At 39.3% G+C, this 288,358-nt stretch overlaps 1 protein-coding gene and 1 long non-coding RNA gene across 6 annotated transcripts; one reads left to right on the forward strand and one right to left on the reverse strand.

The window, feature by feature from the left end:
* Positions 1-15,565: 15,565 nt before the first annotated feature.
* MITF (melanocyte inducing transcription factor) lies at positions 15,566-193,659 on the forward strand. 4 transcript variants are annotated; one of them, XM_083355175.1, is made up of 11 exons: positions 15,566-15,793; positions 127,428-127,674; positions 169,419-169,646; positions 171,879-171,965; positions 174,472-174,567; positions 182,101-182,218; positions 184,653-184,811; positions 186,103-186,159; positions 187,299-187,374; positions 189,488-189,635; positions 191,693-193,659. In XM_083355175.1, the coding sequence occupies exons 1-11, from the start codon at positions 15,690-15,692 to the stop codon at positions 192,098-192,100; spliced, it is 1,728 nt and encodes a 575-aa protein (XP_083211301.1). In that variant the 5' UTR covers positions 15,566-15,689; the 3' UTR covers positions 192,101-193,659. The 4 variants fall into 4 exon arrangements, with proteins under 4 accessions (XP_083211301.1, XP_083211302.1, XP_083211303.1 ...); XM_083355176.1 differs by having other exon boundaries at positions 127,431-127,674; XM_083355177.1 differs by lacking the exon at positions 184,653-184,811.
* LOC310635860 lies at positions 92,176-108,482 on the reverse strand. 2 transcript variants are annotated; one of them, XR_014491542.1, is made up of 3 exons: positions 108,345-108,482; positions 94,902-95,059; positions 92,176-94,250 (listed from the first exon to the last, which is right to left on the reverse strand). It is a non-coding gene; the product is annotated as an uncharacterized lncRNA (long non-coding RNA). The 2 variants fall into 2 exon arrangements; XR_014491543.1 differs by lacking the exon at positions 108,345-108,482 and having other exon boundaries at positions 94,902-95,831.
* Positions 193,660-288,358: the final 94,699 nt, after the last annotated feature.

A 288,358-nucleotide genomic window follows, 5' to 3' on the forward strand; every position in this document is an offset into this window, starting at 1 on the left:
GGATTATTTGTTGACTGTGTTGTGCCTTTCCTATTGTTCAAAAGAAGATGCTAGAATTAGAAGTACTGTGGGCTTTTCTCACTGTTTATTGGTTTTCCAGACTGGCTAATTCTAGTGAACATGCAAGAAATATAACATGCACAGGCAGTGCAAGGTAATCAAGCAACAACACAAGATAACAGGCGTGCTTCATCAACCAATGATAATAATAGCTCCAAAGCATACAGCAGAAACACACCTGCTGTATGAAAGAAAGATTTGTGACTCAGCAATATATATGTGTATATATATATACTGCTCAAAAAAATAAAGGGAACACTTAAACAACACAATGTACTGTATTTAATAGTAGGATGTCTTATTTTCTGTTTCATATATATATATATATATATATATATATATATATATATATATATATATATATATATATATATATATATATATATATATATATATATATATATATATATATATATCAGTATATATATATATATATATATATATATATATATATATATATATATATATATATATGTTTTCTGAATGACCGAAGATCTATCTATCTATCTATCTATCTATCTATCTATCTATCTATCTATCTATCTATCTATCTATCTATATATATATATATATATATATATACACACACACACAGACACACTGATTAGCCAGGTGTGTCTGTCTGTCCCAGGCAAGCAATGAAATTCTACAGCTAATTTGAAGGTATAAAGTTGTGTGCTGTTATGGGGATAAAAACAAAATTTAAATTTGCAGGCTCCAGCTAAGGAAAACAAAAGAGAGAAGCATCATTTTGCTGCATCACAATGCTATGCATACCAACAGCATTGCAAATAATTTCCATTATACTCAGTTGAAAACTGTACAGTTGTTGTTTTCATTCCTTTTCCTACTGTTTTAAGGATAGCTTATGGATTCACTCAAAATACGCCTAGTGGCAAATTTGGCAAGTTTACCAAATCTCATTTGCCAAAATCCAGGTCACAACTAGATGTCAGGAAAGAGAGTTGTTTGTGATCTCTGTTGCATTCTAGTGTTTGGTTGGATTCTTACGATCTGGTAGCCATAAAACCTTGATTTCTTAAATATGATCTTCAAAATATTGGATTATTTTTCCACTTAATGCAAAATGTTCTATTTTCTATAAATGCATACCTGACTTCTTTTTTTCAGTACTAATATATAAAAACATTTTAGTCGGGCCAGATGCGTCATGGCGAAACCGCACCTACCCCATTGCTGGCAATGGAAAAAAAAGTTGCAATACGTCGCAACATGTCATGTGACGTTGCAAGTTTGACACTCCTGTCTTAAATATACACATAGGAAGCCACTATGGACTTTTCTTAATTATGTGGGACTGTAGAGCGGGAAACACTGTAGGTTGAATGGTGGTGCTTCTTTCCAGAAAGGAAGCATGAGGGAAGCAGAAGAATGAGCAAGTCCCCTCCTACTTCAAGTGGCTGGTCTTCCTACATCTTAGGCACTAGATTCCTTTGAGCTACTCCTGAGAGTCCCATGGCAAAATGTGGCCATGTTACCGAATTATGATTCCAGCCTAGCAGAGTTACCAGCTTTTTCATTTAATTCTTCTAGAGTCCAAAGGAAATATCCTACACTCATTGTGCCCATTATGCATACAGACCCATTGCCTTTTCAGGGTAACCGACATTATACAGAACACAGAAAAGGTTGAGAAATAGTAGACCAAAGAAATGAAAGGCATGTGTCAATGCTGCAAACATTGACATGTTTTTGCACTGACAATGTAAGAGACAGCCTTTTGTTTAAACTGCTTCACGTTGAATCTTGTAGGGAGGGAATTTTCTAACAGCTATTTTGAGAAGATAAGAAGCCTGCGTACAGAATGGGAGGAGAGACCTCATATGTGAAACTAATTGGATAATGTGGTTTATGACATGTAGATAAGGGTGTGGATTGTGTGTGTGTTAGGATGGGTTTTGGGGGGAGGAGATTTCACATTCTGGCATCCCTCCATGAGTGCCAATGTTTCATTTCATTACTAAGACTTTTTAGATAAATAATTATGCCAGCAATTTGTTTGATTTGTCTCATTCATCGGAACCTTGATGGAAAATATAAACTAAGATATCTAAAGCTAGCTGATGCCAACATCATTCACGATAATTTCCAGTTATCTCTCTGTCCTTGCAACTCATCCTTTCCCTATGCCACTTCTTGCACTATCTTTTGTACTTTGTAGATCTTGCCTCCCTCTTTGAGGATCACATCAACTCCATCCAACCACATATTTCCCCTTTTTAGTCAAATATACAGCATCATAAATACACAAAGAACATGCATGTTCATATCTCTCACCAGCTCCTCAAATGTCATTATAAGCATTCCTTTACACTTTTATTCAACAATAGATAAAGCCAGTGCTTTTTTTCTAAAAAAAAGGTGCCAGAACTCTCATCTTGGCAGGTGCAGGAGGCGGAGGGGTGGTGCTGCTGCAGTCATGGGTGCGAGAGATGTTGGCAGCGGGCTGCCCCCTGGGGCTGGAGATGGCGTGGCTGGTGCTGTGGGAGCAGCGGGGCCCATTCTACATGGCGGGGCTGCTTGGGGTGGGCAGTGGAGGCGGTGTGGGCCAGGCGCTGCAGAGCAGTCACGTAGGCGCACAAGGCGAGGCAACAGTAGCGCAGGTTCAACACAGGGTAGGCCACCAGCCTGGCTGACAAGGGATGAGCACAAGGAAGGAGTGCACATGGACTCCACAGAACCCACCTCCCATTCCTTGTTCTCTCTTACTTACCTAGTTGAGATGGTGTAGTTGGGCAGCAGTGAGGGGTGCAAAGTTCCTGCCAACTCGCCTGCAGACAACTTGCCTGTGCAACGTTTGCCACCCGGGTCTTTTGGCGTGCTCAGCAGAAATTCCTATTGGCTTCGAAAGCCAATAAGCTTTCGAAAGCCAATAGAGGGAGTAGAACAGCTTGTGCAAAAGCTTTTTTTGTGTGTGCAAAAAAAGGTGCCGGAACACCATTCTGAGCATTCTATGAGAAAAAAGCCCTGGATAAAGCAACCAAGGAGCCATTATGATCTTTGCCTTACTCTCTTATCAATGATAAACAATTTGCTAATCATTCAATTTATTCCTACATTTGCTTTGTTTCAATCATACGACAGTCTTTCCACCTTCAGCAAGCAATTATCAATTCCATATTTGTGAAAATTTTTCATATTTCAAATTCTTCATTTTATCCCATGCTAACAAAAATGCAAATACATTGCTTAATGACTTGCTAAAGAGCAAAAAAAATCTGATCTGCTTAACCTCCCATTCTAAATGTACACACAGTAATAAATTTTACTTATTCTCATCTCTCATACTCTTGTGGCAGAATTCTACCACTTTCCCAGGCACATTTAAGAAACATATTCTTTTGTCATTCTGCATTCACCCTTGCTATTTTATTCCTTATATAATGGAACATTCTTCCAATTATCCAGCACAGATGTGGTCTTCATATGAAATTAAATAATTTGCACATCCCATTCCATAAACAAATCACATCCATGATATTTTCCAATTATACCATCTACAGGTAATCCCTGAGTTACAAGTGTTCCCTTAGCGAACATTCTAAGCACCCCCTAGTGTTTAAGAAAAAGTCACAAAATTACGACTGTTGCTGCACCACAACAGTCATTCACCCTTACGAATGACAGCAGTGGCACTGCAACATTCACCCTGGCTATTCCTCGCTCTCCCCCTGTTTTGGGTCTCCCTAGGCACTAGGCCTTGGATACTCACCATGTTAAGATCAAGATCCTTTGCTTTCTTGGTGCTCCAGGCCTTTGGTACATTCACAGAGAATGGTGGCCTAAAGTAATGCAAGATAACATGAGATCAGTGGTGCAAGATCTCACACTACTGATCTTGCAACAGAAAAGGGAACTGAAGCTGGGTGAGGCTTGCTCATGCCTCTGGAGGCCCAATCCAGGCATCAGAGGCCTTTTCTGGGCTATTGCCACCTGGAAAGGAGGCCAGGGGATGCTTCCACAGGCCTCTGGAGGTCCGTTCTGGGCCTCAGAGGTCTCCCTCTGGTCTTGCTGGGAGCAGAGAAAGAAAAAAGAGAGGCAGGAGAGGACTCAGATCTTCACAAGGTAACTGACCTGGCATAGCAGGATTGGGCGGAGAAGCAATTGTGGGGACACTAGGAGAGGAAGCATCAGGTATCTCAGGGGGGTTGGTGGTCTGAAGCACCAACTAGGCCCCCCATGGACTTCCCCACCCTGAGATACCTCATGTTCACTTAATGAGTCGTGCATTCACCCACATATTAAATTAGTGAATACATGGGCCAAAGATGGGAGTGAATCGCGTCCAAGGTACAGATTTACTCCTATGAATCCTCGAGTTATGAATGGAATGGGCAAGCTCAGGGCTTTTTTTCTCATAGAATGTTCAGAATGGCGTTCTGGCACCTTTTTTTTGCAAAAAAAAAAACCGCTTTTGCACAAGCTGTGCTACTTCCTTAGTTGGCTTTTAAAAGCCTATTGGCTTTTGAAAACCAATAGTAATTGCTGCTAAGCACGCCAAAAGACCCAGCCGACAAACGTTGCACAGGCAAGTTGTCTGCAGTGAAGGCAGGAACTTTGCATCCCTCCCTGCTGCCCATCTACACCATCTCAGTTAGGTAAGTAAGATATTATTTCCAAATAGGATGATAATAAACAATTTAGGCTGCATTTACATCAGGGCTTTTCAACCTTTTCAGAAATTGTACCACTTTTAGGACATGACATTATTCAGGTACCACCAGTGCTTACCAAGGTATCAAAAACTTTATGACTAAAAAAAAGGGGGGGTATTTTCGGTTTCATTGGTTAGATTCATTTATTGTTATAGAAATGGCTAGTTTATAATATTATAGAAAAGTAAAAAGTTGAGGTTCGATGTTAATGCTTCCTTTTACTCCTGCAACAGAGGAAGTCAGAAGCCAGTGCCTTTTCGTTTTCCCTTCTCTCCCTCACTTTTCCATTTTTCTCTCACCCTTTGCCCGCAAAAGCCCCCCCTCACACTTTGCTCACAAAAGCCTCCAGTTGCTCTCACTCACTCCTCTGTGTCTTTCAAAGGCACCTCGTTCAGTCTCTTCCCTACTCACTCCATCTCTTTCAAAGGCCTCTTGCTCACTTGCTCACTTACTGACCCATCACATTCAAATGCCATTTGCTCGTTCACACACTCACTTACTGCCCCGTCGCTTCTAAATGCTTCTAAATACTTCCAAACGCCACTTGCTCGCTCACTCACTTACTGCGTTTGGAAGTGATGGGGCAGTAAGTGAACGAGCATCGAGGCCGGTGCCAGAGGCCATCAGCTGTTTGGCAACAGAGACGCCAGGTGGCCTGCAGCTTGGGCATCCTCAGCTGGTGTCAGGGCCGGTGCCGGAGGCCATCAGCTGTTCAGCGCCGGAGACCGCTGCCACGAGGAACACAGCTCTGGGTTGGGGTTCGGAGCAGCTTCAGGTGGGGGCTCAGCACGGGCTGCGGTATGGCAATGGAGGGGAGGGGAATCCCCATGGTGACTGTGGGGAGGGGAATCTCCACAGCCTGTGGCTCCAAGCCACAGGGGCGTGGGTGCAAAGGACGGGCGTCAATGCCGTAGCAAGAGGGGGTTCTTACAGACACCGGCATTGCTCCCAGTGACAGCATCTCTGAGTTCCGGCACCTTTTTTTTAAAGAAAAAAAAGCACTGGGCAAGCTTCATTACATTTGTAACTCGAGGACTGCCTGTACTGCTGCAACCTTACCGCTCTTCCAGTATGCTCACACTTTTATGACTTCCTTTTCATTGTTTTCCATGCACACTGCTTTTATAGCATTTGTTTCAGTTCTGCTCTTCAACATATTGCTATCACCCAATACAAACTTCTAAAATACTCTTTCCAGCATTGTCCCACATTTATTTCATCCCAAATCATGCCATCCCATTTATCTTTAATTCCAAACACTTCGCTTAAGGCTCCTTGTGTAGCCCTTTTTTGCATACTACCAAAACTATTTTTTATTACTGTAAATCTGCCTATTCAGGAGACCAAAAATGGAACTAATACCCTCAAAACATCATACTGTACTTCATCTAAGTGCAAAGAAATAATAATTACCCATCTGTTTACAAGTGCAGAGAGTTTTAAAATTAATTCATTCTAAATGCAGGTGATGCAATTATAGATGGACTTCTTTCAACAAACAAGCAAATAAATGTTTTCCTTTATTTATTACCTTTGTGTACCAGTTTTCTTAAGGAACCTGGTTCTCTATCTGCCATGTTAATTAAACATGTGAATTGAATACACTAAGAGAGAAAGGGAGAGAAAATGACTCATAGTCAATCAGTGAATTTCACAATTGAGATTTGACTATAAATGAAGACCTGCTAGTTCTAATCCTATACATGAACAAATTTAACACACACACTCATTAATTATATTAGTGTTGTTTTAAGGAAGGGTCAGATGCAACCTCATTAGATATATAATTTACAAAGCAAATATTCTTTGGTAAAGATAGCTGATCTCAGTCAGAAGATATATATATATCTTTCACACACATACATACACATGCATATACATACATAAAGGTGAAGGTAAAGGTAAAGGTTCCCCCGCACATGTGTGCTAGTCGTTTCCAACTCTAGGGGCCGGTGCTTATCTCCATTTCAAAGCCGAAGAGCCAGCGCTTGTCCGAGGACGTCTCCATGGTCATGTGGCCGGCATGAGTAGACGCCAAAGGTGCATGGAACGCTGTTACCTTCCCACCGTAGTGGTCCCTATTTTTCTACTTGCATTTTTACGTGCTTTCAAACTGCTAGGTTGGCAGAAGCTGGGGCGAGTAACAGGTGCTCACTCTGCTACGCGGCACTTGGGATTCGACCCACCAAACTGCCGACCTTCTGATCGACAAGCTCAGTGTCCTAACCCATTGAGCCACTGTGTCCCTTCAAGTATCTTCAAGTATCACTGAGTGCAAAAACTGACCTCAGCTTCTCTAGGAAGTATTGGCTCTTTTGACTGCAATCAACTACCTATTCAGTCCTCATTGGATGACTCGCAGGCTGTTGTGTAACTTATCTTTATCTTTATGTAGAAGCTGGATTCTAATGGACCCTGTCTGATGATGCATACCCCATTTTAACAATTAGAGCAGCTAACTGATTACATCAGGATGTCACACACACACATTTTCATTAGTTTGAAGAGCAGAATTGAGAATTGCTTATTGGTACCTGTCTATTTTTCCATCTATATTCTTCATCATGATGGTGATGATCATCATCTCTTTTAAGGTTATAATTGGTGACCCTGGGACAGTGCAGCTTTCATAAATACATGCCAAGTGCTTGAAGTTTGATCCCATGACCATGGGGGTACTGCAACCATTGTAATTGTGAAAACCGGTCACAGGCCTCTTTTTCCAGTTCCGTTGTAACTTTGAACAGTTACTAAATGAATGACTGTAAGTCAAGGACTATCTGTAAATAATCGTGCTGCTCAGAATCTCTCAATTTATGGCCATATAGTGAAGAAAACAACATGACATTGTTGGTGGATCCTTGACATGTATGTATCTAGGGGCTTCCAATGAAGTCATCTTCCACTGAGCAACATTTACTTCTTCCTTTTGGAGTATATGAAACCACTGATTATATTTTCAGAAAGTTTTTTTTCATTTCTTGCCCATGTGACAGGTTCCTAGGGGAGGGGAATTTTTCCATGTTACACAGGAGAAAACAAATAAATTATGACTGACTCGTGCTTCTTGCCTTTCCCAGCTCTGCTGTCACATGGGGGAATGCCTTTGTCCACACTAAGAGAAAGCACAATGGAGAAAGAAGAACCAATGAGTCACTTGCTATGGTACTCTTTGTATATGTTGCTTCTGCCTTCTTAACCTCTGAGGAAGTGGATAGAAGAGAAAGATTCTCCTCTTCCATGTGCTGTCTCTCGTGAAAAAAGAACACCTGAATTCCACCAAAGTTAGCCTGACTCATTCATTCATTCATTCATTCATTTATTCATTCATTCATTCACCCAAACATTTATATAGTCGCCCATGTTTAAATCAACTCTGGACAGCTCCCAATCACTGTCCCAGTCTGGACACTGTAAGTCCGTGGTGGCGAACCTATGGCATACATAGCCCTCTCTGTGGGCACGTGCATAGTCGCCCCAGTCCTAGGCCTTCAGCTGGATTTTATAAAACCTTTTCGCTTTAGGCCTCCACCGCCATGTGCAAAAAAAAAAAGGTTCAATCAATCAATCAATTTCAACTTCTCACAGGGAAAAAAAAGATCTCGCAAAGTTGGAATTGATTGATTGAACTTTTTAGTCCCACCCAGTCTGTTGTTACCACTGCAGCCATGCCCAATCAATTGGCCATGCCCACCCAATGGGCCACACCTACCCAGCACCCGATGATACATAAGTGGGTTTTGGGTTACAGTTTGGGTACTCGGTCTCTAAAAGGTTCGCCATCACTGGTGTAAATGTTCCTTTTAACAGACTAATTGTGGAAGGGATGTCCATTAGCCCTGAAATATATGTAAAATGGCAAATGGATTTTTAGGCACCCACAATACCTTTTTACATATGCTATAAAATGTTGTCGTGCCTACATAAAATGACAAACAGCTTTTGTCTGTTGCATCCAAAATCTGTTAAATCAAGGTCTGATGAACAGAGAATGTATTGTATTTATAAGGATTACGTGCATTTTAAAAAGCTGAAACAAAGCCTTTCGCATTATTTGATTTGTATGTTTTTCTCCAGGAGCACAAAGACACTTACTGACATCTCAGTTTATGTTATCCCCATAAGAACCCTGTAAGTTGGGTAGAGAGAGCAATTGTCCCAAAATCACACAATGAGTTTCTGTGATTGATGGTAAAATGGAGCCTAAGTCACCCTGGCTCTAATCCATGACTTTAACCACTACTTACATATGCATGTGCATGATTGTCAGAATCTGTTCTGTTCCATTCCATTCCCTTCCATTCCCACAGCCTATTCTGCATTGGGGTACTTTTCCTGCTACTTGCTTGTGTATTGTTGACAATTTCTCTGCCAAGTTACGTAACTGTTTTCTTTGGTCAGGATTTCATAATCAAGGGGTGGATACCCATAGAATAAACTTGGGAAATACCTTTGCTTCACAAAGTCATTGGAACATTGATGCCAGACTTACTCATAATAGACTGCCAGCTATTAATTTTTACATCACCATCTTCATTATGTTACTTTGTCACAAATGTGGGAGGCAGTATGGTTAGATCATTACACTGTAATCTTGTAATAGATGTCATGATACAATTTTAACATCTGGTGGAGGTATCTTTCTTTGATATAATTTATTGGATTGTTAAGGATGATTAGAAATAGATTTCATTAATTTTCCATCTCTCTCTCTCTCTGTCTCTCTCTCTCTGTCTCTCTGTCTCTGTCTCTCTCTCTCTCACACACACACACCCCTCTCTAATACACACACACAAACATATATTTCATTCCATCTATAATTTATTGCTACCCATCTTGTAGTTCAAAATGAGTGGCTTATAGCAAGAAATGTTTGAGGTGTTGAAATATTTGAGGGGTATTTATATACAGGAAGCCCAAATTTTTAAGGAAAACTAAAACTAGCATTGCTGCCAACCACTCCTTAATTGAGCAGCAGATTGTCCCAGCATGAAATTTACTACCCCATTGCCAGTCTCTAACTGGCCTTTACTGTCTTTGTATCAAATTTACTGTCTTCATATCAAATTACAGAAGCCACTTGACATTCCTGCACGACAATGGGTGAAAAAGCCAAACACATGTTCCCTACCTTGAGGAGGAGGAAAACTAGTATTTTAACATGGGTACAGCTAAGAGTGAACTTAACCCTGCCTTAATTGTGAGCTGGAATAAAAAGAATTGCAGAAAAGAGCTTTTGCAACACAATTTCATTCATTCATTCAATTGTTTATTTCTTTATATTTTATTTATCTATTATATTCTGCTTTGATAATTATTTTTATAAATGACTTAAGGCAACAAGCATACCTAATATTCTTTCCTCCTCTTAAAGTGAAGTTAGCAAAGGATGCTAAGAAGAAAAATGACTTTTTCTTATGTTTAAGATAGAAAAGAAATAACCTGCTCTATGAAGATGGCAACATTATATTGGATAACAAAAAAGAGAACAACTAAACACATTATTTAATTTATTTATTGATTTGATTTCTAAAGAAGCCTACATCAACAAGTAAGCAGCGTATATCATAAAACATAAAAACAAATGGAAAGAAAATAAAGCAACACTTAAAACACTCAAATGTATCGTATATAGCACCAAGTGCAATTGATACTATGGAACACAGAACATATAACAATAGGATTTGAAGGGACCTCAGCAGTGGTGGGATTCAAATATGTGAACAACCAGTTCTCTGTGTGGATGCCACTTCCGGAAATCCATTCTGTGCCTGGGCAACAAAAAATTAGCTACCGGTTCTGCCGAAGTGGTGCGAACTGGCTGAATCCCACCACTGGACCTCAGAAGTCTTTTTATCCAACCCACCATGGTCAAGCAGGAGGCCCTATATAGACTTATGGATGTCAATAGTGTCAGGAAATGGGGTCCATAACACACTCAGGTTCCAGGCTTGTTCATAGAACCAAGTCTTTGTGGATATGGCAGAAAAGGCAGGTCTCCTAGTTCCTACCACTCAACATTCCTTCGCTGAAAGGACCTCCAGCATGCCCAACCAGCCTGACTGAATTGGACAGGTAGAACAACTGGGAGAAGATGGTCCCTTAGGTAACCTGATCTGAAACCATGAAGGGTGTTAAAGATGCTATCCAATATCTTAAATTTCACCCAAACACACTGGCAGGCAGTGCAGCTCACAAAGAGATGTTATATGTGTTGAATGCCCTTTACTGTGCAGCCATGTTCTGCACCAGTTGAAGCTTCTGAATGTTTTCAAGGGCAGCTCCATGCAGAGTGCATTGCAGTGGTCCAGACAAAAGGTTAGAAAGACATGAGTTATTATGAGATAATGTTGCTCTCTCTTTTCTCAGAATAGGATATAAAACAGGTTGCCTTCTTGTTTTTGTTTCGTAAAACAAAATTCCCACAATAGCTTACAACCATTCCCTGGTAATTTCATTCAAAGAATTAACTAGGTCCAGTCCTACCTAACATTTTGAAATCAGCCAAGGTCAGCCGGGAGCTCTAGAAAATAAAAATAATGGGTATGATGGGTTAGAGAAGTGGGCAGAAAAAATGCAAATTTATAGAAACAAACGTTATGTTTTCCACGTAAAAAGTAGAATTTAAATGCAGAAGTATAAGATGACAAAAATACTCCCTAAATGATAAAGGAAACTGGATATATATCGTTCACAAGCTGAATACAGAACAGCAATGTGTTGTGATTGTTAAAATGGTAAATACAATATTAGGAAACATCAGCAGAGGTAGAGGTTTCAAACTACAGGACTGTCACACTGTATTTTCCACCAATGAATCTTCTTGAATACTGTGTCCAGTTCTGGATAATATATTTTAATGAAAATCCAGAAAAATTGAAACAGGGTGGAGGAAGGCATAGAATGCTGAATAAACTAGAAGAAATACATCATCTTTAAAGGAGAGTCAGGAAAGAGAAAGGCAGCTGCGAAGAGACACTGTGCAATTTGCAAGGAAGAGAAGGACTGCCAGCCCAAAAGTCTTGTTCTCTGTTGCTCCCAGATGGCATGACAATTAAAATGAGCACCAGTTATAGGAAGGCAGATTGTATGTGAGTGTTAGTAAATACTTCCTAAAATTAAGATCTATTCAACAGTGGAACAAATTACTAAGAGAGGTGGTGGGCTTTCCTTTCTGAGTGGTATTCAGCTGAACGGCGGTCTTCCATGAAGCAGGTGGTTGGGTGTGATGGTTCTATGACTCCTTCCAACTCTGTGATTCTAGGAGGCAATGTTTCAAATGTGAGAGTTATTACTGATATAGCATAATCAATACATATCGCAGTTTCCAGAGTACCATCAATCAAAGAGAAAAAGCTTCTACCCAGGAACTTCCAGTCAGCATTTTGACAGAGGGAGATCTATATCATTTTTCAAACATAGCAGTCGAATGAGGAATTCTGTGTAAATCAAATGTTTCCATGTCCTATTTGATGAGTTGAAAAAGCCAATACTCTATCACCTACTGTAGAAAATAGGATTTGTTGTTTCATAAAAAAAGCTGGGCTCCTTGACAAAATCTTGAAGTGTTAAAAAGGAAGGAGTGGATGGTAAACCTTTTCAAATTGAAGAGATCCTTCTCAAGTGAATCATTACCATCCAGAGATGCTTAGCTCTCTGACACATAGCCCTCTAGAGGTCTATTTCATAAAAAAAGGAGTCAAGCTTTAAGATTGCATGGAAGTCACTTCCTGTGATCTATCTGCTTTGTCCTCTAATTTCACATGTCTGTAAGATGAATATCAATATGTGAAGATACCATTTGGTGACTCTAATAAGCAGACAGTTAGGCAGTATGGTATCCTCCAGATGATTTGAAATATAATCCACAATACGCATCTACTCTAACCATTTTACCTATTAGCTCCCATGATGGCTGATTTCAAATTCTGGCATGGTTTTGAGCTGTTAAATAAGATCAGAGACAGTATAGGAAAATTAAATCTGGCACTTCTAATAGCACTGGTCTCTCTCTCTTTTTTTCTTTATTAGCTTCAAAATACTTTATTCTATTGATGACTGTATTTTCATTGCTTACTCTCCATGATTTACTTCTTCAAGCCCTCATAGGTTAAAGAAAGGAGAATTTTAAAATCTTCACTCTGTAAAATTATTTACAATAATAGATGGTCAAGAAGGCAATTCATTGGACCTAACAAAAAACTATTAGATCAGAGCAAGTCACATTGTGTCAGCTAGTCACATCATCTCCAATGAGTAATAAGAAAAGGAGAAGATGCTGATATTAAAACCCTAGGACGAATATTTAATAGATATTCTGTTTAGAGCAACATGCTTTCTGATTTACTTCTGGCACTTCCCATGCAGAGACAGAAGAACTAACACAAGGCATCTGATGTTGGTAGGAGGGAAAGGCAGACATCCTAATGAGGAGTCCTTGATGCTCTCTAAGCATGGTTATTTTCTTGCAGAAATTTCATTCCCCAGCTAGGTAACAACATCATTGCTGATGTTACTTAGTTTGGGTAATGAAATGCCTGCAAGAAAACAATCTAGCTCAGAACCCCTCACTTCAACCCTGAGTTCCTTTATTGGTAACATCATAATAATCAAATGTACCAAAATCCTAGGACCAGTGGGAACCAAGGTTGCTGATAGATTTATAGACACCCCCCCCCAAACGCAGGGAGATAAATATGTTAAGCCATTCACTTCCCAAGGCCACAGAAAAACATTCTAAAAGAGTACAATTTATCCCTGCAGGTACATGTTGTGAATAGAGTATTAGACAAAATTGAGCAAAGAAGATGGTGAAGGCCTTGACGGTTAAATTTTATGAAGAATGCTTAAAAGAACTGGATGTGTTTAGCCTAAAGAAGAGAAAGAGAAGGCTTGTCACAGGAAAGATGGTATAGATTTCTTCACTGTAGCTCCTGAAGTAGGGGAAGAACCAAGGGGTGTAAGTTTTACAGAAGAAGATCCAGATTCGAAAGGAGGAGGAATTTCCTGACCACAAGAGCTATGATATGTAGACAAGTCTGTCTCTCAGAGTTGCATTGTCTCTGTCACTGTACTTTTTCACACAGAGATTGGACAACCAATTGGTATGAGGAAACCTGCTCTGGGTGGAGGGCTGGACTAGAACTCCCAACTCCTTCCAGCCCTGTGATTTGAAGAAAACACTGCAATCTGCATTCTGAGAGTGAAAGCACACTTTTGATGACTTCATTCTGAGACTGGCCTCTAAACTTTGTGAAGAAAGGAGGGGTCAGAAGAGAATCATGTGCAATGTTTCTTGCTGAAAAACTTATTTCAGTAATAGTCCAAATAAGGCAAGAAAGATACGTTTCTAGAACCAGTAGAACTAATAATAATAATAAAAAAACCCTCATCAATCAGCACTCCAATATTTCAAAATAGAAAAGGTTCTTTTATCCTACATATGTCTGTGTGTGCATGCGTGCATCCGCGCATGAGCATGCATGTGTGTGAAAAGAGTAAAAGAGAGAAAGAAGAATCAGTAGATTTTCTGCCCTTCCACTGGACGTTTATTTTTTTATTGAATTTATATAATTCCTAGGGTGTTCTAGGTGTTCTATCATTTAATTTGTTTATTTGTATCCTGTCTTTTATTACTTTTACAAACAATCAAAGGTGGTAAACATATCCAACATACCTTCCTCCTCCTATTTTCCCCAACAGCAACAACCCTGTGAGGTGGGTTGGGCGGAGAGAGAGTGACTGGCCCAAAGTCATCTAGCTGGCTTTCATGGCTAAAGTGGGACTTGAATTCACAGTCTCCTGCTTTATAGTCCAGTGCCTCAGCCTCTACCAAGCTGGCTCTCATTTGCAAGTCATATAGAGGAAAATGACAGAGCCGTTCATAAGAGGGGCATATTCAGGCAGGCTTCTTAATATCTGAAGAGGTTCTAAACGACTTCTAGGGTACTAAAGTTTAAAATTTTATTACACCTTAATTAAAGTAAATCTAAACATTTAAGAGGTGCCATATAAAAAAAAACCCACGCCCAAAGATGCTTTAAATCAGTATGTAGATAGGAGATTTTGTGTGGGGCTATGTGCATGTGGTTTTTCTCCTGCAAGGTAACTTCAGTGTTTCAAATTATAACTTGTGGTGACTGTACTTCACTGCTAAACAAGTCCATACCCTGAAGTAATAAGCAGGCATATACATAGAATGAAGGCTATTGCTAAGCACATTGATTTGTGCTTTAAGTTGTAAGCCCCCCTGAGTCTTCGGAGAAGGGCGGGATATAAATGGGATTTTTTTTTAAAAAAAGTAGTAGTCTCTGCACAAACTTAAATACAGATCCTGGCACACATAAAGAAGCTGAGGCGTTTCTGAAGTGCCTTGACACTGGCAACTAATAAATACCAGTATCTAAGACAGGACTTTAGGGCAGAGGAGACGGCACCCCTGCTCAGATGCAGAGGGCAAGCAGGGCTAGTCTCCAGTGAAAGACACAGAGTCTAATTTCCCGGAAGGTTTGAGCGTCGATGCTTTTCATTCTAGGAAAGCAGCTCAGCCTTGCCCGCCGAGCCACCGAAATACCCTTGGCCAGCGCTTTTGCTGACATTGACAGGACGCCTGCCGGTGTCTCTTTCGGCTCCGCCCTCGGCTTACGTCACGCTTCTTTAGCCTTCTGGGAGTAGTAGTGCGTATTCTTCGGGGAGCGCCGGAGATTGTCTCCCGGAAAGACTACAATTCCCAAGCAGCACCGGGAGGGAGGTGTGTGCGAAGGGGCGGGCGCCGCGGAGTCGGTCGTGGGCATACCAGGCGAAACGCAGCAGAGTCGGCAAATAAGGCGAGTCCCAGGCTGGAGCAAGTGCGCGTGGCCAGCGTAGCGCGACAGCCGGGCAGGCAACGCTTGTTGGGAGGACGGGACGCTGTTTTCCCCCTCCCGGCGGGGGCGCGGGGCAAGACAAGGGGTCATGCAGGCGGAATCGGGCATTGTGCCGGACTTCGAGGTGGGAGAGGAGTTCCACGAGGAGCCCAAGATCTACTATGAGCTGAAAAGTCAGCCTCTGAAACACAGGTGCGCGCTCCCTTCCTGCCTCCTCCTCCTCCTCCTCCTCCTCCTCCTCCTTCCCCCCTCCCAAAATCCACGTCTTCCTCTCTGACTTTCCTTTCCCTCCCCCGCCCTCCCCTTCAAGCCCTTGCTTTTATCGATCGCCTCGTCCGGCAGGCGGGAGCGGGACATCTCTTGCACCCTTTAACAACGCTTAACCGCTCCAAAGGGCATAAAGCGGGGAAATCGGGACCGGATTATTTTTTGGGGGGTGGGTGGGGGGGCTTTCGTGGGCGCCAGTTTGTCAGCATCCCTCTTTCTCTCCCCTGCGGGCTCTCGCCGCCCTTCCCTCGCCCGTCCCGCTGCCCTTTCCCCCACCCCGAAGGCTGCCGCCCCTTTTCCTGGTCGCTCGGCACCTTTTCTCCTCGCCCTCTTTCACTTTTGCTCAGGAATTCCTCTTCCTCCTCCCCTCGTCACCCCACGGCGCGCGGTCGTGGAGCTGTCCTCTCTCTGGGCCTGACGATTCCCTCGCTCTTTCCTATCGCCCTCGGAAAAGAAGGAATAACTTGCCCGGGGTGGGTGTTGGGCGGGGTGGGGGGGGGGGATGGGGGAAGAGGAAAAACCTCCCGTAGCGCAGGTGGCTTTGCCTTCGGCTCTTTTTTTTGCTGCCCGTCGCAGCTCTTGTAGCAAAAACCCCAACGCAAGTGGTGTGGCTGTCCCGTCACCTCTCAAGTTTACCTAGACTTTTCTTCTTGTTGTTTTGCTCTGCAAGATGTGCAGATAGCGCGTGTGGGTTGTTGGCATGCTGGACAGGAGAGGCCCTGCCAGTTTGCCCTGGGGGTCTCTGTGTGTGTTTGTATGTGAAGTGGGCATGGCAAATGAGAAGGACTCCTCAGTGTGCCCCCCTCCCTTTCCAGTTCTCCATCCCAGCAATGTGGGTTTATTCTGCTTCTCCTTCAAACCACGGTTCCCTCTGACAGCCGGTGGGTGGGTGGATGGGTGAGTGAGTGGAAAGGGGAGTGGGAGAGAAAAGAGGGAGGGCTGCAGAAGAATCCTGGATGGGTCTACTGGTGCCTTCAGCCTATTTGTAAAAACAAACAAAACAAAAACAAAAGCAAAACTTTTTTTTTTTAAGAAAAAAACATAATACAAATATTGAAAGGAAACAGCCAGGGCTATAAAAGCAGCCATTTAGTGAGTGGTTCCTGTCATAATAGCAGTTTTGTTTAGTGTGTGTTGGGGCGAGGAAGGAGGGGCCAAGAGCTGTGGTTGGTATTATGTAAAGGGTATTGTTGGACCTCTCACCAGAGGCATTATCTGGCCTCTGCTGGGAGTTACAGATTTCCACTGATAGTTGCATGTGTATTAAGCAATGGCAAGCAGACAGAGAAAACTCTTAGGTCTGTGTCTGCCTTGGATGGGCTGATCACGTTTTTTGAATCACAAGGGTTGTTATACCATTGAATTGTTAGCCCTTTCCTCTATTCAGAAATAGGACTGGTAGGGTAGTGGGAACCCACTTATTTTGTGAACGGTGCTGTAGAGTTTGATGACTAAATAGTTTTCTGGATCTCCTGCATAGATTACATTGATCGGAAATATTCACACACACTAGTTTTATGGACCCCATATATAGATCACATCGATCAGAAGTATTCATACACAGCATGAAGTGACAATGCAAGACACAATAAAGAAGACTAAGGCTGGATTCATATATTATACTATGTCATTGCTTTTTAATTATTATTACAATTTATATTCTTCCATTGTACCCATAGGACACTTGGGATGGTTAATAATATAACATAAAATATTAACAATTTAAAATGTGTAAGCGTAGCTAAAGTTGTTGCTAATGTAAATGAAAGAACCTGGCTGAATACACATCTCTTTTTTCTTAAATGACAGCTCACAAGTTATTCAATTCATAGCTTGCTTTTCTACTCAATTAAATACTCAAGTCTCTAAAAAATTAAATGCGTACGTTAAAATTCATACTAAAATCAATTAACAGCTATCCTAGTGGAGAAAATGGATTTTTGTAAATGCAGAAAGTGAGGGCCAAACTTAATTTCTGAAGTTTGGAAGGAACTAAGTGAGCCAGATGTAACAGATTTCTGCCAGTGGCAGCGAGTAATAAATACAAACCTTCAAAAAGCCTTCTCTTGAAGGCCTGAATGGTTTGACTGGTTCACCATAATGAGGGAGGCAGTCCTTCAGATCATCAGCCCTTAAGCTATTTAGATAATTAAAGTTCATTTATTTAACTTCCGTAGGAGATGAACAGGCTGAGCTAGAAGGCGGGGTTAAACGTGTCATCAGTTTGGAATCATTGCACAGCCACAAGAGATCCAAGTCCAGATCCCCATGAATTCCATTGACTCTTATCTAGTGCCAATTTAGCTTTGGCCATTAGTTGACCAGATTCGTATGCATAGGTAGCAGTAATAAACTCTTCAGTGTTTTGAATTCAGTGAGTGTTAGGCACAAAGAGCCTGACAGCTTCATAGTAATCTACCCACTGCATTTTGTACCAACTAAGATTGCTAAATCATTTTCAAAGGTAGCCTCATTTAGTTATAGTAACCCAGATACATAGTGATATCTTGAAGATAGACATAATCTGGTCTATAATAAATTATAGATGGTCTAAGGCAGCAACCGGTGTACCACTTTCAGCAGGTTAAAGCCCTACTTGGCCAGGGTTTCTACCTACATTTCAGGTAGGAGATGTGAGTCCAAGAGGGCCCCCTAGGTGTGGATCAGTTTCTGAACAATCCTTACATAGTTAATCCTAGCACTATCCTGGAGCCACCATGTTTCTAAACAAATAGTTACTCTCTTTTGCTGAGATAAAGCCTGAACTTCCTTCTACTCATCCATATCTTATCTCTGGTTTCACAGCCTCCCTGTTTCTGTAATGCCTGTGGAAATGATCTTGGGAATCAGGAGGAAGAGTTGCTACCCAGACAACTGTCGTGCAAGAGAAGCATTTTCAGACTTGTAAGACTGATGTCAGCTCTTTGAGGTAGTCCTTGAATGAGTACTAACACTACTTTTATTGTAAGGTTATAGCGAAAGAATCTTGCAAGTCTGAAAGTGCTTCTTCCTTCCTTCACTTTTACTTTTGAAAAAACAAAAGAGGGTTCCTTCTGAGACTCTTCCTATACCCCCCTTTTTTTTCCTATGGGTTGAAACACCTTTGCATGATAGCGGCAAAGATAGCGGCTCAAGACCATCCTCATGGACCATTAAGATTCGGCCTAGGTTGAATATCATATATATGACACTTCACACCAAACTGGGAGATGACCTGCCACAGTGACTTCATGTAGATGTTGAAGAGCGGTGGTGAGACCGTGGTACCACTCGTCTTCCCATTAATACTGATGGGAAGCACCCATGGCTGCAGAATTGTGCTTTCGCTTTCCAGTCCTTATAGGCAGCCCAAAAGGATACCATAGTCGATGGTCTCAAAAGCTGATGAGAAATGTAATAGGGCCAAGAGGAATGCAGACCCACCCTTAAGTTCATAGCTCATGTTATCCACTAGAATGCCTAGCTTTCTTTTCATCCCACGCCCAGGTCTGATAAGTACTGAACAGCAGCAGCATATGACCAAGAAGAAGATTCATGCATCTCATTAATCAGACCAAATGCCAGGAAATCTTGGAAACAGTCCACTTTGATTAGTGATTACATTAAGATGAGATCTCTGTGAGTTGGTTGGAAGCTTTTATCTAGCTTCCCTAACTGACGCTCAGGCCTTGCTTAAAAAATAAGGATAATCTGTTGCTCCTTTGGCATGCTTTGAACAGCCTTTTCTTTTCCATGTTCCAAGAACGCCCTAACCGAATCCCTGCTGTTGAAATTAAAATAAACTACAAACACTGCAGATAATCTGCTTAATCAGAAGCTGAACCTTAATACTGACACTTTTGATTTGTGTCTGAGAACTTGTGCATGTTTGATAGTACAGGCATGTAATCTCTGCTCTTTGCAGTAGATAGCAGACTTCCTCTGACATTTTGCTTCCATTCCAACTTCTGAAGGTTTTCCAGGGATAGACCCTGCAGAGCAAGCAAGTAAGTGTAAGCTATCAAGGTGGAATGCAAGGAAGGTGTGGATACTTTTTGCCAACTCCAATGATTATGGGAAAAGTTGCTGCTATGGTGCTAGGCATGATTCTACACTACATGGTTTTTAGGAGAAATTTAAAGACTTTTATTTTTCCAGGAAGGGACACGGTGGCTCAGTGGGTTAGCACGCTGAGCTTGTCGATCAGATGGTCGGCAGTTTGGCGGGTCGAATCCCGTGTGCCGCGTAACAGAGTGAGCGCCTATTACTCGTCCCAGCTTCTGCCAACCTAGCAGTTCGAAAGCACGTAAAAATGCAAGTAGAAAAATAAGGACGACTATGGTGGGAAGGTAACAGCGTTCCGTGTGCCTTTGGTGTCTAGTCATGCCGGCCACATGACCACGGAGATGTCCTCGGACAAGCACTGGCTCTTCGGCTTTGAAACGGAGATGAGCACCGGCCCCTAGAGTTGGAAACGACTAGCACGCATGTGCAGGGGAACCTTTACCTTTACCTATTTTCCCAGGATTTTAACTCTGACTAATTTTTTATTGAATACCATCTTGAGGAAAAGGTGATTGATTATTACTGATTTATTGTTGTTTTTGTCATATTTAATATATTTTATTCCTGCATTTGTAATTTTAAAATTGCTGTAATCTACCCAGAGTTTATTTATTTATTAAATTTATATGGTACCTCACTATCAAGAGACCGTTACAACATGGTAAAAATGACAATATGAAACACTGAAAATGGTAACTATTAAAATTAACAAAAATTTAGCTAATATAAGAACAGGATACGATGGGAGACGGTCTTTTTGGAACACACCCACATAGTTTATTTAATTCAACAGGCTAGAAATGTTAAATGAAGCATTTTACATAAATGAAGCAAATACACTGTCTGCTGCCACTTTCAAGTTTAGAGGCAGCTGAGGATCAAATCACACTTTGAGATGTGTGGATTTGTTCAGTAGGGGAGTGCATTCCCATCCAAAATCTCAGTTCCCAGCTTGTATCCTTTTTCTTATTTAGAATAGGAAATTATCTTGTATGCATTTGTTTATTTTGTATAAATTTAATTTCATCCAACACATTCTTTAAAAAAATTGGACATGTTCTAACACAAAGGAAGTATTATGTATATGTTCAACAGCATGGGACCAAAACTACTGTAAAATAGTGTATCAGGGTCCAATCCTACGAGATAATCCAGAAAGCTAAAGATACAGAAAATTCCAGTAAAAGAATCGGATGCATCTAGAGCTTCAAGCATACTATTTCCCCACTTTCCCCCAAAATGGTATGTTTGAGACTATAATCAGCCATCAACTATGGTTTACAAATCACAGTGGCTAGAATCATGTCCACTAAGGTCATGGCCAGCAACCAAAACATGATATGGCTCATTACGTGAGTCAGGCTTTGTCTCGGTTTACACATCATATTAAGCCATAATGGCTGCCTTAGTACAATGGGATATTTTGTACTAGATATTTTGTTGGCCTGCTCTCATTGTATCTATGAAAATATACAATGTTGAGTCAGTTTGAGCAAACACCTACTGAATATTATTTAAAGATAAAGACTTTTCTTCGGAGTAACCACCAATTGCTATTTATATTAGAAGAACCACTGAGAGCAAATATGCCTGCTAAATTTGGTTACCTAGATTAATTGGACTTACTGAACGTTGTCCAATGGACACAGAAAAGAAGGAAGAAATAATGCCAAAGAAATTAAAGATATGAAATAAGAAAATGGACAGGACCTTGCAAATGAACCTTTCTTTTGCCACATCCATATGCCACTTCAGACATTGCCTTTGGTTCTTTAAGTTTCTTGCGTGTCTATTTATAAGGATCTCATTAACCCAACTTTCTCAATATTCCTTTTGTTCTCCATCCATTCACTCTTCGTGTTTATTTTACAATTCACTCTTTATTAATTCTCTCCCTATAACCAAACCAATTCAGCATTCTTCTTTCATATTGGTCTTTAATTTTTGTATTTAAGTCACATTCCTTCAGCAGCCATTTATTTTTAACAGAATAGAATAACAGAATAACTGAGTTTGAAGGGATCTTGGAGGTCTTCTAGTCCAGGGGTCCCCAACCCCTGGTCTGTGGACCAGCACCAGGCTGTGTGCGGTATGCCAGAAACCAGGCTGTGCAAACAAGTGAAGCCCCATCCACAGGATGCAGGCAGCATGCGAAACCACGCCTCCTCTGGTCTGCGGTAAAACCTCTCTCCATGGATTTGGTCCAAGTGCCCAAAGGTTGGGGGCCATTGTTGTAGTCCAACCCTCTGCTCAAGCAGGAAACCTTACATCAGGGATCCCCAACCCCTGGTCCATGGACCAGTATCAGTACCATGCCAGCAACCGGTCTACACAAACAAGCAAAGCCCCATCCTTGGGATGCAGGCAGCACAAAAAAACCACACACCCTCCGGTCCGCAGAAAAACCTCTCTCCACGGAACTGGTACCTAGTGCCCAAAAGGTTGGGGACCTCTGCCTTACATCATTTCAGATAAATGGCTGTCCAGTTTCTTCTTAAAAACCTCTGGTGTTGGAGTACCACAGCTTCTGGAGGCAAGCCGTTCCATTGGTTAATTGTTCTAAGCGTCAGGAAGTTTCTCCTTAGTTATAGGTTGCTTCTCTCCTTGATTAGTTTCCATCCGTTGCTTCTTGTTCTGCCTTCTGCTACTTTGGACAATAGCTTGACTCCCTCTTCTTTGTGGCAACCCCTGAGATATTGAAAGACTGCTATCATGTCTCCCCTAGTCCTTTGTTTCATTAAATTAGATATAACCAATTTATGCAACAGTTCTTTGTATACTTTAGCTTTCAGTCCCCCAATCATCTTTGTTGCTGTTCTCTTTGTGGGGGAAACGTTTTCCTTCATACCCAAAACCGCTTACCAGAAAGTCCTTATTTAAATATCCCTATTGTGATAGGGGAATGAGTTCATGTGCGTTAGCCCAAAGAAAAACCACTTTTAATTAATTTCGGGTAATTCACCTAGATTTGGGAAGCAATGGTATAGGGCAGAGGGTAGGGAACCTTGGCTCTTTCATGACTCATGGCCTTCAACTCCCAGAATTCCTGAGTCAGCCATGCTGGCTCAGGAATTCTGGGAGTTGAAGTCCACGAGTCATAAAAGAGCCAAGGTTGCCTACCCCTGGATAGGGAATAATGATGTCGAGCTAGGCTCAAAGGCCCTGTACGCACACAAATCCATATCTGTGTTGTGATTCAGGGTCAGCCTGTGGGTTCGGCAGTTGGGTCGGATGACTCAGATGAGGGGGAGGAGGGGGGTGTTGAAGAACTTGCTGATGATGGCTTTGAGGCTCCGCAGAGTCCCCAGCCAGGCCCCTCCCACCTGGTGGAGACCCAGCTGTGTGAGCCTGACAGCGTGGATGAAGATGACCCACAGCTGGCCCTGTTCAAGGACGCCCGATGCAGGAGGCAGTCAAGTAGGAGTAAACAGAGGAAGGCAATGGGGCTTCTCGGAAGGAGGGAGAGAGAAGCCATGCCCTGAACTCTTTATAAAGGACTTGTGTGGGGAGGGCTGGTTTGCTCAGATAGTGTTTCAAAGCTCCGGTATCTTGGTTCGTGTCTTGTTTGTTTTTGTAATAAATTTGTCAGACGTATTCCAGCCTCTTGCCGTCTGTAAAGGGGTTGCCTTTTCTGCAAGGCCGGTAGCAGGCTGGTACAGAACAATCTAGATTTAAACATTTTCCCCAGTTATATTAGCTAAACCTGCATCCTTGCTATTGTTTCAACATTCTCAGTATAGTATAGATTTCCTTTTTATCATTTTTATCCCCTTGACAACTAACAATTACAAATACATCCCCTCCAGCAGCCCATGTTCAGATAGGCAGGGATAAGCAGGCAGAAAACAATGCTCCCATAAAGGAACCACCAAGGAGGAAACTACAGTCCCAGCACTGCTGGCAGCACACCACTACTGCATAAAAACAGGCAGCAAGCCTTATACTCCACACTGATAATCTTGTCTAGCTGGGTAATGAAATGTCTGCAAGCAAACAAGCTCAGAGAGCACCAAGAACTCCAGAATTCAGTGCTGAACTACAGAATATTTTCTTTTAAATTTTAAAGCTTCAACCAAATTCTTTTGTAGATCCATTGAAACAACTTTTTCATTGTCTTGGCCTGTCAGCTGTAAATCTATTTTAAACTCCTTGATGCTCTCTGCTTGGTTGTTGTTGTTATTATTATTGTTGTTTGCAGATGTTCCATTGGCTAATATGTTCACCGTCTTCTCCACTCTAGGACTGAAGAAGTTATGAACATCTTTTATACTTTCACTGTTTTACTTTGTTCCTTTTCTTTTTTTGATGTTGCAGTGTCAACAGGCTCAGGATGAAGTCCCTCAGCAATGATAGATTTGCTTTGTGTTGTCAAAAGCCTCCTTTGACAGATCTTAGATATGTGAGTCAGAAGCAGAATTGGCAGCTATCCTATGGCTCAAAGCCACCCTGGAGTTACCTCATATTAGTGTGAGGATGTTAGTTGATTGAGTTGCTCTATCTTATCCCTGACAGTTTAGATAACCATATTTGTACATTTGCTGATCAGATAGGATTTTAATATTTGCAGAAGAAACTTGTGCAATCACTACAGCTTTTGTGTTCCTGTATCTTATTTGCTTTTTCCTTATCTTCATTCAGCTTTTTATATTAGTACTCAAATAGGCTCATATTTGAACTGAATGTAGTTTGAGAAACTGATCAAAAAAAGAAGCGCATTTTCCATCATAATCAAAATGTACCAGTATCCGTGCAGTCCCAAATCAACAAAAGTGATGCTCAGTTGAACGAGTTCCCCAGTTGATAGAAATTAGAGGGAAAAGAGCCAAATCAATTTCCAATGCTAAATAAGAAGGTTCCTCAGTTCGTAATGAAAACTAGATTGTTTGTCATGCTACAGCTTTTTTTTCTTAACTTTGTGGTTTAAATGGTAATCATAAGCTGATAAACTGATTGCCATGAAAATCACCTGAGGTAGTTATTGCCTCTTTTTAAAAAAAAATGTGAAAATTTTAGGAAAGTCCTCAGTTATGACAGCAATACTAATAGAAGAATAACCTCAAAGCAGAGAGGTGTTCAGTATTTGTAAATATATTTGTTTGCTGCGGTTGCATCCATTGAAAAACTAAGATAAGAAGCTTTGGTGCTATTCTCATGTGTTGTCAGGTTTCTTGACACCTTTCTGGGTTTGGGCTAATGACAATTCCCACCATTAGCTTGGATGGGTGGGACTGCTGGGCCCCAAGTGAAGTCTGTATCACTGCTTTGCTTTCAGTAACTGATCATGGTCTTGTCTTTGTAATATAAAAGCCTGCTTTATATTGGTTGAGTTCATGGATTTGCAAATCCTATACAGGATTAATGTATTGTGAAGGCAGTTTTTTGCAGTTTGTACAGGAAAACTAATAACTTAAGAGTGGGCTGTAAGGCCAACTAATTGTGGCTTATTCACACAACCATGGTTAAGTGTAATGAGGAAGCAGATCATTGATCCCTTATGGCTTATACCAGAGTTTTATATGGTTGCAGAGAAGAGTCTTTGCCTGAAGATGTCAAAAACTGACTCTGTGATTTTGGGCTGAATGGAAAACTTTAGCTTCAGCATGACTTCATTTATTTTATTAAAACAAACACATTTTATTCTATTTTTGTGTTCAAATACTGCCTGAGGTCTCAGAAATGTGGCAATATTTCTTGTCATTCCTTGTCATGTCAGGCTGCATTGAAATAAAGAAACTTAATTTATGAATTGGAATGCTTTTCCTCTAGAGATACTGTGAAGTTACTCCTGACTGAAGAAAATAAATTGTTTACTATATATCTTGTAGGTATGCTCTCTTCACTTTCATTTTATAAGCCTGTCAAATCCATACTGTTTTGTACTGTGTCGCTTATCTACGGTATGTACATATTGATAATGGGCTGCTGAATCTTGAATCCTTCAGACTCAAGAGTCTCTACAAAATTCACAAAAGGACACTGGATTTTCTTCATGATTTTCAAAGGTAGCAACCAGACTCACTACCCAGAATATATAGTTCACTAATTGCTTAATCATATTTCAAATGCACTCACAACTACGCTAAGCCAAAGATAGATAGCACAGTGCCACTGTACTCTTGGAATCCTTTCTTACTAGTTGAATGAGGCAACCTTCCCTATGTGAGTTTTTAAAAGCATTATTTTAATTAAAAACCCAAATAACCTGGCATTACACAAAACAAAGCATTAGGCTTTAATATCTTGTATACCTGCACGATTGATTTTGGGCCCTAACTGCCTCACTGGCAATTAGAATACTACTTGGAAGGCTGATCCTTTTTCTGATAAATGTGCATTTATGATTGGGGGCATCTACCATGGAGGCTATTGCAGAACTCAGAATATTAGGTATACCCTGCCTACCCCAGATAAATCCCATTCTGGCTTGTGGTGGGCTGTGAACTCTGTTGAAGTGCATTCAGTGATTCCTTATCAACAATATACTTTCACACTGGATTTTTTGCTATTCGATTAATGAAATGGAGCAGTATGATGTAAGTAGTAAGAAAAATAGTTGTAGAACATCTGAATTGTAAGAGAGTTGCCTACAATTTTGACCTGAAGACCTGGTTGTTCCAACAAGCGGGCCTGGACTGACTACGATTTTTAATTAGGCTTTTACTGGGTTAAATTGTTTTGTAATTTTGTATTTATTGTTTAATTCTCTTTTAAATTTTTTACTCTATGTTTTTTAATTTTTATTGTGAGCCGCCCTGAGTCCTCAGGGAGAAGGGTGGCATATAAATTTAATAAAAGGAAATGAAATGAAATGTTATGGTGGAATCCAGTGTTGCACCATTATTGTTTTTGTTGCTGTACTTTAGATAATATGAAGACTGAGTTGTGGATTAGTAAAGCTTCTTCAATTCTTATAATTAAAAAAGATCTAGTAGATAAAAGATAAATATATAGTAATGAGATAAACTAAAGAGATTTCAGAAGCAGACAAATGAGGATTCAGAAGCAGGAACCACTATTTGGTCAAACCTGGTTGGATTTATTTGATTTACCTTAATAGCAATAGATTATAGTCTGATATACACCTTACATATGAGAAATTTTCACATATATGGTACCTGATTTTTATTTGCATGGTAGTAGATTTTTGTTTGTATATTTCACAGACTTGCAGTAAAGATAAAATTGGGAGGCATGTGTATATGTGTGTGGGAATAATCATGAACATATGTATGTGAATATAAGACCTCAGGCATCTCCATATTTTGAATTATGAAGCATATTATTGGCATTCTCACAAAATGGCAGCTATGATAAGTACAGCCCAAGTGATGCAAAGCATGGGCTGAAGTTACACACCATTTTATTTTTTTAAGGATATCTCTGAGGTATACATGAGACCTAGAGGTGCTGAAGAAAATTCTGGATATGCTTGAAGTTGGGGTTTTGCTTTGAAACTTGATAAATTCCTTTTTTAAAAAATTAAAAGAACCTAAATATAAAACTAGACAGGGCAAGTATTTTGGCTGCCTTTAAGGTAGCCTGGATAGGCACACTATAGCTCCCAGTTACTATGTAGAGGCCGAAGAAATCCATGAATAATCTTCCGTTTCCTTAGGATTCACATCCTTAAGCTAAGTAGAGAGGTACAATTTTTGTGCTAAATAAGTCTCAAATAAGATGGTAGTTAATTACCATGTACATGAAAAGAGCACTACAGAACTCAATCATAAAATATTAAATCTGGACATTTGTTGTGTCAGCAGTCTCCTCATCTCAACTGAGTGTGAACCAAGCTATGTAATATAATTAGTCTTTTGATGTCTGGGCATTCTAGGTATTAAATTCATGATAATGTGTTATTTTTGAGACAGTACTTACGGCACTTGCATTGTCTGCAGGGTAACATTAACACCATTGGTAGTCCACAAATCATTTTAAAATTGCACATGTAAATCAGTACAAATGTGGAGTGAGTTAATTGCATAGATGCTAGCAAGAGCTGAGTATGAAATGAGCAACTTTACAGATCAGTATCTAAAATCATCAAGCCAATGATAAAAAGACTTACTTGGTTTTTGGGTTTTATTATTATTATTATTTTGGATGAAGAGAGTTCCCATCAGATGAAAGGAAATACTGTAGAAAGTTTCAACTATTAGAGTTTTCTCAGCTAGACAGGTAATCCTTGACTTATGACCACAATTTAATTCAAAATTTCTGTTGCTATGCAAGGCAGTTGTTAAGTGAGTTTTGCCCCACTTTATGATCTTTTTTGCCACAGTTGTTAAGTGAATCACTGCAGTTGCTAAGTGAATCGTGCGAATCATTAAATGAATCATAAAGTGAATCTGGCTTTCCCCATTAACTTTGCTCGTTGGAAGCCCTCTGGGAATGTTACAAATAGTGATCACCTGACCCCAGGACAGGGCAACTGTCATAAATACATGCCAGTTGCCATGCACCCAAATTTTGATCACGGGACCATGGGGATGCTGCAGCAGTGGGAGGTGTGGAAAACGGTCATAAATCGTTTTTAAAAATGCTGTTGTAACTTTGAATGGTTACTAAACGAATGATTGTAAGTCAAGGACTACCTGCAATGACCTGACTGTGGAGTATCTTTTATAGGAAGGGATGTTTGGCAGCCACGTTCCTATTTTTCAGGCATTTTGATTCAATATGGTGTGTGTGTGTGTGTCTCTGTGTGTGTGTGTGTGTGTGTGTGTGATAGAGAGAGAGAGAACTCTATGGATTTTTTTAGTGTACACTACTAACAATTTAAGAAAGTACTAAATTTGATAGCAGTGGAAGGCATTATAAAATGTTATTTTCTCCCCTGGAGGTCCTAGTAAGAACTGTGAGGAAGAGGATGATTGGTGTTTGATTTATTCTAGCATAAGTCTTTTATGTACTTTCAACTATTGGGCAGTTCATACAGTCATAGAGTTGGAAGAGACCATGGAGAATGTTTATTCCAACCCCCTACACAAGGGAAGATTTCTGTCACAAAATGACTTATCTAACCTTTGCCTGAACATCTCAGTGATGAATCACCCAGCACTCCAGGAAGCAGGCTTTCCACAGCTTAATAGTTTGAATGGTCAGGAAATTCCTTCTTATTTCTAGTTTGTATCTCCCTCTATAGTTTACACGTTTCGGTCCTTGTCCTACTCTTAGGACCTCTGGAAAATAAATCCACAGATTTATTGAATCTATTAAGTGTTTCCTTGTGATGGCCCTTCAAATATTTGAAGACTGCTATCATGTCTCTCCTTATTCCTTAAGTTAACATATCTGATGCTTTTGACTGCTCTTTATAAGATTTAGACTTCAAGTTTCTTAGCATTTTTATCAATCTTCTCTGTAGTCTTTCTGGTATCCCATCATCCTTCTTGCATGATGAAGATTGGAATTCAAAATGCATTAGACCAGTGCAGTAAAGAGTAGAATTATCAGTATGTTATATCAACAGTACATGTGTTCAGTCCAAGATTACATTGGCTTTTTGGCAGTTGTAGTACCCTGCTGCATATGCTTCATCTGTGATCCACTAGGTCACTCAGATCCTTCTCACAAGTGCTACTGCCAAGCCAGTTACCATGTATTTTCTACCTCTGCATCTGGTTTAAATATAAAGTAATCTTAGGGGCCACATGCAGCCCTCCAGCTTCAACTGAAGACTTCAGAGAAGGGCTACTTTTAGCATTTATTTATTTACATACGATCTGCCTATCTATCCAGAGTGACCGTGGGCAACTCACAATGGCATATTATGTACATTGTGCATTATGTTGTATCATGTACATAACACCGCTAATGCTATCAATCTTATTTTTTTTCAGCCAATGCATGTATCCATAAGGTACTCCAGAATGTAGTACAAGAAGGAAGAGAAAAACTTCCTGTCAATGAACGTGATTCTGTGTCCAGAATGACAGCATTGGATAGAATATGCTGTATACTGCCCTGTAATGTTATCATTTATATATTGGTCATTTTTATTTTCTTTAAATTTTATTGTCATGTTTCTGACGTCGAATGTTTTTGCTTGACATTTATTGCTTATGTTTTTCTTCAGTCATATGTAATTTATGTAACTTTACATTTCCCATAATATTTGTCTTATGATGATGATGCTATCCAATCAGTTGTGTCTGACTCTTGGCGATTCTATAGGCCAGGACTCTCCACATGTTCTGATCTTGCACTACTTCTTTGAGTTGTTATATACTCTGGCTGGTGTCAGCTTTGATGATATCTAGTCACTGTATTCTTGGTGGCCTGGTTTCCTTTTACCACTAACTCTTTCAAGCAGTTATGAGCTCCAGTACTTGCTTGTTGGTCACCTTTGCTGTCCAAGGAATACACAGGAGCCTTCTCCAGCACCACAGCTCAAATAACTCGATTTTGTTCCTGTCCTGCTTTTTTTAAGGTCCAACTTTCACAACCATAGGTAGCAACAGGGAACACAATAGTGGGCTAACCTATATTCGGTTGCCAGGCTGATGTCCTTGTTTTTCCGTATTCCGCTCATGTTCATCATTGCTGTGCGACTCAGAGCAATCTGACGTTTTATTTCTGGGCTGCATTCACTGCTTTGAGCTATCTGTGATCCCAGGAAAGTGAATTTTTCTACACATTTTGTCTCTTCACTATCAATCTCTATTTTGATGTTTCCATGTCTTGCAGTGGGTCAATGAGCTTGGTCTTTTTGATGTTCAGAAAGAGACTAAAATCCTCACCACCTTCTTTGTTTTTCTTGATCAGACGTTCCAGGCCTTCTTCGGTTTTTGAGAGGAGAGATGTATCGTCAGCATATCAAAGAGTGTTCTTGTTCTTCCTCCAGTCTTCACCTCACTTTTTGATTCAAGCTTTAGCTTCCTCATAATCATAACCACATTGTCAGTATTTATTTATATAACATACTTAAATGGCCGGTATGTATGTATGTGTGTGTGTGCATGTGTGTGTGAGTGTGTATTGGCTCAGTATTAATTTTCATTTTTATTCAGTTTTTCATAAATAAAAGCATAGCTGTTGAACAGTTTGAATCATCAGACAGAGGCAGCAAATACATTTCATAAATAAATAAATAAATAAAAGGATAAAGGTTCACGTTTAGATTTTTAAATGTCCAAATAATCCTCCAATTTTATCACTCTTTTGAATGTATCAGTAATACGTTTGCATAAGAATCCATATCTTTATTTCTGCAGTGAAATGTTCTTCTGTCCTAAAATGTCTTTTCTTTGGCAGAGTCCTGATACCCAGAGAAGAGGTGTGATTAGGTCACTTAAAGCAGGGGTGTCAAATTCGCAACATCATGTGATGTTGCGCCACGTATGGTGACTTTTTTGCCATTGCCGGCAATGGGGTGGGCGCGGTTTCGCTATGATGCATCTGGCCCGCAGGCCAGCAGTTTGACACCGTTGTCTTAAAGTAACCCACATTTCTGAAATTCAGTTCCAGCAAGAGAAAAAATATCCCAGGTTTTTTTAGAAAGCAATTACAGTTTACAATGGTCTCTGATGTTACAATTTTTTTTAATTATGTTAGTGTTCCTTAATACTATATGGGTATGTTGCTGAGATTTAAAATAACCTTTGAGACTGTATTCCCTGAGTTCAGTATACTGCAGCATAGTTCTGCATTGCAGTTTTGCTACTGTTTATATCTGTTCCAGTTGTGCAAGAAGTGGAAAATATTCTTTTTTTAGAACAGGTCACATGGACTTATATTGAGGAACAGGACTTCAGTATAATAAAATGTGTCTTGTAAACAAACAGAAGCAAAATTGTAGAAAAAAAAGTATTCGATAACAGAGCAACAGTTATCTATATTATAACAAAAGCTCAGTTGGTTTTATCCAACTGGTATTCAATTCACCCAAATACTTTTTGATCTGATATCAGCTTTTGCTATGGAAGAACAGAATTTATTTTCAACTTTTTCTCACTCCCTCTTAAACCATAGTGCCATTTTTTTTTACAGTTCAGAGCATTCCCGCATCCAGTTACAGAAAAAGTGCATTCTGGCAATGGAGTGCATCAAATCAGTGTTAGGAGTCAGTTCAATAGTTGACCGACATATGAGTTAAAAACAGACAGTATTCATTTGTCTTCCGTTAAGCTGCTTAGTAGACAACACCAAGCTATTCAGATCCCATTTGGTCTTCAGAAGAAGAAAGTATAAGTTCTATCTTGCAGTAGTTACATCCCATTGCAAGTACAGAATTGTGTTCTGGGCACCATATTTTGAAAAGATTCAGACAACTGGCAGAGGCTCAAAGAAGGGCAATGTGGATGACTAGGAGACTGTAACTTTTTCCTATGAGATAAAGAAACGGGGAATCTTTTAACTTTGAGACTGAGATAAAAACTCTCTTTTGACACCTGAAAAGATGTATAGAGAAGGCCATCAGTCTTCCAGTCCTTGGACACAGTTCTGAACCAATCTGTATTTTTTTTTAAAAAAAATCCCATTTATATCCCACCCTTCTCTGAAGACTCAGGGCGGCTTACAATCTAAAGCACAAATCAATGTGCTTAGCAATAGCCTTCATTCTATGTATAATCCTGCTTATTAGGGCTTTCACCCCCCCACAAGCTCAGGGTCCCAACCCACTGAGCCACCGCGTCCCTTTTCTTACTGGAGCTGACCTCAAAATGCTGAGAGGACTATAGAAGTTGATACTGACAGGAAACACAAAAAGCTAAAATCCAGCCTATTTTCTAGATCTGTGCCAGAGTAGTAACAATACTACCTGGACTCACCAACCATTCATTTAGCAAACATTCAAAGTTACAATGGCATTGAAAAAGGTAACGTGTCTGGTTTTCTCACCATTGCAATATCTCCATAGTCACATGATCAAAATTTGGCCCTTGGCAACAGTTGCAGTGTCCCAGGAGTCATGTGCTCATCATTTGCAACCTTTCCAGACAGCTTCCAACAAGCAAAGCCACTGGGGAAGCTGGATTTGCTTAATGACTATGTGATTCATTTAACTTAACTGCGCATCTTAACAACTGCGGCAAAAAAGGTTGTAAAATTAAACATGACCCGTGTAGCAACCTCCTTGCTTTGCAACAGAAATTCTGGTCCTATTTGTGGTTGTAAGCTGAGGACTTCCTATATATGCAGTTCATTTGTCATTTTTTAAAAAGTCAAATGCTATGAAAACCAGATGCCTAGGCTGTTCAAGTACTCTTCTTTTGCTCAGTTTGGAGTTGTGTCACCAAAACTGTAAGCTACCAATCTGCGGGGGGGGGGGGGGAATCTCAGGAAATTTGTACAATGGGAAAGCAGGCTCTCTCTACCACCACCCCCTTTCTCTGAGCCTTTAGCATTTCTACTTAAAAGCGGGCTTCAGAACAGTTCTTCTCACACTCCATGCGTTAGTTCAACTCTTCAGTGGAAAGTGTGGCATCCTAAGGACCAATAGCTAATGAAAAAAAGAGCAAATGATTTCCTCCATTGATTGATTCCAGGGGAGGTATCCAGTTTAATCTTTTACCCAAAAGGAAAAAGAAACAGAAAGAAAAATCCTCAATACCCTAAAGGTTAGCCTTAATTATGGCATAAGGATTTGTGGAGCACTTTTGTTAAGCAGCGCAAAGGAAGAGAGTCTTGCAGAAATTGATATTTTTCTAATCACAGCTTTGGATCTCTTTTCGCCCTGCGATGAAAGAAACACAAATGGTTATGGATTTCAGCTTTCTGACGTCATAGAGCTCTCATGAACAGATAAGTAATTTCAGTTAGTTCTTGTTTAAGTCTCATTTAATGACTGTTTGCAGTTACAACAGTGATGAAAAAGTAACCTTACAACTGACCCTCCTATTTGCGACCTTCACATGTCTATAAAGCAAGGAAAACTGTAGTAAGATCATAATAAACCTAATCACAGTTTCACTTAGCGATTTCTGTACTTAATGACCAAGTTGCCAGGCCCAAATGTGATTGCTAAATGAGGACCAGATATAACTTCAATATCAGTTTGGGAGTATTTCCATTTTTTTTCCTGTTCACATTCTCTTTCTTTTCCTCTTAGTGGTGAACTTTTCTAGGGACAGTGTTTGCCTGGATTTAGGTTTTTTGGGGAAAGGTGGTTACTGTGACTTGTGATGATTTCCAACATCTCATTCCATCACCTGTCAATTCGATATCAGATCTTCAGAGACAGCAATACCTCAAGTTAATTTTGGTGTTACAGGATTCAATCTGGGTCGGTTACTGGGACCGGGGTTTTGGGGGAAGTTGTCTCTAGAAGTGTGTCTGGTATTTATAATGCCTGTTGCGTGTGGCTTTTTAGATGTTGATTGGGGTGGGTTGATGGATAGCTTTTAAATCATTGACTGTCATTTGTTTGTGCTGCCCAGCCCTCCATTTGTGGTTTTAAGTTGAGGAGTATCTGTACTTTGGGGAACCATATAATAATGAATTTATGAATTTATGCCAGTCATCAAGGAAATTCAGTTGATAATATTAAGGTGGACCAAAGGTCTGATTCAATAGACAAGTATTCTATTGAATAGAAAAAGATACAGTGCATGCTTATAGTAAATTAGTTTGCAGTTATGTCAATGAGTATATGGAATGTTGCCCTGATTATTTTTGCCACATTATCAACATGCATTTTATTCTGGTGGTGTAATGAAAATTGCTAGCTATGTATGGTAAGCCCCTTGTATGATACAAGATAAATATCTGAGCACCATTCCAGGGTGCTAGGATACAATACAACTGTATGGTTTTCTTTAGACTGGATTGATGGCTGTTTTTAGCATATAGAATTATTGTTTGAATAAACATTGGAAATTTAAAAGGTGTAGTATTTTTCTCCCTTAAATACTTTGTAGAACACTTACAGTTTCTATAACTGCAATTGTAGATTCCGTTCATTATACATAATATTTGTGGTACAGGAACATAAAAAATAAATGAATCAAACGTTGTTTTTCAATAACATGTATCCATGGAACAAGTACTGCTGAATATAACTTTACCTAAGTGGAGTTATTTGTTATGAGTTATAAATAATTGGGAAACAAAAAAAAAACACCAATTCTAGCAGTTTATTTTTATCCAACTTTGGGAATAAAAATAATAACGTATACAGCTGGCTTTACTGCTGTTTAATAATTGAAATAGCTACTAAAATACTAATAGCTACTAAAGTAGCATGATATTTTGTCTTTACAATTATTACTTCAGTTGTCATTAAATATAATAAGAATTTTTGCCTTGCTACCATTGAAATTAATCATATTCCTATGTGATGTTTCATTGGTTCCATTCTAAATATTCATTGTAGCACCAGTGCTACAAAGATGCTTCTCTTGGCACTTTTTAAATTTAATCTGTTTAGAAAATTAATTCCCCCTCCACTTCCTTCATTGAGATCGAAGGACATTGACACAATAAAAACAGAGAAGATATATACAAAGAGGTAGCCAGAAAAAAATAGAAAGAGAAAGAAAATAGCAATAATTGTACCTCAGTTTAACAATATCCTTTAAAAGGCTGTTCAGGAAGAAAGAAAATCTTGGATTATATTAAAAAAAATGTACCCTTTCCCCCCCTGTAAGAATTGTCACAAGCACATTAGGAAACAAAAAGTGTTTGTGCCCCTAACAATTTTCTTAGAGCCAGCAAATATTCCAGGACCTCAGTCATTGTCCATCATTAAAATGTAATAACTCTTAATCAGTGTAATAGGTTCAAATGCATCTCATCTTGAAGGGTTCCTGTTTGTATTTCTTTTGATTTCTAATCACTCCAGTTTTCAATTTTGAACCTGCCTCTCGGGTTTACTGTTTTGTTTTGTTTTTCTTTCTTTTTCCTTTGAAATCTGTCCTTATATACTGTATGTCTCTAGTAAAACTTTTCTCTGTACTTGACAGATAGTTTGAAGGAGCAAACAATACTGCTGCCATGTGTTAATTACCATTTCCGGCATGACTCAACAAAAATGTTTGTTGTTGAGATTACTTCATGTAATGTTCATAATGGAATTGCCCTGGATGCACGTGCTCCCTTGAAGCATATGCATGTGACGGTACATGTGTGCAACACACACAAACACACACACAGAATAAAGAATAAATACCAAGGGTTTTCTTATTTTAGCCTGCTCTTATAATTTTGAGGTTTTCAGTTCATTATACTCTTGATATGTGCATTTTAATTGTTTTATTCTTTTTTAAAAAACGATCTCTTGGGGATATGTGTCTGAAAAACGCCATGTAAATGGATTCTTTTGAAAGCTTCTGTAATTTTCTGGAAAGTGATAATGGAAAAAACCCATTAAGAGACTGAATATAGGAGAAGAGAGAGAGAATAAAGAAAATACACCATATTCTAGAAATGGCATTCAAAATGAGGCTGTTCAGTATTTCAAAATTGCTATAACACTATCATTGGCTAGTGTTATAAATTATACAAGCAAAGCATTATAAAGAGCTGTTTAATATAAGGTAGAAGATTCACAACTACTCTTAGCCATTTCAGTAAAGAAAACAGCTGTAAATCTGACCTTCTTTGGTTATTAAGCTGGGTTTATGGCCGCACTAAATCATTGTAACAAAAGTAGTCTCAGATGCTAAATATAGCTCTCTGGAAAGCATTTCTACAAAAGATGTAAAGACACCTGAGTATGTGCCTTGTTCACACAGGAGAAACAATTACAGATGGCAAGCTGGTTTGGAATGCGATTGAATAATGATCTATGCAATTCTAGTCAGATGTGGATAGCTTCTCATTGGATTTGTTTTAAGGTACAGATAGTCCTTGACTTGCAATCAGTCATTTAACGTTTAATGTTTGGTGTTATGATGGCCTCGAAAGGATGCTTTATGGCTTCCAGCTCTCATAAAATGTTGTTCAGCCCCGCACACTACCCCCTCATATTTATGAGGGTCCTGTGACCATGATTTGTGAGGTGTTTTTTTTTGCCATTTCTGGCAAAAAATGCCCATTAGGGAGAATGGATTAAGATTTGATTGTGTGACTTGCTTAACAACCACATGATTCAGACTTACGACTGCATGATTTGCTTAAAATTGGTTCCTGTAATATAACTGCCTCAACCATCACAACGTAAGACTGAATGCTGCAGTGTTTATTATATATGAATATTGCAATGTTGGTTAATTTATCAACATAATTTTGGATTGGCACATTTTCCTCCACATTTCCTGCTTTCCATTATTATTGTAAAGATTTTTCTTCCTTCTGTTTAGAATATCAGCACCTCGGTTTTTTTCCTCAACTTTGGATGAACCTGGGTTAACCTTATAATAATATGAGACAAATCTATTTTAAGCAAGAGTTTATAAGAGAGTTTATAAAGTTTATAAAGGTGGTTGATTTCAACAATCCACACTTCAAATTAATCAGCTTTGGCTTTAGGTGACCTAGCTAATTTCTAACCTTACTGCTATGTTCGAGACGGAAGAGGAGTTGTGGACATGTGTATCTGCAGGGGTGGCATCAGAGAAGTCAAGATGGTGGTCACAACTATGCAATTGGAGTCAACTCTTTTCCCCAGCCATCATGGCCAGCATAGAAAAGGGGCAGGGAGGCAATCACATGATTGTGATCCACCATCTTAACTTTTTTCATTTCATTCCTAAGCATCCCTCTATGGGGGAATATACAGTCCTTACTCAAATAGGTGTATTTTCATAACTCTGAGCTATCAGTAGCCTAGCTTGGCATAAGAGGGAGATTGAACATAAAACGTAATACTGTATTTGTTGAGAAGCTGCTTCCATGTTGCACTCTGCATGAATTCCCTCCATGGATGTTTTGGTGAATCTGGACTGGTTCCAATCTTCAACAGGCCCCTTCTGCATTTTGAGGAGAAACCACAGTTGTGCTGAAGCAGCTTCACATGTTATAATTAGACACAAGTGTCAAGATGCTCTTTTGGTTTGTCACTGAGCCTTCCAAAGATAACAGTTGCTACCTCCCATTCACATTAAAATTTAAAAGACGTCTCCAGATATAAATATATAAATTGATATTTCTCTTAACCCTTCCTTACTGGATTTTGGTTTATTAATAAGGGACTAATAAGACCTTAAGTAATAAGATTTAGAGATGGGTTTATGCAGTGGTGGGATTCAAATATGTGAACAACCGGTTCTCTGTGTGGATGCCACTTCCAGGAGTCCATTCTGGGCTTGGGCAACAAAAATTAGCTACTGGTTCTGCCTAGGTAGTGCGAACCGGCTGAATCCTACCACTGGGTTTATGGAATATAGATGAGATGAGGATGTAGGGCTTTGTAGGTCATTACCAACACCTTGAATCTCACCCGGAAGACAACTGGAAGCCAATGCAGCTCACGGAGCAGAGGTGTCACATGGGAGTGTCGGGAAATTCCCAACACAACTCTCATGGCTGCATTCTGCACCAGCTGGAGCCTCCGAGTGGTCTTCAAGGGTAGCCCCATGTAGAGAGCGTTGCAGTAGTCCAGACGAGAGGTCACGAGCGCGTGAGTGACCATACGTAAAGCATCCTGGTCTAGATAGGGCCGCAACTGGCGCACCAGGCGAACCTGGGCAAAGGCCCCCCTAGTCACAGCTACTATACTGTATGGTCTTCTAGAGAAAGCTGTGAATCTAGGAGGACTCCCAACTTGCGAGCCCTATCTACGGGGGGTAATAACTCACCCCCCATAGAGAGAGATGGGATATCCTGAATATCCCGAGATGCCGGTACGCACAGCCACTCGGTCTTGTCAGGGTTGACTTGAAGCCTGTTCCTCCCCATCCAGACCCGAACCGCCTCCAGGCAGCGGGACATCACGTCAAGGGCATCACTGGGGTGGTTTGGGGTCAAAATGAAAAGCTGGGTATCATCAGCATATTGATGATAGCCAACTCCAAAACCACGAATGATCTCACCCAGCGGTTTCATATAGATGTTGAACAGGAAAGGCGAGAGGACCGACCCCTGAGGAACTCCACAAGCGAGAGTCCTAGGGGTCGACCTCTGCCCCCCTGCCAACACCGACTGCGAGCGTCCCAGGAGATAGGAGGAGAACCACTGAAGAACCGTGCCTCCCACTCCCAATCCCCTGAGACGCCGCAGCAAGATACCATGGTTGATGGTATCGAAAGCCACTGAGAGGTCTAATAGGACTAGGACAGAGGAATATCCCCTGTCCCGAGCCCTCCAGAGATCATTCACCAGAGCGACCAATGCCGTCTCCGTGCTGTACCCGGGCCTGAAGCCCGATTGGTATGGGTCTAGATAATCCACTTCATCCAGAACCAGAGGGAGCTGATGCGCCACCACACTCTCAACAAACTTCGCAAGAAAGCGAAGGTTGGAGACCGGATGAAAGTTATTTAACAAAGCTGGGTCCAAGGCAGGCTTCTTGAGGAGAGGTCTCACCACCGCCTCCTTCAAGGCAGCGGGGAAACTACCCTCACTCAAAGAGGCAGATATAACTGCCTGGAACCAGCCTCGTGTCCCCTCCCGGGCTGCATAAACCAGCCAGGAAGGGCACGGGTCCAATAAACATGTGGTGGAGCTCAGCCTCCCCATAATCCTGTCCACTTCCTCTGGAGTCACAGGATCGAACTCCTCCCAGATAACATTGACAAGACCGCCCGTGTCCTGATCGTCAGACTCTGCCCAGTCGGAGTCCAAACCGGTCCGAATCCGAGCGATTTTGTCCAACAGATGTTGACTAAACTCCTCGGCATTCTCAGTACCTACACATTGATCTTTAGAATATATGTTAATGCTTTCATTTTTTTGCTTTCTTTCACAAATGGTAACTATTGATATTCTATTTGGAAGTTATGCCTGTGTAGCAAGGTGGATGAACTCAGTTATAGCAGTGATGGGCGCACCATTAGAAGACTGAAGGGCCAAGTTGGAACTGACTCTCCTGCAGACGATCTATGTGCTTGCATTGACTTGATTGTATATAACCATCACTATGTCACTATAGAATCTCAAAATTGCAAGATTAGTTCATTCCAGCTTGGTTGTTAGGAATAAAAACTGACCTGTTTTCCTTGTTTCATTCTGCGAGGAGGCTTTGTCGTATTCGCAGCAGAACATCCAGATTCAGCCATAGTTTCATTCCATACAGCATTAACCTTGTGAACTCTCAAGCTTCCTCCTTCCATTATATATTCAGATGGACAGTATTTAATATTTTATTGTTATGTATATGTAGGGCTGTGAGTCTATACATATGTTGCACATAATATGTTTTAGGTGTGTGTCATGTATGTGTTTCACTTTGAGAGCGGGCAACTAAATTTCAATGCCGTTGTGCCCACAGTAAAAAAATGACAGTAAAGATTATCTTATCTCTTATCTTATCTTATGTACTAAGTGCTACTGTTACAGCTAGCGCCATAAGAATTGTGTAGTTTCATCAGGGACATGTTCCTTCTTGATTTAGTCATGTATTCACAAACATTACTTCCTTTGAGTTTTAATCCCTAGCTAGAAGAAATTAAAGTGATTTGTATATTCCTTGTTCTCTGGCTTAGGTTCAAGAAGAATTATGCTAATCTGTCAGTTATCTAAATATCTAGAGTGGCTGTTTTAGTTTGCTGAATCAAACAAAATCAAATGTACTGTGATCTTCTGGAGCAATATGTTTAATATGAAGCCGAGTTCTTGTAGAGAACATATTACATTAGGCAAATACGATTGACTCTGATTTTTGCAAAATGGAAAATGAGTTTTATTCAGTTGCCAATACCTTTTCACACTACACATATACTTACCTAGCTTATTCATATACACATTTATTTTATTTATTAAATTTTATCTGGCTGCCAATTCACACACAGGTAACTTACAATATTATATACTGTATGGATATGCACACACAAAAGGTGAGTATAGTAGAAAGAGTAGAAGGCTCTGAGTTTATATTGATTGGTATTTATATTTCCTTGGAAAGCTGTCAGAAAAGCTAATTGGAGTGCAATATGCTTTATTATGTCAGATCTGTTACTGAGAGTAACTAACCAAATGAAACATGGACTTGATTTCCCGGATAATATATTGAAGTTCTTCATACAGATGGCATCTTGCACAAATGATAGAAGGGGATGTGGGTGGTGGGGAAGATGTTGTATGCCCACATATTTTTGAGGACAAAAATAGCTGCATAATTGATGTGTGAAACTTTGGAGTGTGTGGTTGTAAAGGGCATTAGTCATCTTGCAGGACTGCTTTGTAACTCAATAATGATTTCCCTCCTTGACTTACTCACTGTTGTGGAACTTATGATAACGATTGTATATTAACTACAACCTGGTGCTGAAACTATTTAACAATTGTTATTAGAATGGAATGAACTGAGTGTTTCAAGTGTCAACCATTTATGAGGTAAAGCAAAACTACTGGATTAGAGTTATATACAACAGGTTACACCAAAGGCCTCACTAAACTGTTTATATATTTTAAATCATAGCTTGTTTCTGCTATCCCCAAATGCTTCTTCCTATAAGGAGCTAGCTGATGATTTCTTTCTTTATTCATGTCAGAAGCACTTTCAAATTATAGACATATAACATTCAATGCTGAGCAAATAAAATAGGTAAAAATATGTCATAAAAATATAGCACAACTAAAAATATATATAAAATAAATAGGATTACAACCAAATGACATTTGCCCAGTACTGGGCCACGTTGACAGCATTTTCCTCTGTATACGTTGAAGGACATTGTATGCACCGTGGCATATATGAGACAGATTGTTCTTCTCCACAGTCACACAGGGTATCTTCTATAGTGGATATGTCAAACTCAAGGCCTGCAGGGCAGATCTGGCCTGTGATGTGTTTAGATATGGCCTGCAAGTAGACTACTAGTAGTAGGTGAATAAGTATGTGTAGTGGGAGGGTGAGGCTGAAGTGACAGTAGCACCAGAGAGGGCTGGGAGAAAGTCAGCTGGAGCTGCGGTGTTGCTGGGGCTCTACTGAGGCCCTGGGATCAGTGCATGCGGCTGCAGCTGGCATCATGAGGGATGGTCAGTAGCTGTAAACAGTCTTCAGGTGGAGAGTCAACTGGAACTATAGTATTACCAGGGCTCTTCTGAGGTCCAGGATCGGTGCACGCAGCTCCAGCTGATCAGGGCTTCCAGCGGTCTTAGGGTGGGCAGCAGCCGTACGCCAGGGGAAGAGTCAGCTGGAGCTGCGAGGCTTGGGGACCTCAGAATCTGTGCATGCAGCTCCAGATGATGAGTGCTTCCTGAAAAGGCCAGCCAGGAAGTGAGTGAACTCATGGTGGGAAGGAGGAGGAGTGAGAGGGGAGAGAAGGTGATAGGGAGGAGAGGAGTAACAAGATGAAAACAATAAGGCATGTAGCTGTCTTTATTTGGATATTCGAGTGGAGGTTGACAAGGAGAGGCTTCTGTGGGCAAGCCTGAGGGAGAGAAGGGAACAGCAATTGGCTCTTTGAGGGCAACCATAATGCTGACGTGGCCCTCAATGAAGTTGAGTTTGACACCCCTGGTAGGGAAGCCCTATTTTCTTAGATTGTCCTTTGATCTTCCTACCCTGGTGCACAATCTATTTATCAATTTCCATACAGGCCAAGTTTGTTCTTGACCTTGCACCAGACAGTTGAGTAGTTTTGCCCAGTTGCCTATCATAGTTCCAGGGAGGTCTGTGACCGCTGTTTGTGAGGAGGAGTGGAAGATTTGAAGAAGCTATTCTTCAATCTCAGCCTTGCCCTTAGAGATCGATGGTTAATTATTGATAATGCAGGAATTCTAATTTCTCTTTTCCAGAGTTGAAGGTTCTTATCATTTATTTATTACTTTATTTTGTGTGCCGCACCATTTATAATTTCACTACCAAGAAGATTAGGGTGTCATCTCTTCCCAACCAAATTTATCCTTATAATAGCCCATTTGGGCATTGAATGTTTGAACTGAATGACTATGTTAGTACCAAACTGAGAACTGTCATATATAACACCTGCTTCTCAGTCCATAAGTTTGAGGGAAACCTTTTAATTCATACGGAATGCATGCCTTGTCCTCTTAGTAAACCAGGATGTATTATTTATTACTGTTAGTCAGGATAAAATATATACTTATAACATTATGCTCAAGTATTGGATAAGAGCTGAAAAGACCTTGGGTTCAAGTCCCCCTCTTTCAAGAAACTGAGTGGGTTTGACACAATCATTTTTTTTCAGCCCACCTATATCACAGACTTGTTGTTCTGAGAGAGAACCTAGTATAAGTCTTAATACATATAAACGGGAGTATGTTACATATAAACGGGAGTATGTGATGGAGCATTTAAATCATATAATATGATAATTGCTGAAAGTGGAGATTAAGTTTTAGGCCTCTCTTGTATCCCATCAGCTGATTTCTGATTCATTCTGTCCATTCACAAGTCAAGAAATAGTTTCCCATTTCTTGTGAGAGCAAAATATTGCTTTCAAACAGGATCCTTCTTTTGATGGAGCTTGTAAAACGCATCAATGGGAATGCAGGAAGCAGGAAGCACATTCCAAGGGGTGAGATTGGGGCAAGACAAAAGGCAGCATGGTCTGGGATTGTGGGAAGAGGAAGAGATTGAGAATAGCCGCTTTCTAGAATCTCCCAAGGTATACATATCTGTTAGTTAGGGTGGTATTAGGTTAGTCTGACAAGATTCTGTCGATCGGCTTATGCAAATAAGGAACTGAACTTTGGCTAGATTGTTTTATGCCGTTCTTGGATTAGGCCTGATAATCTCTGATCTTGATCTGTTTTCAGTCAGTTGCATTCAAAGTGATTTGTAGTCTGCAATGTCTAACATGAGAATGAGGGTTATGATTAGCGGTTGCTAAGTACACCTTTATTTTTTCTTTGGTTTGAACTGATTGTTCAGCACTCACTGTGGCAGCCTCCAGGTTCTTACTGAATGGCCAGATTGTCTTGATGGCTGTGCTGCTTTTCTGACAACAGAAATAAAGTCAATTCAGCATTTGCACTTTGATTTTGCATTTTTAGGACATTCTATGGCTTCAAGGTGCTTGCTTGGCATTTTCATGGAATGAGAAAAACCACTTTGATATTTAGTGGAAGGAATTTTGTTTTGTTTCATTTTCTTGAATAGGCTGACATTGAAGAAACTGAAAATTAAAGATATTTTAGTAGATCAGTCTGTACATGAAGATGAGGAAATGATATAAACAGAGTGCCACTGCTTTTCCAACACAATGTGGTTATCTCCACCCATTCTAATTATCTTCTTAGCACTGTTAGATTACCCCAGTATGAAAAATGAAGAAAGCTACTTTCTACACTCAGGCTATTAATCAGTATTATTTAATCTGATATTGTTTAAACTCAATATTGATTTATTGAGGATAATAATCCAAAAATAATTATGTGTGGCAAAAGCATGTGAACTTCTAGGATTATTACATTATTTGGAGGGGAAATTGAAGTCAGATGTTTCAATAAATGGAATGATAATCAGGTATCAGTGAGGTAGGTCTTGCCTTATTTCAAAAATGGAATTCTGCATGTTTATTATCAGTCTGATCTTCACATCACAGGTATGTAGAAGTGTGTCATAGCTGGAACAAAGGAGATTTCTGAGGACCTGTGAAAAGCAGTTGTTGATGCTCATCAGACTGGAAAAGATTACAAAGCTATTTTCAAAGAGTTTGAACTTCAGCAGCCTACCATTAGGCTGATCATATACGGATGGATGTACATGTACATCCATGGATGTAGATGTACAATTCAACCCCATTTTTACTCTCCTAGTAGTGGTCAGTCAATACCACAACAAGAGCAAGATGGATCACACTCCTGGAGGTCTAAAAGAAACCCAGGGCAATGTTTAAAGAACCCAAAGCCTTTCTTGCATTGAAAACTGCCAATGTTCGTGAGACCACCATCAAAAGAACCCTGAACAACATTGCTGTGCATGGCACAGTTGCAAAGTGAAAGTTACTACTTTCCAAATAAAAAATAAAAATGGCTGCCCCTCTGCAGTTTGCAAAAGACCGTGTGGTTAAGCTATAAAGCTGTTGGTAGGATGGATGGATGAGGCCAAAATAGAGCTTTTTAGTTGGAATGAAAAAAGTTATGATTGCTGAAAGGCAAACACTGCATTCAGCATAAGAAATTTATCCCATAAAATATGTTGGCGGCAGTATCATGGTTTGGGCCTGATTTGCTGCCTTTGGATCAGGACAGTTTGTCATCTTTGATGAAGTTATGAATCCTGAATTATACCAGCATATTCTACAGGAAATTGTCAGGGCATCTGTCCACGAACTGAAGCTCAAGAGAAAGTGATCATGCAACAACAGCTCAAAATGCACAAGTTGTATGCCCAAAGAATGGTTCAAACAGAGAAATTTAATGTTTTCAAATGACCAAATCAAAGTTCTGTCTTTAATCCCATTGAAATATTGTGAAAGCACCCAAAGCAGGCAATTCATGTGAGGAAGCCCATCAACTTCCCTGAGGTGAATCTGTTCTGTAAGGAGGAATGGGCTAAAAATCACCCAAGCTGAAAGGACAGATCAACAGTATCAGAAACAATTAGTTGCAGATATTGCTGCCAGAGACTCCGATCTCTCCCTTGAGATCCTGTTTTAGTTATAGGTTTGATGCTTGCAGTTGTAATATGGAGTTGAGGCACCTGCAGGCTTTTAATGGCTGAAACCCAAAGGCACGTTAGTTGTAAGTTCTAGAAGAACATGTTTCCTTTTACCAGGTTCCTTTGTGAAGCTAAATCAGCCTAAAACTACAATGCAAGCACAATCTGTTCATCCAGTGCACTGAATTTTAGGTAAGGATCCTAGCCCACATTCACCAGTTGCAACTTGATGGTAGGTTCTCATAATTAGACCTTCAGAGAATGTTTAGAAGAACAAATGTGTGCTTCTAAAACACTGTTCTGAGGCTTTTAAAATCATTATTCATAACAGCGACATACTGGTTTAGGTGAGAATAATAATGCAAAGGTGTTAATGAAAATACTTGAGTTCTTTGGTGAGCTAACACTAACTTGCTTGTGTTAATATATTTCTAAATTAAGTACACTCCTTTATTTGCCTGTAAGTCATAATAGCATTTTTTTTACAGTGTAGCGAAATTTACTTGGCAATAATTTCATTGTAGTCTTTGGCCATCGGCAATTTGTACATTGCCTTTTAAGTCTCTTTTCCATATAAGAGCATAGACTTTGAGGGCATTTTGGGAGACAAACACCACAGAGTTGGTGGAAGGTTGGAGGGAAAGAGGAGGAGAAGGGAGAAACGGGAGGGGAGCGGTGAGGGAAAGAGGAGAGGAGAGGAAGAAGAGGGAAGTTGGAAAGAAAGGAGAAAGGGAGAAAGAAAGTAGAGAAGAGGGAAGAGAGAGAAGGAGGGTGGATACAGTGAAAGGGGAAATGGATGAACAGCACCCAAACGTGTATGTATTTATGTATGGCGATATATAATACTTACAGCATTATTGATATAACAAATGTTAAATACTTGAAAAAAATGTTTATATTTCATTGGTTAGTTTATGGTATATTAAAGGAACTGTGAAAAATAAAATAAATAAATATTTTTAAAAAAGAGTTGTTTCACAGGGCTTTTCATTAATCATGATTTTAAAAAAGGGAATAAGTCAATTAATATGGATGTTAGGTTAGAGAGGAATGATCTTTCATTTGTTTCATTGTTTAAAGGATTATATGTTCATTTTTTTGTAAATTACCAGCAAACCTTGGGGAATTGGCAATATTGAAGTAATGCATCTGAATAAATATGAACTGGAGGTATAATGAATGCTTCTTTCTAAACAGGAGCTCCATTTTCATAAATATTGATTAGATGGCTTTGTTTTGCTGGCAACCAAAATAAGGAGTGAAAACAGGAGCTTGAAAGATGTAAGGAACTTTTGGGTTGTAGCTTCCTAACATAAAGAGCCTTCTGGTTTATTTTGATCAACATCATCCCCTTGGATTTTCGGTATGGTAGTCTGTGGCTTACATCCATTTGTTCAGCAACTGTTCTATGTTTCAATGGTACTAAAAACAGGACTTAAGGGGTGTGTGTGTGTCCCTGGTACTCTCTGAGCTTGCTTGTTTTCTTGCAGACATTTCATTATCCTAACTAGGTAATGTCATCAGTGCTAGTAAGGAGTGCTGGCCACTGCAGTGTCCCCTGCTATTATCCAATATTGCAGTGAGCTGTATCACATGATCCCTTCTTACAACCTGCCCTATTTGCTTCTCACAAAGTCAATGGAGAAGCTGCAGTGAAGGTCCCAAATCATTCTAGTAAACCAGACATGTCAAACACAAGGCCCGGGGGCCGGATCCGGCCCGCAAAGTGGTTTCATGCGGCCCGCGAAGCCATCCTGGAAACAGTGAGGGAACGGCTCCAACTGCCTTGGCCCTGGCCCAGAGACCCTCCTTCTGCCAGAGACCCTCAGATCTGTCCCACTCCTGCCCAGGCCCCCATAGTCACCCTTGATGTGAATGATGTAGAGCTGGCCACGCCCACCCAGTAGGCCATACACGCTCTAGCCACGCCCACCCAGTAGGCCACACCCACCCAGGCCACACCCACCCGACCCCTTGAGGGCAACCGCAATGCTGATGCGGCCCTCAATGAAATTGAGTTTGACACCCCTGTAGTAAACGCTCTGCATTTTCTGCTAAGGAGACTACCATGGAGTACAAGATCCCATAAGCATGTGTCTGCCCACAGTTCTTGCCCTTGCTTCACTTGGCTGTGGCAACCCCTTCCCCAGCTGTACCCTCCTCCCCCACGCTGCTTATCTGGTACTCCTGCCTCTTCTTACTTAAAAAAAAATGGTGTGTCCTGGAATTATGATGGCAACTGGGACTCATAACCTGAGGATTACCTGCACATGGATGAGGGTTTGTGCATGAATACTGTAAAATTATTTATCATCATTATCATTGTGTGTGGGTGTGTGTGGGTGTTATGATACATCTTTCTTAATGGCATTAGAACATTTATCGAACTGCATACCAGTTAAATCTTCTCAATGTGCAATCCTTTAAACAGACAACAAAGACTTATTTCTTCAATGCTATATTTGTTTAGGTTTGCCCAGCTCTTTTGTCTGATGCTGTTACTTTATTTGGTTCTAATTATAAGCTTAACATTTTGATATTTTATTCATAGTGATTCTTTGTTGGAATAATTATACATACATAGTTCATTAATATGATGATTTTTCCATTGGTTAGTTATTTAGAGAAGCTATGATGTATAAATATTTTAATTTAATAGATCTGTAATTAATATTTTGTCAGATCACCACAGTCTTTTTCCATCAGAGCAGATATCTTTTTGTTTCATGGCTACAGTCACCTTACTTGTTAATTTTGGAACCTAGGAAGATAAAAGTCTGTTTCATCTTTAGCTTCTTATATGCCCTTTTGCATTGGGTTGGCATAGTCAAAAGTCATATTTTTAGACAGGCTATGCATTGTCTTCTTTTATCTTCAGCAAAAGATTCTTTAATCAAACTTTATTTGAGCCATCAAAGTTATATCATCATATTTAGATGGTTGAAGTTTTTTCAAAAACATTATTTTTCTTATATTCCAACATTTCTCTTGATACATTCTGCATTTACATTAAACCCTTTCCTAGTTAGTTGCTCCATAGCCTGTTCTAAACATTGATTTTTCGTCATCATACCAATTTTTCAACAGTCAGAATGAGGTGGCCAAAAGAGATCAATAACTTATTATGATCTTCATAGTCAAAAACTCTCTATAGTAGTCCATAAAATAGATCCCTATTTGGAACTCATTTGCTTTTCCTATTATCCACTAGTTTCTACCAATTTCATCTTGAGTACTTCTGCTAAATCTAGCTTGCACTTCTGACAGTTATTCTGAAAGTCTGGATTATAAAGATTATGAGTGCTATGTTATTAGCATGTGAGATCAGGACAATTATTTAGTAGTTATTTGATACTGGAACTAATTATTTGAACTAATGGAGGTTTTCCAGTCTTTGCTATGTATTCTCTATCTTCTGATAAACTTTATGTAGCACTTTAACTGCAGTTATTCTCGCAGCTTCATTGTTAGCAATACAGCCCATTTCACTTTTCTATTGTCTAGGTCTGATTCACGTCTCAAACTTTCACACACATTTTGTTTTTCAGTCTTTGTATATTCACGCCATGTCTTTTTTGTTAACTTCTTTATCTAGTAGATCTTTGTTTTTTGTTTTTTGTTATGCCCATAAAAAGGCTGTGTTGATTTCTGTATTATTATTAAATTATATTTTGTATTTCATGATTTATATATTTAATTTGATGCTGTCCAACTCTAACCAAGTTGGGGTGGCTCGCAACAATAAATAACATAAAAAAACAGCAGACAGTTAAATCACAACAAGAACAGAAATAACTACAAAATAATCATGATGGTAATCCAAAAACAAAACAAGTACAAATAGTCACAAATAGGAGAGGCCCACGCACCCCACCCCAAAGCCAGATCTTTAAGGCTTTTCAGAACATCATCAGGTTGAGAGCTGCATGGATCTCAGAGGAGATCTTATTCCACAGGCAGGCACTACTAGTGGTCATTTTTAGTTTCTTTGCACTTCATCAGAAGTTCTTTGTGGTTTTACCTCTTCTCTGGAATTTAGCACTTAGTTGGGGAAAATTTTCTTTTTCTCAGCTGCATTGTGCCTTTCTTCACAAATTTTCAATATATCTACACACAGCCATTAGACCCTTTTTCACATTTTGTATTTTGTGATATTTGCTTCATTTTAAATGATGCTGCATTTTTCAGTCCAGAATTCTTCAGGCATCACATATCTAATTCGTTAAACCCATTATTTCCCATACCACAGAGTTACATGAAATATTTCTGAGATTATATCCTGCTGACCTGATGATTTTATTATTATTTTTAGTTCAAGTTATAATTTGAGTCACAGTCAACACTAGACTTTGTTTTTGCTGACTGACTAGGCTCATCACTGTTTATAGAGTATATAGTCAATCTAGTTTCACTGTAATGCCTCTGGTGATGCCCATATGAGAGTTGTCTTTTAAATTTTGGAAGCAGGTAATTGCTATAAATTTTTATATTTTTTGGCAGAAAACTGCAAGGGAATGATTATATGCCCCTGATAAAATTTTTAGCCGGTTATTTTAAAAGATTAGGGAGGGGGAGGGAGGGGGGGTAGGGAGGGAATCTTTAACCGGCACTCAGTCTGGACCTGTTAGAGGTCCTGACGGGACGGGGTCGAGGGAGGTGGCTGCTGGTTCTGGGAATGTGGGGGTGGGGCTTCAAATCCCCACGGCGATAGGGAATGGCAGCAGGTGTTTGCGCGGAGGGCCATATCAACACCTGGGATCGCGCCCCCGCTATCTCCGAGTGGTGGCGCGCTCCGACCCTCCGGTTAGCACCCTCTTGCCCGGGGATGAGGGTGATCAGGTCCCTGAGCTCAGGTTGGTCTATTTTAACGCTAGATCTGTAGTTAACAAAGCTCCCCTCATCCATGATCTGATCGAGGAGGAATGTGCGGATCTAGCGTGCATCACGGAAACTTGGTTGGGTTCGGAGGGAGGGGTGCCTCTCACCGAGTTATGCCCGCCAGGTTTCCGGGTGCTGCACCAGCCACGGGCTCAGGGCAGGGGTGGTGGGGTGGCAGTGGTTATTCGGGAGACTTTGTGTCCCCGGGAGGCCACCATTGTCCAGATGGCCGGGAGTGAATCCCTCCTCTTGAGATGTGGTCCTCGGGCTCAGTTGGGCTTGTTGCTTACATACCTGGTGCCCAGCTGTGTGGCAACAGCCCTGCCTGAGCTGCTCGACACTCTCTCAGGGTTGGCGGTGGAGTTCCCCAGGCTTATAGTCCTGGGTGACTTCAACCTGCCGTCACTGGGAGGGTCGTCGGAGTTAGCTCGGGAGTTCATGGCCTCCATGACGGCCATGGGCCTGACCCAGGTTATTGAGGGCCCGACTCATGTGGGGGATCATACTCTCAACCTGGTGTTCCTATCTGGACAGTGGTTGGATGATCTGGGAGGGGGTTCTCCGTCCATCACCCCTCTGTCATGGTCAGATCACCACCTCCTGAGGCTGGTTTTCCGTTATGCCACTCCCCGCCGCTGGGCGGCGGAACCAACCAGGTGGTTCCGCCCCAGGTGCCTAATGGACCCGGATCGGTTCCAGAGGGCACTTGGGCCTATACCTATCACCCTTACCCACAGCCCAGTCGATGCTCTCTCATTTGTGGAGTCCCTCAGGGGTCGGTTCTCTCGCCTCTCCTGTTCAACATCTACATGAAGCCGCTGGGCGAGATCATTCATGGTTTCGGGGTGGGGTATCATCAGTACGCTGATGATACCCAACTTTTTCTCTCCACCCCGAACCAACCCAGTGATGCCCTCGCCGTGATGTCCCGGTGCCTGGAGGCGGTTCAGGTCTGGATGGGGAGAAACAGGCTTCGTCTCAATCCCGCCAAGACTGAGTGGCTGTGCATATCGGCATCTCGTGCTAACCAGGTTATTCCACCTCTAACGATGGGGGGTGAGGTGTTACCCCCCATTGATAGGGCTCGCAACTTGGGCGTCCTCCTGGATTCACGACTCAATTTTGAAGATCACATAGGAGCCGTGACCAGGGGGGCTTTTGCACAGGTTCGCCTGGTGCGCCAGTTGCGTCCCTATCTGGACCGAGACGCCCTACGCACAGTTACTCATGCCCTTGTGACCTCCCGTTTGGACTACTGTAATGCTCTCTACATGGGGATGCCCTTGAAGACCACTTGGAGGCTTCAACTGGTGCAGAATGCGGCCGCGCGAGTTGTAATGGGGGTCTCCCGATACTCCCATGTAACACCTCTACTCCGCGAGCTGCATTGGCTTCCGGTTGCCCTCCGGGTGAAATTCAAGGTGCTGGTTATCACCTATAAAGTCCTACATGGCCTGGGTCCGGGGTATTTGAGGGAACACCTGCTGCCGGCATCAAATGCCCTTCGCCCAGTGCGCTCCCACAGGGAGGGTCTGCTCAGGGTCCCGCCGGTAAGAGATTGCCAGCGGGTGACACCCAGGGATATGGCCTTCTCAGTGGGGGCGCCTGCCCTCTGGAACCAGCTGCCGGTAGAGCTGAGGACTGCCCCCGACCTCCGATCATTCCGCCGGGGCCTGAAGACCTGGCTCTTTGAGCTCTCGGGCCCAGGCTGAGGAGAAATTTATTTTAATTGGGGTTTTTAATTGTACAGGGTGGTTTAATCTTTTTTAAATTGGTTTTTTAACTTTTGTATGGTTGATTTTTAACTCCCTGTAAACTGCCCTGAGTCCTCAGGGAAAGGGCGGTATATAAATGCAATAAAATAAATAAATAAATAAAATAAATATGCAGTTACAAACCAATTAGTTGCTGATCAACTATATTCAAGCTGCTAAGTGATATATTAGCAACTGTGATTTTGAGTTAACTATAAACAATGTTTTTTTCCCACCTGAACAAAAAGGTATTGTAGCTATTAAAATTCACAAGGAACAAAAAAAATCAATTGCTGGTTGATAACATGATGCTAAAAAACTCCAAGTAAGAAAAAACAAATAACTTGGATTTATTATAAAAGACATTCCCCACCCCCAATAGAGCTGGATACAGAAATCTTTCAAAATATTTGACATTAGTGCAAACATCAAGAAGTTTGTAAAAGAATCTATGAAAAAAGACAAAACAACTTTGATGGTGAAAGGTGAAAGAATTGGAAATGTAAATAATAATTTTAAGAGGGATTAATGCTTTTTATCATCACTGTGATATTGTTCATTCCTATTCTGAATAAAACAAAACTTGGATGTCAACTGTCAGAACCCAAGAGAAAAATATTTATTATATGTGGATGATTGAAGCTGTATTGAAATAAAACACTGAAATTGAATCCTTACTTGATATCAAAATGGATTATGCGGTTGACAAATCTGCAGTTTACAATAATTAAAACAAGAACAAAAAGTTCCAAATTCTAAGTTAAATAGCAGAGATACAATTAAAGCCTATAACACATGTATTATTTTAGCAGTCAGATATAATTACACGGCTTGAATTTGGTAACTTAGAAAAGAAAATCTAAAACGTTATGACAATAGATCATGTATTATTGCACCGATGAAGTGATGTTACTATACAAGTATTAAAAATCAGAGGTTTGTTGCAGATAAAACACAGTTGTTATCAAGGCAACAAGTGAACAAATATTGCAGGAGCTCAGATGCAAAAATGTCTCAGGCACCCCCTGGTTCACATAAAGTGAAGAGAGAAGTACATTCAAAATTAAAAATTCTCTACTCTTGCCATTCTTAACAAAAAATAACTTTAGGCACGCATGGTGTCTTTTTCTTGGTCTACCTTGTAAGGCTGACAAAAAAAAACATGGACTAAATGATTATATCTTGGAAGTAGAAGAAGAAAGAGATTATTCTAAAAGTCTCAATTTATTCATAAATGCTGATAGACTCTGCTTTCAAGGAAAATAGCTGGGTGATGAATGTTGCAAGCACTGCAGACAGGTGAAGAAGGAAAAAAGGGCTTTGGAAGAATATCTGAAGGACAGTGAAGAAGATGCACTGACCCTATTATACCCTGAAGATTTACTGAATACCAGAGAAACCAAACTAGTCTACAAGAAAGACCAAATGAAGAATAGAAAAGAGAAATAGCAATGCAAAATCCCTAGCTGGCAAGGCACATAACAGGAAGACCTGGCAATGGCTAACCAAGAAAGCTGAAGAAAGAAACAGAAAATGAAACACCCTAATTCTGGCTGCATCCTTCCAAGTCTTAAAGAACAAATGCATACCTGGTCAAAGCTGAGAAGATAAACCAGACAGCAAATGGCATCTGTGCAAAGAAACCGAAGAAATAGGGGACTACAAGTTAGCTCCTGCAAGAAGATCACCCATACTGACTACAAGCAGCATGATGAAATAGCAACAATGGTGCATGGGAATATCTGCAAGAAATAGCAATTGCCTGCAGGCAAGAACTGGTGGGACCTCAAAATAAACAAATTAATAGAAAATGAGAACGCTAAAGTGGTCTTGGATCAAACCAAACAGACACACACCTGCCACAAAACACTTCAGACTTAACAACTATTGATAAGACAAAAAAAAAGTTTGGATAGTGATATTGCAATACCTGGAGACTGCAGTATAGAAGAGAAAGAATTTGAGAAAATCACAAAATATCAATGCCCTGCAAACAGAAGTGGAATGACTATGGCAAAAGTGAGCAAAGATAGCCCCAATGGTAATAGGCACCTTGAGCACAATTTCAAAACAACTGGAGCACTACTTGAACAATACTGGCATTGACATAATCATCATCATCAGTCAGTTGCAAAAGGCAGTTCTTTTTGGAGCAACTTATATCTTGGGATGATACCTTTAATACCAGCAAACAACAACAACTGCCTATCCCAGATCCATGGGAAGGACTTGAGAGGTGGATAAAAATGCCAAATCCAGTCTAAACAACTGGTTGACTGTACAACAAAACATAATAATTCCAATCCATTTTCAACTTCTTGATTCTCAAAAATGTCACCCTTCAGTTTTGATTTTTCTGCTCTGACAGTACCAAGCTTGCCTTGCTTCATGGTTCAGACTTGGTACACACACACAGAGAGACACAAACACACACACAAAACCCTCTGAACCCTGCCTTTTGTTAAGATATCTCTCCTCCATTTAGAGTATTCTAAAAGCATCATGATGGCATTCTTCTGCCTTCCCACTCAAGGGTCAAATTAGTCTAGTCTACTTGTTCATATTCCTTAAGGGTGGTGCCAAATATTTTGTATTCTGTGTCACTGTCTGCAATTCCCTCTGGTTCAGTTAATTTAAAAATTATTTCAAGGCAGTGGAACAGAGGTGATGCATGCTACAGAGTTGTGCTGGTTGAAAATCATCCATGGTTGATGAGGTGGTGATCATGTTTTCATGCAGAAGATACTTTTTTCTGAACTATATACCTCATATAAAGACTACATGAGAAAAGTTGTTCTTTTCATTGGTTTAATATCAAGTGTGAACACCAAATTTTAATGAGATTTTTGCATTGTTATACCATGGTTTTGAGTGTATGATCGCTACAAGACAGGGTACTCTCAAAAGATTTTAGCTATGTCAATTTTACTTTCTCCTTTTTTTGGCATCTGCAGTTTACATAGTGGTGCTGTTTAATTTGGAAAGATTGAAAATGGTTTATTTAACAGCAATATTATCAGTTGCTGTTATCTTCCAGTATGCATTACTAAACTTATTTTTTAAAAATGAATACAGACGAGTGATTTTTATGTTTGTTTGATATTGCATACTATACATTTCTTTGGTTATATTTTGAAATTCTATCACAACAGTCCTGGCATTGTAGCAAACACATGTAGACTGTATACTTTTCTAGGAGAATATTCTGCTACTTTCATATATGAAGTGAATGCCTCATATTATTTGCATTTAGTATAGACTTGACACAGTCTGACATACAGTTGGAAGGGCCATACATCCTGAAGGGTCAGTAATTCACATTTCTCCCCCATGCTCAATTTACTGAACAATTTTTTGAATAAGAAGCAAAACAGAATTGTAAAATTAAGCCATATGTAAAATATATGCAGAATTGTCTTTTCCCAAAGCACTGCTGACGGAGATGTTTTTAGCTCCTTCTCCTTCCTACTGAAGGAGAAGTTAATTTTTAGTTCTTTGTTAATTTCTAAAGCCTTGTCCATTTTTTTCTCCATTATATCTGATGACAAATACTTATTCAAATTCAGGGAAACAGACTGTCCCTAAGAAGACCCAACATTGCTGCCAAAATTGATTCAAAATTCTCTGTGCAGGTTTCTAGTGCAGTTCCTCAAAGATATGTCTGAATGTCATTATAAGTTATTAGTCTTGTTATGTCTCAAGTATCAAAAACATTTTCCCCACAAATATGCATTTATTCTTTAAGATTAATTTCAGAGTCTTAATATTAAAAATCCAATGTTGCCATGCTTTATGAGCTCTTAATTAGTTTATTTAAAACACTTATTTGGCTGCCCATCTTATAACCAACTCTGGGCGGCTCCCAAACAAAAGTAAAAACAACTTTCAGAACCACATTAGAACTATAAAACTAAATATATCAAAATATTAAAAACAACAAAAACCTGGTGCCAAGTCAGATATCTCATCCAATCTCATCCCAGTGCTTGGGGAAGCAGCCGGGTCTTCAAAGCTTTATGGAAGGCTAAAATCTGTTAAATTTTTCCGTAAGCAATACATTGTTGTGTTTTTTGATCTTTATTTTAAATTCTTAAAGAGGTTATAAAGGCACATCTCCATTTTCTTATATTATGGATTGAAGGCTCTTACGCAATATTTGCAGACTTGTTAATTTGAAAGTGTCTAAGTTAATAAATATTTGCCAGTAGTAGTTAGCAAGGGAAATGTAAACGTAGGTTCCTTTATAAAATCTTCATTTGTGGCTAGAACAGTGATCACAAATTCCCTTGTCTTAGTTGTCTCTCTCCTCCACACACACACTACCCTCTAGGAAATCACTGTCTTGCAGGTTCCACATGAGCAGGAACTGTAAGGAGAACAGCTTGGGTGATCTCATGTCCTCTTTTATCCAGAGGGCTGAAGAAGCCAATCTGCTTGTTGACTTCCTATTCATGGCCACAAACATTAGCTCCACTTTCCGTGGAACTATCTTCATGCCACCATTTCCCCGGAAAGGCTAATGTATACATATCTTTTGACACCAGTTCTCTGTATCTCTTTCTCTTAAAATTGGCTGTTAAGTAATTTTTTATTTAGATCTTGAACTGGGAATGCCTCAAAGCCTGAACTGATGAATCACAGAAAATAATGTGTTGGCAGGCCTTTGCCAACCTGCTTCACATTCTGTTCTCTGCCATAAATTAAAGAAATGATAGAAACGTTGCTTGTAATTGTCTTTCCAAAGGATTGAAAACTGATATATAAACTTCCTGCAATCTCATCTCAGTAAATTGCACCATTGAGATGTCCCTGAGCGGTTGTTCTGAATGCAGAGTGGGTCATCCCAATGGTATTTAAAGTTCGATGAATTCACGAAAAGAAACAATTTGGGGGTGTGGGGGGAAAGACATGCATGCTGTTCTCTCTAGGAATAATATTAATCCTGACATTTGCTTTCTTTTGGTTTGGCATGGGTCTAAGTGTCTTCTGCCAACATTGCCACTTTGTATCAAGTTTTATACACAGGGTGAGAATCACTACAACTTGCCAAAGTCTTGGATTGCTGATATATTTAGCCACTACCCATAATGCCACCTTATAGTTTCCTTGGCTTGGAAAAAAACTTTTACAAAAAAAATAGGTATTAATGGCCTGATATAGAATGAGCCTCTGTTCTCGGGGTTCACTTTCTTTCTTGTGCCCTTTTGAGACATTATTTGTAACAAGGAATTAAAGCAATTTAACAAGGTAAAAAGCAAGGCGGGGTTGAAACACCCAAGCCGATACACAGAAAGAGAAAGTGCAGTAAGGATCGGTAAAGTCCCATGTCTTTCTCTTTTTTTATAAGTCTGAAGTTTTGACTTAGAACTACTACATTCAAAGAAATCCCGTTTTCCTGCGTATTAAAAGGTCTGTCTGCATTTTAAATGGATATTTTTATTAAGCCGTATAGTACTGGCATTTTGCAAAATGAAAATAAGGTATCATTTTTTGTCTTTTTAAAAAAATATAAACTATTTGATTTTTCTTGGAATATGTATTTAATACAATGGAAAAGAACCAGAATATAGTATCCCAAAAATACAGTATTTGGCTGATTAATTCTTACTTATCTTTAATTTTGAATTTTATATTACTATATTATTTAATTTTAGAAAGAGCGAGAGAGAAAGAGATAGAAAGAAAGAAAGAAAAAAAGAGAAAGATCGGCTTTGGGGCTATTCCATAGAAAGAAGTTTCTGCTGTATATCCAGAACAGTCTAATAAATCCAATTTGTCATCCAAGAACCTAAACATCGTCTTATTTTGAATCCATTATTTTTTATTAATTTGGTTTTATTATGTATTTACATTTTAATAATCTCAAACTCTGCCCTTTTTGTCTTTATCATTATACAACAATCTTTAGTTAACAGCATTAATTTAATAGTTAAAACAATCAATTTGGGTTACTTTGGAACTTCAGGAAGTATCAGCAGGGGTAATAAATACATTTTGGAATGTATTTTATTAAATTCATTATAGCCACTCACTCTGTGCCTATAATATAACTATAATTAGTGTATGGTAGAATTTATATATCTGTGAATTTGTAAAGGACAGCTATTCTAAAATGTAAAAATAACAACTACAGCCAATTCAGTAATAACAGTAAGTTTCAATAATATATAATAACAGAAAAGCAATATAAAATTAGAGTAACAAGTATAATTAATACAATATTCCTGGCTCTGCAAGCCATGCAAAACTCAAATCCCAAAGGTCTTCTAGGAACAGCCAAATTCTTACAAACTTTCAAAATTCTAAGTCAGTGGCAGCTGCTCTTCTTGCCATGGGGATAGATTGTCAAAATAAGTATGTATCACTTTGGTAAGCTTTCTTAAATAATGTAAACAGTTAGTATAGTAAACTAAGATTATTTTATTCCAACGTATTTTCTCTTTATTTTTTCACTTCAGGGAAAAAAAATCCTCTAGACGATGTGGTTGTAATTAGGAAGGCATATATGGACCCAGAATAATGGTTTCCTGTAATTCTTGAACAAATTGCAATCATTCTTATATATTTTCATTGTCTCATTTTTTCATGTTTACTTTTGATTTAAATCTGATTGCAACTCTCTTGCTTCTTTCAATGATCAGAAGAAATTTCCCCCTTCCTTGGTCACCCATGGTCACATAATCATCATTTGCAATGCTGACTGCCAGCTTCCATAAAGAAAATCAATGGGGAAGCCAGCAGGAAGTCAATTGCTCCCATCCCTAGTGCTTTTTTATTTTTTAACTAGCCCATGATTATTCTGTTTCTCTGTTTAGATAAGTAAATATCTCTGAAACTATAACTCAACGGGTCATGGGTAATCAAGTATTTTCTACGGCATTTTTGGAAATTAAGATGGTTGCTATGAACAAGTTCTTTACTTTGCAGTAACCAAGTTATCAATTCAGTAGGAATGGTCACTGAAATAATATGCACATAATGCCCTGTCCTAGTCAAATATGGCCTGTTTTGTGCAATGGAATAAATTAGATCTGGAGTTCTAATTCACATATTGCTCTGTGCTTTAGTTTACTTACTCTTTGTTTATTGGATAAAATATTGGTCATTGGTTCACCTGTGAAGCTATACACCAGAGGCCAGCATGTAAATATGGTTTACATGTAAACATGGTTTGCAAAAGAAAATAGCTGGGTTCTGTCATCCCACTAAGCCAAAATAAAATAAATCATATGACTCCATCCATGAATGGAGCCAGTGAATTGCTCAATATAGTTCAATTGTCTTAATGGATAATTGGAGATGGGAACCTGGATCTCTGCAATGCACATTCAGCCACTTCTTTGGCCATCCCTGCGCAAAAGATTAATGACCATTTGAGAAGGGATGAACTTTGCAACCTCACTGATCAGTGCCTGCTTGCTTAATTCATGGAGTTGTTTGCATGCCTGGGGTGGTCTTCCGTGACCTCTTTCACTCCAGCTTAGGTCACATTGGGTGAATTGTGTTTGCTAATGCTGCTGCTGCTTTCCCCTACTAGATCAGGCTGAGGATCTGTCCTTTCACTTAAATCAGGTTGAGGAAGGAACCACTGTGGTGGATGCATGCAACATACAATCCGAGTAAATAGAGATGGTGCAGGGTCATGCCAATAACCTCTTTCTCTGTCTATAACCCAAGAATCTTTTAACATGTTTGTGGGTTATTGGGGAATTAGGTAAGAAATGATGCCATGATTATTACCTATTTCTGCTTAATTATCATCATGCCCTGGGCAACGGGGTTGGACTACATGACCTCCCCTCCAACACTATGATTCTGTGATTCATATTGCATTCACTACTGTTGTTATAACAAGAATAGTGTAGCTTTGGTGAGTTTGACATATGAAGTTGAATCTGAGCTGCCCAGACCTAGTCTCTAGACATGTTTCCACTAGGGAATCCTTTTTTAGCCACTGGGATCCACTTACCCAGCACATTCCTTTCCTGTGTTCCATTTTATCTTTTGGACAGAATGCTCTGTGATCAGCCAAAGTGCCTTCTTGGATTTAGCCACACACTCATTTTCTTTGCCTGATGGACACTTCTTATAGCCCCAAAGCCATAATTTTTGTTTGTTAAATAAATCACAACTAGGCCTTTTTAAAAAAGGCATTGAAAAACTGATAAAAATCAGCTATCCCTTACAATTGAATTAAAAGGGGGATGATTTTTATTTATGCTACCACGCTGCATGTGGGATTATTTTGATTAAGAGGCACCAACCATTGCTGTTATTTGTTTGTTGGATCCCTTTGTATATCAGTAGGACCCATATTAAGCTGTGATAACATTCAGTGGCAAAGACAGGCAAACGTTAGAAAAGGGGCAGATATAGTAGCTACTCAGCAAAGAGCATTAACACTATATGTCACTTTGGACCTCTGCAATTTTTCACCCAGCCAAACATGACATTTTCTGATATTTCAGAATGTACAAGTTGAATGCATGCATAGAAATTATAAGGTGGGAAATTTCAACTTAACAATAGGAGGACTTTTCTAATGGCGAGACCAGTTCAGTGATAAAAATAAACTATTTCCAGAAGTAACAAGAGGTATGATGAGCAAAACAATTACGCAAAATAAGTAGTGTAATGTCTATTGCATTATGCAAAATGGGGCCAGGATTTCTGGTTTTCTTTGTTTGAGATTTCAAAATTGTAACATCTGTTTCAGGAGAGAAAGTTATCACTGATTTTCAGCAATTTATTTATTTAGCATTTGTTTATTTGTCCAATTTATATAGTTGGGATGTTGAAGTCAAGGTATAGGTTGAAGTCAAGGTATAGTATAGGTTAAGGGAGAGGTCCCCAATCTTTTGGGCACCAAGGACCAGTTATGTGGAGAGAGGTTTTTCCGTGGGCCGGAGGGAGCTTGGTTTTGTGTGCTGCCTGCATCCTGCGGATGGGGCTTTGCTTGTTTGCGTGGCCCAGTTGCTGGCATGCCATGGACCGGTACTGGTCCATGGACCGGGGGTTGGGGACCCCTCAGTTAAGGCATTCTAGGGTCTATGAAAAAGTACTTGCTGCAGTGATGTCCCTTTGCAGGTCTGTCTTGAACTGTAAATATATCTAGATTGTCTTTTACAACTATGTCTCCACTATAGATCAGAACACTAGATTGCAGTGATATGCCATTGCATACAGGTAGTCCTTGACTTACAACAGTTTGTTTAGTGACGTTCACTAAACATGGCACTTTTTCACACTTACAACCATTGTGGCATCCCCATGGTTATGTAATCAAAGTTCAGACACTTGTCAACTGGAATGGGACAACTTGGTGCAGCCAACTCGTCGCAGGTAACTCGACCAACTTGCTGTGGGACAGCTCACTGCGGGACAATTTAACAATTCAGTTTAAGCATTGAAAATAATTTTAAAAAATATTTCATTTTTTGCCATTCACATTTCATCTTGTCCCTCCTTTTGCATCCTTTCTTTAATGATTCTGTTCCACTATTTCTTCTGTATTAGTGTAACTCTTGTCCTGTAGTGAGTGTATCCCATGGTGAGTTGGCCATGGTAAGTTGTCCCATAGCAAGTTGTCCTGCAGTGAGTTGTCTGCGGCTAGTTGGCTGTGGCAAATTGTCCGCACCGAGTTGTCCGCACTGAGTTTTCTGCAGCAAGTTGTCTGCACCGGGTTGCCCTAGACCAGGGGTGGGGGATCTTGGCTCTTTTATGACTTGTGGACTTCAACTCCCAGAATTCCTGAGCCAGCCGTGGGAGTTGAAGTCCACATGTCATAAAAGAGCCAAGGTCCCCCACCTTGGCAACTGACTCACATTTATGAGGGTTGCAGCGTTCCAGGATCCTGTGATTACTTTTTGTGACCTTCTGACAAGCAAAGTCAAAGGGGAAGCCAGATTCACTTAACAACCCTATTACTAACTTAACAACTCCAGTGATTCATTTAACGGCTGTGGCACTTGGGACAAAACTCATTTAAATGCCATACTAAGTGACAGAAATTTTGGGTCGCATGTCGAGGGCTACCTGTATCAGAGAAACCATTCTTTATAATATGAACTGTTGCCAAATATCAATGTAAAAAAACCCCTAATAGGAGTGTCAAACCTTAATGTCTGGAAGAACTGAGGATCAGAAAAAAAAAGGAATCCCTCTAATATAAGCAATAGAAAAGATGCTGGACATCAAATAACATTAAGGATAATATAGCCTTTCCACTATGCACTAAATACTAAGCACACTTGATTTGTGCTTTAAATTGTAAGCCGCCCTGAGTCTTCGGAGAAGGGCGGGATATAAATGGGATTAAAAAAAAAAATTCTGGTTTTGACTAGCTGCTTATTAGCTCCTCAGATGTCTTCATTTTCAGGTGGATAGTGTCAGAAAGGGAGAAAATCGATATGTGATCCCAGCCTCACTCTAAATTTAGACATGTTTTAGAAGACCAGGGGGGTGGAATCTCTTGGGGCCCCATAGTTGATTTTTAAATAGAGGAAAATGCATTTATCCTGCCAGATTTCATAGTCATTCTGTAGGCTTATGAAACTGTTACTTCATTCCATGACTGCAACAAAGCTTGTTGATATGTACATAGGTCATTTGAGTGTATTTTATGATTGTTGTCATGCAGACAACAACAGATAGACCAGGGAGGAAAATATGATCTTTTTTCAAAAAAATAAAAATAAAATAAAATACAAAAAAGTTGTTTTGAGATCATTTTGATTAAACTCTGAACTGCACTAAATGTTGTGGTTAAAACTGCCACCACAGTGTGGTCTGGAAATTGAACAAGAAATTTTAAAAAACAATGATATGAATCTCTTCAGTTGCAGATGATAAAAATGAGTAACAGTTTGACTCTTCTTACAGTGTGCAGCTACAGTTTTATACAAATTGCAACTATGACATCTGCATCAAGCTAATGATTATACTTTGGGGATCTAGAATATTTTATTTTGTTTTTTCCAATGGGTGAATGAAAATAATGAACCCTGAAGAAGGTAAAATACAACTATTGAACCGGGAAGGACATATTTTATGGCCTTCTGTTCAACATGGATAAGGAGATTTATGAACCTGAATACTGATCCAGATCTAAAGCCCATAGTCCAGGAAATTCACAAGGAAGACTTAAGTATCATTCTTCCTCTTCTTAACCAACAAAGGAAAGTGTATTACTTCTGAACTGGATTGTAGTTCTCAGATGCAATGATTGTTATCACTATGGATTTGTCTACTTTTAAAGCATTATTGGCCCTACATCTTGTATAGCAAATTCCATGGTTTGCATGATATGAATACTAATGCTAATAAAGTTAGAACGGACCTTGGAGGTCATCTAGACCAACCCCCTGCTCAGGCAGGAAACCCTATACTACTTCAGATAAATGACTGTTCAGTGTCTTCATAAAAACTTCCAGTGTTGCAGCATTCACAACTTCTGGAGGCAGGTTGTTCCACTGATTAATTGTCAGGAAATTTCTCCTTAGTTCCAGGTTGTTTCTCTCTTTGGTTAGTTTCAATCCATTGCTTCTTGTCCTACCTTCAGGTGCTTTGGAGAATAGTTTGACTCCCTCTTCTTTGTGGCAACCCCTGAGATATTGGAAGATTGCTATCATGTCACCCCTCAACCTTCTCTTCATTAAACGAGACATGCCCAATTCCAGCAACCATTCCTTATAGGTTTTAGCCTCCATCCCCTAATCATCTTTGTTGCTCTTCTCTGTACTCTTTCTAGACTGTCAACATTTGGATGACTCTGGAATCATATATCCTCTTTAAATCAGTTAACAAAGTTAGTTGTGCAAATAATGTAAAATATACAGTATGGCACTGTACAAGGCAAAGTTTAGATCACAGTCATTCCCATATTCTGTGCAGTTGATTTAGCACAGGATTGGCCATTTATCACCTTTAACTTATTTTGGCATTATTTTTCAATGAAAATAGGCTAAAATTGCATGTCAGTTTCTACAGTTGCAAATTTTTCAAGCACTTAAAATCAGTACCTGTTGTCAAATCTAAGTCTTATTTGGTACAAGTTGTATAAGTTTTGGAAACTGATACAAGGCATTTCCATCCTGTATATGTGGGTACCTATCCACGTTCATTGAATGTGTACTATATAGAAACATGATTTACGTTTTCAGTATAACTTTACACTGGATTTGGTGGGGCTGCACTAAGGAATCTATAATAATGACCAAGCTGCTAGCAGTATCCATCAGTTCTAAAAATTATTCAGCAGTTTCTCTTCCTGTTCTCCTTTTCGCTATCAGTTTTCAGTTTTGCTTTTACATTTATAAAAGTCAGGATAGTTTTTGCCGTGTTTAGCTGTTTGTTAAAGGTGGGTGAAATAGTTCATTCTGGAAATCTCGTACTCCTATTGTTCCAGAACTGCCCGTTGTTTTAGGCTCAGTAACTTAGATTTGCTGTTGACTCATGGGCAAGCCTAAAAAAAATGTTGTATTTCCCACCAGAGACTCCTATGAAAGTTCCCAATGTTAAAACTGTCAGCCCTTAAATGACATGGCAAGCTGTTGAGACAGACATGTTTTAACAAAATAGTGACAAACATTTATATACCACTGTTGCAAAAGCTTATATCCAAGGGGAACTGATATTCTATTTTTATTCTGTAGTCTATAAATTTGGATGGAGTCTGAAAGAATCTGTACTACTGACTTGGCCAGAAAGCCAACTTCATCGTAGTTTTACTTTTCAGACTATTAAAAATAAATAAATCTCGCTTTGATGAACAGCAGAAAGTCAATCAGCTTTTTCTGCTGCTCCCAAAGAAGCTATTTTCAAACCTCCAAAAGGAATGGTGTACAATCCCTGAGAAATTCCACAAGACCCGTTCTTCTTCAGCTTTAGAGGTAAAGGAAGCCATCTGTGATTTTTCTCTGATCAAAATTGGATGCTATGGAACCTAACTGAATTACATCTGAAGCTCTTTCTGCATATGCTAGCAGCTTCTCCTTATTTGTAACTCAAAACAGCTTGTCCCAAATCCTGTCTGCAGTTCCATGATGTAATTTAGGAATGAAATTTGTGGTGGTATTCTTGCTCATTTCTGATAGATATATATTTGACCTTATCTCTTTCGAGAAGAATACACATTTTTCCAAGGAATGTGAAACTATACTTCATATGTTAGGATCAGTGCTTTTTTGTAAAAAAAAAAAAAGGTGCTGGAACTCTCATCTTGGCGGGTGCAGGAGGCGGGGGGTGGGGGGTGGAGGGGCGGTGCTGCTGCAGTCACAGGTCCGAAGGATGTTGGCGGTGGGCTCCCCTCCCTGCGGCCGGAGCCGGTGCGGCTGGTGCTGTGGGAGCAGCAGAGCCCACTCTATATGGCGGGGCTGCGCAATGCTGGCAGTGGAGGCGGTGCGGGCCAGGCGATGTTTTAATCTTATGATTTTAAATATATATTTTTTCTATTTTAAGTTTCCCCAAACCTCGCCATGTGGATTGCATACAAATATTATATAATTGGTAAATAAAGAACATATGTTAACTATACATCAAATGATAATATGCTTCCCTACAAAGTCAATTCTTGCTCAATGACAGACCAAGGAGTTAACTCGGAAAGGCAAGAGGAAAATCTAGAAGAGGTCTGTGCAGCTCTTCAACATCTTCATTAATGATTTGGATGAGGGGATAGATGGGGAACTCATCAAATTTGCAGACAACACCAAGCTGGCAGGAACAGCCAATACTCCAGAAGATAGGCTTAAGATACAGGAGGATCTGGACAGACTCGAACATTGGGCACTATCTAACAAAATGAAATTCAATTGTGAAAAAAATAAGGTTCTACATTTAGGCAGGGAAAATCAAATGCACAGGTATAGTATAGGTGGTACCTTGCTCAATAGTAGTAACTGTGAGAGAGATCTCGGAGTCCTAGTGGACAATCACTTAAATATGAGCCAGCAGTGTGCTGTAGCTGCCAAAAAAGCCAACACAGTGCTAGGCTGCATTAACAGGGACAGAATCAAGATCGCGTGAAGTACTAATACCACTTTACAATGCTTTGGTAAGGCCACACCTGGAATACTGCATCCAGTTTTGGTCACCACGATGTAAAAAAGATGTCGAGACTCTAGAAAGAGTACAGAGAAGAGCAACAAAGATGATTGGGGGACTGGAGGCTAAAACATATAGGGAACGGCTGCTGGAATTGGGTATGTGTAGTTTAATGAAGAGAAGGGTGAGGGGTGACATGATAGCAGTGTTCCAATATCTCAGGGGCTGCCACAAAGAAGAGGGAGTCAAGCTATTCTCCAAAGCACCTGAAAGCAGGACAAGAAGCAACAGATGGAAACTAGTCAAGGAGAGAAGCAACCTAGAACTAAGGAGAAATTTCCTGACAGTTAGAACAACTAACCAGTGGAACAACTTGCCTCCAGAAGTGGTGAATGCTCCAACACTGGAAGTTTTTAAGAAGAGACTGGCCAGCCATTTGTCTGAAATGGTATACGGTTTCCTGCCTGAGCAGGGGGTTGGACTAGATGACCTCCAAGGTCCCTTCCAACTTATTATTCTTATTCTTATTTTTATTCTTATTATTCTTATTATTAACTTGTAGAAAGGAAAGGCCCACACTGATAAATTAAAAATCTTTGTGGTCTGCAAAGGAATGCTGGTGGGCTAATCAATGATTTGGTGACTAGAGGAGCATCTACAGTGTTGGAGCTTGTGGTCATGGTAAGCCATGGAGGCACTAGTCAACATGACGTTCAGGGCAGTGGTGGTGATTTTATTACTTAAAAAAAAGTCTGTGCTCTGTCCAAGGGTGCTTGGTAGGCTGCATGTACAGGCCTGGTCTAGAATTTATTTTGGAGCATTCAACTATCTAGAACAGGCATGTCAAACTCATTTTGTTTGAGGCAACTTTTTATAAAAGAATTGCCATTGATTTGTTTTAATAACATAATTTAAATCAAATCACTTGATTTCAAATTAAATGAATGAGATTTTTTTTAGTACAATTGCCAAATGCAATAAACTGGTTTTAGGTTACTGGAAGGAAAAAGCAATCCCTGTTGCGTTACTGATCCCAGAGAAACATTTGCATGTATGTAGGTATCCTTAGGGTACCATAGTTATGGATGAGAAATATTGGTTGCAAAGTTGGCATTTCTGGATGTAATACAGATAGTTTGGACTTATTTTTGTTTCTTTGCATGTTTGATATTTTTAAAAAGGCATATGCTACTGAATACGCTTATGCACATATGTAACATGATCACGGCTTCTCCAAAATTTTACTATACAGATAATACCCCCAGAAATTATTTTAGCCTTTTTAATAAATGTTGTTATTGATGTTAAGCTCACCAGGGAAAACATCATATATTGTTATGTATATACTAGGTTAATTATTTAAAGACTGAAGTGCAACATAACTAGATTCTAAATAATCTATTTTTCAAAACACACAACAGTCCAAACAGTTAAAGTAAAGTCCAAATTAAGAATATTTCATTCTTAAGAATTGTTTAGATTCAAAATAGTTTTCAAGAGTGTACAAAAGATACAATTTTTTTCTAGAATCAGCTAAATTAGACATATTACATTGAGAAAAATGTTTCTCATTTCTTTCCTGTTACCTTTGATTTCATTGCAGAGATGTTAACATAAGAAATAGATTATTTTGTTATCTAATTTTACCTTTCAAAAGACAGAAGTAGATGAAAAATGTGAGGTTCTTTCCTGTTGGCTTTTCTGAATTAGCTGTTTTAGATTCTAAAAGTTTAGTTCCTAAAGAAGTAATCCTGTAAATAATTTTAATGTCCTCCTCTAATGCAGGCTCTTTTATGACTCAAGGACTTCAACTCCCAGAATTCCTAAGCCAGCATGGCTCAGCTTGGAAACCTCTCACTTTCCCCTAAGCGTGGCTGGCTCAGGATTTCTGGGAGTTGAAGTCCACGAGTCATAAAAAAGAGCCAACATTGCTAGCCCTGCAATAGGCTTAGGAAAACCAATAAGGGAGATGGTTGTTTTTTTTTTGCAAAAAAAGGTTCCGGAACGCCTTTCTGAGCGTTCTATGAGAAAAAAAGCCCTGGTTAGGATGAAGACAGATTTTGGGGGTCAAAAACTGAGGTGGAATTGGTTCAGAGTATTGCAGGTACAATGCAAAACTTAGTGATATACATTTCACCACTTAAAGATACTCGTAATCCACAGCCATGGGCAAAATGTTTGGAAATGGAAGCTTCTGGAAGGGGGCTGTCTAGAATTATATTTTCAATAATTCCTCTCTGTATGTTTATGAACACTGAACATGAGAAATTTACCAATTACAATTTATTTAAGGAATTTCTCATAGTTTTGTTCTGCCCATTTTATTTGTTGATTCAATTTTCTTTCATTTTTTACCAGTGAAATGCTTGGTGATACGCAAGTCCATGGTGGCTGGTACAGCAGAGGCCTTAAAAATACAAACTAACATATTAATGTATTTAAAAGGAACCTTTTAAATCTTTTTTGTTAAACAGCTACACTTACTGGCAAGATTAGGAACAACAGTCTTCCCCCTCCCCCATTCACTGCCTGATTTGTTGCAGCAAAACCAGCAGAGTTTCATAATGCCTTCAACATTAATCAGTTTGTTATACCACAAGGCTTTATGAGTTAAACTCATTTTGCATTTCTTTTTTTTATTAAAGAGTTTTACAAAAACAAAATTTTACAATATATCCCCAAATCCCTCCCACCCCAAACCCATCCCCTCCCCCCCCCACTTCCCAGAGCTAAATACAGGATTATAGTTACAATAATCATATTCTAAATAAAAATTATGCATAATATACAATTAACCAAATTCATAATGCGCTTTAACTCTCTTTTAACATAACTACCAACAACGTTCCAATAACAATATCCCACTAAAATCTACTCATAAGCTAAATGGTACTTTTTAGTCCCATATTTGTTTTGAATATAATTTATCCATCTCCTCCAAACTGAAATATATCTTTCCTGTGAATGATCCTTCAGATAAGCAGAAATCTTAGACATTTCTGCAAGATTTGAAACTTTAAACACCGATTCTTCTACAGTGGGCAAACTATCCTTCTTCCAATATTGTCCCACCAGTAACCGTGCTGCCGTTATCATGTTCAACATCAAGTTAGTTTCTTTAACATCACAATCTACAACAATGCCTAATAAAAACAATTGCGGGGAAAACTTTATCTTTCTCTTAAAATCTTTTGAATGTTCCACCAAATTTTAATCCAAAAAGCTTTTATATTTCTACAAGTCCACCACATGTGAAAATAGGTAGCTTCTAAACTACCACACCTCCAACATTTAGACTGTAAATTAGGATACATGTTGGACAACTTCTTGGGATCCAGATGCCATCTATAAAACATTTTATAAAAAATTTCTCTTAGATTTTGAGCCTGGGTAAATTTAACATTTCTGACCCAAATTATCTCCCAGGTGTCCAACGAAATTGGTTCCTGAATATTTTGTGCCCATTTTATCATGCAGTCTTTAACCAGTTCCGTTTCCGAATCCAATTCAATTAAAGCATTATATATCCTCTTTATATGTGCACAATTTGAATCTCTAATTTGCTTTACTAAATTTTGATCTGTAGTTGTGATGCCAACCTTTTGATCTGACTTCCACCTAGCTTTGAATTGGGTATATTGAAACCAAGAGTAACTTATGTTTTCTTGTCTTAACTCCTCTACTGGTTTAAGTTGCCAATCATTCCCTTGCAATCTAAGTAGTTCCTTATAAGAAACCATATCCATACTCACTCCCATAGAGTTATGAGTTAAACTCATTTTGCATTTCTTGAAGTTGATGATAGTATAAATACATAGAAAGTTTTGTAATAAATAAAAATAATAAATTTATGCTGATCATTACCATGCCATTATAGTTCTGACTGATCACTTAGCAACCATTCGATGTTATGACCTATCTGGAAAACGGGATTTACAACCTGGATCTGAAGTTCTGATGGTCAATCCCCCCCTCCCCAGGGTTCCCATGACCAAACTCTGAGTGCTCAACAACACCACCACCACATTGACAACTGTTTGCAGTGTTTCACGATTATGTGTTTTACAATTGTTTTGTTGAAAACTGGTGCTTCTGGTTTCCTGCAAACCCAAGAATAATGGGTTTGCTTAATGACTGTGGTGCTCGTTTTACGATTGTCACCTTTGATTAATGACTACTGCAAAAAATATTGTAAAAACTGGCTTGGTGACATGACCTATGCATTTTATGACTGTTACAACTTATGGGCAGGGTCCATTACTGTTGTAACTCAAGGACTACCTATACTGGATTTGGTACTTGTATACCAAGGAAGCACTAATTCAGCAAGACTCCCTGTCAGGACCCACCCCAATCCACGTCTTAGGAAGACAAAAACTCTTGGAGTCAGTTCTAGTCCAGAAGGAATCTTTACTAGGACATGCTTGGTTGTGGGAATACAAGACAGGACTTAGTATTGTTTTACAAATTGAAACTCTATAAAGGAATCCCGGTTCAACCCCCCTCCCCTCAACCCCATTTGGTCAGCCCCCATCATTTTACTTTGTGTCATCCCTTTCATGGGAAAAAAGGAACTTTGAATCTTTATGGTTATTGCCTTCTTCCTCTACAGAATTAAAAGAAGACACAGGCCAGATGCCTTCTTCTCTAACCCTCCCTTTTGTTCCCCCAGTTCAAAAGGTTCCCTTGGTCTTTGAAATAACCTAAGGCAGGCTGAATCCACATATGCTCCTCCTTCCTCGGGAGATGGCAGAATCCATATGGGGGGGATAATGTTTTAAACATACATTTATGAATGTGAAATAAATGGATTCTGACACTCCCTTTGCTCTTCTTTTCTAGTAACTGTCCAAACATGGCCAACAGTGAGGGATGCTAAAAACTATGGTTTAGTAAGTGATCCAGGAGATGTCAAAGCCTCATGTCCTATGAGAACTTTATGATAGAGACTGTGTTTGCTTTTATTTCTAGTAGTTTGAATGAGATGGGAAAATGCAGTGTTTTTTGGCTTGATTTTTAAATCTAACATGAAAATGAAGCAAGTATAATCAGCACACCTTATGAGGAATAGCTATTATTACTACTTTGGGAAAGCTTAAATCCCATATTCAATGATCTAGCCAAAGATGAGTTTATTTCAAAATCTCATTTTTTGAATGGAAGTCATTAATTAACAGCAGTGTACAATGTAATGTTTTAATGATTAAATTTCTGTTTTTATTGATAGATTTATTTAGCAGATTTGTGTTTTCTTTCTCATTGTTAGAAATCTCAAAGACATACAGTATTTATTAGCTGAAAAGAATATGTGTTGATTAATACTCAAAATTTCAGGGTTTTTTTCCCTTTGTCTTTACTGTTTCTTGCAGCCACATACAGATATACTTCTTGTAAGATGATGACTCATAATAAGCTCCTGGTACAGCTTGTAACTAGAGAATTTGCTATAGCTGCTTTTAGTCAGTCTCCATTATTATTGTGGGCTCTAAATGATATGTCAATTTAATTCAAGTTTACAGATTTTGCAGTAAGGTCTACTATATGACTAGAAAAAAGTTAATAAAGAAAGGCAATACAAGCATCACAGTTGAGGAAGGCATTTTGTTAACTAGAAAATTTAGTGTAATCTGCAAATCTGGCAATGCAGTGTAATCTGCGAATCTGGCAATTTCAATTTTAGCCATTACACCAAATTTCTAAATGAGTTAAAAAGTTCCTGGTAGATCTTTGTGGGAATCCAAAACTATGAATATGATAACGTCTATCTTTTGCTTTCTCTTTTGACCACTTACCAGATAGTAATAGGATTCAACATTTATACTATCTAACAAAATGAAATTCAATGGTGAAAAAAGTAAGGTTCTACATTTAGGCAAGAAAAACCAAATGCACAGGTATGGTATAGGTCAGTGGAGGCGAACCTTTTAGAGACCGAGTGCCCAAACTGCAATCCAAAACCCACTTATGTACTGTCGGGTGCCAGGTGGGCATGGCCCATTGGGTGGATGTGGCCCACTGGGTGGGTGTGGCCACTTGGATGGACGTGGCTGTGGTGGTAACGGCAGACTGGGTAGGACTAAAAAGTTCAATCAATTCCAACTTTGGGAGATCTTTTTTTTCCTGCGAGAAGTTGAAATTGATTGATTGAACCTTTTTTTTTTGCACACGGCAGTAGAGGCCTAAAGCAAAAAGGGTTTATAAAACCCAGCTGATGGCCTAGGACTGGAGCAACGGTGCACGTGCCCACCTAGAGGGCTCTGTGTGCCACTTGTGGCACTCGTGCCATAGGTTCGCCACCATGGGTATAGGTGGTACCTTGCTCAATAGTAGTAACTATAAGATGGATTTTGCAGCCCTAGTGGATGATCATTTAAATATGAGCTAGCAGTATGAGCCAGCAGCTGCCAAAACAGCCAACACAGTGCATTAACAGAGGGATAGAAGTGTTAATACCACTTTACAATGCCTTGGTATACTTGGTATACTTCATCCAGTTTTGGTCACCATCATGTAAAAAAGATGTTGAGACTCTAGAAAGAGTACAGAGAAGAGCCACAAAGATGATTAGGGGACTGGAGGCTAAAACATATAAGGAACAGTTGCTGGAATTGGGTAGGTCTAATTTAATGAAGAGAAGGTTGAGGGGTGACATGATAGCAGTCTTCCAATATCTCAGGGGTTGCCAAAAAGAAGAGGGAGTCAAACTATTCTCCAAAGCACCTGAAAGCAGGACAAGAAGCAACTGATGGAAACTAACCAAAGAGAGAAACAACGTGGAACAAAGGAGAAATTTCCTGACAGAACAATTAATCAGTGGAGCAATTTGCCTCCAGAAGTTGTGAATGCTCCAACACTGGAAGTTTTTAAGAAGAAACTGAACAGCCATTTGTCTGAAATGGTATAGGCTTTCCAACTTATTATTATTATTATTATAAAACCTTTATTCATTAAACATGAACCTCAGTCAACTGAACATTCAAATTGACTGGCACTAAGGGTTGACACGGGTTGCTGCCAGCATCCTAGGTATCAACCAGGTATCTCCTTAAAATGTAAGATGTTCCGAGTAGCGCAGTTTTTTGTAGCTTTGCTGGAGTTATTGCAAGAAGCTGCAATTTCTTGATGTATTTTGCAAAGATGTTGGACATAGTTCCGAGTGCCCTGATGACAATGGGTATCACTGTTACATGTTTCATCCATAATCGTGCAGTGTCGATGGCCAGGTCATGGTATTTCGTAATTTTTTCCAGTTCTTTTTCTTTGACTGTGGCATCTCCTGGTACAGTGATATCAATCAACTGTATGCTTCGGTTCTCTGTGACTGCGATATCTGGCATGTTGTGTTCCAAATGGTGATCTGTCTGTATTTGGAAGTCCCACAAGATCTTCACCCTCTCATTCTCGACAACGTTTTCCACCCTATGTTGCCACAACTTTTCGGACACAGGTAAGTTGTATTTTTACACAATGCCCAGTGGATTAGTTTAGCAACTCTGTCATGTCTTCTTCTTCTACTACTACTACTACTACTACTACTACTACTACTATTATTATTATTATTATTATTATTATTATTATTATTATTATTATTATTCATTCAGAGGGTTAATAAGATTAATGAGCAAAGATTTAGCTTGTTGAAAAAATTTATGTATCAATAGACTCATGTGCTGCTTTAGGCACTGGTATAACAGGTAAAGTAATGGACTGAAAACAGCAAAATACAAAATATAAAACAGTAAGGTAATCATTGTTTAATGGCTGCCTTATTTAATGATCATTCAAAATCAAAGTGGCACTGATAATGTAACTTTACCACAGGTCCTTGCATTATGACTGTCTTAGCATTCCATCAAGTGACAGGCATTTATTACAGGTGGTCCTTGACTTACAATCACAATTGAGCCCAAAATTTCTGTTGTTAAGCGAGACATTTGTTAGGTGAATCTGGCTTCCCCATTGATTTGACTTGTCAGAAGGTTGCAAAAGTTAATCACATGACACCAGGGCACTGCAACTCTATGAACCAGTTGTCAAGTGTCCAGATATTGATCACATGACCAACAGTTGTAAGTGTGAAAAAAGTCATAAATCACTTTTTCCAATGCTGTTGTAACTTTGAGCAGTCACTAAATGAACAGTTTTAAATTGAGGACTACCTGTACTATTGCATTGTCCTGTGGTCATATGATCAATATCTGTGTACTTCACACCCAGCTTCTCACTAGCAGAGTCAATGGAGAAAGAAAATCAGAAATCACGGTTACGTGATATTTCATTTAACAATTTACTTAACAACTGCAATGAAAGTAAGATTGTAAGTCTGTCACAGTCAGGTGATGTCTTGCTTAACAACCACATCATTAGTGACTGAGTTGACGTTACCAATTGTGGTGGTTAAGAGAGAACTACCTATAATACATAACAGCATATCAGGGAAAGGATACATCAAACTCAGCCATACCATTAAGCCAAGATATACAATCAGCAATCATCTCATCTTATCTCAGGAGCCTGGAAAATCAAGTTTTTTTACAGCTTTACAAAAGTACAGAAAATTACAACTGCACGCACTTCAGGACGAAAGCTCTTCCATAGGGCAAGTGACACTTCATAGAAGATGCTTCTTTAGGTCTATAGCAGGGGACTTCAAATCTGGCCCTTTTATGACTTGTGGAGTTCAACTCCCAGAATTCCTCAGCCAACATGCTTGGCTGAGGAATTCTGGGAGTTGAAGTCCACAAGTCATAAAACAGCCAAGTTTGAAGACCCCTGGTCTATAGGATGACGATTCTTTAGAGCCAGCAGCTGAAGTGTGTCAACTGATCTATTTGATTTTACTTGTTGGGCAGAAATGACAGAAAAAAGCTATCGACTTCCTGTTTGGCAGCCGTTGGGATAACTGGGAAAAGCCAGTGTTCGGCTTTCCAGTTTGGTTTTTCTTTGTCTAGTGACCCTTAAAGGGTTGGAAAGTTGTCTTGGAGGGGCAATGAAGAAGGAGGGATACTTCAGGAGCTCAGATCAGGGGCACCCGATTGGATCGGACTGTAGAGCTCTCTGAAAAAGCGAAGAAAAAGGCTGCTGGGAGAGCCACGGCAGCCGTAGTTGTCTCCAACAGGAAGAGAAGAAATGCAAAACAGCTGATTCTCAACTGTGTGCTGAAGCTGGGTGAGCCAGAATTTTGCTTTCCTTCTCCTTGTGGATTATAAATGTTGTGCCCCTGATGGGAAAGGGCTGAAAAGTAAAGACCCCTAGAAGGATTAAAGTTAAAAGTGGCGAGCAATTACAAAGGGGAAATACTCTTTGTTAAGAATATCAGACAATGATAAATAAGCCAAGGAGGACATCTAGTGGCGAAAGAAGAACAACACTTCTGATATATAGTAAGAACTGGAAAAATTGTTTTTGACAAAAGTGACCTTGGAAAAGACAGCTGCAAAGAACAAAAGTGCCTTCTTGTGAGATTGTGAGGGAAAAGACTCTTCAAAGTTACTTTTATTGAATTTGGCTAAATCTAAACAGATGTTACTTTGGCTTTAGACTATAAACTGTAAAATGACTTCATCAAATATTACTAGACTTATGAAAAAAACCTCCTCTGCACCCTCAGTAGGACAATCCAGTCCAACAACACAGGGATCTATTGAAGCAATGTTGCAACGTGAAAAAATAAGCACTGCTCAAAGCGAAACACAGACTTCATTAAAACTGCTTTAAGAAATGATGCAACGTAATCAAGAGGAATCATCTGGAAATGCAGGAAAATCACAAAGAAATACAAAGTAAACTTGAGAAAGTAAGTGAAATCTTGGATATAAAGGAAAAAATTGAAGCTCAAAATCAAACGATAATTAAAAATCAACAGAAAATACACAAAATTGAAGAAAAAACAGATGAGTGATGATAGAAATGGTATTACAAGAAAATGAAAAATTAGAGAATACAATTAAGATTTTAGAGATGGAAAAAGCAGAACATTATTTAAGATTTCAAAATATTCCTGAGTGTAAAGAAGAAAACATAGCAGAGGTGATTATTGGCATCCTGGAGGAGGCTTTAAAGGCAGACAGAGGAGAAATTCGCTAGAGGTGGATGAAATATTTCGCATGAATTCAAGCTACGCAGGAAGAAATAAACTGCCAAGAGAAGTACATGTATGGTTTACAAAGAAGACAACAAAAGATGAAGTACTATGGAAAGTTAGAGATGAGCCAATATAATACAAAAATAAAGAAATTGTGGTTTTAAAGCAGATACCTAAGAGAGTAAGAGATGCTCGAAGACATTATCACTTCCTGACTATGAAGCTGATTGCCAATGGTATAAACTTTAGATGGCTGATGCCGGAAGGCATTTTAATAAACTGGAATAATACAAGATATCGATTTGACACAATCTGGAAGGTGGAAGATTTTGAAGTAAGGAATAGAGCAATTTTAGATGAAGGAGTGAAACAAAGACAAGGGGAGAGTAAGGAGCAGAAGCAAACAGAAGAGAGGACTCAAGGAGCGACCACAGAAACAGGAGAACAGAAAGAGAAAGATGATCAAAAGGGCAAAAATGAAGGACCTGCCAGAGAACAGAGGACTTACTAGATCTACTAGACCTAAATATACTGCTCAAAAAATAAAGGGAACACTTAAACAACACAATGTACTGTATTTAATAGTAGGATGTCTTATCTTGTGTTCCCTTTATTTTTTTGAGCAGTATATATATAAATGGAAATGGAGAAAGAAAATGGAATCTTTTCAGTAAACATAAATGGACTAAATTCCCCAATTAAAAGAAATAAGATTTTTAGGAAGTTACAGAAATTGAATTTAGATATAATTTGTCTGCAAGAAACACATATAAAAGAACAACATCATAAATTATTGGAATATCCAAAAATTGGGAAACTTTATTATGCATCGGCGCAACAGAAAAAAAGAGGGGTTGCTATATATATTAAAGAGACAATAGATTCTAAAATGGTATATTCAGATAAAGAAGGAAGAATTTTAATGGTAGAAATATATCTGCTTCAAAAGCAAATATTATTAGTGGTAATTTATGCACCAAACAACAATCAAGAAAATTTTTACAAAAACCTACATAGAAAAATAATAGAAATGGAGTATCAAAATATTTGCTTACTAGGAGATTTCAATGCAATAATAGATGGAAAAATTGATTATAAAAGTAGCAAAACAGGAAAAACTGGAAGAAGATTACCTAAGACATTTTTTGATATGGCGGAGGAAATTGGAATCCAAGACATCTGGAGGGAAGTTAACCCACAAAAATTGCAATATACTTTCTATTCAAATAATCAAAAATCTTGGTCAAGGACTGATATGATTTGGATGACTGCTGACGTGAGAATGAACGTACAGGACATTGAAATAGAAACAGGTACATGGGCAGATCATAATCCTTTGAAAATGACCTGGAAAGGAATACAAAAAAGGCCAAGATGGACTTTAAATCATTCCATATTAAAAGAAAAAGAATTTATAGAGTTAGCGAAAAAAGAAATGGATTTCTTCTTCAAAGAAAATAAAAAAGAAGATACAACAGTACAAAATGTATAGGATACAGCTAAAGTGTACTTTAGAGGCATAGCTATAACATATATGGCAAGGAAAAATAAACAGAGAAAACAGCAATATGTATTATTAAAAGAAGAATTTGGAAAGTTAGAATTAGAACTGCAAAAAAATCCACAAAAAAAAACTTTGAAAAGAGAAATGGACATAATAAAACATAAATTAAATCTGTTAGACTCAGAAAAAGTGGAAGAACAGATAAAGAGCGAATCAGAATTTTTTCGAAAATGCCAATAAGCTGGGAAGATGGTTAGCTTATAAACTTAAAAAACAGAAAAAAACCCGATACATAACTTACTCGATGGGAAAGGTTATTTACAATATAAAAATGAAGAAATAAAAAAGATAGTCAAAGAATACTATAAGGAATTGTATGACAAGGAGGAAACTTCAAGAGAGAAAACTGTAAAATATCTGGAAGAAAGTAATCTTCCAAAGATTTCAGAGACATTTAAAATTATGTTAGATGAAGCGGTTACAATGATGGAGATATCAGAGGCCATAAAAAGACAAAAAAAATGGGAAAACACCAGGTCCAGATGGGCTTCTGGCGGAGTTATATAAGAATTTACAAGAGATACTAAGCAAGCCGTTGAAAAACATTTCTAATGGACTTTTATTAGAAACTAGACTTCCAACTATGTGGATTGAAGCAAATATTACTTTAATATCAAAAGAAGATTCTGATTTGACCCAGATTAAGAACTATAGACCGATTTCATTGCTCAATGTGGATTATAAAATTTTTACTTCAATAATTATTATTATTATTATTATTTATTTAATTTATATACCGCCCTTCTCTCAAGAGACTCAGGGCGGTTAACAGGGCAATACGTAAAAGACAAATACAAAAGTTAAAATTATTAAAACATGATTAAACAATGCCCATAGTACAAATTTAAAATTAAAGTCATAATAACAAACCCACCCCGTCCCATCAGGCCAGGCCCGCTTCCTTAAAGAGATGGGTTTTAAGGTCGCGCCGGAAGGAGCGGAGGTCGGGCGCCATCCGGAGCTCTACCGGAAGATGGTTCCATAAGTCCGGTGCACCCACAGAGAACGCTCTCCCCCTGGGGGCCACCAGTCGGCATTCTTTGACCGGCGGCACCCTGAGGAGGCCCTCTCTGTGGGAGCGTACTGGGCGGAGGGAAGTTGACGCCGGCTGCAGGTGCTCCCCAAGGTATTCTGGACCCATGCCATGGAGGGCTTTGTAGGTCATTACCAACACCTTGAACCTCACCCGGAAGACAACTGGCAACCAATGCAGCTCGCGGAGCAAAGGTGTAACACGGGAGTATCGGGAGACCCCCGACACAACTCTCGCGGCTGCATTCTGTGCCAGCTGGAGCCTCCGAGTGGTCTTCAAGGGTAGCCCCATGTAGAGAGCGTTGCAGTAATCAAGACGAGAGGTCACGAGCGCATGAGTGACCGTGCGCAAGGCATCCCGGTCTAGATAGGGCCGCAACTGGCGCACCAGGCGAACCTGGGTGAACGCCCCCCTAGTTACAGCTACAATATGGTCTTCTAAAGAGAGCTGTGAATCTAGGAGGACTCCCAAGTTGCGAGCCCTATCTACAGGAGGTAATGACTCACCCCCCATAATGAGGGGTGGGATATCCTGAATATCCAGGGATGCCGGTACGCACAGCCACTCCGTCTTGTCGGGGTTGAGACGAAGCCTGTTCCTCCCCATCCAGACCCGGACCGCCTCCAGGCACCGGGACATCACGTCGAGGGCATCACTGGGGTGGTTTGGGGTCGAAATGAAAAGTTGGGTATCATCAGCATACTGATGATACCCAACTCCAAAACCACGAATGATCTCACCCAGCGGTTTCATGTAGATGTTGAACAGAAGGGGCGAGAGGACCGACCCCTGAGGGACTCCACAAGCGAGAGAGATGGAAAAAATACTTAATCGAATTTATACATCCAGATCAAAACAGCTTTTTACCAAAGAGACAAATTAAAAATAATCTAAAAGTGATAATAGATGTATTAGAATATTATGAGCTACATCCAGGGAAACAAATGGCACTAATATTCTTAGATACTCAAAAGGTATTTGATAATCTTTCATGACAATTTATGATTCACCAATTACAGATAATGGACTTTGGACAGAATTTTATAAATATGGTAAAAACAATATATAACAAACAAACAGCCAAAGTGATTGTGAATGGAGATTGTACTGAGAGCTTTGAAATAAGAAAAGGCACAAGGCAAGGATGCCCATTATCCCCTCTGTTATTCATTTTCACTTTGGAAGTTTTAAATCAAAATATCAGACAAGGTACAGAAATTAAAGGGTTGGGGATAAAGGTGAAACATATAAATTACAAGCATTTGCTGATAATTTAGTATTTATTTTGGAAGAACCCCTGGAGATGATTCCCAAATTGTGGGGAAAGATAGAACAGTATGGAGAAATAGTGGGATTAAAAATAAATAAAAAAAACTAAGATAATAGTTAAGAATCTCACGGATAAGCAAAAAAGTCGATTGTCAGAATCAATAGAGGTACAGATAGTGAAAAAGGTTAAATATTTGGGTTTATATTTATCAGCCAAATGCTCAACAATAAAAGAAGACAATTATATAAGGCTGTTGAAACAAATAAAGATAGATTTGGAAAAGTGGAAGAACCTACAACTGTCACTATTAGGAAGAATTGCTACAGTTAAAATGAATATATTGCCTAAGTTCTTATTTTTATTTCAAACAATTCCGATAAAACTTGAGAAAAAATTCTTCCAAGAGTTAAATTCATTAATTTTGAAGTTTGTTTGGCAAGGAAAGAAAGCTAGATTAAAGATGAAAACGTTGCAAGATGCTAAGGAAAATGGAGGCTTTGGACTCCCCGAGTGGGCTTTGTATTATCAAGCATCAGTATTAACATGGGTGAAAGAATGGATAACTCTTAGGAATAAAAGGTTGTTATATTTGGAGGGACATGATTTACAATTGGGGTGGCACGCTTTTTTGTGGTACGAGAAAAACAAAATTCATAAGTATTTCCAAAATCACTATATTAGAAATGCTTTGATAACAGTATGGGGAAAAATCAAAACTAAAATATATGTAAAAATTCCAGGGTGGCTATAAACGACGGAAGCTTTTTCACATCCAAATTTGGTAGATTTTGAAAAAAATTGGGCATATAGAGATATTTTAAATACTGATGGGACATTAAAATCAAAACAAGAGCTGAAAAATCAGGGCATCAACATGTCATGGTGGGTTACAGTTACAAATACAAAATAGATATGAAAAAGATGTGAAACTGTATGGGTTTTATAAAGAACAAATTGTATTTGATAAGATGTTGTTAACCTCTGATGAGAAACTAATTAAGAAAATGTATAACTTTTTGTGAATTTTGGAGATGCAAAGTGAACAAACTAAAGAAACAATGACAAGGTGGGCAAAAAACTTTGGTTATAATATAGAATTAGAAAAATAGCAAAAATTATGGGAGTGAAATTATAAACTGACAATGTCAACTGCGTATAAAGAAAATTTATATAAAATGTTTGATAGATGGCACCTGCCACCAGCAAGATTAGCAAAAATGTTTAAAAATATGTCAGATAGATGTTGGAAATGTAAACATAATTCAGGCACGTACTATCATATCTGGTGGACATGTGATAAAGCAAAGGCTTATTGGAAAAAAATACAAGTTTGGTTAGAAAAAATATTGGGAGAACATGTAGTATTTAATCCTGAATTTTTTCTATTAGGTATAATACCAGAAAAGATTAATAAGCAAAGTTTATATTTGGTTCTACGTATTACAACAGCAGCAAGAATAACTTTCGTGCAATACTGGAAAAATGAAGGAAAACCACCAGAGGAAGAAGTAATTAAAAAAATATTGGAATGCGCTGAGATGGACAGACTAACTATGAGATTGAAAGATAAAGAAGAAACAGAATACTACCAAAGCTGGAAATTATTATACAAATGGCTAGAGGAGAGAACCAAAGAGTAGGATTTGATTATGTATTAGTGCTTTTGAACCCAGACTGCACGTTGGTTGAAAAATTAACATATGTGTGTAAAGAAAAAAGAATTAATAAAAAGCTTATAAGAAAAAAAGAAAAAGAAAAAAAACTATCATGTAGATAACTAGATCCCAGGCCATTTAGGGATTTATAGGTAACAGCCAACATCTTGAATTGCACTCAAAAGCCCACTGGGTAGCCAATGCATTTCACAAAACTGAGATGTTGCCCAGGCAAAACATAATAACAACCAGTGGTGGGATTCAAATACCTGAACATCCAGTTCTCTGTGAGGATGCAGGCCTGGCCCTCTGAGTCCTAGAATGGACTTCTGGAAGTGACATCCACGCACATCCGGTGGACCATTTTAGGCCTGGAAGATCTCCTCCAGGCCTCCAAGGCCTTGAATGGACTTCCAGAAGCAGCATGGGTTCAGCCGGTTCTCTGAACTCAACAAAATTTAGCTACCGGTTTTACTGAACCGTTGCGAACCAGCTGAATCCCACCATTGATAACAACTCATGCTACAGGATTCTGGACCATTTGTAGCTTCTTAATGACCTTCATGGGTATTCCCATACAGCATGTCTTGCAGTGATGAAAGCAGAAGGGGACTAAAATATGAGTAACTGTGAGCTGAGTTTCCCAGTGCAGGAAAGATTGTAATTGGCACACAAGATAGTTTTATGGAAATGCCCTCCAGGTGATAGCTGCCATTTCCTTATGTGAATAGGAACCAAGAGTCCATGAGAACCACAAACTCCATACCTGTTTCACTTTGGGAAGTGCAAAGCCATATTGAGCCGCTTTTCAAAGTGCTGAAGTATCTCATTTTCTCAAAGCAGCAGTACATCCATTTAAAGGGCCTCTTTATTAATTCAAACATTTGTCTACATGCAAAGACAACACTACTCGATTGCTATGAAACAAAAGTGGTCAGTTTCTCATAGTCTTATATTTGAGAATGTTATCTTCAGCAAGATTTCCTGCTATTTTAGAGATGCTGGTAAGAATCCGTCCTTAACACCACTTTAAATGGTCAAGATTAGTCTTTTTCTAATCCTACAGTGTTTGATCAAGCTTGCTGGAATATGTAGCAAGCCCAAGTTACACTTTTCAGATGGCATTATCCGTGTGTTGTTCTGTTCACATGATGCAAGATAGCACTGTTTCTCTTGCATTCTGCCTTATCTCTGAGTGACAGGAAACAGATAACGAAGCTGTGGAAGAGCACTAGCGAATGTTGAAGGCTAAGGATGGTGGGTCCAGATCTCTCTTCAGCTTCCTATTGCTTTGATATGTGGGTGTACCCTACCATCCCATTGTTAATATAATCACTCTATTGGCTTTGCTTTTGTGTACAGTGGTTAGCATCTGTAGAAGTTCTAGATCAGCCAAGAACTTGGTAAATTGCATTCAGATACTAACCTGAACTATTGCATACAGTAGGTATACTTCAATGAGTAAGTCAATGGGCTGGATTCATATGTCATGCTAAGTCACCATCATCGGCTTTTTACTCTACATCAAGGTAGAAGTAGGCAAAGCCAATTAGGCCTTAGCACATTGTATGAATTCAGCCTTTGCATACTTTTGTTTCCAAGTGTTTCTATATGAATAGTGATAGAAATAGTAATGTAGATAATCAGTCCATTTTTTCAATAATTAATATTTAATTAAACATTTTCATTACTTAATATAATTTAAAGAATTATGTTTGTAATAGCTGAGATATGAAACTAAGTTGACTTTAGCATGACATTTTGCCTTTTTTGACATTGAAATGGGAAACTTAATTTTATTTAGCAAAGGCTTCTGCTGATACGTATTCTGAGCAAGGGTTTTTCAAATTTTGCAATACCATAAACCTTTACAATGATAAAAGGAATTTGTACAACTCCCTTATGAATGTCTTTCATAAATGAAGTCAGTAAATAAATTTATTGCTAACTTCTCTGGGCTAAAGGTTGTGTAAGAAATAAACATGCAAAGTAGTCCTCCAGTTACAATCATTCGTTTAGTTATAACACCACTGAAAAAAGTGACTTATGACCATTTTTCACACTTACGAGTGTTGAAGCATTCCCACGATCACATGGTCAAAATTTGAACACTATTTATGACGGTTGCAGTATACAAGGGTCATGTGATCACCGTTTGCAAAGTCAATGGGGAAGCCAGATTCATTTAATAGCTGTGTTACTAATTTAACAACTGCAGTGGTTCACTTAACAACTTTGGCATAAAATGGAGCAAGCCTCACTTAACTACCTTGCTTAGCAACAGAAATTTTGGGCTTAATCACAGTCATAAATCGAGGAATACCTGTCCTATTCTGCATACAACCTTGTGTTAGGCTTGTTTGAACAGACTGGTCATTTTCAGTTTCTCATCTACCATTCAGCAAAAGTGTTTCTATTTTTTTTTTAAAAAAAAACCTAGACATTTAAAGTAATAGACATGGGAACTTACTGAAATAAATACACCTACAATACCAGATATCCTGCATAGTATTCCGCAGGTTACCCACCCGTAAACTCTTGACCGATGGTTAATAGGTCTAACCCTTTCTCAAAATTCACTCTAGGCCTTGTTCCCTGCATTGCCTAAGGATGCTACCTGTGGACAGAGAGACACTGAATTTTGACAGTAGTGGGATTACATTTCAGTCGTATAAATGGCATCATTTTTTAAAAGAAGGTTTGTAGCATCTCACCCATAGCTCAAGAGTTGCAATCTACAATTTTAAGAACCCCAACTCTATTGAATTATATTTATTTTTAGAACTGGAAGTTAATTCTGTTTCTCAATTGAGAGGATAGGCTAGGGGTTTTTTTTGTTTTTGTATTTATTTGGGGAAGTTCCTTCCTTAGAAAATTTGTATCATCAAGGGTACTCTTAACTATTACTCAATAGTCTTCATTTTGTATCCGGACTATTGAGATAAATATAGTTTTCATTCTCACTCTGGAAATGTGTCATTCTTGCAGACAGACTTTTTTAAAAAATAAAATAAAATAAAATAAAATAAAATAATAAAGTTTTTAATGAATAGCCTGTCTAATAAATCTCACATTTGGAAAACATAAAGCAAAGTTTTATTGTTGAATATTATAGATAGTATAGTTTTGCGAATTAATTTTTAAATTGCATAGAATTGAGTGAAAGTGTAGATGACCTAATTGTGAGATGCGGCCGGCATCAACTTCCCTCCGCCCAGTGCGCTCCCACAGAGACGGCCTCCTCAGGGTGCCACCGGTCAGAGAATGTTGACTGGTGACCCCCAGGGGGAGGGCCTTCTTTGTGGGTGCGCCGGATTTGTGGAACCGTTTACCGGTTGAGCTCCGGATGGCTCCCGACCTCCGCTCCTTCCGACGTGATCTAAAGACCTATTTGTTTGAACAAGCCGGCCTGGTCTGATGGGTTTGGGTTTTATTATTGGTTTTAATGTATTGTAATTTATTGTTGTATTGCATTGGGCATTATGTTTAATCTTTTCTTAATTTTTGTATCTTTGTATTTTAGTATTTATTGCCCTGTTCACCGCCCTGAGTCCTTCGGGAGAAGGGCGGTATACAAATTAAATAATAATAATAATAATAATAATAATAATAATAATAATAATAATAATAATAATAATAATAATAATAATAATAATTATTATTATTATTATTATTATTATTATTATTATTATTATTATTATTATTATTATTATTATTATTATTCTGCTTCCCAATTCCAGAAAGAAACATTGGTTTGATTTTGTTAAAAATAAAAACAAATACTATATTGATATTTAAGTTGGTTCTTTTAGCATTAGGAAGACATATCTATATCCTACCTCACAATTGAGGTGATCATTGGACTCAGGAAAGAATCAGTGGAACACAATTAAAAATAAATCTGAATTGCTTTGACAATCTTATTTTGGCCTTTCATATTTGAATGAAAAGTTCCTGAAGACCACTACCCATAACTGTAGTAGCCAATCTTATGTCTATGTCAGTCTTTGACTTTAGTCACTTCCTGATAGCTTTTTCCCCACAGCATATATCACTGAGTTGGCTTTCTTATGGTCCTCCATATAGTTTCACAACAATTGTTAAAGGTAATACTGCTTGATGACTGAAAATAAAAATGGAGTAGGAATGTGTAAGATAGGAGTAGGCAGGTCTCTTAGCCTTTATCGGACTCCCTACTCTGTACTGAAATAAATAAATGGGAAACAAAGCATATCTTACAAAGCAAAGCAATAGAATCTGGCCTCTTTTTTATTTATAAGAATCTTTGGACATTTTTAGAGAACAAAAACAGTGTATAAGCGCAGTCAAGTGCTTTGTCCAGCAGTTTGTTATGTTTTCAAAAAAGAATAAAAATAAAAGTAAAGTGGAATATCAGAAAACACCGTCAAGTTTTTGAAGTGATGATTCTAATGATTACTGGAGTAGGAAGTTATGAATTGAGAAAAATGAAATAAAATGTGGAAAGTTTGTGATTGGCTATATCAGTGATAACAAACCTTTTAGAGACCAAGTGCTCAAACTGCAACCCCAAACCCACTTATGTATCGTCGGGTGCCAGGTGGGCATGGCCCATTGGGTGGGTGTGGCCCATTGGGTGGGCATGGCTGCGGTGGTAACGGCAGACTAAAAAGTTCAATCAATCAATTCCAACTTTGCGAGATCTTTTTTTCCCCCAGAAGAAGTTGAAATTGATTGATTGATTGATTGAACCTTTTTTTTTTTTGCACACGGCGGCGGAGGCCTAAAACGAAAAGGTTTTATAAAACCCAGCTGAAGGCCTAGGACTGGGACGACGGCACGCATGCCCACAGAGAGGGCTCTGCGTGCCACCACGGAGCTATATCCTTTGTGGTGGCCATTTTGTGAATGAACTTTCGTTTACATCATCTTGTGAAATTATCTATAGCAGGCTCCCATTGTAAATGTTGCCAGGGTCCAAAATTTATAAGTACCCAAACCCTATAAGGGAACAAACAAATAATAAAGAAAAACAGATATTCATTTTCTGACAAGCTTTGTCCTTCTCATGTCTTTGATGTACCAGTCCAGCTAACAACATGAATAGAACTTTTATTTTTTTTGTTAAACTTTAATTTTTTCGTCCAAGGGAGTGAGACTAATTTTGGAAGACAGCTTCCTAAACCATTTGACAGGCTTGTTTTCATAATATTTTGAAATGTCATTTAGAATTTATTTACACTTCAAAATACAGTGGTGCCTTTTTATAGTGCTTCTTAATGGAACAGGGCATGAACTAAACAAGGGGGGAATTTAGAAACTGGTGTGAATTGCTTTTATGTGTTAGATTTGTCATGAAAGTTTTTATAAATTAGAGAGTTTTCTGCAACTTCTTTGCCTTTTTAGAAATGAATCATTGGAGTTTATATTCAGATCTTTTGACCCCAGATAAGAGACAAAATTTCATTTAATCTAAACCCCTCTGCTCAGCAGAATGTAGGTGCAACCTTCATGGCGTGAGACCATGCAGCTTGTATCTAAATACCTCTAACAAAGCAGAGCCAATCGCAGTGGAGAGAATCTGTTTCCAAGATGAGCGCAGGTCTCTCGCAATTCACACTCATTTTTTCTAGCCCAGCCATATGACACAACAGAATTAAAGTATTGCTTACCTGATTTACAACATACTTGAACTTCATGACCATTTTACTCACCCACATTGCACATCTTTCTGTAGTTTTATTCTCCCTTCAGTTCTCTGCTTTGCATAAGTTACTCTATCTCTTGTCCTTTTGTCCCCAAAGTTACTACAGACTCATCCTCACAAACCATGGCACAAACACACCCCTTGGGAGGCTGCTTTTGTTTCATCCCCAGTTCATAGCTAAGGCATAGCTTGATGTTATTTTTAGCTGTTGCAGTTCTAAAGGCATGTTTTGTCTGTCTCTGTTGGGAACAACAATTTTTGCCAGGGATGTACTCTGGCTTGTTTTACTAACAATATGGTTAATGTCTTGGTCAGGATTGATATCTGCCAAATTCCTGGCCATTTTAAGCTGTTGAGAACTTGGCCCTTCCACGATCACTTATATCTGGGCTGCAAGAGAGACTGGACATCTGGCTTGCACAGAAACGTCTGGCTGCCTGGCGCTTTCCAAATTACCTGTCAGGTCTTATGTGGCCTCCTTAGCTTCATGAGTTTATCGCTTTTTCAAAGAGTATGAGACCCATTTTACAAAACAGGACTAATACTCTTGGGAGAGCACAAGTTCTTTCCCATAGAGCAGGGCTTTTCAACCTTTTCACCCATTGTACCACTTTTAGGACATGGCAATATCCGAGTACCACCAGTCGCCTAACAAGGTGTCAAAAACTTGATGACCAAAAAAAAAAAGGAAAAAAGTGATAAAGTATGAAGTCATCAAGTTTTTCACACCTTGCTAGGCGAATATTTTAGGATATTGCCATATCTTTACAACAGTTCACTTTAGTGACTGTTGTAGGCGCCAGGATCAGCGCCAGGCTCCAGCTGATCAGTGATTCTGCGGGGCTTAGCAGAAGCGCCAGGATCAGCTGGAGCCCAGTGCTGATCCTGGCACTTCTGCTGAACCCTGACAGCCCGGCAGTTCCAGCTGTCTCTCACTCAGGCTTGTGCCATGCTGCCGCCACTTCAGCTCATTCCCCTCCCCCTCTACCACTTCTCTAGGACGGTCACGTACCACCTGCCAGGTGCCAATGTACCACCAGTGGTACGCATGCCACTGGTTAAAAAGCCCTGCCATAGAGGATGTTGGTTGAAACCAAAGAAGAGAGACAAGATCTGCCAACTCTGTGTTGCTGATGCTGTTTCCTCAAGTTTTCTGCTGTTTCTGCCAATAAGGGTTTAATGTGGGGTCCTTGGTACTGTCTGAGCTTGATTGTTTTGTTGCAAACATTTCATTACCCAACTAGGTAATGCCACCAATGCTAGAAGGGAGTAGGGTTTTCTCTCTGTTATATAAAAGTAGCTTGCCCTGTCTGTTGATGGGAGTGTTTTTGATAGTTCTGTTTAATGCTCAGACTTTCTGGAACTTGTGAACTTATTAGTTAAGAGGGAGGCAGAAGCATAATTTCCTTACCCATTGACCATGTCCAACTTGCTGTATGCCATCACACTATCATCACTGCCATTCTGTTGAAGGTGGAGTGCACTTGTTATCAATCTTCGTTTTCTGCTTCACCCTGTGCCAGTTTTTTCTCTGCCACATGGAATCATGAAAGGTTGGAGGTATGGAGTAGGGTGACAGTGGCAAGGAGCTTTCCTGACATACCAATCTGCTGTTTCAAGAGGGTTCTCCCCAGCTTTCCTCTGGGTCCCTCTGCACTTCCAATCTGTCAATTATTCAAACTGGACACGGGGTAAGCACTTTTCAAAAGACAGCTGGACTCGAGTTTCAGAAATAGCCTGATTGACTGTCCCTCTGCCCCAACTCCCTTAACTCGAGCAGTTTGACAGATGCTAAACTTTCTTTGTTGATGCACCCATACACACCAAGAAAGCCCTATAAGTTAAGGAGAGCAATTAATGAATTTTCCCACTGGAGGGAAGATGACCTTCTCCGTGGGAGAAGAAACAAGGCCAGGGGAAACTACCAATGGCTTTCATGAACTTGTCTTGCACCATTTGCAAGCCTCAATGCTGAGACAGACTAGGGCTTTGTACTCAGATGTGGTCAGATTTCTATTACTAGAACTATGATCATAACCTGAAACCGTTTGAACCTTGCTCTATATGATGCTCTCAAATGCTTGTGACTGTATCATAATATAGATCAGATAAATGTTCTCATTGTATATTTTGTTTCAATAACATGTGGAAACCCAATTTGAAACCATTTATAATACAGTGATAAAATATATGAAATGCATGTATATTAAATTAAATAGGACTGGAAGACTATTTTTCCCAGTGAAGTGAATACAAAATATTATACTACAATACCACATTTCACATGCCAGCGATCTGGATGCTATATTTTGGGCCCAGTTGTGGTTTCCACCAATTGTCTTAAAGGCAGTCTATGTAGAATCCTTTGAAAAATTCAAGCTTGTGGTATGAATCACCAAGACTTCCTGATGTTGGGCAGAAATGATCTGACCACAACGTACTGTAACATCCTCTGCATTCAGAACCCATCTCATCAGACTCCGAATTGAGTTTGGATTGAGATTACCTAGCTGAGGCCCATGATCATCACAGAAGCCATGAAATCCTAAGACAATTTTGGCTTCACCTTCAAGGCATGGTGATTAAAGTCCCCAGTATCCCAAAATATGGTGGATTCCCAATACTATCCTGGCAGTGGAGTGTATACATTGCAGGAAAACTGGACACCAGCAGCAATAACTTTATAGCCCAATTGTATAGACATTTATACTAGATTATTCTCCTTAGGAGTGCTACTGGTCATTACTAAGGTCTCATGAATGATTACAATACCCTTTCTTCTCTGGCCTTGATATCATGGCTGCTGCATGTTAGTGGGCTAGAAGATAGAACCTGTATCAATGTGTGGATCCCTCTTCTCCTGTAATGGTCTATTCAGCAGTAGTGTCCTGGCACACATTTCTCAGCCCATCCCTTTCTCAAGTGTAATCTTTGTGCTAGAACTGATTTTTCCCCCTCTACAAAAATATCCATATTGGAAGAAAAATGGGATGGAGCAGATCAGTTTAGCTTATTTGATAAAACCATCTACTAGTGATATATAATTATTCATCAGTTGAGAAAAATCTAGTTTGTAATGACTGCCTAGAATTCCAAAAATGGAAAGATTGACAACTATGTGGATCAGAATACATGGTTGATGAATCCCATTAGGGCTACAGCATTGCATAACAAGCATGTCCTCTCAATGTAAATATATTACTGTATTTTAAAAATATATGGGAGCAATTTTTGCCCCCTCTTCATTTTGAGATACATTTTATCTGGCTGCATTTGGCTGTTGACTGATCTGATCTGTTTTTAGAAACGAGCCATTTCCACACTTATTCTATACAGATAATATGAGTAAGAAACAGAGTAGATAATGAATCAGCTTCAGATAATAGTTTGTGCTTAGATTAAATGTCTATTTTTCAGGAAAGAGAAACAGCACAATTTCATCAAGTGTTTTTGATTTCCCTTAATTAAAGCAGACTTCCTCCTCCCCCCAAAATGTTTGCATAGTGTTATGTTATGTATTTTATCCTACAACAGATATCAGCACATTGTCCATCTTAGTTGATCTTGAAAAAGATAAGCAGGATGAATACTGTATTAGTAATTGAATGGGAGACTAGGAGTACAGACTAGAATAATACTTTTTTTTTAATCCTGAAAAAAGAAATCCAAGAAGAAACCAATGGCAATTGCTATTTCAGTGAAAACTACCTGCCCCCCTTGACATTTCCTGTATATATTTTTTTAACAAATGAGAATCTCAAAAGCTTTTTTATTGTTGTAATTTTCTATCTGTTGTATACATTCCATTTCTTTGGGTATGATCCACAGTTTATCCATTGCGCAAATGAAGCTTCATGTGCTCACCTTCATGGCCTGGGGGTTGGGGACCACTGGTTTAAGTGACAGTGGCCTGCTATATATTAAATGATTATATGATCTGTCTTTCTATTTTCCATTTTAAAGTTCTTCAAAATAGTTTATTTGATGTAGGAAAAGAATACTGCAAGAGCAGTATTACAACCATTTGCTTTCTAGGTTCTAGATTTGTTACTGGAAAGGTAATTTCTGTGGGATAGTTCTGGAAGTTCACTGGCATTCTTGGGAAGCATTTATCTTATAGGCTGATGTTTTTATCACTTTGCAGATAATTACCATAACAAGATTCTCAGAGTACATTTATTTGAAAAATGTTGCAATAGATGAGTCCTTTTTATGTTTGGGAGATAAAAAATTCAGTCATGGTTTTCAATGTTTTTTATTCTTGTACTCTGATTTTATTAGGAGATCCAGATCAAGAGCCACCAGGTCTGGTCTACAAAACCAGATCACATCAAAGAGGTTTTTTTTTTTTTGCTATTTTTGCTATATTTTTTTCAAGTTGTTGGATCTAATATTTGCAAACCAGATCTGGTATACGCACTGGCATAAAGTACAAGGAGTTCTTCTAAGTACTGTGTCTCTTCTTCATTTCAGTTGTGATTAAAAGCTTGAACGGTCTCGTGACCAAAAATAAACGTTTTTCTCCAAGCCATTATATGGAAATAAAATATTCTGTCTGCTTTGTTGAAATACAGGGATTGAAATAATTTTGTGATTTCACAATGCTCAGCTGAAACAGTTAATTGAAATAGGTTATATGGATACATTTTCATCTCATGACTTTGTGCTTTATGTTAGAATGTAATTTTTACATGATTTAATTTGAGAGAGAGAGAGAGAGAGAGAGAGAAAGAAAGAAAGTAAGAAAGAAAGAAAGAAAGAAAGAAAGAAAGAAAGAAAGAAAGAAAGAAAGAAAGAAAGAAAGAGAAGGAACCTAGCTAAATCAAAATGACTACATGGGTATATAGATCATGTTTAAGATTGCTTTTTTTCCTTTTTATGTATAGCAGCTTGTATTACTCATCTGCTTTAATTTTGCAGAAGTTCTCCAATGTAGTAGCAAAGATTAGGAAGTGGATAGTAGGAATAAAAGCAGACAGCTTTTGGAGGCTGGTAATTAGCAGGAACTTTCCGTGCAGTGCTGGAACTGGACTATTTCACAGAACAATAAGAACAGACTTGAATGGTGGCTTATTGGATTCAGAATTATAGAATGGGTAAGCTAGAGAAGTTTAATCTGAAATTGCAGGTGCTTCTTTACAATTCCTACATGTTCCATTCTTTGTGGGGCCTTCTATTTTGTGTGGATAGGAGAAAATGCTTCAAGAATTGCAGTTGATAAAGGCCAATAATGTACTAAAGAGGTGCTTAAGTAAATTGGTAAACTGTGGTTACAACATCATTTGCTTTCAGTTATTTTATTGCAGCTTCGCTGTTTTGTTTCAGGAAGTTCAACTAAATATTAAGAGGGTTTTCCCTTCTTCTGGCAAGATTAGATTATGGATATTTTGTTTTTATAACAAAATAATGTATCTAGTGTAACTAGTCTGGGTTAAAATGTAATTAATTCCAATTTTATCATGATGGATTAACATGGCTACTTCCAATACAGGTAGTCCTCAACTTACAACACTTCATTTAGTGACCTTCTCATAGCCTGTCCAAATCTGCTCCAGAAATTTCTACCACATTAGGGGTGATCTTTCATTGATGGTACAAATTGGGAACGACTGCATATGGAAGTGAGGGAGTCCATTTTTCCAACAGTGACCATTTTGCTGATGAATGCATACAACTGAGTAAAAGCCATTATTATTTTTCCTGGCAGGATAACTCAAAAATTCCATTTTTAAAAAAGTTTTTATGTAGAAAAATAGAAGCTATCATTAGGAAATTCACATCTGGATAGTGCGGATGGATGTCTGTTCTATTATTATTTAATTTACAGTAATTCTTAAATCCAATATTGTTCATCAACTATGCAATATTGTTAATATAGTATCCATCAGTAACCATCGTCCTATTTCTTAAAGATTTATTTGCAAGCCAAAGAACATTTTGAAACCCTATTTTTCTTAAGATTTCTTGGCTTGTCTTCTTTTTTTTCCTGGAAGCTCATTCTATTAGAATAATCTGAATGGGAATGGCTAGAAGATTTCTATTTTACTAAGTATTTTTAATCAGTTGGGGAAACTGGCATTCTATGTACTACTTCTTCAACGCCCAGGAGGTCTTACCCTCTGGATGAATACACAGCTGTCTTCCCCTGTTATTGAAAAATAGGAGAAGTTGTTACTCCTAGAAAGGTTTAGATGTTCCATTTTGAGGCAGCCATATAGCACTGATTCAGAATTTCTGAACCTGAGGTAAATCTTACTGTTTCTTGAAGACATCAATAAAGTTCACATTAAAATAATAATAATAATAATAATAATAATAATAATAATAATAATAATAATAATAATAATAATATAATAATAATAATTTTATTTATATACCGCCCTTCTCCCGAAGGACTCAGGGCGGTGAACAGGGCAAATATAAAAAATACAAAAATACAAAAGTTAAAAGAAAATTAAACATATGCCCGACTAAAAACAGTAAATACAAATATTAAAAATGACCATAAAACCCAACCCATCCCCCATCAGGCCAGGCCGGCTTGTTCAAATAAGAATGTCTTCAGATCGCGACGGAAGGAGCGAAGGTCAGGCGCCATCCGGAGCTCAACCGGCAGCCGATTCCATAGCTCTGGGGCGCCCACAGAGAAGGACCTCCCCCTGGGGGCCACCAATCGACATTCTCTGATCGGTGGCACCCTGAGGAGGCCCTCTCCGTGGGAACGCACAGGACGGAGGGAAATGAAACTGTGACATGAGCCTTTTAGAAAAAGAAAGATAAAAAATGCCATTTTTACATAGTCCCACTTACTTTTACTTTTATTTCATCAAAAAAGTTTCCCCCCTGTTGGTTAGTAGCAGCTTAAGGATTTCTACATCTTTTTGTCTTCCTTTGCCTTTCAGAAGAGGAATCAGTAAAAGAAAGCTTTGGCATTTCTTAGAAGGGTCATACCAGCGTACAACTGATGACAGTTGTACAATTGTACAAATGAAATTCCCTATCACATCGACCTCATGCTTTTTAAAAAGTATTTTTCAGAAAGCATCACACACTTTTGTTGGAGATGGGTGATGGTAGTTATCATAATTCAAATGCTTGGTAATCGGCATGCATTTATGATGTTTTAGTATCCTGGTTCATATGATCACCTTTTGCGAACTTCTGACAAGCAAAGTCATTGGACAAGCCAGATTCACTTAACAACCATGTTACTAACTTAACAGTTGCAGTGATTCACTTAACTGTGGCAAGAAAGGTTTTAAATAAGGCAAAACTCACTTAACAATGATCTTGCTTAGCAACGGAAATCTTGGGCTCAATCGTTGTAATAAGTTGAGGAATACCCGTAATGGATCCATCTGACATACATTTCCTCAGTTCCTTGTATGGTAGTACTAAATCATAAATTACCCCAAAGCTGTTTTTCAGCTTCTTGCAAGGCACAGCTGTTTCCCTCCAGCCCTTCAGTGATGTATTTTCTTTGCTTCTGATCTGCAGTGACTTGTTTTCTTCAACTGAAGCCTCAGAACCTGTGACTTTTGCAAGGTTTAGAAGCTGTTCCTGAGTTTCTGTAATGCAAAATGTATTCTTTATTTATTGCTAGTGGTTGTCGTTCTTGCCACTGGGTTGTACAGATAGTCCGGGACTTACAACAGTTCATTCAGTGGCTGAAGTTACAATGGAACTGAAAAAATGACACATGACCATTTTTCGCACTTACGGTCTTTGCGGCATTCCCATGGTCATATGATCAAAATTCAGATGCTTGGCAACTGGTTCATATCTATGATGTTTGCACTGTCCCGAGGTCATGTGATCCCCTTTTGCAACTTTCTTACAAGCAACGTCAGTGGGGGAAAGCCTGGTTCACTTATAACAACTGTGTTACCAACTTAACAACTTCACTGTTCCACTTAACAAATGTGTCAAAAAAGATCGTCAAATGGGGCAAAATTCACTTAACAAATGTTTCACTTAGCAACAGAAATTTGTGGACATAAGTTGAGGACTGTCTGTATCTTTTGTTGGAATCTTTTTCTTTATGGAGAGTCGCTTCCCTGATCTCATCAGCTGAAGTAGGACCGCTGGCTGTTCAAACCCTCTAACCCAGGGGGTCTCCAAACTTGGCTATTTTAAGACTTGTGAACTTGTGGCTGAGGAATTCTGGGAGTTGAAGTCCACAAGTCTTAAATTGCCTGGTTTGGAGACCCCTGCTCTAAACTTTTGTTCAAGCAACACTTAAAGCAGGGGTTTTCAAACTTGGTGCTTTTATGACTTGTGGACTTCAACTCCCAGAATTCCTCAGCCAGCATGCCTTTGTTTGAACTCCTTTGTTTGAACTCTGTTGCTAAATTTCAAATCACTCATTCATAAAGTATGTATTTTAATTCTATTGTTATGAAGTATGATTTTGAACTTTTCATGTGTTATATGAGGAAAAAAATCCATGACTAGATGAGCAAACCTTATGAAATATATATATATATATATATATATATATATATATATATATATATATATATATATATATATATATATATATATATATATATATATATATTCGTAGATTTTCACGGGTATAGGTATGTAGGTCCTGGTGTATTCAGGTCTTTTCCCTTGTAGGATTGAGGGTGTCTTGGCGACGTTTCAATGAGATCCCACTCGTCATCTTCGCTCGCACAAGCACGAAACCGAAGACACCAGCCTGAAGATGACGAGTGGGACCGTGTCGAAACGTCGCCAAGACACCCTCAATCCTACATGGGAAAAGACCCGAATACGCCAGGACATACATACATACATACATACATACATACATACATACATACATACATATATATATATATATATATATATATATATATATATATATATATACACACACATATACACATATATACACAAATATACATACACACACACAGATAGATAGATAGATAGATAGATAGATAGATAGATAGATAGATATAGATATAGATATAGATACACACACACACACACACACACACACTGAAAAGATGAACCTGTGGACCTATTTATTGATGTCATCTGATTGATGTTCTCATTTGCTAAAACAAGGATTTTTGTAGTTTCTGTATCCATTGCACATAGAGGTTACAGGGATACACGTGAAGAGTCCCATGTGGAGTAGAGAACAGGACTCATCCTGTATTAGTTATGCAACTGGATCTTAAGGATATAATTCCATAATAGAGTCAAAAGAAATAATCCGTCACAAAAATAAATGTAGATGGTTATGTTACCTGTGATATCTGCAGTTGTTAGTTGTAAGTATTTTAATGTCACAGGCCCATATAACAACTCATTGACAATGGCATGTTATAGTTCCCATATGGCATGACCTTCAAATGTTGGTTGTTTTTTACAGACATTTTATTACCCAATGAGATAACATCTTCAGTGGTAGAAAGGAATAAGGTTTTCTCTCTGTTTACATATGTAACTTGCCCTATCAGTTTTGATGGCGGAGTTATTTTCTTCTTGGTAATTCCTTGATTAGGCTGTTGTTTACTGTTAGCATGTTTGTCTGAAGTTGGTAGTTTCTTGATTGGGGTATTATTTACTGCTTGATTATTGGTCTGGAATTAATCCTGGTGATAATCCCTGTTTAACTGGGTACTAATTGTTGGCAAGGAAGTGTTTTGTTCTTTTTGTTTCCTTTTTAACTTTTTGATTGTTTCTTTTAAATGGCATAAACATTTATAGCACGTAGTGATATTATGGTAATATAGATTATAATTATAATAAAATATTTAATGAGATAATTTTACACTAAAATATAGTAAATAGTTATATAATATTTTATAATGAAGTATAAACAACATCAAGGAACTACCAGTTCAGATAAACAAACAGTAAACAAGGATTTACCAAGAAGAAAATGCCACTCCCACCAACACTGATAGGACAAGCCATGAATATAGGGAGAAAACCCCACTCCTCTTCGAGCACTGAAAATGTTACCTAGTAGGGTAATGAAACATTTACAAGAAAACAACCAAGCTTGGTTAACATTTAACCCTTTTCAGCTTTCCTTATCTTCTGTGAACATGAGCTGCTGTCCTATAAAGATTTAGATAAGAAATTGACTATCCAAACATTACTGCTCTGTTACAAGCTCCTGGATCGAGGAAATGGATTAGCAGTGTTAGCTGTTAGCACTTCCAATGTCGTCGTGATCTCCTTGAATGAGTGATACAATTTCTCAGGTGTCTCAAGAGGGTGGTCAGCATTCTCTGATTTCTCTTCATCCACATTGAAGTATCAAGTTTTCCTTCCTGAGATCTCATCCAAGAGTGAAGCAATGATATGAAAGCGGAGGGCATGATTAACACTTACATAAAGAAAAAACTGTCTAAAAGCTTGCTTAAATTCTTCACTTATGCATCCTATTCAGATGTCCTGGAATTTGCAATTTACTTTATCCAGCAGGCATAGTCAATCTTCGTACCTGCCAAATAGTTTTTGTAAATTGCCACATTCCTTTGCTTTGGGTGCTTTGGGAGAAGTTGATGGAAGCTGAAGGCCAAAATGTTTGTTTTTTGTCAATAACTTGATTAGTTTGATGGTTTCAGTTTAAAGGAAAAATACCACATCACAACTAGTCTTGTTCTAAAAGGGCAATACATTAGAAATTGCAGAAATTGTAGAAAGAGGCCATCTGAGCGGATAGATGAAATTTTTCACTTTCCCACTTATCCTAGGAGAGCAACAAGTTGAATGGTAACATATAAAGTAACAAATAAAAGAAACTGCAGCTTAGAATTCCAGAAGATGGTTAGGTTACACAGCCGACAATAAAATACGTTTGTAACAAATGTCTTCTAAGGAAATCTTAGTTTCAAGTAAGCATGATTTAAATAGAAATTAATATCTTTTTTCCCCATTGATGTAGTATCCAAATGATTCCAGCTGTTTGACCTGCGGTTAGTACTTGCTCAGACACAACACCTTAAAAATAAACAGAACCACCAGCCAAATGCTAATTAAATATTGAATTAAAATATTAGCTTATATTTTTTTAAAAAAATATATAGTTTAGTTGATAAATGCAGGTATCCATGAAGCCTTTCCCAGAAATGTTGGAACACTGCCAATATATGACCAGAAAACTAAAGAACAACAACAACTCTGACTGGCTGCTAAATAAAATTACTGTACATTTCAACTGACCATTCTGTAGAAGTTATTTTCTGCAAAAGCAGAGCTGACAATTTTGGCAAAGACCAAGGAACCAATGATTAGACTGATTCCTTGGAACCTCTCTGGGTAAGGAGAGGAAGTGAGATTGCCCACATGTGCTTCACATAGTTGCTTCTTGCAAAGAGACCACAGGATAACGATTTTCCATGGATTTAAGCAATGGGAGATAGGATCAGCCATCTTGGTTGAAACTATGGTGAAGCTTTTGAAAAACCTCACTTTCTAATCATGTTATTATTAACCATCTTAAATTTATTAGAGACCTTTGAAAAAACAAGTTTGAAAAGTCTTCATCAGGTGAGCTAAAGAATCTGAAATAAACAGCAAAGACCTAATTCATTATTTTGATATAATAAATATATAAATGAACTACATGTCCAGATAAATTTGGAATACTAATTTTTATGATAAGATTTTAGAGTTAAATATAAACTATAAACTAACTATTCTCATGGTAAACAAATTTATTTTAGCTGTTCTGGCTATTGCAAGTTATAATAAAAGATAAGTTATTATGACTTATCTTTTGTCTTTTGACTGCCATCCCTCCAAAATGTTTGGAATTTGAGAAAAGAAAGGAAAAAACACCATTGATGCCATTACATCATAATTATTCCATTCTGTTGTGTGTTGTTGTGTTCTCCTGTGAAAACAAATAGTTATTTTTTTTTACATCCGAGAACTTAAAGCTATCATCCAGAGGTAAGATGTTATGAAAGGTCAGGATTTCTTTTTCACCTTTTGAGAAGAAAAATGCCTTTGGGCTTCTTTGGGTTTGGACAAAAATCAATATAATCTGTAGTTCATCCCTAATAGCAGTCAGGCAATGCATAAGTTGTAAAAATAAGGAGCAAGGCAGTTGTGTTTGTCCTAATAAGGTGCTTTGTGCCCTGAAGGAAATGTGATTCTTCTCCTCATCCAAGGGAAGCAAGGTGTTTCTTTATATTGAATATTCTGCATGCATATTTTCTCTCCGTTATGGCAAGTCACCATTTAGAAGAGACTCTAAAGCAACAAGTAATAACATGGATTTGCCTTTGAATATGCCTAGCTGTTCCTTTAGGGGTGAAGATAATGTTGTTAATTTGCCTCCATTTGATCAAGCTCTTTTTACTGACTAAAAATACTTTAGCTGTTAAACTTTATTGCTCTTGTCTATTTTTAGCTGTATAATTATGAGAAAGGGCCCATGAACAAGGCACAGTGATGCTTTCACTTTATTCTTTTTGCCAAAAAATTCAGGTATGCATGTTGACGTTTACCACTTGGCAGATTTGCGTAGTAACCAACGCAAAATTGGCCATGACTTTGGCAAAGCTAAAGGAGCAATCTTTATATAAGAGGGAACAATTTCTCCAGTGTTTGATACAAAACCCCTTTTCATCATTGCCATATGCGAATTGTTCCAACTAGGCCTCTCATTTAATAGAAAGAGAGAGAGAGGAAGAGTGATAGATAAAAAGATAAAACAGTCTATGTAGAGTGTTGGCAAGAGAAGCAAATATTTTGTTGAAATCCACAATGTTATGTTTCAAATCTGTTTACAACTGAAATGACCAAAATATTTCACAATGATAAATGATTTAGCTTAGGGAACCTTTTGCAATTCACTTAACCACAATGCAGAACGATTGCACTTCCATTGTGAATCACATGGACTAAATGATTGCCATTTCTGTGACCCCTGTGGGGAGGCAGAAGTGGTGGAAAACTGTAATTGAGTTTAGACCAGTGTTTCTCAACGGTGGCGACTTTGATTGGGTTCTCCCTAAAGTTGACTGAAAGATGGGTGGCTACATAAATGTAACAAATAATCTTTAAGATGTAGGGGACTTCAATTCCCAGAAATTTGGGGAATTGTAGGCGTTTTTAAGTCCACACATTTTAAAGTTGCCAAGATTGAACATTAAAGGTAACATGATCATGGTGCTGCTGTGAGAACTCCAAACAATGTAGGGTAGCCATGCACCCTACTTTATAAAGTTTACTTTTCTGTTGGAAGACATCCTTTCAAGTCATATCAAAGTCAAAAGCAAAGAATCATAATAAAAGAGAGTAGAGGCCAACAACTTTACATCCTGAGATGTGCTAAATATTATTCAATGTATCGTAATTAACAGGAAGTGGGTTTTAGCAAACATTGACTGATCTTTGATGAACATAGAATAATAGAGATGGAAAGGACAAACACCTGCTCGAGCAGGAGACCCTATACCAGGGGTAGGCAACCTCGGCTCTTTTATGACTCATGGACTTCAACTCCCAGAATTCCTGAGCCAGCATAGCTGACTCAGGAATTCTGGGAGTTGAAGTCCATGAGTCATAAAAGAGCCGAGGTTGCCTACCCCTGCCCTATACCATTTCAGATAAATGGTTGTGCAGTCTCTTTGAAAGCCTCCAGTGCACTCACAACCTCTGAAGGCAAACGTTTCCATTGGTTGATTGTTCTCACCATTAAGAAATTTCTCCTTAGTCCCACATTGCTTCTCTCCTTGGTTAGTTTACATCCATTGTTTCTTCTCTTACCTTTTGGTGCTTTAGAAAAAAAATGACCCTCTTGTCTTTGTAGTTGCCCCTCAAATATTGGAACATTACTATCATGTCTCCCCTAGTCTTACTTTTCATTAGACTAGACCTACTCAATTCCTGTAACCGTTCTTTGTATGTTTTAGCCTCGTACGAAGATTGGATCTGGTTGGAGATAACCAGAAATTCCAGAGAAAACTGGGAAATAATAAAACCAATAACCCTCTTCTCCCAAACCAACAACAACAATAGAAGACAATGACTATTTCTGTATTTTTATCGAGAAAGCTACATGTATGCGCCCTCTCTTATTAATGTTTGCCCACTCATTTACATTGGTCAAGATAACCTGACCTGAAATAACACAAATCTGGAATTGTAAAGGATGGCAGTGAAATAAATAGTAGATTGTAGCATTGTGTTTGCTATTGGTTGGTATTTAACTTTCACCTTCCTGTTGGAGTACAGTAATTTCTTAACAGCCTTAGTGCTACTTTTCTTATGGTTCTTGCTCACTTGTCAATGACACATGAACAAACCCCAAAAAGTAGACTATGGAACATTCTTTCATCTTTCATTCATGTAATTCTTACATTTCTTACATTCTTTCATTCATGAAAGAACAAGTCTCCTAATCATTATGAAATTATTTTTTCTTGTTCCTCAAATTGTAACATGGCTAATGTTGGGTATTTCCCATTACTGTCCACTACAATTTTTTTTCTCTTTTTGTTAAGTATAATATCAGATCTGAAGATCTTTCTTGTACTGTATAGCTTGCTATGAAGACCTAACAATGTTTTCCTTTAAAAAAAAGTTCTCAAGGGCAGATTTGGTTTCAAACGAGGACCAATTCATATTTCAGATTTGTACATTTTTATTGTGAAGCCACGTATCTCACTTATCTCGCAGCGTTGAGGGTGGCTATGTCTAACCACTTTGCCACCCTCATCGCGTCCGCAGATAATCGCCCGGCCGCCCTGTTTAGGGTAACTCGCTCCCTTCTTAATCAGGAGGTGATGGAGGAACCCTTGCAGGGTCGAGCCGAGGAGTTTAGTCGATTTCTGTCGGACAAAATCGCTCGGATCCGGACTGGTTTGGACTCCGACTGGGCAGAGTCTGACGAAGAGGATACGGGCGGCCTTGTCGATTTAATCTGGGAAGAGTTCGATCCTGTGACTCCTGAAGAAATGGACAAGATCATGGGGAAGCTGAGCTCCACCATGTGTTTGTTGGACCTGTGCCCCTCCTGGCTGACTTATGCAGCCCGGGATGGGACACGAGGCTGGCTCCAGGCAGTGATTATGGCCTCTTTGAGTCAGGGTAGCTTTCCCGCCGCCTTGAAGGAGGCGGTGGTGAGACCCCTCCTCAAGAAGCCTGCCTTGGACCCAGCAATTTTAAACAACTATCGTCCGGTCTCCAACCTTCGCTTTTTAGCGAAGGTTGTTGAGAGCGTGGTGGCGCAGCAGCTCCCTTTGTTCTTGGATGAAGCTGATTACCTAGACCCATACCAATCGGGTTTCAGGCCCGGGTACAGCACGGAGACGGCATTGGTCGCGCTGGTGAATGATCTCTGGCGGGCTCAGGACAGAGGTTGCTCCTCTGTCCTAGTCCTTTTAGACCTCTCAGCAGCTTTTGATACCATCGACCATGGTATCCTGCTGCGACGTCTCAGAGGGTTAGGAGTGGGAGGCACAGTTCTTCAGTGGTTTTCCTCTTACCTTCTGGGACGTTCGCAGTCGGTGTTGGCAGGGGGGCAGAGATCGACCTTGAGACCTCTCATTTGTGGAGTCCCTCAGGGGCTTGTAAGCCGCCCTGAGTCTTCGGAGAAGGGCGGGATATAAATGGAATTAAAATAAATAAATAAATAAATAAAAAATCTGTTCTCTCGCCTCTCCTGTTCAACATCTATATGAAGCCGCTGGGTGAGATCATTCGTGGTTTTGGAGTTGGGTATCACCAATATGCTGATGATACCCAGCTTTTTATTTCGACCCCAAACCACCCCAGCGATGCCCTCGACGTGATGTCCCGTTGCCTGGAGGTGGTCCGGGTCTGGATGGGGAGGAACAGGCTTCGACTCAACGCTGACAAGACTGAGTGGCTGTTCGTGCCGGCATCCCGGGAAATTCCGATTATTCCATCATTGGCCATGGGGGGTGAGCTATTACCCCCCGTAGATAGGGCCTGCAACTTGGGGGTCCTTCTAGACTCACAGCTCTCTTTGGAAGAGCATATTGGAGCTGTGACTAGGGGGGCCTTTGCCCAGGTTCGCCTGGTGCACCAGTTGCGGCCCTATCTAGACCGGGATGCCTTGCGCACAGTCACTCATGCACTCGTGACCTCTCGTCTAGACTACTGTAATGCTCTCTACATGGGGCTGCCCTTGAGGTCCACCCGGAGACTCCAACTGGTGCAGAATGCAGCCGCGCGAGTTGTCTTGGGAGTTTCCCGATACTCCCATGTTACACCTTTGCTCCGCGAGCTGCATTGGCCACCGGGTGCTCTCCGGGTGAGGTTCAAGGTGTTAGTTATGACTTACAAAGCCCTTCATGGCATGGGTCCGGATTACCTACGGCAACACCTGTGGCCGGCGTCAACTTCCCTCCGTCCAGTGCGCTCCCACAGAGAGGGCCTCCTCAGGGTGCCGCCGATCAAAGAATGCCGATTGGTGACACCCAGGGGGAGAGCGTTCTCTGTGGGCATGCCAGACCTTTGGAACCGCTTACCGGTTGAGCTCCGGATGGCCCCCGACCTTCGCTCCTTCCGGCGCGATCTCAAAACATTCTTTTTTGAACAAGCTGGCCTGGTCTGACGGGATGGGGTTGGGTTTTTAAAACTAGTTTTAACTTTAATATGTATTGATTTTATGGGCATGATGTTTAATGGCTTTTTAATTTTTGTATTTGATTTTTTATTGTGTATTGCCCTGTTCACCGCCCTGAGTCCTTCAGGAGAAGGGCGGTATAGAAATCAAATTATTAAATTAAAATTATTAAATTAAAAAACCTTACACTTAATTCACACTTTAATGTTCTGGGAAAGCAGCAACCTGTCTAATAAGATTGGTTCTGACTGGTTGCTGGAGATAATAATAATAATAATAATAATAATAATAATAATAATAATAATAATAATAATAATAATAATAATAATAATAATAATAATAGTAATAATAATTTAACTTCTATACTGCCCTTCTCCCGAAGGACTCAGGGCGGTGTACAGGGCAATACAATAAAATACAATATACAAAAGTTAAAAATATTAAATACTACAGCCCAATTCAATAAGTTAATACAATAATATTAAAATACCCCTAAACCCATCAGACCAGGCCGGCTTGTTCAAATAAATATGTTTTTAGGTCACGTCGGAAGGAGCGAAGGTCGGGAGCCATCTGGAGCTCAACCGGTAAACGGTTGAGGCTCATAGGCTCCATAGAATATAAGATACAATACGTACACATCAATATCTTTTATTACAATCTACGCTCTAGCCTCAGTGATTGTCCTCTTTCTCTATATTTAGCTCTTTCCATCCTTTACTCCATGCTTATGTCCTGCTCACCCAGTTATGAATGTCCACATGGGGGCTAAGTGGAACAAAGGCAGGGAATGATGAAATGTGATGATGTAGTGTTTTGAAATGCAGCATTGCAGGCAAACTCTGCCCATAGCATAGAATCTCAAGATTGACTCAGCCTTCCATCCTTCCAAGGTCGGTAAAATGAAGAACCAGATTGTTGGGGCAATAGGCTGGTATTATAAACTGCTCAGAGAGTGCAGTAAAGCACTGTGGGGCAGTATATAATTTAAGTGCTATTTCTATTATCATTGTACAATATACCGCAATGTACTGTATATGCAAGCAATCATAATTTGTTGTGGATACCAATGGATTCAATTGCTCTCGGGTGGAGATGTCTTGTAGACACCCTGGTGCTTAGCTGTTGTAATGGATTCTGTGGATGACCTTGGTGGATGAAGGGAAGAGATGGTGCCTACAAAAGAATGAGACAAGAGAGACAGAGGCCCCCAATGAGTAACAACAGAGGAAGAAGCTTAGGAAGGATCCGCCCTAATTGTCAAGTTGGTTAAAAGTGGCAGTGGGAAGTTTGGACTTTGGATTGTAAGTTTCCATTAATGTAACCTTAAAATAAACATGATTAGCTCATCTAGTTGTGTTTCCTGTCTGGTTTACACAAGATGGGTAACAAATTTACATCGTTAAGAGGAAGAAAACCCTTAAACCCTTCCTTCCCCATTTTCATCTTCATAGTTGAACCTGCTCCCTTTGTGTTGCATAGGCAATTTCTTTCTAAAAACAACACAGAGACCTAATCACAGATCTTCTATCAACATACATGTACACTTTATGATTTACAATCTTTCATTCAAAATATGTCTCATCCTGTTCTTGTGAATTTTGTTGCAGTTTGAGAATTTCATTGGTTTTAAGAGTTCCCTCAAATTCAAAATCCAAGCCAATGGTTGTTTTGGTTTATCAAAGTATTAAGGTTTGCTAAACCTTGAAAGAAAGGAGAAAGAATTTTATACTGATCTCCTGAGACTAATTATTTCCATTATTGTACTGTGCCATATATTTGAATGTGTTGTAAACATGGCATTTTTTCATAGCTAAAAAGGCCATTTTGTGAAATGCTTCGGGAAAGGTAACTTGAGGTTGTGATATACACGATCCTAAAAGGAAAGGTACATTTCAAATAGTATAAACTAATAAATAAATAAATAAATAAAATAAAGGTAAGTGTAATGCAGGCAGGTATGCAAAGATATACTGTATACAAACTGCTAAATAAGGAAGCTGATGTTATTTTTGTTCTAAGGATAGCTGGAAAATCTGCCTAACAAGATTCAAATCTTTCAACATGTTCCTACAATTCAAGGAACAAGGCTTTAGCTTCAGTTGTAGCTTTCATTTGTCCTGGTCAGGAACTTTTCAACTTTGTGACACCATTGTTTTATTTATTTTTTAAAAAGACACACTCTCTAAACAGCTTCTTCTGCAGTTAGATTCCTGTTGCCCACACCCTTTATTTATCTATTCATGTTATTTTTTATTCATTCAGACTGGCTAAACAACCATTAAAACCAACACCAGCTAGTTATTGGGGAAAAAATGAATGTATAAATATAGGAGAGCTACCATACACTAACAAAAGCATAATACAAAGTAAAAGTTAGATTATTTGTGGATCAGATTAGAAAATATTAATAAAACTTTGCCAAGCCAGCCTTGGGCAGGAATTCCAAAATTAGAAAAGTTTTTCCTTCATCCCCATGAACTATCTTTCCACCACATTTGGGATATAGAAAAGGGACTTTTCATCGGATCTTAGGAAACAAGAAGATTGGCTTGAAAAGAGTCTGTCCCAGGATTGATTATTTATTTATTAGATTGCCATCATGTAAAATTGACTCTGAGTATCCAACAGAATTAAACATCAATGTACTATAATAGCAAATAACAGAAATAATAAAAATTCTGTTATTCCTTAGTTGTCAAGGCACCTGTGGTCTATTTGTATTTCTATTTAACACAGTATTATTATTTATAATATTTATTTAGTTAGCATGTGGCATAAAGTATATAGATAACAATAGTAAACATATATAAAAGGAGCACATAATACTATGGTACGTGTATGATGGAAATATGTAGTACAGCATGAGGAATTCAAGAAATTATATATAAGCTATAGGTTACATTTTGAAATGTTAGTTTATGAGAATGAAATAAATGTTCTATATATTAATACCTAGGCCATTTATCCAATTAAGCTAGAAAATCTACTTTTCCTGCTTTATAAGCTCTCAAATGGCAGCTAGTTACTATATGATCCAGTGTCTGACAATGAGTACCACAGTTACATTCAGAGGACGATGCACTGCCCCCATTTAAACAGGGTCTTGACACGTGTCGTGCATTATTTATAGTTATTTAATATTATCAGTTAATGATATTCTTTATAATGGTTCTATCCTTTGAAATCCCAGTGGGAAATATGAGCGTTTCACCTAGCAAAATAGATCGGCTAGGCCTTCTTCCCAGTTATGCTCTTTCCATTCTATCTGTGACCCTCTGAAGTGCTGATTAGTGATTCAAATCGGTGTTGTTAATGATTGCAGGAATAACCTAGATTCATTAATCTACAATATCAAGTACCAATCAATAGAGCATTAGACGAACTCCCATAAAACACTGTGAGATCCATGGAGCGGTGATTAAAACATGTTTAATGCTTAACTGAGCCGCATGGCAGTGTTGGATTACCATAAATTAAACTGGAAACTTGAAGCACGATTTGTAGTATTGTGGGGATTCTTTAATAAGAATCAATAATCAAGAAACTATGGCCATTATCTTTTTCACTCAAATACATACTCAGGGTGTAACATATATATTGAATTCATGGGATATGAATTGAAACACCTGGGATTCAGATATTTACATCAGATGATTTCTCCTGGGTCCGTTTTTGAAAAAAATACGTGAAGAAAGTGAAGCTAAAGGTGTCAGCGGCGTATAAATAATAGGTGCCTAAACCTATTATAAAACCTATTATACAGGTAGTCCCTGACTTACGACCACAAATGAGCCCAAAATTTCTATGTTTTGAAGTGAATCACTGCAGTTGATAAGTTAGTAATCCGGTTGTTAAGTGAATCTGCCTTCCCGATTGACTTTTGACAGTCAAAAGTTTGCAAAAAGTGCTCACATAACCTTGGGACACAGCAACGGTCATAAGTATGAATCAGTTGCCAAGGAACTGAGTTTTGATAACATGATCACGGGGCTGCTACAACAGGTGTAACTGTGAAAAGTAGATCATATGTCAGTTTTTTCAGTGCCATTGTAGCTTTGAACGGTCACTAAATGAAGTGTTGTAAGTCGAGGACTACCTCTATGCTGGCCAAGTTGTTTTCTTCCTCCCTTCCCCAAAGCCTTATTTAAATCTGCTCTAATACATACCGTGTCAATGCTGCTGGAGATACGTATGTATAGGATACACGTACATAGAGGAATCTGTGTGCGGAGTAGCTAAAGAGAGCCAAACAGACAAGTGGATTTGTGCTTTACCTTCAGCTAAAGTATAAACGTCTCGTCACCTCTACGACTTTTTTTTCTTTCTTTCTTTTTCTCACTTCTGGTTTCAATGAACTCTTTTCCGTCCCCTGTTCAGGTAGGGCTGGATTAAACAGGTCTGCTACTGCAGGGACACTCAGGAGCCCTGAGCTCTGTTGGGATTGGAGTTGCCAAGGCCTTTATCAAGAGCCACCCCTAGTGACACATCCAGTGCCAGGACTTGGTTTGACTTTGACTCTTCTCCAAGGGCTTTGCAGGACACCTTAAGCAGGAAGGGAGCCAAGATGGAAGCTCTTAGGATCCCAGTGCTCATGCCTTGCTCCTTTGAAAGCCACTACCTGTAAGTGACACTTCCAAAAGGGGTGGGGGTGGGGAGCGGAGGACAAGAGCCCCTTTGTTGAAAAGGGATTCCCTTAAAAAAAAAAAAGAAACAGCAGCAAACTAGACTGCTTTAGCTTCTCGCTATGGGAGAAGGTGCAGCAGCTGCTGGGTCTGCCCGGATAAGATAAAGATAGTAGAGGAAATGTGAAAAGCAGATAAGTGACATATTTATGCGGTGGTGGCGATGTTTTTCATTGTTGTTGCTACAGGAGTTAGAATTTACAGCTGAGATGAAACACAGCATTTGGATTTAAACTTCTTGCCGAGTGGGAAAATAATGTAGCATTTTTCCTTAAGGCACAGCTACTGTATAGGATTTGCATTCTGGTTGAAAGAAAGAGGTTCCTTTTCTGTTTGAAGGAATGAGCCAGACAAATTAGGTCCATTCTTAATTTAAGGTATTTGTTACTTTTGGGGGTGGGGGGGGCGGGGTTGTTATACTTTTGTAATCCTTGTGGTATCCCTGCATTTAGCTCGTCTGCTATCATAACAGTTAGGACAAAATAATAATAAAAAAAATGTTCTACAGAGTGGAGAAAAAATAACCAAGAATCTAGTCCAGATAGCCCTTGGTTTAACAATCCTTCATTTAGCAACTGCTCGCCATTAAAACAGCAGTGAAAAAAAGTAACTTAGGACCAATCCCTTGCACTTAAGACTGTTGCGGCATCCCCCGGGTCACGTGATCAAAATGTGGTTGCTTGGCAACCAGCATGTAGTTATGACAATTGCAGTGGGCCATGGTCACAGGAGCTCTATGTGTGACCTTCCTAGCCAGCTTCTGACAAGCAGAGTCAACGGGACAACCTGGATTCACTTAACGACGGCGTGATTTGATTAACAGCTGCCGTGATTCACTTAACGATTATAGCAAAAAAAAAAGGTTGGGAAATGAAGCATTTAACACATTGCTTTGCTTAGCCAAAGAAATTCTGGACTCTGTTGTGGTCGTAAGTCGGCCACAATACAGGTAGTCCTCGACTTACAACAGTTCATTTAGTGACCATTCAAAGTTACAACGGCACTGAAAAAAAATCCGACTTATGTCCAGTGGTGGGATTCAGCCAATTCGCACAACTTTGGCAGAACCGGTAGCTAATTTTTTTTGTTGCCCAGGCCCAGAATGGACTTCCGGAAGTGGCATCCACACAGAGAACCGGTTGTTCACATATTTGAATCCCACTGCTGCTTATGTCCATTTTTTCCACAGTTACGACCTTTGCAGCATCCCTGTGATCTTGGGATCAAAATTCAAGAAGCCTGGTAACTGGTTCATATTTATAACCTTTGCTGTGTCCCAAGGTCATGTGATCACCTTTTGGGACCTTCTCACAAGCAAAGTTCAATGGGGAAGCCGGATTCACTTAACAGCTGGGTTACTAACTTATCAACTGCAGTGATTCACTTAACAACTGTGGCAAGTAAGGTCGTAAAATGGGACAAAACTCACTTAACAAATGTCTCACTTAACAACAACAAAAATTGCAGTTGTGAGTCGAGGACTACTTTTAGTTTTTTGGACAAGCAAACTTTATGAAAAGTGTGAATAATTTAAAATAATTAATAAAATGTGTCAATCCAAAAAAAATCCCCACCCACCTCCTAGTTTAGAAGCATCTAAAGGGTGTAGGGATCTGAAATAAGGCTTGTCACTAGTTTTGCACCCAGGACTACACTCCTGAGTGGGTTTTTTTGCACATAGAAAAAAGGCAAGGATAGAGGAGTTTCTACATTAGCAACTCTTAAAAAATACTGTGGAGGTTGCAGACCATGGCTATGAACTTGATTTTTCCCCTAAGACTTTCCAAGGCAGTACTAACCATTAGTCTTCTTCAGAGTTGTTGTTTTTTTTTTTAAAGATGGGCTGTTGCATCTCTACTCCATTACCTGGTAAAAGATTTCCAACCGAGCTCTGTGTCCCTGTAAACGAATTAAGCATTCAGGCCAATCATCTTCAAGCATTTTACTGAACTACAGCTCATGCAAAAAGGACAAAAAAAGCACCCTCTACCTCCAGAGCTTAATCATTATTTAGTGAATGTTCTTGGGCCATGAGAGAGCCTCTCATTAGATTAACAAAAGCAGTGCTGCTGAATGGCTTGAGAAAGTATAGGTATGGAATGGAAAAATACTAAAACAGGGTACACACTGGTTTAATTTTTACCACACATTTTGTGAATCTGAATCTGAATCTGGAACAGCATCTGAATGTATTACGTGGGCATGCGGACTCTCTAGCCTAGCCAAATTTGTTCAGAGAATCCTGTAGCAAACCTCTGAAGTCCAGTCATCTTCAGTTACCTTGGAAAATGTCTTGCATCATTTCAGCAGCACAACTAGATGGTCCTGGCCATGCTGGTTAAGGGACGCTGTGGAGAATGGTCGATCATATTTAGAACACAGAAGGGCTTAAAAAAAGAACATTTTATTATGTCCTTTCTTTTTCAAAGAGCAAAGGTGGCTTTCATGGGGGTAAGGAGCTCACTCAGTTTTGATCTCCGAAAAAGCAGCTTTAATTCAAATTAGGCCGAGAGTGAGCTCCGTGGTTCAGGTCCAGGTGGGGTTGGCTTGAACTTGGATCTCCCAAGGTTATTCACATCTTGTGGAAGGCTGTAGAGAAAAAAACAGTGATGGAATCTAGAGAGATTTTAACATCTGTCTAGTTTTTAACATTACAGGATATATTTGGTGAAAATGGATCTTGGGTACAACCTTTTCTACCCTGGGCACCACTATGTGATTTTGGATGGTGTTCAAAGAAACAGGTAGTCCTTGACTTACAACCACTTGTTCAGTGATGGTTCAAAGTTACAATGACCATTTTCCACACTTACAACCATTGCAGCATTCCCATGGGTCACATGATCAACATTTGGATGTTTGGCCGCTGGCATATATTTATGACAGTTGTACTGTCCCATGGTCAGGTGATCATCATTTGTAACCTTTCCCGCTGGTTTCTGACAAGCAAAATCAGAAGCCAGATTTGCTTAATGACCAAATGATTCACTGAACAGCTGCAGGGGTTCACTTAACAACTGTGGCAAGAAAGTTTGTAAAATGGGGCAAAATTCACTTAACAACTGTCTTGCACACAGCAGCAGAAGTTTTGGGCTCAATTGTAGTCAAGGACTACATATATAAAGATATAGATGTAAAATAGATGTACGATTTTGCATTTTTCAAAGTTTGCATTCTTGTGATAGAACAATCTTGGACAGCTGTTGGAGTAACAGTGATAACTATATTTCTAACAATTTTTGTAAATGCAATCTTTGTTTGTGCTAGACAAAATACCTCAGGCCTGAGTTTAGATACTAAATCTAAGTTTAGAATGATGTTGTCCACAAAAAATATTAAAATGGTTACCAGTCATGACATCTTAGGGAACAATATCAGGCTTGATTATTAAAGCCTTTAATTTTAAAGTTAGAAACTCAAACTAATGATGTGCTTTCTGCCAGTCACCAAAACATGCAAAACGGATTAGCAGTCAAGTTGAGTCACAAGATATGTCAGGATTGGGGTTCAGGGGATAACTGAAGGATTCCCAAGATCCTTAGGAGTAAGGAGACACTTTGGGTAGTAAAGAGAAAAGAAAGACTTCAGGCCTTAACAATGGAGTTTAGTACTGAGTCGAGTGATTCCTAGATTAGCTTCTTGTTATAGCAGAGGTTAGTCAAGACAACAAGTTGGGAACAAACAATATTGTCACAAAGTCTAGGCATGAAAAAATGACTATGAACTTATGTCTGAAATCAAGGAAAGTTATATATTTTTGGAAAATATCCAAACTCTGTGTGCAGATGAATCAAGACAATCATAGTAGAATTAGAATAGTAGAATTGGCCACCAAAAATAAGCTAATAGATCATTGACTGCTTACTTTAATATGAAAGGAGCCTATCATGGACAAAAAAAGATCTCTGTGACTTGCTACAATGATAAGCTTGAGGTCCAGTATGGCCAACAGAAGCAAGTCAATGGCTTGTAAAGCAAAATTTTACAAAATCCACATTGCTGGGATTTAAATAGTGGAAGAAAGCATGTATTTCTCCTTAATTCACTTCCCAAGTAAATCATCCATCTACAGTGTAGTTAATTTATTTCACCACTCAACATTTCAGAGCATAAGAATTGGGGAGTAGTGAAGCAAACTAATCCTACAATCTACAAGGAATTCATTTCTCATCTTTGGTGTTATGAAGATAATTTAAGAATGAATGAATACTATGTTCAGTCACAGCACTATACATTATATTCAGACGTAACTAAATTTAATGTCAAGTTCATGATCTTATTATCTGTAGGAATAATTTGCTTTTAGCCCCACTGCCCAGATTTTCAATTTGGCAGCTATTTAAAAATTATTAGTGCAAATAGGTATCTGGCTAGCATACATTGGAACATAAATATAGCAAATTTATCTGTTTTGGATCTGTTAAAATAAGTTACACTGAAAAAATCCAGTGTAAAGAATAGCATTTGTATTTGTTAGGGAAATTTATGTTGAAAATTATTTATCATAGATTTTTTGATAAATGCATAAAATGAGTTGCTTTTACCAACTTTACATGTAAGGAAATTATGAATGGCAAAACAGATCTTCTAAAAATCAATTGAAACTTCATTATATCAGAATACACCAGACTAGTGTAGATCATAAATCAATAATTTCAATATTTTAATTTAGCATTTTAAAAAATATTTAGTTAAACAATAAATAAAAAGTGCATTTATATATATATATATAGCTATAGTAATTTGGTAAGAACAACTGTTTTCTAGTTCAGGGCTTTTCAACCAGTGGTACAGGTACCACCTGTGGTACATTGGCACCTGGCAGGTGGTACGTGGTCATCCTAGAATAGTGGTAGCGGGGGAGGGGAATGAGCTGAACCGGTGGCAGCATCGCACAAGCCTGAGCGAGAGACGGCTGGAGCTGCAGGGCTGTCAGGGCTCAACGGAAGCACCAGGATCAGCGCCAGGCTCCAGCTGGAGCTCGGTGCTGATCCTGGCACTTCTGAGCCCAGAAGAAGCGCCGATCAGCTGGAATGTTGCAGCATCTCCAGGTTCTTGTGATTTAAATTCAGATGCTTGGCAACTGATTCATATTTATGACGGTCACAATGTCCCAGGGTCATGTGAAGTGACCAAAACCTGCTGCAACCACCCAGCAGAGGGGGGGAAAATAAAAACCAAACACCCCCCACCAGGTGTCTTGCTCGGCTGTGGCTTGGGGGGCACTTTTTTCAGTGCCATTGTAACTTCGGACAGTCACTAAGCGAACTGCTGTAAGTCGAGGACTACCTGTACTTCATCACTTTTTCCCTTTTTTTTTGGTCATCAAGTTTTTGACACCTTGCTAGGCAACTGGTGGTACTCGGATGCTGACATATCCTAAAAGTGGTACAATGGGTGAAAAGGTAGAAAAGCCCTGTTCTAGTTTATGGATTCATTACACTCTCTGAGCTTAGTTGTTTGCTTGCAGATGTTTCATTACTGGTCTATGTAACATTATCATTGCTCACCTAAGCATTGGTAATGTTACCTAGTTGGATAATGAAATGTCTGAAGCCAAACAACCAAACTCAGAGAGTACCAAGGACTCCACAGTTCAACCCTGAGCTACATATATTCTGTTCTACCGCTTTCTAGTTTCTTTACTACATTGTTTATACTCAAGACATTTTTGTAAATAAAACCTGTAGAATTAAAATAGACCATGATTTTTGTAACATAGTACTTGTCCATGATGCTCAAACAATATATAAAAACAATACAGCAGATTTATTGTTATGTCCTTGGCAGAGCAAGGAAAAATATTTTCAAGCTTTTTAAAATATAACTGTAAAACTTGCCAATAAATGGGATGATTAATCCAATATAACTTGATAATTCCCAATAAAGTGTGAGGTATTAGAAGATGAGAAAAATGCAGTTTTATTTGTTACAATATGCAGAATCATTGATTAAATTCAATCACTATGTTTTTTTGAATTTGCTAGTACATTTTTTCCATATTACATTTTATAGGTCATTTAATGTTTTGTCCAACAGCACACACTAGTGTTGACACAAGATAAATTCACATGTAGGTTCCAGGTGTTTAAATTATGGTTTGCTATTCATGAGCTTTAAAATAACAACTTTAATACAGATTATAATTCTGACATAATTGCTTAACCACAGAAAGACTCAGTTGAAACAATAACTTAATTGTTCATTTCTGCCATTACAAATAATATATATATGTATTATTACTTGATGAAAGACATCATGCTTTCATTTCAAAGACAAACAAACAGCAATATGAGCTATTTTTTAAAAAAGCTGCCTGCAATTTGCTATTCATATTTATGCAAATGGTAAATTGAAAAGTAAAACTTGAACTGCAATCTATGGACTCACTGGAGGATTTACAGTTAATGAAAAATTCTGCGAAAATGGTTTCCACCCCTGAGACACACATATAGACGATTTAGAGATGTAAATATATAAGAAGAGCAATAAGGAATTGTGAAAAATATTTTGTAAGTAGGTGTGATTTTTAAAAAATCCAAATTTGTTAGGATAAAACATATAAAATGACACAAATAAAAATAGCTTGGGAACATCTATGTTGCCTAGAAAAAAATACAATATAGAAGAAGAGTATTTTGCTACTTGAACTTCTGCTCATATATTTTTTTAAATGACAAAATATTAACAGTACACCAATTAATGACTCTGTCATTGATTATGACATCCACCAGGGATTTTTAAAGGAATGCACTCAAATTCCATTTCAGTTGGTAGTGCTTCATTCTTTCCAAATAGAGAAGGGGTCAAACCATACTCATAAACTGAATATCTAATTTACCTCAGGAACTTGCTAAAGAATGTAAGAACCTTGAATTCCTCTCCTATTCCTCAGTTGAAGTCAAGATCACTTCCCACTTTCAGTATGTGAGTCTGTGTATGTGTGTGAACATGTATATATAACACGAATATGCATGCATGCACGTACACACATTAAGGAGAAGGAGAAGGAGAAGGAGGAGGAGGAAGAAGAAGTATTTCAGTCACAACTGATGAAGCTTCTTGGATGAGAAGAAAAAAGTCTTCTTTCTCAAAAAAAAAGGTCCAGTTTGTTTTCTTTTGTTTTCTTTTTTTTTGAAAGCACCTTTGAGACAACTGAGAATCTCCATATATAAACATATTGAGTTTTTTCTGCGGTGTAGGAAAGATTAGTTTTTCTGAGGTGTAATAAAAATGATTTCCACTAAACTCGAGGAGTGCAAATGCTTAGAGGCCTCTATCTTTCCTTTTAATTCTAAATTCCAATTAAAATTTCTTCCCTTACTTTTCATGCCACCGATAAAGGTAGTGATCAACTTGATTGCAAAAATGTTTAGAAAAGAAAATAACTTTTAGTAAAAGCTTTTGTTATTGTTGCCTGTATTGCATCTGTACATATAATTTGATTAGCAGTTTTTCAGAAAAAAATCCTTTTAATGCCTTGGCTTCATAGGCAGTTTTCTTTTGTCAGGATTATGTAACTAAAGATTCTGTAGAGAAAACTTACTTTACAGAATAACAGAATGGGAAGGGACTTTGAAGGTCGTCTAGTCCAACCCCCCTGTTCAGGTATTTCTGACAAGTGGCTGGCGAGTCTCTTCTTCTCAAGTCAAGTCAATGTTTACTATAGGTAATCCCCAAGTTATGAGCATTCCCTTAGCAAATGTTCAAAGTTATGTGATAAGCACCCCTAGTGTTTACGGAAAAGTCCCAAATTTATGAATGTTGCTGCACCACAGCAGTCGTTCACCCTTACAAATGACCAAAGTGGCACTGCAACATGCACCCTGGCTATTCTCTCCCTCCCCAAGTCTCCCTAGGCAGTAGGCTTTGGATACTTACATTGTGAAGATCGAGATCCTTCGCTTTCATGGCTGCTCCAGGCCTTCAGTGCATTTGCAGAGAATGGAGGCCTAAAGTAACACAAGATCTCACAGTACTTTAGGCATCTGTTTTCTGCAACAGAGGACAGAACCCAAGCAAGAGAAGGCTTCTACGTGCCTCTGGAGGCCCAATCCAGGCATCGGAGGCCTTTTCTGGGCTGCTGCCACCCAGAAAGGAGGCTGGGGGATGCTTCTGCAGACCTCTAGAAGTCCGTTCTGGGCCTTGGAGGCCTCCTCCAGGCCTCAGGCCCAGAACGGAGGCCACGGATGGCTGCCATGTGCTCCTGGAAGTCCGTTCTGGGCCTCAGGAGCCTTCTCCAGGCCTCTGAGACCCAGAATGGAGGTTGTGGGCTGCAGCCACACAGGAGGTCTGTTCTGGGCCTCAGAGGCCTCCCTCTGCTCTTTCTAGGAGCAGAGAAAAAAACAGAGAGGCTGGAGAGGAGACAGGTCTTCACAAGGTGACCCAGCATGGCAGGATTGGGTGGGGGAACAATTGTGGGGACCCTAGGGGAGGGAGCATGAGTTATCTCAGTGAGGGGGGGCTTAGATGGTCTGAAGCAGATGGCCCCCCCATGGACTTCCCTATCCTGAGATAACTCATGTTTGCTTAATGAGCCAGGCATTTGCCTATGCATTAAATTAGCAAATGCGTGGGCGAAAGCTGGGAGTGAATCATGTTCAAGGTATGAGAGTCACTTTGATGAATCCTCATGTTACGAATGGAATGGACAGGCTCCATTACATTTGTAACTTGAGGACTACCTGTACAGTCAAAGACCAGTCAAGACTTGACTTGACTCAGTCTATTATTATCAATAATAATAATAATAATAATAATAATAATAATAATAATAGTAATAATAATAGTAATAATAAAGTTGGAAGGGACCTTGGAGGTCATCTAGTCCAACCACCTGCTCAGGCAGGAAATCCTATACCATTTCAGACAAATGGCTGTCTTCTTAAAAGCCTCTAGGGTTCAAGAACCCACAACTTCTGAAGGCAAGCCATTCCACTTAATTGATTCAGGTGATAGGCATGCAGCTTCAGGCACGCAGTTTCAGTGATATGTTCAGGTCGTTCCATTTTGTGACCATTCAAATTTATGAAGATGTCGTAAAAGTAGGTTACGACTTACGACTGTTGCAGTGAACCTGCAGTTCTGTGATTGAGCTTCTGGTGCTTTGCAATAAGTGTGGAGTTACGATGCTCGCGGTGTCCCATGGACACATGACTTCCATTTGCAAATGCTTCCATCCAGCTTCTGACAAGAAAAATCAATGAATCAGATGGCAGTAAGTCACAAATTGAAGTTGCATGATATGGCAGTTAATCACACAAAGTAGTGATAGAAATGCTAATCCAGTTGTGTGATTAAATGATGACTACCTGTATATATTTATTACTATGCTCCATTCTTTTAAAACATAGAGATTCTTGGTAAATGTTTACATTTTCTTTTTCTTCCTCTCCCAATTTTCACTAACAATTGGTTGCTTTCCCAGGCCTTGATGTAAGGTAGACCTGGTCCCCTTATTAGATGCACTTCAGATATATAATGTATTGTCCAGACAGTTTTTGTATATTTTATTTTGAATACACTTATTTCAATTTGTATAGTTTATTTTGTATAGTTTTGTTTGCTTTAAATTGTGAACTGCCCAGAGATGCCTTGGAGTTGGGCAATGTCTAATTCCAATGAAATAAATAAAGAAATACAGACTAACAAAATAGCTCTGTACATTTTCAATCAGAATAGAGCTGCAAGGGACCTTGGAGGTCTTCTAGTCCAATCCCTGCACCAACAGGAGACCTTATACCATTTCAGACAAGTGACTGTCCAGTCTCTTCTTAAAAACCTTCAGTATTGGAGCACCCACAATTTCTGGTGGCAAGTTGTTCCACTGGTTAACTGAAATTGAATAGACTGCTTTCTTTGAAAAACAAATCCAGTATTTTGAAGAGATCAAGCAGGTAGCTATGGAAGCTATTTTCAATATTTTTTTTCTCCGAATTTCAGCAGCAAGACAGCCTTCACTATTTTGTCTCACAGAGCAGATTCCTGTTATTTTCAGGCTCAGAGAACCAATATTTTTATCCGGGATTTTTTTTTCATGAATTGGAGAATGAGTACCTTGTTTGTTTTTGATCCACTGCTTATTTTTCTGTTACTTGCTTGAAAAACTGAGAGTAATTATTTTGGAAACTCAAGTAGTAGACTGAAGATTAGCTCTAGATTGACTGAATATTTTTAAAAAAGTATTACAATGACAGAAAGGCACATAGCAGACTAATCTTTTTATCCTTTCACATTCCAAGCCTCAGTAATATTTTGGTCAGTGGAAGTGACTACAATAAGCATTTCTGTACTGCAGTTTAACATATTAAAAACAATACAGGATCAGCTCTAAACTATTTTTAAAAGTTAGCATCTAAGAGATAAACATATTTTAGTCATGTATTAATTGTAAATTAAAACATAAGAGCTAGTATAAACGCTACTTCTTGTACTGACTGAATGCTAATGTAGACATGTCCAGAACTATGACACTATTTTTTTATTTATTTAATATTAAAAGTTTCAAGTATTTCAAAAAGTATAAATACCTGTACCATCATCCGGTTTAACTATTGGTGACAGAAGTTACTGATTTATTTTTTAGTCCTTTTGAATGGTCTGAGAAAGGGTAGAATGTAGGACCAATATTGATTTAAATATAGGTAGAATGTGTAATTTATATTTCTCTAATCTACTATAGATGGCATAGTAGAAAATCTGTTGAGTATCTCCTTGTGATTTAATAGACAGATCCATGTAGATTTTTTGCGAAGAATATAGAAGTGTATTGTTCTGCCTTCATCCCAATCTTTTTCCTGTCTATCTTAGAGCTCTGGGATTTTCTGGTGATTTTCCACCCAAGTATTGACCAGATCCCATCATGCATAGCTTATTGAGATCATCTTTCTCTAACTGTAACCATAAAAATGTTAGCTAAGAGAATATCCATCAAGAAATTGTACAAATTTGACAACAAAACATATAGTAGGATTAAAACAGTATTAAATTTAGTTTGGCCACTAAATGAATCACTAATGTTGAACCAAATGCATCATCATATCAAAATACAGCTGTATAACTTTTATACTTGCATGAATATACATTTGGGAATAATTATTGTTATTTAAATGGAAATGTAATCATTGGAGAGTCGTAACCTCATTTATTCGGTGAGTGTGTGGTATACATTGTTATCGGTATTATTTATTTTGAAATTTGGTCAAAGGCTGCAGCTTTACATTGAGGCACAGTGTGAAAAGAATTGTTGTCTAGTGCAGGGTTTCTCAACCTTGGCAACCTTGGACTTCAGCTTCCACAATTCTCCAGACACATTATGTCCACACATCTTGAAATTGCCAAGATTGAGAAATATGGTCTAGGGCACAGGAAGCCAATACTTGAAGGGCTATCACAAGAAAGAGGAGATCAACCTATTCTCCAACGCATCTCAGGGTAGGACAAGAACAAATGGGTGGAAGTTAGGAAGTTCATCAGAGGGAGATTCAACCTGGAAGTAAGTCAGTAAATTTCCTGACAGAGAGAACAGCTTGCCTCCTGGAGTTGTGGGTGTTCCATTGCTTGTGGTTTTCAAGAAAAGATTGCACAACCATTTGTCTGGGATAGAATAAAGATTTCTTCCTAGGTTAGAGGGTTATACTGGACCTCCAAAGTCTCTTCCAAACCTATGGATCTATAATTCTAACCAATGGAGCACCTTGGGAAGGTCAGAATGGAAGGGAGAAGTCTAGGAGCATGCAGATATTAAAGTGATTTCTCCCAGTACAGTTGAGAAAAACAGATTCTTAGCTCACTGTATTGTCCAAATACAACTTCAACTTTCCTGTTTTCATTTAAGATTCTTCGTGCTCATACTGCACTTGGATGGGAAGTCCATTCAGACGAAAAAACTCACAGGTAGAAAACTTCTCTGGCTTCTCTTTGCATAGGGCATTCTTTTCTGTCATTGGAGAGATTGGTTGACTATTATGACAAAGAGTTTTAAGTGAACAGTGTCTCTTAAGGAGAACAGTAATTAGTCTTGGTCTCTCTAAAGAGGTGTGCACCAAATCCAGAAAGATGATTTTAGTGCTTAAGACCAGGAAGCAAGAACCTTGCAGTCAAAACAATGGGAATATGGGAAAATTGAAATAAGTTAAACATTCAGCATTGACTCAAAATGCTGTCAAGAACTCAAGTCAAGAACTCAAGTCAAGAACATCTTTTAGATTAGGTCCATGACTTTAAAGTTCCTCATGCTTTTTTTTTAAAGATTTTCTTAAAAAACAAAAGGAAAATTGAAGTGTACTGGGCCTAAGATGGAACCTTGTGATACCCCACTGCTTACTTCTCTCCATGTGGATGTAGTGCCATTGAGGATTTTTTTTTTTATTTTTTTTATTTTAATTCCATTTATATCCCGCCCTTCTCCGAAGACTCAGGGCGGCTTACAAGCTTAGCAGTAGCCTTCATTCTATGTATATGCCTGCTTATTAGGGCTTTCACACACACCCCAAGCGGCATTATTACAAAGTCAGCTTAATTGCCCCCAACAATCTGGGTCCTCATTTTACCTACCTCGGAAGGATGGAAGGCTGAGTCAACCTTGAGCCTGGTGGGATGCGAACCTGCACTAATTGCAGGCAGCTGGTGTTACTTAAGGAGGCATTAGCCCACTGCTCCACCAAGGCTCTTTGATTACTCGTTGAGTATGGTTTGTTAGCCAGTTACAGATCCATATGGTAGTGATGTGTCTATCCCACCTTCTCAAGGAGTAGGTTGTGGTCTACCTTGTCAAATGTCTTACTGAAATCTAAGTATACTATGTCCACTGAGTTTTGCTGGTCTACTAGTTTAGTCATAATCACTCTTACATATTCTAAAAAAGAGTTTGATTAAGTTATTGCAACTGTAAGGTGCAATAATTGATTTCATAATCAATTCCTAATAACTCACTAATTTTAGACAACCTTACATTATTCAGTTATATAATAAACTGCTCAAGGGATGTTTGGAGATGTTTGTGTGTGTTCAGGACATAATTGTGAGTGTTGTGTAGAGGGCTTGTAGCAATCTAACATTTGGTGATAAAACTGATAATCATCATCAGTTCTTTTTATCAGTTTACCACTGATTCAGCTTCCACAAAGCTTTAGCTTTATATTGCCCTATAAAGTCAGGAGAAAGGCTAAGACCTCCATACAAATTTGATATAATACTGCATGAAATCACTGGATAAGGTTGCTTTCTGTATGAGTGAGTTATCATCAGTACCCCATATATACTCAGCTGTAGATCTGGACCACTGTCTAATCAAAAAATTCCATCAAAGTCCTGTCCCCGTGTCTGAAAGCAGAGAAAGCCTCACCCTGGCAAGATTGGAATAACTGTGGATGCAGGTGGTCTCTGGATCCAGGGATTTTCCATTTCTTGTTCCATCTCTTGTGAATGGATTGCACTTCTGCAGAAAAAAATGTTGCACAGTTTGGGAGTCATCCTGGATTCACCACACCTGTAAGAAAAACAGGTGCCAGATGTGTCAGAAAGGATTGTACACAGATTTATCATTTATATCAGTGGTACCTATTGCTGACTGGGGGAATCAAAAGGGTCCTTTTCATGATCACCCATGCCTTGGTTACTTCAGATTGTAGACTACTACAGTGTGCTTTATTGCTCTCGAGGACCACTTGGAAGCTCCAGCTTGCCAAAATGCAACAGTAGATGGAGTTATAGGCGTGCTAGAATATTATCCTGTGATGCATATGTTTCAGCTTGTGTAGGTTCTGCTTATCAGGGCACAGTCCAAGGTGCTAATTATCACTGTAAAACCTTCCATAGCATAGTAATAGCAATAGCACTTTGACTTATATACCGCTTCACAGTGCTTTACAGCCCTCTCTAAGCAGTTTACAGAGTCAGCAAATTGCCCCCAACAATCTGGATCCTCTTTTTGCTGACCTCACAAGGATGGAAGGCTGAGTCAACCTTGAGCCAGTGAGAATCGAACTCCTCGCAGTCGGCAGAATAAGCCTGCAAATACTGCATTCTAACCACTATAACACTATGTCTCTAGTCTAGTTATTTGATGGACTCTGTCTCTCCCTTTGCTTCTGCTCATCCTGTAAGATCAAAGTTCCATCTATTAAACTGAATGGAGAAACATATATTTTCTTTTGTGGCACATTCCCTTTGAAATAACATAACAGCCCAAGCCTTTCTCTGTTTTAAACAAACTTTGAAGACCCGTCCCCCCCTCCAAGGCTTTGGGCTAGAGTAGAAAGTGAATTTCTTTGTGAGTGTGGTTTATACTTTTCTGTTAGGAGGACCATCTGCTTCTTGTGTCAAGTTTCCGACTATGGGCTTTTCAAGTGACTCTGAGGCATTGTTTACCTTAAAAGCCCTTTATTAGCCTAATACACCGGCAAATGCTTGCTCGAAGGAAGCTGGAATCTGAAATCTCCACCCCCTTGCACAATTCTCCACCTTTCTAATTTTGTCATTAATCATATTCTCCAATTAATTTAAAGAATCAGTTTCCCTTCCATTAGAAAATCCGCCAAGCTCTTAACTTTGTTAATTTCAGATGGCCTTGAGGAACAATCCTCCTCTTCCCCCCTCCCAATCTTAATCCAGTCTCTTAAAGCAATACACAAGTTTAACATATGAAATGGCTACTTCTTCATCACTTGTCAAGTGATAACATTCGATGTTAGCAGCGTTGACATCTTGTTTCACCTGATGCTGTTCTGTATCTTAGTTTTAATTTTGTACACTACTTAGAATTAGGAAGAAGTTGTACAACTTTAGAAACATGAAAAATGAAGAAGTACATTCCAAAACCTATTATTAAATCTAGACCATCCAGAAGCTTACTGTCTCATATTTTCATTTTTAGAATGTAAATATGTTTCCAAAATTGATTCCCCCCCCCACATACGTAGGATCAATTCTTTGATACCAGGACAGTAAATTTCTTTCCTTTCATAAAATAATTCTTTCTGTCAAAGTGCAGGTTGGATAGAGCCAAATTATTTATATAATGTAAGATCCTATATTTTGGGAGTAGAATTTAGCATGATATTTATATTTTTAACATTATAATTTCCTCAAAGCTGTAATTGAAAAGGAACCATTGTTAGATGAGTCATTGAGCCCTCAAAATTTCTTCCACTGGTAGCATAAGAAATCAGATAGTCAAGCTATTTACAATTTTCTTACGGATTCCAATAAACATGAAAAAGTTTTCCTTTTTTTCTATCTTAAATTATAAGAGAGAGATTTTCTGTTTTTTAAATCTTGGCTCCACTGATTTTTCAAAATTAGATATCTAATTCCTTATTCCATGTGTCATGGATGTTACCGATGTTGAACTTTCATCTTATTTTCTTAGTTTAATATAAAACAGAATTGTTGATTTCACTTCAAAGACAGGGCATCTCTTAAAGCTGCTACAATTCCAGGTATCTTTGACATTGGATATTATTTTGACAGACATGTTTTAATTATAAGGTAAAGGTAAAGGTTCCCCCGCACATGCGTGCTAGTCGTTTCCAATTCTAGGGGCCGGTGCTCATCTCTGTTTCAAAGCCGAAGAGCCAGCGCTTGTCCGAGGACGTCTCCGTGGTCATGTGGCTGGCATGACTAGACGCCAAAGGCGCACGGAACACTGTTACCTTCCCACCGTAGTGGTCCCTATTTTTCTACTTGCATTTTTATGTGCTTTCGAACTGCTAGGTTGGCAGAAGCTGGGATGAGTAACAGGCGCTCACTCTGCTACGCGGCACTCGGGATTCGACCCGCCAAACTGCCAACCTTCTGATTGACAAGCTCAGCGTCCTAACCCACTGAGCCACCGTGTCCCTGTTTTAATTATATATACTGCTAATAAAAGTATTTAAGTAACATGTTTTTAGAAGCCTATTTCAGAGTAGCATTTGAAATCTTATATATATATATATATATATATGTGTGTGTGTGTGTGTGTGTGTGTGTGTGTATGTATGTATATGTATGTACCTATATACACATACGTATATACCTTTATACACATACATATACATATATACACACACATATAGACAGTAGTTAAGCACAGCTCCACAACATATGTTTAGTTTGATTCCATGCTGGTTGATTATTTCTTTGGCTTAGTCTCTGTGCTTTAGCAGAAATAAAAACAAAAGTGTTTATTGCAGGATTTTATAACTCCTGTTATTCAATAGCTGTTTTACAACAAGACAAACATTTCCATCTAAACTGTTAGGTTGACCCTGTGATACTTTGTGGAGTGTGAGAATTCTTCACTATTAATTGAAAATTCTCCCATTTCTGCCTGAGCATCGCAGTCGGTGACTTCTCTTGAACAGCTAATTAGTCCGATTATTCCACAGATGCATAGGTTTACCACAAAGGTTTTTCTCGTAGTTTATCAAACGGATCATTCTCTTTGGGAATGTTGCAACCTGACAGGCTTGGAATAGTAACACAATCATCATTCTCCATCCCCATCTCACCTCTGTTGGAAGGGCGGGCGGGAGGGGTGGGGGTGGGGGGAGAATGCAAGGGAATAAATTGTGAGTGGTCTGAAAAAAATCTGGATTTGATCCATTTGGCAATTGGGGGTTGGGAAATATCCAAAAATGTGCACCTTTTAAAGTCTGGATTGTTGAAATGCCAAAGAAAGCACTGGATTCAGGTAATAAGCATTCTGGAGAAGATTACAAGAAATAAGCTTCCTTCCCTCTCATTTGCTTCCAGTAAGATTGTGTGTTTGGTGTTGTGTGTGTGTGTGTGTGTGTGTGTGTGTGTGTTTTGTGAGGTTGATAAATTTGCTACAGTTTTTCTAGTGTTTGAAATGTACATTAAACTCATGAAAGTCTTATGTAAGTTTTATTGGGACCGTGATGCTTGCTTATATCTATGTTGCAACAGTGTTCTCTGCTTGTTTATTAGTATTTGAGTGGAATTTTCAGGAAGAAACAACAGTAAAAATGAATTAAATAATTCACAATTCTATTCATAATGCTCCCAAAGTACTTATAGCTACTAATTATCCCGTGGTATGCTACGCTATGCTACGCTACTCTACCCTATCCTAACCTATCCTATCTCATGTTTCTTTAGCCTAATCCCTTATTTAAAATTTCTGTCTTAAACACTAATATATTTAATATTTTTAAAAAATATTACATAAAACCATCACCCCGTTTTCTTCTCAAGAATTTTAAATGCTTGAGAGAAAGAAAAAAAATATGCTTCTTGTTTATCTTGACAAAACCTGGACCCTATATTGCAATTGCAGGATCTGAAACAAAATGCTGCAGGAGATTGTCCAGGTAAAGCTGCACTACTTAGGCATTCCCCAGTCTTCTCATAAAGTTTTTCAACAGTAATTCCCCCTCCCAAATACAACTAGTCCTCGACTTAACAACAGTTCATTTAGTGACCATTCAAAGTCACAACGGCACTGAAACAGAGTGACTTATGACAGTTTTTCACACTTACGACCATTGCAGCATCCTAGTGGCCACGTGTGTGATCGAGATTCACACACTTGGCGCAACTGATTCGTATTTATGATGGTTGCAGTATCCTGGGGTCATGCGATCACCTTTTGTGACTTTCTGACGAGCAAAATCAGTGGGAAAAGTTATGATTCGCTTAACAACCATGTTACTAACTTAACAGCTGCAGTTATTCGCTTAACAACTGTGGGAAGCAAGGTTGTAAAACGGGGCAAAACTCCCTTAACAGTCTCACTTAGCAACAGAAATTTTGGGCTCAATTGTGGTCGTAAGTCGAGAACCACCTATACAGCAGTCCTGTGTTCCTATAGCAATTCTTCACTTGAAACAGTTGGGTGATAACCCAATTGACCTGGACTAGAAAATTCCCATTAAGCTAGACTAGATTTTTGAGTTCTGGCCTTCTCTTATGCATGAAAACTGCCTGGGTGACTTTGAAACAGTCACTGTCTCTCGGCCCTGTCGCTTTACAGTGTTGTTGCAGGGAAAATAGGAGACAGGAACATTATGTGCACCACCTTCAGTTGTCAAAAATAAAGACAGAACATCAGTCTAATAATAAATCAATCAAAGGAATCTCTTACTGAATGAACATGTACTGTATACGATTCCATTTTCAGTATGATTACCGGACCACTGTCCATTCCAGAATCAGACTTTCCCCACAAAACAGAAAAAAAAATGGAATAAGGGAATTCCGACTGAATGAGTAGAGCAATCAAAGACATTTTCTTTCTCCTTTTCTGAATTAGCAAAGCAGTGCAGTGTAATCGCTGGGGGTGCTGATCATTATTTATTTTTATTTATCTATTTGTCAAATTTATATGCCCCTCATCTCGTTATTCAGAGTGACTCTTGGGTAGCTTGCAGTGCAGTGAAAATAAAAATGTCAGAACAAGTATAAATATTAAAACCAAATTTAAAAATTACAAGAGTTAAGTGAGCATGAGAAGACTAGAAAGTAGCCGATCTTTTTTTTTTTTTGCGTTGAGCAGGGAGCAAGCCCAGAAATCGGCACTTTCACACCCCTGACGTGCATTTTTCTACCCTTGCAAAAGTTTTTTGCCTACTTCCTAGCTCGTGCAAGGATCCCATCCCAAAGCCTGAGACTCTTTCCACTCCAGCTAATATTTACTGAGCAGTGATGAGTGTTCTCTGGTGTTTCCCTCAGCAGTTTGGAGCACCCTGGAGCTTCCAAGCCTCCGCTAAGCTCCTCCAATATGACATCACGGATTTTGCTACGACAGCAGCTCATGCGTGAGCAAATGCAGGAACAAGAACGCCGAGAGCAGCGACAGAAGCAGCAGGCAGCTCAGTTCATGCAGCAGAGAGGGGCTGTGAGTCAGACACCTGCCATCAACGTCAGCCTCCCCTCCAGCCATCCTCCTGCGACTCAGGTGCCAATGGAAGTCCTGAAGGTAGGCGACTTCTCGGATTTGAGAAGCTGGTGGAAGTTTGTTTCCATTAGTGCAAAGCTTTCCAAAATTATTCCGTGCAGTAATGACGGAGTTTTTTTTTTTTAAAAAAATCTTCTCATCAGTTTTGCTCTCCCTGTGCATCTGTGTTGCAGCTTTCCCAGGAAAGCTTCATTTCACTAGACAAGGAATGGAGCTGTGTGCTTTTCTTTATTAAGTCCATTTCCCCCCCCAAAAGTATCCCTCCTCCCCCTTTCCCAATGGATATGAAACATGCTCACCGTCTTGAAAACTGCTCTCTTATTTCAGACACCTAACAAACATCATCAAAATAGTTTTCAAATTCTTTAACTTTGGTGGAATCATCTTTTTTGTTATTGTATAAGTATATGTGCATTTATACATGCATAAATACCTATACATGTGTGTGTGTATACCCATCAAAAGCTTTTTTCAAAAACTAATATAGGTCTTGCACAAAAGATTGTTTGAGAAAGGCTTAATATGGAAAACGGTCCTTTGCTATAAGCCATTAGTAATCCTGTTTTGCTCAAGTGACTTCTTTTTTGTTTGTGTGTGTGACCATTTTGCTCCTTCTCCAACTTCCCAATAGTTAGGAAAGTTTTTTCTAAAATAGATAGAAAGTCAGACTTCTTTTTCCCTTCATAGAAATGAAATTAAACCAGTAACATTTCTTAAGCAACACTCAGTATTTGACACTAACAAAGGTAATTCCAAAATGCGAAGGGAAACTGCCATTTTCAACCTTTTGTACTGTTTTATTTATTTTATTTATTTAATTAAATTTTTATACAGCCCTTCTCCTGCATCGTATACAAGCAATGTTGTCTTTACTTTTTGTTCTGGAGCTAATGTCATTATAAACCCAACTGTGTTCCTCCATTTTGAAATACAATTGTATGGTGATGGTAGTCAAACATATACTAAAACAGAGTTTTTAAAATGAAATCTTAATTCTCAAATGCAAAGCTAATTTAGCCAAACTTTCTTTAGTCTGGTGCACTTCAGCTTTATTGAGGTATAATCCTCAGAATTTCCCAACTAGGGATCTGATGGATCTCAGAAAACTGAGTAAGTTCCTTGTTTTCTAAACTGTGACATGCCTATTTTAGGATTTGCTTCAGTTGTCATATGTTCTCATACCAAGATGGCAGGAAGCTATGTTGTTGGGTTTCAACAATCATAGATAGATATCTGAGAGCTACTAAAAGGGGGGGGAGTTGTATGTTGACTAGGATCATAGATTTTCTACCTCCTTCCTCACTAATGTGGTTTGCAAAATTTAAGAAAAACTACCAATGGCTTTTGTGATAATAGCAATAGCAGTTATATACTGTCCCATGGTGTTTTACAGCACTGTCTGTGTGATTTACAATGTCAACATATAATAAACTGGGTCCTCATTTTACTGACCTTGGAAGGATGGAAGGCTGAATCAATCATGAGCTGGTCAGGATCGAATTCCTGGCAGTGGACAGAGTTAGCCTGCAATACTGCATTCTAACCACTGTGCCATCACGGCTCCTAGCGTTGGGCAAGAGTTGGTCGGAATTGAGTTTTCAGTCTGTGTTGAGTCTTAGAAAATGACTAGCATATTAGGTCCAAAGAGAATGTAAGTAGAATCAAGAAGGCCCTAGAACTCATAGAGCAAAGGAAGGAAATTATGAAAAGTTAAGAAACAGGGATAATATGATGCAGTTTTGTCTTAACGAAGGCAGAATTATGTAGTCATGGCAGAGCTTTATGTAATAGAGTGCTGTGACTCTAAGCAAGAGACCTCATTTTAGAACAGGGAGCTCTGAAAAAATATCTGGGTTCCTAATATGAGAACTTAATTCTTATACAGACTGGAAAGCACAATTAACATTTAGCTGTATTCTCCAGCTTAGCCCTCGTATCCAGTCATATAGAACAGAACAGAATAGAATTCTTTGTTCAAGTCTAGTTATTATTTTCTCTTGATCAAAATAACTATTGGAGATCATATTCTGGTTGTTCTAAAGATGCTTTTTCAAAAGGCAAGTGGACTTTGTTTTTTTCTTTTGAAGACATTATCCAAGAAGCATCTTAAGTTCTACTTCAGTTCACTTCTTGGATGAGAAGCAAAATGTATTCAACAGGAAAAAGCAAAGGAAGTCCAGTTGCCTTTTGAAAAAGCATCTTTGGAATAACTGTGACCTGGATGACCGAGACAATCATTGCTATGTAACTCCTACGACCTTCTCTCTATCTATGATAGGTTTGATCAAATAGGGTCACTTGGTGCAAGTCTGATATTTTATTTCATCACTTAACCTTTTCTTTCGTAGTATGTATTGTGTGTACACTTAACTTTATGTGCATCTTTCCTGCTTCTTGTAACAAGGAATCACTCAAAGGAGTAATTATTAAAAACAATTATAAAATGCAATAATTTCTCAAAGAATTTAGAAGGTTCAGAATCATCTCTTTCTGATAAAACCAAAAGCCTTATTAAACAAATTTGCTTAAAAATTTTTGATAATGCAAAACAAGCTTTTACTATGTGAACCATGAATGAGAAAGCTGTGTCTGATGGAGGAAAGATTGTCAGTTTTGTTATGATGCCTAAGTTATCTTGCGTTGGCTGCATCTGACTATATTTGCCGCAGTCTACAAACCATTTAACTTTTATAAAGTAACTGTCATCATTCTACTCTAGGGGTTGGTTTTTTTTTTAAAGGCCATCAACAGCTTCTCTGATAAAAGATGAAAAGGAGAATGATCTGCCTCTTATTGCAGAAGGGTACCTCTTGAGGAAAAATAGTTAAGTTGTGATAATAAGAAATGAATCCCAGATTTCATGGAAATGTCTCCCAGGATAACAGGTTCATTTCTGTAAAAATTTCAATTAGTACAGAATATGGAAGGAAGAATACTAAATTTAAATGGACATTATGACTATATTAAACAAGTTTTATATAATCTTGTTCCCTTTCCCCTGTCTCCAATTCAGGTCGCTGACATAAAGTATGTACCTCAATAGTAACCCTGTAGCTCTTAGAGAATCATGCCTGCTGCCTATTTTTTTATCCTACCAGACCCAGACAGGCCTATCATCAGAAGCCTTTAAATAAATTTCAAAACATTATTATGTTAAAGTCTGGGCTGCAATGGAACACCTTCATCTACCTCTGCTGTCTGTGCTGGGATCCGTTTTATATGATGTACTTTTAATCACTATCACTTTGACCTGGCCAAAGATACGTTTTAGTATAAAACCTCTTCCGTGATGTACGTATCTGCTTCTATAGGGCAAATTATTTCATTTCAGTTCATATAAGCAAATAGCCCCCTGTCATTTGTGCCAAACCCTGGCTGATCTTTGAAGACAGAAATAATGTGAGTAGCAGATGTAATTTTTTTATCATCAACTTTTTTCTACTACATGATCCAAATAGGTTTCTTGGGTTTATTTAGGAGCCAGGTCAATGAAATAGTAGAAATGACAATGTGTACTATGGTGAAGGAAAATACAAACATAGCTTATGGTTTTTTTCCCCCCAGCAGTAATTGCATCCAAATTTATATAAAGTTTCTTATAACAAGAACTGTGGATATTATGGCTTATTTTTGCTGGACATGATGCAAATGAAATCTTTCCCAATTTGGCTTCTTTGATCACAGCAGATTCTAATTTTATTACACACAACAAAATTTATTGTATAAAATAATGCACAGACTAGTAAGCAAATACACACATACAAACACACAAACACACACACACACAAACTTACTAGTCCGTGCATTGGAAGTTCTTCTGACAACAAGATTCTGCTTCTTACTTTATTTTAGTAGAGGTAGTGCAGTATTTAAGGTGTTGGATTGGGAATGAATTCACTGTCAGTCGTGGAAGCTTACTCCTTCTGTAGGTGCCTTTGGTTAAATCATTCTTTCTCATAGGAGATATGGGGTGAAATTGAAGGAATGAGTGAAAATCATAGTGCCATAGAAAACATGGGATATAAATCTAAAAAACCCAAGTATTTTTACTTCTTTGGTTATTTAATTACAATATTTATTTTTTAAATGGAATTCTGAAGTATCCTCCTTATGTAGTAGAGATATTTGAAGGCCTAAATTTTGCATTCTCCTTTTGGCTTGCATACATCATTCTTTCATAAATTCCCACATTTCTCCTGTAATACCCTATGACCTGGATTATCCATGGAATCTGTGGAAAGGGAAAAGCTGTGGAATGAAAGAACATGCTTTTGGCAAATGTTAGAATCGGCTGAATTCTGTGATGCTCTGCTGAATACTCATGACCTTAGTACATACTTCTGGGTGTGTAAATCATTACAAATATTTGTATGTGCCTTTTTAAAAAGAACATAGTTTGGGTAATGTGCATTTTCCTTGTGACCTTGTATGAAAAATAGGATGAAAATTCTTAAATAGTCATTGGGTTGGGAGACTTTTGGAAAAATGCAGTGTAGGGGCCAGATTAATTGATGTGTGAAAAAGCCTCAAAAATGGGATCATAGCCTTAAAGCCAAAGAATTGAGATTAGTGACCCATACATACATAGGAATGTTCTTGCCTTGCTTCTCCTTTGGCCCCTTAAGTATACCTGGAAGCTGTTCCTAAAATTCAAAGTAATCTCTAGATAGTAATGAAAGCAGTTGGGAAAATGGCAACCAGAGAGGAAGAACAAAGCCACATGAATTTTTTTGTAAATCATCAAATTATATTTGTCAGTAAGTTGTGAAGTGTGATGGCAAATGAAAGAAAAGAAGGAATCATGTTGCAATCCCAAGGAGATATTAATTTGAAAATATTTTGATTTAGATTGGACAAATTACAATGAAAAATATTTCATATAAACACTTCCCCTAATTATTTGCTACATCCTTTTTATTACATTTGATGGTCTATTTGACAGCTAAATATTCATTGTCACATTTATATCATATTACCGTGCTTTTGTAGAGCAGAATGGGCATTATGTGGCTCATTCAGTCTTTTTCTCTTTAGTGAGATGTGTAAGATATATTTGATTTCATCTAGCAGGACTCCTGACTCCTGAGAGGTAAATCTTTTCACATAAGAGATTCCTAGATTTCACTTTGAAAGGTAATGCAGCAATGATCTAATCTAATAAGTGTGGAAAATCTTGTTTATAATTATATCAATTAAAATTATAAAATAAACAGAACCTTGAACTTCAGCAAAAATATAAATCATACATTCTATGAAGTGCATTTTGTAAATATACATGGAAAGGGGAAAAGGGCCCCAGTTCTGAATCCTATGCCAGAATACCCCTGGTCTTTATATCTGGATATATATTTTTTTAATCACTGTTCTGTTTTGAAAGGCAGAAGATTAGTAGAAGGATTTGTGAGTTCCCTTAACTCACATCAGGAAGCAAATTAATTAATTTCTCTATTTCTCTTATGAGTGTCTGGAAGTAGAACCTGACTTGATCCCAGTTAGAGAAGTAATAATATCATGCAAAGAATGTAAGCCTGTAAAGTGTAGATTCTTTACCGTCATCTTAAAAAGAGAGAGAGAGAGATGCAAGGATTACGAGAAGGCATGTTAATGAGGCTGTGCTATGCCAGCTAGTGGATTTATAGAAAATGGTATTCTGCCACTAATAAAGCAGTGGGGGGGGGGGAATACATACATCTGTTCTGTATCTGTTTTTCTTCTCCAGTTTGAAACTCTAGTTTATCTGTTTTAATTTTAAAAAAGATCTCACTAATATTTAAGGAGATTTATAGCTATACTCTGTTTAATAGTAAGTGCATTGAGAACCCAATAAATAGACACACGCTCATACAAGCACATAATCAAGGCTGCAGTTCTATATATAGTTATCAAGGGTAGGATTGTATTACAAATAAAGATTGCGCATTTGGTGTCAATGAAAAAAAAGTCATAAAAATGTTAACAGATGAACAGTTCCTACTTTGTTAATTCCATCACCACTGCCACCCCACTATAAAAGGTGAAAATGTGGGATTAAAAATGTTATAAATTAAAAAAAATATTTTTTTTATATTGCTATATACATTTGTATATTTTTCCCTTGCATGTTTGCAATTCCTTCGGTAATGAAGGTGGCTAATAATAAACTGATTGCATGATATTTTACTCCAAAGCATTGTACTTTTGTGTATACTTACCCAATATATGCATTTTCACGTTAATGCATTTTTTCATGGGGGGAGAGAGGGAGAGGCTGCTTTTTAATTATTATTTGAATTACAATAATGTGCAGATTCTAACACGTCTGTTCATTCTGATTTTTTCTGTAAGATTCAGGCGAGGTGGGCTGATTCAACTTGGGAAACAAAATTGAGAAGCAATTAATTATTTTCTTTTCAATCAGGGAGTCCAAGGAAGAATGTACTCATATAGGTTTTCCTGTGCATATTTTTTTAATTTTTCCTAGTTAAGTAAAATATAGAAAGATGAAATTAATATTTATAAAGGTCCTCCTTCACTCCCCTGACATGATGAACAGTGGACAGAAGTAAAGAATTTGATTGGAGTGAATAGACCTTATATGAATCTGTACTGGTATCTTTTGATGAAAATTTTTGCTTAAGCTCAGTCCATAGTCAGGCAGAAAGACAAAAGCTGTCAGGCACAAAGAACAACACATGGAGTTACTTCTGAGTTGTTCCTTTATTGTTGGTCACCTGCAAACAGAATCTTGCCAGACTAAAGGAATTATCTGCAATAATTAAAGATACACTGTGTGAATTGCTGGGGAGATCTTGCTCTTTTCCTATCCACCAGACATTCCAATCTCTGCTATCTCTTTGCCTCTAGGACAGGGCTTTTCAACCAGTGGTATGGGTACCACCTGTGGTACATTGGCACCTGGCAGGTGATACGCGACCATCCTAGAAAAGTGGTAGTGGGGGAGGGGAAGGAGCTGAACCGGTGGCAGCACTGCACAAGCCTGAGCGAGAGATGGTTGGAGCTGCAGGGCTGTCAGGGCTCAGCGGAAGAGCCAGGATCAGTGCCAGGCTCCAACTGGAGATTGGTGCTGATCCTGGTGCTTCTGCTGAGCCCAGAAGAAGCACCGAATCAGCTGTAATGTTGCAGCATCTCCAGTGTCTTGTGATTTACATTCAGATGCTTGGCAACTGATTCATATTTATGATGGTAACTGTGTCCCAGGATCATGTGAAGTGACCAAAACCTACTGCAACCACCCAGCAGAGGGGAGGGGAATAAAAACCAAACACTCACCCCTCACCCCCCCCCACCCCCGCTGCCAATCCTCAACAGAAATGCTCATAACAATGAAAACCTCGGACAGGAGAAAGAGCGCTGCCAGGTGGGCAGGCAGGTGTCTTGCTCAGCTGTGGCTTGGGGGGCACTTTTTTCAGTGCCATTGTAACTTTGAACAGTCACTAAGCAAACTGTTGTAAGTCGAAGACTACCTGTACTTCATCACTTTTTTCCTTTTTTTTGGTCATCACGTTTTTGACACCTTGCTAGGCGACTGTTGATACTCGGATGTTGCCATATCCTAAAAGTGGTACAATGGGTGAAAAGGTTGAAGAGCCCTGGACTAGGAAAGAGCCTCCCTCCTGTAACCCTGGATTACATTACATTACATTTCATCAACTGCCTTATGGGATTGCAGTGCAAGTCCCAATCTCTTTTATATATGCATTGTGATGTACAGTCAAACTTAAAGCACAAAGCATTGCTGTTGTCATTTTGGCAAAAGCAGCATGCTCCTGTGGATTCCCCTGCTTGAGCTGGGTTTTTGTTTTCTTAATTCCTCTATCTCACTACTATGCATGTGTAAGTTGAGGTGTCTGCAAAAGCTTTGGATAACAATTTCCGTTTCTGTTCTGAGCAGCTTTGCTTCTTCTTTTCCAGCTCCCAATCTGTTTCATGACAAAGGAAAATACTTTTCATTATGAAAATAAGATCTATGAGTGTCTCCCAAAAGCACATTAATACCTGACATTTCTACAGTGGTATGCTGAAGAATTATTGCATGGCCTGTTTTATTCTGTCTGTTCCTAATAGTTGGTTTTAAGTGTTAGGTATTGTTGTGCAGAGGTCTCCTTGTGCTACCAAGGAGTTGCACAGACAAGGAAGGGTATTGAGAGCAGTAAAAGATCACAGTAACCACAAGATACACTGAGTTGTGAAAACAGAAAGTTAGTTTACTTTAAGGTGGTGTAAAAATAAAAAATGCACAGTCAAAAATAATCAGTCCAGGTCATACACAAAAATAACAGTCCAAGTACAAATCCTAATACAAAGTCTTCTTACCAGTTCAGAGGTCAAAAACACAGTTATGCAGATACAGAGTAAAAAAGCAATAATAGAGTGATCAGCAAATTCAGATATTCAGAGAGATCCAGTGAGAGAGAGAATCTACATTTCTAGCTCCCTCTTATGGCCATGAGCAACCTCACACGCCCATGGATCAATTACCTTCTTAAAGTTACAACATCATCATGGCTTATATATTTCCAACCCAATATGTAGGCTATCATCATATGCCTAACATTAAGAATTTATTCAGGGACGGCGAGATAAGGAGTACTGTTGTCAGTACTGCAATGATTTAATGAACCAAAAAAAGTCAAGGCCACAAAATAGCACAAATATAGAAAATTTTAATTTTTTCCCTAAAGAAAACTGGATTTACATACACTTGCCCTGCAAAATAAATTAATTTGCCTCCCTTAAAATGTTTTACTCTGTCTCTTTAAATCAAGTGGATTCATATAACCCTTCCTGTAAAATAGATCAATTTGCTTCCTTTAAAATGCCTGCTTCCCCATTAAAAACAATTAGATATGCATAGATGCACAGAGTTATAAAATAAATTAATTTGCCTCCCTTAAAATATTTTGTTTCCCTCATTAAGAGTACATAGATTCACAGAAAGAGAGAAAAAGTAGGGCTTTGGGTGGTGATGCTGGTATTTGAATAAACATCCCACAGAAAACAAAGCAGTCCAGTTCTAATATACAGTAGATGGAAACAGCATGAGAAATTTCAGCCTAATCAGCCAGAAATTGTATGCAAATAGGCCAGCTTGAAATAACTAGCCAAAAAGCAAGGGATGTAGAATAGAAACTTATTCAGTATAGGCAAGAAAAAGTAGGACATTATCTATGAACTGTCTTGTTCATATAGTGCCAACATGAAATGTTTGTAGCCATCTTCATTAGTTCTTGAGTAGAACGGTGATAAGGTCTCTCTCTCTCTCTCTCTCTCTCTCTCTCTCTCTCTCTCTCTCTCTCCTTACCTCCCTCCCTCTCTTACTCTCTAAGATGTGTGTAGTTGGAAATGCTGTTGCTGTTCCACTAACCATGTCTTCTCTCCACTGCTTTGACCACATTCAAGGATCATAGGTAGAAGAGTCTCTAGGCAATTAAGATAGATCTTGATTTACTTCTGTCTTCTGTTCCCTTCAGTCTCTTTGCATGAGGCTTAGTTTTGAATCCCTTAATCATCCTTGTTTTCTTTCTCTGACTTTTCTGTTTGTTTGAATCCTTTTTAAAATGTGATGCCCCAACCTGAATCTGAAATCAAGGTGAGCTCTGACTCACACATATAAATGTGGTATTATTACTTTCTTCGCTTTGAGATAGGTACTTCTGTTGATTTAGCCTAAAGTTGCATTTGTGGTTTTTTTTGCAGCCAAATTACTCCATTGAATCAAAACTACGGTAACTAGTATTTCAATCATACCGTATTTTCCGGTGTATAAGACGACTTTTTAACCCATGAAAATCACCTCAAAAGTTGGGGGGTCGTCTTATACGCCCAGTCGCCTTATACGCCGGAAAATCAGTGGGTGGCATCTGGCGGGAGCCGGCAGGGCAGTCCTGCGCACATGCGCACTCCCCGGCTGCTCCTTAGCAGCTGGGGAGTGCGCGCATGTGCAGGACTGCCCTGCTGACTCCCGTCCGATGCTCTCCCCTCTTGAGGCAGCTGTTGCCTCAGGAGGGAAGAGCCGGCTCGCTCTTCCCTCTTGAGGCAGCAGTTGCTTCAAGAGGGGAGAGCGTGGAGCCGGCAGGGAAGTCCTGCGTGCACGTGAGTTTGCAGGACTTCCCTGCCGGCTCGCTCTTCCCTCTTGACACAGCTGCTGCCTCAAGAGGGAAGAGCGTCGGACGGGAGCCGGCAGGGAAGTCCTGCTCCCGTCTGACGCTGCGCTTCTGCCGGGCGGTGCTGGCCGAGACGAGCCAGCAGGCAGCCGCCGTGAGCGTGGCGCTGAGGGGCAGCAGCCCCATGCGCAGCAGCAGCTGCCGGCTCAGCAACAGGTCCGAGCGCAGGAGCCGCACCGCCAGGCTGCCCAGGAAAAGCAGCCACACCGAGAGGCCCAGTCCAGCTCCATGAGGGGCAGGGCGGGAAGCCGGCCAGGAAGAGGGACCGGGAGCCCGGGCCGAGCGCGCCTCGGCCGACGGTGAGAGGGAAGCGGCACATGAAAAAGAGGCTGCGGGCGGAGCTGCCCCGCCCTACGCCGAATGGGAGAAGTTCAAGGCCTGGGGGGGGAAAGCAGGAGGGGCGCCGGCCGTGGCGGGGTGGCGGCTGCCCTCCGGCGCTGCCTGCCGCCCGGGAAACGCTGCGTCTCGGGGGCCAGCAGAAGCGCGGGAGCAGTGGGAGGGCCAGCGGGGCCAGTCGGGCCTTCGCCTCCTCTGCGATGGACAGGGAGGGCAGGGCATGTAAGTATTTTCCGGCGTATAAGACAAAAAACCTTGAAAAACTTCTTAAAAGTACGGGGTCATCTTATACGCCGGGTCGTCTTATATGCCGGAAAATACAGTACTTTCACAAGTACTATTAGCAAGCCAAATATTCCCCTTTCTATATTCATGGATTTCATCTTTATTTCCTCTGTGTAGAACTTTGCAATTGTCTTATTAAATTTCATTCCATTATTTTCTGTCCATTGTTTTGAATTCTATTTCTCTTTTCTAGGTTACTAGCCACCTCACATAATTTTATGTCATCTAAAGATTAGCTATCCTAAACTAATTTTTCAAGCATCCCACTCAGCATTCCAAATTGAAGAATCATAAAATCACTCCACCTTGATGAGGAATCACTAATATAAATGATACATTAATTAATTAATATAAATCATGTATACTTTATAGAAATTGTATTCAGCTATGCATTTAGCTATGCATTCATTTAATTTTTTTGGTGTATATCCCATACAGAATCAGTTTGCTAATCAGAATGTCACGGGATACTTGGTCAAATATTTGCAAATCCACACTGACCTCTGGCAATTAACTCATCATTTTCATGATGCTTATATAGATCAATTGATTTAGAAACTGCTCTCCAAATTCCCAGGTACTTGTAATCCTGTGGGTTGAGACAAATGAGTAGTTTCATCTTTTCTTTGCCATCTGTTTGCCATATTCACTGAGTTTACTGATATTCTGCTTCCTTTCCTTTTTATTTTGAACATATCTAAAAAGAATCGTATTTTAAAACATTAAAACATGTGGAAATATATTTATTTTTAATCTTCAATATATGCAGAAAAGAAATAAATCAATTGCCTGAATTATCTATCTAAAGGAAAAGTAGTCTACCTATATAACTTATAGTGTATGTATAAAGACCCACTTCAACTAACCGCCCAAGCAAGCAGAACTCTTGAAGCAGGCATTGTCTCAAAAGGATACTTTTATTTGGGGTTAGTGACAGTAGGGAAGTCAAGGCGAGATCTGGGGAAAATGAAGAAAATAAGTTTGCATATCCAGGCCAAATGTCAAAGTAGTCCACCAAGCAGGCTGTCCTTCCAAACACGTAGTGTATTTTTGTTTTATTGTCAAAGAATACAAATTTTAACTGCAAACTGATTAGTTTCAATGCACCCATAGCGTCAAAAAAAAGTGTGTGGGGACAAGGGAAGCTGGATTCAGTTCAGATGAATATTTATTTATTTTTATTTTATTAAACTTATATACTATAAGGAATATAGTATATTCCTTATACTAGTATAATATAGGAAATGCACTGTTTTTAAGATGGAGGAAATAGGACCACACATTTCTGAGACTCAGTTGCATTCAGTCCTAATTTTGGAGCCATATATAAATCTATATCTTGATGGGGAATCTGGAGAAATGGTAAAATAAAAATGGTTTTTTTTTCATTCTTTCCGATTTACTGCTACATAGTGCAGAGAGAAGTTTGAAGTATCAACATGCAGAATTGTTCCACATCTTCATACTGTCTTTAGTGTCCCTGCAAGTAATAGAGAGGTGCACCAATATGGGTTCAAACAAGTGTGTTGTGTCTTCCCTAATTCCAAAATCTCTCACTTTCCTACCTAGGCTGAACTGATAGCTACAGATTTTACATAAGTTGAAAAGAAATACTTTTTAGGCCACTTGATTCTATAATGTGAAAATGTGCTCCGAAGATTCTGCTCCTTAAAATTCTGACTGGGATTGCTACCTTGCACTGTTCTATCAGAAGTAAAAAAATAAAGCGGAACAAGCAAGCCTGAAACCAGTGCATTGTTAATCTGTTCTGGTGGATTATAGGTTTGGAACTTTGTGATTCCAAGTGCTCCCAATTTGAACTCAACTCCAATTGACATTAATGCATTGATGGGATTCAGATATGTGAACAACCAGTTCTCTGTGTGAATGCCGCTTCCAGAAGTCCATTCTGGGCCTGGGCAACAAAAAATTAGCTAACGGTTCTGCTGAACTGGTGTGAACCAGCTGAATCCCACCACTGCATTCATGGATATATTCTTGTAGTTTTCTTGGCCAAAGTAAGAAGATAGTTGGCCTCATCTAGGATATTTTTTTTATTTCCCAATCTAGCCTACAGCCCTTATATTCCTTGTTTCTCAGTCAGCTCTGCTTAGCTTTTTCTTCTTCTTCTCAAAATTAGCTAAATATGACTCAGTGTTGCTGTGTATTTTGGCTATTGATCAGAACCCAAGATTGTAAGTTCAAAAGCTACGATTCTGATCCACATTTTTGTATATTTTTTAAAAATTGTTTTGCTTTAATATAAGAACAGAAAGGAAAATAATGCACATGAATGCAAGTAAAACAAAACCACATATAAGAATAAATCAAGGAAACGAACAAACAAAAAAGATAAATAAAACAAAAATTCAAGAGTAACCACATTAATACAACTTGTATTCTGGTCACACATAATCATATTACGCAGCTTTTCCTTTACCACAATAAAGAACCAGTTCAAAGGCTGAGATTGACATATTTCATCAAGCTTCTTGAATCTGGAGCACAAGTATTTTTCCTGCAACATACATTACTATGATAAGAATATTCGGTCAATAAAAAGCTAAGAGATATGACTAAGGCAACTGTATTCATGTATCTTCAGAGTGGTTCACTTTTGACTAACTTGCTTTGAGGGTTTGAAAAAAGATTTAACATTTTAAAACCTGAGATAATTGATTTTGTAGCATATAAAAATATATTTCTCTCTTTCACAATTTCTTGTACATTATCCATATTTATATTCTGTCATATGTGATGCATTTGAATCAGTGTTCACTCTTGGCAAATTATTGTCTATGTCACTGCAATTTTATTGACAATATTTTCAGAAGGGATTTGGCATTGTTTCTTTCCTAAGGCAGAGAAAGAGTGACTGGCCCAAGGTCACCAACTGGCTTCATGCCAAAGGTAAGACTAGAAATCATGCAGCCTCAGTTTCTAGCCTGATGCTTCAACCACTACACCAAACTGGGTCTCATATTTACATTGGTAACGTTTACTTTTTGTTGTAAAATTCAACTATTGATTTAGCTTCTTTAAATAAACATTTCCCAATACATTTAAAATTATAAGGTTTCTGAAGCAGGCAATGCATTTGATGGAAAGAAAGACATAGCAGTTGCTTTAACTCACTTTATTGTTATTTAGCATTTTTTGAGGGTAAATTATATGTTTTTGTAACTTTCAATAGTTTAAAAATTTTCTGCAAATTAAATTATAAACGGCAACAATGCTATTTTTACCCAGTATTTCTCCCTTTTTTTGGAGGGGGGGGTGTCCCTTTAAGTCAGTTTTGACTCCTGGCAACTACCTGGACTAGTCTGCAGTTTTCTTAGTGAGATTTCAGGATTGGTTTGCCATTGCTTGCTTCCTAAGGCTGTGAGAGAGCGACTGGCCCAAGGTCATCAAGCTGGTTTCATGCTGAAAGTTAGACTAGAACTCAAGTCTCTCAGTTTCTAGACTCATGTCTTCACTACTGTGCCAAACTGGCTCTCTCCTCCCCTGCTCCCCTCCACCCCACCTTTTACTGGACATTTTTTAAAAAGGGTTATTTCAAATATTTCAAACACTTCACTGATGGAGGGTGTCTTCCCCTCCACCTTAAAAGAGGCGGTGGTGAGGCCCCTTCTCAAGAAGCCTGCTCTGGACCCAGCCTTCTTGAATAACTATCGTCCTTTTCCAACCTTCGCATCGACCATGGTATCCTGCTGCAGTGGCTTGAGGGGTTGGGAGTGGGAGGCACTGTTTTACAGTGGTTCTTCTCCTACCTCTCGGGCCGCTCGCAGTTTGTATTGGCAGGGGGGCAGAGATCTACCCCGAGGCCCCTCACTTGTGGGGTGCCTCAGGGGTCAGTTCTCTCCCCCCTCCTGTTTAACATTTATATGAAGCTGCTGGGTGAGATCATTTGTGGCTTTGGGGTGAGGTATCACCAATATGCAGATGATACCCAGTTGTTCATCTCCACCCCGAACCAACCCAGTGATGCCCTTGACGTGATGTCCCGGTGCCTGGAGGCAGTGCGGGTCTGGATGGGAAGGAACAGGCTCAGGCTGAACCCCTCCAAGACCGAGTGGCTGAGGATACCGGCATCTTGTATTGTCCAACATGTTCCATCTCTTTTGATGGGGGGGAGGTATTGCCCCCCTCTGAAAGGGCTCGCAACTTGGGTGTCCTCCTGGATTCACGGCTTAACTTCAAGGATCATCTAACTGCTGTGACCAGGGGGCCTTTGCACAGGTTCGCCTGGTGTGCCAGTTGCGCCCCTTTTTGGACCGAGATGCCCTATGCACGGTCACCCACGCCCTTGTCACTTCTCGCCTGGATTACTGCAATGCTCTCTACATGGGGCTGCCCTTGAAGTGCACCCGGAGGCTTCAGCTGGTGCAAAATGCGGCTGCGCGGGTGCTTATGGGAGTTTCTCGATACTCCCATGTTACACCACTCCTGCACGAACTGCACTGGCTTCCGGTTGTCCTCCGGGTGCGATTCAAGGTGCTGGTAATTACTTTTAAAGCCCTACATTGCTTAGGCCTGGGGTACTTGCGAGACCACCTGCTGCCATTATCAACCTCCCATAGCCCAGTTCGCTCCCACAGAGTCGGCCTCCTCAGGTTGCCGTCAGCTAAGCAATGCTGGCTGGCGACCCCTAGGGGGAGAGCCTTCTCTGTGGGCACACTGACCCTCTGGAACGAACTGCCCCTGGAGCTGCGGATGGCCCCTGACCTTTGGTCCTTCTGCCGTGACCTGAAGACATGGATGTTTCAACAATTGGGCCTGGACTGACTGTAGTTTTAAATTTGGTTTTATTGGGTCTATTGTTATGTATTTACTTCATTGTTTAATTCTTTTTTAAATTTTGTATTTTATGTTTTTAACTTTTATTGTTGTGAGCCGCCCTGTGTCCTTAGGGAGAAGGGCAACATATAAATTTAATAAATTCAAATTCAAAATAACCAGTTTCTCATAGGAACAAGAATAACATTTTAATTGTTACCCTGGCAGAATCCATCACTAAGTCATATGCAACACAACCATTGTATAAGCTCCACACTATTAACAGACCCCATGAAAGATGGCAAAACCACATCTTCAGGAAAGATTATAGGCAATCTTTTATAGGCAACCTTTGCTCCGCGAGCTGCATTGGCTACCGGTTGCTCTCCGGGTGAGGTTCAAGGTGTTAGTGATGACTTACAAAGCCCTTCATGGCATGGGTCCGGATTACCTACGGCAACACCTGCGGCCGGCGTCAACTTCCCTCCGTCCAGTGCGCTCCCACAGAAAGGGCCTCCTCAGGGTGCCGCCGATCAAAGAATGCCGATTGGTGACACCCAGGGGGAGAGCGTTCTCTGTGGGCGTGCCAGACCTTTGGAACCGCTTACCGGTTGAGCTCCGGATGGCCCCCGACCTTCGCTCCTTCCGGCGTGATCTCAAAACTTTCTTTTTCGAACAAGCTGGCCTGGTCTGACAGGATGGGGTTGGGTTTTTATAAATAGTTTTAATTTTAATATGTATTAATTTTATGGGCATAATGTTTAATGGCTTTTTAATTTTTGTATTCTATTTTTATTGTGTATTGCCCTGTTCACCGCCCTGAGTCCTCCGGGAGAAGGGCGGTATACAAATTAAATTATTAAATTAAATTAAATTAAATCTCTGGGGGAAAACAATGTTCCAAAGACTCTTTTCCTGGGTGCTGCCAGATGACACTCTTTCATAAATGGGACACATAAAATGCACCTCTTGCTGGATCTAATGGGACAAATAGATGTCACCAGATAGATGACAAATTTTGTTATTCCCTAGAACAGAAGGAGCATTTTATAGCCCCTGGGCCACATCCAGCCCTTTGGCTGTCCCTGTCCAGCCCATGTGGATTGCTTTTATTTTGAAGGTGATTGCTATTTTTTTTCAGCTTATGTATACGTGTACATATATGTCTACACACCTTCACAGCCATCCTGGTTCAGCCCTCCATAAGAGTACCAGTTTCTCATGTGGCCCCTTCAGAAAATTAATTATCCATCCCGTCACTAAGAGTCAAAAATAGCTTTCAGGCAGAGAAAATGGGTGTGAGTTTGAGTGCATGCACCCCCACTATCTTTCTATATTTACACACACACACACAATCTCTCCCTACACAGAGTGTGTGTGTGGGGGGGGGGGGGAGACAGGAGGTCCCAATAGGGGTTTCCCATTTTGGAAGTGGTGAGTAGATTAGGAGAAGATCTCAAGTCCATCCCATCTATACATTGGTTCCTTTTATCCTCTTTATTGTTAATTTTAATGCTTTAACTTTCACTGCTCAACATTTCAAACCTTTTCATTGTTTTATATATTATTTATAGCAAAGCAAGCATCCCAGAGTTGCTTCACAGTGAGATGGGTAGCATATAAACTTAATTTATAGAATAAATAAATAGTCAAGATTTTGGACTCAGTTCTGCTGGTCAGATAGTTTGTGATCTAAATGATCACCTTGAGGTGAATGTTTCCCTCATACTAGGTTTGAAATGATATTTCAAATGATTTTTGGAGAACAAGTGTAATCATCTCTAGCTGTGATTTGTTTTAACAAGGAAAGGGAAAGAATTGGAGCACATAAGGAATACGTGATCCCAAAATTTGGAACTAACTGCCAAAAATATAGACTGGATATGTGTCATTATAAATTCTAATATACTGCTCTCTTTTCAAATTGTTGAAAATGTCCCTATTTTTTTTTTATTTGCTTCTTCACATTGGTGTTGAGAGAGTGGGAAACACACAGTTCTCTGTTGATGTAAATTGCAGATTGATCCTTTGTGTTTGGCCGGAAAACCTTATAAGACCCTAAAGCTGTGTTTAGCTTTGTTTGGAGCCCAAAGTAGAAAGCTTTAGCTTTTGAACAGTAGCCTTTCTGTTACCAATTTCTGTGGCATGGTTTGCCAAGGAATACATTGACATCAGCAAGGACGGGGTTTATAGATCTTATATAGTCTAAACTATGAAACAAGACAGGGTTTGGCTTTCTACTTGCCTTGGAGCAAACTACTTGATGTTTACCAACTTTCCTCATTTTTTGAATTCTCAACCCTAAAGGCCAATAGTTTCAAAACCAAGGTCTCTTTGCTGGAGTTTAAAAAAAAATCTTCAAAACAAAGAATCAAAATAGAAAGTTGAAAAGAAAGTCTTGTTTCTCATCGTGGATGAGTTTCACAGGGATAAACATGCAGGGAAAACTTTATTTAGGTTTTAAATAAAAGCGATAGAGTTTATACCTGTGTAGAATTAAAATACTTTAAAAAATAGTAAAATCAGACTGTGCCATTCAGACAAAACTGGAAACTATCATATATAAATGCAGGGGTCTTCAAACTTGGCCCTTTTATGACTTGTGGACTTCAACTCCCAAAATTCCTCATTCCACATACAGTCGTAGCTCTGCAAAGTGGACAAGTTATGAAGAGAAGGCAACTCGAGTACAATAAAATATGCCATTCTTTAAATATTTATTCTATGCTGTCTTGAATTCAGCTTGTTTTGTTGGTTCAACAATTGTTCCAAGAGAATATTTACAATCATGTGTACCTCAGAAAGATTGGTTCTATTATTAAGGAGGTGACTGCCAAAAGCAATAGAAGCAGGAACAGTCAGAGCACAATGTTGGAAGAGTTCATGATGTATCTCAAACTATTATGAAATTAGGGGTCCTTGGTGCTCTTTGAGCTTGCTTGTTTTCTTGCAGACGTTTCATTACCTAGACTGGGTAAAATCATCAGTGCTAGTAAGGAGTGCTGTTAGCTCTCAGTTGCCTGTCAGTTTTAGTGGGGGTGGTCTTATAGATTCTTTGGTTGGGCTGGTTACTATTGGCTCTTTGGCAGTTTTTTGATTGGGGTATTGTTCGTCTGATGTTAAACTTGGAGTTTATGCTGATCTGGGTGATGATTGCTGGTAGAGAAGTGCTTCCGTCTCTTTGTTCCCTTTTGGGTGATAGTCTCTTGTGCATAGTCTATAGATGTTGTTAATGTCTATTGATGGCTAATTTGTCAGAGTACCAGGCTTCTAGAAATCCCCTGGCATTTTTGGCATGGAATTTCAACCCTGAGCTTCAAATATTCTCCTTTATTAATATTATGAAATTATATAAAAAAGTTATGAACCACTCACTCCTACTGGTGCATGCTGACATTCTTCATTTATCAGGTGGAAGACTCAAATCTAGGAAGCCCCCACTGGCACTTGCATAACATCTGCCCAACAACTTTAATATCGATTCCCAATGGAAAGCTAAATGGATCCCTGAACTCCCAGACATAGGAATGATCTCTCAAAAAAGATGGCAGGCTTTGAACTACTACCTCAGCAATGGACAATCCTGAACAGGATTCACACCTCACACAGCGTCTGCTGGGACTCTCTGCATAAATGGGGCATAGTATCTTCCCCACAGTGTGACTGAGGAGCCTCACCTCAAACTTTAGATCACATCGTGACCAGCTGCAAGCTGAGGTCATATATCAATCCAGTATCTGATTATTTTTAATATAAAATTATTTTAATTTTATATTGGATTGTTTTAAAATTTTGCCTTGTAAACCGCCCTGAGTCCTTTGGGAATAGGGCGGTATATAAACCGAATAAATAAATAATAAATAAATAAATAAACAATACTGTGCTTCAATGGTTAAATGGCCTGTATATTGGTATTTGAACATAGATCTCTTTAATATTTATATTTTATTGTGAAATATGATATGTTAATATATATTGCTAGCCCATGTATGATATGCCATACACTCTATATAAACCTCAGACTGCCTTTGGATTCCTTCCTCCCATCAGTCGCCCAGAAGAAAGAGAAAAAAATAGACCTGTTCGCTTTTAATGGTGAAATGCAGAGAGTGGCACATTGTCATTCAGTGTCAAAGCCAAAAAAATACCTTGCAAAGAGGCTGCTTTTTATTTCTTAAGGAAGTCAACTAGAGGATTTTGTACCAAAGGAAATTCACCAGTTTCTCCTACCCCCTAAATAAAACTGTACATGGCTGCAACTATGTAGAATTCCCTCTACCTCTCTCTTCTTGCTCCACACTTAAATAGTTCTTGCATTTCCATTTTCTTCTGTTGCGTTAGCTTCAATTTGAATTAATTAATCCTATTTGAAGCTAACACTATTTTTAATGAGAGAGTGCCCATTCATGCATGCAGTAATAATTCCCCAAATTAGCTATTCTGGTATGTTAGTATTAAATGCCTGACTTAAAATTAAACAATGGAAGTACTTTGGATTTCATTTAAAGACATATCCCCACCTGTCTTATTTCTTGATTTATAACTAAGAAGGCATCTAACATGCTTTATATTAAAAAACAGAGCACAAGTAGATAAGGGGTGAGGTTTTTTTTCTGTGTAGGAGGTTTGTTCAAGTTAACTTGATGCCATTTTCTTATACTAGAAATAGACATAATGTCTTATACTAGACATAAGGACACTAAGGAGCCAAAAATCAGTGTATTAATTAGAGTTTTTTCAAGCCTTTTCCCATTCCCAAGTTAATTTGCAAAGGAAGATTATATTAAGATTGTAAGGCATTAAAGCAATAAAATAGCATATAAAATTAAGCAACATTAAAATTATAGCTCTGTGTACAGACACTGTGCCTTAAAATGACTTTAAGAAAAAAAATCAGGAGCCTCCTCAAAGACAAGATGGGCCTATATGCATTTCATTCCAACTCACAATATTTCTGTATCAAAGCCTTTTACATTGACCTTAAGATTTAAGTACGTCCCTGTGCCTTTCTTATTCATCCTTCAGTTGTTAGACAAATTTGCATAATTTCTACACTACAAGGCCAAGGTTGGTGAGAATTATGGAAGCTGAAATCCAAAACATCTAGGGCAGGGGTCCCCAACCCCCAGTGCATGGACCAGTACCGGGCCATGGCATGCAAGCAACCAGGCTGCACAAACAAGCAAAGCCCCATCCATGGGATGCAGGCAGCACACAAAATCACGCACCCTCTGATCCACAGAAAAATCTCTCTCCACGAAACCGGTCCCTGGTGCCCAAAAGGTTGGAGACCTCTGATCTAGGGAGACCAGCTTGCACAGGGCTAGTATACAGTGTCTGGATCTTTACAGTTTATTATTTATGTCTTTTAGAGTTGTGTATAATTTTTATATTTTTAAGATTGTAAGTCACCCACAGTTACCTTGTGGTAAGATGGACAGCCAATAAATTTTACAAACAAACACAAATAGTATAAGAAATATATAAACCTGTCCTTCCACACATGTCCACATTGTCTTTCAATTTCACCTATCAGTAGTATCCAGCAGAAGTGTGAAGCTGTTCAAAAGACCAGAAGGCACCAGTTGCTTTCCTGCTCCCAGTTTAGGCCGTCTATTTCTTAGCTGAAATTGATTAAAAAGGGAGCATGTTTTTCTTCTTGTTGGATTTATACTATCCATATGATCTCCTTGAAACCTTTTCCCAATCTTCTTTAAGTGGTACCTCAGTTTATGCAAATATGATTATATTATAACTTTTCTAGCAGAGAAGAGATAATTACTAAACATATTTTGTTTAAAATCTTGATTTGTAGAATTGACTGTCTGGGTGTGCATATAAATCATTCTGAGGAATATGAAAATTGCTCTGCATACTGCAGTAACTGTTGTCATTTACTGGATATTAAAATATGGTTATCTCATTTCTTTGTGTCTAGGAGGTCATCTCTCAGGATCAAAGCTCTTTCAACTTTATGTGGGATTCTGAGGAAGTAGCAATGGAAGCATAGGCAGATTATTTATCCATTTTATTAGACTTCATATAGTGATGACTATTGAGGACTGAATAGACCTCAATGGTTTTTCAGGTTGAGCTGAACTGAATAGGAGAGAATATTATTTCACCTCACAATTTGCTCACTACTACTCCTGCCATCTGTGTGGACAAGGTTTCCTTACAACGTGCTTGGATACTCGGAGTGAGAGCAAGAAAGATTTTTCTCAATGTGATTAGTCTTTACAATGCTATCATATAACTAGAAATGGCTTCACAATGTTGTAATAGCTGAAGATTCTTGATTTTGTTTTGATTCTGTTGTATCTTCATTACAACATACTGTTGTTTTCAACTGTATGTGGTTTTGAAGTTTTGGTGAAGAGAGAGATAATACAAACACTCTATTATAGTATTGCTATTCTTCGAATTCATCTGTTCTGTTCCAGCCTACAATCAGCCCTGTTTGTGTGTCAGGGACAACCCCTTTTTCCTTTTTACAGTCAATGGGCTGGAAAAACCCAACCCAAATTTATTTACAGTTCAAACAAAAAAGCAACAGAATATTTCCTTCAATAAATGAATCAAAATATCAAACAAGAGTTAAACAGAAGTATCAAGAACAGACCAGGATTCTCCTAGTATGTCTCCAAATGGTTGCCTTCAGCAACCAGCCCCGCCCACACCTTCCCCTTTTATTATCAGTCCTAAGGCATGGCTTCTCACTGCCTTCTCCTCCTTTCACTGAGTTGCCTCATTGATTTTCTCTGCTCTGCTCTGCTCTGCTGGATTGCCTTCTGCTTCTAGCATCTCTGAACAGATTCAGCTGTGAATCCTCTGAGTCCGACACCTTGTACTCACACAGCTCAGCTTCATGAGGAACATGACTGGAGGGGCCAGGCTGAGAGTCCTGCAGTGCATCAGAGCCTCCCTCTGACACCAAAGGCTCTCCAAACCCCTCCTCCTCCTCCTCAGATTCATCGGACTCAGCTGCTGGGAGCACAGGCTAACATTGAATCACAACATCATCTACAAGAACACAGATCAGAGTGTAGCATCTTTATAGCCCCTTCCAAGAATGAATATGTTCCCTATGTTTCCCGAGAAGGATTAGTAGCAACACATTCATTAAATTGAATATAGTATCCTCTGTGATCAACAAACACTTAAAAATATAGAGAAAGCAGAAGTCCTCTCCTGAACTTCAGCCATTAGTTAATGGGTTTTCTGTTGAATAAGAGGACCATGGATAACACTGACATTTTAAAAGAATGTTTGTAGTTCCTCTAAACTAAAAAAAATACAAAGTGTACAAATTTGAAGAGCAGGAAAACACTAGCTACATTGTAAAGCATGAAAACAATGATGTGCATGTAAAACAACGTGGGCAGGAACTTAATAGCATTTTTAAAGCTAAATTAAACTTGGATCAGGGTGTGTTTTCTAAAAACAGAAAGATAGATTCATTCTGTTCAATCAGTTGGTTTGCTGAAATTGTGTTCAGCCTTAAAGCTATGTATCCTGTGCACTGTGGTTCAATTTGAAGCGAGTACTTTTTAAACACTTTTTAGGGCTCCCTGATCATCCTTCACAAAGTGCTTACTGTAAAGAATAAGCCCAGGCTTTGAAAAGGAGTGTTTTGACACACTAAAAATGGGGGAAAACATTTTCATATAAGCTTTCGTGTATCACTGATTCATCAGCTGAAAGGCCAGTGAAACTTCTTGCTGCATAAATGCACAAATAATTTAGGTTTGTATGTGTGCATGAATCTTCAAGACAATGTTGACTCTTGGCAACTGCTTGAACTAATCTCTACAATTTTTTGTCAACATTTTTGCTTTTTCTTCCTTCCTAGGGCTGGGCCAAAAGTCATCCATCTGGCTTCATTTAGGTGCGACTAGAGTTCACAGTCTCCCGGTTTCTAGCCTGATGTCTTAACCACTATACTAAACTGGCTTTCTTGTTCCTCATAGTGAAATGAAGAAAATGCTGCCTTTCAATGAAAAAGGTCCTTTCCCCCATGTACAGGTAGTCCTTAACTTACAACACTTCATTTAGTGACTGTTCAAAGTTACAATGTCACACTGGTTCTTCACACTTACGACCATTGCAGCATCTCTGTGGTCTCATAATCAAAATTTGGATGCTAGGCAACTGGTTCCTATTTATGACTGTTGCAGTGTCCCAGGATCATGTGATCCCCTTTTACAATCTTCTGACAAGCAAAGTCAGTGGGGAAACCAGATTCTCTTAACAACCCTAATACTAACTTAACCACTGCAGTGATTTATTTAAGAACTGTGGCAAGAAAGGTCATAAAGTGGGGCAAAATTCACTTAAAAACTGTCTCACTTAGCAACATAATTTTTCTCAACTGTGGTCGTAAGTCAAAGATTACCTCTAAGATAAGATAAGATTATCTTTATTATCATTTTTTTACTGTGGGCACAATGGCACACATCAAAAATGAAATTTAGTTGCCCACTCTCAAAGCAAAACACATACATGACACACACCTAAAACATATTATAAACAACATATGTATAGAAACCACACCCCTACATATACATAACAATAAAATATTAAATACTGTCCATCTTGAATGTATAATGGAAGGAGGAAGCTTGAGAGTTCACAAGGTTAATGCTGTATGGAATGAAACTATGGTTGAATCTGGATGTTCTGCTACAGATACCACGAAGCCTTATCTCAGAAGGTAACAAGGAAAACAGGTTGTGAAGAGGATGAGTAGCGTCCCAGATAATCTTACGGACCCTGTTCAAACAATGCTTCTGTGCTATGTCCTGGATGGGAAGGAGGGAACTGCCAATGATCTTTTCGGCCATCCTCACCACTCTCTGCATCGCCTTCATGTCTGAAGCAGTGATGCTTCCAAACCAGACTGTGATGCTGTATGACAGGATGCTCTCAATCGTCCCCCTGTAGAAAGTGGTCAGAACACGGGAATGAAGATGAGCTTTTCTCATGTGATGCAGGAATTTGATGCTGGTAACAATCTCCACAGGTGAATCATTAATGCGCAGAGAAGTGTGGCTGTGCCTACCTTTACTGAAATCAACAATGATCTCTTTGGTTTTTCTGGTACCTGTTTTCCTTACACCAGTTCACCAACCCCTCAACCTCCTTGTGGTAAGCTTCCACACTGTCATCATGAATAAGGCCCACTACTGTTGTATCATCTGCAAACTTCACAATATGGTTGGTGGCAAACCTAGCACAACAGTCATGAGTCAACAGGGTGAACAGCAGCAGATGTAGGACGCAGCCCTGAGGAGAACCTGTGCTCAAGAAAATGGTATTAGAGGTATTTGTTCCACATATTGGAGCCTGTTGGTAAGAAAATCCAGAATCCAGTTGCACAAAGGGGTGTTTAAGCCTAAAAGGCCTAGTTTGTCTACTAGATGCTAGGGAATGATTGTGTTAAATGCCGAACTGAAGTCGACAAACAACAAATGCACATGAGTATTTCTTTCCTCTAAGTGCTTCAAGCTCAGATGGAGAACAGAAGAAATAGCATCCTCCGTAGAGCGATTTGGTCGGTAGGCAAAGTGAAGTGGGTCAAATGCTGGCAGGAGGTTAGATACAATAAAGTCCTTTATCAGCTTCTCAAAGCATTTCATAATGGTGGATGTCAGTGTCTAGTTGTAAACTGTAGGTGTGCATGACATGAGGACAAAATTATAGAGTACATACTTGAAGCCTTTGTCATAGAAATCTCCATCTTTATTCCTATCTTCATCTCTGTCTCTAACATGTACCTGGCACAGTATATGCCTGAATCAGATGCTGGGTTACAGTGCAAGGAAAAGAAATGAATGTGGTAACTTCCCATTGTCCTAAATGGGAATAGTTTTACTTATATCACCAATTCTGGCATCTGGGCGCTCCAGTAGTGTTGTATTAGCAGTGACGAACCCCTTGAGAAATTTTCTTGTATAATTTTAATCAAATCAGAGCAGTACAAGGAATTTTGATAAAGTCCTAAAGCACTCTGGCCTTTGCTATTCAGGTATAATTTATTCCAACCTTCCATGTCTTCTGAAAGAATTGTATAATATAGCAAAAAAGTAGATGAGAAGCTTTTCCATGAAGGTCACTAAAAATCCTATATTTAATGCTTGATCATCCTGTTCAGTGATGTATCAGAAGCTATTTTATTATAATTTGGTAAGTTCACTATGGACATAAATAACAGCCTAGCTCATTTGAGCAGAGAAATAAAACCAAGCTATTCAGCAGATATACTTATATTACCATATGATTCTTAAAGTGGCTTTTTTCAGAAAAGGTAGTGTCCAATCAAATATTCATAAAATGATAAAATAATATTTTTACAATTATGTCTGATGATAAAATTAAAAGCTGTTACGTGCTGTAGACAATGAACGATTGCCTTTGACTGGCTTTATTTTTATCATTAACTTGACGCCTAATAGCTGTAAGGCATTTAAGTAGCACAAAATACTTTTGAATTAACAGAATCTCTCATTCTTTGCCATATTATCCCTGTGGCAACTTAACATTGCTGCACAAGCATATAACATGGAAAAATGGTCATACTTGTAAAACAAGTGTTCTTTTGTGTTGTGGCCAGAGCTGGCAAGACAAAGAAATCTGTTTTAATAATATAATAGCATCTTTTAATATTTAAATGTGCAACAACAATTTTGGTTTTGGACATGTACCTGTTCCAAGTCAGTATCCCAAAGTTACATTTGTTACATAATGCTGAAAAATGTAATGCCCTTTTTATTGTCAGTTGATTTTGTACAACCAAATTTAATAGAGAAGCAAACTCAGCTTTATCTGTGCAACTAATTACAACTTTATTTACAAACAATATTGTAGGTACAGGGATTTAACCTCTGTATCAGTAGAAGAAAATTCATCTTGGAAGCATCGTGTTCAGAGCAGGGGTCAAATGATCTGTATTCTTTTACAACCATTTTAAGAGATTGGGTAACCAGCCATTGAATAATTGGGTATTTTCAAAGAGATTAAATTGGGTAAACCCAAAAGCTTAAGAAAAAACATGGCTAATTTTAAATGACTATTTATAGTAAGCCAGAACTATGTGTACTACCATACAATCTAATTTACATTTTTTAAAACAAATGTGCCTCGAGGGAGGGATAGACAAATATTCCTATGCTTATTGATGTATATATTATTATCTTTGTTTAAAGACATGTTTCTCGGATTCAGTGAGCCTCATGGGGGAATCAGTGGCTTTATCTCTGGTGCTTTGCTTAGAATTATACTCAACTGCCCAGAAAAAGGATAAAATTACAATTGGGAAAATCCTATAGGAGATGTTTGGATACAGTGGCGGTTATCATCTATAAATTGCTACAAATGACTTGTCTCCCATGGCAGACATTTTGTAAATAGACAAGCTCCTGTGGTAGCCATTTTATTGAAACACACACAACAACTCAACATTCCAGTCATACCTACCAACACAAATGTAAATCTTTCCTGTACCCTTAAAAATACAATGCATAAACGTTTGGAAGAAAAGCATATAGAATATAAATAGAAGGGAAAGACATACTATTTTTCCCCTTCTGATTGCTCTCTCTCAGATGCTTTGCTTTCCAGACTTGTCTTTCAAGAATAAAACTGTGTATTAATAGAGATAGTCTTCAACGTACGACCATAATTGAGCCCAAAATTTTTGTTACTAAGTGAAACATTTCTTAAGTGTGTTTGCACCATTTTATGACCTTTCTTGCCACAGTTGTTAAGTGAATCACTGTAGCTGTTAAATTATTCAAATTGTTGTTAAGTAACTCTGGCTTTCCCATTAACTTTGCTTGTCAAAAGGCAATCACATGATCCCAGCACACTGCAACTGTCATAAATATGAGTCAATTGCCAAGAATTTGAATTTTGATCACATGATCATGGGATGCTACAATGATTGTAAGTGTGAAAACTGGTCATAGTTTTTCTCAGTGCTGTTGTAATTTTGAACTGTCACTGTTGTACATCAAGCACTACCTGTAACAATTGTTTCTAAGAATTGATTAACATGAGGCAAAACTTTAAAAAAGATTTTCAGCTTGAATGATTGTAAAATATTATGATACAGTATATTGTGATTCTCCCATTTGTTTTTAAATAGCTGTTCAAGTTGCAGGATCATGTCAGTGATCCATATTTTTCTTTTCTATTTTCCTTTAATAGTAAGCATATTAAAGGAATCTTGGTGGATCTGGTACAAATAGAAGGACATAGCACTGAGAGCATTGCTTCAAAATGAGTCTTTAATTCCACCTTTATGATATATGCTATTTACATACAAACTACCATCTTCAAACTTCATCCCATATTGAATAAGAAGATGAGAAAAATAATAGGGACTCATTTCCCCCTTAATTGTCTCTTCTTGCAAGGCTTGAGTGGGTTGCTGCTCATTTATGCGGTCACTTAGTGATTCTTTGTGACCATCCGGTTTATGGATTGCTGCTTCCTCAACGTTGAAAATACAGAATTTTATGGCATCAGTGGTAGTATCTGGTCACTTCATGTTCTGCTGGATCTCTTTTACATTTACATTCTTTTCAAGCATCAGCAAAAACTGTTGTCTATAATTGTTGCTAACGTTGTCTCAAATAGAGATTTTCAACCGTCTTATGAGAATGATATAGGACCCACACAGAATGAAGGATGATTTTTTAGGTATTTGGGAGACTACAAGTTATGCACTGGCTGTCAACTTAGGGATACCTCAGTTTGTTGCCTGAAATCATGAGGCCCTAGTATTGTTGCCAATGGTAAAGGAAACAGGTTTTAACTACAGTACTATATTGACCCAAAAGGAAAATAATTCTGAACCAAAGACAAAATCTTCTTGGTGTCAGGAATATACTTGCTATTGTAAGATGTTTTACTAATGTCTAGAGAGTCAATAGGTTGCCACCTTGATATAGAGCTTTAAAGATATGCAGGTATCCTGATCTACAGGCAATCCTCAACATAACAACCATAATGGAGCCTGCCCATTGCAGTTATATGTCATGACAATTGTAAAATGAGTCAGTCATGTGACCAACTCGATTTTACTCTGTTTTACTATGTTATTAAAAGGTAAAGGTTTCCCTGCACATGCATGCTAGATGTTTCCAACTCTAGGGGCCGGTGTTCATCTTCGTTTCAAACCCAAAGAGCCAGCGCTTGTCTGAGGACGACTCTGTGGTCATGTGGCCGGCATGACTTACACACTAAAGGCGCATGGAACGCTGTTACCTTCCCACCGTAGTGGTTCCTATTTTTCTACTTGCATTTTTACGTGCTTTTGAACTGCTAGGTTGGCAGAAGCTGGGACGAGTCACAGGCGCTCACTCTGTTACGTGGCACTTGGGATTTGACCTGCCAAACTTCCTGTCGATCAGAAGGTTGGCAGTTTGGCGGGTCGAATCCCGAGTGCCGCGTAACAGAGAGAGCGCCTGTTACTCGTCCCAGCTTCTGCCAACCTAGCAGTTCGAAAGCACGTAAAAATGCAAGTAGAAAAATAGGAACCACTATGGTGGGAGGGTAACAGCGTTCCGTGTGCCTTTGGCGTCTAGTCATGCTGGCCACATGACCACAGAGATGTCCTCGGACAAGCGCTGGTTTTTCGGCTTTGAAATGGAGATGAGCACCGGCCCCTAGAGTTGGAAACGACTAGCATGCATGTGCGGGGGAACCTTTACCTTTACCTTACTATGTTATTAAGCAAACAAGGGGGTCGTAAGTGCAAACAGCGGTTGTAAGTGCAAATGTGGTGGGTCATTGAGCAAATGCCATAGTTGTCAGTGTGAACCCATTGTTTGCAGTAGGTATGGTTTTGCCAAAAACCAGAAGTGTCAGTTTTTAACGAAACCACTGTAAAATGCAGTCAGATGATCATGGGATGCTGCAATGCCTTGATAAGGCCACACTTGGAATACTACATCCAGTTTTGATCACCATGATGTAAAAATGATGTTGAGACTCTAGAAAGAATACAGAGAAGAGCAACAAAGATGATCAGGGGACTGGAGGCTGGAGGCTAAAACATATAAGGAATGGTTGCTGGAATTGGGTATGTGTAGTTTAATGAAGAGAAGGGCAAGGGGGGACATGATAGTAGTGTTCCAATGTCTCAGGGGCTGTCACAAAGAAGAGGGAGTCAGGTTATTCTCCAAAGCACCTGAAGGCAGGACAAGAAGCAACTGATGGAAACTAGTCAAGGAGATAAGCAACCTAGAACTAAGGATAAACTTCCTGACAGTTAAAACAATTAACCACTGGAACAACCTGCTTCCAGAAGTGGTGAATACTCTAACACTAGAAGTTTTTAAGAAGAGACTTGACAGCCATTTTTCTGAAATGGTATAGGGTTTCCTGCCTGAGCAGGGGGTTGGACTAGATGACCTCCAAGGTCCCTTCCAACTTTATTATTATTATATAAAACTTTTATTCATAAAATATGAAACTCAGTCAACTGAACACTCAAATTGACTGGCACTAATGGTTGACACAGGTTGCTGCCAGCATCCTAGGTATCAACCAGGTATCTCCTTAAAATGTAAGATGTTTTGAGTAGCGCAGTTTTTTGTAGCTTTGCTGGAGTTATTGCAGGAAGCTGCCAGCATCCTAGGTATCAACCAGGTATCTCCTTAAAATGTAAGATGTTTTGAGTAGCGCAGTTTTTTGTAGCTTTGCTGGAGTTATTGCAGGAAGCTGCAATTTCTTGATGTATTTTGCAAAGTTTTTGGACATAGTTCCCAGTGCCCCGATGACAATGGGTATCACTGTTACACGTTTCATCCATAATCGCACAGTTTCGATGGCCAGGTCGCGGTATTTTGTAATTTTTTCAGTTCTTTTTCTTCGAGTCTGGCATCTGGTACAGTGATATCAATCAGCTGTACGCTTCAGTTCTCTGTGACTGCGATATCTGGTGTGTTGTGTTCCAAATGGTGATCTGTCTGTATTTGGAAGTCCCACAAGATCTTCACCCTCTCATTCTTGACAACTTTTTCCACCCTATGTTCCCACAACTTTTCGGACACAGGCAAGTTGTATTTTTTACACAATGCCCAGTGGATTAGTTTAGCAACTCGGTCATGTCTAGCTTTGTAATCAGTTTGTGTAATTTTGCTGCACTCACATATTAAATGTGAAACAGTTTCAACTTTGTCATTGCAAAGTTGGCAATTTGGATTGTCAGTAGATTTTTGTATCTTTGCTTTCATGGCATTAGTTTGTAGTGCTTGTTCTTGAGCAGCCAGTATTAAACCTTCTGTTTCTTTCTTGATGATTCCCATCTTAAGCCATGCCCATGTCAAGTTGTTATCACATTTTCCTTCAATGTTTTTCAAATGCTGTCCATGGAAACCTTTGGTTTTCCATCTATTTAATCTGTCATCTAGCCATTTTTTTATATTCTGCCTTTGTTTCTGTTATTTTTATAATGCTCTGTTTTCACAGCCTGCAGCAATTTTTCTGTACTTTGATTTACATAGTCATTCAAACTTCGTCTTTCTTCTTCTACAGTTTGGTGGATTTGCAGTAGTCCTCTGCCCCCTATTGTTCTTGGTAGGTACAACCTGTCGATGTCACTTCGTGGATGTAGAGCGTGGTGCATATTCAAAAGTTTACGTGTTTTCTGGTCTAGGTGTTCCAATTCAGCCAAAGTCCAGTTGATAATTCCAGCTGTGTAGTGTATCACTGGGGCTGCCCATGTATTAATGGCTTTAATTATACTTCCAGCATTTAGCTTTGATTTTAGTATTTTGCGGACTCTCCTGATATATTCCTTTTGTGTTGACTCTTTGACTTTTCCATTCAAGATGTTATCTGCTTCCAATATGCCTAGGTATTTGTAACCATCATCCTTTGCTAGTGCTTTCATAGTACTTCCGTTTCCCAGTTCTATTCCTTCTATTTTTCCCATTTTTCCTCGCTGCATGGATAATATAGCACATTTTCCAAGTCCAAAGTCCATTCTGATGTCGCTGCTAAACAGTTGAACTGTGTTGAGTATAGATTCAAGTTCAGTGTAGCTTTTCGCATACAGTTTTAAGTCATCCATGTATAGTAGATGGTTTATCTTGCCATGCTGGCTTGAGATGTGGTATCCCAGTTTTGTGTTTTGTAATATTATTGTCAATGGAATTAATGCGATGTTGAACATTAGTGATGAAAGTGAGTCCCCTTGGAAGATTCCTTGTCTGATGTTGATTTCACCAATGTTCTCCCCATTTGCTGTTAGAACTGTTTTCCATTTTTGCATATTTGCTTTCAAAAATGTACAGATGTTTTTGCTGATTCCAAAGTTCTCCAAACATGCATTAATCCAACTGTGGGGTAATGAGTCAAATGCTTTCTTGTAATCAATCCATACCATATTTAAATTTGTTTTTCCTTGTTTTGCATTTTTAAGTACCATTTTGTCAATGAGCAACCGATCTTTTGTTCCTCTCGATTTTTTATAATTTCCTTTTTGTTCTGCGGGATACAAATTGTTTTCCATCAGATGATTGAATACTGAATTTGCCAGTATTTTTGTAAAAACATTTGAACGTTGTTGGCAGGCAAGTAATTGGGCGGTAGTTGCTTGGTTCTGTGCTCTTTTCAGGGTCTTTCATTATCAAGTATGTTCGACCAGCTGTTAACCATTCTTCACTTGTGGCATTTTGAAGCATTTCATCAAACTGAGTGGCCATGCGGTGATGGAGGCTGGTGAGGTGTTTCAACCAGTATCCACACAGCTCATCCAGGCCAGGTGCACTCCAGTTCTTGACCTTCTTTACTTGTTTTGCAACCATATTGGTGGTTATTACAATATTTTCCATTTTATTTTGTGTTACTTGTTTTTGGATATCTTTGATCCAGTGGGCAGTTTTATTATGTTCCGCTGGGTTTTCCCACAGTTCTTTCCAAAAGTTTAAGGTTTTTTCTTTACATGGTAGAACAGTAGTTTGGACTTTATTTTTGTCAAGTGACCGATAGAAGAGGTGCTGGTTTCTTCTGAACTGGACGTTTTCACGATATTGTTTTATTCGTCCTTCATATCTTTCAATTTTCTTTGCTGTTGCTATTGCATGCTTTTTTAGGTTTTCCATGATTTCTGTTATTGTTGTTTCCTCCAGGTTATATTTTTTGTATGAACTATTTTTCAGCTTTTCGTTCTTTAGTTTTCCTTCTTTCAAGTATTTCAATTTGCTGACATCACCTCGTAGTTTTTTTGTTTTATTTTCAAGTTGAAATTTCCACTTTGGTATTCCAGTGGGTTTCTTTTTTGGCATTTTATAATCCAGTTCTGCAGTTATAACGGCAGCTGTACTGTACATTAGTTGGTTTGTTTCATATAGTGTGCTGGATGGGATGGAAGTTAAAATGTTGTTCACAGCATTTAGTAGATCTTTCACTCATTTGCTATGCACTTCACGGATGGCAGGCAGTCTTTTTCTTTCTGTGTTTTCTTTGATGTGGTTTTCAATCTTTTCTTTCAGCATTTTTGCTAGATTACTTAGCTCTACACTTTCGAGTTGTTGCACAGGAGAGTGTTCATCCTGTTTGGTGGCTTCTTCCGCTGGTTGGTCAGTTTGTTCAGGTATTGGAACAATTTCTTCAGTCTGTTCATCATCATTGCTTGTTTTCTTTTTAGCCAATGTTCCTAGATGTTGAATTTCCACATCTGTAAAAACTTTATTATGGATGATGAAACATCTTTGATCCATTAATCGTTGTTCAGTTACATCACTTTCTGGGTGCTTTTCCTTCCACAGTTGCATCATTCTTTTTTGAAATCCCCTGGCTGTTGGTTCTGCCTGATAGTAGCATTGGATGATTTCTCGATTTTCTTCGGTTGTCCAGGTTTTGTGCTTCCGTTCCAGTCGCTTTACAGTTGTACGCTCTGGTTCCCCAGCAGTAACAACTGACCCCTGTGGCCCATTTTTTGACAGATGTCCAGGAGCCATAGCATCTGACGTGGTCCTTGTTGACCCAAGCGATGACCGATCCGGTATGGAATTTTTTTCTTCTTCTCATCATTGGTGATGGGAGGTGCCTGGGTTGGTTCACGGTGACTAAGCCACTACCAATCAGAAGACCAGTAATCCCATAACCATAGGGACCACACCCGATAGCTGTCCAGGCCCAGCCATGGGTTGTTGTTGTCATTATTATTATTATTATGTAAATGCAGCCATATTGCTAAGCGGCAAAGCGTTGTCACATGACCAGGGGTGACCATTGGAACTTTGGGTGACGGTCGTAAGTCTTCATTTTAAGGTAGATCATAAGTTCCATTGGTCATAAGTCAAAGTACCCATACTTAAGAAGCAGACAGAAATTCAAAACTTAAGTGAATTTTGTAAAATGATGTGAACATCTGCAGATTACAAATATCAGTCTTTAATACAGTGATAATCTGTTCCTAATATTATGTTTCCAAATGGATTTTTCTCTCATTGACTAAAAACCTTTTTTCCCCTTAGTAAAACAAGGACTAAACTGAAAAGTCCCAGGTAGCCCATGAAACAATTTTCAATTATTGTACTATTATAGGTTGGTACAATTTGTATTCTGGCATCACTGATTGTTAAAATTCTTTTTTTAAAAAACCTTTTAATTTTTGATCCCATGACATTTTAAAACAAAAGTTTCATTGAAATGAGAGTAAAGGCTAAAAAAAGTATTTGATTTTTATGATTATAAATCTCAGTCCCTAAGGCAACTTTATAGGAACAAAAGTTCGTTTTTCTAAACTTCCTCCACTTTGAACAATAACTGTCTTACTTGAAGTGTGGTATGGTTTCTTTGCCTACTGTTGTTAGCTGAATGACATGAAGAGACTTGGCTGGGATTTAAAAGTGACATTTTGCTTTACAAGACTTTCTTAGCTTAATGCAATTAAAGTTTCTGTTCATTTTTCTAAATGGGGTCATTTATGATTTTATAGTAAGTACAAACAGAATGTCACATGCTAATTGAAAATTATAAGGTTATTTTTAAATAGGGTTGGGTTTCTAGGACCAGAAAAGAATTTAGAATTATTAATAATGATGGTAAATTAATTTGCTCTGAATAACATACAAATATCCTTTCTGAACATGGGAACAATATGAATGGATATTCTAGTACATTCTATTTTGTACTAATACTGAAATAAATTTCAGAGATTGGCAATATAAATAGATGAATTGAGAGGTTAGTATCAAAATAAATGGTGCATTCTAACTTTATAAGTATACCATTATTCGGAATTTGGGTGGATTTGGCTTACGAATTTCAAAAGGAATTGAAACCAGCAAAGTACAATATATGAATTTATTTCTTCATCAGGAGTCTACTCCGGCATGCAAAAATATATTAGTTTCTAATTTTAAAAGTATGTGAAACATCTGTATTAAAAATAGAAAATAAATAGATTTTTATTTCTTATTTAGGCATTTCTTTGCTTGACAGCCAATTATAGATCCAATTCTTGGGTTTCCTAAGACTACAGGTAGTTCTCAACTTACGACCACAATTGAGTGCAAAATGTCTGTTGCTAAGCAAGACAGTGGTTAAGTGAGTTTTGCCCCATTTTATGACCTTTCTTGCCACAGTTGTTAACTGAATCACTGAAGTTGTTAAGTTAGTAATCCGGTTGTTATGTGAATCTGATTTCCTCATTAACTTTGCATGTCAGAAGGTCGCAAAAGGTGATCACATGACCCCAGGACACTGCATGGCCAGTTGCCTAGCATCTGAAATTTGATCACATGACCGTGGGGATGCTGAAGATAAGATAGATGAGATGAGATGAGATAAGATAACCTTTATTGTCATTTTTTACTGTGAGTACACTGGCCTACATTAAAAATGGAAATCTATTGCTTGCTGCCAAAAGAAAATATATATCTACTCATACACATACATAAACACAAATATTTGTTGTTAGTTGCGAAGTCGTGTCCGACCCATCGCGACCCTATGGACAATGTTCCTCCAGGCCTTCCTGTCCTCTACCATCTTCTGGAGTCCATTTAAGCTCACACCTACTGCTTCAGTGACTCCATCCAGCCACCTCATTCTCTGTCGTCCCCTTCTTCTATTGCCCTCAATCTTTCCCAGCATTAGACTTTTCTCCAGTGAGTCCTTCCTTCTCATTAGGTGGCCAAAGTATTTGAGTTTTAGCTTCAGGATCTGGCCTTCTAAAGAGCAGTCAGGGTTGATCTCCTCTAGGACTGACCGGTTTGATCACCTTGCAGTCCAAGGAACTCGCAGGAGTCTTCTCCAGCACTATAGTTCAAAGGCTTCAATTCTTTGGCACTCAGCCTTTCTTATGGTCCAGCTTTCACTGCCATACATTGCAACTGGGAAGACCATAACCTTGACTATACGCACTTATGTTGACAGGATGATGTCTCTGCTTTTTAGTGTGCTGTCTAGATTTGCCATGGCTTTCCTCCCAAGGAGCAAGCGTCTTTTAATTTCTTGGCTACAGTCCCCATCTGCAGTGATCTTGGAGCCCAGGAAAATAAAATCTGTCACTACCTCCATTTCTTCCCCATTTATTTGCCAGGAATTGAGAGGGCCGGACGCCATGATCTTGGTTTTCTTAATGTTTAGTTTCAACCCAGGTTTTGCACTCTCCTTCTTCACTCGCAACAAGAGGCTCTTTAGTTCCTCTTCACTTTCTGCCATTAGAGTGGTATCATCTGCGTATCTTAGGTTGTTGATATTTCTTCCAGCAATCTTAATTCCAACTTTTGATTCATCTAGCCCTGCCTTTCTCATGATGTGCTCTGCATATAAGTTAAATAGGCAGGGCGACAGTATACAGCCTTGCCGGACTCCTTTCCCAATTTTGAACCAATCAGTGGTTCCGTGTTCAGTTCTCACTGTTGCTTCTTGGCCCGCATATAGGTTTCTCAAGAGACAAATAAGATGGTCTGGTACGACCATCTCTTTAAGGACTTGCCACAGTTTGTTATGATCCACACAATCAAAGGCCTTAGCATAGTCAATGAAGCAGAAGTAGATGTTTTTCTGGAACTCTCTAGCTTTCTCCATGATCCAGCGTATGTTAGCAATTTGATCTCTAGTTCCTCTGCCTCTTCAAAATCCTGCCTGTACTTCTGGTAGTTCTCGACCCACATACTGCTGGAGTCTAGCTTGTAGAATTTTAAGCATAACTTTACTAGCATGAGAAATGAGTGCAATGGTGCGATAGTTTGAACATTCTTTGGCACTGCCTTTCTTTGGAATTGGAATGTAAACTGATCTTTTCCAATCCTGTGGCCACTGTTGAGTTTTCCAAATTTGCTGGCAAATTGAGTGTAGCATTTTTACTGCATCGTCTTTTAAGACTTTGAATAGCTCAGCTGGAATACTGTCACCTCCACTAGCTTTGTTGTTGCTCAGCTTTTCTAAGGCCCACTTCACTTCACATTCTAGGATGTCTGGCTCGAGGTCAGTGACCACCTCATTGTGATTATCAGGGACGTTAAGCTCATTCTTGTATAGTTCTTCTGTGTAATTTTTCCACCTCTTCTTAATCTCTTCTGCCTCTGTTAGGTCCCTGCCATTTTGGTCCTTTATCATGCCCATTTTTGCATGAAACGTTCCTTTCATCTCTCCAATTTTCTTGAAAAGATCTCTGGTCCTCCCTATTCTATTGTTTTCTTCTATTTCTTTGCATTGTTCATTTAAGAAGGCATTCTTATCTCTTCTACCTATTCTTTGGAATTCTGCATTTAATTGGGCATATCTTTTTCTCCCTTGCCTTTCGCTTCCCTCCTTTCCTCAGCTATTTGCAAAGCTTCCTCAGACAGCCATTTTGCTTTCTTGCATTTCTTTTTCTTTGGGATGGTTTTGGTTGCTACCTGTTGTACAATGTTGCGAACCTCTGTCCATAGTTCTTCAGGCACTCTGTCTATCAGATCTAATTCCTTAAATCTATTTGTCACCTCTACTATATATTCAACAGGGATATGATTTAATTCATACCTGACTGGCCTAGCGCTTTTCCCTACTTTCTTTAATTTAAGCCTAAACTTTGCAACAAGAAGCTCATGGTCTGAGCCACAGTCAGCTCCTGGTCTTGTTTTTACTGACTGTATAGAGCTTCTCCATCTTTGGCTGCAGAGCATATAGTCAATCTGATTTCTGTGTTGACCGTCTGGTAATGTCCATGTGTAAAGCTGTCTCTTGGGTTGTTGGAAAAGAGTGTTTGCTATGACCATCGTATTCTCTTGACAAAATTCTATCAGCCTGTGCCCTGCTTCATTTTGTACTCCAAGGCCAAACTTGCCTGTTATTCCAGTTATCTTTTGGCTTCCTACTTTAGCATTCCAATCCCCCATGATGATAAGGACATCATTTTTGGGTGTTAGTTCTATAAGGTGCTGTAGAGCTTCATAGAACCGGTCAATTTCATCCTCTTCAGCACCGGTGGTTGGGGCATAGACTTGGACTACTGTGATATTGAATGGTTTGCCTTGGATTCGAACTGAGATCATTCTGTCATTTTGAGGATTGTATCCCAGTATTGCTTTTTCTACTCTTTTATTGACTATGAAGGCTACTCCATTTCTTCTGAGGGATTCTTGCCCGCAGTAGTATACCTGATGGTCATCTGAATTAAATTCACCCATTCCTGTCCATTTTAGTTCGCTGATACCTAAGATGTCGATGTTTAGTCTTGTCATCTCTTGTTTGACCACGTCCAGCTTTCTTTGATTCATGGATCTTACATTCCAGGTTCCTATGGAGAAAAAATCTTTACAGCATCGGACTTTCCTTTCACCACCAGACATATCCACAGCTGAGCGTCCTTTCGGCTTTGGGCCAGTCGCTTCATTATTTCTGGCGCTACTAGTACTAGTCCTCTGTTCTTCCCCAGTAGCCTATTGGACGCCTTCCGACCTGAGGGGCTCATTTTCCAGCGTCATATCGTTTTGCCTTTTGGTACTGTCCATAGGGTTTTCATGGCAAAGATACTGGAGTGGGTTGCCATTTCCTTCTCCAGTGGATCACGTTTTGTCAGAACTCTCTGCTATGACCTTTCGGTCTTGGGTGGCCCTGCACGGCATAGCTCATAGCTTCATTGAATTACGCAAGCCCCTTCACCACGACAAGGCAGTAATCCATGAAGGGGAAACACAAATATACATGTGTTATATACATACATATAGTTATATATACACCTATCCCATACACATATATAAATATAAATCTTAATCACTGTCCATTCTGAATACATAAAGTAGCAGAAAGAGGAAACTTGAGAGTTCACAAGGTTGATACTATATGGAAGAACACTGTGGCTGAATCTGGATGCAATGGTCAGTCGTTAGTGTGAAAAACGGTCATAAGTCACTTTTTCCAGTGCTGTTGTAATGGTCACTAAACAAATGGTTGTAAGTCAAGGATTGCCTGTATGAATATCAATTTCCTTCCTAGAATGAAAGAAATCACTTTGCATCTTAACAAGTCATTCTTAAAATATGCTGATTCTTCTAGATTTCACTTCAACAAGCTCTAAATTTTTCTTCCAGAAAATCCTCCATCTTTAACAGGATGAAATTTTAGTTGACAAAGTTTTAACTGGTCAAAGCTGACTTTTATTGAGAAGAGTTTGTGTTTGGGGTGAGAATTAATTTAGAAAGTAGAGTTTGCCAAAATCCTTATAGAAAGACTCCATAGGCATTGCACTTGTAGCTGCACGTTTCTGGAAGCTAACAATTTAATTTTTTTATTTTTTTTATTTTAATTCCATTTATATCCCGCCCTTCTCCGAAGACTCAGGGCGGCTTACAAGCTTAGCAGTAGCCTTCATTCTATGTATATGCCTGCTTATTAGAGCTTTCATACACCCCCCCAAGCGGCATTATTACAAAGTCAGCTTAATTGCCCCCAACAATCTGGGTCCTCATTTTACCTACCTCGGAAGGATGGAAGGCTGAGTCAACCTTGAGCCTGGTGGGATGCGAACCTGCACTGATTGCAGGCAGCTGGTGTTACTTAAGGAGGCATTAGCCCACTGCTCCACCAAGGCTCTTAATGATGCCTATGTAGAAATTTACCACCACAGCTGTGGCTGCTGCTGATATTACTACTAGTAGTAAATTTTATTAGATGATATTATATACTGTGAAGACCTAACTTCCTGGTTTGATGGTCATAAGTACAAGGACTGGTCGAAAATTGCTTTTTTCTGTGCCATTGTAACTTTAAAAGATTGTGTAAAGAATGTATTAGGCAAATAAACTGGGCTCACAGAATTCACTAACTATGCTAGTATAGAATTAAATCGTCAGTGGTTCCTTGCACTTGAGGAACTGAGTCTGTGGCTCAAGACAGTGTCAGACTGTCACATTAAGCTGTAATATTTTTTATGTATTTGATGCGATTTTATACTATTAAGGTTTCTTAACTCCAGCAGAGATTTTAGCATGTTGTGTGAAACAGCCCATACAGAAGACATGTAAGGCAAATAGTGTCGTACAATTATGATGTCAGCCTTAATTTTAAGTTACAGGGGTGCATGGTAAGAGGCATAGCACAGCCATGTTTTGAAGACAGTAAGTCATTGTGAGAACATGGAGGCTCAGATATAGTCAGTATCCTCTCAACAAGAGTTTACAATATTTCCCCAACAGTAGAGAAAAAGGCAAACAGATTGACCCAGTGGTTTTTCTGCAATGTCATCTTAACTGTAGGCCTAAAACAAGTAATCATATTGCTAAAGAAAAATGTCATTGTTTGCTAGTATGACTGGAACGAAAGCTGAATAGTTATTTGGCCTGAAGGAAATAATCAATCTGACTTTGATAACCCATCATTTTAAAAGGGTCTTTTATGTTTGTGAAAAAAAGTGTGACGTCAAAGCTGAGGGAAAAAAAATAGTACCAAATTTCCAAGCTAAATTTACGTAGCTTCTCAAACACACAAACACATCTGCAGACAAGTACAAAAAGGTTCCCTGTGCAAACAGATTATTTTTTTCCATGCATTACAAATTAGTTTATGGTTATTAGAAGCCTGAGATGTAATGATCCAAGTTACTTGTGCCATATTTGGAAGAACTTGTTTAGGCTTCGTCCATCGTTGTGCCTTTGAACTGGTAGAACAGAAAATAAAATGAAAATTGTCCAACTAGTTGCCAGACATTCCTAGGAATATATAACGACATGCTGGAAATGCTTGACTATAATCATTACCAGGTGAGCTTGCTTTCTTTCTTTCTTTCTTTCTTTCTTTCTTTCTTTCTTTCTTTCTTTCTTTCTTTCTTTCTTTCTTTCTCTTTCTTTCTTTCTTCTTCCTTCCTTCCTTCCTTCCTTCCTTCCTTTCTTTTTTTCTTTCTTTCTTTCTTTCTTTCTTTCTTTCTTTCTTTCTTTCTTTCTTTCTTTCTTTCTTTCTTTCTTTCTTTCTTTCTTTCTTTCTCTCCCTGTGAACTTCAAGCACTGTCTCACTTATACCTAAATCCATTTATTTCTGCGGGCATGTGTGCATGCATTTTCGCATATCTATGGTACAATGAAATTTAGAGAAGATTAGGAGTTTTTCTTAATATATATAATAAATGTGGTTGCAGTATGAATATTTGTAGAGAAACGCTGATTTTAATGTAGCATCATGTTTTTTTCATAAAATAGTTGGATGCCACAAAAGCAATTGAGTCAAATAAAATCTATTTCAAAATGATGAAATACATAAAGTAAATGCTTAAGCATTGTACGTACAATGGTATACATTTTCAGGTTTTTCAGAGTGCTTTCTCTTTTTTTGTAACCGTAGCAAAGACATCATTCTCTATTTTTATTTATTTATTCACTTTTCTTATAGCTGTTCAAGTCTAACAGATTTGAAATGCATCAATTATTTGCATGCATTTTATTAAGTGTATGTGTATCAACAGATTTTATTGAGAAAATGTATATTTTATACCTGTTTTGGTTATTTGCTTATTATTTCAGTTTTATAAATTATGGATATTTTAAAGTATTTATCTGCAGGGTTCTGTCTGGTATATAAATACATATATAATAATTCCTGTCATTTAAACAATGCATTTACATTAATATACATCTTTTCCTTTCACACATAGCTTTGTTTTCATGTAGAAAACTGATGGGTAAATCTCTATGGACACAATATTCATAGCAGTTCTGATTCCCAAACACTGATGAGAAGCTGCATCTTTTCCTTCTGTGTCCACAGGTGCAGACTCACTTGGAAAACCCCACCAAGTATCACATCCAACAAGCTCAACGGCAACAGGTCAAACAATACCTCTCAACTACATTAGCAAACAAGCACAACAATCAGGCATTAAGCTTACCTTGCCCAAATCAGCCCGTTGACCACGTTATGCCACCGGGCACTGGAAGCAGTGCACCCAACAGCCCTATGGCCATGCTTACATTGAACTCCAACTGTGAAAAAGAGGTAAGAGCAAATCTTGTCTTTGGCCTTTGATGTTTTAAAAGCTACGTTTCCTGTGCAGTCTGTTTTCCTTCAGGTAGTGAAAATGCTTGATTGGTCTCACAGTCTTCATAGTCCTCTTATGTTTAGTCAGGAATAGCTCTCTGGGATACTCATCCAACTTCTCTAAAGAGAAAGAAATAGAAACTATAAATATTAATATGTCTAAATGAAAAGCATGAACTACTTCGTAAGAGCAACTGTAGGAATTCTCTCCCTATCTGAAATATAGATACTCCTAGATTTCACTTATATGTATGCAAATCAAGAATTATACCAGAGTGGTGGCTATTTTGCAGGTTCCCACATAAATCTTTTCATAGAATTTAACTTTTCAGAACTCTTGCACACTAACTTGATTTTAGTTGAATTTTTCATTGCTTGTTGACCACAACCAATTAACTGTTAAGCAAACTTCCGTCCATCCTTATGATCCATACCCTTTGTGATTTCTGAAAATTCTTATTTAACTACATGTAGACATCCACAGGTGATTCCAATCTATATGAAATTGAAAATATTTTCCATCAGTATATGATATGACTGGTTCTAGTCCAGCACCTTAGCCACCCCACCAAATTGATATTTTCTCTCTCTCTTTCTGTTGTTCACACACACACACACACACACACACACACAAAGAGAGAGAGAGAAACTTGCACACAGTCACTTCTTTTTAGTTTTAAAGCTTTATTAAAGTTTTAAAAAGTATGAAATACAAAAAAGCAAAGAAAAGGAATTAAGAGCAAAAGAGAAAACAAAAAAATAGGGAATGCAAGCAACAACAACAGAAAAAAGCTATAAAAATGGAACTTTTGACTTTTTTGATACAGATAAAAACGTAAATCAATGACCCTTTGAACTAGAATATGCCATAAAAACAATAGTTCTATCATCATAAACATATCTAATCATCAAAGCCTAAAACTAAAATCTCATATTTTTTTTCAGTTTCAATAAAAAAAATTGGCTTCCAAGTAGAAACAAAGATATGGTCTTTTCTTTAATTGAAGCCATGTCTGCCAATTCCATTAACTTCAGCTGCCTTTCTTCCATTGTGGATATATGTGTGTCCTTCCGTCTCTGCATGTACAGAAGCCTTGGGGCTGTTGTTAGATACAGTGTAAAACAAAATTCCAGCAACTATTTTATTTCTTAATTTAGCTGTAAAATGTATTCTAAAGCAGGGTTCCCCAATCTTTTCAGCTTTGCAGACTGGGGGGGGGGGAAAGGGTGTGGTTCTGTGTGAGTAGCAGGTGCATATGCCTGCCACTCATGCAAAAGGAGCACACGCACACACACTTACCCGCTGCTTGCACAAGTAGGAATTCATTTATGCTTGCCTGGTTCCAAAAGGCTCAAGGCCCGGTAGTGGGTTGCAGCCCAGGGGGTTGGGGACCCCTGTTCTAAAGTTATTATCAATGAAACTTTCAGTAAACAATAAAGGAACCAACTTAGATAAATTTCTAGTCGTGAAAGCCATTTAACACAGGTAGGCAAACTTTTGCAGCTCAGGCAACATTGATATCTTCAAAATAGCTGTCTTTGCCAGTCAAATTTATGTGTAGTCAAATTAACCCCAAGATGTTCCCTGCTGTCTCAAGTGACCTACCTCCATCAAAAGAATTCTTGAACAACTGTTTGTGTAAGGACAATTGAAGCATCAGTGTGCATTAAAAATGGGGAAAAAATCATTAGCAGGAGATTCTGTGCCATAGGAACAAATAAACATGATGTGACTTTTGAATTATGAATGTGCATAATTCTTCACTACAGGATGTGCCCTTGGCTGCTAATGCAGTTGGATTTAGTAAGGATTAAACTGTGAATGGACAGCAGATCTTTCAGGGTATGGAACTCCATACTAGTGAAAACTATTGGGGAACACGTTTTGAGGACTACCTGGTTTCACGGACTAATAAATAATCTTCCAGAATCATCTGGTTGACCACTGTGGGACCAAAAAGGCTAGTTTGCATGGATATTTCTAGGACTTGAATCAGATTATTAAAATCTGATTAATTTATTTGATTGTGACAGGATTAACTTTCTGTTCTAAAGACCTTTTTGTTATTTAAATATTAGTTAAATAATATTTTATTTTATTTTATTTATCCTGGTGTTATATTATCCTGGTGTTGCACTATATCCCATTCTGATCTTTTTGTTCTTATGTTCTCTTTTTCATGTTTGCAGGGCTTTTATAAATTTGAAGAACAAAGCAACAGAGCTGAAAATGAATGCCAGTCTCTGAATACACATTCTCGAGTGTCATGTATGCAGGTATGTATGCTTGCATATTGACTGATAGAATCTTCATGTGATTTCTTAAGATCTCCAAGCCTATTTCATATTATTAATTTTGCTAAGTTATTTAAAATACAGTTAGAAAACATTCTAATAATTATACATTTGGAAATACATGTATCCTACAGATATGTACCTGGTCAAAATGGTAGTGGATCAGCCAGGCATTTCATATGGCGTACTTGGTTATGCTTTCATCCAGTTAACAAATATTGTGCATGAAATAGCGATAAAATTCAGAACAGTTAAAACTTACAAACAGTGGTAGAATTTTGACTGTGGCTTGAATTTTGTAGTATTTCACTAGGAAATAAATTCCAGTAACTCAATGGTCTTTGATCTGATTGGATTACTTATCCACGGAGATCTCTTCTAATTGTTAAATACATTTGTGTTCTGTCAATAAAACATGCAACTGCATTTTTTGAATAGCCAAAAATAATTGGCTTTACAGGAATGCCAAATTATTCAAATCCCTAATATAATTCCTTTCGAGCAACAAAATCTTCAGACTACTCAATAAGAAAATAAGCGTTTCTATCCATACTACAATCTAGCTGTTATAGTTTGCAATTTATGGAATATTGGCATTGGTATTTCTGGGAAGAGTATAGTGAGAAAACTCTAAATATTAAAAATGTTCTCTGAGAAAATATATCTGAAGTTATTTATTTATTTTTATTTTATTTAATTGGAATTATTTCCCGAAGGACTCAGGGCGGTTTACAGGGTATTAAAACAAGAAATACAAAAGTTAAAAACGATTAAAAATAATTACAACAGTCCCTGAAAAAGTAAAAAAAACACAATTAAAATTAAAATTAAAATTAAAATTCTCAGCCTGGGCCAGAGAGCTCGAAGAGCCAGGTCTTCAGGTCCCGGCAGAATGAACGGAGGTTGGGGGCAGTCCTAAGCTCCACGGGCAGCTGGTTCCAGAGGGCAGGTGCACCCACTGAGAAGGCCCTCCCCCTGGGTGTTATTTAAGAAGTTTTGTATAACAAAGGCATACAATCATGTAATATTTGAACTAATTGCTTGTTTATCGGCTTTCAAGATATGAGCAATTGCCAACACCAAGGATAGGAAATATTTATATATCTTTCAAGCTGTCTTACACTATAATGCACTACTTTGGGGGATTTCACCTCTGGGTTTCTGCTGGGTTCATATTACTTAGAATAACAGAGTTGGAAAGGACCTTGGAGGTCATCTAGTCCAACCCCCTGCTCGAGCAGGAGACCCTGCACCATTTCAGACAAATGGCTGTCCAGTCTCTTCTTAAAAGCCTCCAGTGAAAGAGCACCCACAACTTAAATACAACTGTAAACCTACAATGTGATGGGATAGCTGAAAGTGTAGACAAGAAATTCAGAGTGGCTACATCACTGTCAAAAACATTTCTAGGTCTCAGGCATCTCCCTAATTAATATTTTTTAAAAAAAAAATCTTGTGAGAATCAGTCATTTCAATAATGTTTAAACTGGGAAGCTGCTGCCCTTTTAGGACACTGTTGATCAAGTTTTGTTTTAAATTTAAATTAAATTAAATTTAAATTAAACTTCTCTATAATGAATTTTGTTTCCTTGCTTCCTCATCTGTATGGCTGATTTGAGTATGTGTAACTAGTTAATCCAGGTATAAAATAGCAGATATATTTCTGAAGCTGAAGCTTCTTTTCTCACTGATCTTCCCTTAACATATTATGATGCACAACAAGTCTGTAGCCAGTCTTAACTTAATCAGTTTACAATAGGGCTCATGTAATCCTGAAATAGGAAATAGCTTTTATAAGATTAAAAAATGGGAGTGATCAAAGAAGGTTTAGAGGATCGGTCCCCCAGCTCCTAAATAAATGAATTGGAATATTTTTATTTATTGAACTTATATAATTGCCCAAAGCAAATACAGGACTCTGGGTAGCTAAGATTATTTTAGAAACAGAACTGAAACAATATAACAACATTAGAAATAAGATGATTAATAGCTGGGAATCAGTAGAGGTGTACCTCATAACACTGTTCCTCAACTACAATGGAGACTAAAATGTGCGTCACTAACCAAGTCAGTTCTTAAGTGGCTTTTGCCCCCTTTCTTGCCACAGATGTTAAATGAATCACCACAGTTGTTAAGTTAGTAACATAGTTGTTAAAGGAAAATATGGCTTCCCCATTGACTGTGTTTGTTAAGCGGTCGCAAAAGGTGATTACATGGCCCCAGGGCACTGTAACTCTTAATTACGTGCAGTTGCCAAGGGCCTGAAATTTGATCACGTGACTATGGGGATGCTGCAATGGCCGTGAGTGTGAAAAAGGGTCATAGTCACTTTTTTCAATTCCATTGTAATTGAATGGTCACTAAATGAATGGTTGTAAGTCGAGGACTACCTGTATATCCAGGAGGTCTTTCCTTTCTCAGTGCTTGATGCGTATGAACATATTTTGCCCTAATACAGATTTCTGATACTCCTTATCTTTTGTTACAGATGGATGATGTAATTGACGACATAATCAGTTTGGAATCAAGTTATAATGAAGAAATCTTTGGTTTGATGGATCCTGCTCTACAAATTGCAAATACGGTATTTTGTTTTCTGTTATATCTTTTTAGTTCTCACCATGTTTTCATTAAAACGTTTCTATTTGTTCGTTTATCAGCAAAGATAAAATGCAAAACAAAGAAAAGAAAGAAAAAGAAAAAAGACTAACAAATATCCAACCCTAATAACAACAAAAAACCCATGTGTACAACCCCCCACATCAAATACATTTAACATTAAACATAAGGGAAAAAAATCCACCTCAGCTGAATGCCAATAGATACATCAAAAATCTAATATATTCCCTTCCTCTTACATAATGGGTCTACAATAGTTATAAACTTTTCCATCTATATTTAACAAAAACACTATATTACATAAACAACCATTCTTCTTGTGGAAATCTATTTATCTAATAATTGAATCAACCTAACATCTGTTTACATATACGTATACATATGTATGCATATACATATACAGTGTACAGTATAGACACACATACACATATCTATTTGTGTGTGTTTGTGTGTGTTTGTGTTTGTCAGAGGTTCCCAACCAGGGGTGCTCGCACTCTGTAGGGGTACGAGACGATATTCCAGGGGGTGCAAAAACTTGGGTTTTCAAAATTATAATGTATATGCATAATTCGTTGCCATTATTTCGAACTTTTGTAAGGGGTGCGAGAATACAGTATATCAGAAGCGTTCTACGGGTGCGGGGTAAAGAAACAGTTGGGAGCCACTGGTGTATTTATATATGTCTCTATATAAAACATGATAATCTACAAGTTATCCCAAAGTTAAAACTAATCTTCAGATTCCTCTGTTAACCATCTGTCATTGTATTTAACGCATAGAAAATCCACAAATGGATTCCAGTCTCTTGTAAGCTTGTCTAATCCATTTTCTCTAATCAGGGCAGTTAATTTTGCCATCTCTGCTAATTCAATTTTAAAATTCTTCGATGGTCGGCATCCCCTTTTCCTTTCAACGCTTAGCATGTCCAGTCCTCACAGCAATCACCATGTTAAGAAATCACTTCCCAAATTGTTTTTCTCTTGATTTATGCATAATACCTAGAAGAAAAGCTTCAGGTTTCATTAATATTTGTATTTTTAGTATTTTCTGCATTGTTAATTTTATATTTTTCCAATATAATTTTGCATGCTTACAAGACCACCACATATTTTAGAATATACCTGGATTTTTGTTGCATTTCTAAAACTTGTAGGAACTTATATTTAATTCTTATTTTTCTTTTTGCCAAATAAATTTGGATATATCTTTCTGCCACTGTTTAAAAGAAGAATCTTTGCTCAATATCCAGTATAGTCTGGAAAAGAAATAACATTCTGCACTGCAATTCTTCTGATTAATGACAAATCTAGTTTTACCATCTATATAAGTCCAACTTTATCTCCTTTCATATTTTAACATGATTATTTTTATATAACTTAGAATTTTCATTAGTGAGATTCACCCCCAAATATTTTAGCTTTAAATCTTTTTAAAGTTCCAATTTCCTACTCTTTTCCTCATTCATATTCTTAGTATTATCATCTTTAATTTATTTATTTTTAAACCCATGATTTTCTCCGAATATTTTAATCTTCCTCATAACATACTCAATATTCTCTAGAGCAGGGGTGTTAAACTGCCGGCCTGTGGGCCGGACGCGTCACCAGGAAACCGCGCCCTCCCCATTGTCGGCAATGAGCAAAAAGCTCCAATACATTGCGCGATGTCATGTGATGTCACAAATTTGACATGTCTGCTCTAGCATATCTTGCAAAATCAAAACAAAGTCATCAGCAAAAGCACTTATACTTATGTGCTTTAATTTGTAATCCTTTTACTCTGTCATCTTGTCTAACAGTTCCAGCACCAGGATAAATAATAAAGGGGATAAAAGATTCTCCTGTCTTGTTCCTTTCTGGATTTCACATGATTTTATCAAATCTCCATTCCCCATAACCTGTTCTTTCTGGAATGTATAAATGAACTTCAGTCCCTATAGAAAGCGTTGTCCAAAATCCATCTTTTAGACTACTTTTAAACATAAAGTCTCAACTCAAATTATCAAAAGTTTTTTTCTGCATCTAAGAAGATTAGTGAAACTATTTGTCACTAAGGTAAAGGTAAAGGTTCCCCCGCACATGCGTGCTAGTCGTTTCCGACTCTAGGGGCTGGTGCTTATCTCCGTTTCAAAGCCGAAGAGCCAGCGCTTGTCCGAGGACATCTCCGTGGTCATGTGGCCGGCATGACTAGACGCCAAAGGCGCACGGAGCGTTGTTACCTTCCCACCGTAGTGGTCCCTATTTTTCTACTTGCATTTTTACGTGCTTTCGAACTGCTAGGTTGGCAGAAGCTGGGACGAGTAACAGGCGCTCACTCTGTTACGTGGCACTCGGGATTCGACCCGCCAAACTGCCGACCTTCCAATCGACAAGCTCAGCGTCCTAACCCACTGAGCCACCGCGTCCCCTTATTTGTCACTACATTGTTACAAATGTTCAATTATATCCAATTACTCTCACATTGTCTTTTAATTGTCTTCTGGTTAGAAAACCACACTGGTCTTCATGTATATAATTTTGTAAAAAAATTAAATCTTTCAACTAAAATGGATGTAAACAATTCATAGTCATTGTTAAGAAGAAAAATTAGTCTATAATTCTTCACAGAAGTCCAGGCCTTCCTTAGACATTAAAGACATGTAGCATGTAGCAACATGTAGGCATATAGTTTCCTTGTGGAATAGAGTTTATTAAATCCTTCTGTCATGGTTCCAACAGACAGAGTCAATTAAAGCAGAACTCTGAGGCTTGAAAATTCCTCAAAGTACATGCTTATTAGTTACAAAGTATTGGCACAATCAAAAGTGAAACCAAGTTTGAAATTCTCACTAAAAATTTCCCAGTTACAAAGTATAATGTCCAACCCACAAAACTATGCCATCACTACATTTCCCAATACATTCATTTGGCGGGCTTTCTTATACAAGCCTAGTCCCTGATTGCAGGAGTAGTAGATTACCTTGGTTCCCATGGGACAGAAGATTATTTTGACCAGTGAAGTACCTGGGCAAGCACCCCTCCCTTCATTCTATGTGACAACCTAGAATGAAGAGAAAGTTGGCAGCAGCTAGGCTCATTGTAGAGTTGACACCTTCATCAGAAGAAGTAATTGCTCTTCAAAAGCTTTACAGAATCCATTCAATAAACCATCAGGTCCTGGTGCTTTATCTGTCTTAGCCCTATTAATTGCTTCTGTCATTTCAAAGGTCATTATTGGACTGTTCAAAATTTTAATTTTTCCTTTTTTCAAATGGCCATTTAGATTTTTTCTTCATTCTACTCTAGCATATATAAAGAAATTACCTTCCTTATTAATGCCATCTATCATCAATAATTTGACAAAGGAACATAAATTTGTTGTTAGTTGTGAAGTTGTGTCCGACCCATCATGACCTCATGGACAACGTTCCTCCAGGCCTTCCTGTCCTCTACCATCTTCTGGAGTGCATTTAAGCTCACGCCTACTGCTTCAATGACTCCATCCAACCACCTCATTCTCTGTCGTCCCCTTCTTCTCTTGCCCTCAATCTTTCCCAGCATTAAACTCTTCTCCAGTGAGTCCTTCTTTCTCATTAGGTGGCCAAAGTATATAAATATGTACAGATAAATATTTTTAGGGATATAGAACCCAAGATGCAGCTTGAGACTTGATTTGCTTCAAATTGGAAATTTGAGATTCAAAATCAACATGATGTCAAGTTTCCGATGTATGGGCTTTTCAAGTGACTCTGAGGCATTGTTTACCTTAAAAGTCCTTTATTAACCTTATACACCGGCAAATGCTTGCTCGAAGGAAGCTGGAATCTGAAGTCTCTGCCCCTTTCACAATATATTAAAACAGAATTCTCCACCTTTCTAATTTTGTCATTAATCATATTCTCCAATTAATTTAAAGAATCAGTTTCCCTTCCATTAGAAAACCCGCCAAGCTCTTATCTTTGTTAATTTCAGATGGCCTTGAGGAACAATCCTCCTCTTCCCCCCTCCCAACTTTAAACTCAATCTCTTAAAGCAATAAACAAGTTTAACATATGAAATGGCTACTTCTTCATCTCTTGTCAAGCAATAACATTTGATGTTAGCAGCGTTGACATCCGGCCCCCCTTACAAAAAGGACAGATCCTGTAATGTAAACAAAACACAACTTAGTAACTGGCTTTTGGTTTGTTGGGGTGTTTCTCATAAAACCTTTTGATAAGTCTGTCAGCTTTCACATCAGTAGATTTCACCCACATGGCTTCAGACAATGGGTATCTCTTCCATTGTACTAGGTATTGCAATTTTCCCTTAAAGATTCTAGAGTCAAGAATACGTTTCACTTCATAATGGGTCTGACCTGTTACCATGAGGGGTCCATGTGTTTTCTTAGGGGGAGGTCTTAAAGTGGAGGTTCGAAAAGTTTTCAGCAAGCTACAATGGAACACCGGGTGAATTTTCCCCAAAGGTCTGGGTAGTTTCAATTTTATTGTGACCAGGTTGATGATTTTCACAATGGGGAAAGGCCCCAAGAATTTCAGTCCCAGTTTCTTATTGGGTAGTTTAAGGCGTAAGTATTTGGTCGACAAATAGACCTTTTCCCCAACTTGGAATGTTCTTTGGGAAGCTCTCTTTTTTTCAGCTTGCTTTTTGTAGGTCTCAAAAGTCTTTTTTAAGGCCACCTTTGTATTTTTCCAAACTTCTTCAACCCCTCACCCAATGATCAAGAGTCTGGGAAGCGGAGGGTAATTGAGGGTATTCAGGTATGGGGTTGAATTCTTTCCCTGTGGCTACACGGAAAGGAGTGCAGACGGTGCTGCTATGTACTGAATTATTGTAAGCCACCTCTGCAAAATGGAGGAGGTCGGTCCAGTTTGTTTGTTGGTAAGAGATGTAGCATCTAAGGTATTGTTCCACCATTTTATTGGCAGATTCTGTGGCTCCGTTAGTAGCCGGGTGAAAAGCAGTTGATAGGCCTTGAGATGATCCAATTAATTTAAGAAAGTTTCTCCAAACTTTTGCTGTGAACTGTACCCCTCTGTCCGAAATTATTTGTTCCCTTCCGTTAGAAAACCTGCCAAGGTCTTATCTTCTGTAAATTCATATGGCCTTGAAGGTACAATCCTCCTCTTCCCCCTCCCAACCTTAAACTCAATCTCTTAAAGCAATACACAAGTTTAACATATGAAATGGCTACTTCTTCATCTCTTGTCAAGCAATAACATTCGATGTTAGCAGCGTTGACATCTGATTTGTTTGAGGAAAAATACAATAAGCAGTAAATTGTGTCTATATACCTGTACCTTCCTATTTTGATAAGATGGTATAAAAATAGCCAGTATACCCTAATCCGCCAGAACATAAGGCGGCTAACTTCAGGGTCTCTCTATAATATTATTTCACATTCACCTATTAAAGGCAATGATGAAAATTAGACCAGCCTCTATGGGTCCATGACTATGAAATTGTGCTGAATTAATACACAAAGAATCTGATTCTACCTTTCAAAATCCTTTTAAAAAGTCATCTCTTATTTAAACAATCAAAATGTCAACCTTCATCTGGAACTGGATTTTTGAGCTGAGAGATTTGTTGACAAAGCTGGTGGCCAACATAAGCCTTTTTGAAAGAATGACAGAGTACATGGTATTTGTGACTAATTTTTAATACTCTCAGAAATCATATACTGTGACTGTAATTACTCATGCACTGAAAAAGATACACTCAATACAAAGTAAGACAACAAGGGGGAAAAAAGGCTACCTCAATAAATCTGAGTCTTTTTTTCTCTACAAACAGTTTTCCCCACTGAGACCAAAATAGTAAAGTGCTTCACATGGTCTGAAAGGCATGCTTTGCAGAAATCACCAGATGGTTATTCATGTCCATATCAGAAAGCTGATTGTGCTGTGTTGTCCATGTTTGGAAGGAAAGAAGTTGAAACTACTTTATCTCCAAGTCCTTTTGAATTTCTTGGGATATGAAAGAAATTTATTCAGCTTGATGTCTCAATTTACTTGAAGATTCATCTCCAAAGTATCAATTTAATTTCTTTCCAATCAAATCACCTAGTTGAATCATTGCACATTATTGTGTGTATGTGTGTGTGCATTAGTTTACCTGAGCTAAAAGAATAAGTTTGTTTTCATCAAAAATCTCTGATTAAAATCTATGATTCAACTCCTCTGTTATCCAAAGTCCAAATCAGGTTGGTTACCATTGCTCCAGAATTCAGAAGAACAGGGCATAGAAAGTGTACTTGGATATTTCCCTAAATCATACCATGATTTTTGGAGGACAGAATCTTACTAGACAGCTACAGTGTAGTTCCTTGGTATTTCTTGAAGTTTCTTACCGAAGTCTACACCAGGGGACATATCCTATAGGTTGTCTGTTAATTTGGAAGATTGCCCTACATATAAAAATTAATGAGACACAATTGTAGTACATTTATCCATTTGAAATCCATAACCAAAATCCACAAATTATGTTGGCAGATATCATATTGAAATACAGTAATTTTACTCTGGTAATACTAGTGCCTAGTACTAATTCTTTAGAATTCTTGGTCTAGTCAGATACTAGGCCCTCTAAAGCAGAAGTTAAGCAAAATCCCAATAAAAGAAGATGTCTTCTTGGAGCCCATGAATATAGTTCTACAGAGTTAATAAGGATGCTATTGTACAGTAGCAAAGACAAGGCCCAGTCTGTAACAGTGGTAGCTGTGCTCATTTGCTATTGAGATACAGCAGTCACAGAAAATCTCATTTTTATGAAATGTAATAAATTAGATGCTATAAATTATTGCAATGGAACTTTATGTAAAGGTCACACATGATACATGTTTGTTCTGCTTTGACTGGATAAGAGCGCACACATCTTCAGGACTAGTTTGTTCATCCTTGTGGTTTATCTTTTAAGTAGAGCATTCAGATTTTCACCACAAACGTTATAGTGTTATCTTAAAAACTATTTGTGGTACCTTTCACTAAATGTTCTTAACTATATTTACCAAAAGGATAAACTCCATTGATTTTTTTTAGATTTGCATCTAAATCTAACCACTGGTGGTGGTTTCTTGATTGGGCTGTTGTTTACTGTTAGCTTGTTTCAAAGTTCCTTGGTTGGGTATTGTTTGCTTTTTGATTGTTGGTCTAATATTAATCTTGGTGCGAATCTCTGCACACATGGTGTTGATTGCTGATGGGGAGATGTTTTGGTCTTTCTGTTTCCTTTTTGGCTTTTTGATTGTCTGTTTTGAATGGCATGTAGATGTTTATGTCTGTGTGCCTGTTAATGGCTGATTTGTCTGAGTGCCAGATCCTATATATTGGTTGCATTCTCTGAAGTATATCTCAGACATCTGCAACAAGATATAACCTTCATTTCTGGTGGAGCTATATTGACAGGGAAGCAACAATACAGAAATGCTGGTGGTCTTTGCTCCAAACTTCAACCTTAAAATTATCAAGGGTTTTTGTAGGAAACACAGGAGATAACATCTCATCTCTTATCCTTTCCAGTTACCTGTCTCTGGCAATCTAGTGGACTTGTATGGGAATCAAGGTTTGCCTCCTCCAGGAATTAACATAAGCAATTCCTGTCCTGCTAACCTTCCTAATATAAAAAGGGAACTGACAGGTAAATATGAATTCTGTTTTTAAAAATATAATAAATACACCACGTCATGAATATATGCAATTTAATGCTGGAAATATAAACATCCTGTTGGATTAAACCCCAACAATTTCTGCTATATTTATTGAAAGAAAGATGATCAGGGGCTGGGAGTGAGATGGGGAGATAAACACAGGCAAAAATTTTGTGCTTCACCACAATCACAGCTCCCAGGGGGAGGGCGTTCTCTGTGGGCGCGCCAGACCTGTGGAACCGCTTGCCAGTTGAGCTCCGGATGGCCCCCGACCTTCGCTCCTTCCGGCGCGATTTTAAAACTTATTTATTTGAACAATCTGGCCTGGTCTGATGGGTTTGGGGTTGGATTTAGTTTTAACACACTTTTATTATTGTATTATATTGGACATAATTATTTAATTCTTTTTAACTCTTTTTTAACTTTTGTATTTACATTTTGATATTTATTGCCCTGTACACCGCCCTGAGTCCTTCGGGAGAAGGGTGGTATAAAAATTTAATAAATAATAATAATAATAATCCATGTAGACTTGCCAGCTTCATTTCAGTGCAATATAATCCCCCTCCCCAATAAATTGTCATGCTTGTTTGTGCATATATGAATTCTATATTGATATATTTGGCAAATTCAGAATATAGGGTCAGGATGCTAAAAAAATTAAATTAATAACTATGTATTAAAATTAATTGTTATAAAGTTTTCCATTTATAAATTAATTGACTTTACAATATGCATACAAACAGAGATTCCCCTCCCTTCTTCCATCAGGAACTCAAAGAAATAGGGATAAGGGAGAGTGGGGAAAAGCAAGGGGCATCTGCCCTGGGAAGTAAATAAAAAAAGCAGGGGGGGGGGAGAGAAAGAAATGAGGAGAAGGAAACAGCAAACTGACAGGGAAGGAAATTTTAAAAACAAAACAGAGAAGGATTAAAATTCATCAGGCAAGCACCCTTTCTCAAACAGGGGCTAATCTTCAGTCTTTAAATAGATATTTTTCAGCTCCCCAAATGGATTTCTTTTGTTTTCAGTAACGGTTTCTATTCTTATTTAAGACAAGATTCCCAGGGTCCACAAATAATTCAGAACAATTTTACTCAACAACATCCAATTCAGAAAGATTCTTAGGTCTCATATCTTTAAAGGAGCTGCAATTAATCTTGGGGTCTCCTTCCATAGAATATACCCTCTGCCCACCACCAACTAAGATTAAAACTGGGATCTTTGCCAGGTTCTTTATGGAACCCTTGATGAGCTTCCTAAACAAGGCTAGCAAAGAATCTGCCCTCTCAGAAGAGCAAGGACACTGGTTTCTATTGGTGCTGTCAACAGAACAGGTCCTCTCTTGCAGAGAATGAGGTGGCTGGATGGAGTCACTGAAGCAGTAGGCGTCAGCCTAAATTTTATTTATTTATTTATTTTAATCCCATTTATATCCCGCCCTTCTCCGAAGACTCAGGGCGGCTTACAATCTAAGAAGCACAAACAATGTGCTTAGCAATAGCCTTCATTCTATGTATATGCTTGCTTATTAGGGCTTTCGCGCCCCCCCCAGCGGCATTTTTACAAAGTCAGCCTATTGCCCCCAACAATCTGGGTCCTCAGATTACCAGTGAGAACTGCAGTCTTGTGGAACACACAACGGCTATTCCTACTTGAGCCTAAAAACTAAAAGCCGTAAAACTTCAGTGGCCAGGAAGGTTAATTTCTCTGTGGTAGCTGAGGCACAAGGGTTATTAAGCATAGGTAGAAATGAGCTTGGTAGACAAACAGCCCCATTTGGTGTAAAGCAACTTTCTATGGAACAGAACGCGTGACAGAAAGTATAGAGCGAAAAGGAAAATGAAGCTTCTTTTTTCGCTATTCATCTGCTTAAGGGTCATTTGTCATATATACACTATGGTTCACATAGCATAGTCTGAAAATAAACAATGCTGTGTTCAAATGTGAAATATCAAGTTTTCTGAGAAAGTTCCTTGTACCAGTCACGTTGTATGGACCTAAAACAGCATCCTTGAATTGAGGGGCAAGTCATGAGTGCAGAAAAGATTTTTGTTAGTGTATAGTATTTGTCTTTCTTTTTTTAAGGAAGGGACAGGACTGCAAAGATAAAGCATCATTGTGTCTGATGCAGCTTCGTTAAGAAAGATGCAGCATTTGTTCATTATTATGCTTTTATAATAAAGAGACCTTTATTATCCGTATTTCGAAATAATCTAGGAATAGCCAATACAGACGTTTCACTGCATGGTTGACCTTCATCCAATGGTTAATATGTGTAGCTTTTTAAAAATTTAATGTTAGTGGTTAGGGAGAAATAAAGTATTACGTTATTACAGTATGCCGCTTTCCTTGGAGCAAACCTAATAGTTTAATGGATAAAATCCAACGTTGCACAAAATGACTTTTATACTTGTGCAACAGGACTTGGCCGTCTCGTTTCCCAACCTTCTGGAGAAGATTTTGAGGGTGCAGGGTACACAGGGGTACACGAAAAAGGAGGAATCTCTTCCTTTCCTGTTCTACTGATGGAAAATATTCTGGCAGATGGAGGCTTAGCTGAATGCAGCCCGTTATCCTCAGGTTAGCTGCTGCCTCAACTGAAAATGTTACTTTATTATGTTACTGCATGAAGGATATATTAAAACATATGAAGAACAGTTGCAGGAATTGAGTATGGCTAGTCTAGAGAAAAGAAGGACTAGGGGTGACATAATAGCAGTGTTCCAGTATTTGAGGGTCTGCCACAAAGAAGAGGGGGAACATCCTATTTTCCAAAGCACCAGAAAGCAAGACAAGAAACAATGGATGGAAACTAATCAAGGAGAGAAGCAACCTGGAATTAAGGAGAAACTTTCTAGCAGTGAGAACAATTAACCAGTGGAACAGCTTGCCTTCAGAAATCGTGGGCGCTCCATCACTGGAGGTCTTTAAGAAGAGACTGGACAGCCACTTGTTTGAAATGGTATAAGGTGTCCTGCTTGAGCAAGGGGTTGAACTAGAAGACCTCCAAGGTCCCTTCCAGCTTATTCTGATTCATCATTTCTAATCTTTAAAGTGGCAGCATTACAGCTACACTAGACTCCAGGGATTAGTACACTTCTGCATGCCCAATCCACATGAGAAAGAGACCCCAGTCAATTTACATGCTCTTTCTCGCTAATCTAAAGATCCTAGTAATGGCAGCTCTGATTTTCTGTGATAAATAGATAACCATCTAAAAAGTTCCACCTCTGCATTTATCTCTGCGTCTGTGGCTATCTTAATGGAAAAGATAACATTTGGAATCATCATAAAAGAGGAGATTTCACAAGTCACATTTATTGGTGAAATCTAATTACCAACAATATAATACTAGCATAAAACACCAGTAAAACTCTGAGTTGTTGAAGAGAAAAACAGTCTAGAATGTTATTTCTCATATGCTAGTTTTCTACAAGCTGTGATTTGTTTAGTTTATTTTTCATCTCATGGACCGAGGGTTTGAATCCCACTGTTGCATTCAGAAATTCTGTTTTCTTACTAAGGATATCCCTGAATGTTAAAATTGGTCCTTTAATGACAGCTAGCCATACTATAAAGAAAGGACAGAGACAATATCATGCTGCACATTCATTATCTTTACCTACTGGCTTTGACAGTTCTGGATCTCTTAACTTGAACTTATATCTCCAATAGGTCAGACTGAGCATCCATGATATTAGATCATAGAAATGTACCAGAAGGCTTTGCTATGATGCAGTATAGGTGGTATATAGATACATCAGAGTATATATGAAGTAGAATGCAGCAGAGAAATATCAAAGTTTACTTTGCGAGTGTTGCCTTTTAATGACTACTTCATTAACATGCATATCATGTGTATTTCCCACAGAATCAGAGGCAAGAGCTTTGGCCAAAGAGAGACAAAAGAAAGACAATCACAATTTAAGTAAGTTCCTTGTTTCTTTTTTTAAATGGTCAATTAACAATAGACAAGAACCAATAGACTGCATCTTTGTGGTTTTAAAAGCTTACTTAAACCATTCTCATAATAATGGAAGGAAAATATAATTACTTATATATCTCCAAATGTCCAGGTGACCTTTCTGCAGAGGGAATTAGATATTTATTTGTTATTTTAAATATTTGTTATTTATTTATCAGATATTTGTTTTTTTAAAAAAACATTAATTTTATACCCTGACACTGAGCAGATTTTGTAAGGAATTTAATAATTTTCCATAGTATTCGTTTAGTTTCTGTAATATAAAAATACTATATTCTTATAAAGTTACTGTATATATGATTCCTTTACATTTTAATCCAAATAATTTTTGGCTGGAATCAAAAAACCAAAGTGACATTGAAAACATCCAGTAAGATAATAAAGTCACTGATTATTTGTTTCTTTTTCACCTTTAACATAAATAGTAAAGGGCTAGTAAGAAACTATTTTAATCTAGCATAGTTAATCTAATCGTATCTTTATCATTCCACTGTACCAAAGCCTTCCCCTGCTTCCAAAATTAAGAAATGATTATGAATGATATAAATTAAAAGAGTTTATGTGTTAGCTGGCAGGAGAGCATTGTTAAGTCTATGTAAATAGATGTAAATAATAAAATATATTCATTGTAAAACCATCTAGATACTATGCTTAATCTCAATTTTTAACCAAACGTCTTTAATATTGTTGGCTTCTCCATGTTTAATATAACAGAAATGTAGGTACACAGATATAAATTATTTTAAAAAGTCATAGTTTTTTAAAAATTTCAGGAGCTCTTAATGTATTTATTCTCTAAAGGACTTTTGCTATATATTTATGCCAAAATCTTTTGTGTTATGACAATTTCTAAATGGAAAAAATATAATTTAAAACAAAATTAAAGTGTTTCTAGTTTGATTTTTGGAGTCCGTGGATGCAGCTTAGAGATGTTATTCTGTCCAATTCATGCTGTGTTGATAAATCTATTGTAGAATATATTTCTTTAATTGAAATAAGCGATAATAATATAAGTGGTTTGTTATTTTTTCAAATGTTCTCTTCTGTCAATGATTCCTAACTTTATACTGCTTTCTTAAAAGTTGAAAGAAGACGACGATTCAATATTAATGATCGCATAAAAGAACTTGGTACTCTGATACCAAAGTCAAATGATCCGTAAGTATATAATTTTTTTTAAAAAATCCCATTTATATCCCGCCCTTCTCCGAAGAATCAGGGCGGCTTACAATCTAAAGCACAAATCAATGTGCTTAGCAATAGCCTTCATTCTATGTATATGCCTGCTTATTAGGGCTGTCGGGGCCCCCCTAAGCGGTCTTATTATAAAGTCAGCTTATTGCCCCCTACAATCTGGGTCCTCATTTTACCTACTTCGGAAGGATGGAAGGCTGAGTCAACCTTGAGCCTGGTGGGACTCGAACCTGCACTAATTGCAGGCAGCTGGTGTTACTTAAGGAGGCATTAGCCCACTGCTCCACCAAGGCTCTTTTAAATTACTCTAAGAAGGTACATTGCTTTTAAGAAATGATTGGATATGAGTTCTATTTAGCAGAATTACCTCATTTTAAACTGTACATGTAACAATGGAGGAAGAGGAAAGAGGGAGGGAGAGGAGAAGAAGGAGAAGGAGAAGGCTGGGCTGCTTCACTTTTGGGAAAAGTATACCTTTGAATATAGACCCTGCCTATATTAAAACTACCTGTTTCTCATTTATTCGAACAAGCTGGCCTGGCCTGATGGGGGAATGTTAGGGTTTTAATGGGTTTTATATTGCGATTGTTTTAATTGGGCAATTATTTAATTCTTTTTTTAACTTTTGTATTTCTATTTATATGCCCTGTGCACCGCCCTGAGTCCTCCGGGAGAAGGGCGGTATATAAATTTAATAAATAATAATTATTATTATTATTATTATTATGATATTGTAAATATTCAATAATGTTCAAAATAGTTCTCGTATTGTCCCTTAACTGTCTTTTTGACAGAAAGCCAGACTGATCTTCATGAATATATGCCTGTAAAACTTCATTTAATCTTTCTAAAAAAAACTGCAGCAAAAAGTTTATAGTCATTGTTTAATAGTGAGATTGGTCTGTAGTTCTTTATCTTCGTAACATCTTGACCTTCCTTCTGTTAGTAAAGCAGTATTAGCTTCTTTCCAAGTTTGAAGTATCTTTCCGCCCCTGTAATATATCATCCATTATACCCTTTAATGTCTGAAGAAGTTCATCTTTAAAGCATTTATAAGGCCATCTGATTAGACCCTGCCTATAATTGGCAGAGCACCTGTAGCATCCTGACCAAGTGTGGCTTCTGTACCACAAGCACACCTCTATGCATCAAGGCAAGGTGATGCACTCTGTGTGTTAACCAGAAGTGTATTCTACCTATTAGTAGTGAATGAGCCATCCACTCCCTCCTGTACTAAATTTAATATTTATTTTGTTGTAACTATTTTTGTTTTCTGGCTTACTCAACCATATTTTTGGAGAATGTAGTTTTTTGCATAGCAGTTGTATGGGTTGTGTGCCTCCTTACCACCACAGTTCTTCCTTAAACTAAAGAACCATTAAGACATACTCAACTGCTGACAGCCATATGGTCTGCTTGGCACCAATATGGAGATGCCTTGCCATTGGTCTCTTTTGGGATGTTTTTGTGCGAAGAGGTTCTCAGATGGTTAAGAAGCCATTTATCCATTACCAAAACAATCAACAGTGTAGTCTCCTTCCCTTTATATTGAAAGAATGCAATAAAAAGAGTAAGAGGATTCATGTTCTAATTCACCTAAATACAGTTCCTCCTTTCAAAGTAGATACTTGCTGGAATTATTGTGTTCTTCCTTGAACCTCTTGCTTAATAAATTTAACTCATCTGAACTCAGGGAGATTTGCTTCTACATGAGCAAAAAGCCTGATAGCTTTTTGACTTCACAGTCTAGCTGATCCCAAAAGTGCTTCTCCAAAAGGCAACTGGATTTTCTTGTTTTATTTTTTGTTTATTTTTGAAAACTTTTTGCTTCACAACCAAGAATTTTTTCAGTTCTTCGGAAGCAAAAGGTTTTCAAGGAAAAAAAAACCCCAAGAAAGTCCAATTGCCTTTTGGAAAAGCATCACTGGGACATCCATGTTGTGGAGGATTCAGTATCTTCATAGACAGTCTACCTGAGCCTGCTTAGCTTCTCAGGCCAGGCAAGGTTAACTAGGTGTTTCTACCTGCTGTGATTAGTGTTTCTTTATAGATATAATGATCTGGATTATTCTTACAGAGACATGCGTTGGAACAAGGGAACTATTTTAAAAGCCTCTGTGGACTATATCCGCAAACTGCAAAGAGAACAGCAACGGACGAAAGAGCTAGAGAACAGACAAAAGAAACTGGAACATGCTAATAGACATCTTTTGCTTAGAATACAGGTTTGCTAATTAGTATATAAAGGTTACAAGCCGTGTGATTTGATTTCTTGAGTTTTTAAATTTCTGAGCAGGGGGGTGGACTAGAACAGACATGTCAAACTCATGACATCACATGACATCACACAATATATCGGGACAGTTTTGCTATTGCTAGCAATGGGGTGGGTGTGGGTGTGGGTGTGGCTTCCACGTGATGCGGCCAGCAGTTTGACATCTCTGGACGAGAAGGTCCAGCCAAGGTCCCTTCCAACTCTGTTATTCTATTCTATTCTATTCTATTCTATTCTATTCTATTCTATTCTATTCTATTCTATTCTATTCTATTCTATTCTATTCTATTCTATTCTATTCTATTCTATTCTATTCTATTCTATTCCCCTTTCCTATCAAGGTAACTAATGCCTCTATTGAAGTGAGGACAGAATAAACACTTGGTTAAAAACCTAAATGAAAATTCATGCTAGAATTACTACTACATAATGTAATTAGGGTTTGTTTCCAGAATGGTTCTAGAATATTAATCTATCTGGAAGCAATTATTATAAGTACACGAAAGCTGTTTTTGGATAATTCTATTTGTAATTCTGCAAAAGATCATAAATGTTAGATTATAAATTTTTGTGCACACAAAACAGGGTAGGGTTGAACATTTTGCCATCCCTTTTGTGTGCACATGGAGTAAATGAAACATAAGAGTTTTCATTTTATCACAGATTCCAACTTCACCTGATTCCTAGAACTATAATTATCATGTGCACCTGTGCCTAAGCACATAAAACTTCATCTTGCAAAATCCAAGGTGCTTAATTGATACTTGGCCATAGAACTGATGATACATATAACAGCAGGGTCAGGCCAGAAGCAAGATTCCATTTCCTCATGTTTACAGATACAGGTCATCCTTGATTTATGACCAAAATGTCTGTGGCTAAGCAAGACAATTGTTATGTGAATCGCACCCGTTTTTACTGCTTTTGCCATGTTTGATAAGCGAATCAGTGCAGCTATTAAATGAATCATATGGTCATTAAGTGAATCTGTCTTCCCCATTTGACTTTGCTTTTTGGGAACTGACTGGGAAGGTCGTAAATGGAAATCATTTGACCGTGGGACACTGCTGGCATCATAAGTACAGGCCAGCCTCCATATTTTGTTCAAGTGACCTTGAGGACGCTACAACAATCATAACAATCTTTTTTAAAATGGTATTGCAACTTTATGCTTAAGGAATGGTTGTAGGTTGAGGTATATTCTTCATGTTCTAGGCGTATTGGCCATAAGTGGCAACAGGTACTTTAATAGTTACTTGATAAGGAACTTGAGGCAAAATCCTAGTATGCTTGGTTGTTTTAGTGGCACTTTGCTACAAGTTAGATAAGATGTTGGTATTCAGTGCCCTAAAAGGAATAGAAATCCCACCTATCTTCCCCCTCCCCCTTAATCAAATTCTAAGGCTTGAATTTGATATAAAATAGTAGAATTCTTTATGTATGTTGTTGGAAAGCTCCATTTGTGCAAGTGCAGGATTAGGTTTTGCACACACAAAAAACCATCCTTTCCTCTCTCCCGCTGCTGCTGCCGGTCGCGGAGCTGGAAAGGCTTGGGACCGTTGCTGTATCCCACTTGCTAGGAGAAGTATTAAGAGCAAATTTTTAATCATACAGGAAGCAGCCTTATAGAGAGCATAATGGACCTCCACTCTGAGACTGAGTGAGGAGAGGAAATTGCATGAAAGATATACCAATCTTCGTCTTATTCTCAAACAGATACCAAAAGCTGCTTCCCTTCCCGCATATATAGTAATTTCTTAATGTTGGCACAATAATTATCTTTTATTCCCAGTGTGCTCTACGGGCACTTTTCACTTTGGTGACTGCCCTTTTTTCCATAACTTGCGTCTAGAAAGAAACCTACACTGGATGAATAATATAATTACTTGTAAGAGGGTTTGGAATAGAAGGCTTGCCTGCTTTTAAGAAAAATGTTAAATTCTAAAGTTGCCGTTCTTTTTAAACCCATTCGATGTATTTCTTGTTTTTCACACCTCTTCGTAACAGGAGCTTGAAATGCAGGCTCGAGCCCACGGACTTTCCATCCTCCCAGCTACGGGCCTTTGCTCTCCAGAAATAGTAAACCGGCTGATCAAACAAGAGCCCGTCCTTGACAACTGCAGCCAGGAAATCCTACAGCAACATCACCCTGAGCTTTCTTCCACAACCACTCTTGACCTTACCGATGGCACCATCACTTTCAACGGCGGCCTGGCAAACATGACAGAATCGTCCACAAGCACTTATGCTGTCCCTCCCAAAATGGGATCTAAGCTGGAAGATATGTTGATGGATGATACTCTGTCTCCTGTTGGGGTTACTGATCCACTCTTATCGTCGGTCTCTCCTGGGGCTTCAAAAACAAGTAGCCGCCGGAGCAGCGTAAGCATGGAAGATACTGACCATGCTTGTTAGTGGATATCCTTAGACAGGCCTCTCACAAACTTCTTCATTTCCTGATCGGTAGATCAAAGTAATTTGTTCTTTTTTCTCCCCCCCCTAATATTTGAATATATAAGTCTACAGATAGTTCGGCGTATGTGACTTTTTTAATGTTTGAAAAGACTTGTACATTGTTTTATAACTACCAGTGCTTCCAAAGTATAGTACTGTATCTGTGAACTAGACTCATCAAGGAACTCCAATTGATTTTATCTCTTCTCAGAAGCAATAGATGTCTACAGATCACCAAGATCCACTAAAGAGGAAACTTCAGTATAACTCAGCAAAGTGACTTGGAAGTGAAATGAAGAAGAATGTATAGAAACCAAAAAGAAAATTAGCTTTGTATAAACTATTTTTCTGTTGACTTAATAGTGCCTCCTTAAAAAAAAGTATACAATATCTATTAATTCATATAATCTTTCCCAAGGCGATAGATAATATACATGTATCAACAGGTACAGAAACTAACTGATTTTAAGTACAGTTCAGCTAGATTTATTGCAAAGGAGAGATATCTAAAGATTCAGTCATATTTAAGTTCATATTATTATCCACTGAGTGAACACTCTTCAAAATTAACGTCTCACCTTTTCAAAAAGCATTGCTTTTAAATAATCATGAGGAAATTATTTTAAAAAATACTGTACAAGAGTTCATAATACAAACTTAGTATTTTTCTCTCAGTGGGGCATAAAAAGTATTTCTTTTTTAAAAAATATGGGGTACAAATATCTGACTTAAATGAAATTTCATTTTTCTTGAGTCAACATTTCATTTTGAATACGTTTTTATAAGAAAATGCCTCTAGCCATTGCATCAAGTTTTTGACACTTAAATTCCACTGAAAGAAAGCCAGTTTAGTGTAGTGGTTAAAGCGCCAGACTAGAAACTGGGAGACCATGAATTCTAGTCCTGCCTTAGACACAAAGCCAGCTGGGTGACCTTGGGCCAGTTACTTTCTCTTAGCCCTAGGAAACAAACAAGGGCAACTCACTTCCAAAATCTTGCCAAGAAAATTCCAGGCGGTTGCCAGGAATCAAAAACTGACTGAAGGCACACACACAGAAACCCCGCTGAATGGATTGTTTTACATTTTTTGTGCGCATTTCAGTATAAGCTTTGGTGCAGGTAACCTGTCTTTTCACGAGTGGATTTGTGGCTATTTTGTATATTACAGTCTTCTTTGAAAGGAATGTTTTGACACAGATGGTTTAAATAGTAATGCAGAGTTAATGGAGTTAACAAAACAGAGCTCAGTATAAACAGAAAGTCTGGGTGTGGGGGAAACCCCAACATGTTCCTTTTTTTTAGTGAGAATAATATTGTTGAAAATATGATTGCTATGTTCTTTCATACCCTATTACACTTTTCAGCAGTCGTGTTGGAAAAAAATACTGTATCTTCAGGTGACTGTCTTGAGCCCAACAATGTTAGATTTAACCATGCAACAGTGTTGTTGTAAGAGCATGTTCTGTGCATTATCTACTCTGATGTAGGCCTATGCAATAATAGTAGTGGCGCCTGTATTATTACCTTGCCTAATTATTTTATACAGAGGTTGTATAAGCTAACCTGTTGAGCAAGAGATAAGCTTCCTCCTTAGCATGGAATCCTATCTCCTGAAGAATGAAGTGCCTTAAATTTAGCTGTAATCTTTATGAACTATGACTGAAGTGTGATGTAGGAGAAATTGACGGGAGAAGGGAGGGAATCACACTGGGGGTAGTTGTTGGGCTGAGGTCATGAAACAAAGAGTTTCTGATCCTCCCACAGTCCTTGCATTTCCTAAAGTTTTTGACTCCCATGTCTGGATTTTCTTTGCTTATATATTCAGGAAGTCTGGGCTACTGGACAGAGATAAGCCTTTAGAACAGGGGTCTTCAAACTTGGCCCTTTTATGACTTGTTGACTTCACGGTGGATGAGGAATTCTGGGAGTTGAAGTCCACAAGTCATAAAAGGGCCAAGTTTGAAGACCCCTTCTTCAGAATGTTAGTGAGAAAAGATGATCAAGTAAAGTGGTAAAATAAGGCTCTGCAATCATGAGCCTGCCATGCACTTTTTGCTTTATGAAATCTGCTTGAAACCATTAAGGCCAAATTGTGCTGCTCTATAAGTTGAGTTGCAAGTGGAAGTGGGGCTGAGGCCTGTTTTCAGCTTTGCCGATCTTTTAGAGGCAGAGAAGATGACTTGAAGTAAAGACCTTTTCTTTTAACCTCAACATATTTTTCAGCTCATCAGTGCTCAGTTTGCTCCAAACTGACTACCTGAATGCTGATAATACTTAAGAATGTTTGGATCCAAATGATAGGAAGAGAAATTTGAATGCTTTTGTTGCTGAGACACCTTAATCAGCTCAATATTTTTTGCAAGTTAAAAAGGTTGCAAAACAGTATAATCTGGAAATGAGTATTCAGCCCATGCACAGCAGATACCTCAAGTTCAGTAGCTGATGATCAGTCTGTTGTTGCCATAGATCTATTTTCCCCCAAACTGATGCCCACCATAGAGGTTCCCAGACAGTATTTGGAGGCACAAGGTTGCATGAAACTGCCATATACTATCTAACTGTAGTTAGCATTTTATTGTGGACTGGATTCTTGATATTTTTGTTTTTATAACTATTTTTTAAGTTTATCTGACTTTGGGACAGAATACTGTTCAAAGCCTAACGAAACAGGCCATAGCTTGATCCTGAGCAATGTCAATGGTTTGTATTATAAGGTAGGTTTTTTTTCCTTTTTAAAAAAAGTGAATAAAGAGCTGGATCTGGCCCTGCTTTGCAGGAGTCTGCTTTCTTAATACGACATTTTCTCTCCTTTTAACTTCAATGCAAACAGTGTAGATTATACATATTAAAAGACATATTTGCTTTTTTTTTTTGCACAACCCATTTCATTTAATGTAATTGTTGGAATGTCCATTATACAGATACAATGAAGGTCTAAGGCTGTTTTCAGTACATACAAGGGTGGGGATTAAGGGCGGGGGTGGGTGGCAGAAGAGAGACGGAGTTTGTAATCTACTCTCTGAATTTTGTGGTTTTTATCAGGCATTATTTTTATGGGCTTTCAAATCTGCCTTTGCGCACTAAGGACTAGAAATGTCCTTATTTCTTCTGGAGTGGAAAAAAAAGAGAACCTAAGATTTTTAATAACAGAAATTCTTTTCCGGTGTCAAGTTCTGTGACTGCAACGTAACATATACATAACCTCCATGGTGAAACAAGGCTGCTTTTTAAGAAAAGCCATTCTGCTGGATTCTGTTTTGTAGTATTTTGAATCAAGAAACAGACACTTAGACTTAAACAAAATGTAACTGTGCCCTGTCATTGAATTTAGAGCATCTCACAGCTTAGTGGAAATACAATCTATCATTTTAGATTCCCTTGGATGAAATTTTTGCATTCCACAATTTCTGTTGTATGTTCTTTAGAATACGGAGCATTTTGTCATTTCAGTCTGCAACATGATATATTTGGCTTTTCCTCACTAGCTACTCACTATTTTTCTTTGGATTTTCCTTTTAATATGCTCACATTAGAGTTTTCATATTTGTAGTTCATGCAAATCAAATCTAGGAGACTGGTGCCAAACTTTTCAAGTGTAACATATGGCCTCAGAAGATTTTTTTTGTCCATCATCATCTAGAACAAGGGTCCCCAACCCCTGGTCCATGGACCGGCACCGGTCCTCACCATGCCAGCAAGTGGGCCGCACAAACAAGCAAAGCGACATCCTTGGGATGCAGGCAGTATTCAAAACCACACCCCCTCTTGTCTGCGAAAAAACCTTTCTCCATGGCACCCGTGCCCAAAAGGTTGGGGACCTCTGATCTAGAACCCCAAGTCCACAATCTGAGCAGGTTTTCAGTGTGTTGCATTTTTAAAACAGAGATGTCCGGGCCATCAGTTACATGGGAGAGCATTAAACTCTACTCAAATCTCAAAGTACAAGGATTCCATGAACCCAGATGAGAAAAATCGAAGAGAATCCTAAAATGGCTGCTCAGTCATGGAGTTCAATTTCATTTTTGCCAAAATCACAAAGACTTATTAGTGCCATGAGCAGCTTCCTTACTACTTTTAAGCCGTTATAAAAAGCAATACTAACTTTTGCCTATAAAGCCTTTAGGAGAAAAACAAACAAACAACAAAGCACAAAATAATGCACTTATCACATGGTTGGACACAAAATGCACTGGTGAAAAAAATAAATTGGTAGAAAAGGCCTCTGTATCATGAAAAAGTGATATGAATTACTGCCTCTAGTTCTGGCTGTTTAGCACCATACTGTTATTCTTTTCATCTGCTGTTGGCTGCAGCAATAAGTTGTGTATGATCCATCGCACTGTAAATTATGGGTCAAGTTAATGTAAGCCAATTAAATAATTTGAACTGTTCCTAATAGATGAATTAAAGTGTTTTTTTATGTAATGACTTTATAATTCATGTAGAGTACAACTGAATGATCTGTTTTAAATCAAAGAATGATTTCTGGTGTTAATCTGTGAATATGAATAACAAATAATCCCTTGATTTCAGAAATTTGCTTCATATGAACTTTCCTTCCTTCCTTCCTTCCTTCCTTCCTTCCTTCCTTCCTTCCTTCCTTCCTTCCTTCCTTCCTTCCTTCCTTCCTTCCTTCCTTCCTTCCTTCCTTCCTTCCTTCCGCCATCTAGTGGGCTTGATGTGACACTACAATGCATTGATTTTGCATAATTTGCAGATAGTAATATCATTTTTCATTTTTTCCAGCAGCATGAGTAACTATCTAATAAACAGTTTACAAATAACTTTTATGTTAAAAAGCAGCCCACTTGCATAAATAGTGGCAATCGGCTGAAAGCAGACATGGTATCAATCTTTGCACTCTTAATATTTTTTTTTAAAAAAAACCTGCATAATATCTTCCTGGTTGAAGCCATATTCACGTTTTTCTGCTGTGCATAATTTTTAGCCTTCAGAAATACCCATTGTTTTAACAGAAATGGCTAAATAACTGGCAGACATACATCTTAAAATTTAGTTAGCACTGAAACAAACCTAAACTCAGAATACACAAATGACTAATATCCCAAACTGCCTGATAATGAGTGGAAGTAAACATTTTTGGAGTAAGAACACTTCTTGAACCAAAATATTTCATAAATGGTTTCTTTTCACATTATGTCCAGGATCTGTCCTATAAACTTTTACATACTGCTTTAAAAAATTTATTTGACATGGTACCCAATTGAGACTAATCCCATTTCAGAATTACAAATCATATGTTTTCCTAAAAATGAAATTTGGAATGGAACTGGAATTCATGCTAACATCTAATTGTTAGATCGCAGGTCGCAGGAAGAACGAAGGCAGCCGGGTTGTGTAGCAGACCTTTATTTAAGCTTGGTGGTGTTTCAGCTTGGGAAAAGGGTTTACCTGGCATGCTTATATACCTGCCCAGGTGAATGCCAGCCAATGGATTCAAACCTGGGCTTCCCGCCACTGCAGGTAACCAATCACTTTAAACCTCGGCTTCCCACTGGTACGGTTATAGCCCGGAGCTGTCAAACCTGTTTGAACCAGGCTTTCCCGCCAATTGCGGTTATAGCCTGGAGCTGTCCAGCTCCGAGCCGCCTGCTGTGCTGACAGCTCGTGTATGCTGGCTGCATACACTACACCCCTTCCCCCCTAGGTGAGGATGCTACTATTTTTCCCTTTCCCCCCCTTGTAACTATATACATTTATTTACACATTTTTATTTCTCTCCCCCTGCCTTCGCTCTCAAGACTGCACGTAGTCTGAGAGGTAAGCTGGGGCCTTGTGTGTCCTGTTGGACCACCTCAGGTTTGCCCCTTCAGTTGGAGTGATGCTGGGGCTTAAGTCCATTTTGTTGTCATCAGTCCTCTTATGCTGGTTTGGAGGGGTGCTGCATGTAGATACTGGTGATTCAGACTCGGGAGCTTAAGGGTCCTTCAATGTGGGGCCGGCTGAGTTGTGGGATTACTGGTGTTATTGGGTCAGCAGTTGCCCTGATTCCGCTGTCCTGTCCCAGCCTAAGCCAGGCTTGACCCGGTGACCCCCCTTTGTCACTTCTGCTGTTTTGGGGTGGCCCCTGTTCTCCTGATTTCTCCTGATTCTTGTCACCTGGAATTCTCTCCAGTGCCCTTGGCCTCAGCTGGTCTAGATGTCTTCTCCACTGGAGTCCCCTCTCTACCCTTACGACATAAGAGAGAGGCCCAGTTTTGTCCACCACCTCCGCAGCTACCCATGGGTGGCCTGTGCTGTAGTTCCTTGCCCATATGGCATCCCCCAATGTGAAACTTCTGTTAATAGTTGGGGTTCCTACGTCTGCTGCCACTCTATCTGGGTGTAGTCTGTCCAGAGTGGTGATGAGACGCCTCCCCCAACGCAGTTCGGCTGGGCTCTTGCCGGTTGTGGTACAAGGTGTGGAGTGTTGATGGAACAGGAATGTGGCCAGCCGTTGCTTCCAGTCCCCCTGGATGATGCGTTTGAGGGCGTCCTTTGTGGTGCGCACGAAACATTCTGCCAACCCATTACTGGCCGGGTGAAATGGAGCAGAAGTGACGTGCCTAATCCCCAAGGTCCTTAGGAACACCTGGAAATCCAATGAGGTAAATTGTGTCCCGTTATCGGATATTATTACATCGGGGAGACCATGAGTTGCAAAAAGCCTCCTTAGCACCTGGATGGTCCCTGTCATTGTCATGTTCCCCACAGGCACCACCTCTAGCCACTTAGAGTGACTATCTACCACCACTAAAAATGAATGGCCCTGGAAAGGTCCGGCATAGTCAATATGCACTCTGGACCAGGGTGTATGTGTCTCTTCCCATTTGTGGACTGGAGCGTGGGGTTGCTCAGGTTGTGACCTCTGGAAAGTGTAGCACCCTGCCACTAACCCTTCTATTTCTTTATCTAGGCCTGGCCACCATAGATAGCTCCTGGCTGGAGCCTTCTTCCTGGGTGGCCCTCATGCAGGGAGGCCAAAACCTTTTCCCTTAACCCCTGGGGTATGATTACACGCCTCCCCCCAATAGGCAGCCTTTGTGGGTAGACAGTTCATGTCTTCTAGTGAAATATGCTAGAAGAGTCTGGCGTGGAGGAATCGGACGGTCTTGAGCATGTTATCTGGACTGAGTTTGATCCTGTTTCCCCTGATGATGTGGATAGGATTATAGGGAGGCTGAGCTCCACCACCTGTTTATTGGACCCGTGCCCCTCCTGGCTGATTTATGCAGCTCGGGAGGGGACACAAAGCTGGTTCCAGGCAGTAATATCTGCCTCTTTGAGTGAGGGTGTCTTCCCCGTGGCCCTGAAGGAGGCGGTGGTGAGGCCCCTTCTCAAGAAGCCTGCCCTGGACCCAGCGATCTTAAACAACTATCGTCCTGTCTCCAACCTTCGCTTTTTGTCAAAGGTTGTTGAGAGTGTGGTGGCGCATCAGCTTCCTTTGTTCCTGGAGGAAACTGATTATCTTGACCCGTACCAATCGGGTTTCAGGCCCGGGTACAGCACGGAGACGGCATTGGTCACGCTGGTGAATGATCTCTGGCGGGCTCGGGACAGGGGTTGCTCCTCTATCCTAGTTCTATTACATGTCTCAGCGGCTTTTGATACCATCGATCATGGTACCCTATTGCGGCGTCTCAGGGGGTTGGGAGTGGGGGGCACTGTTTTGCAGTGGTTCCCCTCCTATCTCCTGGGCCGCTCACAATCGGTGTTGACGGGAGGGCAGAGGTCTGCCCCGAGGCCTCTCATTTGTGGAGTTCCTCAGGGGTCGGTTCTCTCTCCCCTTCTGTTCAACATTTATATAAAGCCGCTGGGCGAGATCATTCGTGGTTTTGGGGTGGGGTATCATCAGTATGCTGATGATACCCAACTTTTTTTCTCCACCCCGAACCAACCCAGTGATGCCCTCGCCGTGATGTCCCATTGCCTGGAGGCGGTCTGGGTCTGGATGGGAAGAAACAGGCTTCATCTCAATCCTGCCAAGACTGGCTGTGCATACCGGCATCTCGGACTAACCAGCCTATTCCATCTTTAATGATGGGGGGTGAGGTGTTGCCCCCTGTCGATAGGGCACGCAACTTGGGTGTCCTCCTGGATTCGCGGCTCAGTTTTGAAGACCATATAGGAGCCATGACCAGGGGGGCCTTTGCCCAGGTTCACCTGGTGCGCCAGTTGCGGCCCTATCTGGACTGAGATGCCCTACACACAGTCACTCATGCGATCGTGACCTCCTGATTGGACTACTGCAATGCTCTCTACATGGGGCTGCCCTTGAGGACCACCTAGAGGCTTCAGCTGGTGCAGAATGCAGCCACGCAGGTTGTGATGGGGGTTTCCCAATACTCCCACATAACACCTCTGCTCCGCGAGCTGCAATGGCTCCCAGTTGCCCTCCGGGTGAGATTCAAGGTGCTGGTGATGACCTATAAAGCCCTAAATGGCTTGGGTCCGGGATATTAGAGAGAGCACCTGCTGCCGGCATCAAGCTCCCTTCGTCCTGTGCACTCCCACAGGGAGGTTCTTCTCAGGGTACCGCCGGTAAGAGATTGCTGGCGGACACCCAGGGGGAGGGCCTTCTCTGTGGGTGCGCCGGCCCTTTGGAACCAGCTGCCCGTAGAGCTTAGGACTGCCCCTGACCTCCGTTCATTCCGCCCGGACCTGAAGACCTGGCTCTTTGAGCTTTCTGGCCTGGACTGAGGGTATTAATTGGGGTTTTAACTGGTTTTTAACTAGGTTTTTTATATTCAAGGTTTAATATAATCATTTTAATTGTTTTAACTTTTGTAATTGTGGTATTGTTTCTGTTAAAAAAACCTTGTGAACCGCCCTGAGTCCTACGGGAGAAGGGCAGTATATAAGTCTAATAAACTAAACTAAACTAAACTATGCTGAGAACTCTTGACCAGGTGATTTGTCCTGCCACCCCCTCCTTACCCATGAGTGGACCCGGCTCAGTACCTTGTCTTTGGGTGTCTCTGCCGCCATGTCCCTGGCACTGAGGGGACATTCTGGCAGCTCATGAATGGCCAATATTTGAGCTGCAGGTGCTGGGTCAGGTTCTGTGTCTTTTAAGGGTAGCCTGCTGAGGCCATCAGCATGGCCCATTTCCTTGCCTGGCCTATGCACTAATTTGCAAGAGTATGCTGCTAGGAAAATGGACCAATGCAGCATTCTGGGTGACAGAATCTGAGGTGTTTGCTTGTCAGTGGTGAACAGACCAAGCAATGGCTTGTGGTCTGTAAAAATTGTGAAATCCCTTCCATATAGATAGTCGTGGAATTTCTTAACTCCCGCGACTATTGCCAGAGCCTTCTTGTCTATTTGTGCATAGTTCATTTCAGCTGCTGACAAGGTTCTGGAGTAGTATGCAATGGGGGCTTGAGTTCCATCCTTTTCTAGGTGACTAAGCACAGCCCCTACTCCATATGGGAATGCATCGCACGCAATGCAGACAGGCTTGGTCTCCACAAAATGTGTGATTGTGGCATTGCTAGCCAATAGGTGCTTCAGTGCCTTGAATGTAGTTGTATGAGCCTGTGTCCAGTTCCATGTTGCCTGTTTGTCTAATAGTCTACGTAGAGGCTCATCAATTGATGCCTTGTTGGGCAAAAAGGCATGATAGAAGTTGAGTAGACCCAGGAAGGCCTGCAATTCTGCCTTATTTTTGGGAGGTGGAGCTTCCTTAATTGCTCTTACCTTGGATGCTGCTGGGTGTACCCCTTTAGCATCGATTTTGAACCCCAGGAATTCAGTTTCAGTCACCCTAATTCTGCATTTGTCCCACTTTAATTTTAACCCAGCAGCCCTGAACCTGCCTAGGACAGCCTGCAGCCGATCTGCCAGAATGTACTCAGAGTCTCCTGCGATGAGGACGTCATCGAAATATGGGCAAACCCCCGGTATACACTTAAGGGTTCGGTCCATCACCTCCTGGAAAATCCCCAGATCCATACTAATGCCAAATTGCAGCCGGTCTATCCGGAACGCCCCCTTGTGGGTAATGATGGTTTGTGCCTCTGCTGTCTGTGGGTTGACCGGTAGTTGCTGATAAGCCTGAGCTAAATCCAACTTCGCAAATACAGAGCCGCACTGTAGGGAGGTGAGAATGCTGCTGACTGTGGGTACCGGGTAAGCGTGTGTGCTTAACACTTTATTAATGGTCCCTGTATAGTCTGCGCAGTTCCTGACTTCCCCATTAGCCTTGAGGGGTGTGACAATGGGGGTTTCCCACCGGCCTCCCTCCACCGGGGCTAATACCCTCTGGTCTACCAGCTTGTCCAGTTCCCATTCTATTTTATGTTTAAGTGCGAACGGGACCTGCCGGGGTTTGATTCGAATGGGTTGCGCCTGAGGATCCAGATTAAAGGTTATGGGAGGCCCTGTGTACCTACCTAGCTTCCCATCAAAAACGTCTGCAAACTCCTCGCAAACCACTCCTAATTTTCAGCCGACCTGGGTCTGATGTATCCCAATGATTTGAATGCCCAGTGCCTTGAACCAGCCTAGCCCCACGAGGCTGGTGCGTTGCCCCTCTACCACCAGGACATCCAGAAACCCCCGGAACTCCTTGTACTGCACCTCTACTGTGGCTTCTCCCCAGGCTTTTATTGGTGTGTTCTGCAAATCCATGAGGGTCAGTCTGGATGTCCTCAAGGGAACCCACTGGCCGCTCCAACTGCAAACCACTTTGAACGTTTCACTGGAGATAACGGATATGGCTGAGCCAGAGTCCAGTTCCATTCTACATGGAACTCCTTGCAACCTCACCACCAGCTTTATTTTGGGGGTGATGGCTTGCTGACCCCTTCTTTGGCAGACGACTGCCCTGCCCTCTGTGTGGCTGATGGAAATTGCTCAGCGCGGTCCCACAGTACCTGTTGCTTCCTGGAATTCTGCCTACACCATGTGTAGGATGTCCCGGTTCTTGTTCCAGCAAACAGATGCGATGTGTCTGGTCTTGCTGCACGCCTGGCACTTAGCTGACTTGAATGGCAGGTAGACCGGGGGTGATGTCCTCCACAGCTTGTCCACTGGGTAGACCGGGGGTTGCTGGCTTCGCAGCCAGAATACTGGGTAGACCGGGGATGACTGGATCTGCAGCCACCGTGCTGGATAGACCGGGGTGGGTTGGCTCTGCAGCCAGAAAACTGGGTAGACCCGGGGTTGCTGGCTCCGCACCTGCAGTCTGGGCATCTTTGCTCTGCCATTGTCGGCCGATGGCCCCTTGGGGTGCCTTGCTTAGCGTTAGCCGGCATCGCTCTGCTGTGGATCGCGTCGACCTCCGTCGCTGCTCCCTCGTCCCCGCTGTAACCGCTCACCTGGTGCAGGGCTCCATTTGGGCTGCTGCTGTGAGTCCCTGTCTGCTCCTGCCCTTCTGCGATGTCCCAGGCTAGGAACTCTTCCTGGACCTCCCATAACATTAGCTTTGTCCTGGCAAACAGCTTTTGCCGCAGCTTCTTGTCTTGCAGCCTGCAAACGATGCGGTCCCTCAGCCTCACCTCAAGGTTCTCGAAATTGCACTGGCGGGCTGCCTGCCGGAGTGCCGCTATGTACCTTTTGGCTGACTCGCCTGGTCACTGGTCCCTTTTTTCGAATTTGTACCGCCACACAATCTCTGATATGTCCGATCGGAAGTGTTGATTTAGGGTGTCCAGCAGGTCTTTGTAGGGGACAGACTTGATGTCCTCCGGTGAACACAAACCGACTGCCAGCTGGTAAGTGTCCCTACCGCAGCTACATAGCAACGCTGCCGCTTTCTGGCTGTTGTCCACGACCTTGTTTGCCCGTAAGTAGAATTCCAGCTGCCCCACGAATGCTTCTCAATCTTCCAGTTGCTCGCTGTCAAACCAGGGAAGCTGGCCAAGCTGAGCTATGTTGGGTCCTGGGTGGTCCTGCTCCGACGCCGATGAATTTCGGTGCACGCAGCTGATCACGGATTCTTCCGATGCCCTGTGCCTCTCGGATCAGGATCCCACCTTCTTCGCCAGTGTTAGATTGCAGGTCGCAGGAAGAATGAAGGCAGCCAGGTTGTGTAGCAGACCTTTATTTAAGCTTGGTGGTGTTTCAGCTTGGGGAAAGGGTTTACCTGGCGTGCTTATATACCTGCCCAGGTGAATGCCAGCCAATGGATTCAAACCTGGGCTTCCCGCCACTGCATGTAACCAATCACTTTAAACCTCGGCTTCCCACTGGTATGGTTATAGCCCGGAGCTGTCAAACCTGTTTGAACCAGGCTTTCCCGCCAATTGCGGTTATAGCCTGGAGCTGTCCAGCTCCGAGCCTCCTGCTGTGCTGACAGCTCGTGTATGCTGGCTGCATACACTACACTAATGTGACTGAAGTATAGTCTTCTTTGATGGTCTAAACATAAGTTTAGCAGATAAGTTGCCTAAATTCTGCTTTCTCCCTAAGAGGTACATGATTTCACTTGCAGTCAGGATGTCTATCGATATTTGCATTAAAATAATTGCCAAATTCTGTACCCGCTCTCGATGATCCATGTCTCTGAGCGAGGTGTAGCTTAGGATATGGATAAATTATAGAATAAACATAAAAAGAAAGGAAAGGAAATAGGTGCAAAAATATCCATGGGTGGATAATTTGTAGAACTGTTCCATATCATTCTGCAGCCTTCCAGATGTTTGGACCTCAGTTCTACAAATTTTCTAAGCAGCAGGAATAATCCGTGGGGTTTTTTCTTCTCTGAATTTCCTGACAATTTTGTTACATTATTTCACTCATTCTGAAAATAATATAGCACAACACAGCTGTGTTATTATTATATGTGGAGTGACATTATAAACGTTTCATTACCCAAACTAGTTTGGTTAGTGAAATATCTGCAAGAAAACAAGAAAGCTCAGAGAGCACCAAGGACTCTTCATGTCAACCCTGAGCTACAAATATTCTCCTTTATTAGTGATATTATAAACAACCCAAATGAACAAACATTTTGGCATAAAAATTTTGGCATAATTAAATTTGTCCATATCTTGATGGAAGGGAGGGAAAGAGAATGGGGAGGAAGAAGAGGAAAAGAGAATAGAAGAGAAGCAAAGGGGGGAGGGGGATATCCAAAAAATATATTCGATTGTGTAAAAGTATGAATACCACAATTTATTTAACACCATAAAGCAGTTATGTCTTTCCTGGGCTCACATAATAGCTATATAATTCTAATACTTTCCCATGATATTATCTATGAATTGTGGCTTCTAATTCCCCACCAATTCTCATTGGTGTTTTAAGATAATTCTCAGAATGATACACCTATGCAGTCATATGCCCAGTAGTACAAAATCCCATTTCCTAAGGAGATTTTATATCTATGTCTGATTTTACGGGGCTTATGAGATGTTCCAATCAACACCAACTCTGAGCATCTTACAGTTCCCATTGTCATGAATTCAGATTAAAAACAATTAACAAAGCGATATAAAAAAACAGCAAGCCAACAAATACAGATGATGAAGAAGAAGCCCCCTACTAATTAATCAAACCAGTCAATAATGCTATAATCAATTACCCCCAAATGAAAAATTCTGTTGCATATTAAAAGTCATTTTTAATAGACTTTCTAAAAGCCAGGAACATTCTACTATCCCTGGGCAATCTCTTAAAAACAAAACAAAAAAAAAAAACAACAACCCCAGAGGCGTACTCTTCTCTCAGAGATGACAGGGCCTTAGAGATGACAACCAGCACTTCAAATTGCATAGTTCATCTTTCCTTTTTTCCCTCCTTTCCTTCTTTCTGAAGAAAAGATATGTACCTCTTGCTGGAAACTTGAAATGATGTCTGAAGAGAGCTTTCCACATGAGACTGATGGCCCCATTAAAGTTGCCATAAGTCTGAATATTTCCTATTCCTGACAACGAAATGCTTCTTCTTGAAAATGTTGTTTAAAGCAAAATATAATAATCCTCTTCACCTTTTCCTCTTGTACCGCTCTGCCTGCTCCTTTTAATCCATAGTCATTCCTTCAAGCAGGGGTGGTCGCAAACGCCTGGCTCTGCTCCAAGAAATCCGGAGCAGAGACGCTGGCCAGCTGGGAGCGACCCAGGCTACGGGGGAGTTCGATCCTTCAGCCGCCCAAGCTACAAGCTCAGGCGGCCCCGGAGAACTCGACCCCTACCTGGGGCCTCACCCCCTCCTCTTCTCCTGAGGAGGGGGCTTCAAATTCACCCAAACAGCTGATCGGCGCTGTTTCAGGCGAAAATTACTCAGCTGAGCCGCGGGCAGCCCGGGAAGGCTGTCTCCGGCGCCGCGCAGCCACCGGAACTTTTTAAACTTAAAGTGAAAGTGCGTCACAAGTGAAAGTAAAAGATGGCGGCTAAACCTCCCCCAAAAACTCTTCGGAGTGCTGGAACTTCTCCGGTGCAACAATCATCATTGCAGGCGTTGCATCCTCCTGATGTATTGACACTGAAGGATTTACAAGATGCTCTTGAAAAACATGCCCAGGTAATTCAGGAATCAATGGGTGATAAATTTGCAAAGATGGAGGAGAAATTGGAGGAGAGAATGGAAGAGAGGATGGAACAGAAGTTCAGTGTGATGAAGGTAGACATTTTGTCTTCAGTGCATAAAGTGGCTGAATGTGTGGAAGATCTGGATGAAAAAGTGGAAGATTTGACTCAAAAGAATGCCATATTAGAAGCAAAAGTATTGGAGAATGAAGATTTAAGAGACAAAATGGACAGAGAACTGAGTCTTGCTCAATATTACCAGATGCAGTTTGCTGTTAGAATCAGAGGCTTAAAAGAGAATATTAAGGAAGATCTAAAGCAGCTGATTTCTGAGGCTCTGGAAGTGGTATTGAATCAGCCAGCATCTGAAATAAAGGGAGGCATGGACAAAGTGTTTCGTGTGAATTCATGGATTGCTAGACAGAGAAAGCTGCCTAGAGATGTGGTGGTTTATTTTGCAAAGAGGGAAATTAGAGATGAAGTTATACAAGCTGCCTATGATGCTAAAGCTGTGATTGCTGATCAAGAAGTTTTGGTTCTAAAAGAAATTCCTCCAAAGATTTTAAGGAGAAGGAAGGATTTTACATTTCTTGTGCAAGAGCTCAAGCAACGAGATATAAGGTTCAGATGGGAGATTCCAGTTGGGTTGATGGTGATGCATGAAGGTAAAAGGTACCGTCTGGTTACTGTGATGCAGGCACGTGATTTTTACAATAACGTTTTAAAAGCAACCCCATTAACACTTCTGGAAGCTGCAAAGGGATCTGGAGAAGGAGAACATCAAGAGGCTGAAGATGGACAGACAGAGGAGAACGGTGCAGGAGGAGATCAAGCTACAACTTCTTTGGATGATCCTAGAGAGCAGAGGGTGACGCATGCTGCTTTAAAACGATCAAAAAAAATAAAAGAACAAGATCAGCAGAAGTCTATGGAACTTCCACAACGTACTTACAGCCAAGCAGTGGGAGGAGCACGGCCTAAAAAAGATAGTTCTATCAAAGCAGTGCTCCAAGAGCTTTGGGATAATATGCATGGCAACTAAATTTTTAACTTGGAACGTTAATGGACTAAATTCACCACAGAAGAGGAAGAAAGTTTTTCAATATTTAAAACAATTCAAGATAGATGTTATATGTTTGCAAGAAACGCATATTAGGGTTGTGGATCAAAAGTATTTATCGAACTCAAGGTTGGGTACGCAATTTGTTGCTTCTGCAATGAATAAGAAAAATGGAGTGGTTGTTTATGTTAAAAGTACTCTAACAGCAGGCTTAATTGAAGCAGATAAGCATGGAAGATACGTTATGATAGAGCTGCTGCTAGAAGGTAAAAAGACGCTTTTAGTTGGATTATATGCTCCTAATCAACAACAAGCTGACTTTTTTAGTTTACTTCATACAAAGCTTACCCAGCTGGATTATAAATCTTTTATTTTTATGGGGGATTGGAATGGTGTTTTGGATGTACAGATGGACAAGGCTGGAGTTTTTAAGCGCGTCCCAAGTCATGCTAGACTGCCTAAATCCTTTTTTGAAATGAAGGATGACTTGGAACTGCGAGATATTTGGCGTGAGAGACATTTGCAGGAAAAGGATTATACTTTTTTTTCTGACAGACATCAATCTTTTTCCAGGATCGATTTTATTTTGTTGACTAATGATTTTTTTTAAGGACTAAGAAGGTGAAGATTTGTGCAAGAACTATTTCTGATCACAGCCCAGTTTGGCTAGAGATTGATAAGGAGAATAGAGATAGGCGCTCATGGCGTGTAAATGAGAATTTGTTTAGAAATCAGAGAAATGTGGAAGAATGCAAACAGCGGATGAAGGATTTTTTTGAAATTAATATGAATAAGGGCACCTCTTTGGACATGGTTTGGGATGCTAGTAAGGCCTATATGAGAGGGGTGTTGATATATATGAATAATAAATATAGACGTGCTGTGGAAGCTAGGAGGAAAGAACTGGAGAATGAAATAAAGGAAAAAGAAAAGGCTTTGATTTTGAATCCAGAGGATGTGAAGATTAAGGAGGCTATTAGACTGTTAAGAGGACAATTTGATAAATTAATGGCTGACCAAGTGGCAACCAATTTGCGGTTTGCCAGGCATAATACCTTTTGCAACGCCAACAAACCAGGTAGATGGTTAGCTTATAGATTGAGGAAAAAGCAAAGGGCTTCTAATATAGACAAAATTGAGCATAAAGGAAGGGTTGTGTTTCAACAGGACCTTATCAAGGATGCTTTTGTGGATTTTTATTCTAAATTATATGCTAAGGAGAAGATTAATGAAAATGACATTGATATATATTTGGAGAATGCTAGCATCCCGGTTCTTACGCAAGTACAAAAAGAGGGGATTAATCAATTAATTACAGAAGAAGAAATTTTTACAGCAATTAAGGAATTGAAGATGGATAAAGCACCAGGTACGGATGGTTTGTCAGCGGCTTATTATAAAAATTTACAATTAGAGATGATGAAACCGTTAAAGGAACTGTTCCAGACAATCCAGAGGGGGGGAAAGGTGCCACCGTCTTGGAGAACAGCTTTTATTTCCTTGATTCCGAAGGAAGACCAAGATGCTACTCAAGTTAAAAATTATAGACCGATATCGCTTTTAAATACAGATTACAAGATATTCGCTAAGGTGTTGGCTAATAGACTGATGAGGGTTCTGCAACAGGTGATTCATGGGGACCAAACGGGGTTTATTAGTGGTAGGCAAATGAAAAATAATGTGAGGCATATAGTTGATGTGTTAGAGTTTTTGGAAAGGAACAACCAGATCTCTGCGGCGCTAATTTTTTTAGATGCTGAAAAAGCTTTTGATCAATTGAATTGGCAATTTTTGATGAAAGTTTTAGACAAAATGGATTTTGGGGAAAAATTTTTACAACCGATTAGGGCATTATATCAAAAACAAACTGCCCGAATTATAGTTAATAATAGTCTGACAGAAGCATGTAATATTGAGAAGGGCACAAGGCAAGGGTGTCCGTTATCGCCCTTGTTATTTGTGTTAACATTAGAGATATTATTGGTTAAAATACAGAATTCGGAAAAAATTAAGGGTATACAAATTAGAGATCAGGATTATAGATTGAGAGCATTCGCAGATGATCTGGTTGTTACAGTGACCCAGCCAGAGAACTCTGTTGTGGACCTGATGGAGATAATAACACAATACGGCAAGGTTTCTGGATTTAAAGTTAATATACAGAAAACCAAAATTTTGGCCAAAAATATGACAGTTTCGCAAAAGGCTCTCTTAGAAGGACTAACTGGATTTGAGATTGTTAAAAGGGTTAAATATTTGGGGGTGCTTTTGTCGCCCTCTAATACAAAGTTATATAAAAATAATTATGAAAAACTATGGGGGAAAATTCAAAAAGAATTGGAGAGTTGGGAAAAATTGCAATTGTCTTTGTTGGGACGGATTGCAGCAGTGAAAATGAATGTCCTGCCTAAATTTTTATTTTTATTTCAAATGATACCGATTCTTAAGAAAGATTCTAATTTGGAGGAATGGCAGCGAGGTATCAATAAGTTTGTTTGGGCAGGGAAAAGGCCACGAGTTAAACTTAAGATTATGCAGGATACTCGTGAGAGAGGTGGTCTTAAAATGCCCAATCTTAAACTATATTATGAAGCTGCTGCATTAGTAGGAATAAGTGATTGGATTAATTTGACACAAGAGAGATTATTAAATCTTGAGGGCCACGATTTGTTGTTTGGCTGGCATGCATATTTGTTGTATGACAAGAAGGTAGACAATGTGTTTAGAGTGCATATTCTAAGACAGGCATTGTTGAGAGTTTGGAAGAAGTATAGACATAAGCTAGATTGCAAGATACCACTGTGGGCAATTCCAAAACACGCAATAGAAAATATACATGCTGGTTTCAAACATGATGTGACTACGTACAAGGAGATTCTGAGTTTGGAAAGAAATGTCTGGTGTTTGAAATCATATAGCCTCTTGCGAGAAGAGAAGGTTGTTCAGAATTGGTTTCAATATACTCAGCTACGGGCCAGGTGGAAAGAAGATCAGAAAAATGGTTTTACAATGACTGATGAAAATCTGATAAAGCAAATTAGAAATCAGGGTCCAGCACATATCAAACGGATATATCTTGCATTGATAGAGATTGACTCAGAAACAGAGCTTGTTAAAGATTGTATGATTAAATGGGCCCAAAATATCCAAGAAGTTATTACAATGGATACATGGGAAAGGATTTGGGTGAGGAACGTAAAATTTACACAAGCTCAAAATCTAAGAGAAAATTTTTACAAAATGTTTTATAGATGGCATTTAGATCCTAAAAAGCTTGCAAGTATGTATCCGAATTATCAGCCTAAATGTTGGAGGTGCGGTGACGAAGACGCAACATATTTTCACATATGGTGGACTTGTAAAAAGGTTAAGGCTTTTTGGATAAAAGTCTGGTGGAACATGCAGAAGATTTTTAAACAGAGGATAAAGTTTTGTCCGCAACTTTTTTTGTTGGGAATAATTACAGATGTTACAGTTGTGGACACTAAGTTGATGTTGAATTTAATTACGGCAGCAAGACTCTTAATAGGTCAGTATTGGAAGAAGGAGGAACTGCCGACTATAGAAGAATGGACTTTAAAGGTTTCTGACCTGGCAGAGATGGCAAAGATATCGGCTTATTTGAAAGATCATTCGCAAGAACGCTATATTATGGAATGGAGAAAATGGATTGAGTATATCCAGAACAAATACGGGACTAAGAAGTTTCATGTAGCATTTGAATAAGTCTTCCTTTCTTTTTCCCTTTTTTTATATATATTTTTATATATTCTATATTAATAGTGTTTGTAGTTATCCTATATGAGCTAGAGAGTGATAGATTTTAGAGTTTACGGTTGTTAGCATATGGTTGTTTATGATTCTTTTTTTTGTTTTTTATACCTTGTACTTAGCTCTGGGAAGTCGGGGGGGGAGGGGGGAGGGGTAAGGAGGGAGGGATAGGGGAGGGGTAGGGGGGTTTGTTAAAGATAAAATGTATGATAAAACTTTTCAATAAAAAAAAATGTTGTTTAAAGCCTATCACAAATCATGAAGTCAAAAAAGTCAAAAGCAGCCTAAAATAAGGGAAGGGTGGGCAGCAGCTAATAAAATAAAAGGTAAAGGTTTCCCCTCTCCGACTCTAGAGGGCGGTGCTCATCTCTGTTTCTTAGTTGAGGCAGTCAGCATTATCCAAAGACCTTTTCCGTGTTCATGTGGCCAGCATGACTATATGCCGATGCATATGGAACACTGTTACATTGCCACCAACATGATGCCTATTTATTTACTTGCTTTTGCATGCTTTCAAACTGCTAGGTGGGCAGGACCTGGAGCAAGTAACGGGAACTCACCCCACCATGCAGCGCTCAAGTCTTGAACCTGGGCTGTCAGCACAAGCTCAGCATCTTTAACCATTGAGCCATCGTGCCCTTTCCTAAAATAAGGGAAGGATGGGCAACAGCCAATGGAACATGGTTAAAGTAGGCAAAAGCAAGAAAATCAACCCTGAAAGTATAAAGGATATGGGTACATACTATTGGGGAAAGAAGGCACCTCAAAAGAATTAAAACTAAGTCATTTAGGAAAGGAGACTACCTATTAGCAGATAAAACTGGAAAAACAGCGATATGGAAAGGTGTCAGATATTTGGTCTGATCTGGGCAGGGCTGCAGCTGAATTACTGTACATAGAAGATCGTTTCTATCTTTTATTGACTTAGAAAGCAAAAGCATCTTAGAAGATGTGAGAGAACAACTGGAGGAAATAAATGGATCTCACTATTGAACAATCCAGAAATTTTTATGTCTACTTTCAGCTATCCATTTCAAGTTATCTTATGTAGGTCACAAGATCTATGAACAGTACATAGCTTTTTCGGACCATTCAAGGCCCATGGGGCAACCATACCTTTACAAAAGGGCAAGTAAATTCAGAATGGAAAGAAGACAATGATGATAATGCTGGAAAATTGATCTGGGAGAGGTTATAAGAAAAAGAAATCTGTGTAGCTTGAATCTGCATTCTAGTTTTGTTATTTCTATTAAATGTTGCAGCTTTACATAATTTCTCTGACAAATGCAGAACTAATGTGACATCCATATTAGATTAGTTCCATATGATCAAGCCTAATTCAACATGGACCAAGGAAATTCATGTTGCTCTAATGTGTAACTCCAATTTGTAAGTTCTTTTGTCTGAAAGCAGCATGTAATTTGCATAACTGGCAGTCTCTGCTGAAGAGTGACAACAGTTGAACCATTTCACACTGAGCTACCTAATCTATATTATGAAACTGATGCTGATATTATTCATGATTTTAAATATTTTTTGCTTTTAAATTTTAATGAGAATTATAGGAAAAGGATTTTAGCCAAAAGATATGTTTATCCCAAAGGGCAACTACACCATCACAGGCACATCAATAATCCCACCCAGGAGTAGGAGGAATGATAATATTGACAAATAAATGTCTATGTGATTTTTCAGTGTTACTTAAAATATATTTCTATTTTTTATTGTAACACTAATATTAACATTTCAGCAGAAAATCTTCCAAGAAATAAAAGGCTAACCAAACAATATGTAAATTTGTTTGAGAAGATAGCCTGACCTAGCTCTAGAGCAGGGGTCTTCAAACTTGGCCCTTTTATGACTTGTGGACTTCAACTCCCAGAATTCCTCAGCCAGTGTGCCTGGCTGAGGAATTCTGGGAGTTGAAGTCCACAAGTCATAAAAGGGCCAAGTTTGAAGACCTCTGCTCTAGAGCATCATGCAATCACACCTGAAGCAATAAAAGAAAAATTAAGCTTTCCCCACCTCTGGATGGACCCATTAATTTGTTCAAATTAAAATACCCAAGGAATTATGCCCGGAGGACTTATAGAAGAAGAAAAGGCAGATTAAAAATAGCTTTGCAAAAGGTGGAGCTGATGACCACAGCAAAGAATGAAGAGCCAGTAAGTAAACCTCTCTGGACAAGGAGAGAATGGGAGATCACCCACATGTGCACCAAAATGTTGCTCTTCTCAGTGAGACCACAAGATAACAGTGACTGGTGGTTTTTGAGCACTGTGAGGAATAACATTGTACTCACAATCACAGTTAATGCCTTTTAAGGGACACTGCTTTCACCAATGTCCTTTTCTATTTTGGGAATTGTTAATTACTTTTAAGCTATCAGAGAACTTCAGATTGACAGCTCTGAAAATGCCAAGTGAGTTTTCCTTCAATCATTAATGAAAGAAAATTTCAAGTAATAATTGACCTAAATCATGTAGATCAGAGGTCTCCAACCTTTCTCGGTTGGTGGACCGGAGGGAAAGGGAAGGGGAAGCATTTTACAGGCACGCATACACAAGCGGAGCTGCAAGCATGCATGTGACACAAACAGGGTGGCACTAGTGCCCACATGACACTCTCTAGCCCCGCCCCATTTTTGCCTTGCAAAGTCCCATTTTCACCCCGCAGAGCCCCGTTTTCACCCCACAGACTCCCGTTTAGGCTGCGTGGTGCCCCATTTAGGCCTAGCATGAGTGGAGATGAGTACATGTACACACATGTGCACTGGCCAGCCTGTCTCATGGCCTGGTGATCAGCAGATCACATCCCTGTAGTGGGCCGTGGCCCAGAGGTTGAGGACCCTGATGTAGATGGTGATTCCTTGCCTCTAGTTTTCATATTGAAACTGTTGGCATGTAATCCGAAGTTGGAGATCATTTCAATCTGTCATGGTCAGGTCACTATGATTTGATCACTATTTAGCTCACTAGCATTCTAGACCTTCTTGAGGTCATGGGAAGGACCTCTGTCCTGGGTACTTTATGGATCCACTGGGTTTTCAGCAAAAGTATAGGGAGGCTTTTAATGATCTGGCAGAATTTGTTGGTAACTAAGACACTAGATGTGATAGCCTATAGGTGGCCTTTGCCAATGCCAAGGTTTTTTGATTTACTAAGAAGTCCTGGAAGATGAAATGGCAGAAAATTAAGAGTTAATACTATCAAATAGTGGCAATTGTTTAGGTTCTAGTCCAGTGATGGCAAACCTTTTAGAGACCGAGTGCCCAAACTGCAACCTAAAACCCACTTATGCATTGTTGAGTGCTGGTTGGGCATGGCCCATTGGCTGGGTGTGGCCATTTGGCTGGATATGGCCCACTGGGTGGGCATGGCTCATTGGGTGGGCATGGCTGTGGTGGTAATGGCAGACTGGGTGGGACTAAAAAGTTCAATCAATCAATTCCAACTTTGCTAGATCTTTTTTTTCCAGTGAGAAGTTGAAATTGATTGATTGATTGAACCCTTCTTTTTTTTTCACACGGCGGCGGAGGCCTAAACAAAAAGGTTTTATAAAATCCAGGACTGGGGCGATAGCGCGCATGCCCACAGAGAGGGCTGCGTGTGCCACTTATGGCATGCGTGCCATAGGTTCACCACCACGGTTCTACCCTATATGGAGATGGTAAAGGTGGTCATCAAGAGCTTTTTGGCTCACAAAGCAATTCTAATGATGCTTGCACTGTGTCAAAAGAACAGACAAGCATAGAGGGATTGATCATCATCTCAAGTAGTCAGTTTTTATTTGGTCCAGGACTGATTGATTCATTGTTCTTGCAGTTCATACTGTGAGGGGATGCTCCCTGAGCTAGGCTGTCTTCTTGCAGATATTTCATTAACCAAACTAGGTAACGTCATCAGTGCTAAATGTCAATGGAGATTCTCAGTCATCCAGGTCATGGTTGTCTGAAAGGTGTTTTTTTAAAAAAGCAACTGGACTTTGTTTTGCTTGAAGACCTTTCATTTCTGATCCAAGAAGCTTCTTCGCTTCACTTCTTCAGAACTGAAGAAACTTCTTGGATGAGAAGTGAAACATCTTCAAGCAAAAACAAAGAAAGTTGAGATGCCTTTTGAAAAAAGCACCTTTGGGAAAATTATCAATGCTAGACTTCATGCTGTCTCCCGATTCATAACTGAAAGGCATCTATCTTTTTCCTCCTACTATTTCTCATGTTCAGTATTTCATAGCCACATATAACCACTTGGGGGTTATATGTTAAACATTGTTTTTACTACTGATATTCTGACCCTAACCCTAAATAGCAGATAAATATCCTTATCCTTTATGATCTTGTCCACGTTTGTCACTGTCTTTCTCACTAGGCTTAGTCTTCTTTTTGCTTTTCAGCTCATTTATTTATTTATTTATTTATTTATTTTATTAGATTTATATACCGCCCTTTCCCGAAGGACTCAGGGCGGTTTACAGGGTATTAAAATAAAACCAGTACAAAAGTTAAAAACAATTTTAAAAAGATTAAATCATCCCTAAAATTAAAAACCCCAGTTAAAAATTCTCAGCCTGGGCCAGAGAACTCAAAGAGCCATTATTGTAAACACAAAACTCAAGACCATATATTTTGGAAACATGCAGAAGAGGCCTTCATCCTGCCGTGGATAGACAATGGCTAAAATGAATGAATGTTGTAAACAATTGACTCTTGTAATAAACAAATGACAAGATTGAAGAACGATACCCACACAGCACTTTACCAGGAAAAACAGCTGATACAAGAGAATATAAAATGAATATAAGAGCTTTAAGTTTATTATTTCAGGTGGTGACAAGCATGATTTTAAACTATTTTTTATCTGCAATATTTGTCTGCAATAAATTAAAATATTTATCTATTTTGACCCCAAGAAAACTAAACATTTCTTCACATCAACTGCAAGTACATTAACCACAAACTTGACACTGCCAGGATTTTTTAACTTTCCATTTTTAATTTTCATAATGAGCTCTTTTTTCAGTCTTTTATCTTTCCTCTCATAAAATAGTACTACCTGCAGATCTCAGACTGTTAGTATTTAATTTCATTATTAATGCCATCTCTTCCAAACCTGTTATTTTTATAACTGTTCAAATATATAAAGTCCACTCCGTTTCAATCAGTCATTTTTTTTTACAATGCTTTCTTCTTCATTGTGAATCTACTTTTAAGAATGATCAGGTCTTCTGGTATTCTGGTGCAATCTGTAACCCATAAAGCAGAGGTTAACCTCCTTTTTATAAAATCTGACAATAGATTGAAGAACTAAACTCTGTTTTTTTCTTAAACTTGTTTGTTTATTTGGGGTTTCTCTCTCCATGTGTGATTTTATTCCTCTGGGTAAAACCTTAAGCAAACTGTTGCTGCTCTAAGATATTAGTGCAATGATTCAATAATTCATATACAATGGTTCAATGTATATGCACTACTATAATCTTTTCCAGTGTCTAAGCCAAACAGTCTTCTTTTATATTTGCATTAGCTGTACATTTTCCTGTGATTTCTTTGACTTTAAAAAGATCTTTCTTTTCTAGTTAGTTCTATTTTTTAAATATTCTTGTTTGAGATACTTTTCCTTCTCATTGTGTTTAGATTTATCAAACACAACAATTCTTACTTCTCAATAGGAGAAGACAGAGAAATAGTATGCTGGTATTCAAAAGAATCCTCACAAAGAAAATTAGAAAGAAAATATTAAAAGGTTTGTTAACTTGTTTCATTTCTTGAAAACATTTGTACATAATTACTCAATTTTATCAATCTATCGCTATCTCAAGGATTTCTTCAGAGACCTTCAACATTTTGCACTATATATTTTAATACTGGCATGAAATCTTAGCGTTATTAGGTGGAGAAATTCCTGGCAACACTCCCACCAACAGTGAAAGGAAAACTATTTTATAAACAGAGAGCAAATCCTAATCCCTTCTAGCCCTGATGATATTACCTAGTTGGGTAATGAAATGTCTGCAGGTAAAACAACCAAGCTCAGAGAGCACCAAGGGCTCTATAGAAGATTATCCACAGATTGATGACTTGCCATGAGCAGTGACCATTTCTATAATTAGTGATTAGGAGCTTCATATAATTAACCCCAATTTAGGGGAAAAACCTCAATATTTATTTTATTTATTATTATTTTAAGAGATTTGTGATTTTACAATGTATTTTGGGGGGAACATTTGTCTTTTCATCTGCAAGAAAAAAACCCCAGATGGATAAAAAAAATAGACAAGGGAAAAATATCTCCAATGGGCTTAAAATTCTGTTTTTCTTTTCTTAAGAGAATGAACAATGGAATTGTATATAATGTTTGTTTCTCATGTCAGGTGATAATGCTAAAATTATCTGTGATTTTTTTTTCCTTTCAAAGATTTACCTGACAGCCAAATAACCATATATACAGCCTTTTCTATTTCTAAATTATAGTTTGAAATTATGCAAAAGCAAAGGCTGCTTATATTTTTTCAAGAACTGTTTTGATATTTGAAAATGCTGTTTGGAGAGAAAGATAGAACATGACTGCCTAAAGATTTGTGACAAAGTGTTATTTTCTGCTCGAAGGTCCTCTGGTCTCCTTTGCTCTGGGGGATGACTATTATACTCTATAGTTAGTGTTTTATGATAAAGGTATTGTCAGAAATCTGAGCGGCTAACATTTATTGCATGATTGTTTCTTTTCTTTTTTTGAATAATAGTTTCCCATTCCAAGAGTCTGAATGTTTCTAGTCACTGCAAAATAGCAGCCTTCTGAAACCATTGAGATGGATATTATACCCCAGGGTAGGCACAATTGGGCTCTCCAGAGCATGTCATAAGTGGCCTCACAAAATGGCTACCATGGGAAGGCTTGCTGACTCCTAAGATGGTCGTCATGGTGGATGTGGAAGTCATAAAATACACATTTACTAGAAGAGGCAGGAATGAGATTATTTTCTGAAATCCCTATTACTAACTCCCATTCTCATGGCCATTTATTTTTGTATTTTTTTCAGGGCACTGGTTTGCATCCAGCAAACATCTGTATTTTGTAATATCTATATAGTTCAGGTGGGGCCCTAAGGCATTTTTGTAAAATGAATAAAGATAATATTGGAGGCTGATGTGCTGTTTTGTCATGGCATCAGGAAAACAGGCATCAATAAAACAAATCCAGACTTATAGATCCTCTGATGGTATGCAGTGAAATTGAACATAGTTTAACATCAATACCTGGGAACATCCTAGAAAAGATAATTAAAAAATAGATCTGCGAAAAACTATAAGCAAACAAAATTATAACTAGTAGCCAGCACAGGTTTGTTAAAAACAGATTATGCCAAACCAAAGTTATTTCATTCTTTGCTAAAGTGACTAAAAGAGTAGAGTAGCAAAATGCTGTGGACGTAGTATACTTAGACTTCAGTAAGGCATTTGATAAAGTAGACCACAACCTACTCCTTGGTAAGCTAGAAAAAGGTGGAATAGATAACATCACCACCAGATGGATCCATAGCTGGCTGGCAAACCATACTCAATGAGTAGTCCTCAATGGCACTTACATACACATGGACAGAAGTAAGCAGTGGGGTACCACAAGGTTCTGTCTTAGGCCCAGTACTCTTCAATATCTTCATAAATGACTTAGATGAGGGAATTGAAGGGGAACTCATCAAATTTTCAGATGACACCAAACTGGCAGGAGTATGCAATACCCCAGAAGACAAACTCAGGATCCAAAAAGATCTTGACAGACTTGGACAATGGGCCCTATCCAACAAAATGAGTTTCAATGTGGAGAAAAGAAAAGTCTTACATTTAGGCAGGAAAAATAAAAAATACAAGTACAGATTAGGCGAGTCCTGGCTCAAAAGCAGTAACTGTGAGAGGGACCTTGGAGTCCTAGTGGACAATCACTTGACTATGAGCCAGCAGTGTGCAGCAGAAGCCAAAAAAGCTAATATAAACAGAGGCATAGAATCAAGAACACGTGAAGTATTAGTACTGCTTTATAAAACCCTAGTAAGACCACACCTCGAATACTTCAGCCAATTTTTGTCACCATATCACAAAAAAGATGTTGAGAGTGGGGAAAAAAATCAGAGAAGAGCACCTAAGATGATCAAAGGCCTGGAGACCAAAACATATAAAGAATGGCTGCAGGACTTGGGTTTGGCCAGTCTAAAGAAAAGAAGAAATAGGGGAGACATGATAGCAGTATTCCAGTATTTGAGGATCTGCCACAAAGAAGAGGGGGTCACATTATTCACCAAAGTACCAAAGGGCAGGATAAGAAACAGTGTTTGGAAACTGATCAAAGAGAGAAGCAACCTGGAATTAAGGAGAAACTTCCTGACATTGAGGACAATTAACCAGTGGAACAGCTTGCCTTCAGAAATCGTGGGCGCTCCATCACTGGAGGTTTTCAAGAAGAGGCTAGACAGTCATTTGTCTGAGATGGTACAGATCTCCTGCTTGAGCAGGGGGCTGGACTAGAAGACCTCCAAGGTCCCTTCCAGCTCTATTCTATCCTATAAAATCAGAAACATAATTTCTTCCGTGGCGATTTATTGTCTTAATGTAAAACATTAAAAACAATAAAACATCAAAACCTCAAACTTTTGGTAACATATATGTGTGAATTCATATGGCTTAGAGACAGACAGTCTTTTAAAAAGTTCTATTCTGTTCTGTTCTGTTCATTATTTAGAGACTGCCCCTTCATTCATCATATAATGATGAAAATGAATATATAAGTAAAATGCCAATGAAATAATTGAAATAAGGAAACAAATTATCAGAAAACCTCATGGAAAAAGCAAAACACATCAGTCTTCATTCCTTCAACTCAGAGCTCTCCAAACCGACAAAGGGATATAGTTGAGGACTTGATGCAATCATTCAGATCTTTTAGGCACTGCCAGGGCTTTTGTCTTCAAATAACTTTCTTTATGAACATTAATTAATCTGCTAACTAAATTAGTTTCAGTAACTAAACTAATTAATTAAGCTAATTTTAGGTATCATTAATTCAGCAGTCTGACTGGTATTCTCATTATTCCTTTCTCAGCTACAGAAGCAAAACGGAGCTTGCTAAGGGATCCCCATTTATCAGCATATGTTCTGCTATGTGGAGGGGCAGGGAATGAAAAGTTGATTCTTTTCTTAGGAATTAACAATGTGTAAACCGTTCCAGACGGTGGGTTATGGGGTAATCTGAATGTTAGTTTTGTTGCTGAAATAATAGCTGGGAGTTGTTTGACTTCCATGAGCTGGCTGATAATAGCTATACATTATCTGATCAAAGCTCTTAAGACACCAGTGAGGGCATTAAAGAGGTTAGCTTAAATGTCCTCCTTTTCTAATCTTGGAGTAGTTGAGCGCATCTGTTATGGAATATGAATTCCATCTTATATCCCAGAGGACCAGAGCGGAAAAAAATGATCTGTATTCCAAATATGAGCTTTCAGGTATGCATTCACAAATGTTTTGGGGCTCTAGTTTGCTCAGTTGGGGAGATTGTTCTCATGAAGAAGAACTAGTCAGATCTTTAAAATGTTGCCATCGGCATTGTGAGGTTGTCTGAAAAACCAGCCTTGTTGATAGACTATTTATCCACCAGCTTAAGTGAGGGGAGGAAAAAGTGCATGTAAACAACTGGTGTGTTTCAAATTAAAAGTTTGCCCACTTTCCAACAACTGGCTTCCTAGAAATGTTTCCTGATTTTGGTATAATGCTGCCCACGATTGTAACCAGCTTGTTAAAACCTTTTTTTTTTCATGATGCACACAAGGGCAGGAAGTCAGGTTGCCTTTGGAGGTCGAGGGATTTGTGTTCCTGCACTGGATTTATGTAACTCTGATTTAATTTCAGAATCTTTTCTTAGTCCCTTTGGGAATTTCTCAGGGGCAAAAGAAAGAGGATTTGCAATTAAGTGAGAGGGTCGTCATTTTGATATCAGCTTCCATAAGAAATGATGCCACAGTATAAAATACTATATCAACATTACCTTGATAATTCAAATAAGTGAATTATTATAATTCATTGACTAATAGTCAATGGCTAGTAGACTGTCTGGTCTGTCCTCTTGGCTTACTACTTGGCTACTGGGTTGGTGCTGACTTAGAGAGATTTTTCTGATTATCCTTTTTGTCATTTTTCTTATACTCTTTTTTTGCTGTTGCATACATAATTAGCCATAATATTATCATATTATGACATATAGTCATAATGGAGACTTAAAGGTGATGGTCACCCCCTAATAAATTGTTCCTAGAATGCTGAAATCAAAATTATAAAGTCCATTTAGTCATCATGGCTAATACAGTAGTTGCAGGTTGATGGATTTTGTACAACTCTTTTAAAAATCCAGCTAAATTAACAGCTTTGCATATGTATTCAGATAGTAATTTATACAATCTAAATTTGCCCTGGATTTTTAAGAAGGATTTCTCACTAGATAAAAGAAAGTTTTAATGGATTGCCACCTAAATGTTTGTCCTTTGAGCCAAGTCACCATCCATACTGCAGAATAACTGAAGTTGGAAGGAACCTTGGAGATCTTCTAATCTAGCCCAACCCCCTGGTCAAGCAGAAAACTTATACCTGTCAATGCTGTAATTGGATGTTCCCGCTCTGACAACTCATGAAAATCACAGCCATCTTTCTCTTTGCTTTTTACATGCTTTTTCTTCTATTTAGAAATCAGGTGCAGGAGGGGGGTTGGGATGAATGCTTGCGCTCAGCTAGTCATAATAATAAACTTTGTGGGAACCCAAGGATGAATTGATAACATTTTGGCAGGCTGAGGAGCTGGGGAGATAGCCCGCCTTTCAGGCTAATTGGAGAACGTGATTTATAACTGCTTATTGGGGGTGGGAATTGCAATTTGTTACTTTGTATCCGGGGAAAGGGAAACTAGTTTTGGGTTCAACTATGTAGTGCCGCCCCTTCGTGGATTACTGTCTTGTCATGGTGAAGGGGCTTGCGTAATTCAATGAAGCTGTGAGCTATGCCGTGCAGGGCCACCCAAGACGGACAGGTCATAGCAGAGAGTTCTGACAAAACGTGATCCACTGGAGAAGGAAATGGCAACTCACTCCAGTGTCTTTGCCATGAAAACCCTATGGACAGTACCAAAAGGCAAAATGATATGACGTTGGAAGATGAGCCCCTCAGATCAGAAGGTGTCCAATAGGCTACTGGGGAAGAGCAGAGGGCTAGTACTAGTAGCGCCAGAAAGAATGTAGTGTATGGGCCAAAGCTGAAAGGACGCTCAGCTGTGGATGTATCTGGTGGTGAAAGGAAAGTCCGATGTTAAAGATTTTTTCTCCATAGGAACCTGGAATGTAAGATCCATGAATCAAGGAAACCTGGATGTGGTCAAACAAGAGATGACAAGACTGAACATTGACATCTTAGGAATCAACGAACTAAAATGGACAGGAATGGATGAATTTGATTCAGATGACCATCAGGTATACTACTGCAGGCAAGAATCCCACAGAAGAAATGCAGTAGCTTTCATAGTCAATAAAAGAGTAGGAAAAGCAATACTGGGATACAATCCCCAAAATGACAGAATGATCTCAGTACCAATCCAAGGCAAATCACTCAATATCACAGTAGTTCAAGTCTATGCCTCAACCACTGGTGCTGAAGAGGAGGAAATTGACCAGTTCTAAGGGATGCGGTGGCTCAGTGGGTTAGGATGCTGAGCTTGTCGATCAAACGGTCGGCAGTTTGGCAGGTTGAATCCTGAGTGCCATGTAACAGAGTGAGCACCTGTTACTTGTCCCAGCTTCTGCCAACCTAGCAGTTCGAAAGCACGTAAAAAATGCAAGTAGAAAAATAGGGACCACTACGGTGGGAAGGTAACAGCGTTCCGTGCACCTTCGGTGTCTAGTAATGCTGGCCACATGACCACGGAGATGTCCTCGGACAAGTGCTGGCTCTTTGGCTTTGAAATGGAGATGAGCACTGGCCCCTAGAGTTGAAAACAACTAGCACGCATGTGCGGGGGAACCTTTACCTTTACCTTTTATGAAGCCCTACAGCACCTTATAGAACTAACACCAAAAAATGATGTCCTTATCATCATGGGGGATTGGAATGCTAAAGTAGGAAGCCAAAAGATAACTGGAATAACAGGCAAGTTTGGCCTTGGAGTACAAAATGAAGCAGGGCACAGGCTGAGAGAATTTTGTCAAGAGAATACGATGGTCATAGCAAACACTCTTTTCCAACAACCCAAGAGATGGCTCTACACATGGACATCACCAGATGGTCAACAAAGAAATCAGATTAACTATGTGCTCTGCAGCCAAAGATGGAGAAGCTCTATACAGTCAGTAAAAGCAAGACCAGGAGCTGACTGTGGCTCAGACCATGAGCTTCTCATTGCAAAGTTTAGGCTTAAACTGAAGAAAGTAGGGAAAAGCACTAGGCTACTCAGCTATGAACTAAATCATATCCCTGACGAATATACAGTAGAGGTGACAAATAGATTTAAGAAATTAGATCTGATAGAGTGCCTGAAGAACTATGGACAGAGTTTCACAACATTGTACAAGAAGTAGCAACTATAACCATCCCAAAGAAAAAGAAATGCAAGAAAGCAAAATGGCTGTCTGAGGAAGCTTTTCAAATAGCTAAGGACATGAGGGAAGCGAAAGGCAAGTGAGAAAAAGATACACCCAATTGAATGCAGAATTCCAGAGGACAGCTAGAAGAGATGAGAATGGCTTCTTAAATGAACAGTGCAAAGAAATAGAAGAAAACAATAGAATAGGGAGGACTAGAGATCTCTTCAAGAAAATTAGAGAGATGAAGGGAACGTTTCATGCAAAAGTGGGCATGATTAAGGACCAAAATGGCAGGGACCTAACAGAGGCAGAAGAGATGAAGAAGAGGTGGCAAAATTACACAGAAGAACTATACAAGAACAAGCTTAGCGTCCCTGATAACCACGATGAGGTGTCACGGACCTCGAGCCAGACATCCTAGAATGTGAAGTGAAATGGGCCTTAGGAAAGCTGAGCAAGAACAAAGCTAGTGGAGGTGACAGTATTCCAGCTGAGCTATTCAAAATCTTAAGAGACGATGCAGTAAAAGTGCTACACTCAATTTGCCAGCAAATTTGGAAAACTCAACAGTGGCCACAGGATTGGAAAAGATCAGTTTACATTCCAATTCCAAAGAAAGGCAGTGCCAAAGAATGTTCAAACTATCGCACCATTGCACTCATTTCTCATGCTAGTAAAGTTATGCTTAAAATCCTACAAGCTAGACTTGAGAACTACCAGAAGTACAGGCAGGATTTCGAAGAGGCAGAGGAACTAGAGATCAAATTGCCAACATACGCTGGATCAATAGTTTAAAAGTGTCCCAAGCAAACACCACCCCAAAGTTCATCCAGTCAGTTCACATGGGCCAATCCGCAGGTGTTAAGTCCACTCTGGGAAAGAACTGATAACTCCAGGCTGTCTCAGGGTTGCAGCAATGTTATGTCGGCTTTCACACCTTCCCTTCCAAATGGGGAGATAAAACAGTGCTGGAGGCACATTCCTTTGTTCTTCCTCCCCTTTCTAGCTGACATCAAGGGGAGAGATAGTTCACAGGGGAAGTATGCAGAAACAGCAAAGTGTTACAGTGTAGCAATAGAAGGAAAACAGAGCAATAAACCCCAGCGCTTTCCCCTCTCCAGCAGTATGGCAGAATCCAGAATTCTAGAGAGAGTAGAGTTTGAGTTAAAGATAGAAAAGATTCCTCTTAGAATATGGGTTCTGACATCTGTATTATTGCACTGAAAAGCTTTGAGGATTAGGACCATCAATACTTTGAAAATTATTCAGATGTGCAAATCAAATAATTTTCTGCTATTCATTAAAGTATCTTAATGTATTATAGGCTGTGCTTTCCTGGAAAAAGAAAAAAGTGCATTTCTGTAAAAAAAAATCCACTCATTAAAAGTTAATTGGACATTTAAAGCACTTCACTTTTTCAGGCTCACATAGAAAATTAAAGATGTAGAGTTGCTACAAAAGAGGTAAAACCATACAAAATCTAAAGGACCTCCTATTAATTATTGTCAAGCTGTGCAAAGGTCAAATAAAGCTACATGAATATAGTGAAACTACATGCTATTTTGAAGTGTCTGTTTCTTCATTCTAAAAGAAGCATGTAGGGGATCAGAACCTCTTCTACAAGAAGGAGAATTTTGAGCCCCAGAGTCATGACAAAGACTGACTCTCCTTGAGTCCACAATTTGTGTTGCTAACAAAGGATAAATTTATTTCCATTAACTGGTTTGAATAAGGTGGTGCACAGGCACGATTTAGGTAGAGAGGCTAAAGGGTTAAAGTTTGTCTATTATACATCTTATGTCTCTGAGTATGGGCAAAATTAGCTGCTACTATCTATTAAAGCCTCTTCATTTTCTGCCATAGCCACTGATTGCATGCAAACATGCTACAAATTGAAAACTGTAGCAGTTGCATTGTTTGTAAAAGCTGGAGGCCTATCAACTTTTTTTTTTAAAGGCATCCAGAAACAGGTTTCCTAACATCAAAATTTCAAATGCCTGGAAAAGAAAGAAGTAATATGATGGAGATTGACTTGGTGGGGGTGGGAGGCGCAGGGGAAGGTATGTTTATTAATACTAGTATAGACTATCAAAGACTCCAGAATTAAGAATCATCTTAAACCAGTCACTCCAGTCATCTCCAAATAAGTCTTGGGGTCCAGAACTTTTCTATTATCTGAGAAACTCCATGTGATCAGCCCTACTTTTCCTTAATCTTTCACAACCTTGGTGGCCAAATCTCTTAAGCTAAGGAAGATCAAAACTCTGATCCATCATTCCCATGCTTCAGGAGTTTTATCGGCTGCCGGTGACCTCAAGAGCGTGCTTCAAAATGTTGGTTGTCTAATGCTCATCTCCTTTCCAGTGCAAATTGGCCACAAGAGGAAGCTGCTCTGGTCATTCGCATCATTAACTAAGAATGAGAGCTTTCTATGTGGCTGGCTCAGGCTGTGGCATTATGTTGAGAATATAAATGTTAAACATTTCTGTAAGGTTTTTTTTAATTTATAGAGGGTATTATGTTGTTATTATATTAGTTATTTTATTACCTAAATTGTGATGCAGCTAGTTACACACAGTATGTGTGTCATGTTTGTCTAAATAAATAAATATGGAAAGATACCTTTTTACTATCTGTTGAATATTTGCAGCCAATCATGTTCAAAACTTTCCAGTTATGTATCCTCCCCATGAAATCCAGGGATAAAAAGAGCTTACCAAATCATATCACTGAGAAGTGTAAATACTATCTTCATATTTAACAACACATCTGAGAGCCACAAGTGAGCAGGGATTCCGTACAAGCAAGCAAGTTAAGAGGGTGGACAAACCATTTATTTCCTCTTCTTTCAACTGTCTTGATCCTCCAGCTAAATACAGAGAAATAGTAGCATCATCTTCAGTGTATTTAACTTCAGTGCTAATGGAGTGCAACCTAGAACAGATGCTGCTGCATACATGACCAGCTTAACATGCACAACAGGTTCAACAACATGCCTGGCTACTCTCCAAATCCAATTTAAAGTGCAGTGAACTGGTGGAGGATCATAGACTGAGTGTATTGTCAGCTTGATTGGTACAAATTTCTTTTTTTCAGTAGCTTAACATACCGGTAGTCAGAATTTTCAATTTAGGAGCTTGGAACTTCTCGCTTTTATGGCTGCCGTAGCCACCAACCTCATAGCAGAATTGGTGACATTTGTTCAGAATAAGAACGTTGTTGATTTAGTAACAAGGCTAGTAATTAAAAATGTGAAACAAACTGGATGAGGAATTCCAGAGTTGAAATCAAGGTTGAGAAAGACTGGGTGAGTACAGGTAATCCTCAACTTATGACCACAATTTCTTTTGCTAGCTAAGGAAAGCAGTTGGTAAATGAGCTTTGCCTTATTTTTTTACCATTCTTGCCACAGTTGTTAAGTGAATCACTCCAGTTCTTAAGTTAGTAACATGGTTGTTAAGTGAATGTGGCTCCCCTATTGATTTTTACTGTCAGAAGGTCACAAAAATTGATCACGTGAGAGACTCCCCATCTTGTGTTGTATCAACACAGCCGAGGGATTGTGGGGCTCTGCTTCCCATGGCTGATTTTGCCCTGCCAAGGGACCCTAAATGGGTCTAAAGTTACCCTGGAGAGGTGATGAAAAAGGAGGGGCACCTTGTGGATCACATAAAGATGGTGGTTGATCTGTTTGATCCAGAGGAAGCTCTCCAAACTGACAGGAGAAAGGCTAGCTGCACCTCGGTGATTAGCCCAAGCTACCGGTAACCGAAGTCCAAAAGTACCAACTAGAACAACTGTGAACAGCATATTGGAAACTGGGTGAGAATATTAATCTTTTTTTTCTTCTATTTTGCAACCAATTTCCTGGAAAAGATCCCCAAGAAGCAAAAATTCTCCAAAAGTGAGAAGAAAAGAGATCGCCCCACCCTTCCATAGACAGAAGCAGCTCTAATTTTTATGGGAAACAGAAACATATTGAATGGAAATTAATATAAAACTATAGTCTGGATAATTCTGAAAACTGTGGAAATTGTTAAGACCTTCCCTTTAAAAGGGTATTGATAAAACTATAAGAAACTAATTTTTATTGTTTTAAAAGTTGGTAAATGAACAGCTACTGACATCTAGTGGTGGATTAGAGCATAAAATTATAGCTGCCTGGGCTCAGAAACTGGCAAGATGCCGAGAAACAGATAACAACCTGTCCGTTTGATCCTTAGTGACTCTCGGCTAAACTAAGTGTCGTCTGCAAATTTGATTAGTTCCCCATCTATCCCTTCATCCAAATCATTGATGAAGATGTTGAAGAGCACTGGGCCCAGAACAGAGCCCTAGGGCACCCCACTACATACTTCCCTCCATGTAGATGCAGTTCCATTGAGGACCACATGTTGAGTACGGCCAGTCAGCCAGCTATGAATCCACCTGGTGGTGATGCTGTCTAACCCACATTTTTCTATCTTATCAAGTAGAAGGTTGTGATCTACTTTATCAAATGCCTTACTGAAGTCCAAGTAAATTATACCCACAGCATTCCTCTGATCCACTAATTTTGTCACTTGGTCAAAGAATGCAATAAGATTTGTCTGGCATGATCTGTTTTTGACAAATCCATGTTGGCTTTTAGTAATGACTTTGTTTGCCTCTAGGTGCTCCACGAGTCATAAAAGAGCCAAGGTTGCCTACCCCTGGGCAAGTCTCTCTTTCTCAGCCCTAGGAAGAAAGCAATGGCAACCTGTTTCTGAAAAAGTTGCCAAGAAAATTGTATGTTGACAGGAGTCAAGACTAACTGGAAGGCAAACACACACAAAGAAAGGAAGGAAAAGAACTTGTGTCGCAATGCTGTTTTCATATTTTTTTGATAAAAGCATCAGATCCCGCGGCTATCACCACCATTCTCTTCTTATTTTACTGCATATACTTCTTAAGTACCATCTTATTTATTTATTTATTTATTTTATTACATTTGTATACCGCCCTTTCCTGGAGGACTCAGGACAGTTTACAGGGTAATTAAAAACCAAAAATATAAAAGTTAAAAAACCAAGTTTAAAAAAGATTAAATTTATCCCTGTATAAATAAAACCCCAATTAAAATAAATTAATCCTCAGCCTGGGCCAGAGAGCTCGAAGAGCCAGGTCTTCAGGCCCCAGTGGAATGAACGGAGGTCGGGGGCAGTCCTCAGCTCCACTGGCAGCTGGTTCCAAAGGGCAGGTGCCCCCACTGAGAAGGCCCTATCCCTGGGTGTTACCCGCCGGCAATCTCTTACCGGTGGCACCCTGAGAAGACCCTCCCTGTGGGAGCGCACTGGACGAAGGGAACTTGATGCCGGCAGCAGGTGTTCCCTCAGATATCCCGGACCCAAGCCATGTAGGGCTTTATAGGTCATCACCAGCACCTTGAATTTCACCCGGAGGGCAACCGGAAGCCAATGCAGCTCGCGGAGTAGAGGTGTTACATGGGAGTATCGGGAGATACTCACCACATTCAATCTCCTTTCGTATTTCTCCTCCATGTCTCATAGGATAAGAATCCAAACTAAGACCTATTTTTTTTCAATCAGCAAAGTAAATGCAGTCTGTTTTGTTTAAATTTTGTTTGCTTGCATGTTTGAATAAGTATGTGAAAAGCCATGCAGAAACTATGCTGAAATTAGATTCATCACAATAGTCTTTAATACGTTAATTTTTTAATCCATTCTTTCACTGTATAATACAATTTATCCAACATTCATTGCAAGTCATTCAAGCTTTTAGTTTTCATGGCATTGTCTGCATACAAAAGAGCCTGGATGCCCATCATGACCAGCATACATTATACATTTATCCATAAATACATTAAACAACCAAGGGGATATATCACATATTCTTGTTGGACTCCCTGCTTAGTATCGAACCATTCATTAAGTATTCCCTTTATTTTCACACTTGCTGTGCTTCCATCATAAACTTCTCTTATCACATTCAGCAGTTTTATATTCATTTAAAACATTCCATAACTCAAAAGTTTACATTTTCCCCTCAGTCGACAGGTATATGAATATCTTTTTTTTGGTCATTTTCATATTTTTCTTAATGACCTGCTGAAGAGCAAAAATCTGATCTGCAAGTTTTCCCCCCAAAATAAAGAGCCATTATACTTATCCAATTGTGTTCACTGTCATCTTTGGGTATTCTTTTGATCAGAATTCTGCTAAATGCAATGACTATGACATGAAGTAAACATCTACTTCTCGATACAATGAGCCTTTTTTTGTTTTGAGAGTGAGAGAAAGAGAGAAAGAGAGAGATCACCTGCATTGTGCAAAGTTTAAATTCGTTGTGTTCCTGCAGAGTGTGTGAAATTAATTGAATTGCTGTTGCTCTCTAGTGCTCATTCAGTGTAAGTGAATGTGAATAAAAATGACCAAAGGCGAAGCAGATACTTGTGGTGTGAAGATTTAAAGAGGGTTTTGGATAGAAGCAACAAAGATATGACAATGGAGAAAGCACCACTGGGGTTTTTTTTTGCTGTATGTTCCCTGCCACATTCCAAAAGTCTACGTAATCCCAGATTTCAAAAAGTTCCCAAGAGAAGCACTTTTTCAGAATGGCTTAGGATCTCAAAGGGATGTTAAATTGGGAAGAGCTAAGACTGTAGATAAGATGTATAGCTGCTTCCCACTCAGCTGCTGAAATCCATATTGAGGACCAGAAATTCATCTACGGTAAGAGAAAAGAAAATTCAGAGGCTAATTAATTCTGCTGATCACTTGTACACTTTTTTGGGTCCTAATTTTCTTCACAAAACTATAGGAAGCCATTAAGAATGTGTCAGAATTCACACAGCTTCTGACAAAATGTTCACAAGATCACCATCTTCAGTGATGTGGTATCTGAAACAAGAATTTGCTAATTATTTAGTGCAATGATAGGTTCACACATTGCACATAGCCAACCTTTGCTTATAGTATCCTATAACCTTTGCTATAAGTATCCTATAGTATCCTATAAAGGGCTGAGTTCACAAAGCACATTGCAAATATGCCATGATATTCTAGTCTAAAATCGCTGTGTTTTCCTGAATCATATAAGGACAGATTTTAAAAAATCAAAACACTACACAATGCTGTTTTAGAGCTGTATTTAAACTTTAGTTTTCATTTTTAATTCTTCATGCTATTTGACAATGGAATACTTATAGGGCTGTCTTTTCTGACCATTTTTGGCCTGTCCGACTCTAATATCTTGGGAGAACTTGCTTATGACTTTACACATTTTTTGAAATAGGCGTGGTGGAAACTTGCAAATGTATTTTCTCTGTGTACATGCCTGCACTTTGAATAACATCCCTCAAGAAATTCAACCTGCTTCCTCTCTGTTTGCTTTCTATAAATTGTTAAAATCCAAATTATTTTGGAAAGCCTTTAAGGATGAGATGCTGTCATCCAATTAAATAATGGCGCAATATTATTTAATTAAAGTTTATGTCTTTTTTGACATATTGTATTGTATTTTTACTGATATAAATAATCGAAGTATAGGAGGTGACCAGGCTGAGTCTGAGGGAGGGTCAAACCCATCATCAGTCAATGAGTCCCTTCATGCCCACAAAAGATCTAAATCCCAGCCCATCTTCAGTTCCTTCTATTCTTAACTCCTGCTAATTTCCCTTGACAGTTAGTAGTTCAGATTCTTTTAGAGAGCTTAAACTCACAAAAAATCTTTACACATTTGAACTGCCTGGGTCTCCTGATTTTCCTGGTGCATGACATTAATCTGAACTTGACATTAATCTGAAATACTAACGACTTAGATATATTGTTGGTGTGAAAGGACTCATAACTGATGACACATTTGACCCCTCTCTCAGGCTCAGCCTAGTCATCTCCTACACAAGAGTCTCTTTTTGACAGGAAAATACAAACTCAGTAAACAGACCAACAAACAAATTGTTTCTAGACTAGATAAGGAAGCCAATTTGGAATAGTGGTTAAAGGTACCAAGAGAGAAATGAGGAGACAGCAAGTTCTAGTCCTGCCTTAGGCACAAAGCCAGTTAGGTGTCCATCTCTCTCTCTCAGCTCTAAAAGAAAACAGTAGCAAACCACTTCCAAAAACCTTGCCAAGAAAATTGCAGTCACTAGTCCAAGAAGTGACCAGGAATTAAGACTGACCCAAACCTCCAACTTCAAAAATATATGATGTCCAATTTGGAGAATGATTAATATATTGAAATACATATATCTTCCCTGGCTTGTTGACCCCAGCTGTCTTTGGACTAAGCAAGCCAAAAGACCCAGCAACCCCAGAAGAAAAAAAACAGAAGTCATCTACAACATACAGTGTAAGAATGGCAACAACCACTATGTAGGACAAACAGGCAGAAGACTGGCAGAACACATCCGTGAAGACCAACTGGCAGTCAAAAGGCCTGACAAAAATTCTTTAATTTCACAACATATAGACAGATTTAACCCGTAGTTTCAATTGGGGAAATGTGACAATCCTAGATCAGGCCAAATCCAAAAATGCCAGGGAATTTCTAGAAGCCTGGCACTCTGACAAATCAGCCAGGAATAGACACATAGACATGTAGAATAGAATTAGAGCTGGAGGGGACCTTGGAGGTCTTCTAGTCCAGACCCCTCTCAAGCAGGAGAACCTATACAATCTTAGACAAGTGACTGTCTAGCCTCTTCTTAAAAATCTCCAGTGATGGAGCACCCACGATTTAGATTATGCAAAAGAGACAATCAACTAGCCCCCAAAAGAAAAAGACTCCAACGCCTCTCCACCAGTAATCAGCACTCAGATCAGCATAGATTAACTCCAAGGTGAACATCAGACCAACGATCAAGTAAGCAATACCCCAGTCAAGAAACTGCCAAAGAGCCATTAGTAAATAGCCCAACCAAAGAATCCCTAAGACCGCCCTCAGCCACACAGACAGGCAAGACGCCAGGATATAAACTGACAGCAAACAGCACTGGTTACTAGCACTGATGATGTTACCTAGTTAGGGTAATGAAACATCTGCAAGAAAACAAGCAAGCTCAGAGAGCACCAAGGACACTCATTTCAACCCTGAGCTACAAATATTCTCCCATTGGTGTCTTTGGACTGCTTATCTCAGAATTCCAGCCTCCATTGGTGGTTCAAAACAGAGGAAAAGGGTTATTTTACAAAGGAATCAACATGAGAACAAAACTCAGGCAGCTACTTAGCCCTTGTGTGTGATGCTTATTAAGCACACTATGTATTTTTAAATAATGAATTTGGAGTGTACATCTGCTACTGCATCCTAAGAATGCTCTAAGTTGTCCCTGGACAAAAAGACTTTGACCTTGGAATTAAAGTCAAAGGGGATTGATTTCTGCCATGTGGGTATTTTAAGCTTTTCATTGGCTCCAACAGAAGACATTTTCAAGCCAAATTTACCACAATCCTATTAGGATGGTTCAGAGGAAATGAAAAGAGGCTGGTGTAACGTATGCCAAAACCACAAAAAGATGCTGCAACTTACAAGTTGCAAGCGGTGCCATAAACAGAGGTTTTACATATACAGTACAAAAAAAAAGGAATTAGCAGATAGGGGTATCCATAAACTGGATTTGGATGTACACCACTCTCAATTCCCTTCCAGAGTTTGCTCAGAACAGCTGCCAATTAACCAGTGATTGCCTCCTTATGCTTATGCAGGAATTATCTCCTTGCTGGAGATAATTATCTCCTTTATCTGCCTATCCTTTATCCATTATCTGCTGGATCTGGATCACTCCCTGCTTAATTCACTCTGTTGTATAAGGCAGTCTATATAATATCATGTGTTGTCATGGAACATGCTTCATTTTCTCCTGTGTCTTAAACTCTGAATCGGTCCATGGAAGAAAATTGCTTTGTAATGGAAATTCTACTGTGTTTCCACGAAAATAAGACCCACCCAGAAAATAAGACCTAGACTGATTTTTAGCATGCTCCTAATATAAGCCTTACCCCAAAAATAAGCCCTGGGGTGGGCATGGCCAACAGCAGCCACACCCTGCGCGGTGCAGGTAAATCTGAGCGTGGAGGCAGAGGCGGGGGAGAGGCAAGTGATCTTTGAAGTAGCCGAAGGACCACTCGGGACGACAGGTTACTTAACTTAGGCTTTATTAAGAGCAAGGCAAAAACAGAATAACTTGTCCGGCTTTTATAGCCGGCAGCTGTCAGTGAGGACCAATCAGGATCGTTTCTTTTGGCGCCGCGTCTAGTTGAACCAATCGTTGCCGTCTTCTCTTGACAGTTCTTATTTCCGCATGGCTCGGTGTTTTGACAGCCGCGAGCTGTCAGTGGCTGCGCCTGCGCCCTGGCTGGGAACTTTGACAGCTGTCAAAGTTCCCACGTGTTCTCCTGTCAGATTTGTTTCCCTCACAGTAAATAAAGGAATAAATGGTTTTTACTTATTTCAATGTATATAATACACCCCTTACCCCTCCCCTGGAGCGTTTCCTCCCCCTTGTTGGTTGTTGGAGCCGGCCCATTGGTAGTCATTTAAATATGCTGGGGCTCTCCTGTTCCTGTTTGAGCGCCTTGGGGGTGGTGCGATAACTGGTTCTGGTGGCGCTAAGTTTTCTTGATCCTCCTCCCCTTGATTTGGTATCGGTAATATAGCTGCTGGGGGTGGAAGTTGGTGGTCGCGTGGTTGAGGGTCTGGGTGGTGTTGAGGATGTCTTGGCCTGAGCTGATCAATGTGCCGTCGTAGATTGCCGTCAGTAGGCGTGTGTATTAGATAAGAAATAGGTCCTGTTTGTTGTAACACTGTCCCTTGGACCCATTTGTTTTTGGCTGTGTATGATCGTGCCCAGATCATTTGCCCTGGTTTAAATGTACGGGGTGGGGGGGTGGTCTGGTTCCGCGGAGTAAGTGTCGGGATGCAGTCTGTCGAGCCGTGTTATCAATCTCCTCCCCCATCTTAGTTCTGCTGGCGTTTTGCCGGTTGTCGTGCAGGGCGTTGAATGTTGTGACATTAGGAATTGGCTGAGGCGACGCTGCCAGTTTCCCTTTACGAACTTTTTTAATGCTTCTTTAGTTGAGCGCACCATAATTTCAGCCATCCCGTTTGTCGATGGGTGGAATGGTGCAGACGTGACCAGCCTAATACAATTCTTCATAGCGAACATCTGAAATTCACGAGAGGTGAATTGAGGTCCATTGTCTGAGACCATGGTGTCTGGGAGGCCGTGGGTGGCAAATATTTTTCTAAGGGCTTGTATGGTGGCCCCTGAAGTGGTTTTCCTAAGGGGAATTACTTCTAACCATTTAGAATAGCTGTCCACTATTATTAGAAAATTCTGCCCTTGGATTGGTCCTGCGAAATCTAGATGTATGCGTGACCATGGGTTTTTTGTAGTTTCCCATTTGTGCATTGGGGCTTGTGGTGGCTCGCTTCGTGTTGCTTGACAGGTGTAGCACCCTCCCACATATTTTTCTATCTCTTTATCTATGCCAGGCCACCAGACATAACTCCTGGCCAGAGCTTTCATTTTGACAATGCCTGGATGTCCTTCGTGTAAGATGTCTAATGTTTGGGCTGTGTTTTTATCAGGTATTACTACCCTGTTTCCCCACAAAAGGCATCCCATGTATGAAGATATTTCATTTTTCCTGTTATAGTATGGCTGGAATTGAGGGTGTGGGTTTTTTGCTGGCCATCCTGTTGTTGCCCACCTGAGGATTCTGCTGAGTATTTTGTCTTTAGCTGAATTGTTAGCTATGATTTTAGCAGAGAGGGGGCAGTTAGGGAGTTGGGCTATTGCCATAATTAGTCCGGCTGGGTCTGGGTCTGGGTCCTTGCCTTGAATTGGCAGTCTGCTGAGGCAGTCTGCGTGTCCCAATTCTTTCCCTGGCTTATGAATTAATTTGTATGAATATGCTGATAAGAAAGTGGACCAACGCAGTATTCTCGGTGACAGGATTTGTGGGGTTATTTTATCCCAAGTGAATATTCCTAGCAGGGGTTTGTGGTCTGTGAATATGGTAAAGGGTCTCCCATAGAGGTAGTCATGGAACTTTTTTACCCCTGCGACTATTGCTAGTGCCTCCCTATCGATTTGGGCGTAGTTCCTTTCAGCATTTGATAGAGTGCGTGAATAAAAAGCTATGGGTCTTTGGGTGCCGTCCTTGTATATGTGACTTAATACTGCCCCAATTCCATAGGGAGATGCATCGCAAGCGATGCATATTGGTGTGTCTTCTCTGAAGAGGGTTATTGTTGAACTGTTACAGATAATTTTTTTTAATGACTGGAAGCTATTTTCATGTGCTTTGGTCCAAGACCAGGCAGTTCCCTTGTCCAGGAGCCTATGGAGAGGCTCTGCTATTGTAGCTTTGTGGGGAAGGAAAGCATGGTAGAAATTTAATAACCCCAAAAAGGCTTGGAGCTCTTGTTTATTCTTCGGACTGGGAGCTGTCTGAATAGCCTTTAGTTTTTCTGTGGTTGGGTGGATGCCTTGGGCGTCTATTTTGTATCCTAGGAATTCTGTGGAGGTGACTCCGATGGAGCACTTTTCGCGTTTAAGTTTGAGACTGGCTTCTCTGAGCCGGCTCAGCACAGCTGACAGTCTGTCAGCTAAGTTTGCTTCGTTTTCTCCGGCGATGAGAACATCGTCGAAATAGGGGCAGACCCCGGGTATCCCTTTTAAGGTTTTCTCCATGATACCTTGGAAGATACCTGGGGCTGCCGATATGCCGAATTGGAGCCTTTTCACTTTAAAGGCACCGAAGTGGGTGACAATTGTCTGGGCTTCCATGGTGTCATCTGTGGCAGGCAGTTGCAAGTACGCCTGCGTCAGATCAAGTTTTGCGAAAATGGCGCCGGAACGGATGGAAGCAAAGACGTCCCTTACCGCTGGCACTGGGTAAGCATGGGGGCTGAGGGCTAGGTTGAGGGTCGCCTTATAGTCTGCACACAATCTAATTTCCCCATTAGGTTTAACAGGGGTGACTATTGGGGTCTCCCAGCTTCCCCCTTCCGTAGGTTCCAGCACTCCTAGTCCTACGAGGCGTTCTAGCTCGCTTTCTATTTTTCCTTTAAGGGCAAATGGAACCCTCCTAGCCCTTATCTTTATGGGCTGGATGGTTGGATTTAATTGTAAGGCGATGGGGGGGCCCGTGTATTTTCCTAAGGTGCCATCAAAGACGTCTGCATACTTGTTGCAGACGGCTTCGAGGCTGGAGGTTTGAACTGTGTTCACTCCGGTAATGGCGATGCCTAGAGGGCTGAACCAGTTCAGCCCGATCAGGTTGGTGCGGTTCCCTGGAGTCACTAAGACTTCTAGCGGTCCCTTGAATTTCTTGTATTCTACAGCGACCTTAGCCTTCCCTTCTAGCGGAATGGGTTTTTTTTGAAAGTCTGCTAGATGGACCTGGGTTTTCTTAAGGGGAATTTTCCTATTGCTTCGCTGGCAGATCTCCTGATACGTTTTGAACGATATTAAGGAGACTGCTGACCCGGAGTCCACCTCCATGTGGCAGGGGACTCCCTGAATTTTTACCCTGATCCTCACCTTTGGACTTAATTTTATTTTTTAATTCCATTTATATCCCGCCCTTCTCCGAAGACTCAGGGCGGCTTACAAGCTTAGCAGTAGCCTTCATTCTATGTATATGCCTGCTTATTAGGGCTTTCACACACACCCCAAGCGGCATTATTACAAAGTCAGCTTAATTGCCCCCAACAATCTGGGTCCTCATTTTACCTACCTCGGAAGGATGGAAGGCTGAGTCAACCTTGAGCCTGGTGGGATGCGAACCTGCACTAATTGCAGGCAGCTGGTGTTACTTAAGGAGGCATTAGCCCACTGCTCCACCAAGGCTGCAAGACTTAGACTATGCACTTTATTAATCGTTTCCACTAGGACCCCTGGCGTTCTTCCTAGGTTGGTCTGGGTGATTGGCCTACCTGGGGGATTGGCCTCCAGATCATGCACATTGTCGCGGGGCCGGCTTTGGCACACTGGTTTGATGTGGCCGGTTTTCCCGCAATTGTGGCATTTTGCATTCCGGAACCGGCAGCTTCCCCGGGCATGGTTACCCCTGCAGCTGGCACAGGCGGCCCGTTGCTCATTTCGTGGTGGCGGGGGGTTTCTGGTTCTTCGGCGATCTGACGTGTCGCTCCTCTACTGTTGTCGACGTTCCATTCTCCGCTGGATGGCCTCCCCGTCTGTGAAGTCCACCGACTCGTCGCTGTCACTGAGGGTTGCGTCCTCTTGGTATACGGTTGCTGGGCCTTCTGGTGTTGTGGTGGTCGGTTTTTTCTTGTGGTTATATTCGTAGGCCATTATTTCTCGGGTCAGTTCGGCCAGGCTCATGTCAGGTTTTGATGTCAGTTTTTTCTGGAGACGCTCGTCCCTCAATCCTATCACTACCTGGTCCCTGATGCGGTCTTCCAGGTCGGGAAAACAGCAGTTACGAGCAGCATGCCTGACCCCGGCGATGAAGTCGTTTGTGGGCTCGTCCGGTCGCTGCTTCTTCTGGGCGAATTGTACACGCCAGTACAGCTCCGAGCGGGCCGGCATGTAGTGTTTGTTGAGCTGGTCTACCAGGTCCGCGTAGGAGACTTCTGTGATGGGTACCGGGCTGAACAGCCCGACGGCAGCGTCGTATACCAGGGGCCCACTGATGTATAGGAGGGCGGCGGCCTTTGCTCTGTCATCAGTGATTTTGCTGACGAGGAGGAATCCTTCGACTTGCCCCAAGTGTGATTGCCATCTCTCCGGATGGCGGGTATCGAATTCCCTCACACGCCCGAAGTTGGCCATGTCGTCCGGTCCTGGTCTCGCTCCGTTGGGAAGTTAAAACTTCCAGTGACAGCTCTGGCCGGGAACTCTCTTCCTCGGCCGTGACTTCAGCTCCGGAGCGATCCCACCTTCGTCGCCAGTGAAGTAGCCGAAGGACCACTCGGGATGACAGGTTACTTAACTTAGGCTTTATTAAGAGCAAGGCAAAAACAGAATAACTTGTCCGGCTTTTATAGCCGGCAGCTGTCAGTGAGGACCAATCAGGATCGTTTCTTTTGGCGCCGCGTCTAGTTGAACCAATTGTTGCCGTCTTCTCTTGACAGTTCTTATTTCCGCATGGCTCGGTGTTTTGACAGCCGCGAGCTGTCAGTGGCTGCGCCTGTGCCCTGGTGGGGAACTTTGACAGCTGTCAAAGTTCCCGCGTGTTCTCCTGTCAGATTTGTTTCCCTCACAGTAAATAAAGGAATAAACGGTTTTTACTTATTTCAATGTATATAATACAATCTTGATGTGCTGTGTGGCCACCTGACTCTCAGGAGGCTCGTGGGAAGCTCACACGGTGGCATTGACAGAGGCAGAGGTACGAGGGAAGGCAGGCAATCTGGATGAACTCTATGGGCACGGTTCATGAGAGGCTTGTGGGAAGCTTGCATGGCAACCCCAGAAGCAGGGGGAGGCAGAGGCACAGGGGAGAGGCAGGAGATCCCGACACGCTACCCGCTCTGCCCCACCATCTTTCAGCTTGCCCATAGTCATGTGACCCCTCCGCGATAATCCTGTGACCAGATAGCTGCACAGCACATCTGGATCGCCTGCCTCCAGCCCGCCTGTGCTTCCAGGCTCTGACTTACCTGTGCCAAGGGGCTGGTGGGCTGGTGGACTGTGGCTGCTGCTGAATGTCGTTGAACCCTGTGTGCTCACTGCTTCTTGTGTGTGTGCCAGGGGGTGGGGCGCTTGGTCAGACTGATACCATGTTTCTCCAAAAATGAGCCCTAATGCATCTTTTAGAGCATATATATATATATATTTGTTTTCTGAGGTTTTCGCGGGTGCCTGTATGTGGATCCTTGGTTTTTCGGGTTTTTCCCCGCGTAGAACTAAAACAGAAACCTAACTACAGCTGCAACATCAGCCACTTTAAACCCCTCCAAACCACACAATAAGCAAACTGACACCCACTATAAAAACATGGCACCACCACAAACACGAAGCCGAACAAAAGCAGCACAACTCACCAGCTCAGGTCTGGAGCTGGCAGCTGAGACCAGCCCATCCACTCAGAACACCCCCCCCACCCAATCAGAACACACCCACCATTCAAAACACACTCCCACCCAATCAGAACACACTTGGTCCCCTACCCAATCAGAGCACACCTCCACAGAACACACCCCCTCTGGCAGTTTAAAAAAGAGGAACAAACAGCCACATGCTTCTCCCAGAAGAAGGAAGCTAAAGCCTGATGATGACGGATGGGATTCCGTCGAAACGTTGCACCTACACCTTTAGTTCTACTTGGAGAACCCATTTAGGCTTAATAATAATAATAATAATAATAATAATAATAATAATAATAATAATAATAATAATAATAATAATAATAATAATAATAATAATAATAATAATAAAGTTGGAAGGGACCTTGGAGGTTATACCATTTCAGGCAAATGGCTGCCATTCTCTTCTTAAAAACTTTCAGTGTTGGAGCATTCACAACTTCTGGAGGCAGATTGTTCCACTGGTTAATTGTTCTAACTGTCAGGAAGTTTCTCCTTAGTTCTAAGTTGCTTCTCTCCTTGACTAGTTTCCATCCGTTGCTTCTTGTCCTGCTTTCAGGTGCTTTGGAGAATAGCTTGACTCCCTCTTCTTTGTGGCAGCCCCTGAGATATTGGAACACTGCTATCATGTCACCCCTCGTCCTTCTCTTCGTTAAACTACACATACCCAATTCCAGCAACCGTTCCCTATATGTTTTAGCCTCCAGCCCCCTAATCATCTTTGTTGCTCTTCTCTGTACCCTTTCTAGAGTCTCGACATCTTTTTTACATCGTGGTGACCAAAACTGGATGCAGTATTCCAGGTGTGGCCTTGACAAGGTTTGAGATCCACCAGTTAGAAAGCTTAAGCAAGATTATACCATTGAACAATGATGATTCTACAGGTAGGAGATTTTGTTAATTGAGGCCGGTGACAGCTGCATGTCAGAGACTTGGCTCCTTTCCCTGTCCCCTGCTCTCATTTATTTAGCAGCCTAGGTGAAGAGGTTGAAGCATGGATCTTATTTCCCCTGTTTTGCTGCTTGTGAAATCTGCCAACAGAATCCACCTTGACAAAGTCAAGGACTCCCCGATTAATGTTGAACTGAGTGAATAAATTATGCATGAAATTGTGCCAGAGTCTCTTGTGTGCCGAATTGCTCCTTTTGATATGAAAGGTTAATTCAGAAAGGAGTCCAAAAGAGCTGGAAATTGTGGGGATAAGTGGATAGTATTCACTGTTGTGAGCTGTTATTACTAGAAATTGCATTGCCTCTCTAACTTCCCCTGAGATTTAGCTTTATCAGTGAATACAAACAGGGCACAGTAGAACAGCGTCCAGGAACAACCTGAATGGATGTTCACATCCAGCCCGTGAAAAGAAAAGCATAGTCTCATGTGTTCTTAAAAGGGGAACTTACCCTTGTATCTCACATTCCCAATTGAAGAGCCAGGAACAAGACATAAGAGGTCAAAAACATGCCATTTCCTTGATGCTGTTATCTGTCCAGGGCATTTCAGGGCCAATCTGAACACTGAGGACTTTCCTAAGCCTTTTTCTTTCAGTTGCCATTACAACACATGCCTTACATTGGAAGATGATCTGTTTGTCATGGTTCTGATAGATGAAACTCTTCAAAAGAACTTTGAGGCATTGGTAATCTTAAAGAATCTTTTATTTGAGCAACAAAGTACCGGCGCTACATAGTTGAAACCAGAAACTAAATTTAATTTTTAATTTTAATTCCATTTATATCCCGCCCTTCTCCGAAGACTCAGGGCGGCTTACAAGCTTAGCAGTAGCCTTCATTCTATGTATATGCCTGCTTATTAGGGCTTTCACACACACCCCAAGCGGCATTATTACAAAGTCAGCTTAATTGCCCCCAACAATCTGGGTCCTCATTTTACCTACCTCGGAAGAATGGAAGGCTGAGTCAACCTTGAGCCTGGTGAGATGCGAACCTGCACTAATTGCAGGCAGCTGGTGTTACTTAAGGAGGCAGTCATAAATCACATTCCCCAATTAGCTTGAAGTGCGTTTGGGGTTTCTCCCCAGCTCTCCAGCTCGCCAAAACACTATCAGCTCTGGGCTCAATGTCCTTGGGTTCCCACGATTAAGTTATTCTTGTTATGACTAGCTGGACTCTCATCCCTATTCCCCCTCCTAGCAGCAACTAATTCTAAATGCAACAGAGAAAATGGCTGCATTTCCATCTGTTGTCAAAGCAAGAACATCTGACGTTAGCAGCATTGACACTGTTTTTCTTTGCCCTAGAAATTGTTTGCCATGTTGGCTAATATGAATTGGGTAGGACAGAAGTCACCAAGTCCTGGGGCCTTGAAGTCTAGGACAGCCAATTCAGGGCATGTTGATCCATGAATGGAGGGCTCTGAAGGTGCCTTCAATCCTGGTCAATTCTTTGCATATTGATTCCCTTAGGAACAGTCATACCTAATTTGAAGTAAGTCAGGAATGAGGATGGGCCCTTTTCTGTTGTAGTTCTGATTCTGAAATGCTAAGCCTATACCAAGAGTCTTGCACCAATTCGGAACCTGAACATGTGCTGTAGTTTCAACTTCTTGCAGTTGTGTTGGAACAGCGATAGCTGCTTGGAACATGAATTGCATTTGATTTAAGGACAAATTTGTAAGTTGTCTCTCTCTCTCTCTCTCTCTCTCTCTCTCTCTCTCTCTCTCTCTCTCTCTCTCTCTCTCTCTCTCTCTCTCTCTCTCACACACACACACACACACACACACACACACTCACAAAAACACATTTGTCTTGATCTATATACTGTGCAAAGGCACTGTGTCTGTGAAATTGAATAATAAACACATTGAATTGCTCACCATCCCCCTGTATCAAGTTGCACATTCAACATGGTTGAAATACCTGTCCAGTTTATATGGTTAAGGGTTTATACAAAATGTATAACTCCAGATTTGTGTGGTCTGTAGTGGATTGATATTCTCAGAATTTTGAGAGTGGCAGATTAATCCATTCAGAAGGCAAAAATTTGGAGAAAATGAGCATATCTGAATGAGACGCTAAAGAGATGAAATTGCAGACCTGGATTCAATACATTTTGGCCTGAAATTTTATAAGGTAAAAATAAGGAATGTAAGAACTCTAGTTCAAATGGTTTCCTTGTTCAGTCTGGCAAAGGGAGAGTCTAATGCTAGCAAAAGCTCTTAATCAAGCATAAAATCAATATAAGTTAATTGAATTGAAATTTACATTACATTTATGGGATCTTAATTAAAATTTAATTTACATTACATTTATTGAATCTTCATCCTGGGCCTTCCTGCTTTTGTACATGGTCTGAACTGTCTCTTTAAATTCCAGGACAAACCCTCAAAAAGTCTGTTTAATCTTTGCCCTAGAAGAAACAAAATATTCTCCATGAAGCCAAGTGGAAGATTTATTGGCTTATGGCACATTTAAGATTTCAAATAATGTCCTACTGGAGACATTGGCAGGATTAATACTCTGGGCTAAACAATGACTTGATGAATAAAACAATTGGCTGAATTCATACTACATGCAACTCTAGTGGAGGGAGCAGGAACTCTGGTGAAAGGGACAAATATGTGAATTAACATCTGTCGGATAAAATCGCTCGGATTCGGACCGGTTTGGACTCCAGCTGGGCAGAGTCAGGCGATCAGGACACGGACGGTCTTGTCAATGTTATCTGGGAAGAGTTTGATTCTGTGACCCCTGATGAAGTGGACAGGATTATGGGGAGGCTGAGCTCCTCCACATGTTTGTTGGACCCGTGCCCTTCCTGGCTGGTTTATGCAGCTAGGGAGAGGACACGAAGCTGGCTCCTGGCGGTTATATCTGCTTCTTTGAGTGAGGGTTATTTCCCCACCGTCTTGAAGGAGGCGGTGGTGAGACCTCTCCTCAAGAAGCCTGCCTTGGACCCAGCTGTATTGAACAACTTTCGTCCGGTCTCCAACCTTCGCTTTCTTGCGAAGGTTGTTGAGAGTGTGGTGGCGCATCAGCTCCCTCTGGTCCTGGATGAAGCGGATTATCTGGACCCCTACCAATCGGGTTTCAGGCCCGGGTACAGCACGGAGACGGCATTGGTCGCTCTGGTGAATGATCTCTGGAGGGCTCGGGACAGGGGATATTCCTCTGTCCTAGTCCTATTAGACCTCTCGGCGGCTTTCGATACCATCGACCATGGTATCTTGCTGCGGCGTCTCAGGGGATTGGGAGTGGGAGGCACGGTTCTTCGGTGGTTCTCCTCCTATCTCCTGGGACGTTCGCAGTCGGTGTTGGCAGGGGGGCAGAGATCGACCCCGAGGTCTCTCGTTTGTGGAGTTCCTCAGGGGTCGGTTCTCTCGCCTCTCCTGTTCAACATCTACATGAAACCGCTGGGTGAGATCATTCGTGGTTTTGGAGTTGGGTATCATCAATATGCCGATGATACCCAACTTTTCTTTTCGACCCCAAACCACCCCAGTGATGCCCTCGCTGTGATGTCCCGTTGCCTGGAGGCGGTTCGGGTCTGGATGGGGAGGAACAGACTTCAGCTCAACCCTGACAAGACTGAGTGGCTGTGCATTCCGGCATCCCGGGACATTCAAAATGTTCCATCTCTTTCTATGGGGGGTGAGCTCTTACCCCCCGTGGATAGGGCTCGCAACTTGGGAGTCCTCCTAGATTCACGGCTTACCCTAGAAGATCATGTAGTGGCCGTGACTAGGGGGGCTTTTGCCCAGGTTCGCCTGGTGCGCCAGTTGCGGCCCTATCTGGACCGGGATGCCCTGTGCACGGTCACTCATGCGCTCGTGACCTCTCGCCTTGACTACTGTAATGCTCTCTACATGGGGCTTCCCTTGAAGACCACTCGGAGGCTCCAACTGGTACAGAATGCGGCCGCGAGAGTTGTCTTGGGAGTTTCCCGGTACTCCCATGTTACACCTTTGCTCCGCGAGCTGCATTGGTTACCAGTTGTCTTCCGGGTGAGGTTCAAGGTCTTAGTTATGATCTTTAAGTCCCTACATGGCATGGGTCCGGGGTACCTCGGGGACCACCTGCTGCCGGCTTCAACTCCCCTCCGCCCTGTGCGTTCCCACAGAGAGGGCCTCCTCAGGGTGCCTCCGGTCAGGGAATGCCGACTGGCGGCCCCCAGGGGGAGAGCCTTCTCTGTGGGTGCCCCGGCTTTGTGGAACCAACTGCCGGTGGAGCTCCGGACGGCATCGGACCTCCGAACTTTCCGTCGTGGTCTGAAGACCCATTTGTTTGAATTGGCCGGTCTGGCCTGATGGGGGAGTTGGGTTTTAAATTGTCATTTTAGATTGTATTATTGTTTTTTAATTGGGCACTGATTTAATCTTTGTTTTAACTTTTGTATAGTATTGTATTTTTATTTATATGCCCTGTGAACCGCCCTGAGTCCCCAGGGAGAAGGGCGGTATATAAATTAAATAAAACATAAAACATAAAACATAAAACATAAACATAAACATAAACCCTAGATTTGGCTCCATACAGATAGCTTTTGATTTACAACCATTCATTTAGTCAGTGAAGTTACAATGGCACTGAAAAAAGTGAGTTATGACTGGTCTTCACACCCATGGGCATCGCAGCATCTCCAAAGTCACGTGACAAAAATCTGGGCCCTTGTCAACTGACATGTATTTACATTGCACATTCTTAAATCCCATCTGGAATGCCTGAGGTAAAATCCAGGTCTTTGTGGCTTCTGGAAGGCTAATAGGATTAGAGAAGGAAGACACCATTCCATAAAGAAGTCTCCAAAACTAGAGATGGCTTGCTTCCTTGGACCCACCAGGTAGCAATCCTACACCAGGGCAATCTGGAGCATTCTCATTCTGCTGGATCAACTGGGATAGGCCGAAACCAGTAGGAAGAGGCTGTTGCTAGTATTTTGGCAACAAAATCATTCCTTCACTTGTAAACTGGCTGTAAGAAAGTGATGGGCTCTGCATATAAATATCCAACAAAACTCAACTCCAAAGCATCATAGATTTGGAAAGAGCCACTCAGTGCATTCCCTGGTTAGGTGCAAGAATCTTTTTAAAGCAATCCTGACAAATGACTGCCTATCCTCTTCTTGAATTCATTCACTGAGAGGAGTCTACCAGTCCTCTGAATAATTGGTTTCACTGTCAAACTACTCTTACTGTTAAGAGGTTTTGTCTCGCTTTCAATCAGAATCTGTCTTCCTGTAACTTATATCCATTATTAAATGTCTAACATTCTAGGATGATAGACAACAAGTCCTGACCTACTTCTATATAACATCCTTTCAAGTATTTGAATGATGCTCTCATGTTTCCATTCAATCATCTTATCTCAAAGCTAAAGACACCCAACTCCTTCAATAGCTTTAGTTTCTAATCCATTCCTGAACTTGTTCCAGTTTCTCTGAATTCTTCTTAAATATATATCACAAATACAGGGGGATAGCAAATCCATATGGGATAGCATCAGTGGTGGGATTCAAATATGTGAACAACTGGTTCTCTGTGTGGATGCTGCTTATGGAAGTCCATTCTGAGCCTGGGCAACAAAAAAACTAGCTACCGGTTCTGCCGAAGTAGTGCAAACCAGCTGAATACCACCATGTGTAGGATCAAGATACTTGACAACCCGGAACCATAGGTAAAAACCAACACAATGAATTTCAACAGGACAAATGCAAAATCCTTCATCTAGGTAGGAAAAAAAAATCACATATATGATGTGGGAGTTCCTTAAGTGTGATGTAAATCCAAAAAAAAACCAGCAAATACAGTGCTAAACTGCATCAGCATACGTTTACTGCCAAGATCAGAAGTCATAGTTTCATTTCTATTCTGCATTGAGCTTTAGGTTCTAGCATTGAGGTTCTAGAAGGGGACCACAGATATTATATACCCTTGACTGAAGATAGGTATACTCCTATCTGGGACGGTCATCCTGATCCACTGATTGTGCAGCTTCAGAAGGAAAGCACATGGAGCAAGTAGGTAGGAGGAGAACACCTGCCTAGCCAGTCAGATCAACCAAATCAACCCCAGCAATCAATGGGATGACAGATTGCCCTCACATCTTATATTTTGCATTGATTGGAAAATGCTAATGATGATGATGATGATGATGATGATGATGATGATGATAATAATAATAATAATAATAATAATAATAATAATAATAATAATAATGATGATGATGATGATGATGATGATGATGATGAAAGGGACCGTGGAGGTCTTCTAGTCCAATTCCTGCTCAGGCAGGAAACCCTATACCATTTCAGAGAAATGGCTGTCTAGTCTCTTTTTAAAAACCTCCAGTGTTGTGAAGGAAGAGACGCCAGCCGGTGTGTGAGTTCAGCTCTTTATTGGATGGGGTAGCGAACTGAGGGATGAGGGTTACCTGGCCTCCTTTTTTATTTAAAAAGTTTTACAATACATTTTGACTTTAATCCCCCCCTCCCCCACCCCTATCTAGCCCTCCCTATCCCTCTCCCCCATTCCCTCCTCCCCCCCGACTTCCCAGAGCTAAATACAGGGTATAAAATCGAAAAACAAACATAAGCACCCTTATGTTATCAACAATAAACTATTAATTCTATCTCCCTCTAGCTCATATAAAATGAATACAAACAATATTAATATTACAAATAAAGTAAAAAAGAAAAAGAGGAAAACAGAAAAAGAGCTTTACTCAGAATAGATTTTCTTAATCCCAGTCCTTATTCATATTAATTTCAAAAAAAAAGAAAAAAAAACTTTCACCTACTATTTGCATTCTCCCACCTTTCTCTAATTTCTAAACAAATTCTCAGTTACGCGCCAAAAGCGCCTATCTCTGTTAACCTTAATAATCTCCAACCAAACTAAACTATGATCAAAAATAGTTCTTGCATGTATCACGCCAAATGTCTCGCAGTTCCAGATCATCCTTGAGTTCAAATAAAAAGAGTAAAAAAAGGTTTAGGTAGTCTCTAAGACAACTTGTTGTTAATTAGGAGCTTGCGTACCCATTCTTAGTTCAACACATACTTTTAGTCCATAACCCTAATATACTTTTCTAGCAAGCAAATAACATCAATCTTAAATTGTGTTAAATATTAAAAAAAAACTTTCTTTCTCCTCTATGACAAATTTAATCCATTGACATTCTAATTTAAAAATTTAATCACCAATCTTGACGCTCCAAAGCTTTTGGAGCACGTCTGTCATGACCCCCATAACTTCTTTGGACCGCGCCCCTCCCACAGCTTCACTGTAAGTACGCTTTGGAGATTCCATAACTTTCTGCTGGTCTTGCTCTTGCTCTCGTCTCGCTCTTCTTAGGGCGGCACGCGTCATCCTCTGGCCTCCTGCAACAACCAATGAGACTGTAACTTGATCCCCTCCAACACCATTGTCCTCTGTCTGTCTATCTGCAACATCTTGAAGCTTTCCCTCGCCGTATCCCTTTACAGCTTCCAAAAATGATAGGGGGGTTGCTTTTAACACATTGCTATAAAAATCACGTGCCTGGGCCACAGTAACCAGACGATGTCTTTTACCTTCGTGCGTCACCACCAGTCCAACTGGAATCTCCCATCTAAACTTAATATCACATTTCTTAAGTTCCTGTACTAGAAATGCAAAATCTTTCCTTCTCCTTAAAATCTTCGGAGGAATCTCTTTTAAAACCAAGACTTCTTGCTCAGCCACTACCAATTTAGTATCATAAGCAGCTTGAATGACTTCATCTCTAATTACTCTCTTTGTAAAATAGACCACCACATCTCTGGGTAACTTCCTCTGTCTTGCAATCCATGAATTTACATGAAAAATTTTGTCCATATTTCCCTCAATTTCAGATGCTGGCTGGCCCAATACCCCTTCCAGAGCCTCAGAAATCAGCTGCTTTAAATCTTCTTTACCATTCTCCTTTAAACCCCTGATTCTAATAGCATACTGCATCTGATGATACTGAACAAGGCTCAATTCTCCGTCCATTTTATCCCTTATATTTTCATTTTCTAATACCTTTGCTTCTAATATAGAGTTCTTTTGACTGAGATCCTCCACTTTTACATCCAGCTGTTGCACACATTCAGCTACAGATTCAATCATAGACAACATGTCCAGCCTCATTGCTCTAAACTTCTCTTCCATCTTCTTCTCCAATTTCTCCATTTTCTCCTCCATTTTCTCCTCCAGCTTTTTCAACTTTTCATCCATCATGTCAGACATCAATTGTGAATGCTTTCCAAGAGCATCTTGTAAATCCTTAAGCGTCAATGCCGGAGGAGGTGCAGGAGGAAGCAAAGCTTGCAATGAGGTCTGTTGCACCAGGGAAGACCCCGCACTCCGAAGAGCTTTAGAAGATTTAGCCGCCATCTTCCCCCACTTTCACTTATTGCGCACTTTCACTTTAAAGCTATAAAATCCATTGAGCTAGAGAGTAAAGATAAGAGTCCACATCACCTTGACCTCCTGTACCGCTCTGCCTGCATCTTGATAATCAAAAGTATTTCCTTTTGGCAGGGGTGGTTGCTAACGCCTGGCTCTGCTCCAAAAATCCCGGAGCAGGGGCGCTGCGCAGCTCGGAGCAACCCAGGCTTCGGGGGGGCTCAATCCTTCAGCTGCCCAAACTCTCAGCTCAGGCGGCCCCGGAGAGCTCAACCCCTACCTGGGGCCTCACCCCCTCCTCTTCTCCCGAGGAGGGGGCTTCAAATCCATCTAAACAGCTGATCGGTGCTGTTTACGATGGAAAAACACAGCTGCGGAGCGGGCAGCCCGAAAATGGCTGTCTTCGGCATCGCGTCGCCACCGGAAGTCGGTTACCTGGCCTCCTTAAATACCTAGCCAGGTAAGCGGACAGCCAATGGGGTTGGCCCTAGGTTTCCCACCGAAACTGGGTTTCCCGCCAAAACCGTTCAGGCCAACGCCCCCTGGTGGCTGTTACTATGCAGGTGCCTGCATACATAACACCCAGTGTTGGAGCATTCACCGCTTCCGGAGGCAGGCGGTTCCACTGATTAATTATTCTGTCAGAAAATTTCTCCCTAGTTCTAGGTTGCTTCTCTCTTTGGTTAGTTTCCATCAGCTGTTTCTTGTCTTGCCTTCAGGCACTTTATTGTACCCATTACTAGAGTCTGTGTTTTACGAAGAACATTCGCAAATTGAATGCACCCAGAGGAAAGTAATCAAGATTATCAAGAGCCTGGAAGGAACAAAAACTATGTTTGGAGGCAGTAGGTATATTTACTTTAAAGAAGAGAAGACAGCTAGCTGTCTTCAACTATCTGAAGATCTATAATATAGAAAACAAGCAGAACTGTTCAGAGCTGTTCTAAAGCACAGGAAAAATCTAAGAGTTAAGAACTGATCAGCAATGGAATACACAGTATTGGGTTTCATGCCCTGGAGAAGTTTAAACAGAAGCTGGTAGCCATCTCAGAGATGCTTCTGTAGTTAAACCATTGCTGAGCAGGGTATTATGTAATGATGTCCAAGGTCCTTTCCAACTCTTAAATTCTATAATTATGTGAATCCTACTTTTTTTTTTTTTAAAAAAAAAGTAACTGTACCTGTGCTATTTAATAATTTGTTGTTAAATTTTGGCAGTAGAATTTACAGCATGTCCGGAGCCCTCCACACCCACCCAAGGAATTTCCTGAGTGTGTGTCTTGGATTTCAAGATGGCCACCATTGCTATAAATGCAACCATAGAAAAAGAGCTGAGCTGGCCAGTCAACATACGGTAGGAGGTGTGATTCACTGAAGTCACTGCATCTCACATCTCAGCAAGCAGTTCCTTCTCTTGCTTTCTTGTATGCTCTCCAATCCAAAGTAGGCATGAAGACTATGGTTTATCAAGGAAATAGGCTCTACGTGAGCTGGTAGAGTGTATTGGGCTTTGTGGATTACACATTACATGCTTGGTAGCAAGCAGGGGTAAGCAGTTTTTAGATATTTGTTTTTCAGTAGAAATTCAAGGTTCATCAAATAGCCTATTAACAACAACTCACCAGGATAAAAAAAAAACTGTTGAAAGAAGTCTTAGTACCAGATCTGGAATTTGCAGGCAAATATCACATACAGATTTGCCACTATTTTCCCCTGCTTTTTTGATTTAGGAAGAAGTAGCACCTTCACTTTGGATGAGATGGTTTGAATAACAGAATAACAGAGCTGGAAGGGACCTTGGAGGTCTTCTAGTCCAATGCCCTGATCAAGTAGGAAACCCTATACCATTTCAGACAAATGGTTGTCCAATCTCTTCTTAAAATTCTCCAGTGTTGGAGATTCACAATCTGGTTTGGTTATTGAACTCTCTCTCTCTCTCTCTCTCTCTCTCTCTCTCTCTCTCTCTCTCTCTCTCTCTCTCTCTCTCTCTCTCTCTCTCTCTCTCTCTCTCTCTCTCTCTCTCTCTCTCTCTCTCTCTCTCTCTCTCTCTCTCTCTCTCTCTCTCTACCAGCTGTTAGTTGGACTTTGCCATGCTTTGATTTGGGGAATTTAATCCAAAGCCAATTCAGTCAACTCTCCAAACCAAATAAACTTTTGGAGTTGAATCTCAAAATCTAACTGAGTGGTATCAATTCAAATGCTTCCAAAATAATTCAGCAATTCAAAGAAGCCTCTGAATTTAGCTTATGCAAAAGCCCTATTTTTAAAATTGATTTGGAAAATGGAATTAAATTAGCTCAATATTTCTAATGGAGCTGAATTGTCAGGTTACAATTGATCTATACACCCCTATTATTTGCTGTTTTAGATTTAGATTGTAAGGGTTTTTGGAAAATGCTTCAGGATTTTCTGTTTTACAACAAAAAAGTAACAATGAAAAGATTGTGTGGTTTGCTGACCCACAGCTGTAGTGACGGCCCATTCAGCAGTACTGGATCAAGGCAATTCTTCTGAAGATACTATATCAACTTCCAGTTGGTAAACAAGGACTAGCACAACTGAACCATATGCTGTTGCCTAGCAGACTTGATTCAGCCAGGAAAGCAAATTACCCTATATAGAATTTCTTCACTGGGGTGCTTGAAGGAAAAATAACATACAATGATGCATGACTGATGGGAAGAGAGGAGAGCAATCTTTTGTTAACCGGTTCTATATAATACACATCAATCATCCAGCAAAAGAAGGTGTTCCATACAATAAATCATGTGTCAGCGGTGGCATTTAAGACTTTCTTAACAAAGTCAAGCCAAACAGAAAGTGCACTCTCTTTCATATTTATGCTCCCAAGGAGCACATCTTCAGCTGAATAGCTGCAACACATTAGGGACCATTTCTGATCAAATGCTATCCAAAGCTCAATGTTTTGTAGGTATTAATTGCTGTAATATTTGCACACAAGGAATCCAGGCTGAGATGATTGCCAGAGTTAAGTTTGGTACCTCAGAAGGACATCCCTGGTCTGTATCCCTGTCAACTCTGTCAACCCTTCTGATATTAAGGGAATCCTTCTTTACTCAGGTTTTGAAATTTGATCAATGTATTGCTTTTTTTCCTGGTCAATGCCACCATCTTAAAGCTTCCTAAATAGTAACTGCAAAGAAAATTATTCAAGAAACTGCTTACAATTCAGAATAAGCATTAAAAATTGAAGATTGAGGTGGAATTATTTTATTTGCAAAATTTTCCTTCCTTTGCAACTAAAATGGTTGTTTTTTTGGCAGGGCAGTGCCCTAGCAACATCGAGGTTTAAGCTCCAATGTTTCTAGTTAGAAAGTTCTTAGTTACAAGTACAAAGAAAACATTTGAGAGTTTAGGAAGTCAAATACATTAGGTACTTTACAAATGGCAATTTCCTTTTTTTTAACTGGTCAGATCACTGCACTGTAATGGCCCTTTTCAACAGAGATCAGGGTAGGCAATGATAATTATTACAAGTGTGGTGTTTTTGAGTTCAGATATACATCAGTGGTATTTGTCCTGAGAAAGGAGAGAGCATTTCTAAGATTTAGAAGTCTGGGACTCCAGTTCAATTTCTAAAACAAAGAAAAGCAAATATAAGATGCGAACAAAAGTCTGCTTGAACACAGAACCAACAAACTGAGCATTCATGTAGAATCTCAGATGTTGCAAACTTTGTATTTGACACAACTGTACTTTCATTTTCTGAGCTGCAGTCATTTTCAAACCTGGATCTTTTCCAACGTATTACATATTAAGGCTGAAAGGGTAAGAAGGCAGAAAGCCAAATTAATACATAAATAGAAATGATCACTTGAGCATGGCCATTGCAGTTATTTGACAATAGATGGCAGAGTGTACAAAGACTTCTACCAAAGTCAGCATCTTAAAAGTGGGATGTATATACTTCTGAAATGATAAATCTTTTTTTAAAAAAGTGTTTTGCTTCTTTAGAAATCATGCATTAGCAAATTATTAGCATTATCATACAGACTGGAAGAAAGTGCAGTAAGGAAAAGGCTTAATAAAACTAACTTAATTATTTTTTTCTTTCTGGCATACCCTCAGATCTAAATAAATTGGTCATCAAAATATGTTAAGAATGGCACAGCTGACACATGTAACAAAGCATGGCATGTAGCAAAACATAGCAAATTCTTCCAGCAAATTTCCTTTGCTAGGAAAATGGGACAACATTTTTTATGTGTGGATTTATCAAACACATTTTTTGATTCCTGGATCCTGCAATATTTTATCTAAGTAGTATAGAATAGAATAGAATAGAATAGAATAGAATAGAATAGAATAGAATAGAATAGAATAGAATAGAATAGAATAGAATAGAATAGAATAGAATAGAATAGAATAGAATTGGAAGGGACCTTGGAGGTCTTCTAGTCCAGCCCCCTGTTCAAGCAGAAGAACCTATACCGTCTCAGACAAGTGACTGTCTAGCCTCTTAAAAACCTCCAGTGATGGAGCACCGACAATTTCTGGAGGCAAGCTGTTCCACTGGTTAATTGTCCTCACTGTCAGGAAGTTTCTCCTTAATTCCAGGTTGCTTCACTCTTTGGTCAGTTTCCAACCATTGTTTCTTGTCCTGCCCTCTGGTTCTTTGGAGAACAATTTGACCACTTCTTTGTGGCAGCCCCTCAAATACTGGAATGCTGCTATTATGTCTCCCCTATTTCTTATTTTCTTTAAACTAGTCCATGGGCCGACAACCCGCGGCTCCGGAGCCGCATGCGGCTCTTTGAGCCGTCTCCTGCGACTCCCAGTCGCCCGGTGCGCGCGCACCTCTTCGAATGGGCAGTGGTGCTCGCGCACCTCTCCAAACCTTTGGAGAGGTGCGTGAGCACCTCCGCCTGAACGGGCAGTGGCACTGCTTGTTGGGAAAGCTGCCGTGGCCCGTTTGCACAGCTGCCGTGTTTGTCCATGTTTGGCAGGTCTCCCAACGAGCAGCGGTGGTTTGGAGAGTGCGCATGAACCTCTCCAAACCACCGCCATCCCGTTCGGAGGTCTGCCGCGCTTGTCAAACATGAACGAACGTGGCAGGTCTCCAAACGGTGCACGCTCACCTCTCCAAACCGCCGCTGTCCCGTTTGCGCAGCTGCCACGTTCGTCCATGTTTGATGAGCGCGGCAGGTCTCCCAACGGGCGGTGGTGGTTTGGAGAATGCACGCGTACCTCTCCAAACTGCTGCCACCATCCCATTTGCGCAGCTGTCGTGTTCGTCCATGTTTGATGAGCGCGGCAGGTCTCCGAACGGGATGGCGGCGGTTTGGAGAGGTGCGCGTGCACCTCTCCAAACCGCCGCCGTCCCGTTTGCACAGCTGCCGCGTTCGTCCATGTTTGAGGAGCGCGGCAGGTCTCCGAACGGGATGGCAGCGGTTTTGAGAGGTGCGCGCGCACCTCTCCAAACCGCTGCCATCCCGTTTGCACAGCTGCCACGTTCGTCCAAGTTTTGCCCCATTTTACGCTGTTTCTATTCCGCTGATGAGCATTAACACCTGCATTTTGTATGCCCTGCGATTAACCCAGGATTGTTGATTAAGTGTAAAAAGGATCTAACACTAAGCTACAGGCCACCCGACCTTTGTTTAAAACTCCAGTTTTATAGCAATTGGATCTAGGTTGTTCTATCTGGAAGGGCACTAAATGGCAGAAAAAAACCTTAGGGATTCTGCATTTCCTTGGTGCCATGTAATAGTCATCCATTTTTTCAGACCTTCAATTTGCTAGTTACCGCCAATTTTCATGCCTAATAGAACAGGGGTCCCCAACCTGTGAGCCACAGCCCACTACCAGGCCATGGCCTCTTGTCTGGGCAGTGTGCGCACTCCCCCCCACTCTTGCACTAACCCTGCCCCAAGTGTCGCGCGGGTGCTAGCCCTGCCCCTAGCATCAGGGAGCCAGACTGTTCTCCAGAGCACCTGAGAGCAGGACAAGAAGCAATGGATGGAAACTAGTCAAGGAGAGAAGCAACCTAGAACTAAGGAGAAATTTCCTGACAGAACAATTAATCAGTGGAACAACCTGCCTCCAGAAGTGGTGAATGCTCCAACACTGGAAGTTTTTAAGAAGAGACTGGACAGCCATTTGTCTGAAATGGTATTGGCCTCTTGCCTAAAGAGGGGGGTTGGACTAGATGACCTCCAAGGTCCCTTCCAACTTTATATTATTATTATTATTATTATTATTATTATTATTATTATTATTATTATTATTATTATTATTATTATTATTATTATTTATCACACAGGTGCTCATGCTGCTCCCAGCTTTGCACGGGCGCTAGCCCCGGACAGCGCCAGCCCAATTTGTGTCCCACATGCACACGTGGCCCCATACCTCCCCCTTCCTTTTCCTCCAGACTGCCAACCTAGAAAAGTTGGGGACCTCTGTAATAGAGGGCAAGAATTTCCAATATCTCTGTTTTGCATCCAGCACCTTAACCACTAGATCAAACTGGTAATGTATGGCATGGTGATGGGGTGAATCCCACACTGCTGCAACTGTGGAATGTGCGCAGTGCTTGTATAAAAGAAGGAAACATTTAAAGTCAGCCTCCAGAGAGCTAGCGTGTTGTAAGGAATAGACTACATTGCCCAACTAGCCTCCACTTGAGACAGTCATTTTCTAGAATCCCCCAGGGTATATTGATTAGGATGAGAATAGTAAAGGTTTAGTTTAGCAAGGGTCTGTTTATTGTGTGTAAGCAAATAAAGAACTAAACTCTGGCTAGATTGTTCTGCATTGTTCTTGGGTTTAGCCTATTAAAAGCAAGGTAAACATCTAATATGTGTAAATAAAATAAAATGACTTGCAACCATGGACTACTTTTTTTTTGGTGATCCCTGCATTTCTCTCATCCATTTTCAATTCATGAGAGACAAAAACTGGCTACTGTTTTTAGCAATGTGTCTACTTGAAATTCAGTTTTAATTTGGCCATTTGGAAATGCACTAAACTCAGACTTCAGAAACTTTTCTGCTTTAACTGTTTTCTGTCCATATCAAGTTTTTATATCAAGCACTTTAAAGTGGGGAAAATTAGTTAGCACATAAACTCTTCTGAAAAGTGAGGACTAATTTATTATCATGTCATTATTAGCAGAATCACAAAAGGGGTCACTGATCTCTCCTTTAATTTCAATCAGAGGCTGTAGGCCGCATTATGCTGAATCAAGGATATGGGAAGATAATTAACACAGCATCTATGGCAAGTTTAATAGGTGAGTGATGAGAGCTTACAGTTGTGCTTCAGAATCCATATTTTAATTACTACTGATGCTATTTGAATCAATTAAGCCAGGATTGCATAGAAGTAAATCACTGACATTTTGTATTAGGGAAAAATGTACTACAAAAATTTTATTGGTACCATTTTTCAACATTTATCTGTCCTCTCAATTTTAGAGCACCTATTACTCTTGATAGAAGAGGTGGGGTTAAAGCTTCTTGAGTCTGACACATTTTATTATGTAACAAAGATACTAGATGTTAATCCTCTTCCATATTTAGAAAGAAAGGAACATGAGGTATTTCACCACAGGTGGTTTAATATAATGCTTAAACTTCAGTGCTGCAGACTTTGATTCATACCCACACATAGGCACTAAATTTGGGATAAACACTGCCAGTCTGAACAGAAAGAATATATATATCAAAATATATCAAAATAACATATTTATGATAGATAGATAGACAGACAGACAGACAAATAACCTTTATTGTCATTTTTTACTGTGGGCACATTAGTACACATTAAAAATGAAATTTTGTTGCTTGCCCTCAAAAGTGTACATATACATAACACACATTTAAACATGCTATATACAACATATGTATAAACCTACAGCCTTACATATAAATAACATATAAATATTAATCACTGTCCAGCTTGAATACATAGTGGAAAGAGAAAGCTTTAGAACAAAACTGTGACTGAATCTGGAAGTTCTGCTTCATATCCCGCAAAGCCTCCTCCCAGAAGGTAACAAGGAAAACAGGTCGTGAAGAGGATGTGTAGTGTCCCAGACAATCTTGCGGATCCTGTTCAAACAACGCTTCTGTGCTATGTCCTGGATGGAAGGGAGGGAACTGCCAATAACCTGCCATCCGCACCACTTTCTGCACTGCCTTCCTGTCTGAAGCAGTGATGCTTCCAAACCAGACTGTGATGCTGTATGACAGAATGCTCTTGATCATCTCTCTGTAGAAAGTGGTAAGGACAAGGGAAGAAAGATGTCCTTTTCTCATGAAAAGTACTTTTTTCATGTGACATCTCATAGACTCTCTTATGGGAGAGCCTAAAGTATTTACTTAACACAATAACAGATTTGGCAGGTCCAGCCCTCCCCTCAAGCAGAAGTCCTGTAGCAAGTCAGACAAATAGCTGTCCAATCTTTTCTTAAAAACATCCATCCATCCAGTTATGGATTAATTATTCTCATATCTATCTGGGAATGACTCAAGCTCACATCCTTGTTGTTGTCAGTGGATATTTCTTCCTCACAACTTACTCAGGGGCTGATGTTTAATCAATGCATGGGCTTACCATAAATCTGTGACTGATCAGGATTTTCCCAGCCTGGAGCTTCTGGCTGATTTAGAAAATACACCTAAAAATAAGGCCATTCATAATAACACTTTCAGTAAATGCTCCTCTGGAAGTGTCACTGGCTGGCTGGCACTAAAACCCAAGAAAGACATATTGAGATTTCTCTAAATATATTTCTTTATTGTTCTTCACCTACACTCTGGGAACTATTAGGGAGAAGCTGTCTTCACACTCTTTCTCTCACACAGTCTACCTAAACTGTGTTGTTTCTTGCACCTCTTGAATGCAGTTCTGCTTTCCTGGGAATCCAGACAACATTCTACACATAGCCCTGGACTTTCAGCCATAATGTGAGCCCAATATTTCTCTGGCTCCACACATATTAAGTGAGTTTTGCCCCCTTCTATGGCCGTTCTTCCCATAGTTAAGTAAATCACTGCAGTTGTTAAGTTAGTAACATGGGTATTAGGTGAATCTGGCTTTCCCATTGACTTGTCTTATCAGAAGGTTGCAAAAGGTAATCACGTGATCTCAGGACACTACAACCGTCATAAATATGAGTCAGTTGCCCAGCATCTGAATTTTGATCACATGACCATGGGGATGCTACAACAGTAATAGTAGTCATCATTTTTCCCCAGTGCTTTTGTGACTTTGAATGGTCGCTAAATGAACTGTTATAAGTCGAGGACTACCTGTATCACAGTGCCTCAGCCCCAAGATTCATCTAATTTGAGTGCCATTTCTGGAAGTTGTACATTCATGCACACAACATTCAAGTATCATTTCCACCAATGCAAAGCTCACAAGGAAGCATCATCTTTAATGATGGGGGGTGAGGTGTTGCCCCCCGTTGATAGGGCTCACAACTTGGGTGTCCTCCTGGATTCGCGGCTCAGCCTTGAAAATCATATAGGAGCCGTGACCAGGGGGGCTTTTGCCCAGGTTCGCCTGTTGTGCCAGTTGCGGCCCTATCTGGACCGAGATGCCTTGCACACGGTCACTCATGCGCTTGTGACCTCCCGGTTAGACTACTGCAATGCTCTCTACATGGGGCTGCCCTTGAGGACCACTCAGAGGCTTCAGCTGGTGCAGAATGCAGCCGCGTGAGTTGTGATGGGGGCCTCCCGATACTCTCATATAACACCTCTGCTCTGTGAGCTGCATTGGCTTCCGGTTGCCCTCCAGGTGAGATTCAAGGTGCTGGTGATGACCTATAAAGCCCTAAATGGCTTGGGTCCGGGATATCTGAGGGAACACCTGCTGCCGGCATCAAGTTCCCTTCGTCCTGTGCGCTCCCACAGGGAGGGCCTTCTCAGGGTGCCGCCGGCAAAGGATTGCCGGCAGGCAACACCCAGGGGGAGGGCCTTCTCTGTGGGCACGCCTGCCCTCTGGAACCAGTTACCCGTAGAGCTTAGGACTGCCCCTGATTTTCGTTCGTTCCACCGGGACCTGAAGACCTGGCTCTTTGAGCTTTCCGGCCAGGACTGAGGATTTTTTAAAAAAAATTTAACTTATTGTAATTGGGTTTTTAATTAGAGATATACGGGTTTTAGATTTTAATCAAGGAAAATTTAATCTATTTTAATTGCTATTAATTTTTGTATTGTAATGTTGTTTTAATTGCCTTGTGAACCGCCCTGGGTCCTACGGGAGAAGGGCGGTATATAAGTTTAATAAATATAAAAATATAATATACCTCCTTCAGTCAAGACTGCTAACCATTTTGGCCCACAATTTTGAATTTGCAGAGTCAGGTGGGACCAGGAGGGCATTACTGATGGCCTTTTTTCCCTTCCTCTTGTCCTTAAGCCATGCAAATGAGACAAAGGGGTGTGAGACTCCTCCCTGTTGAATATCTTTCATTTTTATTTGATGCCTGCTTGAAAATACTTTTTCAAGCAAAAGAAAAAAGAAAATGTTCAAGGAAATTGATACTTGAACTGCTTCAAAATACAGTAAGCCTATCTTTGGAGGACACAGAATGAGAAGGTAAAGAGAAGAAGCTGAATTTTTAGATTGCTATCTGAGGTTACAAATGTGCTTACGTTTGTTTTAAGATGCAGTTGTGTGAAAAGCTTCATTTAGGATCATGGCTTGAGCCTATGAACAAGAGAGGTAAGTGGTGGTTTCTCAAAAAAGAAGGCTACCTTTTTTGCATGCAAGAAGCTCTTTTTACAGGAAGGGAGGCCTTTAAAAACCGGACAGCCATCTGAAAACTTAAAGTGATGTTGTTTAGAATCCTGTCATTTTATTCTAAATAACCCCCACAGCCCTAGACTTGGGAATACAGCGGGTTCTTACATGCAGAAGATCCAGGCTTTAATCTTTGGCCTCTCTTCCACTGGAAATTCAGGAAATCTCTCTTGGCTTCAAATGGGGATGATGAACAAAGATCGTTGTGGCCTGTTCACTTCCTGCATCTAATATGCAGAACATCAGTCCCTTTTGCTGAACTTCTCGCAGATGGCATGTTGGGTTCTGAATCAGTTCTTGTTTGCACAAGCCTGGCTCATGCTTGCCTCTTCTATATATGTACATCATTGTGTTCGTGCTTCTTCCCTGCCTTGCTTACTCAGAGCTGGTTTGGCTCCAGCCTGTTTGTTATTGGCAATGACCTTTCTGAAGCCAACCTAGGGCCAATGGCTGCCTGCAGGTGTCTTGCAGGCCAGCTGGGCTGTTTTGTTTTTGCTCTAATACCAATTGTTCTGTTTAGTGCTTCTTGCCACAGGTGCCTCCACTGGCGCTGTTGTATCAGCAGCAGCATCAAAGAGGCAATAAACTATTGCAACATATGGAACGAAATCCCAACTGCTGAGCTAATCTGGAAGGCAGTTTACATGCTGGTGAACTGAGGCCCATGTAACAAAAATTGATCAATTACTCAAATTAAGCAGAGCCCTTGAGGAATTTGTTTTATTGGTCTGGACATCTGTTGCAGGATTGTCCAAATCCAAAAATCAAATGGTGCCTGTGAGCTGCCAAGTTAGGCCAAAAAAAAAAAAAATCTAGTAGCTATAAAAGTACAACTGAGTAGCTCGATATTAATATTGCGTCCATCTGCTAAATACACATAAATATATAGTCTTTTTATTTTCTTTGGGAACACCATTTATTTTTTACTGTGCCCAGTTTGACATTCTTTGACTTTGTGTTTCATTTATTACTTGGTAACTTTTAACTGTTTCTTCGGGGGGGGGGGCACATTTATGTGGCTGTTAATCTTTTGTTCAAGTACTTTGACCCACTTATGATGATCACACCCAAGAAACAGCTCTTGCTCAAGTGTAAGGAATTATTGCATGCCAAAGATCCATTAAGGAAAAAAAAAACCAACCAGTTTGGTTTAATAAAAGAATATGTATTGTCGGTATGGACAGAAATATAAAAGGCTATATCCTGTATTGGTGTGTTAACTATAATTCATAATCAGACAGTGATATTTCTAACACCTAACAGAACACATTATGGAAATTGCAGCAAGCATTGTGTTGTAGATTTATTATGCAATGTCAGTGTGGATATTGTGTATAAATTCCATTTGAATGAATGAATGGAATGAGATATGCTTGATGAGTAGCTCTTTATTGACTGATTATGTCATCAAGTCATTTTCAGTTCTTTGCAACCACATGGATGGATTTTATCCATGGCAATCTATCTCCCAACAGTGCACACCTTGCCACTGTAACTGAGTCCGCCTACCTGGCTGCTGGTCATTCTCTTCTCTTTTGTTCTACCTTTCTCAACTTTAAGATGTTTTTTCCAGATAGATATATAACCTTTATTGTCATTTTTTACTGTAGGCACAATGGCACACATTAAAAATGACATTTAGTTGCTTGCTCTCAAAAGTGTACACATACACAATACACATTTATACATGCTAGGTACAACATACTGTACTGAGAGCTGGATGTTTGCCTAATGTGTCCAAAGTAGGATAATTTCATCCTGGTCATTTATGTCTCAAATGAGGACTCTGAGTTGATTTGTTTCATGATCTATCAGTTTGTTTTCTTGGCTGTCCATGAAATTCTTAAGAGTCTTCTCCAACACCAAGGTTCATAGATATCAATACTCTTCCTACTGTATTTATTTATTTGTTTGTTTATTTATACATTTTATAGGCCACCCCACTTATCTCAAAGTAACTCTGGGTGGCTTACAATCATATCCTGCTTCTTTATACCTGTCTCCAATTTGTTGTTATTGGAAACCAACCAAAATGAAATTGGACACACTGGTGACAACTTTAAGAATAATTGGATTGGCAAACTTAGATGAGCACTACATCCAGTAACTAGTAAATAATAATTATTAATTCAGCAATTAATTCAATAATTTGGTAAAAGAAACGATGGGGTGGAGCTAGATAACAGATGATGGGCTTAATAGTGTTATGAAGAGCCCCTTTAAGAAATATTGATTTTAGCCAGTAATGCTTAGGAATATGTTCCAGGTTGTTTCTGAAAAGAATAATGTGTGTTTAAAGTAAAAGTAATAAAGTAAATGTGCGACTGTTCTCTTTAGTTTACCCTCCCTCTGTTATCTGAAATAATAAATGTTGAAAACATGCAATTCGCATGTTTTCAACATTTACTGTGTTCTACATTTAGCAGAACTCCAATATCATCTCCCCCCCCCCAAAAAAATGTGCTGGTAAACATAAAATCCATCACTATATTATGGAGAAATTGGCCATTTCACATGTGAATGCCCTATTAAAGGCTCCCTGCTTCTGGAGGTTTAACAAAATATTGTACACATGGAAAGAAGGAAAATTTCTGAATGGATGCTCTAAATTGTCAGGAAAAGTGATTCATCCCTTAAAGGCTTAGAGACTGGGTCAAACTGAAATTAGTAGAGTCCAGACTAGCAGATCTCTCATCACATAGGTATGCTTCAGGTTTACTTTGCAGACCTGGCTGGCCCTGAAATCTAATAGTAGGCATGTGTGAATTCTGGTATCACTGGCAAATTCCTTTCACTGCATACAAGTACGATCTGTCTCCTTTGCCTGTCCAACCCTACAGTGTACCAGGTCTTTAAGGCCTTGCAAAAAGACAGCAGTTTGATCTCCATAGGAAAGATGTTCCAAAGAACAGACACCACAGCAAAAAAAAACCTTCCTGTCAGATAGCACTCTCTCACAGACCAGACCCAGAGCATGCATCACTTGTTAATCTAATGCACAGGTGTCAAACTCACGACGTCACGTGACGTGTCGCAACATATCATGACTTTTTTCCCATTGCTGGCAATGGGGTGGGCACGGTTTTGGTGTGATGCATCCGGCCCGTGGGCTGGCAGTTTGACACACCTGATCTAATGGATAGGAGCCACTGAGGAGAGACAGTCCTGTATGTAACCTGACCCCAAACTATGAATACCTTTAAAGGTAACCACCAACATTTTGAATTGTACCTGGAAGCATACCACTAGCTGGTGCAGCTTGTTGAACAAAACTTTACAAAGGCCTTCCTGACCACATTTATCACCTGCTCTTCAAGTAGGAGCCATGAGTCCAGGAGGACCTCCCAAAACACTATGTCCAGGCAGTGCAATCCCATCTAAAAGAAGAGATGGAAAGTCTTAAAACCCAAAACTACTTGGCATTACTAAGGTTGACCCACACAGTTCTCCTTTGTGGTTCAGAAGGGAACCCAGATTCTGCCAAGACAGGAGTCACCATCCCATACTTGTGCCTTATATTTTTCTAATGCAGAATTTAAAATTTGTGTCTGTTGAAACAGCAAATGAATCACTATTCTTTTTAGGCTATTGCTGAAGCCTGTGTAGATTTTTTTTGAATCTGTTCTGTACCAGCCTGCTACCGGCCCTGCAGAAAAGGCAGGGACAACCCCTTTACAAACGGCAAGAGGCTGGAATTAAGCCTGCCAAATTTATTAACATAAAACAGAGCAAACAAGACACCAACCATGAAACAGGAGCTATGAAACAGGAACTAATCAAGCGGATGCCTTCAGCAAACCAGCCCTCCCACGCATTCCCCTTTTATACAGTTCAGGGCGTGGCTTCTGTCTGCCTCCTTCTGAGGTGCCCCATTGCCTTCCTCTGTTTACTCCTGATTGACTGCCTCCTGCATCGGGTGTCCTTGAACAGGGCCAGCTGTGGGTCATCTTCATCCACGCTGTCAGGCTCACACAGCTGGGTCTCCATCGTGACCAGGTGGGAGGGGCCTGGCTGAGGGCTCTCATCAGCAAGATCTTCAACCCCCTCAGCAAGCTCTTCAACACCCCCCCTCCTCCTCTGAGTCGTCCGACCCAACTGCCAAACCCACAGGCTGACCCTGAATCACAACAGAATCTTTGTTATTTCATTGAAAGCATTAGCTCTTTTTTCCAGTGATGTATCATCTGCAGATCTACAGTAAGTGTCCCATCAATTACCTCATTCACTAATCAATAAAAAGGCTGAACAGCAGAGGGCCTAGTACAAAGCTGAGTGGTATTCCAACTTGAGTCTTTCCTCCAAACTGAATTAATGAACCAATAGCAGTATCTTTATGTCTGCATTTTACCAATAGATGCAGAAAAATATCATGGAGCACTTCCTCAAGGATTTCACAGAGGTCCGGATACATTATGACTATAGCATATTCCCTGTTCTAGTAGGTGAATAATTCTATCAAAGAAGGAGAAAATGTTACTGTAGCATGGCTTGTTTGCAACAAACCCATGCTGATGTCTGTTAATTGTGGCATGTCAAGTGTTCAGAAACATTCTGATTGATAATCTTAACAGACTTGCACAATATAGAAGCCAAAGTATAAAGAGGTCTATACTTTCCTGGGTTCTCCTCCTCCTCCTCCTCCTCCTCCTCCTCCTTTGTTTTTTTTTTAAAGATATAGACCTTTTGGAGCAAGTTCAGAAGTGTGCCACCAAGGTGGTCAAGAGTCTGGAAATAAAATCCTATGAGAAATAGTCAAATTTCTGAATTAAGTGTCTACAGATCTGCGGTTTATTATTGAGTTTTTGTGTGAAAACTAATGCAAACTAAGCACTCAGTCCACAGGTATAAGAAATTGGATTTTCCCACAATTACATTTTCTGCATGAAACCTGTTTTATTATATTACATGGGTCATTTTATTATAATAACTCTCTACTTAAGATAATTGAGAATCAGAAAATTTTAAGGCAATATTTATAGGAGCATATTTGACAATATGCCTGGAAATATAAAATTGTCTTGGACCAAATTAGCCCACTGATATATTGAAAAATGTGCTACCTTAGCCTAAAATGTATAGGTCTATCTGTGAGTTCTCCTGGTTTCAGATTTATTACTCTAGAGCAGGCGTGTCAAACTTGCAACATCACGTGATGTGTCACGATGTATTGTGACTTTTTTGCCATTGCTGGCAATGGGGTGGGAGTGGTTTTTCCATGACACATCCGGCCCACGTGCTGGCAATTTGACACTCCTGTTCTAGAGGATTAAGACTTAGAAATTCTTCTCTGCCTTGGATTTTATCAGTCATCTAGCACATCATTATTTCGAATCACCTCCACTTACATTAGTGAAAATTCCTTTCTTGGTCTTTAGGAAACCCTTGAAAGTGTTGTAATTTCTGCTTTATTAAATATTGCCACCTATTATTCCCAATCAGTAACTGTCTTTTCTGATTATAGTGGCTTTCCTTGGTGTCTTTCCTTAGTTAAGTGTAAGGGTAATGGTTTATGAAGCTTTATTTTCTTTGTATCAATTTGCGTCTTTATCAGTTTTATATAGTTGACATGGTCAACTGATTTAATCAATATCCACTTCCTCCTCTTCCTCCCCATCACTTGCTGCATGCTCCTTTTATAAGGAAAGTTTACACTCCAAAAGATATTCCAAATAAATGAAATATAGTTCCTTCCTAAGCTAGAGCCTCTTTATGTGGAGCTAAAGACTTTGAAACAAATTTGATCTCTTGGTAATTTTATTTCATAAAGTGTATTTTCTGTTGTCTATTTCAGTGCTGTAAGGCTTTAAGCTTCTTAGCTTTTTCTTTTTTTAAAAAAAAGGAGGCTAATGGTTAATTAGTGACACATTATTTACTTTGTTTCATCTTGTTGTTGTTAGCTGTGAAGTTGTGTCCGACACATTGTGACCCTATGGACAATGTTCCTCCAGGCCTTCCTGTCCTCTACCATCTTCTGGAGTCCATTTAAGCTCACATCTACTGCTTCAGTGACTCCATCCAGCCACCTCATTCTCTGTCATCCCCTTCTTCTCTTGCCCTCAATCTTTCCCAGCATTAGGCTCTTCTCCAGTGAGTCCTTCCTTCTCATTAGGTGGCCAAAGTATTTGAGTTTCAACTTCAGGATCTGGCCTTCTAAAGAGCAGTCAGGGTTGATCTCCTCTAGGACTGACCAGTTTGATCGCCTTGCAGTCCAAGGGACTCGCAGGAGTCTTCTCCAGCACCATAGTTCAAAGGCCTCAATTCTTTGGCACTCAGCCTTTCTTATGGTCCAACTTTCACTGCCATACATTGCAATTTCATCTTGTACATAATAGCAAAGGGTCCCAGCAGTTTAGAAATTTTTCTTCAAAAGTTTGAACATTACTGAAGCAAGCTTGCCTGAGCTAGAAGACAAGTTGAAGAAATAAAGGAGTTTTCTGGAAAGAAATTCAAATCTCATCTGGGTAAATTGCAGAAGCATTTCACTCCTCTAAGCAAGTATGAAGTAATTTATCATACGCAGGCATATTTGGAAAATTTAGCAGGTGCTCCTTTTTTGCAAGGTGATGAGGTTAACTACCAAAGTTGTGTGTAACTTGGATCTTCAGTGGAGTAATTAATCAAGAAATTATATTTCTTTCCTCTTTCCCCCAGCCCACATGGAGTGCTAGATATTGGTGTGCCAGACAAAACAGCAGCATAGGAATAGAAAACATTTCTAAAATCTACTTGAATACATTTATTTATTAAATTGTATTTTAGAAATATTTTTTGTAAATAAATTGGATCCCATTCTTAAATAAAGCAAGGAGATTTCAAACGTTCATAAACATGTTACACTTTGAGTTTTATTATGCAATAGACAAGAGGAGAGTATATAATGGGCTTCCTCCTGTTCCTCAAGAACCTTGAGGAACATGAGGAAGAGACACAGCTAAGACAATGGTGAGATAAAAGCAATTTGAATCCAAAGCAGGTAATTTGAGAAAGAGTCCAGGACTTGACTTTCCCTAGTTCTCTCTTTTTTTTGGGGGGGGGGTGGTGGTGGTGGTGCAATGGCTCAGTGTTTAAGGACACTGAGCTAGTCAGCTGGACAGCCCGGGTTCAATACCAGAGCACCGCATTGTTGAAAGAGTAAAATGGAGGTGCAGATTTATTTATTTAATTTATATGCCACCCCTCTCAAGTGACTTTAGGCAGCTCCTGTTACTTGTGCCAGCTCCTGCCAACCTATCAGTTGGAAAGCATGTAAATGTGAGTAGATAAATAGGTACCATTTTGGTGGGAAGTTAACAGCATTCCATGCTCCTCGGTGTATAGATATGCTGGCCACAGGAGCATAGAAGTGTTGTACATGACTGGACAGGGGAAACTTTACCTTTACTTTTACTTTTATCTTTACCTTTACCTGTAGTTCTCTTTAGGATAAAAGCAGGGAGAGGGAGGTTCATTCAGAATTGCAAGATAATGTTACTGTAACCCTTTAATAAAAATAGTCATAATATTCACGATTTTAATACCTGGTCTATCTCAAAGGGATGACAGTGAATGGCTAGTTGATGACTGTGGCTTCTTGCCTGTATAAAGTGATCTGATATTGTGGTGCAGCTGTATGAATTTCCTAAAGAATTGAACACACCTATATCATGTGCATGCTTCCATATGACAAATGTGTAACACATAAAGAATAAATTGTGTTTGTCAGGTTGAATTCATATGATTATGAGATACGATGCACCCAATCAGATGAAAAACACTGACCTACAGAAATATTCAGCGCTGAATGGTTTATTGTAAATTTTCTAATGTTTTTCAATATTTTTAAAATCATTGTTTTGGCGAGGCAATTGTCTACATTCAAAGCACTCAAAAGAGTTTTAAACTGAAGAAAAGTATTAAAGCTGTGTAAAGCTTTTTTTAAAGGAGTGTTTTTGCTTCATTGATTTCCGACTTTTAGTAAATGGAAGATTCTCACCAAACCATACATGTACATTGGAGGTACAACATGGGCTGGAAAAATACAAGTGACCACTAGAAGGCAACAAAGAGATGCCATATCCTATGTATAAGGATCAAAGAATTGTCGCTGGCAGAATCCAGGGGAAGAAGGGCCTTTTCTGCTATGGCTCCTGCCTTCTGGAACACTGTGCCCCCCACCCACTTGACTCTCTGAAAGAACCTCAAAATCTGTCTCTACTGATTGGCCTGTGGCCCCAAAAGGGGTATTCTACTCTGGAAGTGGTTAATGGACTAGGAAGAAGATCCTGCCCCTACCCCATTGTATTCTGGTTTCTAACTTATTTAATCCATGTTCATTTTAACATTTAATGATTTCATATTTTAATATTTTGTACCTTTGCTTTTATGCTGTTGTAAGCTGCCTAAAGTCACTTGAGAGGGGTGGCATATAAATTAAATAAATAAATCTGCACCTCCATTTTACTCTTTCAACAATGGCAAAGTTGGCAGCTAATCCTTTTAAAACATACCTAATATTCATCTTCTGGCTATTTATTGTTTAGTTAAACAGAGGACATAAGCCTTAATTACATCTGTCTGCCGTATACAGAGATTCCTCTGCAGAAACAGAAGATAAATATAAACAGAAGATAAAGATTGCATATTGAATGTGAAAGTTTTGGATATGGTTTCTTAAAAAAACCCCTCAAAAACCTGATCTGAAATTGTAATTTATAAAGTAACAGAGGGAAATGTTCTTAAATATGTGCCGGGAGAGGAATCCTATTAGGCATTTTCAATTTTAATTAATTTAAATATAAATGAAATCAATTTTATTTTTATTCTTTGAAAGATGTATCTCAGCATACCAATTAAAGGCTAAATGCAGACATAAGGCAGGAATAACTTGTAAAATATATCCCTGTTAGCAAAAATCAAGCACTGAGTAGAACTGCTTCTTCTATGTGCCCCAACTGAATTCATACACCTTTCTTTGATCTTTGAAATCATAGAATATTTTCCCCCATCCCCCCCCAAAAAAAGCAAAGATGGAAAAGAGATTGGCTTATGGGGCGGGGTGGGGAGACATAAAATCATTAGTAGCTGCATACATTCCTGAACTTACAGAAATGGATTTTTAGGCAGAATAGAACACCTAAGTATGTATACAGTATATATTAGGCTGCAATCTGTTATATTTCTGCCTAGTGGTAAATCTTACAGAATTCAAAGTTATTTTGTTTGAGTTGACAAGCATACAATTACACTGTTAAACACTTAGGTTAGATGCTTAGGACTTTGTTTGCAATTGTTTTGGTCTCTGTTTTCAATTCATTCATCCATCCAGAAATCAGTATAATATCGTATTATATACAGACAGGTAAGAATGTGTATGTTTAGCAGAGAGGCAATTGTGTTTAGAATTTCTCCATTAATATGTGCTAAATAGTTACTTGCACTTGCTCCCGTCTCCCAGTTCCCCACTATCAGAAGCAATTAGCTTGCAGTGCATTGAAAACCAGGTCATAAATCTAATTCAGACACCAGAGAGTACAGACATTTACTGAGTGAGAATAAACTGCATTTCTCCATAAATAAAGTACAGATTGAATGTATGGGAAAATAAATTGTCAACAATTAAAGTAACCTCCACAGATTAGCTGTTCTATTTCAGAATATACTCTTGACTATCTGTGTGTACCTTCTTTTTTTGAAAAAGAAAATTTGAGATCAGGAGAGCAGAAACATAAGAGCCAGTTTAGTGTAATGGTTAAGGTGTAAGAAACCAAGAGATTATGAATCCTAGTTCAGCCTGTGGCAGAAACTCAGCTGCGGGATTTGGGGCCAGTCACTCTCCCCCAGCCCCAGGAAGGAGGCAAGGGCAAACCACTTCCAAAAAACCTTGCCAAGAAAACTTCAGGGAATTGTCCAAGCAATCCCCAGGAGTTGAGACTGACTCGAAGGCACCAAGATACACACATTGCACAAATATAATCCTTTATCACAAAGTCAATCTGATTGCTGGAGATTCCTTGGAATTTTTGAAAACATCCCACCATTTAATAACATGCTTTCCACTTACATGAAGTACAGTTTTCCAGATATAATAATAATAATAATAATAATAATAATAATAATAATAATAATAATAATAATAATAATAATAATAGTAATAATATAAAGTTGGAAGGGACCTTGGAGGTCATCTAGTCCAACCTCCTGCTCAGGCAGGAAACCCTATACCATTTCAGGCAAATGGCTGTCCAGTCTCTTCTTAAAAACTTCCAGTGTTGGAGCATTCACCACCTCTGGAGGCAGGTTGTTCCACTGGTTAATTGTTCTAACTGTCAGGAAGTTTCTCCTTAGTTCTAGGTTGCTTCTCTCCTTGACTAGTTTCCATCCATTGCTTCTTGTCCTGCTTTCACGTGCTTTGGAGAATAGCTTGACTCCCTCTTCTTTGTGGTAGCCCCTGAGATATTGGAACACTGCTATCATGTCACTCCTCACCCTTCTCTTCATTAAACTACACATACCCAATTCCAGCAACCGTTCCCTATATGTTTTAGCCTCCAGCCCCCTAATCATCTTGGTTGCTCTTCTCTGTACCCTTTCTAGAGTCTTGACATCTTTTTTACATTGTGGTGACCAAAACTGGATGCAGTATTCCAGGTGTGGCCTTACCAAAGCATTGTAAAGTGGTATTAGTACTTCACTTGATCTTGATTCTATCCCTCTGTTAATGCAGCCTAGCACTGTTTTGGCTTTTTTGGCAGCTGCAGCACACTGCTGGCTCATATTGAAGTGATTGTCTACTAAGACTCCGAGATCCCTCTCACAGTTACTACTATTGAGCAAGTTACCACCTATACTATACCTATGCATTTGATTTTTCCTGCCTAAATGTAGAACCTTACTTTTTTCACCATTGAATTTCATTTTGTTAGATAGTGCCCAGTGTTCGAGTCTTTCCAGATCCTTCTGTATCTTAAGCCTATCTTCTGGAGTATTGGCTATTCCTGCCAGCTTGGTGTCGTCTGCAAATTTGATGAGTTCCCCATCTATCCCCTCATCCAAATCATTAATGAAGATATTGAAGAGCACTGGGCCCAGAACAGAGCCCTGGGGCACCCCACTACACACTTCCTTCCATGTAGATGTGGTTCCATTGAGGACCACACGCTGAGTACGGCCTGTCAGCCAGCTACGAATCCATCTGGTGGTAATGCTATCTAACCCACATTTTTCTATCTTATCAAGTAGTAGGTTGTGATCTACTTTATCAAATGCCTTACTGAAGTCCAAGTAAATTATATCTACAGCGTTCCTCTGGTCCACTAATTTTGTCACTTGGCCAAAGAATGTAATAAGATTTGTCTGGCATGATCTGTTTTTGACAAACCCATGTTGACTTTTGATGACCTTGTTTGCATCAAGGTGTTCGCTGATTTGTTGTTTGATTATTTTGTCCAGAATCTTCCGAGGTATTGAGGTCAGGCTGATAGGTCTGTAGTTTCCTGGATCTATTTTTCCCCCTTTTTTGAAGATGGGAACTACATCAGTTCTCTTCCAGTCCTCTGGTAGTTCCCCAGTGCTCCAGGATCTTTGAAAAATATAGTTCAGTGGCTCTGAGATCACGTCTGCCAGTTCCTTGAGAACCTTGGGGTGTAATCCATCTGGTCCTGGTGATTTGAACTCGTCTAGGCTGGACAGGTGCTCACTTACAATTTTCTTGCCTATCTTAACTTGCGTTTCTATTCTGTTTTTTATGGCACTGGTTTGGGTAGGTTGGACTGTTTTTTTCCCTTTGTGTAAAGACAGATGCAAAAAACGAATTAAATAGTTCTGCTTTCTCCCTATTGCTTGTCACCTTCTTGCCACTTTCCCCCACTAATGGACCAATCATTTCCTTAACTTTTTTTCTTGTTTTTTATATGTTGAAAGAAGCTTTTTTTGTTATTTTTGACTTTGGTCGCAAGCCTTAGTTCATTTTGAGCCTTAGCTTTCCTCACTTCATCTTTGCAGGCACGGGCTATTTGCTGATATTCTGACTTAGTTATGTGCCCCTCTTTCCAATTCTTATACTTGTCCTTTTTATCTTTCAATTTATCAGAGAGTTCTTTATGCAGCCATGCTGGTTTCTTTTGAGAGCTGTTATTTTTCTTCTTTGTTGGTATTGTACTAGACTGGGCCTTTATTATCTCACTTTTCAAAATTTCCCAAGCTTCTTGAGTTGTTTTCCCCTTTAGGATTCTCATCCATGGAATTCTTCCCATGGTCTCTCTAAGTTTATTGAAATTAGCTCTTTTAAAGTCCAAGACTCTAGTTTGGCTGTGTTCTATTGCTTGTGCCTCCAGAATGTTGAATTCCAATATTGCATGATCACTTCCCCCCAAGGTTCCTGTGGCTTCGACACCTTCTATCATTTCATCTCTGTTAGTGAGAATTAAATCCAATATGGCTAATCCCCTAGTTCCCTTCTCTACTTTTTGGGAGAGAAAGTTGTCTGCTAGGTTTGACAGGAATCTGTTTGATCTTCCACTTGGTGCAGAGTTTGTCTCCCAGTTGATATCAGGGTAATTAAAGTCCCCCATTACTATTGTGATGTGCTTCTTACATACCTTAGTTAGCTGACTAGCAAAAAGTTCATCTATTTCCTCTGCTTGGTTGGGCGGCCTATAGTATACACCTATGGCAATGTCATTTTTCCCCCTTTTATATTGACCCAAATGCTTTCAGGTTTACAGTTTTCGTCATTGTTGTGCTCTATATTTATGCTCTATATTTCTTTATTACTGAGGGGACCTTGGTGCTCTCTGTTAGCACTGATGATGTTACTTAGTTTGGATAAATGAAACGTCTGCAAGAAAACAACGAAGCTCAAAAAGTACCAAGGACCCCTCAGTTCAATCCTGAGCTAGTCTTTCTTTATTACTGCCCATGTAAGAAGAAATAGGGCTGCAAAAAGGCACAGAAAACTCTTTGCTGTCATCTTGTGTTTTGCTTGGGGTTTTACAGACTAGGCTTTATACTCAAAGGTGTTACAGACACAAAGAAGTGGGACTTTGATTCCACCAACCTGACTCTGTTCTCACAAACTCTGCTCCATGTACCCCTGCCCCTTAAAGTGTAAAGTACGTTGGGACTGGAAGCACGGCACTTTTTAACAATAAAACAGAACCCACAGGTGCTTTTTCAAGAGGCAACTGGATTTACTTGTTTTTCTTTGAAGATGTTTCGCTTCAATAGATTTGCTTCAATAGATTAACTGGATGGCTGGGAATCTCCATAGATGATAAAAGAGAACCTTATACCTGAGCATGGAGACTTTTAATTAACTTTTAATGATGAATTTTAACAATTTTTCCTCTTACATAAACTTTATATATAGTTTTTGTATTTTCATATTTTACTTGTACACCACCCAGAGTCACTCTGTGCGGGAGCTGGCCGGTTTCTAAATTTGAAAAATAAATAAATCAAATATGTAATGTGAATGGTGGATCTGATACAATCTTGCCTTCAATCTGATGCTTCTCCTGTGTGCTTGTCTACAATTCCCATATTTCTCAGGTGGCAAGGATATCATATTACAAGAGATGTTGTAGTAGGGGCATAGATCAAGGAAGGGAAGAGAACAAGCCAAAAATCAGGTTCCTGATGATAAACCTTGTTACTCTTTGAAAGAGCCCACTCCCCTGTATTTTCCTTCCTTTCCCCTAAAGGATTCAATAACCAGAATGGGCAAGTCTATCTGGGAACTTCTCAGCTCAGTACTACAATATAGTAAATTACTCACTGCAGTGCTAGTAAAACCAGAAGCCTTTATTTTAAATAAAAAAAATCATATTTATACATGTGGAGCAGTGGGCTAATGCCTCCTTAAGTAACACCAGCTGCCTGCAATTAGTGCAGGTTCGCATCCCACCAGGCTCAAGGTTGACTCAGCCTTCCATCCTTCCGAGGTAGGTAAAATGAGGACCCAGATTGTTGGGGGCAATAAGCTGACTTTGTAATAATGCTGTTTGGGGTGTGTGTGAAAGCCCTAACAAGCAGGCATATACATAGAATGAAGGCTACTGCTAAGCTTGTAAGCCGCCCTGAGTCTTCAGAGAAGGGCGGGATATAAATGTAATAAAAATAAATAAAAAATAAATAAATAAATATATGTATGTTAAGTGTTTGTTAAGTATTTAGAATACCTTGCTATGTATGTATATATATTATGTATGTATATGTATGTGTGTGTGCGTGTGTATATATATGTATGTGTATATATATGTATGTGTATGTGTGTGTATAATATATATAATATATAATATATATAAATATAAATATGTATACACACACACACACATATATATATATACTGCTCAAAGAAAATAAAGGGAACACAAGATGACATCCTACTATTAAATACAGTACATTGTGTTTTTTAAGTGTTCCCTTTATTTTTTTGAGCAGTATATATATGTATATATGTGTGTGTGTGTGTGTGTGTGTAGTAGTAGTAGTAGTAGTAGTAGTAGTAGTAGTAGTAGTAGGTTATTTTTCCATTCAAAAGAGTAGCCATGGGGCAAGATTGCTAGTGCCTCTTTTAAAGGAGACAGGTTTACCGAAAGAAGATGGTAGTGAGATGTAACTAATACTGTATATTTGTGAGTTCTATCACCAAATTGTCAGCCAGTCTTTCACTTTTTCCCCTTCTGAATAATAAGATTTTTGAATAGATGTACAGATTCCCAAGGATTTTTTTTGCAGGACAATGATCATTGGAAACCTGGAGAGGAAATAGTTTTGGTTTTCTGGATGGTATACTTTGGCTGGGAACTGGAACCCTTGTTTGCGCTAAATCTTTTCACAGTCTTTAATATTTTCCATATTTCCTTCCCAAGATGTTTGTCTGGTATGTAGGATGGAAGCAATGAAATACAAAGGCTCTAATCTTTTGGGGCTAGCCTCTGTCACATACAAATTATTGCTTGCTTCTTGACTGTTGGTCAAAATAACTCCTTGTGATCATTGTGCCAGGGATGACCAGTTCTGTTTCTCTTTCCTTCTGAGGCTGTGGAAATATTGCATCAATGTCTGAGCTGAGTAGGAGACTGAATATGGGTGAATAAAGTGAAGCTCAAAATACCAAAATGCCTTGTTAATTATTATTATTTTAGATACAGAATTTCATCTTTCCTGAAGGACTACATTCCATTTTGGTTTTGCTTCTGGATGGTAAGATGGTAACAAAGGCCAAAAGCATGTGAGCTTCATTTTGCTTTCTTTAACTTTGACTGATATGGACCTTCCTGAAAAATATTGAGATGCCATATGAGGATTTAGGTTGCTCTAAAGTGCCATGCAAGGAGTTGGTCTTGAAGAGGGTTCAGAAATGACAGCTACCTGAAAACAAGTCGGATTTTTCAGACTACATATTGCAAATTTTGAAACAGTTTCATTGGCTTATGTTTTTTAGGACCAACTCAAAATGATCATCCGTATCTTGAAAGTTTTAATAGCCTGAAGCTGCAATTTTTCCAAGATGTTTTCTAGCTTGCTTATGTGAATTCTTGTTTTTGTAATGTTTGTCATTGGTGAATATGTTCTTTAGGTGATAGAACTGCAATCACGGAATGCAATACCATCCCACCCCACCCCACACCGTACCATATTGCAAAACACCGTACTGTACCACCCACACCCCACCCCACCCCACCCCACCCCACCCCACCCCACCCCACCCCATACCATACCATACCATACCATACCATACCATACCATACCATACCATACCATACCATACCATACCATACCATACCATACCATACCATACCTATTTGCCCTCCCATGGTCATTTTTCCCCCCATTCTGTTGGGATAAGGAAATATCCCTGAAATGATGGCTTGTGGGTATTAATTAAAATGTTGCAAGTTTTTCAAAATGTTTTATAACCCATAAACACCATGAAACAAATATAAGCAATATAAACAAAATAACTCAAATAAGCACCCTCCAACTATAATTAGCGATCCGTATGTTTCCGAATGCAATTCAAAGTGCTGTTGCTACCAGTAAGTCTGGTATGGCTCAGGATTCAGCTAAAATATTGTCTTTCTTAGCTAGTTTGCACCCACATAATCTGGGCAGCCAGGGAGTGCCTGCTGAGGGCTCCTATCTACCAGGAGGTTTGGTGGCAGATATCCCCAGTTGGTGCTTTGCTCTTCTGAAACAGCCTCCACCCTAAGTCAAGGATGAACCCTAATGACAAAATACCTTCTGGTGTTTTGAAGAGCTTTGGGGATTAAATATAAGCTAACAGTGCCTGTATTAGAATGTATGAGTATTCATTATTGTGATTTTAATCTATTTAATTCTTCTATCTTTTTAATATCAGGTAACCACCTAAAGTTCTTCTGAATTTAGGGAGAGGATAAATTGCATAAATCATACACATATATATTATTCTGCAAGCAAAACACATTCTGTCCACTTCTGAGCAATTAGTTTCAGAACACCTCTAAGTTCTATTACCTATGATATCTGCTTCCTATTAATTAATTTTCTGGTAGATAGATAGATGTGGAAGCCATTTTTAACTTAATATCCAGTAAAACCCAGATCTTGTGTTAATACAAAGGGTCTGATTGATACTGAGAATAATCAGATAGCAAATGATGAATGAATATCCCAGAACTGATCTCCAGCCAGGAAGTTAAAGATCTGGGTTGTTTTAGTTTATAGATAGCATTGAAATAAATCTACACCAGTGGGTAGAACTTCACACCACTCATCACTTGAAGGCAATGCAATTAACCAACATTATTATCTCCATTAAGCAACAGCAGTTGCTTTTAAGTATCTTTGAGCTTTTATCTGGTTTCTTGGGAGATATCCCAATTAAGTGGATTTTACTGATTAAACATTTCTTGGGTAAATGAAGTTAAATTAATATCTCATCTGAAAGAAATCAGCTTAGACACAGATGGAATCTAACCCCCTTCTCACCTTTGGAAATGAACAGATAACTGAATGAAGTAGTTGATGAGTGGTACCCTTAGAAACAATATGCACACTGGCACAAAGTAGAGTTTGTTTTGTGTCTACTGAGTTTTAAATCTGCCTGTGTGTCAGAAGCAAAATGTCAGATCTGCATCTGAGTTAAGGAATATCCAATATAATAAAAGATTGTCATGCAACAGTGTTGCATTCCAGATGAGATAGGAATTTAATGCATTGGCAGTTGTCACTGTTCGGAATAGTTAAGAGCCAACTCAAATTTGCCTAAAAGGGTTTTTCCATCTCCAGAATTAAATTCCCCATCTTGGCACTGAGCTGTCCAAAAGGATTTTCAGTATTGGGAGCAGCCTAATATTTATAGATATATGGGCTTACAATGGAATGAGTTTACCATTATATACTTCTTTAAATGTAAGGTTTGTTGTCTTCATAACAGATGTTTTTTAAATGCATTGTAAGCAAGGCATACTCCTCTAATGTGTAGATATTCAAATTAATTTCAGAAATACTTGTTTTCTTCTATATTCCCTGAGTCTTACTGAACATGCAGCTTTTCTGATCCGTATTACTGTTTCCTCAGGAACTCAAAGAAGACAGATTCTGCAGCCATCTTGGTGAAATCCGATTAGATGTGCTTGGATTCAAGCAAAATTGGGCATAGATTGAGTTTACAAAATATTCTAACCAGGTCAATTTAACATTTGGCAGCTGCATTTGCACAATAGGCAAAGCTTGCTTAGTTTTAACCTTAATTAGTTTTTTGTGTACATGCTTAGAATCTAGTAGAAATTCAGCCCATTTGGTGAATTTATGATTCAATGTGTTGTGTACACCCAGAATGTGGATCAGTTCCATATGAACGCTAAGCACACTGCACAAACTTAACTAGTGTCCTCCTTTGCTCCCTAAAATTCATTGGAAGGCTTATGCATAGTATACGTTTGGTCTAGTTGTCAAGGCAACTACACCAAGGATAGAAAGTGGGAGAGTGTGAGTTCATGAAAACCATGTGGGTGGGTCATTCTTTCTCAGCCCAACCCACCTCACAGGGCTGTTGTAGGAAAAATGATAGGAAGAAGGTGTGTTGGTTATGTTCACTGATTAAGGCAGGAAATACATACATACATACATACATACATACTCAGAGAGGTCCTTTATAATAGCACTAAGTTGTGGGAAAGGGATACAACTTTGCTTTCTCCCCAGACTCCCTCCCAGACCCTCATTTAGACCAATGTTTATCAACCTACCACAGCTCAAAGATGTGTGGACTCCAGCTCCCAGAATTCCTCAGCCAACATGGTGCAGGTTGAAAAATAAATGATTTTTCAGGCAGTTTGCCAGAAAAGGCTGTGGCACCCTCCCAGTTTATACACATTCCAAGGGACAAAAATTGTCCAAGAAACACTGCAAATAAGTCTGTTCATTTAAATGACATTTCAATGGATAATAAAGTAAAAAAGCAAAACTATCTTCCTTCTGTCTATTTATTTTGAACTGCTCCCAACACTTCTGGGATACAGCAGGTTGGCCAAAGCTGATCTACCTACTGAACTTTTACACACGTGGTTATAGAGTATATCTAAGGTGGGGGGGGAGCCCATTATCTGGTACAAGTATTATGAAAGTCAGAGAATTTATCTGATATAAAACGATAGTTATAGGGAAATAAAATCCTGTGTCAAAAAGTCGCTTTTTCTAATAAGCTCAGTACAAATTCACAGGAAATATGTGAAAACTTGGTTGGTAAAATTAGTCTTCATATAACAACTACCCTGTTTAGTGACTTTTTGAAGTTATTCTAACACTGAAAAAGTAATTTTATGACCAGTTCTCATACTTATGGCCATTGCAGCATCTCACACTCACTGGTAGAGATTTGGGAATTTTGCAACCACTGAGCTTTTATAAACATTGCAGCATCCTGTACTCGTGATCAAGATTTGGGTATTTCACAACCAGCTTCTGACAAGCAGAGTCAATCGAGAAGTGGCAGTAAAGTCACATGGTGTGGCCACATGAAGCTTTGCTTAACTATTGTGTCATTTAATGACAGAATTGCTGGTCTTAGTTGTGAATATTAAGTGAAGACTGTCTGTATTCAGCAATTGTCTATTACAGCAAAGATAGTATAATTGTAGGAACTATATTTAAGCTAGCTCTTGCATCTATATTTTGTACAGCATCTAACACTCTAAAACGTTTCATACTCCTGTGCATGAGGGAGAAGGGGAGAGGGAGAAAGAATAAGAGAAAGAGAAATTAAAATGGAGGTAAGAAAGCAGCAAGTGAAGCCTGCTGACTTGATTTTTGTAAAAGCCGGCAAACACACAATTGAGTTGAGGGACTACAGAGACTGGGAGGGAAGTGCTTGAGGAAAATAATATTGTGATTATAATATTACTTTGGAATGCTTGATGGTGCCAGAGGTCAATCAAATTGCCCTTGTGTGGTATTATTTATGAGTAGCTTTGCTGTTTATTGTCAGTTTCCATCTGGAAAAAAGAGGGGCTACAATTTAAAAAGTGACCTGGTTAGCAATTAAAAAAAAAGTAAATATAGAAGAGGTCAAAATATGACTCATATCCATTAAACAGACCTCCTTTTAAAACAAAAAGGGGGTGGGTGGGCTTGACGTCCCTCAATTCAGTATGTTTCTAAAACCTAATTCTTTGGAAGTACAAATTGGGATGAGGGTGAAATTTAAGAGCAAAATGACATTTTGAGACTTTGTTCATTTCATATTTATCACTAGCTTGTTTGCTAATTTTAATTTGCAAGAGGCAATTCTTCCAGCTAACTGGGTGCCTCAATGGGCCACTGATTTCTTTGAAGTGACAGTCTGTAAATATGCATAAAAAAGAGATGCAATTAGCGTGTGTGTGGTTCAGTGCGGCCTGATTTCATTGGCAAGTTTACCCACAGTGTTGATAAGCTACATTATCTAGAAATTGGCCGCTGAAAAACAGCACCTCTGATTGCCAGCAAAGGTTCCAGATAACAGGGTGCTGAAGAGAAATATAATTGAGGTTGAATATGTTAACCAAGGTGTCACATGCTCCTTAGAAGCGTTAATTTATCAGCATGTTGGAATTTTTATTAACATTTGGAATGCATTTCTACCACACTAATGAAGTGGAATTGGCAGTGCAGGTTTTAGTTATTGTCATTTCTGAGGAGTTAAATGTAATTTCTCGTTAGGCACAGTTATGTAAATATACAGGGACCGGGGGAGGGGGAAATTAGAATATTTCTTCAAATATAAATATTGTTTTGTATATGTTGTTAAGGAAAAGGATGACAAGTTGGCCATTGTTTAAAGCCAAGCCACCTCCGTTTGTGAAATCTGAGGTTCTCAATTCTCACCAAAGCTTTCCTGATGGATAGTTTGTTTTCTTTCTGGAAAATATCTAAACTGGAAGGCACTGGGAGTCATTGTAATGTCAGATTCTTTACTGTAATGTCACAGTTCATATGACTGTTGACTTTAAATTCAGCAAATAAAAATCTGAGGTTCCAAGTTTTAGAAATACAAGCACCTGAAAGTCTGTATTTGTTCAGCTCGGTGTGAGCTTGCCATAAGAGTAACAGCCGGTATAATTGGCATGTCCATTTCAAAAGCATTTATTTGCAAAGAACTGTTGGCAAGTCACTTTCAATTTAGATGACATGGCTGTTTTTGAAGGAAATATTTCAATTGGGGCATTAAGCTAACTAAGGGGTCACTAATGGGAAAATAAATGAAAGATACAATGGATCGTAAGCAAAAGTAAAAACCGGATTAGAAGACATTTGAGGAAAATTGTGTTTGAAATTTCCGAGGAAGGAAAGAAATGCAGGATGCCAAGCGTTCTCCACGTATTCTGGTTATTTTTTTTTCTGAATGAAAAAGGAAGGCTACAGATTTCTTCTGAATCAGAATGGCACATTACATCTGAAAGGGGAGGAAAAGAGGGCAGCCATAACCAGCAGTTAAAGGGAACTGCGGAGATGCCTTTTCTCCATTCAGAAAATATGAAACTGCTTGTGCAGTGCTGCAGGCTCACAGACATCCCAGCTAGAACGCTGGCTCAAGTCACATGTCATGGTTTACCTGGCACCTGGAGCTATAGATGATGACTAGCTATAATTTAGTTAGTAAAGTGGGGCAAAGAATGGAGTGTTTAGCCAAAAAGACCTTGATCTCATCCAAACTCTAGACAACCCTCCCAGAGTTCAGTTTCAAAGCTGAAATTGTGAAGTGCAATTTGTCATAAATGTCTGTGTGTTTGCATAGGTGGATGTGTATGTATATATAAACCCACAGACTCTTCTGCATTTTTACATTCCTTTTTTTTAAAAAAAACCTCAAACATAGTTCTTGTCTTACAAAAGAACAACAAGGACTGATCCCCCTCAACACTGGCTAAAACTGCAGGGCCTCAGATGGGTTTTGTACAGAGCTTTTAGTTCAGTGGAATATATGAATTGTGGGTGGCTGAAGAACAGAATTAATTTTGCTTTGGAAGAGGGTTTTTTTTACCTCTCTGAACAACTTCATGTTAGTCTCCTTATTAAGTTATTGATTCATCTAATCAAGAAAAAAAAGTATTGGTCATTTCAGTATGGCTGTAACACAAAATGAGAAAGCAATGCTAGGTCTCCTAGCAGGATAAATAGATAGGATAAATAGATGGGGGGCTGACAATCAACATTTTAATTCTTCTGCATTACATGTTTCTCTCCTGCTCATCTCTATCTGTAGCATTCAAATTATTTCAGCAATTGCTAGGAAAGATGTTGCAACTGCATTCTGCATTACAAAATGAAAATAACAAATTTGTTTGTTACTTGTTCATAGTAAGCAAGCATTATTTTGTCTTATGCAAATTACTACATTTTCTATTGTCCCATAATAGGAAGGTTGAATGAATAAGAAGTGTGCACCATGTTCTAGTTTCCCAGATTTTTTTTTCAGCAGCCTACTTGATTTGCAATAAGGGAAAGGTAGATCAACCTATTTTTTAATTCACATTTCTTCTTTACGTAAGACCATTCTTTTCAGCTCTAGATTATCTGCAATTTTGAATAGAATTGGTTTACACTGTAAAAGCTGGTGGAAAATTAATTTCTAATTTATATGAAAGGAGCAATGATCAGATGTGATGGCTACTGGTCATCCCTTTAATGAGAGTTTCCATCATTACATTGGACCAAATATCTGGATGCAAACTTATAAAAAATTCTGAAATACTTTTACATCTACAAATTTAGGCTGGAGAAAAATATATGTAAGGATTATTCTTATGCCTCAACCTATTTTCTTTGCAGAGTTCTCCTTCCCATCACAAATTTGATTGGCTCCATGTCCTTTTCTAATAGCTTCGTCCTTCCAAGCATTACATTTTGGCCTCAGGAGTGAACAAGTCTTACTATACTTTGAAGTGCAACCACTTTATTATTTTCTTGGCTTGTCTATTTTCTAGCAATCCTATGCTGTTCTTTCACATGTTGTCATGCTCTGGAAAAAGTTATTTTAGAACCAGCAGCTAAGTCCAGGTGGGATGCATAAGCAGGAGTTCTTCAAACTAAATATAGGTGGATTTGCACCCTGTAGTTTTTATGAGCCCCTACTGAGGAAAAATAACTCACTTCAAATAATTAGAAACATAATCCTTTCATTTCTAACTGGTAAGTGAAAGACTTGTTTTCCTACCAGAACTGGTCAAAAAACCATGGAATAATCAGACTTGAGAATTCATGTGTGCACAGTAATGATTCTTGCAGTTTAAAACTGGAAACATCTGGTGCAAATGCACAAAATGAATCACATTATCGCCATTAAACTACTCTATACTACTATAATCTTCCTCTATAAATCATGATGGTTCTCGATTTCATTTCTGTCTTTCTTCATTTAATATTGGTTAAATTCACACGTAGCAATTTCACTTGTTCATTGTTTAGTTTGAAAGGCCAATCTTTGGATTAGCGCTGTCAATATAGGCCAACTGGGATATAATATCATGAGCTTTTGTGGATTCATTAAGACCAGATATATTGGAATTTCCAATGGATATTAAGTACTAACATAGCAGAACTGAAACAAATGCACTTTATTTTTAAACGTCCAGGAAAATAATTAAAAAGTAGATATGTTTATCAGTGAAAAGACTATAAAATGAGGGCCAGGGAAAGAATTTCCTAGGTAGAGAATTCAATAACATAACTACCATGAACTGAAACTTTGGCATAAGTACCTCTCATTTTATTTGAAATGGCAGAAGCAGTTGTCTAAGACTTTTAAGAATGATGTGGTCTACTTTGATCTTATATATTGCGAGCTGTATCCAAACACTTGGGTTTAGAAGAAGTTCTGTAGATCAACTTCAAACTTCATTTTAGACCTCCCCACTGCTGTTTTCAACCACTTTGATTCCCCAGTTTTAATTCCCTTCTTCTCATTCCTACTGCTCAGTTTCTGAACTTGGCTCCTTTTCCAGACTACTTGTACTTTTCAGCTTTACTTTTTAAAACCTATTTTCTATCCTGCCTTACCAATGTCAACAGAAGTAGCCAAAAGTCTTTCCATCCTTTTCTAATAGATGGCCAGCCAAATTAACCTACAATATGGGAAACAGGAAGAACAGAAAATAGGAGACCGATTGCAAGAAACAGATGTTGGTGAAGTTTCCAACTCACATTTTACTGAACGTATATAAGGAGTATATAAATATAAATGGCTATGTTGGCACTCCTACAAATCTGTTAGGCACTTAAACAGTTATCAAAAGGCTTTTTCAGTGTGAAATCAAATATTTAATATGTATTTACAGCAGTAATATTTGCATGTGTTAACAGAGAATGTATTAACAGAGCACATGTTAGAACAGTAATAAAGCATGTGTTAACAGAGAAAGAAACTCTAAAAGTAATGCCATTTTTAAACCTTTAAAATATTCCAAAATTCGTAGTTAAGATAATATGTTTATTACAATCAGTCCAGTTGCTCCAGAATGAGGAACAAGCTTTCCATTTCCTTACAACTATGTTAGATTGATTATTAAAAATGGGGATATTGCTTGCTGAAAGTGCTAACAAAAGAAGATGAATATGACTTGGTGTTAGAATCGAATTTAAAACCTGAATGCTTGCAATAAACTAAAAAGCTAGATGGTATCCCAAACATCACCTCTAGGGGGAAATCTCAACCTACCTTTACATTTACATCAAATCACTCTCCTGTTTTATCTTTTTAACTTTTTAAATATTACATCTAAGTTTGTACTTTTGATATTTCTAATTTTTAGCATTTATGTAGAACACCACATAATTGCAGAAAAGATAATAGTCACATACCCTAGGGTCTAGTGTACACTTATGTTAAAAGTACAGCTTTTATTGGCAACTAAAGTAATAACCTTTCCCTGTCAAATTGCTTTAAATTAAACTTAAAAAAATACTGGCTGATATCCACATTTAGTAATTGTCAAACATTAGCATAACATCAAAACCTAATGCTGCCTAAATTTTAGGCTTAAAAATAATTATTTACTGAGGTAAATTCTGCATTATATTAGATTTAACTGAGGGAGAGAGATGAAAAGTAGATTTATTGCATATGTAAAAAACCTATTCTGTAAACCTGACAGGAATATGGGATTTGAACTTATGCCTGCCATAGCAGAAAAAAAACGGGAAGATATTTGCTTTATATCCATGACCCATCAATCAATGGTCACATTTAAAAATAGTATCAACGTTGTGCTTAGATGGCATTTGGTATCCTGGATGATATTTGATGACTTTAGACTCCTGTCCTTTGTGCTAATCTTCCTGGCAACACACTTTTCAACAATTTTTAACATATGGAGACCTGGCAAGGATGATTCATTTATGGGTATTCAAATTTGCAGGAATTGGCTAAACCAACATTAAATACAGATGATTCATATTTTTGTATTTTATCTAATCCCATATACATAAAATGCAGAAAAGTGATGAAATTTTCTAAGAAGACAGCTGGCAAAAGAAACTGTAAGTTGATTGTGGATATCCAAAGAAAAATAAAACCTAATTCTATTCATGGCCCACCCAGATGATGATAATGCGGATCACAGAAATTGGGAATTGTGTTTCTAGCAAATGGAAGGCTGCATTAGGCTAATGGTCCCTTTCATGCATTGTGAAACACAGCTGAATGGTAGCAATGTTTTAAATAGGCACTTTTTAAAAGTAAATATGGAGGCAATAGTAGACAGCAACAGTGGGGGCCAAAAAGGAAATGCTCCCTAACAGACAGAGCATACCTTCCTAAATAATTTGATATATGTGCCTAACATGTGCCCAACATATGAAAATCTAATTATTGGGATTCAGGAATTTCCTATGACTGTAGTATTTAATCTTACGTCTAAGATTTCCGGTATAGCTACACTGAGATGGCATGTTCGTATATCACAAATATTCTTCTGTATTTCAAAAGTTTCTTGCCCATTGTCTGCAAAATATTCTCTGAGCAGTTCAAATTGATCCTTTATAACTACTCGTATTATTCGGGCTACTTGTAGTAATATAGTTTTAACAAGCTTCATTAATTCTGCAAAGGAAAGAAAGTTTGCTTGACAGACTCTTTAACAGTTTCTAGAAGAGCTATTAAATTTGTGAACCTGTAATTTTCTTACACTTAAAAAAAAAATCCCAGTTGTGTTCCTCTCCTTCTCCCAATAGACTGTTTTAAGTTTGAGGAATTGGAGATATAGGATGTCACAAATTACATATTAATGTAGAAGTGAGGCTATTTGCTTAGGATTCCTTCAAATGATTAAGTCCTTAATTGCACTTCCAATTAAAACAATCCATTGTACTGACTGAAATATACCTTTTAGGTTGCTTTTTAAAAGCCATTTTCATATCTTCCAGAATTTTCAGTTTCCTTCAGTTTAAGCAGGTAGAATCCCAGTTCTGTGATTTTTTTATCTTGTGCATGATGCTTGTTAAAAAGCAGTGGGACTTTGTGAAGTCGTGGTCTTAATTCTTTTTCATACCATGGACTACAAATAAGAAATTTATTGGAAGATGGACTTTTTTTAGGTCAGGTGAAAGCTTTCCATTTTTGAAGGATTTAATTATTTAGTCTCTGCCTAACTCCATCTAACATTAAATAATGCATAGCATGAAGCTTAAAAAAGAACACAAATGTCACTCTTTAGTTACCTAGATCAGGGGTAGGCAACCTCGGCTCTTTTATGACTCATGGACTTCAACTCCCAGAATTCCATGAGTCATAAAAGAGCCGAGGTTGCCTACCCCAGACCTAGATGAACATTCTGCTAAACCCATAAATGATTAGACCTGCAGAGGGTGGCCAAGGACTCCTGTTGATGTCCAGAGCTGATTGCATTAAGGGTTGTGTCTTTGAGTGATCAGAAGAAAGAGTTTTAACATTCTCTGTCTAAGCCCCATTCTTTCCAGGAAGATTGCCACATGCTCTGAATGTTAATTTTTAAAAAAACAAAACACCATGCAGTTGCTGTCGAGTTATTAAAAGTATTTTTACACTGCATCTTGGTGAAACAAGTCCTCACAAAGCCAATAAATCAGAACAAAAGGTATCCATTAAAAAAAAGGAGGCAATAATTATACAAGGACAACTTTAAAAGGTGTTTTTTTAAAAAAGACATTCATAGTATATCAGCCTGCATCCCAGAGAAGCTTTGAGCTTTTTCCAAATAAGCAACCTACAAACCACAATACTGAGAGCATGGGGTATCAGAAAGACTGATATAGTTGGATACATTTTAAAGTATTGCACTGTATGTGTTAATTTAACATACAGTTAGTTAATCCTCGCCGGGTTGAAAACTCTCTGTTATAAAGGAAGGAGAAGGACTTGTTGTCAGAAGAGTAAGCCATTGGAAAGATGGAGTTCACACATCCAAATCGAATGAATGCCGTTAGATACAATCTCTTCCTATTAGCTATAACAAAGTTGGGATAAAAATTAGTCTCCACTGACTTAAATGGAGCAGGCAAGTATTAGAAGAACTGTTGGTTCAAAATCCCTTTGGGAAGAATAACTCCGTTTAAGAATTGGTGTTTAATATTTATTGCCTGAAGCCTGAACTGGGCTTTAGATGCAAATCTCATTTCAGTGAGCGCTTCAAAATAATTTTCTCCATCTGCTTTTGGATGTTTCAGTATTTGCACATTGGATAAGCTTTTTGAAAGTTTGGCATGATTTTCAAATTTGTGCCAAACTTTGTTGTAGAAATGTATAGAAGATGTTCCTCCCTTATACTTAAGCATGACATTATTTGTAGGAAAAGGCACATTTTTGGTCACTAATTGGTGCTGTGACTTTTTTTTTTACCTTGACATTAACACTACCAAGATATCAGTTGATAAGGTAGAGATTCTCTTTGATCTTCACATTTCCTTTAAATCAGGGATGGATTATACCTGTAAGTAAATCTCTCTTTTGTGTATCACTCTTCTAAAAATAACATTTCAGCTAGCCATGATTTGCTCAAGAGAGAAATAAAAGACCTTGGAATAGCCTTCATTCATTTTCCATTTTGAAATGTGCTGTAAAGTGATCTATTTATTTACATGAAAGAAAATTTTTGCAATCCATCTTTTGCAATCCACAGTATGCTTTGAAAAGTCCCTCGAAAGCTTTTCGTCTTTTGCTGTAGCTTTCATTTTCTGCAGCGGATAGAGCCTGTATTACTTATTTCTGGTTGTGTATGAATGAATAAGTATGCTTCTGAATAACCCTTTTTGAATGACCACTTGTATTTTGTTATGAAAGTGTATTAAAAAGTGAAAAGGGAAACTGAATTTCTCTCTCAACAGAATAAAACCTCTCTCGCCAGAATAAAAGGCCATCTTATGTAAACGGATCTTGCAAGAAGAAAATTTAACCTTAACATAATCTCTCTTCTTTATACTGCTTTTTTAAATTGGAAAATTATGGCCTAAAATAAAATACAGGTTGGATACAGGTTTAATGATCTGTAAAGCAGAGGGCTGGAACGTTCAGAAAATGGTGCTGCTATCAACTGCTGCTTCTGAGAGATGTAACTGTCAGTTTGCTGAGTTTTCCTACCTTCAGGTATTTTAAAACTTTGCCAGAGGATAAGGGGGAGGGAGAAAAACCCTACTTCTGTGCCTTTACTCTGGTTTGAGGATCAT

Source organism: Vipera ursinii (assembly GCF_947247035.1).
Source record: "Vipera ursinii genome assembly, chromosome: 2".
NCBI classification, from domain to species: domain Eukaryota; kingdom Metazoa; phylum Chordata; class Lepidosauria; order Squamata; family Viperidae; genus Vipera; species Vipera ursinii.

What these genes read in the sequence shown, in the direction of transcription:
- MITF (XM_083355175.1), top strand. Translation starts at nt 15,690, where the DNA reads ATGCAGGCGGAATCGGGCATTGTGCCGGACTTCGAGGTGGGAGAGGAG. An exon ending in CTCGAGTGTCATGTATGCAG is followed by an intron (nt 171,966 to 174,471) that starts GTATGTATGCTT and finishes CTTTTGTTACAG; the next exon opens with ATGGATGATGTAATTGACGA. An exon ending in ATACCAAAGTCAAATGATCC is followed by an intron (nt 187,375 to 189,487) that starts GTAAGTATATAA and finishes TTATTCTTACAG; the next exon opens with AGACATGCGTTGGAACAAGG.